Source organism: Adiantum capillus-veneris, chromosome 14, assembly GCF_014529385.1.
Source record: "Adiantum capillus-veneris isolate H3 chromosome 14, ASM1452938v2, whole genome shotgun sequence".
Lineage (NCBI taxonomy): Eukaryota > Viridiplantae > Streptophyta > Polypodiopsida > Polypodiales > Pteridaceae > Adiantum > Adiantum capillus-veneris.
Window position 1 is genome coordinate 150,627,238 of NC_140944.1, and position 288,358 is coordinate 150,915,595.

Genomic DNA, 288,358 nt, shown 5'->3' on the forward strand with positions numbered 1-288,358 from the left:
AAATGTAAAGCATAGGTCATTTATTGTACCTTGTTGCAAATACAATAAGTGTGGAGCCTCAAAGGTCTTGGGCGTCGAACATTACACATTTTAACCTTGGCTAAGGTATAAAAGCCAACTTTGTAAAGATTTTATTGAGTTTTGTATAATACAAACATAGTGCGAGCTAGCAGCGCTCACTTCTCTCCTTCTCACGCTTCCTACTCCCTGCCTGCTTGCCACATTGCAGTCACGTCTGTTGCATTGCAACCACAGGTAAGAGCTCTACGCATTGACGTAAGCATTTCATGGTATTTTGTAGCTTTTGACGTCACTGACCTGCGGACTAATTTCATCATAAGTAAGAATTTAAGCTTTAAAATAAAAACCTAAGTATAGGCGGGATATTGGGGCATCATTGCTAAGCATGTAGATGCATTCCGAGTCAAAAATGACTAGGTCAAAAACTCACTGCTGTTAATAATCATGATTTTTGCACTTGACCTAAAGTGAGATTTGACACCATAAGCATGTGTGCTTAGGTCTTATAAACATTTCCTAGAAGTTTCATTATGTTTGGATGTCATTTGACGCTATAACGGATGTGATTTGTTTGCTGATGAGCAATTGGCTTTTGGTGACTTCGGTCATTTGAGTGTAGCTTGAGTTAGATGGGAGTTGTTTGTTGTTTTCCAAGGCATTGACAACGTCTTGTAGCCTCTATGCACTAGTGGAGTCAGCTTCATCCCATGGATTGACAATTTATTCGTGGTTCTCTCTATGTCTACAATAAGATAGGAGAGAGGTTAGACACCCGTCCCACATGTGAGCTACCCCCCTTTGAGAGAATACCTCGATAAACTTGTCAAATACCTCCTCTATTGACTCAAAGTCTCTGTGTGCAGTGGAATCAAACCAGGTGGCGGCATCCTCCTCTAGAGTTAACCCAAATCCTATGAACTACGTGGGAAAGTATAGGACTTCCTCAGCTCTCCCGCACAAATGCTGCCACGTGATCCCTTGGGTCCCTATTTTTGGAATTTTTCTTGTTAACCCATTTTTGGACTTGAGATGGTCTGATTCTATGGTGATCCATCATTCTAAACATAGGATCCCATACTCCTCTATGAGCTCTTTCTAGCTTACGATATGGTACATGTTCCTCACCTAGGGGTGCTCCTAATCCATAATTCCTGATTAGTTTAGTGTGAGGTCTCCAACCCCGAGAAGATTGGGGCAACTTGATAGATGGACTTCTTTTATTCTCAAGTTTCATTGACGACACCCTACTCCATTTCCACGAAGCCGAGATACGACCAACTAAAGAGAGGAAGTCCTCTATCCATCGTGATTGTGGTTGTAAGGGTCATACGCCACTAGCCAGGTTGATAAATCAATGATTCTAATAAAAGCTATTTCCTATAACATAAAGATGAAATCCCATTGACATATTTAGAATCCATGAACAACGCCTTTTTTCCACGTTTAAGAGGCACAGTCGCAACTAAAGAGAGGAAGTCCTCTATCCATCGTGATTGTGGTTGTAAGGGTCATACGCCACTAGCCATTCTAATAAAAGCTATTTCCTATAACATAAAGATGAAATCCCATTGACATATTTAGAATCCATGAACAACGCCTTTTTTTCACGTTTAAGAGGCACGGTCGCCATTCATAACCCCGAATATGATATGAGACATAGTCTAAACTAACTAACAATCTTGTGAAAAGTACCCGACTAATTGGGTCCACCCATTTGTAGACCTAGATTCGTTAGGATACTAGTCTCTCACTTTTCACACCACACTCACCCGTTCTTCTTGTTTTTTAATTACTAACACACTATTTTACATTTACAAACAATGTTCCTTAATTAATTTTGGGCACAGGTTCTTTTATACAGCCCTTCAAAAAATACCAAAACAATTCAAACAAGGCCTAATGAAGACAGTCCTATATTTCAACAAAAATAACTTTTCCAATTTCTTATGAGTTGCCGCTACCCACAGACTTTCTCTGTCTAACCAATAGAGCCTTTGCAAAGGATTTCTTGGCTAACCACGAATTGTGCAACCTTTCCATCTCGCTAACCGTGAGGCATCCCGCTAACCTCCAAGCATCTCGCTAACCGCAAGGGATAAAAGAGAGCCGATAATCTCAGCTTAGTCTCCAATAACCGCGGGATCATCTTGCTAACCGCAAGGCATCTTGCTATCCACAAGGCATCTTGCTACCCGCGTGAAGAACAAAAGATATCATTCCAACAAAACTTCTCTTTAAATGATTCTTCGAACATGATCAACCAACTCTTTATATCAACTAGTAACAACTTATCAAGCAATAACAATTTAACAAAAACATTGACAATTTTTCAAACAATTCTTTCACTAACTAAGAAAACATATGCTTGTTTCTTGTGATGGATTCACATTTCTTGGACGGTTTAAGGGAATCCCTATGCTTGGCTTCCCAAGTCAACATGAATAGCAATGCAAAATTATAAATTTATTTTATCGGATAAACGACATGTTCGATTACCTCCCGTGTTGGAGGTTGGACGGCTTCAACTTCTTTTGCAACTGATACATCCGCTTGAGCTACGATTGGAGAAGATGATACTTTCCTTTTGTACCTTTCTTGGAGGTGCAATGACATGAGCGTTCTTGAAGCTGCGTGTCACTCTCTTCGAGGCCATTGTGTCATGATAGAGAAAAGGAAAATCTTCATTGTAAAAAGAAGAGTTATGGCTTCTTTGCTTGCCGAGAAGATTAAGAGAGAGAGAGAGAGAGAGAGAGAGAGAGAGAGAGAGAGAGAGAGAGAGATAATTCAACAATTCGAGGGACAACACAATGGTGGTAGAGATGGTAATATGTCAAGGGTGAGAGGGTGAGGGAAAGAAGGTAACTCCGACGAACATAGAGATAACTTTGCATACGGCTGAAGCTCTTTATAAAAATTATAATTAGAAAAAAAGCACGCATCTTCATGTGCAATTTCAAGTCCCTAATTTTAGAAGAGGCTTGGCTTCCAAGAAAGGAAGCTCTCACTTTTCTTTCTTCTCTGAAAATACTCATTCTCTTCTAAAAATACTCCTCCTTTTCTAAAAATACTCCTTAGATCCTTTGGTAGAAGGCAACTCAAATAGGGCTTCAGGCGATACCCGTTTACCTTCCTGGAGTACTCTTTGCCATTCAAGTCCATAAGTTGATAGTAACTTGAATTGAAAGCCTTTTGGACTATGTATGGCCCCTGCCATCTAGTTTCAAACTTGGCATCAAAACGATTATCAAGTCAATTGTCATACCATAGCACAAGATCTCCTTCCTTGATGCCTTTGTCCTTCAGTTTCTTGTCGAGCTTATCTTTTGCTTGTATAGCTTTCCTTTTGTAACACTTGTAGCTGCTTCTCTTTTCCACTCAAGTTCTACTAAGGTAAGAAGTCAATCCATCCATGCTTCTTGATTATCTTGTGCTGCTTTGCCATGAAGTTGCATTGTTGGAATGTTGAGCTCAATTGGTTGCAAAGCCTCTTGACCATACAGCAAGTGGAATGGCATGAACTCTATGGCCTCCCTATATGTGGTTCAATATTCCCACAAGGCACCATCCAAGAAGTCATCCCACAACTTTGTCTTCTTTTGCACCATCTTTCTAATGATGTCTACAATGACACCATTAACCTTCTCCACCAAACCATTTGATTGTGGGTAGTAGGGTGTGCTATGACAATGTAGAATGGGAAGCTCTTCACAAACTTCTGTGAGTAAACCCCGGGAACCCTGGACCGTTATCAAAAAACAAATGTGAGTGTAGACAAACTTGCTCACCGTCTCTCATTTACCTTTGCCACACTTTGTGCTTCTTCCCACCTAGTCATATAGTCTACTGCCACCAAAATGTAGATATTTACTATTTTTTGTTCTAGGCAGAGGACCCATAGCATTAATGCCCCACTTTTGGAAGGGTCCATTTGCAAGCACTATTTGCCTCGGACCATGTACACCCTTCTATTTTCATTTACCTATTAGTTGTGATAGCTTTTACACCAATGTTGGACATCCACGTGCAAGCTTGGCCAAACATACCCCGCAAGCAAAATCTTCTTCACGGTTAAATCTTGGGCAAAATGACAACCACATGCCTCTTCATGCAAACCTTTTAAAATGGCTAGAATTTCCTCGATAGTTGGTACTCTTTTGCACACTTGATCCTTCCCTCTTTGATAGAGGGAGCCTTCTAGGAAGAGATAGAAACTTGCCTTCTTCATGAGTCTCCTCTTTTGAGCTTTTGTGAAGTCTTGTGGAAACTCGCCCTCCAAAATGTAGCCAATGACTCCAATCCCTGGTATCTTGGTTGCTTGACAGTTGCTACCACCGTGATGACCTGCACTTCTTTCTCAACGCATGTAACTACTTGTTGTGCAAGTAAATTAGCATCTTCATTCTGTTTCCTAGGAATATGATACAATTCACTTCTTCAAATTGATTAAACAACCTACGAATGAAGTGAACTTTTGTCCTTAGGCTTTCATTCTTGCATGCCTAAATGCCTAAGATTTGCTTCACAATGAGAAGTGCACCCCCCTTTACTATGAGACGTTGACTAATGCACATCTTCAAACCATGAAGTCGTATGTCATACTCTGCTTCATTGTTGCTAGTTGAACCTGGTAGAGTTGACCTTCTCTTTCATGATCACCTCTCCACTTGGGTTGAGCAACACTAGCCCTCCCCCTGATTTTCATGTGGCTCGTCGAAAAGCTCCATCAAAGAACAAGGTAAAAGCATTAGGAATACTTTTTGGTGGTGGCAATGGTAGGGTCTTTACTTCAAAAACCTTAATATCCTTTTCATGCACCCTATAAGTGAGAATCCTTACCAATTGTGCACACACACTATCTTCTGTTGTGTGCATGTATAGTGGCATCAATATAGTTAGTCTATACAAAGTTGATGAAGCATCACTTAGACTTCATCCTACACCCATAAGTTCTATACAGTGTGTAAATCACTCCTAGGCTAGGCTCTTTGTGAGAGCATTTGCGGGGTTGTTGTCAGTGTGAACCTTGACAAGCTCGATGTGCCTGCCAGCCAATGCATCTCGTACTACATGGTATCTAACCTCTATGTGTTTTGACTTTGAGTGAAACACCGGATTCTTTGCCAAAGCAATGGCACTCTAACTATCACAATGAAGTACTGGAACCTCTTGAATGCCCAAATCTCCCACTAGACAAGCCAACCATATGGCTTCCTTGTTGGCGTCAGACGTAGCAACATATTCTACCTCACTGGTAGATGAAGACGTGCAATCTTGGAGACACGATCTCCAAGAGATAGTTACTATAGAAAACATGAACACATAGCCAGATGTGGATCTTCTACGATCCACGCAATCCGCATAATCCGCATCCATGTAACCTACAATAGATGCATCACTGTTTCCGAAGCGTAAACACTTGCTAGCTGTACCTTTCAAATATATGAGGATTTTCTTCACTGCTTCCCAATGCTTCTTGCCATGGTTTGCCATGTACCTACTAACCACTCCCACTACATGTGCAATGTCTGGTCTTGTGGCTACCGTAGCATATATCAAATTGCCAACTGTTGAAGAATATGACACTTTTGCCATTTCCTCTTTCTCAGCCACTGTCTTGGGAGAGTCTTCCTTGCTAAGTTTGGAGTATGCTTGCATTGGGGTACTCAATGACTTCCCCCCCTGCATACTAAAATGTTGCAAGACTTTGTAAATGTACTTTTCTTGAGATAATTCAAGAATTCCACGTGCCTGTCTCTCTTGATGCGCATACCAAGAAAGTGATTGGCATCTCCCAAATCTTTCATGAAAAACTGAGTGCTGAGCATCTTTTTTAATTGATTGATCTCATCAATTGATTTGCCTACAATAAGCATATCATCTACATACAATATCAAGATGATTAAAGAACCATAGTTCAATCTTTTTGTGTATAAGCAGTGATCGTTTTCACTTCTTATGTAAACTTGAGAATGCATGAATTTGTCAAATTTTTTATATCACTACCTTGAACCTTGCTTGAGTCCATAGAGTGCCTTTTTAAGTCTACAAACCAATTATGCCCTCGTTGGCTTTTGGGTTTCACATACGAAGCCCTCTGGTTGTTTCATGTAGACATCTTCGTCTAGATCCCCGTGAAGAAATGTTGCGTTCATGTCCAAGTTCCATGTCTTGGATAGCAACCAAGCCAAGCACAATGCAAAGTGTAGTCATCTTGACTACTAGAGAGAAAATCTCATGAAAATCCACACCTTTTTGTTGCTTGAAACCCTTGGCAACTAGACGAGCCTTGTATCTAGGCTCGGGATCTGGCGTTGTATACTTCTTTTGTCTACCCACTTGCAAGGTAAAGCATTTTTGCCTTTTGGTAATTCAACCAAATCCCATGTCTCATTAGCCACAATTTAATTGTATTTTGATTGCATAGCCTGCTTCCACTTAACACTATCGTCCATTTGTATAGCTTCTTTGTAACAGGTTGGCTCTCCACTGTCAGTGACCAAAATGTGGTGTATACCCGACTCAAACCACTCGGGCGCATGTGATACTCTCTTAGAGCGTCTCATGTATTTGACTGCTGGACTCTGCTCTCTTCGGAGTAATAGTAGTATCTTGCACTTGAGGATTATGTGCAACACTACTGAACTGAGTTGATTCGGAGGCCACATCCTCAGAACGAACGCGTTTGTACCCAACTTCTTTGATGGGCTTCTCGTGCATTTTTATTCATTGAAAATCATATTTGAGCTACGAATGACTTCTTTGATTCTCGGTGCCAGAGACGATATTCCATCTCTCCATATGCACCATAGCCAAAAAAAAAAGCATTTGTGTGATCTAGGATCTAACTTTCGATGAAGTTCTTTGGGCATATGTGCATATGCCTCACATCCAAATACACGTAAATGCTCATAGCTTGGCCTTTTGCTAGTCTATAATTCCTTTGGAATTTTGCAATTCCGAGGGGAACTAGGTGCCCTGTTGATGATGTGCATTGCTGTCAGAGCAGCTTCCCCCCAAAACTCTGGCATAAGCTTCACCATAGACATCATAGAGACAACTCGCTCTTGAATCATACAACTCATTCTTTCAGCTATCCCATTTTGTGCAGGTGTGTATGGAGCAGTAAACTCCCGCCGAATGCCTCTTGTATTGCAAAATTCCTTGAACTCTGTGGAGATGTATTCTCCACTATTGTCCGTGCGAAAAGCCTTGATCTTTTTTCCTGATTGGTTCTCAACCATGGCGAGGAATTTTCGGAAGGTTGAAAAGACCTCTTCCTTACACTTAAGGAGATACACTTTTTTTGTAGAATCATCTATGAATGTTAGAAAGTAGTTTGCCCCCCCTAGAGTTTTATGTGGCATTGGACCACACAAATCACTGTGCACCAAGTTTAGGGGTTCACCTAGTTTCTTGTTCAATGGCAAAGATGTCAACCTAGTTTGTTTGCCGTATAGACAATGCTCACACAATGGAAAGTCTGTGTAATCTAACACAGGTAAGTTGTCAAAACGTTGAAGTGTTTTCATTCCCTTTTGGCTAATATGCCCTAGCCAGCTATGCCATAACTCAGTAGACGGCAGAGTCGGCAACATAGATAGAGTGTTCGTCGACACTTCAAACAAACAAAGAGTACAGGGGATCTGTTTACTACCTTTCATCATAATAAAGTTGTTCTTGCAGATCATCCAAGAACAATTACCAAAAACTTTAGTGTAGCTAAGATCATCCAATTGCCCTATAGAAATCAAGCTCTTCGTAAGCTTGGGCACATGTCTGACATTCTGCAACACAAAAGCAGTTCCATTATGCATCTGAAGTTTCACATCACCAATGCCAATAATGTCAAGCTCATAGGAATCACCAAGCTTGAATATGCCATGCATGGATGCATAAGAGGAAAACCACTCTCTATGCGGTGTGAACTAAAAACTTGCACCAGAATCAAGAATCCAATTCTATGCATAACCCTCATCCTGTGAAACTAAAGCATTTGGAGTGAGATCTGAAGTAAAAATGAGAACATTTGAGGGATTTTTTGTCACCTTGGCATGAATCTCTGTGGGCATAATGATCATCACTAGAGGAGGAGCATCCTCTACTGCAGTGGTAGGTATGGGAGACTCAACAACATTGAGCTCCTCAATCTTTACCATACTTTTGCCTTTGCCAAAATAATCCTTTTGCATGCTTTTTTGATCTCTTAGGAAATTGCAACAATCCTTTTTGTAATGTACCTTCTTGTGGCAATAGTAACACTCGACATTTATGGCATTGTGGTCTCTGCTTTGGTTCTTGTGTCTGCTAGGACTACAAGGATTTTGCTCTCTACTTTTGCTTCTGTATTTGTTCCTATGGCCACTTGCCTTCGTTGAACTGCCAACCATATATGCATCTCCATGACTAGCACCGTCAAGAGATTTACGATGAATCTCTTCAGTGAGCAACACATCTATGATAGCATTGAACTCTAACTTGCCATTCGGAGCCGAATTGCTAATGGATGTGTAAAAGATATCCCATGAACTGGGTAGAGAGTATAGCAAGGATATAGACTTGATTTTGTCGTCAAACTCCTTAAAGCCCTGAGATGTCAGCTGACTAAACAAGGAGTTGAACTCATTTAAGTGACCAGAAACTGTGCTACCTTCTTTCATGTTGAGCTTCATAAGCTTTTTCATGAGAAAAACTTTGTTGGATGCACTTTTGCTCTCCCATGCTGAACATAAGCTATCCCAAAGTTCCTTGGTTGTTGTCTTCCCTATGATAGTGAAGAACACTGACTCGGCTAGATGTAGACGTATTATAGCCATGGCTTTCGCATCCAAAAGCTCCCACTGAGCTTGTGTATAGTAATCATCCTCTACGCGCTCTTTCAACGGTTTTGACAGGCCTTTGTTTATCAAAACATCTTTCATGCGCTCTTTCCACATGGTGAAGTTACTACCATCAAACTTGCGAATGAAATATTCCTCCTTTTCTGAAGAAGAAGCCATGACTGACAAGAGGGTTTGAGATGTGTCAAACTATGTCGAGAAGATGTACAAATTTGGGCAAAATAACCTTTGTATCAGGAGTAAAATCTCAACCAAAATAGACTCAAAAGTACCAACAATGAAAGTCACGACTCGCGGGAAGGAAATCCGGCAGAGTTTTTTTTGTACGAGGAGTCAAAAACTCAACTCAAAATACACATAAATGTGCTAACTGCACTAACTGGGAAGCTCCTGCACAAAACCATTGTTGTGTGACTGCCAACTCAGCTTCAAAAGCATAAATAACCGTCCAAATACATATCCTATGGGGAGGGTACCGTAAAGGGGAACTCCAACTACCTGTATCACCGAAAGTGTCTCAACATTCGAGCACACCCCAGCTCAAAGAAAACCTCACGCTGTTGACCCTCCAAAGTCTAATGCAGACACAAATGGACTAGCCACACTCTTAGAAAGCGCTCTTCCGGTCCAAGTCTCGAAAATGGTCGGGAAAAATTGCCAAAATAGCCAAAAATGGCTCCACACGTAGCACAGTGGGTAGTGTCGCAACTCAATGTACATGAGTAAAACTGCGCTCAAACAGACGCCAAAAATTGGTGTATGCAGTAAAAGTGATCCCTGCAGGGATATCTGCTCTCAAAGAGCTCAATAGCACTAGGTGTGCTCATAGCAAAATGCATCTGTCAACGCATCTGTCCGCAGGGAATCTGCTGTCGAAATGACTGCCAAATTGCTTGTGAAAGCACTACGCCTGGTAATATGGAGAATCTGTGTGTGAAAAAGGCTGAAAACCCCCCTGTAACCTGTAACCTGCATGTCGGTGTCGGTGTTGCTATGTGCCAATTTCTGTCGCCGGGCAGAAATGCGTTAGTCAAATAGCCGCCAAAAGTGTCGTAGCCAAAAATTGTGCCGTACAACATGGTCGGTGCTCTCGATATTGATGCTGGGTGTCACTCCTCTATGGTAGAGGTACCTCACCCGTGCATGTGGCAAGTACATCGATCGATCGCGGAAAAAAATCATCCGCGTGAAACTGGTGTCGAGTCAAATGTCAAAAAATCCACTGCAATTTGTAAGTAATCCCGAGCCGGTGCACTAGAAGTGGTGGCGTTAAAGGATGTCCTGATGTAGAGCAGCAAAATGCTGATGTCCATGTCATCTCCCATCGTCGGACGGGAGTGGCTAACCGGGTAGCCACAGATGCCTATGCTCGAAGCCAGTGTCTGGCCGTAAAGGTCGAGTCGGATCGGTGTTGAAAATCGATGCACTAAGCTCTCAATACTCAAATCCAAGGCCGATGTCGTCAATGCTCAAAATCAAAAAGGTAATCGTCTGGGAGAGACTATTTCGACTGAAATGTCCTAGTCCAAGCTGAAGAGGAATCGCCAAAATTGAAGTCGTCGAAGCCGTGATCTCTCTCTCTCTCTCTCCTCACTTAGCTTTGCCACAAATTTGCTCTCTGTCTCACGGTTGTTCTCTCGCTCACACGCTCGGGGTGTGTGAGGATCGAGGAGTCAGAGTCGGTGTATGTTGTCGAAGGCCTTTGGTGGGAATGGGCACTCACACAATAGTGTAAAGCTCAATTTTTTTAAAAAAACCAATTTTGTTGCACTTTTGATTTCTGCAGGTATCAAAGTCTCTGCCACATGCCCCCCCAAGCTCATGAGTGTGTGTGTGTATGTGTGAGCAACACCATTACAAATTCGCACTCTCTCTCTCACAGTTTTGTTGCTCGACCTGTTGACCAGCACTGCCCGCTCTGCTTGATATTGTGTGTGTGCGTGCTTGATTGCCTACTACCTGATGCACTGTGTGTGTGTATGTGTGTGTGTGGAATTGGCTCTCAAAATTTGCTTAAAAGTTGAGACTTCCCGCTGCTTTTGCCTACAATTTCTCACCTACAATGGCTCGACACACCCTCCCGGTTCAAGCCTCACTGTAGCTCAAATCTTCTCGCTTAACTTGGCTTCAATTGCCCCTTTGCTTCTACTGGTCTACTTGGACTGCTTGGCAACAGTTGCCTTCAAACTCACTTGTTTCCTGCATTCGACCTTGTAGATCTCCTTCCTGTTGAGGTTCAAGTTCGACTCCTTCTTGCAAGGCTCTGTCTCGATTTCCAGCTCTTGAATGCTTTCGATTTACTTCCTTGCTAGACTATATGCAGAGCTTCCCTTCCTGCTTGGGCTTGCTGCATACGTGGGGCGTAGCCAGGGATGTCGACGAGCTCCCTGACCTGTGTAGTTCTTGTGACCATGGAAAAGTTAAATTTTCCATGATCAAACTCCTCCTTTGGTAGATCTCAAGCTTGGTTATTTTTTGATTTTTTTTCTCTTTTTGTGCAAGGATGAAGAGGTTATGGTAATATGAATTTAATTCTAGAGAGAGAACTTGAGCTATATGTGTGTAGAGATGATTATTTTTGAGCTATTGAGTAAGGGAGAGATAGAAATGGTGAAGAAGATGAAAGGAGGCATGAAAGGTGCAGGTTTTGGTGATGGAGGAGGAGTGTGAGTATGTGTGGAAGTGTGGAAAAGGTAGAAAGGAACCTAGCTCTATTTGAGTGTGTGAGGTAGGTAGATTGAGTTCCACAAAAAATCCAGAAACAATATGCAAATGAAGTTAACAAAATTGGCAAAAATTTGAGCCCATTCTTCAAATCACGCGTCAAATTTTTTATGTTGAACACTTCTTTAAAATTGAATGGAATAAGGATTTTCCACAAATATATGATATGTATGTGATGAAAAGAAACAAACTAGTGTATACATAAATCAAGATATCTAGGGTATAATAAAAATAAAAAATAAAAAGCAAAAAAGTAGAAACACAACTGTCATAATAGAGTCAAATGAGAGGACCCTCCCTTGATATTATTTGTGGGGATAAAGAAAAAGTATGTGAAATGTGAAGAGATTTGGGTGATAATAAGTGACGGCGGAGATATAAGTCATGAAGGGTAAGGATGCATGGCATGAATTTTTGTTTTGATAAGCACACACCTAATTGCAAGTATTTATGTAATTAATTAAAGATATTTATAAAAAGAAATGAAATGCATGAGAAAAAAATTGTACATAAGCCCTTGGATAAAAATAGATTATATACACAAATAGGCCAAAATATAGATCCACTTCTTTGTTTGGCTCCCCTAGCTAATGATAAGCTAGAAAAGGATTTTATATAAAATATGAGAAAAAATCCCTAACACACACATGCCTATGTACAGTGAAAAGGTAGTGTTAAGGTGATTTTTCTTGGGTCAGGTGACTCACTATGGCAATTGCGGAGAGCCGAAAAACGGCTATCACTGTTGCTCCATTAGTCAAACATAGACAAGTGTTCCGATAATGTCCCAAGTCTCCACATTCAAAGCATCAAACATTCAAGCATAGAGGATCTTGCGCATTAGTGGCATAAGCTCTTTGTGGTTGTCAATCGCTGAAGCTTTGATTATGTTCAATTATTCTTGTAATCCCTTGTTCTTTCGTTAAAGGTTTAGCTCGTAGTAGTGAAGCATCTTGTATAGTGGTAGGTTTCAGGGCTTCCAATCACGAGCTAATTGGCTCTCTTAAAACCTTGACAAAAGCGAGCTACCTACTGCTCTATAATCATTGGCCATTAGGAAGAGAATGGGGTGTAGGAGAGCCTCTTTAGTTGCCGTGAGCTTATGGAGGTGATTAACATTTTGATGAACAGGTGTATGCCATGTGTGCAAGAATGGTGGGTGTGTAAGAGATGTGTGAGAGTGGTCAAAGGATGCACTTTTCTCCCCAAAAAGAAGGTGAAAAATTTTATGATTTTTGGCCTTCCATAACTCCCACATATGATCTCCGATTTGAGTGGAGATCATAGATCTGTAATCTACGTGTCAAGCTCTTTCCATAGATATGTTATGTTACATGATATGGTTTTACCCGCTAGATTTTAAATTCCTTTTTGGGTGGAAACTTTGAATTCCAATAAACTAGCCGTTTCGCCTATTTGAATTCAAAAGATGTCCTTTGATTAATTTCTTAATACTAAAGGTTTGACTTCCTTAAACTGCCAAATAAAGAGGCCCTCCTAGACCCCATTCTCTTCCTAATGTAGTGCGTAACGTCTAAACCTTACAAACTTTGAATAGTACTCTTCCAAGGATAATTCTATTGTTTCAAGCTAAAGAAATCATTCATCTTTATCGCTTCATGGGTAGGGAGTAAGTATCTTTCATGCACCCCTTGTTTAATTTCCCACCAACTCTGAGAGTTCTCTAATATTCCCATGTTATGACAATATTGTTTCCACCATAATTTTGCTTCTCCTCAGAAGTGAAACATCCCTAGCATCGCTTGATTTGCAGGTGTGGTCCTTGCGACAAAGAAATAATCATCCATAGCTTCAATCCATACTTTTGCATCCTTCTCAATATCAACAACCTCTCCTTCAAAATAAGGTGGTTGCATTTTTTTGAGCAATAACTTCTTCGCCTGAATCTCCGTATAGTAGCATCGTACCAAGGATTTTTCATTATAAGAGTGATTTGTGGATTCCCTTGAGTGTACATCAATGTTTATAATAACTCAAATCAGATAGGGTATTTTCCAAACTTAGACTTATCCAGTCCACTAAAAGCTCAATAGTATGACTTAGCCAATCATTACTTATTCAGTCCATCAAATTCAGTCACATGACTTAACCAATCATGACTTATCCACCAATCCATCAAAACTCAATCACATGACTCGACCAATCATGATTTTCTCAATCACATGACTTAACCAGTCATGGCTTATCCAATCAACCAAAAATTCACTTACATGAGTTAACCAGTCATACAATTTTTTTTAATAAAAACAACTCAATCTCTTTATTCATAAAGACATCAAAATGTCATATAGATATTTAGAAAAATCTCCCAATGAGAAATTACAATAGAAGTTTCAACCACAACTGTGATATACATCAATTGACATGTCATAGTATCTCCGTGAGTCTAGTAATGGGTATAGAAAACCATACACATGAGGAAGCTTAAAGTAGCCAATTAAATATTTTTAATCTAGGCTCTAATACCAATTGTGAGGTCGCCAACCCCGAGAAGATTGGGTGACTTGATTAGATGGCCTTCCTTTATTCTCAAGTTCCGTTGACAATACTCTAGTCCATTTCCACGAAGCACAGATACAAGAAATTGAAGAGGGGAAGTCCTCTATCCATCGTGATTATGTTTGTAAGGGTCATATGCCATAGCCCAGGTCGATAAATCAAGGATTCTAGTAAAAGCTATTTTCTATAACATAAAGATGAAATCCCATTGACATATTTAGAAGCCATAAACAATGCCTTTTTCCTCACGTTTAAGAGGCACGATCGCCATTCATAACCTTGAATATGATATGAGACATAGTCTAAACTAACTAGTAATCTTGTGAAAAGTACCCGACTAATCAGGTCCACCCATCCATAGACCTAGATCCGTTAGGAAACTAGTCTCTCACTTTCCACACCACACTAGCCCGTTCTTGTTTTTTAATTACTACCACATTGTTTTACATATACAAATAGTGATCCTTAATTAATTTCGGACACAGGTTCTTTATACAGCCCTTCAAACAATAGCAAAACAATTTAAACAAAGCCTAATGAAAACAATCCTATATTTCAACAAAAATAACTTTCCAATTTCTTATGAGTTGCCGCTACCCGTGTACTTTCTCTATTTAACAAACAGAGCATGTGCAAAGGATTTATTTGCTAACCATGAATTACATAGCCTTCCCATCTGGCTAACCGCGAGGCCTCCCACTAACTGTCAGGCATCTTGCTAACCGAAAGGGATAAAAGAGAGCCGATAATCTCAGCCTTATCTCTACTAACCGTGGGATCATCTCGCTAATCGTGAGATCATCTCTCTAACCACGAGGCATCTTGCTAACCGCAAGGTATCTCGCTACCCACAAGGAACAAAAGATATTCTTCCAACAAAACTTCTCTTTAAATGATTCTTCAAACATGATCAACCAACTCTTCATATCAACCAATCAGGAATGTTTTATCAAACATTAACAATTTATCAAGCAATAACAATTTAACAAACATTGATAATTAATCAAACAATCCTTTCACTAATCTATGAAAACATATGCTTGTTTCTTGTGATGGAATCACGTTTCTTGGATGGTTTAAGGGAATCCCTATGCTTGGCTTCCCAAGTCAACATGAATAGCAATGTAGAATTATAAATTTATCATATTGGATAAACGACATGTTCAATTACCTCCCATATTGGAGGTTGGACGGCTTCAACTTCTTTCCCAATCAATATATCCGCTTGAGCTACAATTGGAGTAGACGATACCTTGCTTTGTACCTTTCTTGGAGGTGGAACAACATTAGCGTCTTTGTGTCACTCGCTTTGAGGCCATCGTATCATGATAGAGAAAAGGAAATCTTTGCCGTGCAAAGCAGAGTTATGGCTTCTTTGCTTGCCGAGAAGATTATGAGAGAGAGAGAGAGAGAGAGAGAGAGAGAGAGAGAGAGAGAGAGAGAGAGAGAGAGAGAGAGAGAGAGATAACTCAACAATCCAAGGGACAACACGATGGTGGTAGAGATGGAGATGGATCGAGGGTGAGAGGTTGAGGGAAAGAAGGTAACTCCGGCTTATGACAAGAGAGCTTCCGCTTCTGAGAACTTCTGTATGTACTGAAAGTGAGGGAAGAGAGGCCTTTGTATAGGCTCTCAAGAGTCAAAAGAACAAGCTAAGAATAGCGAAAAGCATAGAGATATGTTCGCGTGCATTCGTGGCTGTTTATTGAAAAAAAAGAGGCACGCATCTTGATGCAATTTTGAGTCTCTAATTTTAGAATGCGCTTGGCTTCCGAGAAAAGAAACTCTCAATTCTCTTTCTTCTCTAAAAATACCCCCTCTTTCCTAAAAATACTCCTTCTCTTCTAAAAATACTCCTCCTTTTCTAAAAATACTCCTCCTTTCCTAAAAATACTCCTTCTTTCTTGAGGGTCAACTCTTATCTTTAGAAATAGACTTGAGACTTAAGTTTTCCCTATCAACCTATTGTTTCCAAGTGAATAAAGACCATAATTAACAATTCAAAAGTCCAATATTTGATCTCATCGTTTTGTTGGAACACTTTATGACTTAACAAAATTCGAACCTTAACACTTTTGCAAAATAAATGAAATATTTTTATTGAAAAATATTGGGTACATTATATCTAGCAAGTGGTCGTTCCTCTGCTCGACCCTTACTTCTTGTTCTTACTCCTGATGTGGTGCTTCAGTCCTGGTCAGATTTGAAATTCTAATTATACTCTCATCTTGGTATTGTTGATGGCGTGGTGGTTTTGGTGGTGATTCTAGCCCTAACACAGCCTGATATCCACCCCCTTTCATGTTTAGGTCTGGTGTTGCAAACTGCTTGAGCCGGGGCTTGAGCCACGCTTGAAATGATAGTGATGAGGCTTGTGAGTTTTGAGGGTTGGACATTCGTTGTTTATTTGATTGCAATGTGGTGTCTTAATCATTAGAGAAGGGATTTGCAAATCTGCTAGGTTTCTCCATGGGCTTTTGTCTCTCTTCAGAAACTTGTGCCAACAATTCTGGTGTTATCACTCTCCATACATTTTATGGGTGAATTGGTTCCTATTCTTGTCGAACTTATCGGCAAAAATGATATGGGTTCCAATTGCAGAATCATACAAAAAACAAGTACAAGACTTTGTCTTTGCTTAAATCATTCAAATGGGGTTCCATGCATTTGTAGTAAGAGGTGACTCTTCCCTCCCCATGCTTGTAAATCCCAATATTATACTCTCATCTTGGTATTGTTGATGGAGTGGTGGTTCGGGTGGTGCTTCTAGCCCTAGCACAGCCTGCTATCCACCCCCTTTCATGTTTAGGTATGGTGTTGCAAACTGCTTGAGCCACGCTTGAAATGATAGTGATGAGGCTTGTGAGTTTTGAGGGTTGGGAATTTGCTGTTTATTTGATTGCAATGTGGGGTCTTAATCATCAGCAGGGATTAAATATTTACGTAATTACGTCAAATTTTGTGTGATCACAAGGTCTTATTGACACACTTACATGATTACACTAAACATAATCACACAGAACCCAGTTAATGGTGACCTGCAAACCCACTAAATTCCCGCCGGGCTTTTTAGTATCCCCGGCAGGCCCACCGGGATTCATCATTTTCCCTGCGGGCCCACCGGGAATACTAAAAAGCCCGACGGGCTTGTAGCGTTATATATACACGGGCTTGATCGGGCCTGCTGGGTGTATTTTTGTCTTGCTTTCATCTTCTGTGAGAGAGAGAGAGAGAGAGAGAGAGAGAGAGAGAGAGAGAGAGAGAGAGAGAGAGAGAGAGAGAGAGAGAGAGAGAGAGAGCTTGCGACCACCTTTGCAGGTACGTTGAGAGGAGAGAGGAGAGAGGGAGAGAGGGGGTTGTGTGGGAGCGTGCTCTGCGTCGCGGTGCGCGGCAGCAGAGCAGAGTACCTGACCACGCGATCCGGGTATGTGTTGTGTGTGTGTGTGTGTATACGTTGTGTGGTAGCGTGCCTGTTGTCATAGTGCGCGGCAGTAATAAGGTACCTTACCACACAATGGGAGTGTGTGTGTAAGCTGTTCTACGGGATAGTGCTTATCACAGGGGCATCACCTCGGTGACGCGGGGAAGATGGTGTCCTTGTGGTAAGTATTGGCTTACTGTCTGGGTATTGCGTCGATAACGCGGCGAATCTAGTATCCTTATGGTAAGTTGACTTCCCTTCCCCTTTCCCAAAAAACATATGGGCATCGGTTGGTAATGTGGCTATATGATGTTCGTATGCAGGCCATTGTTTTTCCTTAGATTCAGGTGGCACTCGGTCAGTAACGCGGCTAATAGAGTGTCGTTTGTTAGAATCATCTGTTTTTGCATAAATGTGGCATTCAGGTCGTTAACCCGACCGTACAAACGTCATATAATTTGTATGTGCATGTGCAGTTAATTTTTTAATATTAAGTATATGAAATACTTGGTCGGTAACGCGGCTGTGAAGAGTATTTCATATACAAAATGTATGAATTGTTTGATTTTTTTGTTTTTAACTGTCCATTTGAAATTATATACTAGCTAATCATATTCAAAAGAATACTTTATTCATCAATCATCGCTATTTGAAATGTTCCATTTATATAAATTACATGTAAAAAAGTATTTGCACACAAATTGCATGTTTAATATTCTTTTATAATCTTTTTAAAGGACTCTCAAGCATTATCGCTATTTTTAATGCTACATTTACATAAATTCTCTATAAAAAATCTAAATGCACACAATTTATATGTTAAATATTCTTTTGTATCTTTTTAAAGAGCATCAATTATCCTCGCTTTTTGATTGCTACATTTACATAAATTCTATGTAAAAAAGTGTGTGAACACCATTTGCTAGTCCAATTTGTATACTCCAATGTTTTGCATGTTTTTGAAGTTTTTAAGTCGGTGTGTGCTTTGTTTGAATTAGTATGTGCGCACGGAGAAAAATATAAGTTAAAAATCCAATATATGCTGAAATGTGCCAAACTGTTAACATGTATTGTTTGATCTGAATTAAGTTCTTATAAACCACTTATTTGAACTGCTTTTTATACATGTAACAGATGGCAATTTTAAGTGAAGATTATTTCCAATTTTTATCAATATTTTTTTGCACATTTGTTGAAGTCTTCAAGTGGTGGTTAAGAGTTTACCTGAGATAGTGTGAGAGTGTTAGTGTCATTCGCAACCATGAATTGTATTTGATATGCTATTTTTTTATTGTCCAGTGCAAATATGACGCCAGATCAAAAGAAATGTATTATGTATGCCATTCGTAAAGAATGTATTTTGGCAATCTCATCATGTGCAGCTGATCGCATACAGCAGATTAGTGAAAGCGATGTCTACATCAAAGACATCACTAGCTCTATATGGGAGAACACAGAGCGCAGGTTGCGACTTGAAGGCCAATACAAGTTGTTGCTTCTAGCTGGGATACGAGAATTTGACCCCCACCACAAGGTCAGGACAGTGTTGGGCAATATGAAAGTATGTTGCAGAGACTTAAAGGAAGATATCCCACCTGCCTGCGACATGTCAAAATTAGAGCTCTAGGATAAATTGTGGGAAGAACAGAAGGTAAAGATGAAGCGTGTGAAAGTGCAGGACCAAGCAGCCTTACCCAAGAGATTGAACATGGCCCAAGATGCGCAAGCAGCTTTGGGAGGTCAATCCGATGCCAGCGGCACCGACAGAATCATGCGCACTGCTTTGAATGCAAAGTGTACTCATCTTGTCGGCATCCCTCACAAAGCCTTGGTAGAAGGTATGAGGATTGGAGCAGGATCCTTCGGTGTGTGCACATTGTACACCATCAAAGGCATCTCATTTTTTCCAGACCACATTACATATGTGGGAAAATGTTACAAGGGAGGGAGTGAGGCAAAATATGACAGCTTTCAGACAGAACAAGGAATGCAAACGCTTCACCCCTCCACTGTAAGGTGCATTGGATTTACTACAGAAGCTCCTTGGATCACGATATTCCCATACTACAATGGGGGTACCGTGGGCGACATGATGTGTCGCTTACCGTTCGCTCACGGATTGTTCAGACGACATATGCACAGGCTACAACATGGCTGGAGGTCATTGCCTGTAGCAAATCTTCCTGTAATAAGCAAGATAGACACGGTGAGGATCAAAGCAGTGATCAAGCCAATGCGAGCAATTTGTCATGCCTTAATTGACAGCGTTGTGGCTGCCCACTCGGCCGGTATAGTGCATAGTGACCTGCACCCGTTCAACGTAATGTTCGACTTTACTCGCACCAACAAGCCCCACGTCGGCATCATTGATTGGGGTATGATACTGAGAACACCAGCTAAGCGCACAGCAAATAATTATGTGCATCCAAGCGCACAGTCAGACGAAGCAGTTTTGAATGCACAAAGAGCAGAGAATGCGGAGATGGCTAAGCGACCGTGGATTGCTCCCAAACTATACGATCCACGGTGCATAGATGCATACACAAAATCGAGCGACATTTATGCATTGGGCTACATATTCAACATGCTCGCAGATTTTTGGAGTGCAGCCAGAAAAGTTTATTTTCCAGAAGAAGTTTTTCATCACCCGGACGAAGATGTATGAGGGCTATTCGAATTAAAAAAGATTGTTGGATGAAGTTAAAAGAACGGTACCATAGAAGGAATGCTTCTAACGTGTTGATATTTTTCAAAGAACATTTAAAGACAGACCCTAACCCTGTCCAACGTCCACTTGTTGAACTTGCACCATCATTTTATCCAATTTAAACATTTCTATGATATACATATGTCTTGTCCAGGGTATTCTTTTTTTTTATTGAAGTGTATTATTTGGTTTGAAGTGGTTCACTTAATTGAGTCAATTATCTTTAGTCATTTCAAATTTGTCATTCAATTGTCAATATTTCAAATTTGCCTTGTGGTTCAATTAGTCGCATTTGTTGTGGTTTGATTTAGTGGATTGTGCGCAGTGTCCCAATGAGTGAGAATATATATTTGCCAATGATATTGAATATTTGTATATTTGTTGACTGCAGCTCTAAGAGAAAATGGCCAATGAAGAACAAGATATTGGCACCCAATCACTGCGTGATGATCAACAACAAGTGGCTGTTAATGCATTTCAGTGCATGAAGTCTCTGGCACACGGCATGTCGGCACAACAAGCAACGCGTAGTGCTCCGCCGACTCTCAAAGTGGGAAAATCCAAACCATATGCAATGGAAAGAGATCAATAAAGAAGTGACAAAGGACATGATCAAGACAATATGGCCATGTGAGGACGCATAGATCAAGAAAGGAAGGTGGAAGGTTTCGAAGTGCAACTATAATGCAATCAAAGATAACGCTGAGAGGATTTATTTGGAGGTTTATGTCCATCCCCTGCACAATGCACATTGTGCGCTACATTTTGCAAAAATGTTATATGTTCACTTTGTGCAACAGAGACCAGTAGACTTCTCATCAAAGGAGACAACTGTTGCCATTCATGATTTAAGGGAGAGTTGTATCACTTTCACCCGAGATGAGCTGGCATTGATAGTGGAAGGTTCTGACCTATAGTTAAACAGAGAGAAGGATATTTACACGACACAGTTGGCAAAGAAAGATGCAGAAATAACACGGCTTTCTATAGCCACCCAGAATCCGCAACCCTCACAAGTCCGGATGGAGAAAAGCATTCATCGCTTAAGTTAGGACGTTCAAAATCTGACACAGCGAGTGAATCCAACACATGTACAAGGGACACACATCAGCCACCTTGTCTTGCATCCGGAGTTAGTCCCCTCGTCTACTTCAGATGCATCCTCATCTTCCCAATGTCCAGTTTACTACAAGAATTTTGATGGATGGAGTGGATATTATACATTGACATGTGGTCATTGTAATGTCTATGCCCACAGGGGAACAATAAGCATCACGGGAATGATTACCCGCACACTTTCTTACATTATTGGAACAACACAACACAGAAAGATAGAACATAAGACATATTTCAGCAAATAGAACACTGCTTCCTCATTGACGTATATCAGAACACAGAGTACAAGAGAGATGATGTATTTGATAACATGAACATTAGTGATTATCCCAAAGACAGGTATGCCCCCCCATATACAACCGCTGCTCCAACGCAGATCGGAAACGGTGCAGACCCCCATCCTGTCTTATGATATCCTATGAATAACTGCACACAAGGCTGCATGACTCCTAGACCGCAATGCCCAGACCTCCGCAAGGCCACAGGACCGCACTGTGCGGCTTATGCCGTAACACCTGGCACGCACGTTGGATTGCGCAAACCCACACCTTAGCCCCTTCGGTTGGAAGGTTCCGGTTGCTGTTCTTTGACTTGTTCTGGTGAGGAGGAAATGTCGATGTAGCCAAACCCTCAAAAATCCTCACGATGAGCCCGATACAACTCGGCCAAGAGATGTGGATCTATCTCAGTGTGCTCTGGCCAAGGATCCCTTGGGATAAATTGTGTTGGCAAAGAAACAGACTGAGGCACCTGCGGCAAAGGAGCAAGAGGCGTATGCAAAGGATAATATCGAGATAGATATCTATTTAGTGTAGGCCAAAAAGGAGGACATGGTGGAAGACTGAGGGAGAAGGAATGCGCCAAAGTCTCCACCCAAAAATATAACCTACGCCGCTCCTTACGTAGACGATGTATCACTTGCTGCAAACGAGAGACATGAGCATGGGCCTCAGCACAATCTTTTGTAGCTTGCGCCCAATCAGCAATATCAAAACCTTCTGGAACAACATTCTTACCTCTGTCAGTGTTCGATGGCTGAGGTTGCCTCATCACAACCTGCTGAGTTGGTTGTTGCGCTATCACCTTAGTAGTCAGCCTTGTTCTCCAACTCTGTAGTTGATTCTCCAAAAAATTGTGGAGGTCCTGCTACATCTCCACTACTAAGGCATCCAGGTCATTCATACTGATCATCACATCACCCGGATGAGATGCTAAATAATTGGCAAGGCTATTCTGTGTTCGCAATTGCAACAATTCATCTTGAATAGAAGTCACAAATGCAGAATTAGCCCCCCTAAGTGCCTGTATTTCTTCAGTTTGTCTCCGAGCTGTCGCAGATAATTCCTCATTTTGATTTGTTAAACTGGCGATGCTAGCCTGCAAAGCTGTTACGTGCGTTTCCAGCTCTGTGACTCGTGCCTCGATTGTGGGTGCTGGCCAGGCCGAACGGATAGACTCCGCAAGCCGCTGCAGAAAAGTGCCACACGCCTGGAGTTGGTCAGAGGGATTTGCGATCGTTGCCTCCTAGGGAAAAAGTGCGAGAAGGGTACCTTCCATCGAAGCGCCTGTGTTAGTGATTCTAGAAATACCTGGCTGCGAGGAAGTGTCCGCACCCGTAGAGCCAATCCCAGCCGGAGTAGAGGGTGTCGCCATTTCCTGCATTCTACGTCGCCAGCACGCAATAGCGGAATCCTCTGGCAGAATGGATGTCGAAGCAGGAGGTGGTGTGGAAAACAAGGGTTCCTCCCGACCTCGCTTCCAGCTCGATGTTCCTGTTGTGGCCATCTTCTGTGCACTAGAGGCTACCACTGCAGTCGATGTTCCGGGCATATCCACAATAGGAGCAGGAGTTTGAGTCACCCGCACTTCTGGCACTTCTTGACTCTGAGTTTGTGGCAGGGGTGTTGCAGTACCCCGTACTACAAATCTATCATCTTCAAAATGACACAGAGGGCGCAGAGTGAGAGGAAAAACTTCTCTCAATGGAAACACCAGCGTCAGTAGCTGGCCGACTTTCGTGTTTTTTGGGGTGCTTTGCCCATCTATGCTACGACTCGTTGGCACTCTGCAAGCAACCTCTCTCTGACAATCGCTGCCCACGCGACTGACCCAAAGTTGGCCGAATGCAAAACATTTCATGCTTTGGCCGAGATTGTGTAAGTTTTGGCTTGCAGCCAAATTGCCTCAAGAAACCAGCAATAGGCATCCCTTATCGCTGTATCTGTAAGCCCTGAAAGCTTGTACTCTCCTTCAACTTTCAAACCAAACTCTTGTTCAGCCTCTGCAGAACAGCAGGGATCACATGTGATGCTCGCACCACACCATCACTGGGCAAACAGCAGCATCTTGAAATTCTCTCGGCTGTCAGCTAGATTTGCTGGTTACTTTATGCTGATTTTGAACTTGCAGTGCTTTTATTGGTGCTTCTAATGGTAATACAAAATCATCCGATTGTATTAAAAAGACGAGTTAAATGCACTTACATCGAGATTCGCATTTCCAATTTGCTATGTACCTTGTTTGGCGGTTGATGTGTCCTTGTTGTTGGGATTTCTTGGACAATCTTCAAAAAAATGTCCACCTTTTTGTCCACAATCTGAGCAATATGCCATGACTAGTGGTATTTCATTTGGTTCTTTCATGTCTAGCTCTAGCTGAGAACTTCTATGCTTGTCAAGTTGTCGGCATTTTCTTTTGAAACATTGAGCATCAAGCTGTAGATTGCTCCATCTTGACCTTTGTATCATCTTTAGCTTTGTTCCCAATTAGATTGGCTTCTATTGGTTGATCTGTTGGATCTTGCAATTCTGGCTCTTGACTATAGATCTGACCACTGTAATCCATGTACAATGATCGTGATTGCATATGCACCAACTGTATGTTTTGCTGGCTTGTGCAGATTTCTAAATAAACATTTGGGTTGATTTTCTGAACTTCTATTTGCACTTCATCTTTGAGCTTGCAATACTTGGCTCCACTAAAGTCTGTGAACATCTAGGAGTTTTCTCAGTCTTGCTTTACTCTGATCAGTAGGATATTGGCTCCTGTGTTACTTTTGCCACTCATAAGATACTATGGCCTTTCGGATCTGTATACAAAACCTTATCTCCAATGTAGCCATATAGCTGTAACATTCGCTCTGTTGCAGTTATGCATGTGTTGCTGTTGCTACTGGTTAGCTTCAATTCTCATGCATTTGAACTCTCGGCTCGGCTTGACTCCATGTTATCTTGGTCTCTAAGAACTATCTATCTCTTAGAAGATCTTGGTATTGATTAGCAGATTACTCCTGCTCGAGTTTGATAAGACTGCTTTTGCCCAAGTACTTTTGGCAGTTGATTGCTCTTAGACTCACAAAAGTTGATTAACTCTAGCTCAAAACTATAAACATTGATTGTAGCCTTTGAAATGATAGAAATCTAGGCCTTGAATAACCTAACCTGCAGATTAGATTGTTATTTGTTTTTCCACTTGACTTGAATTCAACTCTTGTCAAGCTCCCAATTCTTTGCCTGCGACCTGGTTCTTCAATTTGAGATAAGTGAGTCAGCAAATGAGATTTCCAAATTCTATCCTTGCAAGGAGCTAAAGGACTAATTTGCAACTTGAAAACTGAGTTATCATGTATTAATTTTGATCGGATGGAACCCAAACTTGATCAATGTCCTTGTATTATGTTGCTCTAACGTTGTACAAGCTCAAAAGTCCAACATCTTGTTTCTGGGGCTCATTCTCAGTTTTTACACTTTTTAGGCTTGTTTTTCTAAGTAATCACCTTGTTGTGGTCTCTGGACAAGTTTGGTTGAGTTTGAACAAGATTTGTCCAAGTTATCAGCTGTTTACTGTCCACGGACTCTGATTCCAAGAATCTGGCTTTAGTCTCAATTTTGTGATCCAAATTTCACCAAATTTGACTTGTGGAGTCTACTTGATATGCTTGACCCTATGGTATACTCAGTTGTGAAAAATTTCTCAATTTTGGAGCAGATGTAAATAATCGTAATTATTTACTAATGGGATTTTTTTTTCAACTTTTTGCACTGGTTAAGCAACTAAACTTAAGCTCCCTAGTCAAGTTTCACCAAGTTTGAATAATTACAATTTTTTGTTCGCAAACCGACTTTACAAATCTGGCCAGAATTTTCACTTAAGAGATGAAAATCTTACCAAATTTGATTTGTGGGCTTAATATACATGCTTAAACTAGTGGTATGCTGGTTTTATCAAAAAAATTGAAAAATATAGCAAAAGTAAATAATCATGATTATTTACTTTTGGTAAATTTTTACATATTTTTTATCAGATGAGTATATACACATGTTTAACACTTCAATCTAAGCCTCTGATTCAAGTTTCACTGAATTAGAACAAGATTTACCAAGTCACACTCAAGTTCTTGTCATTTAGTACAGATTTCAGTTTTTACCAAGTTTTTGGCATGTTTTGTGATCCAAACTCTATGAGCCTTTACAAAAGATGTTTGAAATCATGCATAGAGTCTCTGCTGTCAACCTTGATCCATTTTGAGCCAAATGCAAAAAATGTGATTATTTACTTTTGACCTAAAATAAACATTTTTTGCACTTTTTTCAATAGTCGGTCTTTTAGTGACATGTTTTAAGCCTCTGAATCAAGTCTCACAAAATCTGAACAAGATTCATAAAGTCAGACCCAATTTCTCGACAATCAGTACGGATTTCAGTTTTTGCCAAGTTTTTGGTCTATTTTGTGATTCAAACTCTATGAGCCTTTACAAAAGATGTTTGTAATCATGCATAGAGTCTCTAGTATCAACCTTGATCCATTTTAAGCCAAATGCAAAAAATGTGATTATTTACTTTTGACCTAAAATGAACATTTCTTGTAATTTTTTCACTAGACAGTCTTTTTATGACCTGTTTTAAGCCTTTGAGTCAAGTCAAAGCTTAATTTGAACAAGATTCATCAAGTCAGACACAATTTTTTGACAATCAGTACGGATTTCATTTTTTGCCAAGTCTTTGGTTTGTTTTGTGATCCAAACTCTATGAGCCTTAACAAAAGATGTTTGTAATCTTGCAAAGAGTTTGTGGTATCACCCTTGATCCATTTTTGAGCAAAATGTAAAAAATGTAATTATTTACTTTTGACCTAAAATGAACACTTTTTGTAAATTTTTCAATGGACATTCTTTTTATGACCTGTTTTAAGCCTTTGAGTCAAGTCAAAACTTAATTTCAACAAGATTCATCAAGTCAAACACAATTTCTTGACAATTAGTACGGATTTCAGTTTTTGTCAAGTTTTTGGTCTATTTTGTGATTCAAATTCTATGAGCCTTCACAAAAGATGTTTGTGATGATGCATAGAGTCTTTGGTATCAACCTTGGTCAGTTGTGAGCTAAAAGTAAATAATCACGATTATTTACTTTTGGCCCAAAATGAAAACTTTTTTCAACTTTTTTAGTGGACAGTCTTTTTATGATCTATTTTAAGCCTCTGAGTCAAGTCAAAACTTAATTTGGCCTAAATTGTCAAGAAAAAGTAAATAATCTGAGTTTTTGAAAACTCTCAAAAATTTACCTCAAATACGTCCTTAAGCTTACCCACTGGTTCATACAACTTTTAAAGCATACTCTCCAGCCGGATTCATTGGTTGACAGTCCTCTAGTGCTGTTTCAAGCCGTAAACCTGAAATTCTGCAACTTCACATAAACAACTCACAGATGATTCTTTTGGAGTGAGCAATGATTTGAGATCTCACCTCAGATTTTACTTACCCTAGTCCTAGGTTCTTTTGCAATTGGATTGTGGAAAGTGTCCACAAACACTGGTTTTCTTATTTTTTATAGTTTTTTGAGCTTTGATCTTAAGATTTGTCTTGTCCATCAATCATTCTCAAAATCCTAATCTAATCCTACAAACCTACAAGGTACTTAGCAAGTATAATCTACTTCCAAGCTACCTCTACACAGCAAAAGTTGACACTCTTAAGCTATGCAATTTTAAAGAGAAAGTTTAACTCCAGGTGAACTTAGAGGAAGTTAATGCACAACTACACAAGACGCTCGTGTTTTTCCTAGTTTAGGTCTCTTCGATCCCCGGCAACGGTGCCAAATGTGGGACGAGTATCTAACCTCACTCTTATCTTATTCCAAACATAGTGAGAACCACGAATAAATTGTCAATCCATGGGATGAAGCTGACTCCACTAGTGCATATAGGCTACAAGAGGTTGTCAATCTCTTGGAAAACAACAAACAACTCGCATCTAACTTAGGCTACACTCAAATGACTGAAATCACCAAAAGCCAATCGCTCATCGGCAAACAAATCACATCCGTTACAGCATCAAATGACATCCAAACATAACAAAACTTCTAGGACATGTTTATAAGACCTAAGCACACATGTTTATGGTCTCAAATCTCACTTTAGGTCAAGTGTAAAAATCATGATTATTAACAGCCAGTGAGCTTTTGACCTAGTCATTTTTGACCCAGAATGCATCTAAATGCTTAGCAATCATACCCCAGTACCCCATCTATACTTAGTTTTTGATTTTAAAGCTTAAATTCCTACTTATGATAAAATTAGATCGCGAGCCGGCGACGCCAAAAGCTACAAAATACCATGAATTGCTTACCTCAATGTGTAGAGTTCTTACCTGCAGTTGCAACGCAACATACACAACTGCAATGTGACAATTGGGGAGGGAGTAGGAAGCGCGAGAAGAAGAGAAGTGAGCGCCGTTAGCTCAAACTGTGTTTCTATTATCCAAAAATTAATATAATCTATACAAAGTTGGATTTTATACCTTAGCCAAGATCTAAAATGTGTAATGTCTGGTGCCCAAGACCTTTGAGGCTCCACACTTATTGCATATGCAAGCAAGGTACACTAAATGACCTATGCTTTACATCTTGGAACTCTTATTGAGCCCGTAACACGTTACAATTATCACAATGGCTTAAAAAATCGGAAAATTACAATACGTAGTCATTTTGGAAAAATGTGAAAAGTGTGTAACTCCAATCTTCACCTGCTTCTTTATATTCATCTTCGATGTGCATTCATAAGTCTTTAATCTTTAGTAGCTCTTGTTAACTGACGTCGGCTCAGTTAACATCACAATAAAGTCTCACAAATCCATACGTCCAAGCAAAAAGAAGGAGAATCTATATGAACAGTAGCTTTAAGGCCGAAACACTGCGTAAAATTTTGCCCTGGGGAAGAGATACCGACACAGTCCAGACTCATGTTGATATTTATCCAAGGACTGAGGAACACGGACTTTCAAAAGGATCTGCATATGAAGAAGAGCACAACTCTAAACGAGTTGAACAAAGAAGCTCTATACCTAGTTGACAACTGCAGTATCTACAAGAAATGTGACTATAAGGACTTAGATGATGATTTGTCATCACAGTATAGTGGATCAAAGTTCGCAAAATCAGCACCAATAAGCGAGGCAGTTGTAAGTCAAGAGAAACTTATAGAAGAAGTGCTCAAAAGGATAAGCTTATTTGCTAAGCCACATCCTAAGCAACCCAGTGGTGTTGCATTGAGCAAAAATGGACGAATCATGTGATAGAAGAGTGTTACTACAACAAGGGATATGTGAGAGAGTGACAGTATGCCCCACCAGCCCAAGTAGCACCTCCTCAAGCACCACCAATGCCTAGGTATATGGCAGGGAATTTTCTAGGACCAGTACGAGTTGAAATAATACTTGGAAGGCTAGGAAAGCATGCATGAAATCTAGGAAAGAGCAAGAACAAACTTCCTTAGAAAACGAGCTAAAACAAACTAAGGAAAAATTGAGAAAACTAGTAGGGGAAGCCAACAAGGGAAAGGAGACCCCTAAGGTGGAGTCTGAGAAGAATGAGGAACCAAAAAGTGCAAGTTCGTGAGGATTTGTACTAGTTGAAAAAGTGAATGAACCTCTAGATGCACTTCTGAAGGCTTATGAGGCACGGCTTAAAAACAACCAAACCCAAGACCAAAGATGGATGACGTACCCATATGCTGAGTTGGAAAAGCAAAGGCTGGAGATGTGTCAGAAGATGATCCAAACCACCCAAGATTTGTTAGATCCACCAACAAGAAAACTAGAGGGTGGGATGGAAGTTCTAGCTCCAACAATAGTGATCCCACCAAGACATGAGCCTGAAAAGATAGCTAAGATTCCCACAGCTAAATTAGAACCCGCGGAGTTAATAAAAAATCCAAGAGTAGTGATGAACACCCCCGGGGGATTCACTCTATATACAAAATGAGACACCACGTGTGAGCGAACAACTTTGATAAAACCCCTATACACGACTCATATTAGTGAATATGACCCCCCTTTCTACGCTTATACGATAATCAATGCAAAAAACTATCATACCCCTATCTAACTGAGTAAAACTAGTCAAAGAGCATGTAGCATAGTGATTGGCAACGTACAAAGGAAACACTTCTGTTATAACTAGATGTACCCTCAATGTGTTTTATTTTGACTTTCAAACTATGTGCCCGTTCAGCGTGCACTCTAGCTACTCACCCAATTTAAACCCATCTAAATTACTCCAAAAACATGGTTTTATAAAGCTGTGTTAGGTTCTCCGTGTAAATTTGCATCTATACAAGCTCTTTATGGCTTTCATCCCCAAATGAACTATAATCACAAAACAAGCAATTGATAGAAAGCAGTGTTAGTTCTTGCATGTAGCTTTGTAGCTATTGACTCAAAAGTTTGAGGGAAGACTCTTTTGGGAAGCCATGATTTTGAAACACAAAAAATTCCTCTCATTTTCCCCTTCCCCCTCCTCATAAATATGATACCCCCTCCCTTATTTTTAAGCTTGGGAGATAAATTATTGGGGGCTTGCCCCTAACTTATACCCTTATGTAGTTTGTTAAAAAAAAAAACCCTCCCCTACACTTACGTGGTGCGGTAAGTTTTCCATGGTGAATCCCCCGGGTGAATACCACAGATCACGCATCTGATGGTTTCCATCCTATCATACCTAAGATATATAGAGTATACGATGTCTTAGCTGAACTTTGGAAACAAATACAAGAAGCAAACAAAACAAATGAGCTAAGTTTGAGAGTTAACCAAACCAATAATGGGAGGGATGTATTTCTTCCTATCGGGGAATTTGAGGCAAGATCTCAAGCAAATCTGGATATTTGCTCATATTGGGGGGATAAAGAATCTATGAGATCTTTGGATAGACAACCTCAATCCTTGAAAACCTTATCCTCTTATATGGGAGAGTATGACGCAAAGTTTGATGTGAAGGCAGTACCATCACAAAGACTCTCCTCAAACAAAGGTGGTGGACTCAAAAGGATTGATAGACATATTTTTTGCACCTATGACTTGCACCATTACTCTACAAGAGCTTCTTTGAATACGACCAAGCATGTGGGAGACAACGAAATATGCTTAGAAAAGTTTGGTGTAAAGGATCTCACTTCATAGACACAAGAAGGGATCAGAGAGCTAGAAAAACCTTAGGTAAACATGCGACCCATATCATTAAACAAGGTAGGAAGTACTGTGAAGGCGAGTATGGCAATACTACACTTCTCGTTGAGTTTCAAGGTGTTACAACCCTCGGGGGGTTCACTATGTGTAAAACTACCATATCACGTGCGTTCAAGACATGTTTGTAAAACCCCTTATCTGTAAATTTTGTTAGGAATATAGTGTACCCTTTTCTTTCAAAATTTGTAAAAAAAATTTCAAATTTGAAAAAACAATGTCCTTCTGTATATATATTTCTGTAAGCTTCAAGAACTTTAAATACCCTTCTGTTGAACTCACGTGATAGGTTATATTTTTCTTAGGTGACCTCCCCGGGTTACAACCATGGCAATTCTTGACAATGGAGCAAGTGTGGCCATTGCAACCAAAGAGATATGGAAGAAGTGGGGAAATCCTGCCTTGAGAGCCACAAGGAGGAAATTGCAATTAGTAGATGGTTATATGGAGAAACCCCTACAGCTTCTAGAGAAGGTAATTGTTACTTCTTGCGGCATTGATTATGAGCATATCTTTGCTATAGTAGATTTTGGCAAGAAAAACAACTACGGCATATACTTGGACGACCATTCATGCGACAATTGAAGATGGTCCAAGACTGCGGATATGATCATATATACCTCAAGCATATGGGAACCACAACGCCCATAAACCTTAAAGACCATATTTACAGAGATGTAAATTGAACCCTTGAGGAGTTTGATTCACGTACATTAGTAGGATCTGAGCTTCCATCTTGGTTAGATAAGCAAAAGGAGCTATGGATGTGTGGAGCATCTCACTGCGAAAGTCTAAAACAAGAAGAGTATATTCTAGAAATGGAAATTGAAGATAAGGAATATATTCCTGAACCCTTCCATGAAGAAACTCTAGAGTCTTTAGAGTGGACACATATTCTAGTTACCCTAGATGTGTCTGCTATTTTGGATAGTCAACGACAAAGCTTTGCAACAAAGATGGTTATGATGTGTTCATACTATATGGTTAGCATGGTAAATGGGGAAGATAAAAAACCAGTCTCTGAACAACCCAAAAAAAGATGACCCGGTGGAAGTAGACAAAGGAGTTGTTTTACGACTCTCCAAAGAATCTTGAGCGAGATGAGGACGCAGATGATGAATGCTCAAACAACCCGAGTGAAATAGAGGAAGCAATAATGGATGTTAGGTTCTACGACTTTCCAAATCAAATACCTAGTTGTCAACAATGCTATAAGGAAAAGAGAACTGAGTGTAGGGCTAGAGAGAATCCGATGCCTAGAATAAGAGAACAAACACAATTTTTGATGTTTGCAAAGCTGACAATTGTGCTAAAGAAAAAGTTTCAAGGATATTCTCTAGATTTTGGGATTCAAAGACACAAGACAGTATAAGAAACACGAGAAAACAACTTGAACTTTTGAAACTGAAACAAAACACAAGAAAACAAAAGAACCAGGACTAGATGAGTTCAAAAAAACTAAATGGACCAAAGTTGAGAGAAAGAAGAAATACAAAGAGCTCAAAAAACTCTAAAGAAAGTGTGGACAATGAAAATAGAGAGTGGTGAGGAAGAGGGTAAGAAAAATGATGAAAAGATTAGCGTGCCTTCCCACTACATGAAATTCATTATTCAAGATAGAAAGGTAGTGATGACACAACCCATACAAGAGCAAAAGGACAAGGAGTCATATGACGGGCTAGAGGATGCAAAGAAGATAGATTTGACAGAGCTAGGAGAAGAGCCAAGGATGGTCTATATAGCAATTGTTCTTAGTACGGAAGGAGAAGGGTAACAGTGTTATATGACCCAATAGTGTTACATGACCCCCCAAAGTTACAAAATTAAATGCTAAAAACAAACAAACAAAAAAATCAAAAGTGCCACAATGTAAAATCTCAAGCTGGAAGAGAAATCCCAGCTTGATTTGGTACTTCACTCATATGTATCACCTATGGTACTAGAGCCCTAGAGGTTCCCAGTGTGGGCACTTTTCCTTAAAAAGCAAAAAACCAAAGGCATACAAAATAAGGACACACATCAAAATTGAATCAATGTGAAAAGACTTTGGGGGGTCAAAGAAAATGGGATAAGTCAGGTGATGATTTCATGAGAAATTCCTTTCATGATAGTTTAACTACAAGGTCTTCTAGGTATAGCCTCTAGTCAGCTCTCGGACATGAAATACTTGGCTCTCGTGATTAAACAACTTAATTGACCAGAGAAAATTGAGAAGCTTGTCCATGGTATTAATAGTTGACCTCTAGTGCCTTTCGATCGTTAAATTAGCGAGCCAGACTTGTTTAGTTTTTCACCTTTACAACTGCTTATGCGTTTGATTATATTACAGTTTAATGTTTACTGCTGACAAATTGTTTAATATTCTGTTACCAATCAATTTGTGTGCCTACAAGTGCAAATGATTTTTAATTGTATATGAGAATGCAATTACTGTGCCAATTTTGGTTGATTTTGTAGTGATTGAAGAATGCTAAGGACATTCAATCTCGAATGCTCTTTCACCTCAATGAATGGGCTTCATCTCAACAACTTTCAAGGATGGAATCTACATCAAGAAGGGGGGCATGTTAACCCTCAAGGACACCCTATCACCTTCGACGGACGCATATTATTTATTTGATTAAATCATGGACCGGACTTGTCAGTCATTTAGGTGTGTAGGTGATTGCCGATGAGAGGCGCACCACTTATCTTATTTTTACAATAATTTTGCAACAACCGGCCCTTGTGGGCACCCATGTGTGAATGGGTCAAACTCTTATAAAAGGCCCATTTGACCTAAAATCCTTATTCTCGGGGGTGTAAACTAAGAAGTGCTCTTGCTCCATCTCTATCTCCTACTCCTTTGTGTGCTCGCGTGTGTACATGTGTGTGTGTGTATGCTTGAGAGAGAGAGAGAGAGAGAGAGAGAGAGAGAGAGAGAGAGAGAGAGAGAGAGAGAGAGAGAGAGAGAGAATTGCAGCGGCATATGCGGCAACAAGGCGATTGAGCGCGGCGACGGTGTCAACTCCTTCTTCACATCACAAGATCATTCACGACGAAAGCATTGAGCGGTGAGTGACACACCATTGTTTCTTTGAGCTTGCTAGGACTATCTTGTTGTGTGCTTGTAGCCTTCGAAGGTCGCACACAGTGCACAGGAAAGTTCCCAACCTTCGACACCACGTGCAGCAAAGCGCACACCGATTATCACGTCGGTAGGCATCAAACTGCATAAGGTAGAGATTGGGGCGAAAAAATGGTGCTCTTAGGAAATTTTGGGGTGATTTTTAAGTGCCTCAAGGGGCAAGCCCTGAGGAGCTGCCACATGGCACACGAAATAGCCCACATGTGTTGGCACAACCATGGTGGCCAATGTATATAGATTAGAATGGTGCCCTCATTGGGTGTATGAGAAAGAGAGAGAGCTCTCTCTGGCGGTGGTCATGGCAGGGGTGCCTAGCGGCGTTGCGCGGGTGCACCTGGCCATGGACGAAGATGGTTTTTGATGCATGTTGGCACACGACAGCGGCTCAATTGGCACTGTAATGGTTGTGAATGTTGGTCAGATGGTAGTGAACGTAGTTATGACATGGCAGACTCGATAGGAGCGGGGTCCAGTGCCCTCAGGGGCTTTTAGAAAGCAAGGCCAAGGGGCACTAGCAACCTCGCTAGTGCCTACCCGACATGAAGTGAAGGAGTTAGAAGTGTGTGTGTGTGTGTGTGTGTGTGTGTGTGTGTGTGTGTGTGTGTGTGAGAGAGAGAGAGAGAGAGAGAGAGAGAGAGAGAGAGAGAGAGAGAGAGAGAGAGAGAGAGAGGGAGAGAGAGAGAGAGAAATGAAATGAAATGAATTGTTATATTAACGTCTTCAAAAGGCCAAAAGTGACCTACGAGACCAAAAAGTTACAATGCAGTGTATATGATACAAAGTCAAATTAACAAAATAAATTAAACTAGGATAACAAAATATAAATACTGCGGAATCCTAACCTAAGCTAATAGGTGTGAAAGGTGAAAGGCGTGAAATGTGTGAACTAAGCAGTACAATGTGTAGACAATATGGGATGGAAGTAAAGATCCATCTTCATAGAGATCCACCTTCATCTGCACTCTGGATAATGAAAAAGTATGGCTCGAATCCTTTGTTGTAGTCTCCTTCAAAACTGTGTAGCTCCTCTTCTCCATCAGGGTCATCTAGATCTCCCAGCTCCAATGCTCGGTCTATGAGAATGCCAGTATTGTGGGCAGACCTCTCCACTGTTGGCTACTCCTCTGTCTGTTCTTCTGGGTGTACAATATCTAGTGTAAAGAAATCTGTGATCTATCTCTGGGGTTGTCTCTCTCCAGCTCTCCTCAATAAAGTTTATCTATGCCTATGTAACTCAAGTAGATATAGCCCAAGACATCTCTGATCCTTATAACTCATGACGCTAGATAGAGTCCCAAAACCTTCTCTGAATAGACAATGAAAATAGCCTCATATCTCATAGTACACTGTGCAATGACATATGTAATGTACCTATGTCTCTGGCTCTAGATGGCATAAGCGGCATATCTTGCTATCTGCTAGTGTCCCTTTGAATCTGCCAGTCTCAATCTTGAGCTGATGTGAGGACGTGTGTATCTAGCCAATGGCACAACGCAAACCATGAGAAAGATACATGTCCATATAGCTAGGTCAAATCACAAACCCATCCCTCGTGAGGTAGAGAAGATGCTCTCTATAGAAATCCATCTTTGTGCCCAACTCCTGTATCGGCTCTATCCATGTCCTCCTCTTGTTCAGCTGGATCAGATCCTGAAAAATGAGTCTATTAATCTCTACCTGCGTCAAAGACCTCAAGGGTGCCTATAGAGAGTATTGAAAAGGAGGCAACCTGTCCATGGTGAAACCATGTGTCTGAAACCATGATGCCATCTGTGCATACCGGCATGATGTATCCCCATTAAGAGTTAATTGTCTGGAGGACTCTAGAGCCACCCTGGCGTATCTGTCTCTGGTAGTATTCCACAGACTGTGTACAAAGGAGACTGATCTGGTAAGCGCCTCAATCTCCATAGGGGGGGCAGCTAATTCCACTCGATTGATGCGTAGACTGCAAGAGATGGGGGTGCCCATAGAGATGATTTGGGGGATTATGGCTTTGTATAGATCAGTGATGGGACATGTACACACTCGAAAAGGGGTATCTGATTTAGTTCACTCTACTATTGGAGTGAAACGTGGCTGCCCATTGTCTCCTACTCTATTTGGTATGTATGTTGATGAGGTGTCTGATTACATTGACAGAGAGGGTGATAGGGGTGCCCAGCTAGCAGGGATGTGGATCCCATTGTTGCTATATGCTGATGATATTGTGCTGAAATCTGACTCACCAGAAGGTATGCAACAACATTTGGATGCACTGCGCATTTTTGCAGAGGATAGTGGATTGTGTAAACCGATAGTGGATTGTGTGTAAGCCTAGCGAGAGAGAGAGAGAGAGAGAGAGAGAGAGAGAGAGAGAGAGAGAGAGAGAGAGAGAGAGAGAGAGAGAGAGAGAGAGAGAGAGAGAGAGAGAGAGAGAGAGAGAGAGAGAGAGAGAGAGAGAGAGAGAGAGAGAGAGAGAGAGAGAGTCCGAGGGCCATTCCCAAGGGCTGGCAAGGGTAATCAAAAGGCCATTCCAAGACCTGGAGATTGGTCCATTTAAGGGGCAGTTCCAAGCCCGCCCAAAATAGTCAAAGGGGCAAGTTTGGAGGCGATCAAAGGTGACCAAGAGGTAGTTTCCAAGGGGTGGTCGAGAGTCAGTCAAGCGGACATGGGAAAAAAATGAGATGAAAATAAATAAAAAATAAAAAATTGAAAATGCCTAGGGGCACTAGTGACATCACTAGTGCATCCCCTCTCAAGTCAAGCAAAAAGAGAGCAGATGAAAGAAGAGTAACCGCCTCCCAGAAGATGCCAAAACAGGGTACTAGATGGACCAACTAAAGGGCAATTTCCAAAGTTGAAGTTCCCCCACTATAAAGCTATTTTTTCAATCAAATGAAGGGCTTTTTAATGCCGTTTTGAAGCCTTTTTGACAGAGGAATGTGCCTGTCAACCCCCTTTGTATCTTTTCATGAAAATGGCCATTGTGATGGCAGCGAAAGCCTTGTAAATTCCTTTTGAAGTGTAATCAAGTCACTATTTCCCAATCTTGCTATCATTTCCCCTTTCATCCTTCTCTTTTTCTTGCTCTTGTGTTTCCTCGTGGTGTTGGTGGTGTGAATGTGCGTGCCCCCCGGACTGGCGGTGCTTTGTGTGAGAGAGTGAGATTGAGTGGCTGTGTGTGTGTGTGTGTGTGTGTGTGTGTGTGTGTGTGTGTGTGTGTGTGTGTGTGTGTGTGTGTGTGTGTGTGTGTGTGTGTGTGTGCAAGGGTTGAGATGGACTATAGCAGTAGGTGTGAGTTGTGTGGAAGTCTTGTGGAGTGTGTAAGCATGGAGAATTGTGCAGATAGTGGTTTGCTAGCACAAAGTGTTTTTTTAAAGGTGTTTCTGAGAGGATATGGGTGTTGTGGATACCCAAAGCTATAGAGAGGAAATCTGTTTGTGTGCTAGGTATCTTCCCCCATTACCCTTCTCCATCTTTTGACGCCCCCATTGAGGAGCACACTGATTGCTCCTAGTTGATCGAGAAGAAACAGTTTTTGGTGTTGGAAGTCATGGCCATGAGAAGCTACGGATCAATTTTCACAGGCAAGGAGAATCTTGACTAGTGGATATCAAATTTTGAGTTGTATATGCTATCACTGCGTATGCCAAATGAGGATAGAAAAATGCAGACATTTCCTTTGGTGATGCGTGGAAAAGCTAAAATTTGGTACAAATATTTGGAAGGCAAGCCGAGGCAAGCTTGGTCAGCTCTACAGGCACGGTTTCTTCATGACTTTTTCAAGGAGGCGTCCTCAATCGAGATGGATGCGAAGCTGAAGGCGCTTTAAACAAGATGGAAGTGAAGAGTTCAATTTGTTTTTGGGTTGTTTTGAAGAGTTTTGGGTCGAATTGGCAACATCCATGCAATTGGCTAATGGGGATTACTTCAGGCTAGATAAGTTCATGGCATATTTGCACCCTAAAGTGAGAGAAAAGGTCGATTTCGAAAGCTCAAAAGATTACAACGGCGTTCTAGCAATTGCACGACAAAGAGAAGGAAAATAAAGAAGAAGATAGGGCAAGGCATGGTGGGCTACAAGATGATGGCCCCCCCTCAACCGTAGAGTCCAAGAGAGAATTTTCACGAGGAAAATCATGGGAATTGAGGTGTAGCCATTGTGCCGTAGAATTGGGTGTGCACGTTGCAAGATTTGTCCCAACAGATATAGGAATTGCTGCTAAGTGTGATGGATAGAAGATATCCAAGAGGAGAAAGCGGCATGGCAAGACCACTACCGGGTGGATGCTACAATTGTGGAGAAGAGGGACATTATATGCATGATTTTCCTCAACTGCCGAGAGAGAGAGAGAGAGAGAGAGAGAGAGAGAGAGAGAGAGAGAGAGAGAGAGAGAGAGAGAGAGAGAGAGAGAGAGAGAGAGAGAGAGAGAGAGAGAGAGACAGAGAGGGGGGGGTATTAACCCGTTGTTTGGTAGAGGCCAAGGTCAAGGGAAATTCAACGGTCCAAGAGAGTAGGCACTGGAGAATCCTATTCAGCCCGCTTTGCCAAACGGGGGTCAAGTCCCAAGGGTGAATATTATTAGGGTGGATAAGCAGGATTTTGAAGTTTTGACCAATAAGAGGGTAAGAGCCAAAATGAAACCAAAGCTCACAAGGGAAAAGAGAAAGTGTATGAAGGTAGAGAGCAACTTGAGACTAGCAAAAGGACAAGACATAGCAAAATCAAGCAGGCAGATTTCTAGCTAGGATGCGGCTACCCCAAATATGACATGGTAAGTGATGTGAAAAATCAAAAAGCAAACATTACTTTTGGTAAGGTGTTGGCCTTGAATCCTAGGTTGAGGAGACAATGGTCTACAAGTGTTAGCATGAGGTTTCCAAGAGCAAAGAGCAATGTGCATGCGGTGCAGAATATGGCCTTGAGAGTTCACGTTTGAGTTCAAGGTCAACCATACGAGTCGATCTCACTTGGAGGACAATTTGGTCAATAAAGCTATTGATTTGCCAATCTATTCAAGGGTGGTGCAAGATGGGGTGAAAGAGGAGCATGATTTAGAGGATGCTTTTACAATGTGGTTTGATGGAGCGTATTGAAGGATAGTACAGAAGGCACGTGGAGGTGTGGAGATACACAACCCACATGGCAAAGCCATTTTCTCAAAGGCTTATGATCTGGAGGATGTCTACACCAACAATGAGGTGGAGTATCTCACTCTAAATTTGGGTTTGAAGCAGTGCATGGAGCTCAACATTTCATGGCTGGTGCTAAAGGGTGATGCATTGCTAATCATCAAGAAACTGTTAGGCCAATGGTAGGTAAAAATAGATTCTTTGAAGCATTAGTTCTTTTCCAGTAAGAAATGTTACAGTTCTTTGAAGTGATTCAATTCAAGCATATGAAGAGAGAGCAAAACCAAGAGGCAGACCAACTAGCAAGTAGCAGAGTGCAACTGCATGTGCAGGCCTATATGTGGCCCCAACCACTTATGCAGGTAGGGAGACTATAAAGGAGGTTGAAGACTTTTTGAGCACAAGGAAGTGTCCAGAGAGTTTGTCCAAGTTGCAAAAAGAGAAGAGTGGTGCAAAAAGCCCGCAAATTCACATTGGTGGGTGAAGACCTAATGAACTATGGGTGAGACGAAGTGCTAAGAAGGGTGATGTACAAGGAAGAGATAGGTATGGTGCTGAAGCAATGCCATGAGGAAAGTGAACATCATGGTAAAGACAAGGTGCTGTTTCAAGTGTTAAAAGCAGGATGTTGGTGGAATTCCATAGTGAAGGATGTGCATTATTGGTGCAAAACCTGCCACAAATGTTAGACTATAGGCGAGAGATGGCTGGTAGCGGAGTCGCGGGGTGCCATCATCACACAAAGTCCTTTCAAGAAGTGGGGTTTGGATGCCATAGGTCCACTCCCAAAGTCTAAAAGTGGTAATAAGTATATTGTGGTAGTCATTAACTACCTCACAAGGTGGGGTGGAGGCCAAAGATGTGAAGGAGGTAAATGCACATGTGGTAGCTCAGTTTGTGTTTTATAAGATATGTTGTCATTTTGGAATACCATGGGTGTTAGTTTCTGATAGGGATTAGGGGTTTAGAAGCAAGCTAATGTGAGCATTAGTAGACAAGCTAAAAATTCAGCATCGGTTTTCCTCACCCTATCATCCCCAATGCAATGGTCTAGTGGAGAGTTCCAATGGGTAGATCATCAAGATGTTGACAAAGTATGTGTATAAGCAAGAGACTGAGTGGGAATTAAACCTAGAGAAGTGTGTGTGGGCGTACAGGACATCCTACAAGGTGGCTACCAATTTCACTCCATTTGAGCTAGTCTATGGTAGGGAGGCCGTGTTGCCAGTGCATGCACAGTGGGAGCTTTAAAAGGTATGTGTCATGTCAATGCCAACATATGATGAACATTTTAATGAAAAAAATGGTGACAAATATCAATAGACATAAATAATTAGGGGTGAATATTTCAATCAATATACAATGAGAGTATATGTTTATAGAATACATCATCCATATTTCATGTACAAAGTAGAAAAAATGATCATCATATCTGCAGGTGATCATCAGGACTGGGGCTAGGGCTCTCTTGATCATCATCTGTTGTAGAATGCTTTAGTTGGCTAGGCGGTTGTTCCATATCATAGGCATGCTTCAACTCCATGCTTGTACCCTACTCCTCCTCTACTAGGTCTCTTTCTCCATGAGCCTAGTTAATCTAAAATTGACATAGAAACTTACATATAGCTCAAAATCCATTTTCCTTAAAGAGATATCTAACAACAATAAAAAATAATCACAAATGGCTCAAGCGAATGAAGTGTTGCTTGCAAGGCCCTATACCCACGATATGTCACCCTCTCAATCTTTACCACAGTGGGAGGTTGGCTATAGTCTTTGGTCTATATTTCAAAAAATCCAAAGCGAGCCTACTTGATGATTCTCACAATCTTGAATATTGATTTTACAAACGTTTACTTACAAATCTAGTGGAAAATCCATGTCTCCCTATAAGACCAATGTGCAATGTGTATCCACTTTCACTCTAGCTTGTACAACCACTTGTTTTTATTATTGAAGGAAAAAATTCAAAGATTTGTTAAATGTACATATGCACTTAGGTTTACTGTAAGTATTTGAAGTGCAAGTCAACTCATTGGAGGAATATGAAACATACCCTTTGATGTGATAATTTCATCCCCGTAGTCATATTTTCTGTCTAAAATGGGCCCATGTCTCCTCAATGTAATCCAAAATTCCTCTTGTTTTCTAGTTGTATGGCATATCTTAGGCTCTTTCTTCATAATAAATCAATCAATAGAGAATTTTACCTTATTTTCTATATGGTTCCGAGTTCTTATGTCAATATTGAACATTGATTTCTATTCTACATATGCAACTATTTGAATCATCACAAACACCATCACCTCCATATATTGGTCACACATATATTCTCATCATGGTGAGGAGCCATCCACTACTCTAGAGAGTTTCAATCCACATGATGTTAGGGTAATGGCCAAGTGGCCAGCCATTAACCCATCACTAACCTTATTATTTATTATCACAATAGAAGAAGACATCAATGGATATTTTGCTACACTGCAACTCCACCCAAAAATCTTTGTGTGTTCTCTCTTCTCCTCCACAATAGGAATTACACACCGCCCACTCCTGCATACCCACTCACTATTGTTATCAATATAACCATTATGCCAACATCTCAAATATCAACATGAAGGATGGGACCTCTGCCTCTCATGAGTTGTCATTGTAGACTCAAAAACATCATACACATCAAATCAAAGTGAATGCCAATATACCACTATTGCATATGCTTCAAAGTGGGACCACGTCAAAAAGATATCCACATATCCATACATACACAAAATCGCATAAAAGCATGCATCAACGTGATGCCCAATGCTAGATAATGATGGGGCCAGCTCAACTTGGGCAGCGACCATGTGTGTGAATTCATTGTAATGGCCTTTGTAAGGCTCAACCTCTCTCTTTTCATTTTTCTATCTATCCATAGACATATCCTCTGATCCTTTCCTCTCTTGTATGTATCCTCGTTCTTCTAGCTATTTCAATTAGAGAAGTCATTTTCTACACCACCATGTGTGTGAACATGTTGTAATGGCCTTTATAAGGCTCAATAACCCAAAATGATATCTCTCACGTTTATTTTTTCTATCTACTCATATATTTATCCTCTTATCCTTTCCTCTCTTATATGCACCCTTGTTCTTCTATTCAGTGTCAATCAGAGAAGCCATTGGCTAATTGGTATCAGAGCCTGTGTTCTCAAGTCCTAAGCTTAAAGTCTAAGGACCAATCAAGAATAAGTGGCTAGTTGTGAGCCTTCAAAATTGGTGCAATGGGTGTCGGGAGCTCAGCTAGCTCACAAGACAGTTAATAGCTCCTAGAGGAGCATGTAAGTGCATTGCGTGACTCAAAACGAGGTCAACAAGATTTTCAAAGGCATCCTAGGTCTCCTAGATGGGCATCTCATCCCATTTTCCAGCTTGGGTGAGTCCAAGTACTACTTCTCTACTCTCCTTGCTTGTTCTTCGTGTGCTTTGCCTAGAGTCTTGCTGTGAATTGCTACACTACAACTACCAATTGACAACGCTATGTTCTTAGCAAATCATTACTATTGTATTATTGCATGTAGCACTATTGCTTTGCAATTTTTAATGTTATGTGCTTTAAAAATCAAGGCTATTGCATTGCAAGAAATTCCCATGCTCAGCTTTTCTTACACTTAGTGCTACTAAGAAAAGACTCCAACGATTTGCTTAAATTTGCAATACGGAGTTACTTCCCAACTCTAAGGATTCCTTCTCTGCAGAGTGTCAAACTCTACTTAATTCAATTTCCCAAACCTTAGCTTGCCCCCCAAGCTTGTACACACATGTCGTCGGAGCCGAGAAGAACCATCATGGCTCTGGTACCACTTGTGAGGCATGGTGCGGAGTGTAAGTGCGCATAAGCACCATCAGCGGGTAGGATGTAACATTTAATGGCCGAAAAGCTTATGTGTAGCGGAAATTAGCATGAACATAGTGGGCATTTCATTAGAATAGATTCCTAATGAGAATTACAAGAGTGCTTGGGTGGAGAGAGCAACAAAAAGCATAACACCTAGTTAGATAGCATCGACAATACTTTCAAAAGAGAGAGCAATTAAGCTATTGACAACAGTTGAGGACCGGATTTGCATGGAGCCGGTCCCCCCTCCAAAAGGCTTTGTATTATGGTTTCTCCCTTCAAGAGAGACATTTTACAATACAATTCTTTGTGTTCCTTCAAGACTAGCTAGTGCAATGAAGATGGAAGCTTCATACACCAAGCAAAACACTTAATCAAACACAACTTGAATTATCCCCGTTCTCAGACCCAAGACCTCACACACCTTCGAAGATGGTGAGAGCTAGCAGGGTATGAGAGTAGATTGAGAGGAAAAAGAAGTATCTTACGAGAAAGAAGTACATCTCCTCACATAATCACTCATATTAGCATAGCTTAGCTTAGTAATTAGCTTGGTAGAGAAGATGAGCATGCATTGAAGCTTGGCTCTTGGTTGGATTTGCATCCACATGCCAAGAGAGTGTTGATGTAGGCTTCTATCTCACAAGCTTGGAGTAGGTGATGAGCTCTCCATTAAAGCTTGGGAGGAGATAGAGTATTTTCCCTTCACACATGGTCAAGTGTGAGAGTGTGTGTGACAATGCCCAGCAAAAATCAGCCCCCCCTCTCTCTTGGGCGAGCCCTAGTTGCTAAATAAGTCTGGCCTTTGCCTCATTGGACCTCCCCAGGTCAAGCCAATAGGAATTAAGCAGCATAAGTGATAGCCTTTAGACATGTGTCCCCCTTTCCCCTTTTGTGAGAGCTTTAGGTAATTAAATAATTAAACTAAACTCTCATTGGACCCCTTTGCCTCCTGGCCAATAGGAATCAGGCAAGCCATGGGGCTCCTGAATGCTCATTGGACCCCTTGGGAGACTGCCCAATAGTCTTCTAGGAGACTTAATTCTCATTGGTTTCTTTTATTAAATGTTTTTAAATAAATTAAACTAGATTTACTCTAGCTTAATTCTCATTGGTCCACTTCAAGGGTCTTCCAATAGGAATTGGGCACACCTTGTGGGCATCTGGCCTAGGGAGCTGACATGTGTCCCTCATTCCCTTTGTGTAAAGGGAGCCTGTGTGTGTGTGTGTGTGTGGCTTTCTCTCTCATCCCCTAGCTTTGGGGCTCGCCCCCTCCCATGTAGGGATGTAGAAAGACTTTTTGGGCACACACTAAGCATCCAATTTTCCCTAGGGTTGACCTTTGGACACAACCTTTGAATTTTGGAACCTTAGCATTTTGGAAGTCTTAATGGGCTGAACCTTAGGGTCTTTTTGGCCCATTGTTTCACATGGCTCTTTTGCAGATGCCCCCCCCCTTTGGATCCCTATTTTCCCTCCTTTGGATCCCTACTGTGGCCGGTCTGCTAACTTAACCAATATTCTAGCTTTTTCTCCCTTGGCACTTCCCCACATTAAATGATCAGTTTAATATGAGAAAATCATTTAGGAGAATTAGATATTGATTATTATGACATAGGAGATCTCCCATCTCATAGGCTTGGATGCCTAGCTTGGTGGCCAACTCTGTGGATATGAAATTGTGAGTAGAACTAGGGTCAAAGAGAATAAAAGCATCATGTTCTCTTACCTTTTCCCAAGCATGGCATAGAGGAGATCCTTTGTGGTGAGCTTCCTCTTCTTGGATTTTGACCAAGGTAGCTCTAGGAGGCTCATGGCGGTTGTTCTTTTGGGGACAAGCACGGTACGCATGCCCTTGCTCGCTACACTTGAAACACTGGTTATCCTTGCGATAACGCTCAAGATCTTCAGGAGAGAGTTTAGTTTTGCAGCACAAAGATATGGGTGGGGATACTCCTGAGTGAGCAGTCCCCTATACACTCTAACTATAGGAATGTACAGAAGTGTGTGGGTCCATAGCCTGGGTGGTTGGGCAAGGCACAAAGTGCCTTTACCCCAACAACATGGAGGTGAGGTATTACTTCTTATGGGATGTGTTTGCAAATAGGTAGATTGAGTTTTCCAAAGTCCATACACATGGAAACCCTACAAATTCTCTTATGAGAATCTTATATTTGGAGGGGTTTGCAAATTGCATAGAGTTGATGGGTGTGGGGTGAAGCCAATGTCATGCTTCACAATTGTACAAATTTTGTACATAGTTTTTGTTTTACTCTACTTAGACTAGGTCATCAAGTGGGAGATTGTTAGGGTAACTGCCATGAAATTGGTGGCCCACTAACCCATCTCTAACCTTATTCTTTATGATCATAATATAATAAGGAGTCAGTGGCTATTTTGTTACACTATGACTTCACCCAAATCTCTATGTGTGCTCTCTCTTCTCCTCCACAACATGCACTATGCATGCACTGCTCCCATGTACACACTCACTTATGAGTGCAATGATATACATGCTAGCATAACTTGATGCCAAGGCATACATTGTAGGCCATATTGATAGTGCCATACAAATGAGATATATTAGGATCTTTATGCTTGTGCACCAATGCTAGCATATCGAGGGGAGACTATGGTTAGTGAACTTTTTCCCTTTCTTAATTGATTTCATTTTATGGCTTATATAGGTATGCATATAATGTAAACAATGATGTGTATGTAGAAAAATGCATCCCTACTTGATGACAAGAACACTGTGTACACTTGATATATAAAATCCTCACACATACCATGGTTAGGCTATCTTGCACATAGATGTCTTATGACCACCGCTACCTCTTGCTCGTGAGACTGAGTGATCATGAAACTCTTCATTGCCCATTCATTCATTATCTCTAGGATAGACATATGATCATGGATGCTATGGAATATGACAAGGAGGGTCTCTCCATAATGATTGAGAGATTTTAGTTTTGGGGTGCTTGATATACTAATATCTCCATTCACCAATTTTAAAGCATGAAAAGGTATTTTAATTGCACGCACTTTTCATATTTCCACTAGTTATGAGGTTATGTTTGGTCCTCATGGTTTTATAAAGTTATGTGGTTCTACATGCATTTGGTCCTAATGGCTATTTTGGCTCTTGAGCTACTCTTGACTTCCACCTTCTTCCATCATCATCTTTTGGAACTCTTCAAACCTGCTTTGAACAACACCTCCTCGCTACAAAAACTTATGTGCATCATGAATATGAGTGACCAAAGCTTGGTCTTTTCATTCAGTATATGCCCATCACTCTAGGGAAAGCTTTATCTTTGTATTGGCACACTCAACAATACTACTTCTTGTCATTTGTGATGTTTACTCTTGACCTTCTCCTTCTTCATGTGCATTCTTGTAGCTATGTTGACAACAATTGGTATCGAAGCAGGCTTCAACATCCAAGGAAACTTGATTGGGGTGATTATTAATGAGAACTTGCATTCTCCCTATAGCCCTCTAGCTCCCTTGTATACTTGCCCAATCTCCATATAGCCCTTTGACCCTCTAGCCCCTTGACCGCTCTCCCTCTATATCCCTCTCTCCTTAGCCCTCTACCCTCCTAGGCCACTTGACCATTCTCCCTCTAGCCCCCTCACCCCCTAGTCCACTCTACCTCCAGCCCCCTATCCCACTCACCCACTCTCCCGCTAGCCCCTTGCCCCCTAACCCACTCACCCACTCTCCCTCTAGCCTAGTGGACTAGAGGCAAAACATGGGCCAAGTGGGCACCATGGATAGACTATCACTTCCCACTACAATATAGACATGTGTGGCTATCTCTCAAAGATATTTCTGAGTAGTTATGGATGAGATATAGTTGTTTTCTATATTATCTATCAGGATCTTTGAGTGGAATGAGTCTTGTGTGGTCCAACAGTATCAGTCTTTGGTCTATAATGGAGTAATTGTCATAGCACTCTCCGTGCATGATTTGAGCATTGACACCCCTATTATTTCTAGTGAGCACTTGATTTGGAGCTATGTGTGCTGACAACCAATCCATAATTGATACATTGAGAGGAGTAGGGTTTTGGGAGTATCTTTTTTTATCTACTTCCATTCCATTTCCTTGCAATATTCAATGTCAATTATTTCATCAATCTTTTAGTTGTCTTACTGTGTGCCATTTATTGATATTTCTAGCACCCACACTAAATAGCATGATATAGTTTTTTTCTACACAAGAGCATATAGGAGATTTAGTGAGATTCTAGGTTCAATATTAAAGAAATTGACATAGTTTTCTTGCTACATAAGAGCATGTAGGAGAATTTGATCCCATTTCTTGAACTCTTGCATCCTAAGGTTATAGTCATGCCAAGCTTTGTGTTTGCATTTTTCTACAAACATCCCATGTATTGCTTCAATTCTAATATTTTCAAGATTCTTGAGCTCATAAAGCTAGTTCTTTAGAGCATGTCCATCCCATTCATACTGCATTCCTACTCACAATGTCTGCACTTAAACTCAATGGGGTGAACCATGTTAAAGTCATAGAGAAATATGGTATTGTTCTTACTTGTTATTGTAAGACGTTTGAAAGGCCGAGGGACTAACACATAATCTTCTCCACCCAACCACCACATCTTATATGCCTCCTAGCCCATCTTTAAGAGCCCTTTAACTGCTTGCCAATCCAATCTTTCTTAAGGATTGTGGCCCCCCCTTGGTCCTACCCACCTTGAAGGAGAATTTTTGTCCTCAAGAATATCAATAAAAAAATTATTCTTAAGAACATCTTTTTTTTTTCGATTTAAACATGAATCACATCAATTGATCCACTTGATAATTACAAATCTAGTCTCATAGAAGGAAGTATCTTCTCGTAGGCAAAAGTCAAACCGAATGATTGGAATCAAACATCTCTAACATAGCAAAACTTATCGAGCTACTAATTCTCAATTGACAGTAGATCCTACCTCAAGCAAGAAAACCCTGATTGAGTAGAACTTATTGTTCCTAGTTCTTGAGCAATTGCTTTGGGAAACTAGAAGGATTCCTACTAATAGTAGATCATATCTCCAGCAAGACACCCTAACTGAGTAACACTTATTGTTCCTACTTCTTGAGAAATTGCTTTAGGAAACTAGAAGGCTTCATACTAATGCATATGACTTAGAAATTGATGAGCATTTGGACTTTCCTTTGACACATGGGAAAAGGTTGGTGTCTTGTCTCCAAGTCCACAAGTACTTTTAATCAGCACATGTGGAGTAAATCCCAAAACTAGTGCTCTTTTTTATAGAAGAAGAAGAGCCTTCTATGGATTACCTCTACTTAACCTAACGGGATCCCCATAGCTTCTTAACTCTACAATCTAAGGGATGTTATAGTGTGCCCAATCATGGTTTCACAATAGCTAAACCTACATCTCTTTTCTTAAAAGTATGCACCCGTGTGGCTGCACATTGCCTCTAGTTTGAGTAGCCAAAAGTGACCCTAGATGTGACCAAAGCTAACATCAAACGACACACTTATAATGTTCTGAAAGAGTAAGGATAAAACGAAAACTCAGAATAGCCACATAACTCATTCTTTCTTGTAGCCATATATATATTACATCAAAATATTTTGAAGAGAAATAACGATGTGAAAAACTAAATTGGAAATAAATCTATTCCACACATTTAGTGTCGTGGTGTAGTAAAAATGATCTTGGTTTGTATTTAACTCAAGATACACTCAAGATATACCATACCGTCTCATAGAAATACTGATAGAAATTGGTAGTATAATTACTAACGAGAAATATCAAAACTAGAATTACACATTGTAGTTGTTTTTAGCTGACAAACATACTTAGACTACCTTAGTCCAAAAACTATGAAATATGACCATACATATGATCAATGCTATAATAAAAAATGCGCACTCATCCTATCTTGATGGAGTGATAATGAATATTATTTTGCATTACACTCATAAATTATACCATACCAATGCGAACATCTATCATAAACAAGAAATTTGTCTCATACTTGCACATCCTTGTAGATGTGATAAAGTGTCCACAATGTTTCACTTAGAGTGCAATTGGAAATTTTGACCTCCACTCTTGGAATGATCATAGCATAATAGAGAGAAAAGACCATTAAAAGTGACAACCATCATTAGGGATGCCATATTTGTAAAGACAATTCTAATAAGTGCGTTGCTAGGAAAATTTTTGACCTCTTTGATCAACAAAAATTCTCTTATATCCTTAGGTTCCAAATCTCGAGCCTTTTGTTGTCACTTTGGCCGTTATACCTTGCCATGAAAATCATCGTTTCATGTATTCCTTGGAGGTATTTTGCTTCTTGACAAACCATATATAGAAAGTTTCTCTTTGCATGGTATCTTGCATAGCTTTTGCATGGGTGGTCTTTGCTTTGCCTTGCAAGAAGTAGATACGGAGCCTTGCTTCCTAAACTTGAGAACTTTTCATGAAGCCTTGCATGGATGGACTTGCTCCTTTGCCTGGCCTCACTCCCTAAACTTGGGAGCTCTTGAATGTCTACACATGGACTAGCCTTGCATCTCGAATTAAGCCCTTCTTTCTTCATAATGGCTTGCTCTTTTACCTTTGAGATAATGGTAATGTGACTCCACATTCATGCTTGAATTAGAACATCTGATTTTGGTTCAAGACTAGAAAAACTTGGAATGTTTTGAATATTTTCTAGAGCAATTTGTAGTTTTGCATCACCTTTCTTTGCATGGGGGAAGGACCTCTAGCTTACTTTTCTTTACATGGCCTCACCTTTGTCCTACTCATGGGGCAAGGTTTTACCATGGGAGGGTGCCCAAAATAAGGGCCCAACATCACATAAAGCATGAAATCAAGCAAGCTCTTGGCAATGGTAGCGCTCAACCAACAAGAAGAGAGAGAGAAAAATTGTTGCACATGTTGTGTGTGTGTGTGTGTGTGTGTGTGTGTGTGTGTGTGTGTGTGTGTTGGGGGGGGGGGGGGGGGGGGGGGGGCTCGGATGGTGAGCGTGAAAATTTAAGGAATGTTTTTGTTGCAGGGGTGACCCCATTAAGCTTTCTCATGGCTTGTTTCATGCATGTCAAAGCTTGACCATCCTTGTGTGTAGGACACACTTCCCGTAGCTCGATGACTCTGAGCTTGACCACTTCACTAGACTTCTTTCCCATGACCATAGCTCCTCAAGCTTCCTCTCAAACACACCCTCCTTGCATAGCTTTAATATCTTGTTGTATGACACCCTCCTTTCTTCATGGTGCCCTTGTGGCTTCACTCCCCTACTTTTCCTTGCCTACAAAAGAGAGAGAGAGAGAGAGAGAGAGAGAGAGAGAGAGAGAGAGAGAGAGAGAGAGAGAGAGAGAGAGAATCTCCCAAGCTTTGATACCACTAAATGGTATATGCAGTACACCCAACCACTTCCTCTTATAGGCCTCGAATCCAATCTGTAAAAAACCCTAAATTGCTTACCTAGGTGGACTTGACTAGGGTCCATGCCCCCCTTGGTCTTACCTTTATCTAACAATGTCCTATTGGTCTACATTATAATAGGTAGCATTTTCTCCCAAGTTATTTTTTTCTCATCAACCATTTTTGTCAATGTGTACCATAGAGGTCTATTGGTCCTCTTAGCTTGTTTGGTCACTTGTGCATGATAGGGTAGTGATTACAATGAGTAATCATGATCTCATTTAGCAGAGTTTCAATCAGCTCATTGATACAATAGGTTCCTTCACAATCTCAATAGTAACCCAAAGCATACAATGGTTTTACCATATAAGAATTTAGAAGTGACTTGGGCTATATTTTTAGGTGTAATTGACACTTGATTATAGTTGGTGAAGCCATCTAGATAAAACAATCTTCTCTCTTTACTACTTCTCTACTATAACATGGTTAATTGACACTTGATTATAGTTGACGCTCATATCTATCAAAATTAAATATTACAAAAAATGTGTGATCCTTCTCAACATTCCTCCCGTCAACACTTCCCCCCTCCGTGTCCATCTCATCCTGACATGACTAGTTCATTTCTTTGTCTAGTCTTTAGTCCATTCCTTTGCTCAATAGAACCCCAGTGGCTTATCATCTTCAAGTATGATTCATATCTAATGTTGCCGATGCTCACTGTTGGTCCAAAAATCTTGTTATCATATGTGGAAAAACCTATGTAGAAAGCCTCTTTAGAGGCTTGCATTTGGAAGCTAGGTAAAAACATCAATCATTGGTAGAAGTGATGTAGCACTTGTGGCAAGGGTTGAGTGGAGAGGTTTTAAGCCAACTTGAGGAGAGTGTTTGTCCTTGACAGTAGACCTCAGCCTGTAGCTTTGTGCGATGCAAACACCTTGATGCAGGCTAGCAGTGTTTTGCAAATCTTTCTTCTTGAGCATTATGCACATCAAATTAGGAGAGCCAATGAAGAGCTTAATTGCACCCATTAGGGTTTTCACTTTGTAAATCCGACTTATTCTCTCTCCTTCTTTGGGTGGTGGAAGCTTGGGGTAATTTGGTGAGGTTGGATGCTTCTCCAAAAGCCTTGAGTGGTCCTTCCAGGTTCTCATCCTTGGTACTCGGCAGAAAGAGACATCATATCTGATAAAATTTGGAGCTAACCAAACATACTAAGTATGTCGGGTACTTTGTGAGCCAGCCTTTTCTCCACTTTGGCTGTGAGTTTGCTATTCTTTTGGATAATGCTTGATCTTTTATGTCACCTTCAAAGAGCAGTGTCGTCTCCTCTACCGAAATTTGTTTCTTCATTTTGAGCACCTCATATTTGAGCAAAGTGTAAGGGAGGGATGGCTGCATCCACTATTCTCTGATGGCATTTGTATCCATCCTTAGCACCCCCACAGAGTGTAGCATTATCTGCTCCCAATCTATGGCTGCTCTAGCACTTTATTAAGTGGCTTGCTCTATTAAAGTCCAGAGACGGGCCTCACCCTCCACTGTCAGCTCCTACCCTTTCTCTAAAATTTGTGGAGGTATCTCCACCAATATAGGTTCCTCTAAGCTATCTGGAATCTCCATAGGCTCTTGTTAGGCATTGAATTCTGAGTCACTTGGACCCAGATCCCTGGCTTGACCCTGTGCTCTCTCCACTTCCTGTCTCTTTTCTCTTAGCCTTTGTATGGTTAATTCCTGGAGCTCTAATTTTTCTTTCAGCTCTATCAACTCATCACGAGCTGCCTCCAATTCATCTTTGGTTTTCTCTTTCTCGATTGGCAATCTCTTTAGATACCTCAACCATCTAGAGGGTGAGGGTCCCTTTCTGCTTCAAATTCTTCAGGATCTTACTTTGTGCTTCTTGCTCACTCTTTGAGCTTTTTGCTCTCTAAATAGCTCTTTGTAGTTCTTTGGTGAGGCTGTCATGCTCTCCTATCAAATTTTCCTCTCATCTTGAGCATACTATTTTCCTCGACCATAGTGAGAGACATTGTTTTGATTATGTCCAAAATGTGGTGGGAAACTCTCACATCTTCTTCATTTGTAGCTACCACACTCTTTGTTGCTGGTCTAGGTAGTGGTCTAGCTAGGGGAACTTGGTGGCCCATACTTAGTATCACTCCCACTGGAGGAGGTTGCAATAGGTTCTCTAGAGGCCTTTGACTTGGAACTAGAGGGATTGGTACTAGCCATGGTACTCCAGGTTGTGATAAATGAAATTCTGGTGCTCTTCTTTGAGTTCCTTGGTCTTGTGATTTCTCCTTGGCTTTTTCTTCTTGCTTTGCAGCCCATGGTGGGACTGAGGTGCCATACATAGCCTCAAAAGCATCCTCAGATGTATATCCAGCTTTGAGGAGATCATCACAGGTGCATCTTTTGTTTTTTCTTTGTCCTCTGGCATTGGATCAGCCTCTGATTTCTTCTTTGAAAAATCCTTTTGTTGGGATGTTGAGGGTTTTGGGCTTGGAGGTTGTTGGGTGTATCCTGAGGGAGATACTAGTGGTGTTGTACTACCCCTCCTCTTTAGACTCTTTTTCCTCTTCTCCATGTGCTTTAGGCTACTCTTGCAGCTTCTTCTTAATATCTTGAACATCCTCAGTAGTGAAAGGCTCTAGATTTTGTTGTTCTATAACCCTCTTGGACTCTTCATATGCTCAAATATAGTGATCAAATTGATCTTCTAAGGGTCGAGAGGAACTGCCGCCCATTTTCTTTGGGTCTGGTACCCAATACTCCTCAAAATCCCCCTTCAATTCTCGATCGTCCTTGAATTGATCGATCAATCTCTCAATGCAGGCCACCTTTTGGCTTCTCTTCCCTAGTCACTATCGTCTTTCCTTTTTTCTTTGGTGGCTCTTCACATTTTTCTTCTAGCACTATCTCTAGCTTTCTCCTAAGCCTTGTCGAGACAGGCGGTACCACTAGTGGTTCATCTTCTGCATCCACTTTAAGCCTTAGCCACTCATTCTGAGTTGGTGGGTATAGCCATTTTTCTCTTGCTCCAATAGCTTCACATGCTATTTTGGTTAAGATTTTTTTTCCACCTGTGTATTTGGGCTTATCACCTCCCAAGCCCACTACCTGTTCATGTATATACTGAGCATAATTAGCATCCTTTGGCCCACTACTTCTCAGTGCCCAAGTGAAGGTGGTGGCAATGGCATGAGGTGGTTTAGTGTACTTTTGTGGCCTCTTGTTGTAGATTTGGAGAAATTGGTTGTACAATTTGCAAATTTTGATAGCTCTTGGGTCCACCATGTCTTCAAAAATGGGGCTAATATTCTTTTGAGAGTACACCTCCACCGCGTCTCTTCTTTCTCTGACTGATCTGCCATCATTATGTAATCCCAAGCATCTGCAATAAGCTGAGTTGTAATGGTCACTTATTTACTTCCCCCCTGAAGTGTGGTGAGGACTGCTTTGCCATCTTTCTTGATTGTAGTGGTCATCTCATAAACTCTTTGGAAATCAACACATGCCGGCAATGATGTAAAAAATCCATGTAAATCTACTTTTTCTAGGTGATTGATGATGCCTTCTTGGCTTGCATATTCAATGAGTTCTCTTGGAATCATCAGCACATCCAATGCGTTGCCTTGTGGATCCCGGAATGTCCCTTGGTATAGCTTTATGTCCTCTGCATCTAGAGTTTCTTCGTCCATCCATGCTTTGGCCAGCTTCAATGTCTCATTGGGATTGTGAAGGGCTCTATAGCTGCAATGGTGTCTTTCAAGGTGAGCCTTTTCTTCTTTACTGGTCCATTGATCCTGCATGCACTCCAAGTCCAAAATTTTGCGACTTTTACAAATCTGGCAATTGATCAGCTTCTCGTTATCCAATTGATTTCAAAATTGAATCACAAGCTAATAAGTGCCTAAGGATGCTATGCACGTTGACAAAAGTGCATTTTGATGCTCATTTGATGATGTGAGACATCATATGTGTATGATGTCTATGTACTATGAATGAGATGAGATTTGACATATGCATAGCTCATGGCATGTACATCACACATGTATACCTGGAATGGGGGAGTTTGGCTTATAAGCTCTTTTTAGACTCTGAAATGGTAAAATGGCTATATTCTGGTTATATGAGGTTCAAATGACTTGAAGCTTGTGGTATAGACTCATGAGAAACCAATAAGAGTATTGGATAGGTCAAAACCACCTCAAATTGCCAATTTGACATTTTGGGACATCATACGTGTATCATGTCTTTTGTTTACAAATAGCTTGAAACTCATATGATAGGATGTCCACATCATATGTATAGTGCCTATAGCATCAGAATTGAAATTGATCTTGTACTTGGATATCAAAAGCCAATAATGAGATTTGTACGCTTAAATTTTCTCCATATGGGTAAAAATAGATCAAAGGATATCAAATTGTAATAAAAATTTGCTAGTAAGCTAATCAAGATGTGATAAAGGCACTAGAGATCTCAAAAATTCTTCCGCATATCAAATTAAGGGGTCTAGATATCATACGTGTATGATGTCTAGGTTGGCTTTTTGTTTTTTTCTTGGACTTGATGTATAGCTTGCTCATGATGTGTGCATCACTCTAATGTGTTCAAATTTGAATTTGGACAAGTGCTCATGTGCCCAAGGCCATAAATAGTGTTTTTTTTGTGAACTTGAATTTGTAAAATGAGGTGTATAATGACCAAAACATGCCCAAACTTGGTGTAGAGGCTATTTGTGACATAATATTGAATTCTAGACAGACAAAATGCTGACAGAGTCTCAATTTACAAGTCTAGACATCATACACGTATGATATCTATTCCTAGAAAATTGTTATATGAGCATGGGCGTAGGATGTATATGCTATGTGTATGCCTTGTGTCAAGTTTCCTTGAGTTTGGAGCATTATTTTTGTGGATAAGACTATAAGACTATATTTTCCTCTTGGACTCAACTTAGTGTTTTTTGACCAAATGGTGGCTTTATGTGGTCCAATTTTCATGAATCTTGGTATCTGAGATGTAATGAGCATGATGAAGAGGCTGGTGTGGAAAATTTATCATTTGTATGTGGTAAAAGGCCCACCAAACATTATACGCATATGATGTTTGGGATGCAAAATTTTTGTTTCAATGCATGGGGAAGATCTATGCTAGTGCCCTAAGCCCTTTTAGCTCTGGTTCAACTTAAAAATTCATTAGTTTAGCTTAGAAACTCCTTGTTTAGTACTTTGGACTTTGAAGTTGATTTCCACTCTTGCAGATGGCGTAATGATTTCACTTGAGCTTGATCACTTAAGCTTGTAGATGCTGTGGGGCATCTTTCCATGCCGTCGGTGTATCCATTGGCCTTATGGATGTCCTTTATGATAATTTGTTGCTTTGAAAGATTCTCTTAGTTGGGTGATGATCTGGCGGTGGCTTTTCTTGATGTTTGACCACATGTGCTGATTGTCAAAGGTATGTCGATGCCGCTCATGAAGTTTGGTGGCAAACAGACGCTCTGTCTGGCCGTGAGATCCATATGATGCTTTGCATGTCCAAAGCCAAGATCAATGTTTTGATCCACTTTTGGTATATTGATTATGGCGGAAATTACATGGGCTTGTAGACAACCTCAAGAGGCACCTTCCCACGAAGTTTTGTGCCATTTTGGTGACTTGTCTCATATTGTCTTTTGCAGGGCCCGAGAATGTTAGGTTTTTATTTATGACCTAAAATAGTATAGGAGGGCATAAGAATGCTCATTTAGCCTAGGTTCAACCCCCTAACAAGTCTTGTAGCTATTGGGTTAGTAGTCATTGAGTTACGGTCCTGTTTTGATCTCTACCCATCGATGCCACATTGCGTTGAATTTAGCATTGAACATGATGCACGCATGGTAATGAGCCTACCTCTCATATCTTGCATCGATCAATATGGCTTGGGTATTGTACAAAGCCGTAGAAGATCCGTGTGCTCTAGGTCTCTCAAGCTCTCTCTAAGTGTGAATAGTGAAAATGAGCTAGTAAGTGGGATTAAAATTTCTTATACCGGGGGTCTCAGAACCACTTGCCACAAAATTTGACATGTGCTTCTATCTCATTGCAAAATGCACTTTAGGCTCAAAAATACTCAATTTGGACTCCGTTTGCCCAATTTTCAGGAAAAAACATTTTCTCCAAAAAAATGGCCGGATTGGACTTTCCACAATGTTCTCATAATTGCACCCCCACCTTCACCATATGTTTGCCCTTGACTTGATGATCACCCCTGTATTGTTCTTTTGTTGTTACATCACCATGTTGCCTGTTTTTTCTATTTTTCTTTGTTTTTTCTTCAAAAAACTACAAAAATTCAAAGAAAAATAGAAAATCAATTTTTGAAAAATGTCAATAACTCAAAGTAGCTCAAAAACAACATAATAAGCTGCTATGTACTTTTATTTGTAATATTTTTTGGTCGGATTGCCCCAGTTTATCATATTGTAGCTCAAAAAATTGCTATTTTTACATATATACACACACCTAGAGACTCATTTTTGGCGTTTGTCCTCATATATCCATAGAATCAAGTTAAATAAAGGCATGAGTACTCAGGTTCACCAAAAAGTTCCACGACCAAAACACAAAAAACCCAAAATCATAGAAAACAATGCCCTTTTTTGCACTCTTTTATGCTTGTTGTGGGTCCACACTACCAATGCCTCCCCCCTACTAGTTGGAGTTCTCCTGGATGATGATGTATCACCTAGGGTATGTGTTGTGCATCGGTATAACCATTGTGCTAATACAGGCCATGTAGTGTAGCCCTATATGCATACTCAGTCAATGCATGGATAAATTAATGTTATGCAAAAGGAGGGTATAAGCAATACGCATGGCATTCGATGTTGAGGTTCCTTGTTTTGGCATAACCTGTTAGAGCAATGAAATAATAAGCATGCTAATTGTGCCGCTCTTTTTTTTATGGATATTGGATGCTCTTGTACTGCTAGTTTGTCTTGTGTCGCGTGGTTGCACACTTGTTTGAATCCAAAGATCGAATATGTCATATGATTGGTCTTTTGTTTAGGAATCCACATCTAAGACTGACTCTTTTGAGCTTTCCATAAGCTCTTGGGTACCCAAATCTTACTCTTATTTTGTTTTGGTTCTCTCGGCTTTGGTTCTGGTTGAATCTTTGGTGTTTATGCTGAAGGGAGTTCCGTGCCTTGTCTTTTTGGAATATATAGCTATTCTTGATTGGCTTGAACTGAAAATCAACCTCTTTGGCACCCATACTTTTGTGATATATTGTGGGTTCGGTATTTTGGGTTTATCATATGGCAGTGAAGAGATGGCTTTGAACATGGTCTATTGAAACTTTGTGCCTTCATTCTTTTTTATCCATACATGCTTAGTTTTTGTTGTGGGTTGTGACAACTGCCTTTGCTTTATGGGTTTCCTTGACACAGCCATTGGAATTTTTCTTTGTTGGTCGTAACTACCTTGGGTAGGACATGTAGAAATGATCTTTTCAGTGAGTTTATCTTTGGTATCTAGTACTGAAGTACTGGAAGGAAGGGTTGGTTGCTCTTATGTCTTGACTCCACTACCGATGGTTTTTCAGTTTTGTGTGCAATAAATGGAACCACTTGGCTTTCCTTAGCATGTTAAATGTTGACTGTATTAGAGCACCAATCAATCTGCACATTGTCATGTCTCTGCCATGGCTGACCGAGCAATAACTGATGTTGCACTTGCTTGTCCTCTACCACATAAAACTTATGCAGATAGACAAATTGGTTAATTTGCACAAGTATAATTGTCCACCCCACTACCTTGATTGAATATTCTGAAGAGCTTTGAATGTCTTGTTGTGTGGGTTGGATTTTTTCCTCAAGTGCAAGGTGCTTGTATAAGCTATAGGAAATAAGATTTCCTTGAACTCCTGAATCTAGAAGCACATTTGCTTCCACTTCCAGCCTTGACTTTGATTGTGGGATCCACCATATCCTTTTCATCAAATTCTATTACTTTGAGTGCATTGATCCATAGTGGTGGTCCTTGATGTTGCCTCTATCGTAGATCTTTCTCTTTGACATTCATTCCTTTGCTTCCGCTTGAGCTTCTTTGACTAAGCACTAATTTTCTTGACTCGTTTTCTTCTCCTCATGGATACCTTTAAGCATCTCTTGGGCTAGTGGAAAATGATACTTTTTAAGCCTACATCCACTAAGAAAATTGGGCATTTTTTCACCATCTAATGTAGCAAGCTTGACATCCCTACTTGGTAATCGATCTTTAAGCACAAAGGGTCCCATCCCTCACTTTTTAAGTTTCTTGGCATGTTGTTTTAACGTATAAAATAGGATACAATCACCTATTTTAAATTCTTTTGAATGTACATGCTTATCAAAGAGCTCCTTTTGCCTTCTTTTTTGAGCGTAGATAGAAGCTATGGCTTTCAAGAGGAGCTCATCTAGCTTTTCAAGGTCATCTATTCTCAAAGACAATTCATGGTAATGGAGAAGGGAAATGGGGGAACACATCTGGCACACAAACAGATTTCCTCTCTATAGCTCAGGGTATCCACATCACTCCTATCCTACCAAAAACACCTTTGAAAAACACACTTTGCACTAGCAGACCATCATCTGCACAATTTGTGATGCTCTCACACTCCACAAGACTGCCACACAACTCACACCTACTACCACAGTCTGTCTCAACCTTACACACACACACACACACACACACACACACACAGCCACTCAATCTCACTCTCTCACACAAAGCACCGTCGGTCTGGGGGGGGGTGCACGCACATCCACACTGCTGACACTGCAGGGAAACACAAGAGCAAGTGAAAGAGAAGGAGGGAATGGGAAACAACATCTAACTGGCCAATAGTGGCTTGATTACACTTCAAAAGGCACATACAAGGCTTGCACTGCCATCACAATGGCCATTTTCATGAAAAGATACAAAGGGGGTTGACATGCACATTCCTCTGTCAAAAAACTCCACTTTGCAGGCTTCAAACGACACCAAAAAGCCCTTCATTTGATTTAAAAAATAGCTTTCAGAGTGGGGGGGCTTCAACTTTGGAAATTTCCACTTAGTTGGTCCATCTGGTGCCCCGTTTTGGCAACTTGTGAGAGGCGGCTACTCTTCTTTCATCTGCTCTCTTTTTGCTTGACTTTAGAGGGGGTGCACTAGCGATGTCACCAGTGCCCCTAGACATTTTCACTTTTTTATTTTTTATTTATTTTCATCTCATTTAATCCCATCTTGTTGCCTTCTTGACTAACTCTCGACCACCCCTTGGAAACTACCTCTTGGTCACCTTTGATCGCCTCCAAACTTGCCCCTTTGACTGGCTTGGGCGGCCTTGTAACTTCCCCTTCAATGGACCAATCTCTAGCTCTTTGGAATGGCCTTTTGATTACTCTTGCTAGCCCTTGGGAATGGACCTCGAATTATCTCTCTCTCTCTCTCTCTCTCTCTCTCTCTCTCTCTCTCTCTCTCTCTCTCTCTCTCTCTCTCTCTCTCTCTCACACACACACACACACACACACACACACTTCTAACTCCTTCACTTCATGTCGGGGAGGCACTAGCAAGGTCGCTAGTGCCCCTTGGCCTTGCTTTCCAAAAGCCCTGAGGGCGCAAGACCCCACCCCTAACAGGTCTGTCACATCACCATCATGTTCAACATAGACCAAATGTCGCGTTCGTCCACAGTCATGTACGCCCATTGCGACTCCCATTGGGCCACTGTCGAGTGCCAACATAGACCAAAAACCACCTTCGTCCACAGTCAGGTACGCCCGCGCAGCGCCGCTAGGCACCCTCACCATGGCTACCACCAGAGAGAGCTCTCTCTCTTTCTCATACACCCAATGAGGGCATCATTCTTAGCTATATACATTGGCCACCATGCTCGTTCCATCGCATGTGGACTCTTGTGTGTGCCACATGGTAGCTCCTCAAGGCATGCCCCTTGAGGCACTTAAAAATCATCCCAAAATTTGTTAAGAACACCATTTTTTCCCCCCAAGCTTTACCTTCTGCAGTTTGATGCCTACTGACCCGATGATCGGGCCGTGAAAACTGATTGGAAGCCCTTCTCCCCATCTCCAAACCCGCCAATTCTTTCCGTATCTCAGCTACATCGCGGCCTCAAACAAAGGGCCCAATCTTGGTAAAAACACCATCTGCACCCGCTTTCCCACAATTGCTCCCCGACTTCAGACTTTGATATCTCAATGCTCCAAGCTCTGATTGAGGTGTTCTTGGTTCTTTGTGACTCCATATATGGCATACTACATTCTTGAATCCTCTGGAGGCCCAAAAAATTCCACATGGCACATTTCCCAATGCGATTGACCAGGCCCATAACTGGCCCTTGGCAATCATTCAATTGACCATAACTTTTCCTCTAGAGGTCCAATTGGTGATCCAACAATACCGGCATGATCCACAAATTGAGCTTGACACGTCTACCTACTCACTCCACCTCTGACTACCTGCCCATACCTGCCATATCCGTCGAAGATCTATAAAACCTCCTAAATTTGGAGAGCTCTATCTTTCACACCGTGGCTCCATTTGAGGAGTAGTCTGGACCAGCTTCTAGAGCATCTCAAGCACTACGTTCTTGAGCATTATCCTTGCCCTTAGGACACTTTGACTAACCATCCCAACTGGCCCATTCTGGAGCCTTTTTTATCCAAAAAGTTGCTTTAAGCATACATTTCCCCTACCCTTTGACTGCCTGGGACCTTTGTACCTGCTTAAACCCTTTACCATGCACTTGTGCACGCCTCTAGCACTGCTTAGCACCCCTTCTAGCCTGGACCAACCTTGCCAAGACCTCTTATTGAAAGAGTACATGGGGGAACATGACGTGTAGGTACAACAAAATTGTGACATATGTCGCTTGAGAGCGGGGGGGGGGGGTTTGGGACCCGAAACTCCACGATGATGGCCTAACTCTTGTGCTTCTCTGTACCCTTTGGAGTTCTTGCATCTTGATTTTGAGTTAGGTGAGGGTCAAGGCATCACTTATCCACACATTGGTGCCCTTGAGAAGTTGTAGAAGCGTTATTCGTGCCTCTTCTCTTTATTAATGAAGACAAGAATTCCTTGATTGTTGTGGTTGTTATAGTGGACCTTCTCAATTGTGTTGGGGTTGAGCTCGTTTGGGTGAATGGATTCATTGAGCTTGACTAGTGTCGAGGTGTAGTCATCGTCCTCCCCTGACCAAGTAGAGGGGAAACTGCCAATGCGAACCGAGAGTGCTAATCCTTCCCGTTAGTGGCATTCTTGCATGCAATCTTCTACGTTGGAGGAGATAGTGGTGATTGCTTAGTTGACTTGAGTAGCAAGGTTGGCTACGCTTGCAATGAGAGTGTGCTTGACTTCCTTTGCTTTGGCAAGGAGATTATTGTTGTCAGCTTGTTTTTGTGACTCTTCTAAATTCCCTTCATTAACCTCTCAAACATCTCTATTTACAAATTTTTTGCAACTTATTGAAAAATGAAAAAACTTCAAAGCGAGCAAGTCTTGCGAGAAAAGAAGGGTTTAGAGGTTATTGGGGGGGGGGGGGGGGGGTATGAGTGGTAGAATCCAAAAACACCAGTTTTACACCAAACGTGTTTCGCTTGAATTAGCTCATCAGTGGTGCAAAACTTAGGTGGAATGGGGGAGTATAAATAGGTGGGGCAAGGTTCAAAAAAATTGTACAGAGCCCAGTAATTAAAAAAAGGGATGGTGCCAATTGAAGGAGAGTTACTCCCACAATTAATTAGCAAGTACTCAATTAGAGAGGGGGAATTCGTAAGGGAGGTACAAAAAAAGGAGGCTATTAAAGGGTGTACCAAAGACTAATGGAGGGTTTGGAGGGTACTTGAAGGAGGGGGAACATGTAAGGGAGGTACATGTAAAGAGAAGGCTATTTTAAAGGGTGTACAAGAGAGCTTTTGGAAGCAGCTTTCTAAGGAGCTTTTTCTAAGCCTTTTACTTCAATAGTGTTTGCATCGATAAAGCTTTCCACACCCTTTGTGGAGAGAGAATTTTGGAGGGATATTTCTTTGTTATTTTTCAATTCCAATTGAACCTTGAAACTAACATGTGCACCAGAAAAAATAATGCTTTGAACATAGGGGAAGGAGAAGAAGATACATGTCACCATATTAAATCACAAAGTTCTCCAAATAGAATTACAATATTAATTCAGCAACTCACATGCAATAACCAAAATATGCTTTGCACATAGCAGAAGAACAAGAAGACACAAGCCACCTTCTCTAATCATGAATTCCCTAAAAAATAATTACTCCATTAAATGTATAGCTACAATTATATTTTTGCACTAGGGGATGTCATCGAAACAATTAAATTACATTTTGTTTTATGCCGTACGATGACGGTTGAACACTTGAAGCAAATCTTCATTTGTCATCTTGCTCTGATGGATAAACATATTGTGGTAAAGGAAGATGAAGTAAATATGCTTGCAGGCTATATATGGTTTGCTTTGTGCCGCTCATTAACTCTCCACATGTACACATCGGGATAATTGCAATATGAACTTTGTACCTCTCCCCCTGTAATTATGAAGAAGATGTCTCTACACGAATTTTTCATGCATACTCAAGCATGCATGCATGTCTTCACGTTAGTGTGCTACACAATTCGGGCAACCATAGTTACTGCCAATTCAATTCTCTTGGAGGCTTGAATTGATACTCCTGGCCGATAAGGCACATTTCTTGTTTTTGTAACTACAGGCTTCTTCATTGTGAAGCCTCCTATCTGAGTAATGCCAATAAAACTGAAGAAGTCATGTTTGTTCCCTTTTCCATTGGCCATATATTGGGGACTCTTGCAGGGATTTGTGTGATTTTGTTACATATTCCACATGTGATCCACACTATCATTGCAAAACCACATGAATTCTGCCTTTGAACTAGTACCATGTGCAGTATCATCCCCTCTTTCCCATGTCCGAATACTCCAAAAGGATGGTGCAACAACACTTGTACCTGTGTTCTTCAGATTTTTTTGCAATTTTCTACTCTAGATCCTAACCACCCTTGACATTGAACCCTGCTTCCCTTTTGTATGAGTTCCCACATTGTCTTATGAATGCATGTTTCATCAACCACTAGCCCACCCTCGTGTTCTTTGACTATTTGACTGACCACTTTGGCAGTTGCTTGGACACCTCCACGATTTTGTGGGATGTTTTTTGTGAGATGCTCAGGTCGATGTGAAGAATTTTCCTCCTCATAGCTTACTATCCCAACCTATTTTCTCTTCTTGGCAATTGTATTATTATCTCTCTCCACTCTCAGTTATTGATAGAGTGGTGTACCTCCTAGCCCATCCTCAATATCTCTAGCGATAGTAGTTGGGCCTAGTGCTTGGCCTTGTTGTGCCACCTTGTTTCTCTACAGAAGGTCCACCTTTGTGATATCTACCCTCGACAAAAGAAAGCATCTTCACACTTTGTATCAAAGTGTTTGATAGATCAAACACGCATGCATCGTACAAGCTCAACATTTCTTTGTTTCCCTCCCCAACAAGCCAACCCGCATGCTTTTTTCAGTAAGGTTTGTAGTTGGAATGTACGACAGATCATCCACTTCCTACAACATAATTTTATTAAGAGATTCCATTCAAACACTAAAATATAGGACTACCTTTAAAAAATAGCTTGTCAATGTTTACCCCAACAAAGTGTTTTCTCCAACGATGATACCATACATGCCACCAACTTAGCCAACAATCCATTTGCAATAAGTTATAGTCAGACACTTTTCCAGATGTCCACCAATGTATATTCCTGTACATGCTCGTTGCCTCTTCCTCACTCCTTGCACAACACCATAACTTACACATACGCTTTTGCTCATCTTGGAAATTTTTATGCACGTACTGCAAGGTGTGAATGTGCAAGCTTTGCTCCCAATAATACAAGCATGAGTGTTCTCTTCCTTCCATAACATTCTCAGGTCCTCTGTTGAATACAGTTTGAATAGCTTTTCAATTTTCTCAGCCTCATCTGCCATGAATCCTCTAAAATCAGTTGGACGGTGGCCGTTGTTCAACAACACTGAATTCATCATTTCCTAGAATATGATATGCGCTTCTCTCTTCTTCTTTCATCTTGCAAATGGAAATTGTTTGCATATATTGAATCTTGCAAAGATTAATGATCAGTCAATGCTACAAAGGAACAAAGAAGAAGTTGGAAGTTGAACCAGCATCCAGCTTCTTCTCAAGTCTCCGCTCCCGTCTTGGTGCATTCTATTTACCAGCTCGACACCAGATCCAGGGCCATTGATTGACATTTTGAACACATGGCATCGTTTAATACGGTCTGTGGATTGCCCTAGAAATAGCATACTGTGGAAAAACTTGTAGCCGCACTTTTTTTTCACTCAAATCAATTGGAACTCAGCACCAAATCCAATCCATGTAATGCTTGCCTTACTCATCCAATATTTAACATGAGATTAATATCACGTGAGCAAAGATTAATTGAGCCAATATCAGAGAATAGATAAAAGTTGTCATTACCTTTGCGTATTGATCAATGGTTGCATCTCCTCCAATATAGAGAGGATCTCATTGCTATTTAGTTGCTCCCCATTTTCTCAAACCATTGTTCCCATTACCATCTGCTTTGCAAGATTTAATTGCAACTGCCTAGGTCTAGTCGTTGGTGTTTCATATACCACACAAGACATAAGTTTTCTCGTTTGTAAAATTGCCGATCGCAAAACTCCCTTTGTGACGGGGTGGTTATGCCTTTTGATGTGGATGAACAATCGGGTCCAATTGTATTGCGAGCAAGTAATAGACAACACATGACACTCTCAAAGCATAAAGTGGAATCTGATCATAGTGTAAGCATCAAAGTTTTCCGTTTTTTGGAGCTCAACATACCAATTGACGTAATTGATGTTTGCAACTTCCCTGTCCAAGAAGTCTCATTTGGCCATCGGCTCATCGCATTGATCGAGCACAAGCTAGTTTTGGAAACGAGGTGCCCGACACATTTATTTCTTTTTATTAAAGCTGGGTACCTCATTCTAGAATGAACAAACTTAACCCAACAATGGCCATCATACTTCTGATCCATCCCTAACATTTTGGGGACACCATCTGGCATTGTAACCAACTCATAAACACAGTCTCCATTGTACACCTGGGGAACTTCATCTATATTTTTCTTAATTAAACACCTAGAAAGCATTCGGCTCAACTTGGGGTACTTGTGCCTATGTAGCACAATGAACTCCAAAGTACTCTGTGCTTTTTCTATCTAATTTGATCCCGAGGATATTTTTTTGTCTTTCCTTTCTTCTTCCCTTTAATCATCATTTATTGCTTGTTGGCAAAAAATGATGAGTTAATCATTTTTTGTTGGCAAACAAAAAATGAGTCTTGATGTTTATTGGCCGAGTTACCAGCAAAAGAGACTTCTTTTTCATCAGTGGAGCTGTCAAACAACTTTATTATTGCCACACTTGATTTTGAGGACATATTCAAACCCTTATTTATGGCTAACCAAAAAATTGTGGACAAGGTTGAATCCGACACATACTGAAATTGATGACTTAATGTCACACCATCTTCCACCTTAGTCTAAATATCGCCATCCAAAGTGGAAATGATGGAAAACATCTCATTGTTACTACCACCCCCATAATCGCTAAGATTCACCATGGAAAATCTTGTTGGGCAATCAAGCAACAAAGGTTCACTACTAACAATATTCAAGAACAGACTCACCTTGCTTGATGAAGAGGAATCCATCACTTGTTGAATCCTTTAAAGCTTACTGGCTGTCTAGATATATGTAAGCTGACACCCAAGCCTATATTTATAGGCAATTGACACACTCAAATACATACGTTGAACCTCTGCCAATGTTACTCTAGTTGCAAGTATATCTTGGAGAAAATCCTGTTGGTCTAGCACTCAATTAGTTTTAATTCCTCCTCTATTCTCTCTACCACTATCATTTGAAAACTTTCTCTATTTATCTTCTTCTATACAGTTTTTAACTCCCTTTTTCTCTCCCCTTTCACTATTCCTATACCTCTATCAACAACTTTCCCTACCCTGATCTTGTTATTTCTCATTCTCTCTCGCTCCCTATCTCCCTCCCACCTCTCTCTCTCTCTCTCTCTCTCTCTCTCTCTCTCTCTCTCTCTCTCTCTCTCTCTCTCTCTCTCTCTCTGCAGCCGTTTTTTTGACCTAGTAGACAGCAGTCCACTCTTTTGATCATAACTTCTTCATCCGAACTCCGATTTGGGTGATCTATAGCCTCAATCGAAGAGCACGAAGTCCTCTACGCATTGATGTAAAGACAGAAATTTTCAGAGTTATGGAAGGCATTTCTGTAGCAGCATTTCCGAAGTGAACAGGTTCAACAAAATTGATTCTCATCTCCTATTTTACATACAATGTCTTCCGGCACTCGCAAGGGTTCTTCTTCTTCAACAAGGTCCACAACCATTGTGGAAAATGATCCAAAATCTCCTAAGTATGGAGATAGCAACACAACCACCCAACCAACAACATCGGAAACCATGATCATGGCGTACTTGGTATCATTGCAAGAGACCGTAAACAAACAAGGCGAAGACTTACGAGCACTTGCAATGGAGAATGGCACACTAAGGGTACTTGTGGTTGAGAATGAGAATCTCAAGAGGACACTTGAGATGCAAACAACACGTTTGATGCAACTTGAAGAGGAAGTCAAGGAATGTAAACGCTCTCTTGTGGACTTGAATGCTTTGAAGGAGCGGATGAGCAAAGTAGAGCATGACCATGTATTGAAAGAGGAGAAATTTGACACTATGAGCCGGGATGTATGCGACATGAAAAATGTATGCACAAACAAGTCTTGGGCTGATGTATGTGGTAGCAATGTGGTTTCTAATTCCTCACTCATGCAAGCTATGGTTCAAACAAAGAATGTTGAGAATGTGGATGTGGAGGAGTTGAAGGAACGGGAGCGACGTTCCAAGAACATTGTTATTCGTGGAATTCCCGAAGAGAAGTTAGAGACACCTCCTTCTCTTGCCATTGTTATTGAAGATTTCTTCAAAACCCACTTTGGCATGTCCGGAGTTATGGTCTATGGAGCACATAGAGTGGCGAAGCAAGGAGCTCCTCGCTTGGGAGAACGGCCAATTGTATGCACCATGCCGGATGAAACCAAGCGAAAGATTATCCTTGATAATAGTTGGATCTATTTGAGGGATACAAAATGTTTTGTATGTGAAGATCGCACTATTAAGCAACAAAATATGCGTCGCAAGGCATATGAGGAAAAGAATAATAAAAACAAGAAGATCTCTCATGAAGAAAATGTGCCCAAGGAGGAGGGAAGTCTCTCAAGCAAATAGGGATGCGTGACCTATGAGACCGAGTTACAATTGAAAATATGCTTTTGGAATTGTAATGGATACCCATGGAATGCGGGTGTTGGCATTGATGAACTAACAAGCAAAGCCGATGTTGTACTTCTTGTTGAAACTTGGGAGCATGATACACAAAGGATTAACGGCTTGGAGGATTACAATGTACATTCATTAATGTGGTCAAAGAATCTCAAGCAACGAAGAGGACAAGGAGGGTTAGCATGTATGGTTAAGAAAGGATTGGAAGATTTTGTATCAATTGTGAAAGATGACAAGTACAAACGTTATGTATGGCTGAAAATTATGACACCAAAAAGAGCACCCATTTTTGTAGCCGGTTGCTACATTCCTCATCATGATTCTCCCTTTTATGCTTGCATGGATAGAGATCAACCATTTTCTGATTTGGAAGAGGACATTGCTTATTTCAAAGGTGAAGGTGATGTTATTGTATTTGGGGATATGAATGCTCGCACAAAAACATTGCAACATGATACTCAACAATTTGATATGCCATACATTTCAAGGGAGCTGGAGGAAGTTCACTTGTATGATCGTACTTCAATGGATGAGAAAGAGCCGGATCACTATGGAAAGTTACTTTTACACATGTGTAATAGCACGGGTATGATCATTGCCAATGGTGTATCTTTGTGGAGTGAAACCAATGGATTTACATGTAGAAGACATAATGGGGATAGTGTGATTGACTATATGCTACTCTCTGAAGCCATCATGTATCGCATAAAGAGTTTTATGTTTGGTCAATGGACCCCGGAATCCGACCATCGCACCTTATGTATTGACCTTTCATGTGGAGAAGCAACTAAGCATGATAATCTCAGCCAAAGGAAAGAGAAGTTATCACTATGTATGGATTTCAAACGGGCACCAATGTACATTGAAATGGTTGAGCAAAAATTATGGATGACAAAGCTTCAATGTGATGCACCATTGGAAACTAAATGGGAAGCTTTCAAGAAAGCTATTTGTTCTTGTGCGGAAGAATGCTTTGCCATAAAGCATCTCCATGGTATCCACAAAGATAGATCACGCAAAAGGTGGTTTGATAAAGAATGTCAAGATGTTCGAAAGTCCTTGATAAAGCTTGATGCAACTATGGACAAAGACAACTATCAAAGTCATTTGCGTACATACAAGGGATTGATTCAAAAGAAGAGAAGAAGATGGGAAGTAAAGCAACAAGAATTTCAAGTCCAAGAAAAGGCATATGCATGTGGAAGATTTTGGAGAAACTTGAGAGGCAAGCGGGTTGAGAATTTTGGTAGCTTGAGTCTAGTGGATATGTACACACATTGTAGGCAATTATATGAGCAAGAAAATACTGAAAAAATGCCATTTTATGGTTCACTCCCATGTATGCCGTCTTTTTTTACTATTGAGGATGTATGCGGTGGGCTTGAAAAGTTGGCCACTCGCAAAGTGGGAGATCTTCAAGGTATCAAGCCGGAGATGATCAAATGGACGGGAGATTTTACCCATGAGTGGATGTGTGATATGTTCAACCTTGCACTTCAACATGGTATGCCTTATGATTGGAGTACTAATTGGGTTAAGCCTTTGCATAAAGAAGGGGATGTAAAGAATGTAAGCAACTACCGGACTATAATGATTGGGTCTCTTATGGCAAAGTTGTTTGGGTGCATAATGGAGATGAAATTGAGTGATTGGGCTGAAGAGAATGACAAGCGTGCAAAGGGACAAGCGGGTTTTCGTCGATGCCATAGCACCATTGATCATCTTGTCACTCTTCGTGTTCTCATGGAGGAAAGTCGGTTGCAAGGCAAGCGATTGTATTGTTGTTTTGTGGACTTTAAGAAAGCCTTTGATATGATTCCACGTAACAATTTGTGGAGAAGGATGGAAGAACTCCAAGTGCCAAGTGAGTTTATGCTTGCGGTTTCTCGAATCTATGAAAAGGTGATTTGTCAATTGCGCATGGGAAGAGAAATTTCAGAAATTTTTGTAAGCACTATTGGGGTTAAACAAGGATGTCCATTGTCACCAACTCTCTTTGGTCTATGCATCGATCAATTGGAACAAATGGTACTTGACTTTATGCAAGAAGAAGGCATTGAAGAGGTCACTATTTGCAATGCGGTAATCATGCTTTTGTTGTATGCGGATGATGTAGTGCTTCTAGTACACACTTTAGAAGATGCACAAAAGCTTATGGTTGTCCTTGAGAACTTTTGCTTCCATAGTGGGCTGATTGTAAATGAATCCAAAACAAAGGTTATGCTTGTGAAAACCAACCATAAGGAGAAGCCATGCATTGTGTACAACAACGAGACACTTGAAGTTGTTGAGAGCTTTAAGTACCTTGGCCTTGAGGTTCCATCCAATCACAAGTGGCATGAATGTGCTATGCGTCGTTTGGAAGCGGGAAAGAGAGCATATTATGCATTTGAGAACATGTGTAATGCGGGAAACATCAAGTGTTGGGTTCTCAAGAAGTATCTTTTTGATGCATTGGTGACACCGGTTCTTCTTTATGGAGTTGAAGTGTGGGGCGGGAGCATCTCAAAGTCTACTTGGAAAGAGTTTGAGAATGTCCAAAAGCGTTTTCTTACAAACTTTCTCCAAGTTAAGACACAAACACCATATATGCTCTTACTTCTTGAGTCGGGATCTCTTCCAATTGAGGTTATGGGCATGGAAAGGGTTGTGGAGTACATGATAAAGATGCGTCAAAACCCCTCACATCGACTTCCTACAATTGCATGGGAAGCAAGCAAAAAAGTTCAAAAGACGCATAAAAGCAAGCTCTTGAGCACGGGATGGATGCAAGACATAAAGAAGTGGTTTGGGAGATGGGATGCATTACACTTGCTACATGATGCTTCAATTGACTCTCAAGTGAATGAAGCTTTTCTACAACGCCAATGTATTATGGCTTGGGAGAAATCCGGTGGGTCACGCTTCATACATTACACCACCTATATTGCCCCCAACTACAAAACCATGTTCTTCGCTGAGAGAGGAAACCGTACTCACACTTACATGCTTGAGCCTATTCCCTTGTCCGCGATACGCACTATCGCAGCAATTCGGCTTAGCTCCCATTTCCTTTGATGCGAGATAGGGCGTTGGGGCAATGGAGAAGAGTCAAATCGATTGTGCACATTATGATCACTGCAAGTTCGAGAGTCTGAGTACCACACACTACTAGAGTGCTCAGCTTTTGATCACATCCGAACTTGCTTCTCTCACATTTTCAGCCATAACTTAGACCTACACACTTTCCTCTCCCAGCCAAAGTGTGGGCTCTCCATTGCGACTCTCATCACTACAATTTTGGAGCATCGAGAGTCACTCATCAGCCATACACATACTACATCACATGTAGCTTTGGTCCCATAGGTCATATTTGACCTCCGAGGACGATAATAAAATCTATCTATCTATCTATCTCTCTCTCTCTCTCTCTCTCTCTCTCTCTCTCTATGTGTGTGTGTGTGTGTGTGTGTCTATCTCTATCTCTCTCACTCTCCATTCATCTTTCTCTCTCTCCATATTTCCCCTCTCACTATCTCTATCTCTCCATATTTCCCCTCTCACTATCTCTATCTCTATCTCTCCATTCATCTTTCTCTCTCTCCATATTTCCCCTCTCACTATCTCTATCTCTATCTCTATCTCTATCTCTATCTCTATCTCTATCTCTCTCAGTCTCCATTTATCTTTCTCTCTCTCCATATTTCCCATCTCTCTCTCTCTCTCTCTCTCTCTCTCTCTCTCTCTCTCTCTCTCTCTCTCTCTCTCTCTCTCTCTCTCTCTCTCTCTCTCTCTAAGTGTTCCCCTCACTCTCTTTTTCTATCTCTCTCCCTGTTTTCACCTTATCTCTCTATTCTCCCCTCATCTCTCTCCTTGTGTTCCCATCTCCATCTCTCTCTCTCTCTCTCTCTCTCTCTCTCTCTCTCTCTCTCTCTCTCTCTCTCTCTCTCTCTCTCTCTCTCTCTCTCTCTCTATTCCCCTCATATCTCTCCAAGTGTTCCCCTCACTCTCTTTTTCTATCTCTCTCCATGTTTTCACCTTATCTCTCTATTCTCCCCTCATCTCTCTCCTTGTGTTCCCATCTCTCTCTCTCTCTCTCTCTCTCTCTCTCTCTCTCTCTTCCTTCCATTGCATGACAATGTAGCAGTTGAATCCTAAATGAATGCTTCTACTTTGTTCTTGCCATCCAATGTCACTGTGTAATAGATTCTAATGTCCTAGATTGGAACAAGATGGAAGTATGACATTGGTTTTCACAATGAGAAAAGAACATAGTTGGGCATCGGAGTCCATTGACATACCGTCAGACGATGCCTGGTTTGATTTGTTGGAGAAGGATGATTGGAAGAGAGATGAGGTGGTACACCTATGCGAGGTACAATTCGATGCCCACTATAAGTAGACTTTTTTTGCATCCTTTGACATTTGTGGTTTGTTGGCAATTGCTTGCGTAGTACAAAAATGAGAACGACTTTGTCATTTAGTACGGAGGTGATTGTGGAGTCTTGGCTTTGTTGGGGAGTCAAATGGGCTGTATGATGACAATATTTGAGAGCAATGAGGATTTGTCCACCAAACTACGCACTATTTTGGAAATGCAAGACGGTCAACTAAGAGAGATACAGGAGCGACTCAAGAGACATGCAGAGGAGGTGGAGACATTGCCCCTGATAGAGGCAAACCACACTCCATGTACTTGTTAACACATTTTGTTCAATAAGGCTTCAATTGCCCTATTCCAATCGTCAGAGTTCTTCCTTTTACCGATGGCAACAATCCCCTTCCCTGCTTTCTTGTAAAACCTCTATGAAGCTAGCTGTTGGGATGACACTTTCAAATACCCAACAATTTCTGGCCTTCCAAACTTGCTTAAAGTAACTAGAGTAGGATTCAAGGCCTTGCATTTGTTGAGTGCAGAAAGTTACTTTGCCCACCTTTCTACACTCAACAAATGCAAGGACTTGAGCCCCACTCAGTAAAGGTTTTCACAGGGAAGTGAGAGCTTCTCTCAACCTTGAGACAAAGGGCCTTTTTTAACGAGCAAGGCAGCATCAAGTTGTTTTGTTTCAGCTCCCCCATCCTTCAAGCACAAGATCCCTTTTCCGTGAGGGGGGTGTATCTTCTTCATCAATGCAATGCGGAGGGTCTCTCATTCACCTTATTGGGCGGACATGTGTTGTTGATCTATGGGTAGACCTGATAGATCAGCCCCAAGCACAACGTCGAGAGCTCAAGGATGAGAATACGAATCTCAAGGCAGGTTTTGCCACCTTGGAAACACATCTCTCTTTACATTGATGAGCATCTTGGGAGTTTTTGGTCAATTATGAGGGGCATTTTGGGAATTCCCACAAATTATCACAGTATTTTGGTGATTTTCCCTTTCTAATATCATGGAGTTGTAATTTTCAAGGTAAAGAATCAATTTTTTGGTTTTTGATCCCAATAAATGCCTTAAATTTTGGTATAAGTGTCGATTGCTTCATTATTTGACCTTAAATCAAAGCTTTTTTTTTTTCTCTCAAGTAGCTCATAACTACTCTACAAGATAGTTTGACAGAAAAATACCAATATAAGAGGAGGGTGAGCTTTAGTTTATTGATTTCACATATGGAGTTTGGACAGACATTAATGAACAAGTTTTGCACATATAGAATCATAGTGAAAACTCTCTCTCTCTCTCCCTCCCCCTCTCTCTCTCTCTCTCTCTCTCTCTCTCTCTCTCTCTCTCTCTCTCTCTCTCTCTCTCTCTCTCTACTTTGTGCATTTAGATAACTTGTTTGTGAATTGTTTTGGTGGACATATTGGTCGCTATAGCAACACTAAATATTTATCATATTCATGCTTATTATATGGGATAAAATTCTAATATCTAATTCTTCCCCCCTCTCTTGCTCCCAGTCCCACTAATATGACAATGTAGCAAGAAAGGAAATGTTATGGTGAACTCTCTCTCTCTCTCTCTCTCTCTCTCTCTCTCTCTCTCTCTCTCTCTCTCTCTCTTTTTGTGCATTCAGATAACAAGTTTGTAAAAAGGTTTGGTGGACATATTGGTCACTATAGCAACACTATATATTTACCATATTCTTGCTTAATATATGGGATAAAATTCTAATATGCACCCAATCCCACACATCATGACAATGTAGCAAGAAAAGAGATGTTATGGTGGACTCTCTCTCTCTCTCTCTCTCTCTCTCTCTCTCTCTCTCTCTCTCTCTCTCTCTCTCTCACACACACACACACACACAAAATCAATTTCAGATGCTTTGTTGTGGTTGAGGTCAGGCTTGATTTTCAACAGGCAGACTTTTTTTGTTGCATTTGAGTGTATTTTTTTAACAATAGCTCACATCTTCAACTGGCTTACAACGACAAAATACCCCAAAATGGCTAAAACACCCTTCCAAAAGTAACCCCCATCGAGGTCATCATTTGTTGTTGTTGTTGTTGTTGTTGTTGTTGTGTGTATGTGCACGCGTGCATGCATGTGTGCATATGTGTTCATAGCCTATAGCCAGGGCACTTGGTACCAAGTCAATAATACAACAAAAACTCAATAATGAAGCAAGTCAATAATACAACAAAAACTCGTTTGTATTCATTTTTGGCATATAAACATGGTGAAATTGGGGACTCAATCATTGTCTTAGGTTTCTAACAGCTTGCTTGAGAGGCAATGAGCACATGTGCTCCAGAGGAGAACTTTTATCCATCTTTCATAATAATTTTTAAAGATATAAGAATGCAGTGTAGCATAGTGACTCCCATGAGTAGAACCCTTTCTTATTCTTTCGTCAAGAAGATGAAAAGAAAAGAGTGTAAGATTTATACAATCATTGGTGGGAGAGTTGTGTCACTATGTGCACTTTTAAAAAGAGAAGTAAAATCTAATTTCTAGATTGAAAGGCCCTTTTAATCTACAAATAAAACTTATTAAGTTTTTGGTAGTATCGCTCGGGTTGTGAGCAGGGCTTGCTTTGTAATTTTTTGATATCTTTAATATGACAATCACTCACTTTTGTGAGTTTTGCAAAAAAAAAAAAAAAAGCTTTTGGTAATATCATTGGGTATTTAATACAATAACTTTTCGTAAATTTTGACATTCCAAGTTGCTCTAACTTTGCATGTGGACCAGTATGATTGCAAAGGAGAAATGAAAATTCTCACTTACAATTTCCTAACCTTAAAGTTAAACCAAAGGTTGGAGAAAAGCTTTGTTATTTGGGTAGTGCTCTCTTGCGAGGGCCTTGCAAAAGTAACTAGTGCTCATAAGCTAGCTAGCAATAAAAAGTTGATTGCATGGATTAATAATAAGTCCGCTTCATCATGACATGATGATTAACAACCTCGTTTCATTTGATGGCAACTATGAATCACACGAATAGGCCATTGGCTTGCTAAAATAGTAACTAGTGCTCATAAGCTAGCTAGTAATAAAAAGTTAATTGCATGGATTAATAAGAAGTCATCTTCATCATGATCAGTAACTTTGTTTTGTTTTATGGCAATTATGAACCACATGAGCAGGCAGGCCATTGGACTATATGCCGCTTTCTACTCGATGCAATTGTCACTTTGTTGAATGTAAGGGGGACCCCCCCACTGAGGAGGGGGTAACTATTTCTAGTTACCCCCTCTCCCCTCCTCTAACTATACTTCAAAGAGATACACTTGGATATACAAAAGTTACTCTCCACCTCTCTTGCATATGTATGTGTGAGCACTAGTCACATCAATCAAATCATGCAAAATCCCCCTCCCAAAAAAAAAAACAAGTGAAAGGGTCACGGTTGCTTTCTAAAACAATAAGAAATTGATAAAATTATTAGGTTGAGTTTCACTGGAATTAGTGTTCGAGAAAGGATTTCCTCAGCTTAGCCTTGAGCCAATTGAAAATCGAGACTAGTCGATTGCAAACCATGGTAAAGGGAAGAAAAATCGATGAAATATGTGAGAAAATAGTTCAAAAATCTTGCAAATTTTAGATTTTTTGTTAGTATTTTCGGTTTGCTTCTTGCGAGGAGGAAACTCAGCCGCTAGTGTTTGGGAAAGGTGTGCCTCAACTTAGCCTTGAGCCGGTTGAAAATTGAGATTAGCCGCTTACAAGCAATGGTAAAGAGAAAACAACAATAAATTATACAAGAAAGCAGTCCAAAATCGTGAAATTTGAAATTTTCTACTATTCGGTTTGCATCTTTACATGCAAGAGACTTAGCCGCTTAGGAAAAATTACTTTTTCAAACACTAACTGGAATTAAGCTATAGAATGCAAGAAAAGTCAAGCCATGTGAGAGCGTGAAATGAAAGGTGAAATAAAAAGAACTCATTGATTTACATATGTGTTTATAAATATAAAATCAATATATATATATATATATGTGTATGTATAGAATTTATTAGAATTATGCAAGACGAAGCTTCACTTTAGCTTTCTAAAACAATAGAATGCAAGAAAAATCAAGACATGTCACCATGTGAAATTATAGGTGAAATAATAAGATCCATTTATTATTTTAAAATTAGAGTAACATTTATGGTAAGTCTCAATCATCACTAAAAACATTGAAAGTATGTCTAACTCAACTCTCCTCGAAGGCTTCTTATAGAAAGCCAAAAAATACAAGGTGAGAAGGCACGAAGGCATGCTAAGTTAAGGGGAGATGAGGAATGTGTAAGTTTAGATACACATCTACAATCACATGGAAATTTTATTGTGTTTTAATATAAAATTATATTATCTATTATACATATATAATCGAAAATGGCTTGTATGTTATAAAGAGCCCCACTTAAATAATGTGAAAAGTACACATTGCACATCTACATTTTGAAGCAAAATAAAATGAGAAGAAAATAAAAATAAAAATTAAAACAAAAAATTATTTCAATTCTTTTTTATAAGAAAAGATAAATTCGATAAATATAGAAAATAATAAAACAAATTAGTGAAGTAAATCTTTATAAAGTCCTTAAATCAAAGGACCCTTTGTCAATACTTTACATCATGGGATCAAATTCTTATGAATACACTTTCTAATCCAAAAGGATGAATGCAACTTTAAACAAGGTGGTCTCTACATGGGCCTTCAAAAGGCAAAAAAGTAACTACTAGGGGTCATGAGAGTTAAAGATCTATTTTAAAAAGGTCAAAGCTCATAATAAACTATGTGTGTGTGTGTGTGTGTGTGTGTGTGCGCGCGCGCGTGCGAGAGAGAGAGAGAGAGAGAGAGAGAGAGAGAGAGAGAGGGTAGTGATTACAAGAAACGTTTTACTTAGCCCTTAATGTAAATGGTAGATTTACAAAATTTCAGCTATAACAATTAAGGTATAAAAAATCAAAATGGATAATTATCATTTTTAATTGAAAAGTCACTTACACAATTTAGAAATACATATTTTAAAAGACTTTGAGCTATTTTTAATGTTTGCCTATGCATTCTTAGAGAACCTCACTAGAAGGAATCTAAAAGCATTCCTCCATTACAATACAACTTGCTCTAACTCATATGCCATGGAGGGAGATTGGAGCCTTAAAGAATCGTGCATGTCACTATATAAAAGTACTCTTTTACTAAAAATCATCCAAACATATCAAAGATATTTTTTTTGTAACTAGTTAATGTATTTGATGAGATGAATTTATATACATAAATACATATATATATGTATGTGGGGAAGAGAGAGAGATTTAAAAAACTACTTTAAAAAGATGTTTGGTTTAACATTTACAATATGAGACTACCAATATCCCAACGTTTGAATTAACTGACAAATCATATACTCACAATTGTGAGTTTGGAAAAAAAAAGACCATTTACAATATGAGATGAAAATTTTGCATTAACTCATTTCTAGCATGTAGAAGGGGCAGTGCCTTAACTTGCCTCAATCTTTTTTCCTTGACTAAAATAAACTTTTTTTTTTTTTTAGTGGATACAATTAAAAACCAAAACCCTTCACCAAATGTCTTAATTCCAAAGTGAGTAAGTTTGCTCAATTTTGAACCCATTTGTTTGGATAGAAATCTACAAAGATGCCTTGAGGGCTTTGAGGAGAAAATGGGAGGAAATGGAATGTACGCGCGCGAGAGAGAGAGAGAGAGAGAGAGAGAGAGAGAGAGAGAGAGAGGACGTGTATCAGAGCCAAGGCGAGTAGAGGCAAAGAAACTTTTTTGCTATCGCAGTCATCTAAATGCAGGGGATCCTTGGCAATGGTGCTTCATCAACAATTTTTAGTGGCTTTGTAAGGATACGATGCTAGGCATCCTGATTAGGAATAAACTATGATTTGTGGTGGAAGATATATAGAGTTGAGGGCATGGTTGGGAGCCATGGCCTAGTCTAAGGATACATTTAGAGAGATAGTTGATATGTACGAGCATGATGATGAAAACACAGAGAGAGAAACCATCTGTGTGAAGGTGATGGCGGAGACAAAGAGGTCGCGAATCTCTGTGTGGACTAGACAAGGGGAGGTTTCTTTTCCTTTAGGATTCAGAGATCCGGTCCGAATCTAAGAAATGAATGGGTTTTTGGGGTTTCAAACCGAGTAGATAGAAAAAGTATAGATTTGTAGTTTTCTAAAGTGAGTATGGGGTACCCAGCTGTAAAAAAATGATAAAATATCCCCAGAAGATGGAATCTTTTATTTTGACGTTGTGTTTGAAGGGTAGGGAGAGATTAGACGTGTGGCGGCTGCCAGTAGCATGTTGTGTTCGTGGCGATATCGTATGGGTAGTTGCGTGGTCGTGGCAGTACCGTATGGCCAGTTGTGTGGTTTATTTGGTGATAGCGCGCCACTGCGAGGCAACTGCCATCGCACCTACAGCGAGTATGGGGTAGTAGGGGACGGCACAGCAGCCTGTCCTAAGCCATTTGCAGAGAGTAGAGGATGGCCCAACAGCCTGTCCTGAGACGTGAATTTTGTTTGCATTCGCCATCGCAACTTTCAGCGAGCGAGCAGAGGGCGGGGCAGCAGCCTGTCCTAAGGCGTGACCTTTTCGGTTGCACCCTCCATCCCAACTGCAGCGAGCAGAGGACGGGGCAACAGCCTGTGGTGGGTGGTGAGCCGTCACCTTTTCGGTTGTACCCGACATCCCAACTGCAAGGAGCAGACAACGACAGCAACCTATGGTGAGCTGTGACGTTTTTCGCTGCAGCCGTGGACGACGACAGGAGCAAATTCCGGTCTGCTGCAGTGTTTGAGGACAGCAGTAGATATCCATCGACGACGACAGCATGCTACTGAATGTGGATTGCTGCGGTGCTTGAGGACGACAGAAACCTGTTTGCTGCAACATTGCACCACGACACCTAGGTATGTACATAGTGTATAGTGTTGTATGTCTATTGTAATGGTAAATAGAAGTGGTCTTTTTTTGCTTTCGTTGTCGCCGTGTGTATGTACGTTTACATGTCGTAGTTTAGTGGGTTGTATTTTTAGGATTGTTGTGAAATGGCAAGGATGAAGCATCTTGCGAGGTTAGGAGACGCACCCTCTAGTTCAAAGAGACCTCGAGGGAGGCCTAGGCTCTCGGAAGAAGAGAGAATGGCGTGTACCGAAGGTAGCAAACCCAAAAAGATGCTCGAGCTAAGCATAACGGTGTCTACGGGCGGTAGTGATGTGGATGTTTCTCTTTTTCCAAGGTTGAAAGCCTTTGTGGAGGAGGAGGTGGTCGCCGGCATGTGCTCGATCAAGCATGGTGGCACCGTCTTCCACCTCTACTTTCAGATGGTTGTTCAGATCATGGCGACTTCGATTATTGCAGTGAGCAAGAAAATAAAGCAGTACCTAGGATGGGATATTCATAGTCCCGTCAGAGCGAATATTCTCTGTCGTGCCCTCAAGCAAAAGAACATGCACACCTTTCATGGTATGCTGGGGTATTGTATGAAAGACATGGATCAACCACATTAAGAGAACTTCTCGCATAATGTAACAGTTGATGACATCAACAAGGGAATTGAACTATACACACAGTATGGGGCAGATGAGCTAAAAAATAGAGTTTGTCTGATGCATGCGAATATTTTTGATCGTGCACTTATGTATTGGAAATTCCACTTGAAACACCTAATTGCTAACAACTTTTTATCAACATTGCACCACTAAAGTCTGGCAAGTACTATCCATCTTCCTCGTGGATAACACCTTTTCAGGGCCGTGGAATGCCGTTGAAAAAGATCAAAGCATTATGGCAAACCATGACTTTCCCTTCTTCTACAACATATCAAGATGTGATTGATATTTTTGTTCTTAACGAGGCTTACACGAAAGCGCAGCCTCGCATCGACTGGTTTATAAGAAGGTGGCAAGAAACCCATAGGTAGATTGATTTCTTCTCGTTAACATTAGTTGTGTTGTAATGGTAAATGTCACTGCTAACATTGTTAATGTTTTGCAACCTATTGTCAACGATGAAGGGAAAACTGCAGTTGCCTATCCGACAGATGGTCATGAAGGACTAGTCGGCAATCCTTCAACTTTTGAAGGGAAAGAGAAAGTTTTTGTGCTGGACAGTGAGGAGGAAGAGGATGCATCTCTTCGTGCAGATGCTTGCGAGGGATTCATCGGCAACTCTTCAACTGTAAAAGGCAAAGAAAAAATTGTTGTGCTAGACAGTGAGGATGAAGAAGATGCACCTCTCGACGCAGACTTCATCCCACTCCTCACTAGACGAGGAGTCACTACTATTGCTAGTTAAAATGATGTATATAATATCACTTCCCCAACGGCTAGTGTTGTTGTGTTTCTCTCTAAAAGATTTCTTGATGTTTTGCTGGGTCGATGGAGCAATCTAGCCCTCGGGATAGTGCAGACACACAGCCACCGGAACCGCCAGCATTGGACGATGATGCAACGCTCGACAAACTCCATGACGTGCTCCTACAAATGTGGCGCCATCTGCGTGGAGACACTCCTGAAGACCTGACTATTCTCTGCACTTTCATTCATAATTCTGTAGATAACTTTAAAAATATGATTAGCGAGTACGAAGTGAATGTAACAGACATGCAAATCTCCCAACTGCAAGAGCAAATACAATGCTTGCGCACCGAGGTCACATCATTGAAGGTGCAGCTTAACAGACTTAATGCAATTGTAACCAGATTAAATAATATTACCAATAAATTTTACCGATGATACTCTTTCTAACTCTGTTTCTCACAACTTGTACTCTCCTCTTGTTTCGTTAAGCATTCTGTATGTGTTTTCGATCTCTTCCGCAGATGTTCTATGGCATGGGTTATTTTTTACCAATAAATTAATGGATATGTTTTTCATTCTGAATCTCTTTTTCTGCTTGTGCAATTTCCTTGTGGGTGTCCGATACGCATGGAACCCGCCCCTTATTTCGCCTTTACCCTCAAATACGTTTCACCTTATGTAGATGCCAAAGAATCTTGGATGTAATGAATTTATTTTCTACTCTCCTAGAAGGAGTAGAAGTAGTTGTATACTTCACAATTTAGAAAAAATAAAAACTCCAACTAAAATGAAAAAGTGAAGGGTGTAGAAAATGAAAAGCTTCTTGCATTTGGAAAATCAAAAAGCTTTTATTCTATATAAAGGATGGCCTTACCTATATGCAATGTGCCATGCTTTTATGGAATTTAGTCAATTTTAAAATGATTAATGGTACATACAAAATAATCAAAAGTTTTTAAAAATTGTTATACTTAAACTTCAAATCATTTGTTTCATCCCCTCCATAAAAAATAAAAAATTAAATGCAACTTTTGGGGAAGATTATTTGAATGGATATGGTTTTGGAAAAGATCATTTGAAAGGACATGGTTTCTTTCTTTTTCATTCTCTTCAAAATATTTAAAGGCTTTTTTGAAGGACACAAAGGCCAAAAACAACATTTAAAAGACCATGATTTCTTTTCATACATAAACTTTTAAGCCTCCTTGAAGACACTTGTCAGGCAAGAAAAATAGAACGGCCTTTGTATGTCATGGCAAGCCGAAGGTCAGAAATTGCAATGTGCCTTTGCACTTTCTAGGAAAGAAAAACTTCGATGATTGCTCATCCTTGACAGAAGCTTCTTATGCAATGGATAGATGGTTTTGAAAATAAGTAAATGCAAACTTTAAAAGCAAAACACTAAAGAGAGATAGAAAGCTAAAGAATAAGATGAACAAAAGACAAGCAAAATGCATGCACACAAGCCATCTCTTTACACACCAATTTCAATTTCAAGAGGCCTTTCATTTCCTACACTCTTACCTCTCACTTTTACATTTTAAACACTTTAAAAATAATTATTACATTTTTAAAATTGTGGAGACTTATCAGCCTTTCAAAATACAATATTAAACTTTAGCTACCCTTTTTAAGGTTGAGATTCAATGACCAGCAAAAATATTTAGCAAAAATGTTTTTTTCCTTACAAAACTCACAATTTGTGAGTGTAATGTATAAAAACCAAGAAATAGAAGATACATCTCAAGCTTGCGTTGAACCTTGACAGACATCATATACAACGATACGGTATCAAGCCTCATACATAGGCACCCCATAACCCAACTTCATGTTAGCTCAAACCTGTCAGTACGGCCGAGGTGGCCCAAACCCACTCGTCCGAGTCCTTCCTTCTATCAAAGGCTACAATCGATTCCTTGCTTTCTTGTACGATCTCTGTGAAGCTAGCAATTATAGGAGCATTCTTAAACACCCGATAGTTTCTAGCTTTTCATATTTGCTTAAAAGTAGGAGAGTCTAACTATTTGTGTACAAACCCTATTCCCCAGGTCCTTTGAACCCACTTGTAGATTTTCTAAGTAAGACCGCTAATAGTCGGGCATTCCTTGAAAAGGTGAGGAAGATCCTCACATGCCATTTCGCAGCCTGAACATATATAAAAGTCAATCCCTCTGGTATAAATTTTTACTCATGTAGATAGAGCCCCCCATAAAACCTTCCAAATGAAGATCTTCATTGCTAACGGCCATTGAGATGTCCATATGTTGTTCACAATCGCCACCCATCTTGACTCCGGTCATTCTTGCTCCCATTGCTCGTTAAGGGGGGAGAACCAAACAGGTGAGACCATAATAGTGAAATATACGTCCTTGGTTTTCGGTTTACAAAAGTGCTTGCTCTTGGGCCATCGCCAAGCTTTCCACTTGAACATAGACTCACACACCGGCATACAATTGTTGTCCATTCCAGCATCCTTGCTTCTTATCTAACCAACCTTTCAAGATGCTGCACCAAAATTTTCCTTACTCTTCTTAAAGTTTGATCCACTAACTAATTGTCATTGCAAAATTAATGCCATTAATATTGTTGTATTTTGATTATTTGGGCCTTTGATCAAACTATTGCACATAGTAAGAAGTCAAACAAAGCCATGCAACCAAAGCAAGGATGAATCTGACAAAAATCTACATGAAAAGATACATGCATACTAAAATTTTAAGTTGTTAAGCACAAAAAGCAACACCAACTAGATAGCACGAGATATACCACAATTCATTGCCTAGACATTTAGAGACACTTTTATTCTAGAGAGGACTTAAGAAATTTATATTGAGAGACTTGTTTCTTACAAACATAAGACTTGAGTTTTTACCCATATTATAAACATTGGGGAGGGGGAGGATTGTGCAAACTGCCCTATGTAAGTAGATTTGCATGTTTTCTTTTTTTTTCAAACGTAAAAAGGAAATAACATCTAAATGTAAACATATTTCAAATGATTCTTATCATCAATTTATATAAATTATAACCCTTCTTATGGTTCTTCTATGAGGTACACGGATAAAAAAAGGAGCATCACAATCGTAAAATACTACATGCGATACCAATTAATATACAAGGAAATGCGCTTTGATAAATGGTAACAAGCTCTCTCTCTCTCTCTCTCTCTCTCTCTCTCTCTCTCTCCATTTTCTTCTTTCGGATGTATACTCTTGTTGAATCTTCATGATGAGATTGCTAGTCAAGGGCTACTCGATATGTATGCAAAATGTGGTGCCCTCACCAAAAGCACGTAACTAGAGTGCAACTAACAAAGCACTCTGATTCTTTTGCATATTCTCACCACCTTGGGTTTGTTGTCAACCAAAGTTTGATATTTTTTGGGTGCCATGCAGCACCTCATTATCTGCAGTGCTGCTTTGTGTTTTGAGTCTTATGGCTACGAATAATTTACAAAAAGGAAAAGGTACATGATGTCCATGAATGTGTAAGAAGTTAGCCTAAGCGTATGAGGGTGATGTTTTGCAACCTGCACCATAGCTTATAATTTCTACCTTGGGTTGGCAGCTTCTTGCCCTCCCTCCTTCTCTTAGGCTAGTTAATGGACTCTCACTTCGATTATTACTCTTGCTCTGATTATGAAGTTAGGTTTTCAACATGTAGACTAGATTGGCTTATTTTACTTCATTGTGGCAAGGCTTAGGGGTAACGGACTACGTGCGAAGGTGTAGACTTAAGCAACACTTGAGCAAAGGACAGCTACAAAGGAGTAGGTTAGTGTAAGGCCACAATGCTAAGGTCCAAATGGAGATGCTTTCAATAAAAAGGTTCTTTTGCTGATGTTTTGTTGATGAGGAGGCTCCAAGGTGAAAAAGTTCTTAACCTCGAGACGAATCAAAATGCTCTCTCCCTCTCTCTCCAATGGTGGATTGTTTATCACATTTCCCTCTTGAGTTCAAGAGTAGTCATATAGATCTTAAGGTCTCTTGGCACTGTCTTAACATCGCCAATAATTCTCCTCTTATTTCCACTTCAAGCCAACATCAATTCTTCTTGTCCATAATGTTGCTTAGCCATTGTGGTAATCATATTGATTACCACAATGCAATGGATTGCCCTGACGTTCCATACTCGCATTACAATTAAAGGATTGGACTATGAGCACATGGCAATGATAGGAATGGGACAAGCAAAATGGACTAATTTATGGATTGAAAAAAAGAATTAGTGATTAAATTGAATCAAAGAATTTGCTTGTAATTGGCTGAAAGGAGGCTTCACATGATTTGCAGATTGAAGCTTCCTTATCGAGTTAAGGAGGGGTTCCATGAGCAAGAAGCAATGACGGCTAGAGCTTTGATTTGAATGGGACATGGATCATTTCCAAAAGTTGACGATGTTACTTGTAGCGTACAAGTTCTTCTTCCAACACAAGCCTGTAAAAAATAGTACTCCTTAGCAACAATATCATGGGCCCAAGCTAAAATCAAATGTTCTCTCTCTCTCTCTCTCTCTCTCTCTCTCTCTCTCACACACACACACACACAAAGATTGATTATGATAAGAACTAAAAGGAATCTACGCTTCAAAGTAGGCAAAGATCTCGATCATCAATGTGGATGTGAGCCTAACTATGAACTACAATCGAATTTGACAATTGCAAACTTGATTGTGTGTGACCTTTGTGAACCCTATCCATTATATATGTGCTTGTGTGAACTAAGAGCCGAGTCCAACAATGCATTAGGGACATTAGTGATATTTAATGAAATTTGCAACATTATGGTCACACAATAATGCTATGATATTAGTAATATGAAAGGAACAACACCCTGAAAATAGAAGTGGTTACAAATTTCTTTGTAGTAAGAAGTTACTACCATGATCAACCGATGAGAATTTGGGACGAAAAGCACTCCAAGATTCCTATTTGAAGAAGAGTGAAAGAGCCCACATTCTCCTTTGCTATTATTTAGACAAAGAGTTTGTTCTCACAAAAGATTTGATTTGTTTTATGAGTCAAGAATGGGTACCCTTTGTCATCTCCCCAAAAAGAAAAACCTAGTGGGGCTAAGATAGAAACAAACTAACACTTAATTTCACTATAATCTTGGGACTCGACCAAAGCATACATATCAACCAAAGGATTGTCAAGCAAGATGTATTTTCAAAACAACCCCTGACTAGCAATCTCATCGTGAATTCTTTCACCCAAGTCAAGTTGCTTTAATAATGCCATGGCCATCAAAAGAGGATTAGTAATTGATTGTGTTTGACGCAACGGTTTCGCTTCAAATCTGCTCAAAACAGGCCTGAGCTATATGCCACTGCAATGTTGCAAATAATGGACTCGTGCATCCAAAGACCCAATACCAAGCTCGCCAAGAACTCTTGCATTGAGGAAGCTACAACAGGCATATACATTGACCAAAGCACTGTCAACCGAGACATTGTCCTCTAATAGCCTGTCACTAGTAACCACCCCACAGTAAGTCCTTCAATCATAGCTATGGTAGGCAAACCTTCCAGCCTTGTATCCAATTACATAGTCCCAACAGCATTCACTTTGCATCTGCTGAAAAAATAGCACAGAGCATCCTTGCCACAGCCGTGTAGAAATATCTAGCAATCAATGTGCGGGAACAGACAACATTTTCGACAAGACAATCATCATGAGTTTTTTGTGCTATTGTAAGAACTACACATTTGGCATACATGAGCAAAGTACGGTCAGAGTTAAGCACGCATTCAAATCTTCCTTGCCTCTGGCATAACTTGTAGTTAATGCGTTGTATGACATTCACAACAGGAAACTCGTTAAGGCTTTCTGTGCTTTCATGAGGATTTGGGATACATATCCACCAAAGCACCACCATGGAAGATATAACTAGCATTCTCAGAGTGAATCAGAATTTCCTTATGTCAAGCGTATCCTGCAATCAGCAGGCTCTAGCCTCTAAGAAATGGCATCCTTGACAACAAACTCAACAAGAACTTGTTGTGCGCTTCTATGGAGCATAACATTAGACATACATATCAACCAAAAGCTCCAAAAGCAAGCAATATACTTGTAAGAGCCCCTGACAACCAGATTTTGTCATAGTATACCATAGCACTACAATCTACACAACTAAATCCTTCTTTACATTCATTACCTTGTTCATCATTTTGGATCTAACAAAACTTGTTCACAAACTCCTCACTTTCCTCCACTTCGGGTTGCTCATCTGGCTCCCCATCATCGGGCACATTGCTTTTAAAAGGCTTCAAGAGCCTCACATGAAAAGCATTGTAAATTCTCCAAGTATTGGGCAGCTCCTTCTTGAAAGCAGTCCAATCTTGGGGTTTGCGTTTTTCTAGGATTAGGGTTAACCACCAACTGCTGGCGGTGCCTTTCAGGTACATACTGACATGCGAAGCTTGATCCTTTCTTTAAAGTTCCCTTCTGCAAATGCAACTTCAAATTGGCGGATGAAAGCCAAAGCTTTGTCATTATCACGCCGTCCATTGTAGGTGTCAAATTTTACATCTTTGTCACCTGACTTGAATGTTTTCTGCTTGTGGTGTTTCCTCTTATGGTGCTCCTTCTTTCTATGCTTAGACTCCTCGTGGACAGGAGTCCTTTCCCTTGAATGCACTTCTTGCTGCGACGGATCGTCAAGAAACATGTCTTCAGGAGCGACTATGTCATCCAGATCCTTCATGAAATAAAACTGAGGAGAATCGGGAGGATCCTGCTCTTGAACCTTTGGATTAAACCGCACATGATGTTCTGGAGGTTTCCTCTGTCTCTCGTGCATGCGGGAGGTTCCAATTAAAGCATCTTTCTTTGGTTCTTGCGTCTTTGGGTTCAACGGGATTTCTCCCGACCCCGTCAACACTTTCTCCTTCCTTTTCTCAAGGGTATGGAGAATCTTCTGGACTTCTGGATGGGAGAGAGCTTTTTGCAACTCTGCCACCTGCTATTGAAGGATAGAGAACTCCTTCCATTTCTGCAGTCTGCCAAGAGTCGTCAATCCCTTAAGAAAGAGAGAGATGACCTTGCTCTGATACCACTGTCACAAAAATACGGAAGCGTAAACTGACTTTTAATTGTACTTCAAATACTCAAGAGAATTGGAGAGAGAGAGAGAGAGAGAGAGAGAGAGAGCTTGACACTTCGTTAGGGACCAGAAGATGGGCTGGTCCCCCCTCATAAAGAGATTATCTTTATTACTAAGGGAGAATCTTTACAAGCACAAGAACGGGGCAACAGCCCGTCCTCTATTCTTTCTTTTCTGCTTCCGACTGAGAGAGTGAAAAAACTACTCTCTGAGTATTGAGAGGATTTTCCCTCTGCTATGAGATTTTGGGAAGCTCTCGGAAGCGAGAGTCTTATCTTCAACGGAAGCTCTCAAAAATGAGAGTCTACCTTCCGCTAACTATGTCCCTTTATGCATAATCATTCCTGTAATAAAAACAAGGGAGAAACGCGCGAAATGCACGCACACATGCTTGCTGTAATTTTCTGCACATAACCTGAAAAAGTTACCGAGCACGTTCCAATGCCGAAATAGAGAACTTTTTCACGATGGGATCGCACCAAACTTTGTGTACACGTAGTGTAGGTAGAGAAGAACTAGATTCAATGAGTACTTTGCTGAAATTCACCCTACAAGAGATGATTAGGGGCTGAAAACAGAGAATTTACAGCCACCACACTCTACGGAGAGAGTGTCTGCTGCAACTTCTTGCGAATCTTCACCAAAAGCTGGCTATGGCTATGGCTTGAGAACCCTTGTTCTAGACAATGGGAGCACGAGGCCACCACATAGGTCGCAAGGGGCTGCTCTCAAGCTTCCATGGAGGGCTCCAATGCGTAGAGCACACTCACAATGGAGGGGTAGGAGCACTGCCAACACTGAGAAGTGGGGGAGGGGATGCTCTTATCAAGCCAGCCAGCAGAGGGGACGCTAGAGCATGAGAGAGGATGAGAGTGAGAGTGAGAGAGTCACTTTGCATTGGTAAGTGTGCCAATAACTTTAAAACCATTCAGCTTTCACATTTAAAAATTCCCAAGCTATTAATGAAATGTACAAATTAACTCACAACTGCACACATGGATGCAACTAATGAAATGTTAGCTGCTCCCCAGCACAATGCCGTACCGGCACTGCTCTAGCATTACCTATTCGCACTTGTCCGACCATTTGGTCCAGCACAATAATTTAGAATAATTTAACTGACTTATCCTATGGCCTTAAAAATAATTCAGGCCTTAGGGTTACTGCTCTAAGGACCCCATCTCATTCATGTGCTCGCACTGACATGCGTAATTTTCTGAGCCTAAAATCTGAGGCTACTATCTGCCCCTTTATTGAAGACCCGATTTCCCAATCACTAGGGCTTTAGGGTATTTTCTGCTAGGGTCTCCCTGAAGTGCTCTGGCCCAAATTTGGGCGCACTTGAGGCCCTAGAACTGCTAGTTCTATTCTGATGTGCACACAACTAATTAGATAATTATTTTCTCGTAAATAAATTACTTATTTACAAAGTCAGACATTGTTACAATAGCCTTCCAAAACAAACTCGTGAATCGGGAATCTCTGTCAGAGACTATGGTCTCAGGCATGCCATGTAATCTGAATATCTGGGCAATGAATAATCCCGCTAAATGATTTGGCTTGACTGTTTTCTTCAATGGAATGAAATGAGATTGCTTGCTAAATCTGTCAATAACAGTCCAGATACCATCATGCCCACTTTGTGTCTTCGGGAGATCAAAAATGAAATCCATAGCAATATTTTCCCAGGGGCGGGTGGGAATGGATAAAGACTGTAACAATCCCTGTGCTTTATGTCTGTCAAACTTGACCTTCTGGCATACCAAGCAACTGCGTACAAAATCGTCCACGTCATTCTTGCTCGGAAAAAAGAAGTAACGCTCCACACCTTTCAAGGTGGTATCAATGCCGCGGCAACCCGTAAATGGTGGACAGTGGCATTCGGTTAGAACCTTTTCCCTTAACGGTTGTGTAACGCACAAAATCGTTTTCTTCATCAAGTAGCCATCCCGAATAGAATATCCCGCTACTACATCCCCATTCTGTATTCGACTGAATATATCTGAAAAAACTGGATCTATGGCGTACTGATCGACCATGTCGTCGAAGCTTCTATGATGAATCGCGGAAATAGCCAAGACCAAGACCAAGACCAACGGCTTCCAGGACAAATTATCTGCCACCAAGTTCTTCTATCCCTCCACATGGACAATCTCGAAGTGAAACTGTGACAAGATGTTAGCCCACCGCATCTGCTTTCCAAAAGCTACTTCTGTGACAAGTAGCCTAAACTCTGATGATCAATGAAGACCGTAAAATCGGCTCCGAGTAGGTAATGTGGCTACTGAGTAAGAGCATGGATAACCACCAAAAGCTCTTTCTCATATATCTGTGCTGTCAATTCCGACCTTGAAAACAAACGGCTCTCATAGGCAATGACATGGACTACTTGCAGTAAGACCGCACCCAGACTACCACCACAAGCATCACAATATACTTCGAATGACTTCTGTAAATCCGGCAAAGTCAAAACTGGTCCCGTAGTCAATTTCTCTTTCAAAGTTTGAAAGGCAATCACCTCTGTGGGTCCCCACAAGAAAGGGACTCCTTTCTGTGTCAAGATATGCAAAGGGGAAGCAACCTGTGCAAACTGTAGCGCAGATAGTGTGTCGTGCTTCTACAATGGGTGCTCCTCAGTGCAATGTGCGTGACATCTCACTCAAAACAGAATGGAAACACAGGAAACAATAAATAACAGCAGACCAGAACATATGGACTTGACTATCTCAAAGGAACCGATACAGACTCTGGCGTGGTAGCACACTCAATTCCAGCCCAGAACTCACGGGTACAATCGGGGTGTTGAGGCTCAGATGTGCGCAGACGTGCTGTGTGTAGACTCAAATGTCTAGACGATGACACTGGACCATATATGAAGAAGATGATAATGATGACCCAACAGCTACCACTCATATGTCCCACCATAAAGAGCCACCAACGGCTCATAAATGTCAGCCAATTAAGTCTATCTTCAAACTGAGTGGTGGTGGTGACCTGGCCACAATGTCCACTAGACCACCGTCCGTATCTCTGCCACGTGTCACTGCCCAGCCAAGAGAGTCTGTTCAGTGTGAACCAGACCAGACCAACTGTACTAACTATGTGTCCTGTGAAAGTGACATTGTAGCTTGCTACAGGTTGCCCGCCACAAGACCGCTCACCGTCTCAGTGAGAGGATCAGTGAAACTAGAGAGAACAATGAAACACCAAAAAAACACATACTACACTCTGACCGAAGAGGGTGATGTTTGAAGAAGATTTTGAATTCTTAGGACGAAGTACCAATGAAGCAATGTCGATATTTGCAAGATATACTGAAGAAGTAATGACCCAAACGCAATGAGGTAAGCTGACCAGAAAGTAGAAACAAAAGACCGAAGACTGCCAAGATTAACAAAGCCCACAAAGCACCCGAAGTGGAGGAATTTGCAGTTAGTTGCAGTTGGCTAGACGGGAAGGAGTAGGTAGGGGAGGGGAGAAGGGATAGGCCCGAGATTCTATTGATCCAGAAGAGCTCAAAGTAAACATGATCAATGTAATGCAGATTGTCGAATCAATCAAACCTCTTTGATTTAGCATTTGCGCGAGCTATCACTCTAGAGCAGCAAAAGGCCTTGCCCACAATTTGGCCACCCAAAAGATACGCCCAACAATAGCTAGACTTACAACAAGCATCCAATAGAAGGAAAGCCACCTAGGGATAACCAAAACTACTTTCCCGGAGAATTAATACACAGAGAGGTGTTGGGGGAGGGAGGGAGGGGTGGGAAGGGGCGAGGGTAGCTAAGGGCGAGGCCAAGTGGCTAGGGGGTGAGGGGTGGGTAGGGGGCGAGAGGTGGATAGGGGGTGGGTAGGGACGAGGGGTGGGTAGGGGGCTAGGGCTAGTGAGGGGGGCGAGGGGAGAGACTAGGGACGAGGGGGTGTGAGGGGGAGGGTAGTGGTGAGGGGTGGGTAGGGGGGGCGAGGGCTGGTGAGCGGGTGTGAAGGGGGGTAGGGGCGAGGGCTAGTGAGCGGGTGTGAGGGGGGGTAGGGGCGAGGGCTGGTGAGCGGGTGTGAAGGGGGGTAGGGGCGAGGGCTGGTGAGGGGGTGTGAGGGGCGAGGGTTGGGACTAGGGGCGAGGTGGTCTGAGGGGGAGGGTAGGGGCGAGGGGTGGGTAGAGGGGGCGAGGGCGGGTAGGAGGGGGGGGGGGGGGGGGGGGGGGGGGGGGGGAACGAATTGGGGAGGGGGTAGGGGGACGACTTGGAGAGGGGGAGGGGCGAGTTTGGGAGGGGAAGGGGGACGAGTTGGAGAGGGGGTTGGGCGAGTTGGGGAGGGGGAGGGGCGAGTTGGGGAGGGGGAGGGGGAGGGGGAGGGGCGACTTTGGAGAGGGTTGGGCGAGTTGGGGAGGGGAAGGGGGACAAGTTGGGGAGGGGGAGGGTAGGGTAGGGTTGAGGGGATACGGGTAGATAGGGGCGAGGAGGGAGCAGACAACTATAATGAGCAGGGAATTCATCAAATAGGACGGGCTCTGTGAAGTAGACACAAAGGATAGCTTTGTTCTGGTTGGAGAAGTAGACACCAATGGGGCTGATGTTTGAGGGGGGGTGAACTCCTTGTAGCAGGGCTACAGTGTCACTTACAGGACAGGCAGACAGTTGGACAGTTAGTCACAGTTGGTCTGGTCAACAGTGTGCTTCACAGAACAGGCAGACAATTGGACAGTTAGTCACAGTTGGTCTGGTTCACACTGGACGGACCCTCTGGGCTGGGGGTGACACGTGGCAAGGTACCGACGGTGACATCGTGGCCACGTCACCACCACCATACAGTTTGGAGATAGACTTAGCTGACTGGACATTTATGAGCCGTTGGTGGCTCTTTATGGTTGTGCATATGAGTAGTCGTTTGGGTCATTTTTGGGAGGATCTTGTACGTAGTCGTCTAGAGTGAGTCTATGCACAGAGCACTGCTTCACCATCCCTGCACATCTGAGCCTCGACACCCCCATTGTACCTGTGAGTCCTGGGCTGGAGCTGAGTGTGCTGCCACGCCAGAGTCTGTATCAGTCTTTGAGATAGTCGAGTCATATGTTCTGGTCTGCTATTGTGTCTTTGCGAGCTCTATTGACGTCTATTGTTTCCTTTCTGTTCAGTCTGTTTGAGGGAGGTTCAGTCTGTTTGAGTGAGATTGTCACGCACATTGCACTGAGGGCTACCCACTGTAGAGGGCACGACACATTATCCGCGCTACAAGTGCTCTCATTTTGGCGATCACGGTGGGACCTCAACCGAAATCTCACTCTGTGAGGTGCAAATCTTGAAGCTAGTTAGGTTTATCGAGCTTCGCCTACCTTGCCTATCTTCGCTGACCTTGCCTTGCACGGTTCTCCTATAGTCTGGCCCAACTGGTCTAGTCCCCTCTCGCCTTGGTCCAACCTGTCCTCGTCCCTGGTCTAGACCTCCTCGACCCTGGTCTAGTCCTCCTCGTCCCTGGTCCCTGGTCCAGCCTAGCCTGGTCTAGTCACTTGCCTGGTCTAGTAGAGTCTAGACCAGTCTTCAGCCAGCCAGTTCAAGGTTGTCTTGCCCGAAGGTTGGTTGGATTGGTGGTCACTGCATGACACATACAAGGCGGTCAGTCGAGCATCAAAGCGCACTACTGAGCTCTCTGAAGCACTACAACAGAAGACGACCTTTGGTACCGAGTAGAAGTCCATCAACCTCATCACCTATCCCTCCACATACATCACCCATTCCTTCATCCGCTTCCACATCTTCCAGATCACCTTCTCCAGTAAAGCTCTCTCCTATTCTGCTACAAGCTACTGAGCTACAGGCTCAACAAGGGGCCATGGAGCCGTTGGCTAGCGTTTTGGCTAAGGTAAACATCAAGTTCCCTACATTCAAAGGACTCTCTTCAGAAGATGCTGACGACCATGCAAGGAGGTTTGTATCTCTTTGTAGGGGTCGTGGTCTTAACAGGGAAGATGCTTACTTGGTACTCTTTCCATCCACCTTGGATGGCTTAGCAGACAAATGGTACAACCAGTTTGCAAAGAACCATTTTGCAACTTGGGCAGCCTTAAGGCAACAGTTCTGTGCAGCTTTTAGGCCCGGTGACTACCAGGAGAAGGTGTTGGATGAGTTAGCCAACATGGTGCTCCAGCCAAAGGAGACTTTTGCAGAGCTTATGACTAAGACCAAGTCTCTGGTTGCCAAGCTTCCTCAGCAACCCGGTGAATTCATGGTGAAGTGGGTGGAGAAGGCGCTTCCCAAAACTTCTCAACAAAAACTTCGAGAGAGTCTCCGGCCCGACGCCACTTTGGAGGAGTTCATCGCAACTGCTACTAGGATAGAGGGGGCTAGGAAGCTGTTCAACAACTCCCCTCACACAAAGACCTCCTCTGTGTTTCCGGAAAGTCTTGCTGATCCATTGACTTCTTTACATAGAGAACTTGAAGCCCTAAAACTACAACGCGCTCTTCAAGAGGAGAAAAATATCTCTCTTCGCCAAGAGAAACCCCCACATCTTGAGGCTTTGGATCAAATCAAGAGAGAGCTAGAAGAGCTTCGGTCTCAACAAGAGACTAAGGATATGGTATGGTGCAGCTCGTGTCGCTCTCCAGGGCATCCTCCACAGGACTGTCCCCTTCGTGCTTATTGCCACTTCTGCGAAAAATCTGGGCACGAAGACAAGGATTGCTACTATATCAAGGGGTTGCGGCAAATACAACAAAGTCTAGGTCCTTCTCTCCAACAAGGACTAGCACCTGCATCGAACATGATCTCACCCTATGGCCATCAAAACCCGTTGCCACCTCTGCTGACAACACCTCCTATGCAGCAAGGTATGCACAATAACTTTGCATCTCCCAGCTTTTATCATGCTAGTACTCCTTCAGTTCCCCAAAGCTTCTACACGTCAGCCTCCGGTCCCATGCAGCAAGGGCAGAGACCACCTCGCCCCTCAAATAGGCCAATTTTGTGCTACAGGTGCGGTGAGTATGGACACTATCAGAGCAAATGTCCCTTACCAGAAGGGTCCCCTCCTTGCCGACATTGCCCTGAAGCTAAGGATCACTATAGTAAGGATTTCCCAAAACAACGAGCGTCCATATCTGCAAGCACAAGCCAACAGGAGTTTACATTTCCAAAGCTTAACCTCATCACAATAAGCTCCATTCCACAGGCACCGCCTTCCACTCTTGTAGTTGCCTCTCAAGAAGGGTTGAAGCAAGTGGAAGAGTCGGCTGGGGTGCTCACACGGGCACAGAGAGCTGCTCTTGGCCTCAGCCTCCCTGGTGGTCCAATCTTTCCATCTCCTGTCACACAAATGAGGCAACCTCCAATAGTAGCTGACAAACCAGCAAGTAGTGTCAAGAGCCAGCCTACCTCACTTCTATCAGATATTGATGGGGCTTTCATCGAAGCAGTAGAGGACTTGCAGAAGCTTAACATACCAGAGCAAGCTCTAATCAAAGGAAACAAGCCCACAGCAGAGTCTATCTTGAAAAACACTTTTCAACAAGTGTCACTGTATGACATGCTTCGACTTGATGCAAATTTTGAGAAGTGACACCCTTTCCATCATCCAGTCTCTGTACCCTGGTGCAGGGCCTAGTGGCGGGCACCTACCTGCGCAGCCCTTGGAGTCCTACATGATTTCATATCCAGCTGCTCCCCTCACCGACTATAAAAGTCCTCGTCTCACTGTGTCTATTCTTGGGCATCAATTCTCAAGCGTCATAGTGGATGGTGGATCTGGGATCAATCTGATGCCAGAATTTACTATGTTGGCCTTAGGCCTATAGCCTACTCGCCCTGCTCCATTCACTGTTACATTGGCAGACCAGAGGACAGTCTACCCTGTGGGCATAGAAGAGAAGGTGCCTCTGATGATACAAGACTTCACATTTAGCTTGGATTTTGTGGTGGTCAGTCTTCCTCAGGTGGAGGGAGGATTTCCTTTGCTGATTGGTCGACCATGGTTGAGGCATACTAAGGCACTTCATGATTGGGGCAACGACGCCATGTGGATACATACTCCTGGCTCCCCCATGCAACCAATTCGGCTCGAAGGAGGTATGGATCCAGTGGTTCATCACAGCTCATTGTCAGTACAGTCCAACCCCGACCCTGAGCAGCCCATCCCTCCTGACGGGTATGACGAAGACCTGCTGCAGTGGTTGGAAGCTACCGCCTCGATGCCATGTTATATGGTCTCTATTCAAAACTCACATGTGCCAGTAACACTCTCTCTTCTAACTCCTCAGGCGGACACAAATGTCACAAGTCCTACACTAGACAGTAGTCCTACAGCAGACAGTGGACCAGTCCAAGTAGTAAGTGGGTCAGCCCCAACTTCTCATGATTCAGATGATCCTCCTATGGAAGCCCTCGGCCTCGGGGAACCTATCACACATCACACGAGGGGGAAAAAATCTCCTCTGCATGAACTCGCCAGTGATTCCCCCCTTCCTCTAATATCTCCCAAGTCGGAGGTCCTGCCCACTCTAAAGCACCCGGTTATGTCTGTCTCTGAAGATTTACCCTTCGATGAGCTTCCGCCTGGATGGTTACAAGAAGAGTATGCGGAGTTTCCAATCGATCAAACGCCAGCACATAATGTCTCGAAGCTCCAAGAGGCAGCTCATGTTTCAACCTCTGAAGTATCCTCCACAGTTACACCTCCTGACCCGATCAAAAAAGTCAACCTGGGCGACCCTGCCAACCCTCAACACGTCCTCTTAGTAGCATGGTTATGGGAGCATCTCGCATTACTTGACCAGGTCGTTTCTTTCATTCACTCTTTTAAGGATGTTTTTCTTGGTCCTACAAGGATTTGGAAGGGATCCCACCAGAATTGGGTCTCCACACAATCCCTCAGGTTGAAGGAGTTAAGCTTGTCAGAGGCCGAGCTTATAAGCTCAACCCAAAGTATGCAGAGGCTGTCAAGTCAGAGCTTGAAAAAATGCAAGAGGCAGGGATCATTGTACCTATGGAGCACTATGAGTGGTTATCACCCATGGTGATAGCGCCTAAGAAGCAGTCCAACAAAATCCGGGTGTGCGTAGATTACCGTGCTCTGAATAAGGTAACTATCCCAGATGGTTTCCCAACACCTTCCACTGAGCGTGTGCTCGAAGATGTAGCAGGGCATGTTTTGTACAGTTTCATGGATGGGTTTAGTGGATACAATCAGTTGGGCATCCATCCAGGTGATCAGCTGAAAACGGCGTTTGTGACTCCGGGGGATATTTTTATCTACACTAGAATGTCTTTTGGGTTGAAAAACGCTCCACCTTCTTTCAATCGAGCGGTGTATCTCATCTTTTGTCCTCTGCTTACGGATCATCTTCGCATCTTCATGGACGATTTTTCGACTTTCTGAGGTGCTCAATGTTCAACCCCAGTGGAAAATTTAGAGGAACACCTGGCTCAGCTCTCTGTTGTCTTCCTCAGGTGCAGAGAGGCACGGCTAAAACTCAATCCTAACAAATGTCACTTTTTGGTCACTGAAGGCACACTTCTAGGCCATGTGGTGTCTGCCAAAGGTTTAGCACCAGACCCAGAGAAGATCGTGGCAATCTTGAAGTTACCACCTCCTATCAATCCGAAAGGGGTTCAGAGCTATGTAGGCCACACAGGATATCATTGTAGGTTCATACGGATATATGCACAGGTGGCTCAACCATTGACCCGACTGACTAGTGCTACAGTACCTTTTCAATGGTCAAAACCGGAGGCTGAAGCATTTGAATACCTCAAAAAGCGCCTCACTGAAGCACCTATTTTAGTGGCTCCAGATTGGTCTCTTCCTTTTCATGTGCATACGGATGCCAGTCAACTGGCTATGGGGGCTGTCCTGACTCAGCCTAGTAAAGAGTACAACCTGGATTTCCCTGTTCACTATGCAAGTCGCCTGCTCACCAAAGCAGAGCGCAACTACAACACCACAGAAAGGGAAGGTTTGGCTATGGTGTATTCTTTACAAAAGTTTCGTCATTACTTGTTAGGGGTTCACTTCACTATCATCACAAATCATCATGCACTACGCTATCTTCTAAAATAAACCCCAAGTTGCAAGACGAGTGTGGAGATGGCTACTTATATTCCAGGAGTTCGACTTCGAAGTAGTTCTTAGTCCAGGCAAGCGGCACGTCATGGCCGACCATCTCTCTCGCATACACACAAGTGAGCCCAATACTGGGGTTAATGATGATTTTCCTGACAGTCATCTTTTTAAGGTGGACACAACCCCAGAATGGTATGGAGATGTGTTACATCTGCTCTCTACTGGCCTATATCCTGAGAATGCTTCTCCCCTGTAAAAAAGAAGACTTGTTGAAATCTAGACCGTTCTCTTTGATTGGTGGACAGCTCTATAAATCAGGGCCAGATGGTGTGCTGCGAAGGTGCGTATCCCCTCATGAGGTAGACCACATTCTAGAGGATGCACACAGTGGTCCTACTGGTGGCCACTATCCGGGTCACATCACGGCACAAAAAATCTTACAGACGGGCTTGTGGTGCCCCTATATATTTTGAGATGCTATTGCTCATGTCAAGATTTGTGATGTCTGCCAGCGATGTGCGCCTAAGCCTAGCAAGCAATCAAATCGCCCTCTCCAAGTATCTATGGCGTGGTTGCCCTTTGAAAGATGGGGTTTGGACTTTGTTGGTCCAGTTACTCCATCTCCTCAACCAGGCAATCGTAAGTATCTCTTGGTAGCAACAGATTATGCAACAAAATGGGCCGAAGTGGTGGCTACCATCGACTGCACAACCGCCACTGTCGCAAAATTTTTGTATGAAAATATTTTTTGCAGGTTTGGGTGCCCTCTGGAAGTCACCAATGATCGAGGTAGTCATTTTGTCAACGACTTGATCTCCACTCCTCACGAATTACAAGATTTTTCATCGCAAATCTTGCTCTTACTATCCTAGAGCAAATGGGCAGGCTGAAAGCACTAACAAAGTGCTAATCGCGCTTCTTAATAAAGCTTGTTATCTGCATCCAACCTCTTGGGCTCAGGCTATCCTTGGCACAATTTGGGCTTATCGCACCTCCTTCAAGGCAACCACTAACTACACCCCATTCCAGCTAGCTTTTGGCTTAGAGGCAATTGCACCATATGAGTTCAACTCAGGTTCAGCAAGAGTGGGAAGCGTTCGTGTCACAGCTGGGAGTGCTTCAGCAAACCTCTCGCGACTCTCAATGTTAGAAGAAATCCGGAGATTAGCTTCACATGCTCTCCAAGCCGAGCAGATTCGTCGCAAAGCGTGGCATGATCGCCATCTCTGAAGGCCGAAAATAATGCAGGGCTCGCTGGTGCTACTCTATCAAGCTAAGTATCTGAAGAAAGCTAAGAAGTTGATCCCAGCCTGGCAAGGGCCCTTCAGAGTACAGGAGATTTTGCCACAGGGGACTGTCTAGTTAGTCACTTTGGAAGGCATTCCTTTGCCACTGGTAAATGGCTCCAGAATCAAGTGCTATTACTCCTCTGAGTAAAGGGTCTGCAACTATTCCACCATCTGTAGGTTTTATGTCCCATCTCTCTCCTCCCCACTAGCTTTCCATCAGAATGGATGTTCTATTACTGTCTCAGTTTCTGCTATGTCTATAAGTTTCCGCCTTTCCTTTAAGATATCTTTTCTCCACTAAGTCTTGGTAATTGGGTATTGTCGTGAACTTCTACAGTCCAGTCACTCCTCCTCTAATTGTTTCTATCCTCAGTGTTATTTGCCGTTAAGTACTAAGGTCCTTCCAGTTAAGCTTCTAGTCGGAGTGGGTTTGTTCAGTTTGAACAAGTGGAATCTGCTTAGATGGCGAGTGAGACAGTGAACAATATGTAATCATGGATTTGATGAGGCTCACAATGCAATAATGTCTATGTGAAGAGTTTCTGTCAAAAAACTTTTGGTTCCATTAGCAGCAGAAAACCCTTGGTGCCATTAGCAGTGCAGCTTAGCTGCAGGAAGGGGCCATTAGAGTTCCGTCATTTTGTGCTCCAAAACTTGCTACGAGTAAACATTGATTGCAAGCCTTAATCTCCTAATAGCCTTCTTTATCTGGAAGCAGAAACTTGTCTTCTCTTTGTATCTGCTCAAACTTGTCTTCTCTTTGTGCTCAATGCGTCCTTCTCTTCCCGGTTATCTGCGCCCTGCGCCCTTACTCTATCCCTGGACCCTGTCCCTCTACCCAACCTCTCGCCCCTACGATCTACTCAACCCCCTTACTCCCCTCGCCCCTACCCTACCTCAACCCCCTCGCCCCTGCCCCTGCCCCTACCCTCCCTAACCCCCTTGCCCCTACCCTAACTTACTCCCCTCGCCCCTACCCTCCCTCGCCCCTACCCTCCCTCACCCCTCGCCCCTACCCTCCCTTACTCCCCTCGCCCCTATCCCCTTACTCCCCTCACCCCCTCGCCCCTACACTCCCTCTCTACCCTCGCCCCTACCCTCCCTTACTCCCCTCGCCCCATCCAATCTCTACCCTCGTCCCTACCCTCCCTCTCCCCTCGCCCCTATCCAATCTCTACCCTCGTCCCTACCCTCCCTCTCCCCTCGCCCCTACCCTCCTCCTTGCACCCCTCGCCCCTACCCCACCCCAACCCCCGTCTTACTTCCCTCGCCCTTACCCTACCCAAACCCCTCGTCCTCACTAATCCCCTCGCCCAAACTCCTCTTCCTGCATCCATCGCCTTTTTTGAAAGCATCATCCGCCTACATCCATCGCTTTTTTTGAAAGTACAAGCTACTCGCTTCTTGCTTAATCAAGCTTTTCCAGGTACAGCTTTTGGGAAATAGTATATTCCAAGTACAGTGCTACATCTCTCATCTCTGAATCTGGGCGTTCCAGAGTTCACCCTGCACACTGCACATTGACCAAGCCAGGGAGCTAGCTTTACGATGGCTGGTACAAGCAAACAAGTAAGGAAGAAGAAAGCTCTCTCTCCAGAGAGGCCAACTGAGACATCCCAAAGTTCTGCAGAGGAAGAGGATGTGGATACCTCCAGCCATGGCCTCACCGATGTGTCCTCCACTGATCACAGTGATGAAAATTACAAGGCGTCCGACTCAAGCTCTGCTTCCGACTCAGAGTCTTCTAGCAAAGAGGAAGAGGAAGAGGATGAAGAAGAAGAAGCTGTAAAGAACCAAAAGAAGAGGAAAGCCATCATGCAGGTATTGAGTCATCAAATTCCTCGGCCTCCTTCTTCCAAGACCCAAACCAAGTTCACTATGAACTTCCATCTGCAGCAGCCTCATCCGTCTCTTCGAGAAGTCTTATCAAAAGACCAGCTACACAAGCTAGGTCTGTCACCATTAGCAGACACCGATCTACCTTCTGATATTTCCATGGATATGGTGCATGCACTCCTCAAGTTTTTTCCCAAAGTCAGAGGACACCCTCTGACTGCTACACGAATTGGTAACGCTTTGGGGATGACAACCTTTCCTGCAGTAAAACCGGCTACGCAAATCTATTCACAACTTTCGAAAGATGCGACAATCGAGGCATGCAAAGAGCTACTTAGTACGAGTCATGCTGACTATGCAAGGAATAAAAAGCTCTGGGCCATTTTCAAGTATTACTTTTTGGTCAAAGATCCTAAAGTCAGCGAGGGCAAGGGCAGATGTGACGTGCCTACTATATTCTCGCACTGCGAAGGCCTATACTGCCTCATCCACACCATCCCCTGTGGCTTTCATCAAATTCTATTTACCTCTTTACAGTCGCGGGCAAAAAGATTCAGAGCTCAGGTGCAATCTGTGCAATCTAACTTTCAATGCTTTGCAGCTCCCATGTTGGCCTGGGTCATTAATATACTTGTTAGTCCTATGGATGTGGATGCGGCGATGCGGCGTAAAAGCTCTAAGGGAAAAGGGAAAGATATTGAGCAGCACAATGGATCTATCTGAAAAGCCAAAGAAAAAGAGAGCAAAGGTAGTGAAGGACACAGTAGAATCTTTAGTATCCCTGCCAGTTTCGGAAAGCCAACAGCTTCGAGTGAAGCAACCTGTTCGACATTCCTCGCATACGGTCGCTACTGATTCGATGGTAAGTTCAGGTGGTGCAGATCACACTATGCATGTCATAGCTGTGGCTTCTACAGTATGTGTTCCTCTCTCTATTGCTGTTGTTTTTACCCCTACCATAGTGACTAGCTCCCACGTCCCAGGGGCAATTGCTAAAGAAAAAGAGAGCAAAGGTAGTGAAGGACACAGTAGAATCTTTAGTATCCCTGCCAGTTTCGGAAAGCCAACAGCTTCGAGTGAAGCAACCTGTTCGACATTCCTCGCATACGGTCGCTACTGATTCGATGGTAAGTTCAGGTGGTGCAGATCACACTATGCATGTCATAGCTGTGGCTTCTACAGTATGTGTTCCTCTCTCTATTGCTGTTGTTTTTACCCCTACCATAGTGACTAGCTCCCACGTCCCAGGGGCAATTGCTTCTTCTCCTATGCCTAGTCCTGCTGCAACCACTCCCACCATCTCTACTCCGATAGAGAGGCATGCGCCCAATCCACCACGAGCAGTGCCACTTGTCACACCACTCTCACCAGCTGTACCACTTGCAAGCCCTCTTCACCCTGGCACTGTTACAGGACCTTCCACAGGGTCGGACTCTACATCATTTTTTCGGCTATCGGAGGATATATTGCAGGAGTCTAGGCAAGCCATTGCCACAATTGAGCTTGGAGCAGAGCGTTTAGCAGCCACACACCAGCATCACGCAGCTACTTACGCAGCTATGGAGGGAGCTCTGTAGGTTGCTTAGAGCGCCATCGCCGAGAGGGATGCCACTATTTTCGCACTCCAACGGGCCCTGAAGTTAAAGTCTCAAGTGATTAGTGACCTTCAGAACCAAGTACAAGGATTTAGAGAATTGCTCTTACATGAAAATAGGGCAACACAGTCTACGATGATGGGTATGGGATATGGGTGGACTGGAGCAGGTACACCAGTGCAGCATGCAGCATCGGGTCCTTCTCAACAATTTATGGGACTTTACTCACAGACTCCAGTTCCTGTTCAGTACTACAATCAACAACAACAGTATCCTCCTCCTCAAGGGTTTCAGTCTTCATCATTGCCTCAGATGCAAAATATGACTTGTTGTGATGGAGTTGCTGGAGCACATCGCCATGGCTGTGTTACTCGACGTCCTCAGTACACTACAGGACAAGTGCTATCATCTACCCAGCAGCAGCAGGTGGCTGGTCATTTCCCAGGAAGCACACTTACTAACAGGAGGGCTCACATACAGCAGGGCCCACAATCGATTGGATGGCTCCACCTCCAGAGGCTGATACTTCGGATGCAGCAGTGGCTACCACTCTATCTCTTGGATGACAGATTCAAGAGCTCACCATTGTACATACTAGTAGTTTTCTTTCACAGTTTCAGTCTCCCTCTCACCGACACGGTGAGCGGTCTTGTGGCAGGCAACCTCTAGCAGGGCTACAGTGTCACTTACAGAACAGGCAGACAGTTGGACAGTTAGACACAGTTGGTCTGGTCTACAGTGTGCTTCACAGGACAGGCAGACAGTTGGACAGTTAGTCACAGTTGGTCTGGTTCACATTGGACGGACCCTCTGGGCTGGGGGTGACACGTGGCAAGGTACCGACGGTGACATCGTGGCCAGGTCACCACCACCACACAGTTTGGAGATAGACTTAGCTGACTGGACATTTATGAGCCGTTGGTGGCTCTTTATGGTTGTGCATATGAGTAGTCGTTTGGGTCATTTTTGGGACGATCTTCTACGTAGTCGTCTAGAGTGAGTCTATGCACAGAGCACTGCTTCACCATCCCTGCACATCTGAGCCTCGACACCCCCATTGTACCTGTGAGTCCTGGGCTGGAGCTGAGTGTGCTGCCACGCCAGAGTCTGTATCAGTCTTTGAGATAGTCGAGTCATATGTTCTAGTCTGCTATTGTGTCTTTGCGAGCTCTGTTGACGTCTATTGTTTCCTTTCTGTTCAGTCTGTTTGAGGGAGATTCAGTCTGTTTGAGTGAGATTGTCACGCACATTGCACTAAGGGCTACCCACTGTAGAGGGCACGACACATTATCCGCGCTACACTCATGTAGAGGAGATTTCTTCCCGCTTCTATGATTCTTCATAGGCTCATCAAATTCAAAGGCTTCCACCAAGGGCGCATCAGGAGTAGCTTCTATGACCTTTAACCTTTGAGCTTGCTCAGGTGGCTCATTAGGTTTAGTTAATGTGGAAATATTGGAAGAGAGTGTACCTCTAGGCAAGGATTGAATAGAGACTCCATAATCGGGCATAGATTTGGTAGCGTCCAACCACTCTAGCAAATCTCGTCTGACCCTTCAGGTGTAGTAGGTTGTTCTTGTTTTGGGTTGACAAAGAAACTTGCTGCACAACGAGATCCATGCCTCCTTCTAAGCGAATGGGTTGCATCGGGGAGCCTGGAGCATGTATCCACATGGCATCATTCCCCCAATCATGAAGTGCTTTAGTGTGTCGCAGCCATGGTCTACCGATGAGCAAGGGAAATCCGCCCTCCACTTGTGGAAGACGAACCACAACAAAATCCAAACTAAAAGTGAAATCTTGTACCTGCCAAGGCACCTTTTCCACTATGCCCATAGGGTATAATGTCCTCTGGTCGGCCAATGTTACTGTGAAGGGGGCAGGTTGAGTAGGCTACAGGCCTAAAGCCATCATAGTGAACTCAGGCATCATATTGATGCCAGATCCACCATCCACAATTACTCTTGAAAATTGCCGACCCAAGACGGACACTGTCAGGCGAGGGCTTCTATAATCTGTGAGGGGAGCAACGGGATTGAATATCATATAGGACTCTGATGGTCGCACTGGGAGGTGCCCGCCACTAGGACTTGCTCCGGGGTAAAGTGACTGAATAACAACAAGGGTGTCACTTCTAAAACTCGCATCTAGTCGCAGCATGTCATAAAGGGACACTTGTTGGAAGGTGTTCTTCAAGACTGTCTCTGCTGTAAGCTTTTCTTGTTCTACTGGTGGTTTCTCTGGTACCTTGATCTTCTGTGGATCGAAAATTGCTTCCAAGAAAGCTTCATCAATATCGAAGAGCAAAGATTTGGATTCTTTCACGGCACTGGAGGATGGCTTGTTGACAGCTAAAGACAGGGTATCCACTGGTGTGAGAATGTGTGGGGGTTGAACTTGCTGGAATGCTAAGACCGAGAGCGGCTCTCTGGGCTCGAGTGAGGACACCCGATGGCTCCTCTACCAACTGCAGCTTATTTTGAGGGGTAACCACGTGGGTAGAAGGGGGCGGCTGAGGAACGATGCTAACTGCTATCAGGTTGAGCTTGGGAAAGGTAAACTCATTCTAGCTTTGACTTGGGTTCGAAGCCGTGGATGCACGAATTTTAGGGCAATCCTTACTGTAGTGATCCTTCGTTTCAGGGCAATGACGGCAGGGAGGGGACCCTTCTGACAGAGGGCATTTGCTTTGGTAATGACCATATTCCCCGCATTTGTAGCACAAAATGGGCCGATTCAATGGGTGATCGAAGGGCGAGGTTGTCCTTGCTCCTGGTGCATGGATTTGGAGGTGGAAGCATAGAAGGTTTGAGGTGATGAGGGAGCCATATGTGGAGGTATGGTTGATGCCTTCTGTGGTAGTGCTTCAGAGGACTTAGTAGTGCGCTTTGACGCTCTAATGACTGCCTTGTCTGTGTCATGCAGTAACCACAAACCCAACCAAGCTTTGGGCAAGAAGACTTTTAACTAGCTGAACACCTGTCTAGACTCTACTAGACCATAGCGAGTGACTAGACCACCTGGTTGAGCTAGGGACGAGGAAGGACTAGACAGGAGGACGAGAGCTGGTTGGACCAGGGCGAGAGAGGACTAGACCAACAGGCTGCACTGGGCAAGGCGAAGTAGGGGCTAGGTAAACCAACTAGCTCCTCGATTTGTATCTCAACAGAGAGTGAGATTTCAGTTAAGGTCCCATCGGGCGTGCCAAAAATGAGAGCACCTGTACCGCGGATAGTGTGTCGTGCTCTCTACAGTGGGTGCTCCTCAGTGCAATGTGCGTGACATCTCACTCAAAACAGAATGGAAACGCAGGAAACAATAGATAACAGCAAATCAACACAGAGACACAACAGCAGACCAGAACATATGGACTCGACTATCTCAAAGGAACCGATACAGACTCTCGCGTGGCAGCACACTCAGCTCCAGCCCAGAACTCACGGGTACAATGGGGGTGTCGAGGCTCAGATGTGCAGGGATGGTGCAGACATACTGTGTATAGACTCACTACTCTAGACGACAACGCTAGACCAAATATGTGAAGAAGATGATAATGATGACCCAATAGCTACTACTCATATGTCCCACCATAAAGAGCCACCAACGGCTCATAAATGTCAACCATCTAAGTCTATCTCCAGACTAAGTGGTGGTGGTGACCTAGCCATGATGTCCACTAGACCACCGTCCATATCCCTGCGACGTGTCACTGCCCAGCCCAGAGAGTCCGTCCAGTGTGAACCAAACCAGACCAACTGTACTAACTGTGTGTCCTGTGAAAGTGACACTGTAGCCTGCTACACAAACTTTTAATGGACTGCCGATAGTAAGAACATAAGCCCAAGAAGCTTCTAACTTCATGGACATTCTTCAAATCGGGCCAATCACGTATAGTCTCTATCTTGGCTGGGTCCATCTGCACTCCTGCTGCTGAGACGATGTGTCCTAAAAAGTGTATCTCCGGTAAGAAAAATTCACTCTTCTTGGCATTGATCACCAACTTGTGATCTCGCAATTCCTGAAAGACCTGTAGCAGATGTTGTCTATATTCTGTCTCATCCTTTGAGAAGACTATAATGTCATCAAAGAAAGTGCCAACAAAAGATCTATACTCTCTGAAAATCATGTCCATCATTCGGTTAAAAGTTGATGGAGCATTGGTAAGGCCAAAGGGCATCACAAAAAATTCATATAAACCGAAGCTCGTCCAAAAAGCTGTCTTGTAGACATCTCCCGGCGCCATTCGGATTTGATGATATCCGCTTTTCAAATCGATCCTGCTGAAACAAGAGGATCCTTGTAGTCGGTCAAGAATATCATCGATCCTCGAATCGGAAATCTGTTCTTGATGGTGATTTTATTGAGAGCTCTATAATCAATGCACATTCTCCAAGATCCGTCTTTCTTTAAAACCAATAACACGGGAGAGCAGTAAGGTGAAGTACTCGGCTGGATAAGACCCCTTTCCAAGAGGTCTTTCACTTGGTTCATAATTTCTTCATTTTGGGCTCGGCTCACACGGTCAGGTGGCCAGTTCGGTGGCGTGCTTCCAGGTATCAGATCAATAGTATGATCCTCAGGACGAGCTGGTGGCAACTCGCCTGGCAAGCCCTCTGAAAAGCAATCGGCATGAGTGTGGAGAAAATCTTGGCGTTCTTTATCAAGTTCAGATATATTTGTCCTATGTTCATCATTCAACTCTTTCAAAAAGATAAGAGTAAATAAACAGACTGGATTTTATTAATTTTGAAACGGCCAAAGCCGATATAATAGGGACAGACTCGCCCTTCAATTTCACATCAACACAATTTTTCGGCCCTTTTCATTTGTCAATGTCGCTTTCTTCGCTTGATAATCGACCACGGCGTTGTTCTTATGGTACCAAGGGACTGCGAGGAGGACATCACAACCTTCCAAGGGCATTATGTAGAAGTCCTCATGCCCCAAATACCCCTGACAATGCAACCGAAGTTTGCCAATGACAGGTGTAATGGCCACGTCCCGTCCAAGTGCCGCTAGAACTGCCTCTGCTTGTGGTCCCATCCGATCGGGTGTAATCTCGAGCCGCGCTGCCAATTCAGGTGAAATGAAGTTGGCCTTGGCCCCTCTATCAAAGAAAATCAGGGCTTCTTGATCTTTCACTTTGCCCCAAGCTCGGGAAAGTTCTGTACTTCCATCAATCGTGCTTGGGTCAGTACCCATGCAATCTGGAACCAGTCCTGCTTTCATCTTGCCCTCTCGTCCACGTTCCTCAGCTGCTCTCAAACTCTCTGGCCTATCTTCATTTTGTTCTTGCTGTGCCTTTTGAGGGCACTTTGCAGAGACATGCCCATGTTCCCCGCATCCGAAACACTTCGCCTCTTTGATGTAGTTGGCCCTCTCTCGAAGAGTGAGCCGGGGTCATGAATCCTTGTCTTTCTTTTCTTGGGAACTCTTTCTCTTTCTACTTTCATTATTCGAAGTCAGTTGTGTTCTCTGAGTCAAGATCTCATCTATGGGGTAAGTCAAATTGCCTAAATGCATGGCAAAACCCAGTTTCGCATGACTCATCAATTCTTGAATACAATTTGACTTTTGTTCCAAGCAAAAGTCTCGGATCTCTATAGGTAGTCCCTAGCAAAACCGCTCAATCTTTTCTTTAAACGAGACCTTCTTAAATGAAGATGCTGGTAGAAAAGAGCTCCAAAATCTCTCACAATACGCGTCCAGAGAATCTCTCTTTGTCATCCAAAGATGATTCCAAGCAATTCGTATATCTCGTTCGTACTCCCAAGTCAGCCAAGAAGAAATAAAAAGCCTTTTGAATTTCAACCATTTAACCGGAGCTTCCTTTCTCAGTAGAAGGGTGGACCACCATGTTCGAGCATTTCCCTTGAAGAAAGATGTAGTCCCTCCGAATCTTGGAGTGCTCTGAGTAATGCCCTCCAGAGAAAGCTATGTCAAACTGCTGTATGAAGGCCAAAGCCCTCAGAGCATCTCAAAATCCAGAAAAAGAGTCAAAACTTAATTGATTGTCCACCTTTGAATTCTCTAACTTTCTTGCTTTTATCTTTGAGGAAGTCATACTGGCTGGCTTTATAGAAATGCTTCTTCTTTACGTAAAACATGTGATCGCCGGAGTCCGAACTATCTGAGGATGAGTCCTCTGTAGAATTGTTAGAAACTGGGCGAGATTAGGCTTCTTTGCCTTTTTCTTACCCTTTCCGAAGCTTTGCTTTTTGCTTCGCTTTTTCCCTTTTCTATCTTCTTCGCTGGAGTCAGAAGAGCTAGAAGAACTATCACAAGAAGAAGAAGAAGAAGAAGAATTGTCCTTCAAATCGTACACGCTTCTTCTGCTTTCTTGCCAATGCAAAAGTAGATTGACGACCCAAATAACCCGGCAAGTCAGTTCCTTTCTTCTGCTTTTTGTCGTGCTTTTTGGCTTTACTATTCGCGTCCAAAAGCCGGCTGATCTGTGTCTGAACCACCTCTTCCAATTCTTGCTCTGTAAACATCCTCGGAGATGGAGGTTTCTTGAGTGCCAGTTTGATGGGTGGCTCTCTGGCCTTCTACCATTCGGTGTGCACTTCTTCGAAGGATTGTTGAGTCAAAAATTTTACAAAGTTTGGATCCTTCGAAATGTTAATCATCATCTTTGTTGTGTCGTCAACCAATTGTCGACGTTCCATCTCTTCAATCTCAGCCTGAGTAGGCCGAGGTGGGCCGTACTCTTCATGAGAATCTTCTTCATGATCTCCTCCCGCATTCCCAGATGCAGAATAAGTTGATCGACCTCTGTTGGAATCCATATGTGTCGTGAGAAAAGGATCGGATTTCTCGGTAGAAGAGAAATCGGCGGCACTCTGATACCACTGTAACAAACTTGGACACTCCAAGTCAAGATTCTACCGCGACACAACAGAGATTCACTTCAGAACAGTTCACACTTCACAATTAAGTCGACACGGCCCAGCGGAGTTCCGTGCCTAGAGATATTGCCAATTGGCCCCAAAGACTGGCGCCCCTTTCGGTATTTCTTTTTGTATTAATATGTGTTCAAAGTACAAGAGAGTGGGTAGGTGCTCACACTCAGACTCTGCGTCCAAATGCTCTGAGAAGTGAGGCCTAGCCCACTTATTTATTCGTACAAGGGATGCCCAAAAGCAAAGCCCCAAAATCAAAAGCTTAAAAGCTTCTCAAGTTAAAGCAATTATCCCAAAAGCTGCTAATTCAGCCAGCGTAGATTCAGCCATGATTTTTCTGCAAATTCTGTACGCAGTGCCACGTCAGCAGTTCCACGTTTTGCGCCGCAAAATCCGGAAATCGGTACGGCAGTCTGTCATCGCTTTTTGCGAGTCCGTACTGCCACGTGTCCGTGTGTGTGTCCCGGGGTATGCTACCACGTCACCCATTTGTGACATCGTCATCCTCCAAGTACTATAGTTGGTACCATCTAACCGCCGATCAGCCGGAAAAGTCGGAACGGTAGGTATCTTCACCAATTTGTCACCAATCCCCTTGTGATACACATTCCACGTAGCATTTGACAATGGTCCAACACAATCACCATTTGAGTCACTATTTGTCATGTTGACAGGAAAAGTATGGTCGTGTCCTCCAAGTACTATAGTTGGTACCATCTAACCGCCGATCAGCCGGAAAAGTCGGAACGGTAGGTATCTTCACCAATTTGTCACCGATCCCCTTGTGATACACATTCCACGTAGCATTTGACAATGGTCCAACACAATCACCATTTGAGTCACTATGTGTCATGTTGACAGGAAGAGTATGGTCGTGTAAGAGGATAGGCTAAGGTACTTGGAAGAAACTGCTCCAAATCAGCACCAAATCTCAGACACAAAAGGACAGCCAGCAAACCTCTGGTTCACTTCTTCACCTCCAGATCTATACTCGATCAAAGTGACCGCTTTGAATCTAAAATTTACTGTAGCCAATAGACCTCTTTGTACTTGCAAAACTTGTACTAGATCCTCAAAAACTCGCACTGGATGCCATAGTACGAGCTCTGGATACCGAGTGAGAAGTGGCAGCAGAAGATGGACGGATGTGGTGAAGAACAATAGCAACAGGTGCATTCCTTAGATCCAAGGGTGGACAACAGCAACCTCCAAATGTGGAACTTCTGAGAGCAACCCCGTCATGGTGATCTCCTAGATCTACAATGTACGCGGAGAGGGAGAGTGTCACCAGGAGGTGTATTTTTAATGTTGCCTTCCGTAAATAAGTATTAGATATATTTATTTTATTTTTACTTGTTTGTCCCAAAACCCTTGAAAAGGTGCAAGTGGACATTGCATGGCCAGTGTGAAACGGCTGCAGCCAAATGGGTTTCTCACATCGGGGATCGTCAAGTCACTGCAACTTTATAAGTTGAAAGGGGCCAGTAAATTAACCCACATTGTAGATGTTGGTCAAATGGTAGTCTTCAATGATGGTCAGGAGACCGATAGGGACACCATGGAAGCATCTCCTAAAATTTAGGGAACTGCTATTTTTGACCGGAAAATGTGTTCGCGTCACTAGCTCTGGAATGACAAGGGGAACATTTTATTGCTCTGCTGCCAAGTCAACTGACGCACCAGTTGAGATATTTTTAGCAGGGAAAGCCCAAACTCGGAAACTGGGTGACGTGTCAGCCTCTGAGCGATTCTGCCACTCTGGGAGGCAAAAACGAGCTGCATATCAACAAAGGGGGCGCCATTTTCAGCCTCAGGTGGATTGTAGCAAGTACAGAAGCTATGGAATGCTTACCTTGCCCTCTATGCACAGTATGGTGACGGGAGTGATGCCCCGCATGCTACATACTGCTCTCTTTCTCCCCTACGTACAATATGTTATGCCCCACTAGTGGGCTTCTCATTTGACCTATGTACAACTGTGGGGAATATGCTTTCGTGCCGAGGCAAGAGCCTCTTTGCACAGGAACCGGTGCAACTAGCTACTGCACCAAAGCAGGTACACGAGAGGGTGATAACCTCTCGATTGCGCAGTAAATTCAGCATTGTACGCTTGCTGTTTTTACTCTATTTTGGGGCTGTTTTGAGCCCAAAATGTTTCCAAAATCAAGGGGCACTTAGCCCAAGGTGCAGGGAACAGTGCAGGGACAGTCGTGTGCCCAAATCAGGTCAAAAACAGGGCTGAACCAGAAATTACAGCGACCTGCAAATTTACTGTTTTGTGCTCCCGACTGAGGGAATATGTCCGTGGAACAGAGGGCCTACCTTACAAACTGATTCAGATTGATTTTGGTACCGTTATGCTGCCGAAATTTTGCCGAATCTGGAGCGTACTAGCTGGATGCAGATGTTGTCTTCCAGGGGCTCTTTTTGTAATTCTCTCTCTCTAAATTAAAGAAATACCGAAAGGGGCGCCAGTCTTTGGGGCCTACAGGGTGTCGGTCTCGTGTGCGCAGTGACATTCTAGTCGCTGGACGCAACTGTGTTCTCTTCCCTTCTCAGTGCTCTGTGTAAAGTTTACAGGTAATTGAAATAGTACCGCCCTCTACGTTGTACGGGCCGGTTATATGGTTCCATCGACGGGATAGTCACTTTTTCTTCAAAAAGTGCAGCGTGGATTGTTGTGGGTGAAAGCAACACAGAGTTTGTCGATATGGCAGAGAAGAGAGACCAAGTACCTGAAGAGGGATCTTCCTCACATGGCACAGAGAAAATTCCTTCAACTCTTCAAGAAGAGGACAGGTTGTTTAGAACTCAACTGCGTTGTTTGCATGGACATGTTTCAGCAGTTGGCTAACAACCCAAGAATGCAGGAATTCTTACAAGCTCCGACACAGGGTTTTCACCCTCCTACACAGGGCATGACTGAGCCGTTGCAGGAAAAGGAGATTTCCAATGCGCAGAGGACTCATGATGCTCGAGGGAAAGCCCATGTGGTTGAGCAACTAGCGGTGTCCAATGATCCAAAGCAACTTGCTTTAGCTGGACAGGAACCGTTTGTGAATGGTCAAGGGAGCAATGAACAGGCTATGCGTCAGACCCTTCCATTACCTAATACTTATCCTGGTTATTTTGGAGGTGGTTCAGTGTTTCAAGCTATGGCTGGACCTTCCACAGGTTATATGCCAGGGAATGTGTTCGGGACAATGCAAACAGGCATGGGTAACCCTATGTACGCGAACATGGGTGTCCAACCAAGTTTTCAGGGTGCCTATGGCCAGTTTCGAGTGCCTGGAACACAATTTGGTATGGCTGGTTTTTCGCAGCCATGCGTACAAAATGCAGATATGACAAGGAAAACAGTTGATGCGAGTGCTGGAATGAACACTCATGGAGCACCACTGTTACAGGCACCTGTTTATGATAATGTGGCTCCTTTGAGTCAGCCTAAGGATTACAAGGAAGGTGGGCAGGGAGTGAAGTTTGAAACTTTCAGAGGAACTGAGGACCAAGGCTGCCACTTTCTTGAAAGGGAAATGCACTTCAATGGTGGACCGCATTGTTGAACCAAGGTCAAGCCCCAACAACGTGGGTCCAATTCAAACAACTTTTTGCGCCTACATGGTTGACAAACACTTTTGAAGTGGATGTGATGACGGAATGGCACGAGTTGAATGCTAAACAATGTGCGGATCTGGAAGAGTACAATAAACAGTTTTGGGCCGCACTGTTGCCAGTCACCTCTTACAGGTTTGTGCCTTTGTCAGAACAAATTGAGAAGTACTGTTGCGGATTGCCCAAGAAAATCAGGGACTACTGCACAAAGACTACTGTCATGAATATTTTTCAATTGATAGAGAATGCAAGAGTGGCCAACAATCTGTCGAAGGGAGATTCCAATGGATTTAATAGCCACAAGAAAGGGGCCCAGGGCAAACAGTTTTCAGCCAAGGGCAATGTTGCAGCAAAGCCTTCTGAGTCTCCTGCAAAGAAGCCCTCCACTGAAGAAGCCGATATGTCCATGAAGCAGTCTAAATCTTCTTCGGAACGAGGACAAGGACAAAAAAGGCATTTTTCTGGCAAAACTTTTCAAGAAAAGAAAGCTCTTAGGGAGGCCAAGAAATGCTACATTTGTGAACAGGAAGGACACTTTGCAAATGAGTGCCCACAGAAGAAGTCACAGGATAAGGATGACAAGTCAGACCATAAAGGGAAGAAGCCAAAGCCGAGTGCAGGACTTGTTCCAAATTTGGTTGGAGATCAGCCAAACACAGATGCCACGGAGCTGTGCAGAGCTTGGGGCAAAGTTAGAGACCAGACAGTGCTGGTTTTCTTTGATCCAAGAGCCCGTGCAAATTTCATATCACCAGAATTGGCATCAAAGTTGGGCATTCGTGCAGAGGAGATGGGTATGACAGGCGAAGCAGGTTTGGCATGCCCAGGACATTCAGAGCCTGTTACTCCCATTCTGGGAAAGCTTCGTCTGCACATTCAGAGCTATGTGGATGCGGAAGAATTTCATATTATGCCGCTTGAGGGCTGTGATGTGTTATTGGGTATCCCATGGTGTTACAGGTTGCATGCTATGGTGGATACTTACAACAAAAAGATTACCCTTGTACATAGAGGAAAGACTCATGTCCTTGATGTAAAGCTTAAAGGCGAGTCTGTTCCAGTTGTTTCTGCTTCTGCTATTTCATCTGTAATAAAGAATCATCTTTCTGCGTACTTGATCTTTGCAAAAGAAGTACCTCAAGTTGTATCTAATTTGTCTGCCTTAGATAAAGATAGGTCAACTTTTTTGAGTGGTTTCAGTGATTGTTTTTCGGACTCTTTGCCAGGGGAGTTACGTCCTGAGAGACCTGAGGATCATACTATAGATCTTGTGCCAGGTTCTAGTCCACCGAATAGACCACCATACAGGGTTAGTACAGCCCAGCAGAAAGAGATTATGGGTCAGGTCAACGAGCTTTTAGAGAAGGGGCTGATTCAGCCCAGTTCATCCCCTTTTTTTTCGCCTGTACTCTTAGTGCAGAAGAAGGATGGTTCATGGCGCATGTGCATTGACTATCACGCCTTGAATAAGAATACCATAAAGAACAGGTTCCCCATACCGAGGATAGATGACATTCTTGATCGGCTTGAGGGAGTGTCATTGTTTACAAGAATAGACCTAAAGAGCGGGTATCATCAGATACGCATTAGACCAGAAGATGTCCATAAGACTGTGTTCAGGACAACATTTGGTCTCTATGAGTTTCTTGTCATGCCATTTGGTCTCACAAATGCTCCTGCCACATTTAATAGAATGATGGACAGAATTTTTAGACCACATAGAAACTTCGTGGGTACCTTCTTTGATGACATGATTGTCTACTCAAAGTCTGAAGAGGAGCATAGGGATCACTTGACCGCAGTTTTCAATGAGCTACGCAAGAAGAGGCTACTCATTAATGCGAAGAAAAGTGAGTTCTTTTTGCAAGAGATTCACTTCCTTGGGCACATTGTTTCAAAGGATGGGGTACGCATGGATCCTGCTAAAGTGGAAGCAATTAGGTCATGGCCAGACTTGAAGTCCGTACATGACATTCGAAGCTTTCTAGGCTTATGTTCCTATTACAGGAGGTTCATCCGAAATTTTGCTGAGATTGCTTCTCCACTCCATGCACTGCAAGGAAAAGGAGCTACTTTCAAGTGGACAGCCAAGGAAATTTTAGCGTTCAAACACTTGAAAGAGAAGCTGACTTCAGATCCGGTAATTATTTTGCCAGATCTTTCTAAACCTTTTGTGGTTCAATGTGATGCGTGTGGCCATAGTCTTGGTGCAGTTCTAATGTAGAATGGCTGAGTAGTCGCATATGAGAGCAGAATTCTTTTGAAGACTGAAAGGAACTTGCAAGTCTATGAGAAAGAATTGCTGGCAGTAATTCATGCTCTCACTAGTTGGAAACACTATTTGCTAGGGGCTGATTTTGTTGTCCAAACGGATCATCAAACCTTGCGATATTTTCTTACACAGACGAAGTTGTCTGAGAAGCACATGCGATGGGCAAACATCTTGTCAATGTTCCATTTTCAGATTGTGCATGTGCAAGGGAAAAAGAACGTGGTGGCTGATGCGTTGTCACGAAAGCCCCAAATTTCAGCAGTGTCAATACCGTACCATTGTGAACTAGACGAAATGAAGACACAATATGCTAAAGATTCAGATTTTGCAAGGATCTATGACCAGCTTGTTGATGGGCTGTTACATCATGAGCACTATATGCTTAAGAATGACTTTCTCATGATGCATGGAAAGTTATGCGTTACTAAACAGTTACGGCCAAAGATTTTGATGGAAAGTCATGCTCCACCTTATGCTGGGCATCGTGGAATTGATGCGACAGTGAAAGGGGTTGAGGCATTCTTCTATTGGCCAGCTTTGCGTCAAGATGTTGACACATTTGTAAGATCATGCTTAGTATGCCAAAAAGTCAAATTTGACAGACAAAAGCAACCGGGATTGTTGCAGCCATTGCCGATCCCTGATAGGCCATGGGAAAGTATAGCAATGGACTTTATCTTTGATCTTCCAAGGACGCAAACAGGAAATGATGGGATTTGGACTATCATTTGTAGGTTCAGTAAGCAGGCCCATTTCATTCCTGTTAGGAAGAAGATAAAGCCAGAACACATGGTCAAGATATTCATGAGCAATATCTTTAAATATCATGGGATGCCTCAATCAATTGTCAGTGACAGGGATCCACGTATGACGAGTCTTTTCTGGAAGGCATTGTTTGAGAACATGGGCACTACGCTCAAGTTCTCTTCTTCGTTTCATCCGCAAACTGATGAACAGTCAGTAGAGGCAAATTCTACTGTCTTGAACCTGCTCAAATGTTATGTCTCAGAGCACAAGGCAACTTGGGAACACCATCTCCCATTGGTTGAATATGCTTACAATAACAGTGTGCATACATCAACAGGTAAGGCACCATTTGAGATAGTGGAAGGAGGAAAGAAAGTCCCGCCCATTTTGCAGACTAAGGACAAGATATTTGAGGCAAACAAGTATGTGCAAGATATGGATGAAACATACAGGAAGATAAAGATTGCTCTTGAGAAGACTCAGGCTAAGCAAAAGAAAGTTGCTGATCGTCATCGTCGTGAACTTGTATTTTCACTTGGTGATTGGATACTTTTGCGCTTTGAAAAGGCCAGGTTAAGGAAAAGGAAAGGCAAGGAACGCTTGTTTCCTAAGCTCAGTATGCGATATTATGGTCCTTTTCAGATTTCAGAAAAGATCAGCGATGTAGCTTACAGGTTAATGCTACCAGAAGGCTGGAAAATACATAATGCTTTTCATGTCAACCTTCTAAGGCCCTTTGTGGTGATGTGCCAGAGAATATGCTTCATGAGGAACAACCCGAAGTGGAAGAATTGGATGAAATCCTTGTTCCTTAACAGATATTGGCACATAAAGAAAGAAAGGTTAGAGGAAAAGTTGCAAGACGCTATTTGGTGAAGTTCAAAAACTATCCATCGTTGGATGCCAAATGGATGGAAGACTCTGAATTGGTTGATTCACCTCAGCTATTGCAATTGTATCTTGAAGCCTTTCAGATGGAACCCACAGTGACTTGATACAGCCTTTTTGCAGCAAGGCAAGAGCATGGTTCATGATGCTCAAGAGAGTAGTTAAGAAATTGTATCTACTCTTTCCATACAGAATTTAGCTAGAGAAGTTTGTGCTCAAGAGTACACTAGAAGACTTCTATGCTTGCTATATGTGTCGTAGCCAGGTTGGTGGGATTGTTTAATCGTCCAACGCTACATTTCCGGAAGCATGTATATCTTGGATTCCCATCATAGAATATATGTGATATCAGGAGATATCCGCATGTATTATTGGCATGCAAGCGAGGTCGCTTGCAGTATTTCAAGGGTGGGGTGTGTCACCAGAAGGTGTATTTTTCCTGTTGCCTTCCGTAAATAAGTATTAGATATATTTATTTTATTTTTACTTGTTTGTCCCAAAACCCTTGAAAAGGTGCAAGTGGACATTGCATGGCCAGTGTGAAACGACTGCAGCCAAATGGGTTTCTCACATCGGGGATCTAGGTCGGTCAGACAAGGACTGCCCGGGCCAGTTAGCACTGAATTCTGATGAGTATGGAAGCTCGTGTGCGCCAAACTGGAATTTGGGCCACTCGTCAAGTCACTGCAACTTTATAAGTTGAAAGGGGCCAGTAAATTAACCCACATTGTAGATGTTGGTCAAATGGTAGTCTTCAATGATGGTCAGGAGACCGATAGGGACACCATGGAAGCATCTCCTAAAATTTAGGGAACTGCTATTTTTGACCGGAAAATGTGTTCGCGTCACTAGCTCTGGAATGACAAGGGGAACATTTTATTGCTCTGCTGCCAAGTCAACTGACGCACCAGTTGAGATATTTTTAGCAGGGAAAGCCCAAACTCGGAAACTGGGCGACGTGTCAGCCTCTGAGCGATTCTGCCACTCTGGGAGGCAAAAACGAGCTGCATATCAACAAAGGGGGCGCCATTTTCAGCCTCAGGTGGATTGTAGCAAGTACAGAAGCTATGGAATGCTTACCTTGCCCTCTATGCACAGTATGGTGACGGGAGTGATGCCCCGCATGCTACATACTGCTCTCTTTCTCCCCTACGTACAGTATGTTATGCCCCACTAGTGGGCTTCTCATTTGACCTATGTACAGCTGTGGGGAAATATGCTTTTTTGCCGAGGCAAGAGCCTCTTTGCACAGGAACCAGTGCAGCTAGCTACTACACCAAAGCAGGTACACGAGAGGGTGATAACCTCTCGATTGCGTAGTAAATTCAGCATTGTACGCTTGCTGTTTTTACTCTATTTTGGGACTGTTTTGAGCCCAAAATGTTTCCAAAATCAAGGGGCACTTAGCCCAAGGTGCAGGGAACAGTGCAGGGACAGTCGTGTGCCCAAATCAGGTCAAAAACAGGGCTGAACCAGAAATTACAGCGACCTGCAAATTTACTGTTTTGTGCTCCCGACTGAGGGAATATGTCCGTGGAACAGAGGGCCTACCTTACAAACTGATTCGGATTGATTTCGGTACCGTTATCCTGCCGAAATTTTGCCGAATCTGGAGCGTACTAGCTGGATGCAGGTGTTGTCTTCCAGGGGCTCTTTTTGTAATTCTCTCTCTCTAAATTAAAGAAATACCGAAAGGGGCGCCAGTCTTTGGGGCCTACAGGGTGTCGGTCTCGTGTGCGCAGTGACATTCTAGTCGTTGGACGCAACTGTGTTCTCTTCCCTTCTCAGTGCTCTGTGTAAAGTTTACAGGTAATTGAAATAGTACCGCCCTCTACGTTGTACGGGCCGGTTATAGAGAGTCACCTAGGGAAAGAGAGGACACAGAAGAAGAGGGATCGTGCAAAAACAGAAAGGAGTTGCAAAAATTTACTGTTTTGTGCTCCCGACTGAGGGAATATGTCCGTGGAACAGAGGGCCTACCTTACAAACTGATTCGGATTGATTTCGGTACCGTTATCCTGCCGAAATTTTGCCGAATCTGGAGCGTACTAGCTGGATGCAGGTGTTGTCTTCCAGGGGCTCTTTTTGTAATTCTCTCTCTCTAAATTAAAGAAATACCGAAAGGGGCGCCAGTCTTTGGGGCCTACAGGGTGTCGGTCTCGTGTGCGCAGTGACATTCTAGTCGTTGGACGCAACTGTGTTCTCTTCCCTTCTCAGTGCTCTGTGTAAAGTTTACAGGTAATTGAAATAGTACCGCCCTCTACGTTGTACGGGCCGGTTATAGAGAGTCACCTAGGGAAAGAGAGGACACAGAAGAAGAGGGATCGTGCAAAAACAGAAAGGAGTTGCAAAGCGGAATGGCGATCTAGCAAAAACGCTAGAAAGCTGGAAAATGCTAGAGAGAGAAAGCGTTGAAGAGAGAGAGAAACCCTAAACGCTAGCAAGCTCTAAAGATCATTGAACTGATACAATGTGGATGAAGTACAAGGAGGTAGGGTCCCTATAAAGGGACTCCCACATTTTGCCCTACTCTCATCTCAACAAATAAATAACCTCACAACTTGAAAATAGGGAAGACAAAGAAAATAAACCTAAAAACACGCATGTAGGTGGAATCCAATGGTACTAGGTATTAGGGAAAAATACCCTAAACCTGGGGCAACCTAGAGGAACAATATATGACACTGCCAGCAAGACAAGGCGGGCAAAACAATGGAAGGAACAGGCTAATAATGAGCAAACTACCTCACATAAGCCAAGTACAGCCACAGCACAGCCCTCACTCCCTATGCTCAACACTTGGGAGATACCGGAGCACTAGCAGCTCCGCCACGACCGGCCGGAGAGGTGACAAACTCTAACAAGAAAATCCTCCAAGTTCTGAAGGATTTCGGACTAAAGATAGTTTTATTTACATCACATGAGAGTTTCTGCATTCTTTTGAATGTGAATTAGTCGATCTTCACGAAGCATGGTTGTTGTTGGCGTGTTTTATACATGTCTTGGGATTGTGTGGCTTGTAGTTTGGTGAAATGGGTGAGTAGGCATGAGTTTATACATGATGATACACTAGATATATATTAGCCACCCTAGTTGAAGGTGAACTTTGTGCTAGAATTCTGGCTAACATCATTCAACTAAGAGAGTTTTGCTACCATCACATTCATCTTAAGCACGTACATAATTCAGTGAGAACATTAGGTACACTTTTTCTTTTTTTTTTGTAAATCTATTTGATTAATTTACTAGTGGGAAACCTCAAAGTGAGGAAAACCCACCAAAAGGGTAATATACAAGGGGAAGAACACAGAACTACTCAACTGTACAGGGTAGCTAGAAACATTCATAGGAAAGTCGATGTATCTCTGCAGTGATATCACCAACTTCCAAGGCAAACTGTAATGATTGCCTAAGGGAAAGCTTGAAGAGTGGGAATGGGTCTACATAAGTACGATGAAACATGTAAGCATTACGCTGACTCCACAAGGTCCAATAAGCACAGCATTTGACCCACATAAAGAGGACTGCAAAACACTGTAGTGTCAGTGAGAAAATACCTTGAACCTTTTGTGAAAAACAACCCCAGGAAAGCAGATCCGCATACAAGCCGATACACGGCAGGTACACGATTTACTCAGACAGCTCTCCTAGAGAACTAATCATGTTAAGAAGAATATAGTGGCAAGGGTAGGACTAGCAATGTAAGGGTATGGGCATTGATACTTAAGTTTTTCAAGTAGAGAACTCTGCATGGAAACATATTGAAGTTCAATCAAGGACCTGTGGATAAAACTTTATTTAAGTCAAGAGACACCTATTTGATCGAATACAATATTCAGGAGAATTTGAGGTGTGAAATGCATTAATCTAGTGGCAAATAGCTTGCAGCTGACACACTATTGTTCCGGTAGGTGCCTTTAACCTAGGATAATAAAACATTTATAGCCTAATGCCATTTGGGTTCATGGGTTCCTGAGACAAAGGCCTGTCCATAAGGTTTTTTTACTTTCACTCTGAGATGGGGCCTGGTGTGTTAGGTACTTACCTCTTTGGAGCCGTGCAATTATCCAGATGCATGGCCTGTAGGACTAGGACTCCCCTTGCCCTACCACTATACATTGGTTAAGATGATGTCAAGTTAGGATCTTGGATCCTTGGTCCATGTTAGATAGGGATGGAGGAAGTGGACAACAATTCACTTTGAATTGAGTACCTCTGAAGTGGTGTAAAACTTATTCCAAATTACTTTGATCATTGTCTAAAGTACCACTTTCTACGATTATTTCCTAAATGAGTCTCAAGCAATTTGCTTTTTTACTTGATACATTTAAAACATGAACTCACATAGTTAATGCAGCTAATTATCTTATTGCATTATTATCTTAGGTATGACTTGCACTTATTTTCATGAATGGTTCTTGATTCTTTCTAGATATGTGTATAACCTGTTGGTATGTTGGTATGTTGATGCCTTTGTTCACCAAACATGTCTTGCTCATTGACTGATCATGTTCTTTGAATGTGTGGGTTTTCTTCTTGTTTATTTCAATGTTTTCTTCATTGGTCTTGAATAACTCTACACACATTATGGTGGCTTCACTATTTAAGAATTTTTGTTGCCTGTAAGTGAGTAAAACAATCTATTGTAATAGTTGGTCTATCCCATGCAGAATAGGGCTGCTGAATTATTTGGTCTTCGAGGTAATATTCTTGTGTTAATAATATGCCCTTTTGGTTTAGGTTATGGGGTAATGGCTCTCTTTGAGCGAGCAAAAATATCATTAGTGATGTTTGGTCACTTCCATGCAGGGTAAAGTTGATAATACATATTGTCTATTGGATAACTTGTTCAATTCTATAACACTCTTCTAGGAGCAGTGAGCACCTACTTCTATGAGCACATGGTGAGAGAGTGCAGCTACTCCATATACGGAGCCAGCCTGAGAATAGACGGTATGATGATAAGCATCCAGTGACTACAGCAGATTGCAGAGAGAGGTAACAACAGGCCACACCACATACCGACACACAAAGGTTACCTTCTAACCCCTTGTGAGGCAAAAGAAGAGAGCGTGTTTAGCTCCGCTTGCGCAGGAGCTACCAGCTATTGTTGAGTCAGCAGTCAGGAGGCATGGAGACTCTTCCAAGAGCAGAGAGCACCTACACCCATTACTCCTACGAACACACGGGAATAGTATGCAGCTACCCTTCATACAGTGCCAGCTCAAGCCTCCACTACCATTGCCATGGGGTCTAGACCTCATACTTCCACTTTCTTCAATGTCAATATAATACATGATGCGATTGATAGACTGCATAACAACAGCTCACATGACCACAATGGTCTAGTTACTAAGCATTTTTTGTGACGCCCAAAGATACATTGGCATCTTTGTTGGCACACATGTTTAATAAAACCACATGCAAAAGGGTTTCCTGAGAGCTGGAGCCCCTAAAATATTGTGCTGATGTTGAAGGTTGGGGATTAACTATCCTACCATTATGATGGGCCACACATTGGTCAAGCTTTATGCTTTTGTGCTTGAGCATGAGCTCAGTTGTTGGGCACAGAGAGAGCATGTCAGAGCACAGGGATAGGGATTATAATGATGTGGTCTAAGAACAGCCTCAGGAGGTATCCCAAACATTTCCCAATGTCTGAATGAGCTTATTAAACTACATCGCCGTGTGTAAGAATTTCTGCCCTCAAAATAAGAGAACAGCACGCCTTCTAAACACACGAGGTGATAGTGTAACTATTGATTGAAAGCACTGATCCGGAGCATAGACTCAAAAATTGGCCACTGATAAAGACAACATTGATAGTTTATTGAATGTCAGCTGGAAAAGTGATCATCCACCTCCCCTTCAAGGATAAAATAAGGCCCACGAAATTTATAAATCCAACTGAATGTGCCCCAAGAAACATAACCGATATCCAAACTAGCTGTGGGAGTCCAATATGAACTTGCAGGCAACTCAACAAGGCATGTTTGATAGACTTTGGAAACTAAAAGTATATGTGGGAGATAAGATGGGACATGGCTCATCTGCCTTGCTTATGTGCCTGCTGGAAGACTACAATCGGTGATCAATCACATATAATAGGAAATTTTAATGGAGCCAAACGCTCCAATAAAAGGTGGTAGGACCATACAGCCAGGCAAGGAGGCATAAAGGGCAATGGGCCTCGCGTCTCACAAGACTTTTTCTACCAATCCACACTCTGTACTCAGAAAAACATCAAGATGGAGTAGGCATGGCCACATTACCTTATCGCCAGAACCACTCCCTTGAATCATGAAAGCTGGCATGAAGGCAAATTCACGGCGGTAAAGGTGCAGTGGGAGGATCATAAGAGAGTCAAAGATCCTGACCAATGGTAAACATAATGACCCGGTGTATCCCTAGGAGGAGGTAGTTTGATCAGTATCATTTTTCATAAAAGCCCATCCATCCACTAAAAGGATCTGAACGTGGGCCTCACAAGCCATAGTCCCAATCAAATAGAATAGCATCCCCAAGCTATGGTACAAACATCAGGAATCGTCTACAAACATCAGAAAATCTGTCCCAATCCATATGCAAGCATGCATACATGAAACTCAAGCATTACCTTACAGACTAATGTCAACTTTATCTATTCTCAGATCTTGCAAACATGTCAGCTGCTCAATTGCAAAGTTTTCTTGATAAGTGACCCACCTGTTTAACAATCTTGGTGGTAATTTCTGCATGGCATGGTCCTTTCCGAAATTTGCTACAGTTGCCTCGCGGTGTGCCATAGCTTGCAAAAACTATTGAAGATATTTGTTGTCCAGCATCACATTCCAGCTTCAACTCTGGCAGCTTCAGAGTTGAATTAGCTTGCCATGAGTCCAAAGGTGCAGGGTAATCTTCTGAGATGCTTGAGCAAATTGTGGCAAGGGATCTTGTCACCAATGTAATCCCCATGGGGTCTCCGCCCATCTCTTCTAACAAAACCAAGAGATTTCCTGTAGGCTTGATCCAAGCAAGGGGCACATGGTACCTGTTTGTGCAACACATTTGTGAGTCAAAACTACAATCAACGCATAGACATCAAATGATTATCATGTCAAATAAAACATAGCTTGTGATTAAACTGGCCACATTTAACAAGAATACAATACTGGACAAAAAAGGTAGAACAATCAGGGAGATACAAAACAAAGTCAGCGATGCTAAAAGAGAACTGATGAGTTTTGGAAATGAACCAAGAAGAGCACTACTACATCAGTGTTTGAAAGGTAATAGATTGATAGAACTTTATTTACCATCTTTGAGATGACTGCCCACAGCCACTGTAGCATCTCTTTTCCCTTGCACCACACCCAAGAGAACATCTTTCACCAGATGCTTGGCATGAAGGCCAATAACGTCCAATGCTTTTCCCGTTGACCCAAGCCTCCCCCTTTCCCATCGTTTCTAGATCTAAAGCCAAGGGACTGTTACTTGCTGGAGCATCAAACATTGTCTGCGGTCACCAAGTACGAGCTCTGAAGTTATTAATACACAAGCAAAGATAAACAAAAACCACAAGAAATGATCAAATCAGAATGAAAATCCAAACATGAGGAGAGTCAGAGAGCTAATTTGCTTGCAATGCCCACCTTATACCAGATTAAGGACCTATTTTGAGGAGGTGATGAAATACTCCAATCTACATTATTGCTTCCATTTCTGGTGTGAAGTTGCAGAAACTCCCCTTGTAGTCCTACCTGCAGATGTAATCTAAAAGTAAGAATACTTTATTGTTAAATAAAATGAATGAAAAGGGAGTTGAAAAGAAAAAAAAGCATATGGATCTTGCCGTGTGATGTAGCCTTTTCTTACCTGATAGGTCCAAAATTGAGAAGACAAGTTCAAAGCTCCACCACTTAGGCCATTTAATATGACAGGGCCTTGAATTCCAACATGCTGTATGTGGCTAGGTTGAACTCCGGACTGGCAAATTTCAAGTTTGAACACAATCAGCATCTCCCAGAAGAACAATCGATTCATTATTTCTTGGCAAACACGAAACCAAACATTTTGAGTTATTTCCACTATCAAACACAAATTCAGGTTTTGGCAACGTGAGAATCAATTGCTCAGATGCTTGTACAAAAATGCATAATTGCACTGCTTTGTAGAAGTAGTCATACAGATTTATAAAACTGTTGAAGTTTATTGTGGATAAAGCAATCAAGAGGCATTGATTTTGCTAGCATTCTTAAACATTTTGGACCTTTTGGCAAACCTACTCAAAGCAGCAGAATATTTTTGTGGTATATATGTCATATTGATTGAAAAGACACATCAAATGTTTCTTTTAGTGTAGGTTCAAACCTGCAATCCAACCGTCATGCTGAGGATTGCTATCTCATTTTTTCCATTTTTGAGTTCAAGAGGCTGGTCAATCTCCACATAAGGATTATCCCGATCTCCTGCAGCCGTAACTGGCAAAAAGAAGAGTCAGTTTATATATTCAAGCAATCAAACGAGCCCATTGTATTGCACATGCCTACAAACTCTACCAATCCCTCCCATTACACGTGTTCTTGCTGCATAAATTGACACTTTCTTTGGGATAAAAGAAGACAGCAAGTCAAACAGTCCATCAGCCTCTACCATGATAGCGTGGTTCTTTGTTTAGTTCACTTCCTCGTCATTCTTCCATACTTGAGTTCTCCTTGTTTTGGAAAGATAACTTAAACGACGTCAAAAACTTTTTGGAATGCATGAATCTCCTCTCTGACAAGGTGTACACTAAAAATCTTGGAAGAATTCTAGGGCATATCCTTGAGAAAAGGACAAAAAATAATGCACTTTTTACAAGTAAAGCACTGCTGTGTATCTTTGGGTCCACAATATATTGATCCCACGTTTGCCCTCCTGGAATGGCAGGACAAGGGGAGGCCAAGCAACTTGCGTGTCATGAATATTACCTATCTCCTCAGTGTTCACTAGCGTCCCAAGAAACTTGCGCCAATGAATCCAAGCATCAGTATGTTCACCGAAAACTGAGTGCAAAATGTGATCCAATCCACATAGTTTCACTCATGTAACTTCTCTTTCCAGCCAATAGAAGCTGCAACATGTGAATTGCTGCTTCATAAGCCCTCATGTACTTGGACATAGCTCAGCATACAAAAGGAAGAGGCAGGAGCAACCAAAGTAGCCTTGTTTGGCCTGCATAAATAAATTATGCGAATAATACAGTACAATCCAAATTATGGACGTATAAAATGTGGCTGTCTCAATTGATATCCTCTTGATCAAAATGCTTCTGATTGAAATTGTCGAGTATATATAAAGATCAATAGTGCATCCTCCGACATGCTTTGGATATGCTAGTTTCTCAAGATTCAGGGAGAGTATTGAGCTGGTGTTCTACAGCTTTCCTCACCTCCTATGAGCAAAACCGACCCTCGGAATTCTTCGTGGAAGCTCAGCCTCAATAACCCTCTAGCCAGCTCCCAGGCTGCCTTCTGTCCCTCCTGCTTGAAGTAGTTTCTCCCCAGTTCCACATGTTGCTTCTCAGTTCGATATTATTTTGGAAGCACATGTCGAGAGAAAAGTAACAAACTCATTGGCATAAGTTAAACTCACCACCCATCCAATTTATCCCCCTTATGAGAGCTACTCAGCCCTGTTCATACCTTGCCAATTAATTGGCCTTGTACATACCTTGCTTGCTCTCCTGTGGGAATAACTTGGCCTTGGGAAGTTAACCCCTTGCCACTTGTGTCTGATCATGCACCTACTCGACCTGCTTGGTCGGTCCTTATATTAATTTTTAAGTTATTCATATGTTAACGTTATTTTAAATCCTCCGTCTTCTAACATTCCCTCCCCCTTCAAAAGAATCAGTGTCCTCAATGACTGGAGCAAAGAAATGTTGATGGAAAAATTATTTGGCTCCCACGTGGCATCTGTAAGTAAAACGTCTTCCCACACAGCTAGAAATTCTTTGATGACATGATTTTGCAACCGGTTCTATCTCCTATCTAGTATCTTGTCTGGACCATGATCAAAATCTCCCAACTCCTGTAAGATAATGTCATAAATTGCTAACGTGTCAAGCCACTAAAGAACGGAGCCAACCTACAGATCCCGGCTGAGAGGCCCAAGCCCTAAGAAGAAGCAGTAGAAGCAACAAAAGATGTTTTACCAACTTACAAAGTCTTGCTGAGTGGCCTATTTTTAAAGAAGAGCTCCCACCAAGTTCCGACCAATAGAATAGATCACGGCCGAGGGTCCAAAAACCTAGAAGAAGAAGAAGAAACAGAAGGAATTCCTGACCAACTTACAGATCAGCGGTCGAGGGGCCTAAAAACCCTAAAAGTCAAAGAAAACTTGTTTAAAGCACCCAATAGTGGCTGAAACGAAGTCAGACAAGCAAAGTATGATGATGTGGCACCTGTATGAACATCCCGGAATTCGCGGCGGAGTTTTAGGGAAATCCCAAAATTTTAGGAAAGCGTTCTTTTGGGGTCAGCTTTTCATATTTGATGCTTTTAGGCTTTGGGCCTTGGGGGCCCTCTATGGCACTCTTCAGTGCGCAAATTGCAAAGGAGGTGCTCCCCGGCTATTGTACTTTGCGAATAATCAATAACAAAGAAATACCGAAAGGGGCGCTAGCGTTTGGGGTCAGTACTCTCTTGGGGGGAACTACACCACTCCCCGTCTCTTTCAGTTTAGTTGTTATTTGAAGTGCTTAAAGTTGTTCAGACTGTTCTTTTCCGTTGGCACGCGGTGCTCGTCCCATTATAGTGGTCTCAGAGCTTCAGCTGTGCTTTTCTGAAAGCACACCGGTCCTACAAAAGAGCAGACGGAGCAAGATGGCGCTTCCAAGTTTTACACGGAAATTATTAAAGTATCTGCGGGCCCCGACCCTGGACTTATTAGGGACTCCCACCCTTACTATATCGGTCATAGTGCGCACTCCAGTCTTCATCGCTCCGTCCTACGTGGCATAAGCCATGGTGAATTAATCAGAAGAATCAAAGATCTCTCGAGGTCGATGACTATAGCTACCATGCCACACACTCCAAGGACTTGGCAAGCTTTCAAGCAATTTTTTGTTTGAAGTTACATGCTTTCAGACATCTTCCTTCGGATTGCAGCTTTTGGCAGAGTGAAGTATTCTGAAAGGCTTGCCATAGAAACCCTAGCAGAGTACAACTTGAAATTTCTCGACATCTCTCAGCAGGTGTCTCTTCTCGAATCGATAACCTTGGAGGTCCAATGTGATTGGTATATCTTGGGGCTACCATCACCGCCATAGGAAGACTATCTGTCAAGGCTTGTTTCGACTATTCAAGAGTATCACGTGCACATCTAGCCCTATGTGCATGTGGACAAGCTACTTCAAGACAAGGGTTCAATTAGCCTAGCTTAGGAAGTGTTCTGGCACTTTTGTGAGTCTGTTCGCAAACCGTGCATGTCCAGGCACTTAGAGTAGATGCGTATCCTCTGGTTGCACACAGCATGATCATCAGCATTACCATCAGAATCCATCAGGAGCATTTTACAGTGCACAGAACCTATTTTCCCTATTTTAGCCATTTTTCACTTATTATTGATAAGTGACTTTGTTGGGAAACTGGGTAGGGCAAATTGGCCAAGCTAATAAATAAGAAAACTAGCGCTAGCACTTTCTGGTAGAAGAGACAGCAGATACCATCTGAAGGGCACCTTCTCAGCAAGACCGGCAAGAGGACATAGCGTTTTCAGCCATCAAAGACAAGCCAGCGTTTTCATCAAATGCAGATCAGCCCCAACGTTTTTCAGCATTGCAGATCAGCCTGGCGTTAGCACTTCACAACAGATTAGCTAGCGTTTTTGCAACTTGCAGATCCGCCAGCGTTTTCCAGATGCCCCGCGACAGTTCAAGCCACAGCATCAACGTTTTGCATTTTCAATGATTAGGCTCCGCACAGCAGCCCCCAAATGTCACAAACGGGAGCGCATAGCAATATAAAATATACTCGGATAAATAAAATTTATCACTTAATATTGAAGCCAGAGGATATAGAGAGAAATAGATAGAGAGAGAGAGAGAGAGAGAGAGAGAGAGAGATAAAGTGAGAAGATCGACACAGTACTGGAGACCAGAAGATGGGCTGGTCCCCCCCCGTAATAGTATCTTTATTACTAAGGAGAAGTCTATACAAGCACTTGAACCGAACGTATTACCACGTTCGTTCTAGAATAAGACTTAATGGTTGCCCGAAGCCTCAGCTTCCAATTCCTAGGGCAAAACCCTATTCCAAGGAACTTCCGTTCCTTATTCCAATTCCTCGAGAATCAAGGTTCTCGCCTCTGGATCTCACCTTCCAGACTCAGGGCATGACATCCCTACAACTCTCTTTTAGAACTCTATTTCCAGAGTCCTCTTCCCGCAGAACAACTCTGCTTTCCCGGACACGAAGTCCTTACTTGGGAATCCCAACTTCCGGATCGCAACTTGAGAGACTACCTCTCTCCAATCCGTGGATCTACTTCCCAAACTCGGGTACGAAACCCTTGGGCTGATCTCGCTCTAGTTCCTCAGAGCGCTTTTCTCCTGCAGAGACTCATACCTTCCTCTGCTCCTACTCCCTCACTAAGAGGAAGTACACCTGCAAACAAATACTCAGAGTTCATAACATGAAAATCGTTTCCTTCAAAGTCTCGACGCTCAAAACGCAACTCCGTTCTCGAAAAGCAATTCCCCGGAAGAGATCTCTCCATAGAAAATCCTCTCTTCCAATCCTACACACAAAAGAGGTGTGTTCTCGGGTTCCTTCTCGTAAATCAGCCCCGTCTACCACGTTTATGGGCTGACAACACAGAAAACTTTGTCGTGATGGAAACACGCTTCGTAGGCACTTCTTCGCGAGGGAACTCGCGCACTGGGTCTTGGCGACATCTGGTACACTTGGGGCAGCCATGGGCATCACCGGCAACGTCTTCTTTACGGCTGAAATCTGCAGCAGCATCTCCTCCTTGCAAAGATTGGTCCTCCCCTCTGAGTGAGGGCATGTGATGCTTTTATAGCTCCTAGCCACGGGCACGAATAGCTGCTCACGTAGAGATCGCAGCCGTTTTTTTTTTTTTTTTCTGTTCTACCACGAAAAGAGAGAGAAAACGCTGGCTGATCTGTTGCCTTATTTATCAGATGGCTGCCCACTTATTAAGTGGGCGGCCGGCGTATTTTAAAAATACTCTGAACCTGCCCAAAAACTCAATAAAACCTTATAAGTTAAAAACAATGCTTTCACAGCACTTCCCAGGCGTCCCTGGATGCAATCACATGCACAGTTGCAATGCGGACATAGACTTCCTCGCGGGAAAGCATCTGCTTTCCCGAAAAGCAATCCCGCTTTCTCAAAAAGCATCAGTTTTTCCTCAAAGTTTCCTCTGAAACCATCTTCATTCAAGTGCTTGCTTTTTCCTTGTGCACAATTCTAACACAGTTCGGAATTTCCTCCCGACTACGGATATTCCCTTTCCGATGCACCCGTCACCCACCTTGTGACGCATCAAGAATACCCATCACCTAGTCCTTTCCTACCGAACTTACGGTACAATCTCCTTCACGATGCTCTGTCACCCATCTTGTGACGCATCAGAGATGTCCGTTCCCGGATGGTCGGATACTTCTTTCCGATGCTCCCTGTCACCCATCCGATGTGACGCATCAGAAGTACCCGTTCCTGGTGGCCTTACAGATATTCCCGTTCTCAGTGTTCCCGTCATTACTTTAAATGACGCACTAGGAATACTCTGTACTCGGATGTCTCCAGTGAGAAAAGCCCTCTCACTTAAAATTCCAATAATTCATTTAGAATTATTTTTCCTTGGTGTTCCAAGCGAGAAAACCCTCTCACTTATAAATCCAATAATTCATTTAGAATTATTTTTCTGTAAGATAAAGCCAATTTAGCAACACCAAACCTCGCAGATCTCACCTTCCCGCAGCAGATCCTTGCCGCACGGTCACATCAGCCAGCGTTTGCAGATTCAGCCCGTTATTCGCAGATTTCAGCATCTGCGTTTTCAACACATCGTCATCGCATCGTCGTCATCGCCGTCGTCACTGACATATTGTCAGAATTCAGCAGATACAAGATTTGTAGATTTCAGCCCTAGCATTTTCAGTTTTCAGCCCGTCTCGTCGTCGACATCATCGGCAAGTCCATTGCATTGTAGAGATTTGTGCAATCAATAGTAGACCGCTCTCGCCATAGAGAGTGGGGCCTTCGGAGGTGGGTTTGGCAACATTCTGGTGTCGTATTCTTCTCTCTCTATCTCTCAGTCTCAGCACCTTCATTCACAGTGTTTACCACTTTGTTTGTGATCATTTGCACTCTCTCTCACTAAAGGAACGGAAGGCTCTCCCTTCCGTAATTAAAAAGAACCCTTGAGCACAAGTCGGAGCACTCATCTTGAGCAAAGTTCAACAATCACATCCGCTGCACCCTACATTGGTATCAGAGCTTTAGCAGTGTTCTGTATCACTCAAGGAAAGAACCACAAGAATTTTTTTTGCTTGTTGCGGTCGCACGTAACCCAAGTCCACTTGGGCATGTGGATTCCTAATCATGTTTTTGAAGAGTGACAGGAAACCCAAGAAAGAAGGGCTTGTCCAACCTCCCCTTGTGCCTCTTTTCACTCATTGAGAGCGCACTGTGCACTTAGCAACCGGCCAATCGACGTGAGGTGGAAAAAAGCAACCTTGGTGTGAGCGCAACGCCGCCAAGGGGTGCACCCGCAAGAAAGAGTAGTGCTCGGGTAAGAGAAGATTCTTCTCTAACACAGATTGCAAGCAAAAGAAGAACCTGAAGAACTCAAGAACCCAAGAACCACAAGAACCCAAGTTCCTCGTGAACTTAAGAACCCAAGACTTCAATGTATGGTCATCACCTGAAGCGGGATGGATACTTCACATGGAGGTGATGAGCATGGAAGTGGTGAAGAAGAATTTTCCCCACCAGGAGTTTTTTCTGACCCTCCCCATCTACGCCAAGGATTGCACCAAATCCTATGGAGGCTTTGGTTAAGACGATGATGGACATGATGTTACAACAAGAAGCGCAACGCCCTGCCTTGTAGCTCGAGCGCGAAGAAAGAAAGGCAATCTTGGATCGTGAGCGCGAAGAAAGAAAAGCGGAATTGGATCGCGAGCGCAAAGAAAGAAAAGCAGAATTGGATCGCGAACGCGAAGAAAGAAAAGCAAAAAGAAAGGCCGACTTGGAGCGTGAGCGCGAGGAAGCGCGCTTGGCGGCCGAAGAGAAAAGGGCAGCCTTGGAGCGTGAGCGCAAGCAAGCGCGCTTGGCGGCCGAAAAAAAAAGGGCAGCCTTGGAGCGTGAGCGCGAGCAAGCCCGCTTGGCGGCCGAAGAAAGAAAGGCAGCTATTGAGCTTGAGCGTGCCCCATCGAGTGGCGACCGAAGACGTGCGGCCTTGGAGTTAGAGCGTGAAGCGCAGAGAGACCAACGCATGCAAGAGGTTGTCCTACGGTAGTCACCTCGAAACCCAAGCCGGCCAAAGATGTTGGTGGTTCATCAAGTGGCGCAAGCCGAGATTCAGACTCCAACAACCCCATCACCGAGAAGTTGACGTTCAGTAAGTATGACGGTAAGATGGATGCTACTATTATTCATTCTTGATTGCATCAATTTAATGCTTACTTTGCGACAACTAAGAAGACAGGAAATAGCAAGGGTTTAACAGCACCCATGTACCTTGCCGGTGATGCCATTAATTGGTACCACGCATGGCAAGAGGCACAGTTGGCCACGCACCTAGAGGCAGCCGACGAAGACGCGCCTCTTTCCTTCAATTGGGCCGACTTCCAAGACAAGCTCAAGGCGCGGTTTATGCCACCCCAATACCTAGCACGATTGAAGGATGATTGGCGCGGTCTCAAGCAAAATGGTATGCCAGTAATGCCTTTCTCTAATCGTGTTTTACAGGTCGGCATCCAATTACGCAAATCGGATGCGGAGCGCAAGGAGGCATTCCTTTATGGATTGGACGAGTATATCAAGTTTGATGTCGAGGTACTCCATCCAAGCGATCTCAACAAGGCAGTAGCGATCGCTCTATCACAAGAGATGAAACACAATAAGGGAAATCCTAAGGAAAACAAGACTTCTCCAAGCACCACTCAGACTTCTCAGAACCCTCAGAATGGTAAGAACGGTAAGAATGGTAAGAACGGTAACTCTTCTAGCCAATCTTCCTCTAATTCTTCGAAAAAGAAATCTAACAATGAATCTAAGGGTAAAGCTAAAACACCTGCTAAACCTAAGCTAACCCCTGATGAAAAAGCCGCAAAAATAATAATAGAAGGATACATAACGGCAGAAGAACAAGTCATTTATGCTAAGGAAGGTCGTTGTTATCAATGTCATGTCAAGGCTCACATTAAAGCGGCTTGTCCTAAGACAGCACCACCTAAAGAACCTAAGGCATCCGCAGCTACCACAAGCACTCTAATGAACCATTCTGAATCTTCAAATGTCTCTAACACACACATTGAGGAGTCTCTCTTTAAGTGTTATGGTCATGTGAAGGGTCAGCGTTTTGTCATATTTTTTGATTCAGATAGTATGCATGATGTGATTAGTGCCTCTCTTGTAGAGAGAGCCCGCCTAGAGGTTAGACCGGCGTCTCCTCTCGAGGTGTCAGGCTTCGCTCCCGGTATGGACTCTCTCATCACACAAGAGTGCCGTGATGTGATGTTTTCATTTCAGCAAGCTGCCTTCCGTAGAAAATTTGTCGTGTCTCCTCTCTCAGGATGTGATATGCTTTTGGGCATTAGATGGTTTCATGAGCATAACCCTCTAATTGATTGGGAGGAAAATATTCTCGCTTTAAATGCCAAAAGTGACTCTCCCATGATCATTCGTGGTGAGGAGGGTCTGCATTTTTTGCCTATCATTTCTCATGTGCAGGCAAAGCGTGAATTACGATGAGGAGCACAAGCGGCATTCATCTATGCCTCTCCACTTACCTAGAGCATTCGAACTCCAGACAGGTATTCAGCTTTGTTCACCAAGTTTAAGCATCTCTTTTTGCAGGATGATCTTCCACCTCGTCTCCCACCCGAGCAGCTGGAGGACCATTGCATCGAGCTTATGGAGGGGGCTCAGCCTGTCAGTAAGGCTCCCTACCGTTTGAACAAGACACAAGAAGAAGAGTTAGAGCGGCAACTCACAAAGTGGGTGGCTAGAGAGTTCATACGTCCTAGTGTAAGTCCTTTTGCTGCTCCTATTTTGTTTGTCCGCAAGAAAGATGGTTCGTCTCGTTTGTGTGTTGATTACAAGGCATTAAACAAGATGACCGTCAAAAAAAAGTTTCCGATGCCTCGCATTGAGTATATCCTTGATAGGCTCAATGAGGCAAAGGTTTTCAGTAAGGTCGATCTCAAAAGTGGATACCATCAGGTAAGGGTATTCAAAGGGGACATCTTAAGACCGCTTTTCGCAGAGAGCGAGGGCAATGGGAGTATGTAGTCATGCCTTTTGGATTAACAGGTGCCGTGGGTACATTTAACCGTCTCATGGTAGGTCATTTTGGCAATATGGTTGGTGTATGTGTGTCCATCTTTCTTGATGATATTCTCATTTTTTCTACATCGTGGGAACAACATGAAAAGGATGTAGAAAGGGTATTAACCCGTTTGGATGAGTGTCAGTTATATATTATAGCTAAGAAATCTGAGTTTTTTCTCACTGAAGTTACTTATCTGGGTTATACCATTTCTGTAGAAGGCGTCAAGCTAGACCCCGCGAAGGTGGAACAGGTACGTAATTTGGATTTGCCCAAAACTGCTTGTGATGTGCGTTCTTTTCTTGGTTTATGTCAAGCATATAGTTTGCACATAGAGAATTTTGCACGCGTTGTCGTACCTATAACAGATGTTTTGAAAGGGGTAAAGACTCGCCGAAAGCGCGTGGATTTACCTGAGGTAGCCATTGAGGTTTCGCAACTCTCAAGATTGCCATGACAGAACGCCGTGTCTTATCCTTGCCTCTTGGGATGACCCCTTTGAGGTATGGACGGATGCGAGCAATGTCACCATAGGCGTTGTGCTTCAGCAGCATGGTCGTCCAGTAGCTTTCCTTAGTCGGAAGCTCAATAGTGCAGAAAAGAACTATTCAGTTTATGATAAAGAACTTTTATCTGTTATTCACTCTCTTAAGCATTGAAAGCATTTTCTTTATGGTAGAGAGTTTACAGTTCGCACAGACCACCAAGCCCTCAAGTGGCTCCAATCTATGCCTAGTGCACATTGGAGTGATCGCCAAGCACGGTGGTCACAATTTTTTGAGCAATTTGGAGGTTTGATTATGTGCCTGGAAAAGCTAACTGTCACAAGATGGGCACCACGTGCCAATAGAAAAGAACAGACTGAACAGACTTTTAGCACTTCAATAACAACTGAATTGAGAGAGAGAGAGAGAGAGAGAGAGAGAGACGACACACGACACGGAGTTGCGGAATTCCACCCCAGACAGTATTGGCCCCAAACCTTGGCACCCCTTTCGGTATTTCTTTATATTGCATCAACACAGTACAAGCCGGTACTCCACACTCTGCACCTTCTCCAGGAAGCATGCTAGAGAATGAGCCCTAGTCTCATATTTAAAGGCCCTAGGCCCCAAAAGCAGTTTTACATAAAAAGCCTTCAAACTCAAAAAGCTTCTGGTCCAAAAGCAATGTCAAAAAGCTACCAACGTAATTTACCGAAATTCGTACAGCTGCCACGTCAGCAGTCAGCGCAAAACGAGGAAATCCGTACAGCCTGCCACATTATCATTGTCAGCGTGATTTCCGAAAACTGCCACGTCATCAGCTGCGGGTCCTGCTTGATTTTAATCCTTTATGTCACTCGGGGCCCCATCGGACGGGTCCCCATAAGTTGGTAGGAATTCTTCTTCTGTTACTTGTTCTTCTTAGGGTCGAGGCCCCTCGGCCGGCATTTGTAAGTTGGCTCCATTCTTCAGGGCTTTGACACGTCAGCAGTTTGTGACATCTCCCCTTCTTGAAAGAGAGTAATCGTCCGTGATTACAGCATATCTGCAAAACCAATCAAGTTAGCTCAAAAATTTCCGAGGGTCATTCCGAGGGACATTCAGAGGGACAATCAATTTGCTCTTTTTGTTAAGGAGTTAGCTTCTCCTTTCGGCTCTTTTGATCAAGGAGTTGGCTTCTCCTTCCGTCCAAATCGAAACTCTTGATATTCCGACGTAGTAAAATTTAGCCATCACACCCAAACCGAGTGTCTTGATGCACTAAAATTACATAACCAGGTAATCTCATCCACTTAGGAATATTCAGTGGTTGGCACATCACAATGCAACACAAATGCTTACATATGCATGTTACAAGACATAACAAACAGCGCCGCTGAGCACTCCCCCGAGACAAACGGTCTGCGGTATGAAGCTACTCAAAGACTACCTCGTCATTCCCCCCGCAAATAACCTAAAAAGATCCGGGCCATGAGCTCAGAGGACTGTACAACCAAACGCTCCCCAGACCGCAGTCTGCGTCGCTTGGAGGTTCAAGCATACAACCAAACGCTCCCCAGGCATCGACCTGCGTCGTTTGGAGGTTTTCTAGCATAGAACGAAACGCTCCCCAAGCATCGGCCTGCGTCGTTCCAAGGTTTTCAAACATACAACGAAACGCTCCCCAGGCATCGGTCTGCGTTGTTCCGAGGTTCAAACAATACCAAAACAGTATTTCTCACTTCTCCACCCGGGAGTACAATCACCAATCAATGAAACCAATATTAAAACCAGAGTTAAACAGTTCAAATCGGCACCAAGACAGGTTCAAAACAGATACCATCCATTTCAAACAGATTCCAAACAAGATCAAATAGAACTCAAACTTAAAAAGCAATCTCGACATCAATCGACTGACTTTCCATCGTGAAACCTACACCAAAAATTAGGGTTAGGTTCATTCCATAAGGTTGTAGCCAAGCACAGCATGGTCCATCAACTCTTGGACAGACAGTGTTTTCTTTGGCAGCGATGATAGTCCCAAGATAACAATCGCACCGGACCCCCAAGGTCATCAACTCGTGAAGAGACATCTACTGAGAGATGTCGAGAAATTTCAAGTTATAATCTGCTAGGGTTTCCATGGCAAGCATTTCAAGATACCCACTCTGCCAGAAGTTGCACTTCGAAGGAAGATGTCAAAAACCATATAACTTCGGACAAAAAATTTCTTGAAAGCTTGCCAAGTCCTTGGAGTGTGCTGCTTGGTAGCTATAGACATCCACACCTGCATGGCACTGCTTTTGAGAAAAACAGTGACTCGAAACAAATCTTGGATCCTTCTCTTGCAAGTGATCTTTATGGCTTATGCCCTGTAAGACATGAGCGGTGAAGACGAGAGCGCACCCGATGCGCGATGAAGTAAGGGTGGGAGTGGCTAATAAGTCCGGGGTCGGAGCACGAACCTAAAATTTCCAATGAGCTTTGGAAGTGCGATTTTGCTCTATCTGCTATTTGGTAGGACCGGTATGCTTTCAGAAAAGCACACGCCTGATGCTCGGATACCACTGTCACAAGACGGACACCACGTGCCAATAGAAAAGAACAAATTGAACAGACTTTTAGCACTTCAATAACAACTGAATTGAGACAGAGAGAGAGAGAGAGAGAGAGAGAGAGAACGTGCGACACGGAGTGGCGGAATTCCACCCCAGAGAGTATTGACCCCAAACCTTGGCGCCCCTTTCGGTATTTCTTTATCTTGCATCAACACAGTACAAGCCAGTACTCCACACTCTGCACCTTCTCCAGGAAGCATGCCAAAGAATGAGTCCTAGCCTCATATTTAAAGGCCCTAGGCTCCAAAAGCAGTTTTACATGAAAAGCCTTCAAACTCAAAAAGCTTCTGGTCCAAAAGCAATGCCAAAAAGCTGTCAGCATAATTTACAAAAATCCGTACAACTGCCACATCAGCAGTCAACGCAAAACGCGGAAATCCGTACAGCCTGCCACGTCTTCACTGTCAGTGTGATTTTCGAAAACTGCCACGTCATCAGTTGCGGGTCTTGCTTTATTTTAATCCTTTATGTCACTTGGGGCCCCATCAGACAGGATCCCCATAAGTTGGTAGGACTTCTTCTTCTGTTACTTGTTCTTCTTAGGGTTTAGGCCCCTCGGCCGGCATCTGTAAGTTGGCTCCATTCTTCAGAGCTTTGACACGTCAGCAATTTGTGACACTAACCCTATTGCAGATGCGTTAAGTCACAAAGGACAGATCCTGGCTCTTGAGTCAAGATCCACAGTTTCTCTTCAGGGTGTGTCTTTCGACAGCATGAAGAACCAGTAAGCAATGGTTACAGGCTCTTGCTTCCCAAGGGCCAAGCAACTATCTCATTCGTGATGGTTGTTGTATTTTCGTCGACGTCTATGTGTGTTGCCCTTCTCTCAGGACAACCATATTGCATGATGCACATGACTCTCACGGGTGGGCATAGGGGAATGAACACCACTCTGGAAAAAATAGAAAGATTCTTTTATTGGCCTAAAATGCAAAAAGATGTGTTTCATTATGTCACACAGTGTACTATTTGTCAAAAGATAAAAGCTCCTCGAGGTAAGCAGCAAGGCCTCTTGCTTCCGCTGCCTATTCCCGATGGACCTTTTCAAGATATTTCCATGGATTTTGTGACTAACCTTCAACCTAGTTTGCATTCAAGGAACACTCAATGTTTGACAATTGTTGATCGTTTCAGCAAGTTTTGCATGTTGACTCCTTGTAAGGCCACAGTCATCGCACAAGATGTAGCACGGTTGTTCATCAAGCATTGGTACTCCCTCCGTGATTTGCCAAATTCGATTGTTTCAGATAGGGATGTTAAGTTCATGTCCAATTTTGGCACGCACTCTTTGAAAATTTTGGCACTAAGTTGAACTTTTCATCAACTTTTCAGCCACAGTCAGATGGTCACACAGAAATTTACAATGAGTTGGCTTTTGATGTTTTAAAGTCATATGTGCATGATCAGCAATCTCATTGGGAGCTCTATCTCCCATTGGTTCAAGCTATTTTGAATGACTCTTTTTCCTCTACCATTGGTCGAACTCCGTATGAGGCAGCTTTTGATTGTCCGTTCCAGTCACTTTTGACTCGTTCGGTCAGTCAAATGCCTGATGCCAATGCTGAAAGCCAATCGTTGGATGAGATTTCTGAGAGTGTGAAGCTTCTGCTAAGCAAGGCTCAGGAGTCTTACGCACGGCAGGCTAATAAGCATCATCAGGCTGTTTCGATCAAGGAAAGGGATTGGGTGTTTTTAAGAATCATGAAGCGACGTCTTAAGCAAGTTGGAAAGAAATGTCCTAAGTTGTCTTTCAGAATGTATTGTCCATTTCTAGTCATTAAAAAGGTAAATGAGGTTTCAATAAAATTGCAATTGCCTAACTCATGGTCAATGCACAACGTTTTCCATGTTTCTTGGTTGAAAGTGTTTCAAGAAACACCTCCAAAGGACATTTCAGAAGAAGAAGAACCGGAGATCATCGATGAAGCTAAAGTCATGGAGCTGGAGCAAGTGTTGTTGCATAGGTTTTGCCATGGTTCAAATAAGCAAGTGAGACAGTACTTTTTGAAGTTCAAGGATCGCGGAACGCACGAGGTAGTGTGGGTTGATGAAGAGTTTTTCAAAGATTATCCCAAAATGTTGGCAGCCTAGAAGGAAGCCAAGCAGATCGGTACCAGTACCTCACTTTAAAAAGGAGGGGATGTCACGTGCACATTTGACCCTATGTGCATGTGGACAAGCTACTTCAGGACAAGGGTTCAGTTAGCCTAGCTTAGGAAGTGTTCTGGCACTTTTGTGAGTCTGTTCGCAGACCGTGCATGTCCAGGCACTTACAGTAGATGCATATCCTCTGGTTGCACACAACATGATCATCAGCATTACCATCAGAATCCATCAAGAGCATTTTACAGTGCACAGAACCTATTTTCCCTATTTTAGCCATTTTTCACTTATTATTAATAAGTGACTTTGTTGAGAAACTGGGTCGGGCAAATTGTCCAAGCTAATATATAAGAAAACAGCACTAGCACTTGCTGGCAGACGCTAAAAACTGAAAACGCTAAGGGCTGAAATCTGCAAATCTTGTAACCGCTGAATTCTGACTCTATGTCGGTGACGACAGCGATGACGACGATGCGCTGAAAATGCAGATGCTGAAATCTGCAAATATGAGGCTGAATCTGCAAACGCTGGCTGATCTGACCGTGCGGCGAGGATCTGCTACGGGAAGGTGAGATCTGCGAGGTTTGGGGGCTGCGGTGCAGAGTCTAATCGCTGAAAATGCAAAATGCTGATGCTGTGGCCTGAACTGTCGCGGGGAATCTGCATAACGTAGATGGATCTGCAAGTTGCAAAAACGCTAGCTAATCTGCTGTGAAGTGCTAACGCCAGGCTGATCTGCAATGTTGAAAAACGCTAGGGCTGATCTGCATTTTGATGAAAACGTTGGCTGGTCTTTGGTGGCTGAAAACGCTGTGTCCTCTTGCCGATCTTGCTGAGAAGGTGCTTTTCAGATGGTATCTGCTGCCTCCGTCTATCGTCGTCCTTATCGTCATCGACATCGTCGGCAAGTCCATTGCATTGTAGAGATTTGTGCAATCAATAGTAGACCGCTCTCGCCATAGGAAGTGGAGCCTTCAAAGGAGGGTTTGGCAACATTCTGGTGTCGTATTCTTCTCTCTCTATCTCTCCGTCTCAGCACCTTCATTCACAGTGTTTACCACTTTGTTTGTGATCATTTGCACTCTCTCACTAAAGGAACGGAAGGCTCTCCCTTCCGTAATTAAAAGGAACCGAGCACAATTCGGAGCACTCATCTTGAGCAAAGTTCAACAATCACATCTGCTGCACAACCATGCTGAGGTCGGCTACAACCTTATGGAAGAAATCTAACCCTAATTTTGGTGCAGGTTTCAAGGTGGAAAGCCAGTCTTTTTTTCAAGCTCGACTAATAACGAGATTGCTTTTTAAGTTTGATTTTTTTTTGAGAACTTGTTTGGTGATTCTGTTTGGAATTTGTTTAAAATGGATGGTATCTGTTTTAAACTTGTCTTGGTGCCGATTTGAATCGTTTGACTCTGGTTTCAATGCTTGGTAATTTACTCCCGGGTGGGATAGTAAGAAATGTTGTTTTCGGTATTGTCTAAACCTCGGAACGACGCGAACGGGATGTCTGGGGAGCGTTTCGTTGTATGCTTGAAAACCTCCAAACGACGCAGACGGGATGTCTGGGGAGCGTTTCGTTGTATGCTAGAAAACCTCCGAACGACGCAGACAGGATGTCGAGGGAGCGTTTGGTTGTATGACTGAACCTCCAAGTGACATAGGCTGCGATCTGGGGAGCGTTTGATTGTACCAGTCCTCTTAGCTCATGGCCCGGACCTTTTTAGGTTATTTGCGGAGGGGAGTGACGAGGTAGTTGTTGACTAGCTTCATACCGCAGACCGTTTGTCTCGGGGAGTGCTCAGCGGTGTTGTTCGTTGTGTCTTGTAACATACATAAGTAAGCATTTGTGTTGTATTGTGATGTGCCACATATTCAAAATAAATAAATCAGCCACTTGTGGAGCTTCCACAGTCTCGACCATAGGTATAAAATGAGCCATCTTGCTTAAATGATCAACCACTACCAAAATAAAATCCTTCTCTCAAGGGCCACTATAAAATCCATTGAAATGATTTGCTAATTAGATTCCTGAATCTGTAATGGTTGTAACAACCCAAGCGCTTTAACTCTTTCTGCTTTATTAACTTGACACTTGAAACATACTTGTGAACTTCTTGCTTGAGATTTAGGTCTTGATGATCCCTACGCTAAGCTAGGCAAGAGCCAAGCCAAACGCAAGGGGTACATGATGCTGGGGTTTTGCGTTGACGACGATGAGGGGTATTTGTATTGCGGTGTTGCTGAGGTACTAATGGGTAATGCTGGAGATACTTGGTACTGCGACGACGACGAGGTTGCGGGCTGATCTGCTATCGGCGGGGACGGCAATGGGCTGAAAACTGAAAATGCTGGTGCTGTAACGACAGCGTGCCGATGGCGAGGGTGAAGAGGCTGATCGTTGCAAAAACACTGGCTGCTGCAAGCGTTTTGGGAAGGCTGAAAACACTGATGCCAAGCTGATGAAAACGCTAGGTTCTGATGAGGAAGGGAGCTTGGTACTACAGGTGCTGATCCCCCTTGGTTCTTCTACTCTTTCCTGCCTCTCTAGCACTGCATAGGGCTGCAGGTACCAGAAGTTGGGTCGAGCAGCATCCAAATCAGCCCCACGACCATGGAAAGAAAAGGCTGAAAATCACTTATTAATAAATGCCATGCTAAGGGGCGGTTCACACGCGGTAAATGCCTAAATGATGAAATGCGGTACTGTGCAAGAGAGGGTATGCACCTATGACTACCTGGGCATGCACGTCCTGCTAGAGACTCACAAGGGTTCCATGCTAGGTCCTAAGCTAAGACTGACACTAGATTGTAGCAGAAGCTTGTCTCATGGCGCAAGTGCAGTGTGCACGTGACACTTCTTGCTCTCAAGAGCCACTGACCTTCCATCTTGACTAAGTATTGCACCAGCTGCGATACTACTTGTCATGTGCACTTCTAACCCTATGTGTACGTGAACAAGCTACTTCATGACATGGGTTCAGTTCAGTCCAGTTCAGTTAGCTTAGAAAGTGATCCGGCACTTTTGTGAGTCTGTTCGCAGACCTTGCATATCGAGACACTTAGAATAGATGCATATCCTCTGGTTGCACACAGCATGATCATCAGATTTCCATCGAAACCCATCAGGAGCATTTTTACAATGCATAGATCTATTTTCCCTATTTTTGACATTTTTCACTTATTATTTTTAAGTGACTTTTGTTGAGAACTAGGTAGGGCAAATTTCATAAGTAGAAACCTAGCGCTAGCACTTTCTGGCAGAAGAGGCGGCACGAACTTCGTTTCAATAGGTACCTTCTCAGCAGGACCCCAACAAGCCTAGCGTTTTTGCAACACAGCAGCAAGGACCTAGCGTTTTGCAACCACAGATCAGCCCTTGGCGTTTTTGCATGGCACATCAGCCTCGGCGACCACAAGACACAGCAGATCAGCCCTAGCATTAGCAGTTTCCTCAGCAAAGACATATTTCAACCCCTAGCGTTTTTGGTTTGGCAGATCAACCGCACCTTTTTACAGATCTTCGCGACGGAATCATCCCTAGACTCCGCGTTTTCAGTTTTCAGCAGTCAGTTTCCGCAGTAGAACCTCCAAACCTCGTAGATCTCACCTTCCCGCAACAAATCCTCGCCGCACAGTCAGATCCCGCGAAGTTTGCAAATTCAGCCTGGAAAATGCAGATTTCAGCATCTGCATTTTCAGCGCGTCGTCGTCGCATCGTTGTTATCGACATCGTCACCGACATAGAGTCAGAATTCAGCAGATAAAGCTTTGCACATTTCAGCCCTTAGCATTTTCAGATTTCAGCCCGTCTCGTCGTCATCCTCATCGTCGTCGACATCGTCGGGAAGTCCAAGCATTGTAGAGATTTGTGCAATCAATAGTAGACCGCTCTCGCCATAGAGAGTGGGGCCTTCGGAGGAGGGTTTAACAACATTCTGGTGTCGTATTCTTCTCTCTCTATCTCTCAGTCTCAACACCTTCATTCCCAGTGTCTCTCACTAAAGGAACGGAAGGCTCTCCCTTCCGTAAGTAAAAGGAACCTTGAGCACAGTTCGGAGCACTCATCTTGAGCAAAGTTCAACATTCACTTCCGCTGCACCTTACATTGGTATCAGAGCTTTGGCAGTGTTCTGTATCACTCAAGGAAAGAACCACAATAACCACATAATTTTTGTTTACTTGTTGCGGTCGCACGTAACCCAAGTTCTCTTGGGCGTGTCGATTCCTAATCGTGTTTTTGAAGAGTGACAAGAATCCCAAGAAAGAAGGGCTTGTCCAGCCTCCCCTTGTGCCTCTTTTCACTCATAGAGAGCGGACCGTGTACGTAGCGGCCGGCCAATCGACGTGAGGTGGGAAAAAAGCAACCTTGGTGTGAGCGCAAGGCCGCCAAAGGGTGCACCCGCGGAAAAGAGAGGAGCTCGGGTGAAGAGAAGATCCCTCTCTTACACAGATTGCAAGCTAAAGAAGAACCTCAAGAATCTCAAGACTCCAGAACCTCAAGACCCTCAAGAACCCAAGAACCAAGAACCACAAGACCCCAAGTTTCTCGTGAACTTAAGAACCCAAGACTTCAGTGGATGGTCATCACCCGAAGCGGAATGGATACTTCGGATGGAGGTGGTGAGCATGGGAGTGGTGAAGAAGAGTTTTCCCCACCAGGAGGTTTTTCCGACCCTCCCCCTTCCCCATCTACGCCAAGGATTTCACTAACTCCTATGGAGGTTTTCGACAAGATGATGATGGACAGGAAGTTAGAAAGCAAAGAAAGAATCGCAGCCATCGAGCATAAGTACCAAGAAAGAATGGCAGCCATAGCGCGTGAGCACGAGCAAGCACGCTTGGAAGCCAAAGTAAGAAAAGCCAAATTGGATCGTGAGCAAGAAGAAAGACAAGCAGAATTTGATCGCGAGAACAAAGAAAGACAAGCAGAATTTGATTGTGAGAACAAAGCAAGAAAAGAGAAGAGCGACCAACACATGAAAGAGTTCTTGTGACTCTTTTCAATTGTGCAGGTGCAGTTTGAACAGGATCAGGAGAAGGAGACTCTCTCAGTCTCTTCTTCTCCAAAGCATGACACAAGATTTGCATGATGATAAGCATGATGATTTGAATGATAATGATGAGCATAATGATTTATGAAATGAACAACGAGAGTGGATCTCCCGGCTACACGGACCCCCTACAGACACGCGTCCGACAAACCACCCGACCATAGCCACCATAGCTCCCCCGTGCTGGGACCAGCATCCAAGGACGTAGGCATGCACCTGTAAGACCGAGCGTCCCATATCACCCGGCCTCACCTCCTCGAGGTGACCTCGCGCACTCCTAGCCTCGCGGGCTAACCACTGGCACTCTGCCAGTGGGGGTCGATAACTACAAATGAGGCTTTGGTCTCCCTTTTATAATAATGGCCGGCCACACTAACCGTGTTCACACTACGTCCGCCCGGACACTGGACGCCCATCCCGACGACGTCTAGGCTAGATCCCCTCTCTTGTGAGCGGAACATAACATACTTCCCCTCTTAAGAACCATTGATGTCCTCATCAATGAAGTGGGGATATTGAGCCTTCAAAGCTCTAATTGGTTCCCAAGTAGCAAACCTTTCAGATTGACCCTTCCATTTAATTAAGTACTCGTCATAAGCCTTTTGGCGCAAATGACGGATACAATGATCTAAAACTGCCTCTGGTTCTCGAGGAATGTACTCAGTTTGCATATCTTGCCATACATTTTCCTCGATAGGCACAACAACGTCGGCTTCGCCCAATTTTACTCTAAGGCGACTGACATGGAACACTGGATGTACACTAATATCCGAAGGAAGAGCCAGTTTATAGGCAACTTGGCCAATTTTCTTTGTGATCAAGAACGGACCACAATATCTAGCTGAAAGCTTATAATGCTTTCCGGTTCGCATAGTCTTGGAATCCTTGGGTATCTTCAGATAGACGCATTGTCCCACATCAAGAGTCCTTGGAGATCTCTTTTGATTAGCATAAGTAGTGACTCGATCACGAGCCGTTCTTATACTATCCTTAGCCAATTCGAGCATTTCTTGCATGTGATACAAAAAATCACGAGCTTGGCGTTCCTTGACTTTCTCTACGCCAATAGTAATTGGGGATTTAGGCTCAAATCCATACATCAGCATAAACGGGCTAAATCCAGTAGCAGAATGCTTGCTACTATAGTAGGCAAACTCTAACTGTGGAAGATATCTTTCCCAATCAGACTGCCTGTGAGAGACATAGGCTCTCAACATGTCCTCTAATGTCTGATTCATCCTCTCAGTTTGTCCGTCGAACTCACGATGGTCAGAAGACGACATACTCAACTTTGTTTGAAGATGAGCAAACACATCTTGTCAGAAAGTGATGACGTGGCGGACAGCAGAAACCCTAATTTCTGCCAAAAACCCTAATTTTCGAAAATCGCGGAGGCGGATGTTTTTATTATTTTTTTTTTTTTTTAATTTTGGGGAAATTTTGAGCGACGCAAATCTCAGCTTTTCGCTTTGATTTGGGAGAAAGAAAGAGAAAAAGAGAACTTGCTTTTTACTGACTCTCATTGAGAGAGAGAGAGAGAATCTGCTTTTGCTTTGAAGCTTTTGGGGCTCTGCTTTTGGGCATCCCTTGTAACCTTTAAATTAGTGGTGAGGGCCTCACTTCTCAGAGCATATGGACGCAGAGTCTGAGAGTGAAACCCTAACCGCTCTCTTGTACTTTGATGATTGATTAATACAAAAAGAAATACCGAAAGGGGCGCCAGTCTTTGGGGCCAATATCTCTAGGCACGAAACTCCGTCGGGCCAGTGCAAATCTATTGTGATCTGTGAATTGTTTTGAAGTGGTTATTTGGTGCTGTCGCGGTTGATTCTTAACTTGGAGTGTCCGATTTCTCTTCTACGGGAAATCCGATCCCCGAATATTTTTTTCCGCGGCACCTATGGCTTCAGGCAATGATCAGTCGACTCCCTCTGCATCTGGAGATGCGGGCTGGGATCACAACGAAGATTCAGACAGAGAGTATGGCCCGCCTTGGCCTACTCAGGCGGAGCAAAGAGAGATGGAGCGTGGTCAATTGATTGGCGATGCAACAAAGATGATGCTCAATTTTGCCAAGGACCTGAAGATGGCAAAATATGTGACCCAGACCTCTTTGGAAGAGGTACAAACAGAGTGGTAGAGAACCACAACACCACTCCCGAAACCCGCTCTCAAGAAACCTTCTGCCTCCAAGAAAATATACGGAGAAGGAACTGGAGAACGTGGTTGATGCACGGATTGCTCAGCTTTTCGACGTGCAAAAGAAGGACAAAAAGCACGGCAAAAAGCAGAAGAAAGGCACTGACTTCCCGGGATATTTGGGTCGTCAGTCGACTTTTGACAAGGCAAAGAAATTGAAGAAGCGCGTCAAGTTTGAAGACCTACCCAGTTCTTCATCTTCTTCTTCTTCTGATAGTTCTTCTAGCTCCTCGGATTCGAGCGAAGAAGACAGAAAAGGTAAAAAGCGAAGACCCATGCTGAGCTGAAGACCCATTCAAGTCTGCAAGAGACCACAGGGCACCGTGCTAGCCCTCCAAATGACGTCCACACAGGGACAAACACGGATCAGTTTGAAGATTGAAGAATCAGCCAAAGCCTTCATGGTGTCATGACGACCAAAGCTACTTCAACCTAAAGACTGCATCTAACCAAGTAACCTTGCCCGATTCAAGATTCGGCGATTGGAAACCAAAGCTGGTGTCAGCCTAAGTCTACAACTCGCGTCAAAATGACGGTAAGTTTCCTTGCAACTTTGCAAGGGCTGCATTGCGACGGACTCTACTTCAAATTCGGCTTTCAAGAAGCCTCCGCGCGGGCCAACGCAGCAGGTGGCTCCGCGCAAAAAGAAGGACAAAAAGCACGGCAAAAAGCAGAAGAAAGGCACTGACTTCCCGGGATATTTGGGTCGTCAGTCGACTTTTGACAAGGCAAAGAAATTGAAGAAGCGCGTCAAGTTTGAAGACCTACCCAGTTCTTCATCTTCTTCTTCTTCTGATAGTTCTTCTAGCTCCTCGGATTCGAGCGAAGAAGACAGAAAAGGTAAAAAGCGAAGCAAGAAACAAAGCTTCGGAAAGGGCAAGAAAAAGGCAAAGAAGGTTACATCTCGCCCAGAGACTGACAGTTCTACTGAGGACTCATCTACAGACAGCTCAGATTCCGATGACAGAAAGTTTTATGCGAACAAGAAGAATTTTTACAAAGCCAACCAGTATGACTTTCTCGAAGATAAAAGCAAGAAAGTCCGAGAGTTTAAGGAAGGTGGCCACTCGATCAAGTTTGATACTTTTCAGGATACTCAGATGCTTCGAAGGCTTTGTCTTTTATACAGCAGTTTGACATCGCTTTCGTGGGAGGACGCTATTCAGAGCACTCCAAGATTCGGAGAGCTGCCTCTTACTTTAAGGGGAATGCTCGTACTTGGTGGTCCGCGCTTCTATTAAGCAAGACTGTGCCAGTTACATGGCTGAAACTCAAGAGGCTTTTTATTTCTTCTTGGTTGACTCAAGAGTTTGAGCGAGATATACGAGCTGCTTGGAACCATCTCCGGATGACCAAGAGCGATACAGTGAATTCTTATTGTGAAAGATTCTGGAGCTCTTTTCTACCCGCCTCTTCATTCAAGAAGATCTTGTTCAGAGAACAGATTGAGCGGTTTACCTTGGGTCTACCTACAGAGATCCGAGATCACTGCTTGGAATAGAAGTCAGCTTCTATTCAGGAGTTGATGAGTCATGCGAAGCGGGGCTTTGCCATTCACTCTGGCAGTTTGACCTAGCCCACAGATAAGGCCAGGACACAACGAGCCGAACAGACGTCTGGGAATGAAAGTAGAAAGAAAAAGAGCAACCCAGAGAAAAAGGATGCACAACCCAAGCTTACTCCTGAGGAGAGAGCTCGCTTCATCAGAGAGGGGAAGTGCTTTGGATGCGGGGAACATGGACATATCTCCGCGAAGTGCCCTAAAAAAGGCACAGAAAGAACAGAATGATAAAGACGAAGACAGGCCTAAGAGTTTGAGAGCAGCTGAGGAATGTGGCAGAAAAGGCAGATAGAAAAGCAGAACTGGTACCACATGGCGTGGGACTTGCACCGAATCAAATGAATGAAAGTACAAACTTTGCCGCTTTTTTTGGGGCAAAGTGAAGGATCAGGAAGCTCTTTTGAAGGAGCCAAGGCCAACTTCTTTGGCGGCTCGATTTGGAACTACGCCCGACAGACTGACGCCACAAGCGGAGGTAGTTCAACTGGCACCCGGATGGGATGTTGCCATTACACCGAGCATTGGCAAACTTTGTTTGCAATGACAGGGGTGTTCAGGGCACGCGAGTGACGTTCTACTCGGTATCCCTTGGTACCACAAGAACTACGCCGTGGTTGACTACCGGGCCGAGAAAGCGACTTTGATAAATAAAGGGCTTAGAGATTGTACTTGATGAACTTCAGTTTTCTTACTCATTCTTTTGGGAGAACTGAACGATGGATAAAGGTTGAATATGTTTTGACCTGAAGAAAAGAACGCCAAGATTTTTTCTCCACGCTCATGCCGATTGCTTCTGAGAGGGCCTGAAGATCAAACCATTGATCTGATACCTAGAAGCACACCACCGAATCAGCCACCTTATCGTGTGAGCCGAGTATAGAATGAAAAGATTATGAACCTAGTGAAAGACCTCTTGGAAAAGGGTCTTGTCCAACCTAGTACTTCACTGTATTGCTCTCCAATGTTGTTGGTTTTGAAGAAAGACGGATCTTGGAGAATGTGCATCGATTATAGCACTCTCAACGAAATCACCATCAAGAACAGATTTCCGATTCCTAGGATCGATGATATACTCGACTAGTTACAGGGATCCTCGTGCTTTAGCAGGATTGACTTGAAGAGTGGATATCATCAGATCACGATAGCGCCAGGAGATGTCTGCAAGACAACTATTCGGACGACTTTTGGGTTATTTGAGTTTTTGGTGATGGTTGGCTTAACCAATGCTCCTGCGACATTTAACCGGATGATGGACAAGATTTTTCGAGAGTACAGGCTTCTTTGACGACATCATTGTTTTCTCCAAGAATGAGGCAGAACACAGAGATCATCTGCTTCAAGTCTTTCAGGCATTACGAGATCACACGTTAGTGATTAATGCAAAGAAAAGTGAATTTTTCCTACCAGAGATACACTTTTTGGGACACATTGTGTCAGCAGCAGGAGTGCAAATAGACCCGGCCAAGATAGAGACTATCCGTGATTGGCCCGATTTGAGGAATGTCCATGAAGCTAGAAGCTTCTTGGGACTGTGTTCGTACTACACGCGGTTCATACGAAAGTTTGCAGAGGTTGCTTCCCCTTTGCATACCTTGACACAGAAAGGAGTACCTTTTTCGTGGGGACCCACAGAGGTGACTGCCTTTCGGACATTGAAAGAGAAATTGACTACGGGACCTATTTTGACTTTGCCGGACTTGCAGAAGTCATTTGAAGTATATTGTGATTCTTGTGGTCGTAGTCTGGGTGCGGTCTTGATGCAAGAAGGCCATGTCATAGCTTACGAGAGCCGTTTGTTCTCTAGGCCGGAGATGACAGCACAGATCTATGAGAAAGAGCTTTTGGCGGTTATCCATGCTCTTACTCAGTGGCGGCATTACCTACTCGGAGCAGATTTTACTGTCTTTACAGACCATCAGAGTTTGCGCTACTTCTTGTCACAGAAGCAGCTTTCGGAAAAACAGATGCGGTGGGTGAACATCTTGTCACAGTTCCACTTCGAGATTGTCCATGTGCAGGGACAGAAGAATGTGGTGGCAGAAGCTTTGTCTCGGAAACCATTGGTTCTGGCTATTTCCGCGATACATCATAGGAGCTTCGAGGATATGGTCGATCAGTGTGCCACAGATACAAATTTTGCAGATATTTTCACACGGATACGGGATGGGGAGAGAGTAGCTGGATACTCCCTTCGGGAAGGCTACTTGATGAAAAAGACTATGTTGTGCGTTACACAACCGTTGAGGGAAAAGGTTGCCACTGTCCACCTTTTACGGGTCACCGCGGCATTGCTACCACCATGAAAGGGGTAGAGAGATACTTCTTTGGGCCGAGACTCAAAAAGGATGTGGAAGAGTTTGTGCGCAGTTGCTCAGTATGCCAGAAGGTCAAGTTTGACAGGCATAAAGCACAGGGATTGTTACAGCCTTTACCCATACCCACCCGCCCCTGGGAAAATATTGAAATGGATTTCATTTTTTTGATCTCCCGAGAATACAGAATGATCACCATGATTTTCCGATTACATGGCACGTCTGAGACAATTCTCTCCGACAGAGACCCCAGATTTATGAGTTGGTTTTGGAAGGCAATTTGGGAGAACATTGGCACGCAGTTGCAGTTCTCGTCATCGTTCCACTTGCAGACTGACGGGCAATTTGAGATTGCCAATTCAGTGATTTTAGATTTATTGAAGTCTTGTATCTCGGATCAGAAGACTCAATGGGAAAAGAACTTACCTTTGGTGGAATTTGCCTATAGTAACACGATACACTCTTCGACGGGGAAGACGCCATGTGAGATTGTTGAAAGTGCTGCGAAGGTTCCATCCTTCCTGAGCACGAAAGATTAGATATTTGAAGCGGATGAATATTCGCGAGACTTGGATACGGCTTTTGCCAAGGTTCGCGAGACTTTGCAGGAGTCTCAAGAACGACAGAAAAAGGCAGCTAATCGCCATCGTCGCGACTTGAAACTGAAGGAGGATGATTGGGTGCTCTTACTTTTGAGAAGGCACGCCTAAGAAAGAAAAAGGGAAAGGAGAGGCTTTTTCCAAAGCTTAGTTTGTGATACTACGGACCTTTCCAAATTACTGACAAGATAAATGATGTCTCCTTCCGATTAAAACTGCCAGATACTTGGAGGATTCACAATGCATTGCATGTGAGTCTCTTGAAACCTGTTAAGGGTGATGTGCCTGATGATGGGGAGCCTAATGAGCAACCCAAAGTGGAAGAAAACGAGGAGATCCTTGTTCCTGAACAGATTTTGGCACATAATGATACGAAGAAAGGTAAAGTCCGAAGGCGGGTTCTTGGTTAAGTTCAAGAACTTTCCTGCATTTGATGCGAAGTGGATGGAGGAGGAGGACCTAGCAGATACTCCTCGGATTGTGAAACTTTACCTCGATGTTTTGGTTTAGCGTAGTCTACTCCAAACGGAACCCAGAATTCAGCTTGGCCGGAGATCTGGTGCAGTGGGATGCACAAGAGGGGAGTCACTCCGCTCCCTTGTCAACAGATGCCTCGATTTTGATACGAAAGTCACTGATGTCTCTTTGAGCTTCAGGGATACTGAGAGCTGACAGTATTCTGCTGGATGACTTTATGAAATGGAATTCCTGATTATGATACTGATTTGTTCTTGACTTCTTGTGAGTGCAGGAACTGATAGACGAAATGACTGCAGCATTTTGGTCTACTTGATCTCGAATAGACATGGTTGCAATACGGGTTAGTCAATCGGACATCGATGAGGTCCCGATTGGACCTAGATGTTATTCCTAGCTACATTGCCGATAAATCATGGTCTAAGATCCAAATGAATGTTGAATGTCATGTGATGTCTTGTGATGTCTGGTGATGTCCTGTGATGTCGTGTGATGTGACTGTCGATTTTGTACATGTGCTAGATGTGTGTTTCTAGTACGTAGGTACTAACAGTCAGTGTCTGCTAAGACGGTTTATGGCTTTTGTCGGTTTTGCAGGCGTAATCGCGGTCGATTACAATGCTTTCAAGAGGGGAGTATGTCACAAAGTGATGACGTGGCGGACAGCAGAAACCCTAATTTCTGCCAAAAACCCTAAAATTCCTGCAAACCCTAATTTTTGCCCAAAACCCTAATTTCCGGAAATCGCGGAGGTGTTTTTTTTTTTGGGGGAAATTTTGAGCGACGCAAATCTCAGCTTTTCGCTTTGATTTGGGAGAAAGAAAGAGAAAAAGAGAACTTGCTTTTTACTGACTCTCATTGAGAGAGAGAGAGAATCTGCTTTTGCTTTGAAGCTTTTGGGGCTCTGCTTTTGGGCATCCCTTGTAACCTTTAAATTAGTGGTGAGGGCCTCACTTCTCAGGGCATCTGGACGCAGAGTCTGAGAGTGAAACCCTAACCGCTCTCTTGTACTTTGATGATTGATTAATACAAAAAGAAATACCGAAAGGGGCGCCAGTCTTTGGGGCCAATATCTCTAGGCACAGAACTCCGCCGGGCCAGTGCAAATCTATTGTGATCTGTGAATTGTTTTGAAGTGGTTATTTGGTGTTGTCGCGGTTGATTCTTAACTTGGAGTGTCCAAGTCTGTTACACATCTCGCCAAAATCGGCCAGTAAACTTAGTATCTCGATCACTGACGATATCCTCTGGCAAACCATATAGCTTATAAAGCTGATCGACAAATAAAACCTCCAACTCATGGCTTTTTACTGTCTACTTCGTTGGTATAAACTTCGCCATTTTTGTGAGTCTATCGACCACAACCCAAATAGCGTCATTGCCCCGACTAGTATTTGGCAAACCAACGATAAAGTCCATGGAAATACTCTGCCACTTGGCATCTGGGATTTCATGCATGTAGCAGTCCAGTTTCTTAAGGCGCTCTGCCTTATTGACCTGACACTGAGTGCATCTCTTTACATAGCTCTCTATGTAAGAGCGCATTCTTGGCCAATAGAAATATCGCTTGACCAAAGCCAAAGTTCTTTGGATGCCTGGGTGCCCAGCGCTAGGAACATTGTGGCATTCGCACAAAATCCTTTGTCGAATTTCATCGATTTCCGGCACGCAGACTTTACCATTTTTGAACAATAGTCCACCTCTAATGGAGTATTATCACTGTCTCGTCTCTCCAGCACGACTCACTTGGGTCTCCGAACCACCCAAGCCTGTATGCAAGTCATACCCCGGTTCGACCTCGTTCCATATCTTGCCAAAATCACCATCGGAACGACATAGCCCTCGGAGAGAGAGAGAGAGAGAGAGAGAGAAATCCGTCGAGATTTCAACTATAGACAAGGCATTAACCTCAGGAATCCTACTGAGTGCATCGGCAACTCGATTGCTGGATCCTTTTCTATAACGGATCTCAAAGTCAAACTCTTGCATAATCTCAACCCATCTAGCCTTCCGGCCTCTGAGATCACCCTGATCACAGATATAGCGCAAGGAGTGATGATCTGTCCATGCAACAAACGTAGAGCCATACAAGTAGTGCCGCTATTTCCTCAAGGCGTAAACTACGGCGTAAAGCTCTTTCTCATACGTTGGATAACGCATTTCAGCGTCAGTAAGCTTCTTACTTTCAAACGCAACAGGACGTCCATCTTGGTATAATGCCGCACCAATAGCATAATCACTAGCATCAGTTTCAACCACAAACGGTTTGCTAGGATCCACAATGTGCAATATTGGCGCAATAGTCACCAAGTGCTTTAATGTCCGAAAGCTCTCGTCGAGACGCTCATTCCAGACAACAGGGGGATTACCTTTACGGTGAGGAGCCAAAGTCTTTGGCCCTTTCACCCCTCCTTTTAAAAGTTGCGTAAGCGGAGCAGCAACTTTAGAGTAATCCTTGATAAACTTGCGAAAGAATCCAGTAAAGCCTAAAAAGGGCTTTACTTGGCGTACATTCTTCAGAATGGGCCAATTTCGCACTTTATCCAACTTTTCGGGGTCAACTCGAATTCCATCGCGAGTAATGATGTGACCCAAGTACAGAAGCTCTTTCCTAAAGAATTCACACTTAGAAGCCTTAGCATAAAGCTTCTCAGTTCTCGGTACTTCGAGAACAGTGCCTATATGCCCTAGGTGCTCAAACAAACTTCGGCTGTAGATCAAGATATCATCGAGAAATACAACAACGAAGTTGCCTAAAAATGGTCTCAACAGATCATTCATCATCTGCTGAAACATAGCTGGAGCATTGGTCAAACCAAAAGGCAAAACCAAAAACTCGTAGTGACCATAACGGTATGGAAGCCTGTCTTAGGAATGTCTTCTAGTTTGATCCGTATCTGATGATAGCCTGATCGAAGGTCTATCTTCGTAAAATACAACGCTCCATGAAGTCGATCTATCAGGTCGTCCATGCGTGGGAGCGGGAGCAGATACTTGTTTTTAATGGTGAGCTTATTCAACCCTTTATAATCCACGCAGAAGCGCATAGTGTTATTCTTCTTTCGAGAAAGTAACACTAGCGCTCCCCACGGGGATTTACTTGGCCAAACAAAACCTCGGTCGAGATAATCTTTCAGCTGCCGTTGAATCTCGTCCTCCTCGGTTTTACTAAACCAATAGGGTTGCTTTGAGAAGGGCTGACTACCAGCCACCAACTCAATGCCATGATCTACTCCTCTCGAAGGCGGCAAGCCAGGAGGTAGATCATCAGGAAAAACATCCTTGAAATCAGTCATGATTTCTCGGATAAGGTTGGATTCGTCGGAATCCCCAAGTTCAACAGAAGAACATGAAATGTTTTTACGAAATTCAGTGACAGAAGTACCAAGCACTAATGAATCAAACCAAGCAGATGGTACACATTGATAAACGTCAACATTAGAAGACTTTGTTCTTTATACATTTCCAAAGTAGTAACAACTGGTATTGAAAAACCATTATTTATAGACTTCTGATTACAAAGCGACATTATTTACAGACTTCTGATTACAAAGCGACACAGATACATGAGGCATGTCCTGCTTAACAAAAACAAGAGAGTGATGTACATAGTCTATGTACAATGAGTCTTGTTTATCATAAAACCATGGAAGTCCTAAAATAACATCTGCTCTGTCCAGGCGCATGATGTGGAAATCCAGATTCTCTTTGTAATCGGCTAGCTCGAGCGACAAATCTGGAACCATCCGATTCCATACATCCGTATCCTCGCCACGAGCCATCTTCATGCGATACTCATGGTCACTGTCCGGCGTCCGCAGGCTCAGTTTCTGCACCAATTTTGCATCCACAAAATTGTGTAAGCTTCCATTATCAAGGAGTACGGTCACGTCATGACCATTGATCTTCCCGGGGAAACGGAGAAGATCGTGCTTATCAAACACTTTGGTCTAAAAGTACAGTTAGTGCATGAACTGTGCGCTAAATGATGGATTTTCAACTTGAACAACATTAGAGTTACCTGAGAGCTCGTGAATTTGAACCGAAGGACGACCTTTCGGTTTTTGTATCTTCTTCTTCTTCTTGGGGCAGTCCTTGATTTGGTGACCTGTCTGGCCACATCCAAAGCAAGCTCCCTTCTTCACTACATCAACAACTGAAGCATTTTTTGCTTTCTGCTTCTCCTGAGAGGATCTCGGCGGTGATTTGGACTTATGCTAGAATCGGAGTCACTTCCTCGAAGCACCCTCACCGGATGGATGGTCTGCGGTTCTTTTCTTCTCATAGTTCGCTCCATTTATCAACTGGAACGTCCTAGCCTTTGCCACTACATCCTCGACATCAGTCGGGGCTTTGTCCTTGATTAAGGCCCAACGATAATAATCCCAGTAGGTACATGTGCACAGCGTGCGTAGAATCCACCTTGCAAAAGATGGGCGCCTCTTTGAAAGCTGTCGTATACTTATCAAAAGATAGAGTTTTCATTGAAAGACTCTACAGTTTGGCATAGGCTTTCAAAGGATCCATTATGGCGAAATCCCTCTTGAATTTCACACAAAAATCAGCCCACGTCATAGGCTTCTCTGTCATGTCGCGCCACCAGGTAAGCGCCTTACTGCGCAAATAGAGAGGAATCGTCTGAATCCTCTGTTCATAATGCTCCCCATGGAGATCAAAATACGTGGTCCACTGGTGCGGCCAGTTATTTACCGCCAATTCCGTACACTCCTTCTCTTCCCTTGAGAAATTTGTAGTTTTGTACAAAATCGTGGCAGTCGGACCACCCTGTGAACGCCCAAAAGCAGCAATCTGCGTTCGCAATTGCGGAGATGGGTTTCGCCCTCGAAAATTCACGCAGTCGTCGACTGAGCCGTATTTTCTAGAGCAGTAAGCCGGGAACTAAGCGCTTGCACAATCCCTTCGAGAGAGGCCAAGAGAATGTTCGTATGAACGTTCGCGTTTTCTAGAGCTATAACACACTGGTCGAAGCTCTGGGAAGTACTTGTAATCCATGTATAGAGAGCATGCGTGAATAGAATTTGAACATTACCTGGCGCGTCGTCACGTTGCACATCCGAGCTAGAGGAATCCATGGCAAGGTGCGTGAAAAACTCGAAGTTTCACGCGAAACTTGCCTTTTCTACACTTTTCGGTCGCGAAAAGTTAAACTTCGAGAAGCTCTACGCATCGGCGTGAGCGTCCGAAGGCGAGCAGGTGATGGCGGGGACGCGGGAGTGCGAGTAGATGGAGAGAGGAGCGTAGGGAGGGAAGCAGAGGACTCGAAAAATGAGTTCTGTGTATGCTTCTTCTACAAGTGTCTGTAAGTGAGTTTTAATAAACTCAGCTTTCATACTTTGATTTAAAATGTCCTGTCCACTTTTAAAAAAAGGACATTTAAATAATAAACCCATTGCAAGGGAAAAAGAAATCGTTTGCGTGCGAGACTTGCAGAGGAAAGTATATCTGGAATCGACGGGCGTAGAGAGAGAGGGAAGATTTTTTGGCACCGTTTTCCAGTAGAGGCATCGATTTGGAGCCAACGCGGGCAGCCACGCTGGATTTTGGCAGTGCTTTGTGTTCCACACTGGCTTGTCCTCTCAGAGAAAAAAGCAACGCTGGGCTTCTGTGAGAGCTGCACACCCACATTGGGTGTGCTCAACATCTTCAGGTGCCCAATTACCAGAGAAAGCACATTCTCTCTCTCTCTCTCTCTCTCTCTCTCTCTCTCTCTCTCTCTCTCTCTCTCTCTCTCTCTCTCTCTCTCTCTCTCTCAGAGTTTTACAGAAGCAAATGCTCCCTCTCTTTTCCGCCCCCCTTTAAAATCTAATTGTAATAAAAAAAAAATCAGTGAAAACACCTATGCGGTACTCAAAATTAGTTGTTTTGCCAATAAAATCAGCAAATATATAAGTAAAAATCTGATTTTTTTTTAAAATCAGTAAAAATCAGCGATCTCTCACCTGCACACAAGCTTATGAGAAGAAAATAATCAATTAAAAAGTTGTTTCATCAAAACTTGCATGAAACAGTGATTACCCGACTCTAACCAGCCCGTAGGTTTGCACACGGTCCCTCATGCAGCCAAGCCGGCTCTGATACCATGAAACGAACAATGAGAGTGGATCTCCCGGCTACACGGACCCCCTACAGACATGCGTCGGACAAACCACCCGACCATAGCCACCATCCGGCAGCTCCCCCGTGCTCGGACCAACGTCCGAGGACGTAGGAGTGCACCTGTAAGACCGAGCGTCCCATACCACCCGGCCTCACCTCCTCGAGGTGACCTCGTGCACTCCTAGCCTCGCAAGCTAGCCATTGGCACTCTGCCAAAGGGGGTCAATAACTGCAAATGAGGCCTTGGCCTCCCTTTTGTAATAATGGCCGACCACACTGGCCATGTTCACACTGCGTCTGCCCGGACACTGGACGCCCATCCCGACGACGTTTGGGCTAGATCTCCTCTCCTGTGAGCGGGACAACAATTTGGATGACAATGACAAGCATGATGATTTGCATGATCAAGATGTGATTACTCACAAGCATGATGATTTGTATGATCCAGAGGTGATTGTTCACAAGGATGATGGTTTAGTTGATGCTTTTTCTAGCGAAGCTAACCTCGTTACAGATTCGATTGATCCTGAAGAACCGATCTTGGCTCTCGAGCCTATGTCCAAAGAACCCCCACAGGAAGTATTATGTGTTCGAATGATTAGTCAGCACGCATTGTTCGAGTGTTTCATTCGTGATCGTTTCCTGTATTTTAGTGAGCGTCTTTATGTGATCCCTTTTCATAGGCATGCCATATTGTACGTAGAGCACGATTCACTCATGAATGAGCACGAATGTATGCGGATCTCTCATGAAAAGCTGAAAAGTATGCATTCAAGGAAGTCACAGTCCATGTCTCTTCCTTGGCACGGCGCAGTCGTCGAAAGAGCATAAGAAAGATTGAGCATCAAGCATAGGCATTTCCATTGTGTTTTGCCATAGTTGATTGATTTAGATCAAAAAGTCAAGATTCGACCCTATTGTTTGCGTGTGTTTGATGGACGGTTTTACACTCCGACTCTATGTTCATCTACATTGCATGCCAGGATTCCAGACACTGTTGGCGATCTCCCTCGACGCCATACAGTTCGGTACCAGTACCTCACTTTGAAAAGGAGGGAATGTCACATGCACATCTAACCCTATGTGTACATGGACAAGCTACTTCATGACATGGGTTCAGTTCAGTCCGATTCAGTTAGCTTAGGAAATGATCTGGCACTTTTGTGAGTGTTCACAGACCGTGCATGTCCACAAACTTAGAATAGATGCATATCCTCTGCTTGCATGCAGCATGATCATCAGATTTCCATCGAAACCCATCAGGAGCATTTTTATAGTCCATAGACCTATTTTCCCTATTTTTGACATTTTTCACTTACTATTTTTAAGTGACTTTTGTTGGGAGCTAGGTAGGGCAAATTTCATAAGTTTGTATATAGAAACCTAGCGCTAGCACTTTCTGGCAGAAGAGGCAGCAGGAACTTTGGTTCTCAGCAGGACCCAAGCAGGCCTAGCGTTTTTGCAACACAGCAACAAGGACCTAGCATTTTGCAACCACAAATCAGCCCTTGGCGTTTTTGCATGGCAGATCAGCCTCGGCGACCACTAGACACAGCAGATCAGCCCTAGCGTTAGCAGTTTCCTCAGCAAAGACAGATTTCAGCCCCTAGCGTTTTTGGTTTGCAGATCAACCTAAGCGTTTTTGCAGATCTTTGCGACGGAATCAGCCCTAGACTCAACATTTTCAGTTTTCAGCAGTCAGTTTCCGTAGTAGAACCCCCAAACCTCGCAGATCTCACCTTCCCGCAGCAAATCCTCGTTGCACGGTCAGATCCCGCGAAGTTTGCAGATTCAGCCTGGCAAACGCAGATTTCCGCATCTGCGTTTTCGTCGTCGCATCGCCGCCATCAACATCGTCACCGACATAAGAGTCAGAATTCAACATATAAAGATTTGCAGATTTCGGCCCTTAGCATTTTCAGATTTCAGCCCATCTCATCGTCATCCTCATCGTCGGCAAGTCCAAGCATTGTAGAGATTTGTGCAACAAATAGTAGACCGCTCTCACCATAGAGAGTGGGGCCTTCGGAGGAGGGTTTAACAACATTCTGGTGTCGTATTCTTCTCTCTATATCTCCCAGTCTCAGCACCTTCATTCACAGTGTCTTCCACTTTGTTTGTGATCATTTGCACTCTCTCACTAAAGGAACGGAAGGCTCTCCTTTCTGTAAGTAAAAGAAACCTTGAGCACAGTTCGGAGCACTCATCTTGAGCAAAGTTCAACATTCACTTCCGCTGCACCTTACACTACTAGCATTTGTATGTAGATTGAAAGGTTTTTTTAAATCTACAACTTTAAGCCCTGGGGCTGAAGCTATTGCTTGTTTTAACAGTTCAAAACTTTCTTGTTGTCTGCGAGTCCACTCAAAAGGAACCTTTTCTTGCAACAAATCGGTCATAGGGGCTGTTATGTAAGAGTAAAATTCAATAAATTTCCCAGAAGACTAGATAAACCCAAAAAGAATGTCAAAGATGTCACATTCTATGGCGCTGGCCATGCTAATATCACTGCTACTTTCTTAGGATCCATTTTGAATCCTTCAACAGAAATAATATGGCCTAAGTATTCAAGCTCAGCCATATTGAGGCCTTTTTTTGGGCTCTCTCTCTCTCTTCTTCACTCGTTCATGACATGGGGAGCTCATTTTGGCAATTCCCTTATTCTCGCCACGCTTAGCCTTCTTGGTTCACTCTCTCTCACTTACTCATTTACATGGGGGGGAGCAACGACAGCGTCATCGTTGCTCCCCAATTTTACTATCAAAATACCTTCTTCTTTTTTTTTCTTTTTTTTCTTTTTTTTTGGGGGGGGGGGGGGGGGGGGGGGGGGGGGGGGGGGGGGGGGGGGGGGGGGGGGGGGGTGGGGGTGGCAACAGCCCATGTGAACAAGCCCATCGGGCACCGCTCAAGACTGCCAGAGCGCCACCAACCACCATAGCAACCCCAGCGCGGCCAAAATCACCGCCAGTCACCAGCCAAAAACGTCGCCCATGCATCGCGTGCAGCAACCACGTGAGGGGGGAGGGGAGGGAGCCATAGCTCTCTCTCCGCTTTTTAATATCAAAGACAAGGGCCCTCATTCTTTACAATAAAGTTTTATCTACATTTGCATACAAACCCCTCTCTCTCAAAGATTGAAAGACTGCATACAAATGTGGTTCGTGCTCTTCCAAACTGTTACAATAAACAAGAACATAATCAATAAAATCAACAACAAAATGTCCCATGAATGGCCTCAAAACATCTATATATACCTAGATGAATTTAAGATAAGCCCAGATTGACCCTTGAAGGAAAGTGCAAGGTATAGGCCCATGGTAGTCACCCATAAGACAATATAACCATTAGCTCTGTCATCCATAGTATTGACTAAATACCACGATGTCCCCACTAACGTCGTCAATGCCCAATAGTGGGTGTAGAACTAGGTACTAACATATGCTCCCCAACACAACACACACCACACACACACACACACATGAGCATACATCAACACAAAGTTCAGCGTACTGAGTTTCTGTCATGACTCCGGAGATCAAGGGCAGACACAACCATAATGAAGCCTAGCACTAAAAGAAGCATCATTCATTAACATTATAAAAGTTGTTGCAACATTAGTCAAGCCAAAAGGCATCACTAAATACTCATAATAATCAAATCTTGTCCTAAAAGTTGTTTTAAATACACAATGGCCCCATATAGGGCATCAAGAAGATCATCTATAATTGGCACAGGGTATTTGTGCTTGATAGTGAATTTATTCAAAGCTCTAAAATCCACACATATCCTAAAGGAACCATCTTTCTTTTTTCCAAGTAAAACTTGCGAAGTGCAAAGCGACTCCCCGATAGTTGTAGTCTATGCTTATCAATATAAAAGTACTCGAAAGGGTGTAGACTTTGGGGCCAGCGCATCTAGAAGCAGAACTCCGCCGCTTTGTCTGGACTACTTTGAGTTTTGAAGTGCAAGGTGTTTTAATTATGTGTTGCTGTGACATTACTGTCTTGTCAGTGTCAAGCCGGTTACACACGTATCAAAGCCTCAATAGATTCATCTTCTATGGAAGATTTGTGCAGCACATGTTATGGACTCTGACAGAAGTGATGAGATTTAGTGCATCAAGACATCCCTGAGAGATCAATGCAGACTGGATGTGATGGCTAAATAAGTCATAAATGATAATGGTCACGGTTCATGTCTAAGATCCCGATGGGGATAGTGATGCAAATGTGATTATGATTGTTCAATGACTTGTGCCTTTGTGTCATTGCATGGTTTGAAGTGGTCAAATGCATGTAAGTATAGAGCCAAATTCCAATGTCTACCGAGCTATTCTCTGTCCACTGTCTGGTTTGCAGACGTCATGGAGGATGATTTTTTCTTCTTTTTTTTGGTTTGGGGGGCGGGGGAGACCATAAAGGATTGTGATCGTGTAAAGTAAAATTCTCTCACGTCTATTTGTTTTCTGCTGCACCTAATAGAACTCTGAAGTAGATGATATATCTCAAGGTGGTAGCCCCCACAAGGGGGATCCTACACCTATAGATCTGTGTCATCTAAGGGGCCGCAGAACCCACTTATGGGCCCTGCCTGCATTCCCCGTGGCATCAGCTGATTAGCACCAAAAGAGCCGCCCGCTTTTCCGGTACCCACAATACTTTGGGAAGCCTTCTACTCCCCGAAGAGAGGATGCCCAAGCACTTTTGCAGCGATTATCATGGGGGAGCATCGATCTCTTGACTCAGTATTCAGCAGCCTCAGGACCTATCCACGATGCGATACATTATTCGCTGCCTATTGGTTGTCACTTTTTACTAAGTTTTCGCACAATGTGAACAGACATGCTTTATGAAGGGCATGAGTGCAGGCAGTGCTCCCATGTAGTCTAGACGGAGCCTAACAAGCCTCTATCTGCCATGATTGTCGATGCCTATTTTTTGCTTTTTCCTCTCGCTTTCTCTGCATCTTATCCTTTCTTTGATGAAGTACCTAAAACTCTTGAGAAGCCTCCCCTGTCTCCTGGCCATATGCCTACTATCGGGCACCAAACAATAGGTGCATCCAGCTGCCACATGTCTTGCTCTACCACAGAAAAAGCAATGGTCTTGAAGCCCAAAGAGGACAACCCTCTAAAAAGTATCCCCTCCATAAATGTGAGGAGGAGCCTTCAGCAGACATTTGGCCTCTTATAGTCAGGATTTTTTTATCTCAATTCATGAAAAATCTCTCTTTCTACATCCTATCACCACTTTACTTGATCATGCACAAAGACGTCTGCACGTGCAATCCCCACGCTCCTCCCTATAATGGCTCAAAGTTTGGTAAAACCCATAAAAAAGATATCAAGCATGTAGAGTGATACCTGCGTAGTGACCATTGACATATAGATGTGCTGCATGGGCAACGGAAGAGATGTGTAACGTTGCATTTCCAACGTCTTCATTGTCAGTAATGTCAATACTAATTCAACGCAGACAGAACAATTTTTTAGTAACTTAGATCCAACCTGCAAAGTATTGAAGTCATCACAAATGCAATGAGAAATTTGATCCCTAAAGTATCATTTTATTACGTCTTGAAAGACGGATATTTTAATAATCGTGTGCAGCCCCAACAGTCGAGCACATCTTTCAATGATGTTTTAGCTTCCTCCATTTAAGGTTTTGTCTCCTGCAGTAGCCCTGACAAGTCCGTAGAACACACTTTGACCAAAATCGTAGCCACCTAGTTATACATTTTACCTACATTCCAATGGTGTTCAAAATGCTCGGGCCACTATCCAAACTGATTTCTTCAGTATAATAGCACTCTCATTATTCTTTCTTTGAGTTCTGTTTTGAGCTAATTCCCCAACTCTTTGATTCTTTTTTTTCACAGAATTAACCGCCCGAACGTGTAGACCTCAAGGCAAGATGCAAAGAGATGTGTTACAAGGAGGCATGCAGCTAAAATGTATCATCAAACAAAAGGAAGGGGGAAGGCAATACAAAGTTCATAGCACTTGAGGGACTGCCCTGGTTGGACGTGGATTCAGTCTTAGCAAGGATTGAACTAATAGAACCTCTCAACTCAATGAGGAAAATCACATACTGCACACTTAGGATATGCCCCGTACTAAATGCAATTCAGAAGGGTCTAAAGAAAATTTTCTATAATTTTCTAAATTATGAAGCGTGTCTTCTTGATTATTCTTTACTACAGTGGAATAGGTATGCTCAAAGTCTGAGTAGTACATACCTTGTGATGTACCAAAGGTAATCAGTTGAGTCTTTGGTCATTCTTATCTGCTCTAGGCAACACTCAGAGGTCTTGTATGTTTCGCCCCATACTCCAATAGGCTCGCTATACCAGTTCCATGAAGGATTCCATAAAACACTGGAAAAGTTCTTCCCAACAGTTGTCTCCAAAGAGGATGAGACAGCTGGCACCATTTGCATTGTATTTGTTTGGGTAGAAACCTGCAAAGAAAGTGTATAAGCATATGATTTTAAATATATGCCAGGCATTCTCCGATTCAAAACATGGGTAAAAACACTAGGAAATTGTCTTGCATCATTCACAAGCCTCCAATGTGTCATTCCTATGCCTGTCAGAAGCCGATAGGCATGCAAGCAATTTAGCTTTCACCTTCAGGTGTTCATAAATCTGTAGAATGCACTTATATTCAATTATACATATACACATTCCAAACGTCTATTCAAACAATCAGTTTAGCCACAGAACTTCGACTTTATCAGATAAGAAGAAAACCAAACCTGCGCAGTATTAAAAGCAACAGTCTTGCAATCAGGGAGTATGCTGATCGATTGGGCAGGAAGATTGTACGTGTAGCCATTGAACTCAACAGTAGCACCTCTTCTTGCATTAAGGTTGGAGAGGAAAGCTGCACAGTTTTCCGTCCCATTTGCAAGCACCAATGCCTGATTATGTCATTTGGAAGAAAATGCATATGAAAGCATAATACATAGAGTGCATGCATAGATTGAAACACACTATGGTTTGGAATCATGCGCACAAAAGGATGACATTGCCATATTCAAAACTAAGAAAGATACTTGCAATACATTTTGGTGACGCCCAAGTGCAATTAGGTCTGATGTTGTTCGATTGATCAACGTAGCTTCGCAAAGTTTTAGAGCTTGGTGAAGTGCTCTTAAATGACCCCACTTTGGTTGATTGAGGAGCCCTATGAAAAGCATGATCAATAAGGCCATTAGTCACCTCTTACCAAAAACCAATTCACTCTTTGAGAAGGTTTCTAAAAACAGATTGCATGATAATGTTGGAGTGCAGTGTACCATATTCATCGATTGGGGCATCATAGTCATAGGTAGTAGCCATGAAAGGTCCACCCCCTGTACGCCCAAAATTGGTTCCCCCATGGTACTTTAGAATCAAAGGAAAACAATTAGGACTTGCCAAAGAAATGCATCTACTACTATTTCACTTGCAATGCTTGCCAGCATGTGGAATTTGCTGCTATGTACCAAAACTACCCCCCCACCCAAAAAAAAAGAAAACCATGGCTCAGATTGTCCATGCCTTGAGAAGCAGCAAGCATCATTAAACCATTCTCATAACATCATTCTTAAGTCTTGAGGTAACAAACTGAACTTAAAAACTGATTATTTGCTTTGTTCATGAATCTTAGACATAACAAAAACCACAAGCACACCGGAAAAAAAAAGAGGCACGCATCATAGTATTAGGCATAGCACACATACCCCATTCATATAGCAACATCATAACAAACAGATAGCCAGAAAAAAAACAGAGAAAAGATCCCAGCGAAAGGAAGGAAAAATGATAAAAGTGTGGCACGTTACATTATCACAGGACATGGAGACAGCAATTACAGTTGGCTTTGGACAACAGTTTACAGTTAACCTTGGGTTCCCTCTGGGTGGGGACTCTCACCTGGCTAGTGACACGTGGCAGACAGAGGGAGTGGTAGTCTAGAGGGCACCATGGCCAATTTACTGCCACCACAATCTAGAGATAGGCGTATCTGGATTTCTAGACATATTTTTGTTAGCCATTGGCCATCCTTTATGTTTGTATATATGCTCAGTTGGTTTGAGGATTCATATGAATCATTGAGTCTAGAGTCTTCAGTTTCAGTCCAGAACTTGCACACTTGCACTCTCCCTGCACAGGTGGAGCCTTGTCACCCCCATTGTACCCCTGAGTCTTGGGCTTGGAGCTGAGTGTGTTGCTAGCCAGAGTTTGTATTGGTTCTATGAGTTTAGTCGAGCTTCCATTGGGTTTAGAGTCAACTATTGTGTCATTTGATAGTCATGCTCTGTTCCATATTACTCTATAGTGTTTGTTCTATGTTTGAAGTTGAATTTCTTGCATATTGCACAGAGGAGCACTGGCAATAGAGAGCACAACATAGATTTCTTGCTACAGGTGCTCTACCACTTTTGCTTATTGAGTTAGTAGCTAGCTATACCACCACTCTCCAAGACGGTGAGTGGTCTTGTGGAGGGCAACATGTAGCAGGCTACAGTGTCACATGACATGGACATCACTTACAATTAGCCTTGGGTTCCACTAGGTGGACTATCACCTAGGTAGTGACATGTGAGAGACAGAGGGAGTGGTAGCCTATAGGAGACTGTGGCCAACTCACCACCACCACAGTTCGGAGGTAGGCGTAGTTGGATTGCCAAAGATATTTGTGTTAGTCGTTGGTTGCGTTTATGTTTGTATGGATTCTCAGTTGGTTTTAGGATATCTAGGCGTCGTATGAGTCATTTAATCTAGAATCTTGGATTTCGCTCTAGCACGTGCACACCTGCACTCCCTACGTAGTTGGAGCCTCAACCCCCCCCCCCCCCCCTCCCTTGTACCCATGAGTCCTAGACTTGGAGTTGAGTGTGTTGTCAGCCAAAGTCTATATCGGTTCTATGAGTTTAGTTGAGCTTTCCATTGGGTTAGAAGTTTGATGTTATGTCATTATATTGCTCTACAATGTTTTGGAATGAGATTTCTTGCACATTACACTTAGGAGCACCCACAATAGAGAGCATGATATAGATTTCTTGCTACAAAAAGCAAGCAAAAGGGGGCATCACAGCTAGCAAGCGTGAGTAAGAGGAATGCAGGGGGGTCTCTCAATCTGTGTCCAACAAGAGGCCATGAGTCTAGGTGCCCAAATAGTTGCTACATACATCATAGTAGGGGTGATTTAATTGTCCAAAATCCACCCCTTTGTGTGGGGCTCCAAAAACTTGGAAGCGGGCCTGGTGGCTATAACACGCTTGGACACCCAAGAAAGAAATCAATAGCAACACACAAACAGAACTCCAACAATTGAACTTGAATAGAGAGAGAAAATAGGAGAATCAACACAAAGCAGCGGAGTTTCACTACTAGACTCCTTCTCTACCATAGCTTTTGGGGCACTACGTGTTTAGGGTCATTGTGTAGCTTGGAAGCTATCACGAAGAAGGAGACCCTCGACACAATATGCTTGACACTTCCATTGGAAAGTGAAGGGTGGACGTAAAAATCACTGACAAAATGACAAATAAATGAACCTCCCTCCCTCCCTCCCCCCCCCCCCCCCCCCCCCCCCTCTCTCTCTCTCTCTCTCTCTCTCTCTCTCTCTCTCTCTCTCTCTCTATAATGTGGGTGCTCCTTGGTGCAATATGCAAGAAACCTCACACCATGGCAAAGCTAATAAGACAATTAAAAGACAAGCTTGTCATATCAAAATGAAACATAACACAGAAATGTACTCAAAGTAACATGACAAGATAGACTTCAATCCCAATATAATCTCAATGACTCTCAACATGTACAATTACAAACTTTGGTTGGAAGCATGCACAACTCCAAACCATGTGCTCATAGGGTAAAATGGGGGTATTGAGGCTCAAATTGAATAGGGAGAGTGTTGTATACAAAGACTAGAGTCTAGAAAAAGACTCGCACCTAACTCATGCCCAAATAATCATATACACAATGGCTATACATCATCCAGAATTCCTAGCAAATATCCCTAAAGAGACAGTTGCACATATCTGGACTATAGTGGTGGCTATAGCCTAGCCAAGGTGTCCACTCGACTACCACTCCTCTGTGTTCCACTAAGCACCTCTGGTCCACTAGGCCACGACGGCCCTGGTCTTAGTCAAGTGTCTGCACAAGTATGAACCCAAGACTAACTGTAACCCCTAGCTACCTGTCCAATTCAAGTGACACTCTTGCCCAGCTACAATATTTGATCTCTTCCTTATAAGGCCTTGAAGCATCATATTTGAGTGTTTGTGGATGCATGTAGGTTTGATAACCTTTTCCTACTAGTGGGTCACCACTCTCCATATAGTGGGATGAGGTGCGATAGTGGCACACCATAAGAAATATGTATTGTAATGGTACAGGCATCGTGTGCCAACTTGAAAAGTTACATGGAAAGCAGCAGGTTCTAAAAACATATGGTCCAAAAGTTAGCGCCCAAAGGGTTGTCAATACAGTGCATGCCACATCATCGGCCTCCACACAATTTTGGGCTTTGTGTTTTTGTGATCTGCTTTATTTGATTATGAGAACGGCAATTGTAGTCCAATTGCATACGCCATCATTGGTATATACCTTGATTTGTGAACTCAATTTCCAAAAATCTACTTCCTTGATGAACTTGTTTCCTGTCAAGCATCACCTGTACTCTATCTACAAGTCTTGCGAGAAAACTCCCCAAAATCCCTGCATCTTCTTCCCTTCTCCTTTGCCGATTTTTCGTCTTCATCCACTCCCTCTTTTCTTCACATCGCTCCCCTTGCACAAATTCTAAGAGAGAAATCTCATCCAAGAAGAAGAATAAACCCCCTCTTCCTTTGCTTCCCCTTCTTCCTTCTTCTTCTCCTATTTCTTCCCGCAACTCTTTTGAAAAACAACAAAGTATGATAACTTCGATACTCCAATTGGTGCAAAATCAGCCTATGTGCGTGAGACACAAAAATAGTCAAACAATGTTTCCTTCTCCCATGCGGGCCGTTTTTATGGAAAACAAATTTTGTAAAAATTTTATAGAATAGGACTTTTGTCCCTCCTCATGCGTTACATTTAGTCTCTCACCCACTTTCTTTTCTATCATTGCATGTTTTAAGAGGCATTTCTCATGCAACCCTTTCTTGTAAGCATCAAATCTCTACAATTGGGCTTGCACATCTGCTATGATATTTTGACATACAGTTACCTTTGCACTTGGTTGCTCAATCAACATATACACTTCAATCAGGTAAGATATTCATTTTTTAACCTTGTTTCATATCGTGGAAGCGGATCAGCGACATGACTGCGTCGATGAACACTCCTCCTAGACAAACAGTCTTACGGCATGAAGTATTCAACGACTACCTTGTCACTCCCCCCGCAAATAAGCTAAAAAGATCTAGAGGTTTTACAACTAACATGAACACTCATCTCAGGAAAGCTCGAGCCGGAGATATTCCACATCATTGAAATCAACAACAAAACCAAGGAATCTCAAATCAAAGTCCAAACAGATCATTTTAAAACATTTTTTTCTAGACAGTATTGTCAAACAAGGTTCAAGGAGTATCTTAATACAAATCAAACTTAAAATCATTTGGAGTTGTATCAATCAAACTTTAAGGACAACTAGCTTGCCATTTTGTTGTGAAGTCATGGTGCACTCCCGAATCTGAATGGTGGCATCGTTCTTGTCATGCCAAGGCATGTCTAAAAGATTGTCATAGTTTCCTAACTCCATGATGTGAAATTTGCTTTGCCTTGGTACCCTTGGATAGTGTTCGGAAGAGCATCAATGAAGGGTACAAGTTTCTAAGTTTTCCTTGTGGTGAGCTCGACTTCAAGTTCCCTAGCGAGTTGTGGATGAAATCAGGAGATCTAGCTGGATGAAATTCTTGGTGGCTCCTTGGTCGAAGAAGATAAGTGGCTTGAAGCCATTGATCTTTCCATAGGCTCTACATAATTCATTGGAACCTTCAAGAGCGATGCCATAAATGTCATGAATAAGTACCACTACAATTTTGGCTCTGTTTGCATGTGGTTGTTCTGGAGGCATATTCCCTTCAGCAGGACAATTATTGTAGTGTGTCCCCATTTGGAAACATTCAAAGCATCAACCATCTTGTAGTAGGGTGTCTCGTCGGCATTGAGTCACACAAGGTCTTGCTAAATGAGTCGAGTTGTCAAGAGAATCCCGAGAATTTGTTCGTTGTGGTTGAGGATTTTGAATGCTGGTCGGTTGCTCTTCCATAACAAATTCCAATATTTCTTTCATCAGTTTGTAACCAACCGCAACATGGTCCATCAATTCTTGCATAGTAGATGCTTGCTTAGATAGAAAATATTCTTATAGGGATGATGCTGGTAGCCCAGTGGTATAGCACTCACATTGGTCCTCAAAGCTAATCAGCTTGAAGCTAGAAAGACACCAAAAGGTAAACATCGAGGAACCTTTGGTTGTAACCTTCCATTGTTTCTATGGCAAGCATTTTTAGGTCACCCCATTCTTCCAAAAGGTTTACTTCAAATAGGCATGTCGTGGCTCCGGGCAAAATATTCTTGAAAGCCTGCCAAGCCCTTGGAGCATGCGACTGGGTAGCTATGGAACTCCACCAATGCATAGCATTCTCTTTGAGAAATCCTGCCGCTCGAGAGATCGTTGATTCTTTTGTGTAGTTCCCCAAGGCATCGATTTTGTCAAATTGCTGCAGGAACTGTGCAAGGCTTTCTTTTGATCTTTCACACCAGAAAGGTGAAAAATTTTACTGCAGATCCACCGTTCTTGAAGTCCTTTGGTTGAATTTGTGCAAATCCAAGATGTGGATAATAATAGGAGAAAGCATAAGGACTCCAACCATTGTATCGGGGTGGAGGTGGTGGCAACGACGAGGTAGTTGCCCTGTTGTGTACACAAAAGGTGATTGAACCGTATCCTTGAAAACTCCCCCAATCAGAATCAAAGACTTAGTTTGTCGATTAGAAGCCCTTGTGCTTTTTGGTGCTCGAAGAGGAGGAACAAACTGAGGCAATAGAGGAGGCAACATGTAATTCAAATATTGTTGAAAGCTCTGCAAAACCAATAGATTCTATCGAGGATGCTTCAAGAGAATGTTGGGAAGCCCGTTGAGGAGAAATTGCACTATTTTATGGAATCCAAAAATGCCATCTTGCTCCATCTATTCTTGGGAGGACCGGTAAGCTTTCAAAAAGCACATGACTGAAGCTCTTATACCACCACTATAATAGTATGGGCACCACGTGCCAACTTGAAAATAACAGACTAAACAGATTTTAGGCACTTCAAGACAACTGAATTGGAAGAGAGAGAATCCACACTACACGGAGTACCAGAGTTCCACTCCCAAATTGCATTGGCCCCAAACCTTGGCACCTCTTTCAATGTTTCTTTATAATGCTTCAACAGATTAGACTCTAGGAATTCTGCTCTGCTTCACCTCCCAGTAGAATACCAAAGAGAGAGCCCAATGCAACACACTTATTTGAAGGCCTTGGCTTCAACCCATAGTAGTTACATGAAAAGTAGTAGGTTTTACAAGCATTTGGTCCAAACGCTAGCACCCAGAGGACTATCCATATAGCGGTGCAACATCATCAACTTATAGTGCAATTCATGGAATTATGTACAGCATACCACATCATCAGTCTCCATGCAATTTTGGTGTGTGTGTGTGTGTGTGTGTGTGAGAGAGAGAGAGAGAGAGAGAGAGAGAGAGAGAGAGAGAGTGAACTGCTTTATTTTAGGGTTTAGGCCCCTCGGTCGGTTTTTGTAAGTTGGGTTGGGTTAGGATTTTTAACCTAACCCTCTTTAGTCTTTAGGCCACTTAGCCAGCTTTAGTAAGTCGGTAAAAATTTTCCTTCTTCTGCATCTAGGGTTTAGACCCCTCGGCCAGGATTTGCAAGTTGGCTACGCTTAGGCTCAAGGTGTCCTAACCCTCTTGGCCTTCAGTGGTTGGCACATCAGTAGTTTGTGACATGTATGATGTGACTTGTCACCCACTAGGCGATGTTGTCCGTGACTAGAGGTGCGATAGTGGTACTTGGGAAGAAATATGTATGACGTGACTTTTCACCGCTGTAGTAGGTGACTAGGGGAGTTCTTGTCTATGTATCTCAAGTAAGAAATGACATCAATACATCAGAGGTTGTCATAAGAACAAGGCAGTTTATTGACTTTGTAGCCCTTGTAAGGTTTGCAATTGCATCCACAATGCTTCACAATCTCTTATACTATTCTAGACACAGCTTGTAAATTCTCTCAATTTGGAGACTTGTGCTGCATCTTTGTGAATCTCAATCTCTCCATCCGGACTCGGTAGAAAGAGGCGTGCAAGTGCAACCACCTTTGCCCTTTGACGACTATATACACCACCTTGCTCCTTTGTGCACCGCTAACTGCTTTTTCATACCTTTCTCTCTCTCTCTCTCTCTCTCTCTCTCTCTCTCTTTCATTATAATATTATCCTTCATGATCTGCAACAAACCCTCAGTCCCATATGGCATTGTTAGAGCAGAGATGGTTACACTGCTCATGCTAGTAGATGCTCTTTCCAAACAGTATACTTAAGCCAAAGGAAGAGAGAGACTCAAACAAAGCCTTGGAGGCATCCACACTGCTAACAGAGGCCAGAGAGAGTAGATCTTGATATGCGCAAATGACATAGTGGTTCAACACCATAGTTAGAGGGAATGGAATTTTCAAGTCTTCGTTCCCTGTTTCCATTTCAACTTCCCATTCCGTATTTCGAATGTGAGTATCTATATCAAAGAATCACATTTCATGCCCATTGTCATTCCCCATTCTGGGTAAATATGTGCAACACACATAGCCTTGTTATAGAGGAGCTCCTTTCTTTGCCCTTCTAGTATGATCGTATCTCACCATTTATCCACCTCTCACACAATGAGGAGAACTAGGTCCTTAGAGCCGGGTCGCACTCAAGGGCAGTGGGGAGAGTAGTTGCTAGCGATGCTAGCACTTTGAGAAAGGGAGGGTTTAAGCTATTTTTTTGGTTGATAACAAAGGAGCGTGACTCTCGCCGTCTCTAGCCAATGAAGGAGCTTCATTTTTTAGCATTTTTCAGTAGGATATTTGTAAGCTATGAGCTAGTTCACATGGAGGCTGGTCCGCAACTAGTTGCCAACCTTTTTGGTTCCCATGCGTCAATTCCTAAAAAAACTGCGAGCTGGTTGCGAAGAAGTTGCAGTCCGGCTTCACGTGCGTGAGGAGGAGCGGAGTCGCAACCACAGATACGACAAAGAGAGAGAGAGGAATAAAGTACCTGCGCTCGCAATTTCTAACCAATCAACTCTCATAACAAAATCTTGCACGCTAAATAAAGCTCGCTGCACTACACAAAGCTCCTTGCACGTGAACTCAGCAGTTGCGAGTTGGGAGTTGCGAACAAGTTCGGAACTCGACCACGTGAACTGACTCTATGCTAAGCGTTTGTGGGTGCGACCAGGTGTCCAGACACGATCTGCGGCTATTTATCTAAGAGACTTGGATCACACCCATAGAGCCTCTTCCACTGAGGTTGCTGCATGCACTCAATGAATCTCTTGGTAGGGGCCAGCATATATCGATACATACACGCCGCACAGTGCCTCATGGGTGGCAATCGAAAGCTTAAATGGTCATCGTACAGCTTATTAGAGATTGAGATAGGCTTGCGCTATTCATGTCGTCAGTATCAGTGGATTTGTAGAGTTTGTAGGGATGCATTATGTATGCAGATGCCCAGCTTATGAGAGCATACAGAGCTCATACTCCGCTCTGTTCACAAAGCAGCCCACTCTCAGAGAGCTGATGGAGGCGAGGGGCCAGAAACAGCTTGTCGATCCAGATATATAGGTAGTACTCCTCCAGTCACACACTACCTCTAGCGGAAGACGACAATCCTATCACCGACCTTTTTCAGAGAGCTGCTTCAACACTCTCTCCCATTATCACCCAGAGAGGAGTCATATTAGAGCAGACAAAGACCCGTCGAGCTCGTAGACAACCTAGAGCACCAAGACACCCAGCCAAGCTAATAAGCGAGGTTCGGGCTCGGCATCAGAGAGCTAGACAGGAGCAGCTAGAGGAAGAAAGCCTTTTCCGATACTACAACTATTCCTCCCCATGCACCCCAATAGGCTACTACATCCCTAAGACAAAGATGGAATCTCATGATTCCCTGAGCCCCCCCATATCTAGAGCTCCATCCCTTCATCATCACCCTTTCTTCCACCCATGATTATGCCACCCTCACTTATTTTCCTGCAGCCAGAGGACATACCATTAAGTTTTGTTTTTGGGGCCCCGCGGCGGGGGGGGGGGGGGGGCACGCTCATTCACATTTTGAGTATAATAAAACATGCCAAAGGTAATACAAGCCACCTAAGGTTTTTTTCATCAATTAGTACGTTTACGTGCGAGCACTGAGAGAGAAAAAGTGTGTCTACCATGTAGTAATTAACAAAACTTCCATTGCTCATGAAGAAGCGTGCAACCTCAAATGCAATATTAGCAGCTGGTCTGAAAGGCTTGGGCTTCTTATATGTTTGAAACCTGCCAAAATCAAGATGTCAGTTATTAGTGGACTTGAGAAATGGCTAGTAGTTTTGCTAAATCTTGCAACTTCCTAATGTCACACAAAACTATGTGTCCAATCTCTAATTCTACTAATTAAAAAATGGAAAATCCCAAAGAATTTAAACATATATCCTTACAATTACTGTGAATTTCGATCCTTAATTAGATACAATGTATTTCCATTTCAACCTTAGAGTAGTTTTTTTGGTTCTTTGGTGAACCTTTACAGAAAAGTAGGGGCATATGGGATCCTTGAGAGGAAAGACTCGTTTGCTGCTATTGCTCTATCTTTGTCTAGCCTCTAGCAAACCTACATTGAGCCACTGCCTTTGTGTAGCTATGTCCATTTATCGAAAGTCTCATGGTGTCTTATGTTCCTCTTGGTACAAATGCAGAGAATACTTTTGCTTCAAAGTGCCTACATTCAAAATCCTCTCTACATCATGTCGGGTAAATGTCCCGATACGTGGACATGTCTCAGTCGAAGGAGGCTCGGTTTACATGAGGCCAACAAAGAGTGCAGGGAAGGGCGTGCAGAGCCTTTGGCATTCATTCATTGGAGGTGAAGCCTAGATCCACTGTTGAAATGAGCGACAACCTTGTAAACAACGAGAGCGAGGCAATGGAAAGCTACGGAGTTGTGACTTGTCCTAGTGGTTAAGGTGAAGGCCTTTGAGCACACCCACTACGGTTCAACCCCGTAGAAGTGAGGTGTAGGTGAGCGGGCGCCGAGTGGGCGCAATCCATAAAAATATAGTTCGCGCAAGCGAGGCGGCAAAAGAAAAAGAAGCTAGGAAGTTGCTATTGCGCTTGTTTGAACCCAGCCTAAGTACACACACTTGAGAGAATAGACATTGTCTTGAGCATATGCTCCTGAGTAACAGAACGGTCAGTTTAACATCCCAAACGCTCATTAGAGGAAAACCTTGCTTCACTTCTCACTCACTGCTTTCCTTTTTCAAGAGGGGTTTTTCCTCGCCTTTTAAGGCGTACTTTTGGCTATAGAATGAAAGATTATTGTTTGGGGGTCAATTTTTTCTTGCCAAGTCTCAAATGATGATGAGCTTTTGATGTGAGGTGTTCTCTCAAATCAAGGCAATGATGGGGATTGGAATGGAGCGAGCTTTGGAGTGAGCTTTTCTTATGATATTTCTCAACTGACCAAATCTATAAAAAAAGCTTGCTCTAGAAAGAATTTTTGAAGCGATCTTTCCATCTCTCTCTCTCTCTCTCTCTCTCTCTCTCTCTCTCTCTTCCCCCCCCCCTTCTGTTTCTTGCTACTTATCTCTATCTCTATTTCTCTCTATCTCCCATTCCTTCAATCTCTCTCTCTCTCTCTCTCTCTCTCTCTCTCTCTCTCTCTCTCTCTCTCTCTCTTCTACCTCTCTTTCTCTATATCCCTCTCTCTCTCTCTCTCTGTGGCAAGAAAAGGGGTTGTATTTTGTGTACATAAAGAACCTTTAGGCTAGAGATTGTTGAGGACCTGCATCCGAGATGGTTAATCATGTGAAGGCCTCTTTCTCTCTCTCTCTCTCTCTCTCTCTCTGTGGCAAGAAAAGGGGTTGTATTCTGTGTACATAAAGACCCTTTAGGCTAGAGATTGTTGAGGACCTGCATCCGAGATGGTTAATCACGTGAAGGCCTCTCTCTCTCTCTATTAACGTCTTCAAAAGGCCAAAATGACCTATGAGACCAATCTGTTACATACTGGTGAATTTGATACCATGTCTGAGTACAAAAAAAGAGATACTAAATTGAATCTAGAAGTGTTACTAGCTGGAACTGTGTGGGTATGTGTGAGCACTGATACAATGGGTGCCCAATACAAGAGAGAGATACAATGGGTGATGTATCCATCCTCATCTATACTCTGGATGTCGAGATAGTATGGCTTGAATCCTTTGTTGTAGTCTCCGTCGATGCTATGAAGCTCCTCTCCTCAATCTTGGGTGTCTCGATCTCCCTAGATCCAATGCTCGGTCAATGAGAGTACCGCAGGTGTGAGTATGAGTTGAGCTTTGCAATGGTGGCTGCTCCTCTATCTGTCTAATGTTTGGTGTGAAGAAATAAGCAATCTGTCTCTGGGATTGTCTCTCTCCAGATCTCCTTAGTAAACTATCTCTTTGTCTGTATAACTCAAGTAGATACATTCCAAGACATCTCTCTTCCTGATAGCTCATGACTCTTGAGAGGGTCGGAAGCCTTCTCGAAATAGATAGTGGAAGCGACCCCCTATCTAGTAATACATTGTGCACTACATATATAATGCATCTCCATCTCTGGCTCTGTATGGCATATGCGGCATATCATGTTAGCTGCTGGTATCCCTCTAAATCTACCATTCTCAATCTCAAGCTGGTGTGAAGATGTCTGTATCTAACTAATGGCACACCATAACCCATGAGATAGATGTGTATCTATATAGCTGGGTCGAATCACAAACCCATCCCCTATGAGTTGGAGAAGATGCTCTCTATAGAAAGCCACCTTCGTGCCCAACTCCTGTGTCGGCTCTATCCACGTCCTCCTGGTGTCCAACTGGGTCAGGTCTTGGCATCTCCACCTATGTAAGGGACACTGATGGTGCATCAAGGAAGTATTGGAAGGGAGGCAAGCTATCCATGCTGAAGCCATGTATGTGAAACCATGATGGCATCTGTGCATACCAACATGATGTGTCCCCCTATAAAGCTAATTGTCTGGAGGACTCAAGGGCCAATGTGGCATATCTATCTCTGGTAGTATCCCATAAGCTATGTATAAAGGAGATTAATCTCATAAGCGCCTCTATCTCCATAGGGGGGCTGCTAACTCCGCTCTAATGATCTCGTGTGGCACAGAGGCCTTGGCTCTAATCAGTCGAGAGATCATAGATATAAAAGGCCTCTCAAGTGTATGCATCAATGTACTCCACAATCTCCTAACCATAAGTGAATGTAGGTGTTGATCTCTTGATCCACTATGATGTGGTGTTAAACACCATAACCTTGATTTTACCAAGGTTTACAAAAAATCCACTATCATCTGCAAAGCTATGTAATGCATCCAACTGTCGTTGCTAGCGAGTCAGATATCAACACAATATCATCAGCATATAGCAACAATGGAATCCATTTCCTTGCCGCTGGGCACCTCTATCACCCTCTTTGTCAATATAATCAGACACCTCATCTACATACATACCAAATAGAGTAGGGGACAATGGAAAACCTTGTTTCACTCCAATAGTGGAGTGCACTGAATCAGACATCTCCTCTGGAGTGTGTACATGTCCCAAAGAAAAAGGAACAGAGGTGGCAGCAAGGCAGCCAACTTGGGACGGAGCCACACAACATGCAACACAATAAAGTCGTGCAAGTTTGTAGGAGGGGATGCATGGAGCCGTGCAGAGCCAACATGACTCAAGCGAAGAGCACACGGTAGTGTGCAGAGGCATCACATGTGTGAGCAAATGCAGGAGTTGACGAGGACAATAGTTACATGAAAGTTGGGTGGTTAGGACGTTGTGCACTGTCGTGAGTCTGTCAAAGATCAAATTGCATTGGACCTCCCATAACAATTTTGCTTGCAATATTGATACTATGGCAGAGAAAGAACCTGGAAAGATTCAAAATATTAAAAATTGAGAAGAGCCAGTATGTTATGCTAGATCTTTAGATTTGTGACTTGATCCTTTAAGGTTATGTTTTTTACCTTATCCATTAGATTTCTAGGTTCGCATGTAAGATCAATATTTCAAATAATTGGATACTTTGATATATCAAATCATGTAATAGTCTCTGGTCTCGAGAAAAAGAAAGAGAGAGAGAGAGAGAGAGAGAGAGAGAGAGAGAGAGAGAGAGAGAGAGAGAGAGAGAGAGAGAGAGAGAGAGAGAGAGAGAGATAGATAGATTTTATTATCGTCCTCGGAGGTCAAATATGACCTATGGGACCAAAGTTACATGTGATGTAGTATGTGTATGGCTGATGAGTGACTCTCGATGCTCCAAAATTGTAGTGATGAGAGTCGCAATGGAGAGCCCACACTTTGGCTGGGAGAGGAAAGTGTGTAGGTCTAAGTTATGGCTGAAAATGTGAGAGAAGCAAGTTCGGATGTGATCAAAAGCTGAGCACTCTAGTAGTGTGTGGTACTTAGACTCTCGAACTTGCAGTGAGCATAATGTGCACAATCGATTTGACTCTTCTCCATTGCCCCAACGCCCTATCTCGCATCGAAGGAAATGAGAGCTAAGCCGAATTGCTGCGATAGTGCGTATCGCGGACAAGGGAATAGGCTCAAGCATGTAAGTGTGAGTATGGTTTCCTCTCTCAGCGAAGAACATGGTTTTGTAGTTGGGGGCAATATAGGTGGTGTAATGTATGAAGCGTGACCCACCGGATTTCTCCCAAGCCGTAATACATTGGCGTTGTAGAAAAGCTTCATTCACTTGAGAGTCAATTGAAGCATCATGTAGCAAGTGTAATGCATCCCATCTCCCAAACCACTTCTTTATGTCTTGCATCCATCCTGTGCTCAAGATCTTGCTTTTATGCGTCTTTTGAACTTTTTTGCTTGCTTCCCATGCAATTGTAGGAAGTCGATGTGAGGGGTTTTGACGCATCTTTATCATATACTCCACAACCCTTTCCATGCCCATAACCTCAATTGGAAGAGATCCCGACTCAAGAAGTAGGAGCATATATGGTGTTTGTGTCTTAACTTGGAGAAAGTTTGTAAGAAAACGCTTTTGGACATTCTCAAACTCTTTCCAAGTAGACTTTGAGATGCTCCCGCCCCACACTTCAACTCCATAAAGAAGAACCGGTGTCACCAATGCATCAAAAAGATACTTCTTGAGAACCCAACACTTGATGTTTCCCGCATTACACATGTTCTCAAATGCATAATATGCTCTCTTTCCCGCTTCCAAACGACGCATAGCACATTCATGCCACTTGTGATTGGATGGAACCTCAAGGCCAAGGTACTTAAAGCTCTCAACAACTTCAAGTGTCTCGTTGTTGTACACAATGCATGGCTTTTCCTTATGGTTGGTTTTCACAAGCATAACCTTTGTTTTGGATTCATTCACAATCAGCCCACTATGCAAGCAAAAGTTGTCAAGGACAACCATAAGCTTTTGTGCATCTTGTAAAGTGTGTGCTAGAAGTACTATATCATCTGCATACAACAAAAGCATGATTATCGCATTGCAAGTAGTGACCTCTTCAATGCCTTCTTCTTACATAAAGTCAAGTACCATTTGTTCCAATTGATCGATGCATAGACCAAAGAGAGTTGGTGACAACGGACATCCTTGTTTAACCCCAATAGTGCTTACAAAAATTTCTGAAATTTCTCTTCCCATGCGCAATTGACAAATCACCTTCTCATAGATTCGAGAAACCGCAAGCATAAACTCACTTGGCACTTGGAGTTCTTCCATCCTTCTCCACAAATTGTTACGTGGAATCATATCAAAGGCTTTCTTAAAGTCCACAAAACAATAATACAATCGCTTGCCTTTCAACCGACTTTCCTCCATGAGAACACGAAGAGTGACAAGATGATCAATGGTGCTATGGCATCGACGAAAACCCGCTTGTCCCTTTGCACGCTTGTCATTCTCTTCAGCCCAATCACTCAATTTCATCTCCATTATGCACCCAAACAACTTTGCCATAAGAGACCCAATCATTATAGTCCGGTAGTTGCTTACATTCTTTACATCCCCTCCTTTATGCAAAGGCTTAACCCAATTAGTACTCCAATCATAAGGCATACCATGTTGAAGTGCAAGGTTGAACATATCACACATCCACTCATGGGTAAAATCTCCCGTCCATTTGATCATCTCCGGCTTGATACCTTGAAGATCTCCCGCTTTGCGAGTGGCCAACTTTTCAAGCCCACCGCATACATCCTCAATAGTAAAAAAAGACGGCATACATAGGAGTGAACCATAAAATGGCATTTTTTCAGTATTTTCTTGCTCATATAATTGCCTACAATGTGTGTACATATCCACTAGACTCAAGTTACCAAAATTCTCAACCCGCTTGCCTCTCAAGTTTCTCCAAAATCTTCCACATGCATGTGCCTTTTCTTGGACTTGAAATTCTTGTTGCTTTACTTCCCATCTTCTTCTCTTCTTTTGAATCAATGCCTTGTCTGTATGCAAATGACTTTGATAGTTGTCTTTGTCCATAGTTGCATCAAGCTTTATCAAGGACTTTCGAGCATCTTGACATTCTTTATCAAACCACCTTTTGCGTGATCTATCTTTGTTGATACCATGGAGATGCTTTATGGCAAAGCATTCTTCCGCACAAGAACAAATAGCTTTCTTGAAAGCTTCCCATTTAGTTTCCAATGGTGCATCACATTGAAGCTTTGTCATCCATAATTTTTGCTCAACCATTTCAATGTACATTGGTGCCCGTTTGAAATCCATACATAGTGATAACTTCTCTTTCCGTTGGCTGAGATTATCATGCTTAGTTGCTTCTCCACATGAAACGTCAATATATAAGGTGCGATGGTCGGATTCCGGGGTCCATTGACCAAACATAAAACTCTTTATGCGATACATGATGGCTTCAGAGAGTAGCATATAGTCAATCACACTATCCCCATTATGTCTCCTACATGTAAATCCATTGGTTCCACTCCACAAAGATACACCATTGGCAATGAGCATACCCGTGCTATTACACATGTGTAAAAGTAACTTTCCATAGTGATCCGGGTCTTTCTCATCCATTGAAGTACGATCATACAAGTGAACTTCCTCCAACTCCCTTGAAATGTATGGCATATCAAATTGTTGAGTATCATGTTGCAATGTTTTTGTGCGAGCATTCATATCCCCAAATACAATAACATCACCTTCACCTTTGAAATAAGCAATGTCTTCTTCCAAATCAGAAAATGGTTGATCTCTATCCATGCAAGCATAAAACGGAGAATCATGATGAGGAATGTAGCAACCGGCTACAAAAATGGGGGCTCTTTTTGGTGTCATAATTTTCAGCCATACATAACGTTTGTACTTGTCATCTTTCACAATTGATACAAAATCTTCCAATCCTTTCTTAACCATACATGCTAACCCTCCTTGTCCTCTTCGTTGCTTGAGATTCTTTGACCACATCAATGAATGTACATTGTAATCCTCCAAGCCGTTAATTCTTTGTGTATCATGCTCCCAAGTTTCAACAAGAAGTACAACATCAGCTTTGCTTGTTAGTTCATCAATGCCAACCCCCGTATTCCATGAGTATCCATTACAATTCCAAAAGCATATTTTCAATTGTAACTCGGTCTCATAGGTCACGCATCCCTATTTGCTTGAGAGACTTGCCTCCTCCTTGGGCACATTTTCTTCATGAGAAATCTCCTTGTTTTTATTATTCTTTTCCTCATATGCCTTGCGACGCATATTTTGTTGCTTAATAGTGCGATCTTCACATACAAAACATTTTTTATCCCTCAAATAGATCCAACTATTATCAAGGATAATCTTTCGCTTGGTCTCATCCGGCATGGTGCATACAATTGGCCGTTCTCCCGAGCGAGGAGATCCTTGCTTCCCCACTCTATGTGCTCCATAGACCATAACTCCGGACATGCCAAAGTGGGTTTTGAAGAAATCTTCAATAACAATGGCAAGAGAAGGAGGTGTCTCTAACTTCTCTTCGAGAATTCCACGAATAACAATGTTCTTGGAACGTCGCTCCCGTTCCTTCAACTCCTCCACATCCACATTCTCAACATTCTTTGTTTGAACCATAGCTTGCATGAGTGAGGAATTAGAAACCACATTGCTACCACATACATCAGCCCAAGACTTGTTTGTGCATACATTTTTCATGTCGCATACATCCCGGCTCATAGTGTCAAATTTCTCCTCTTTCAATACATGGTCATGCTCTACTTTGCTCATCCGCTCCTTCAAAGCATTCAAGTCCACAAGAGAGCGTTTACATTCCTTGACTTCCTCTTCAAGTTGCATCAAACGTGTTGTTTGCATCTCAAGTGTCCTCTTGAGATTCTCATTCTCAACCACAAGTACCCTTAGTGTGCCATTCTCCATTGCAAGTGCTCGTAAGTCTTCGCCTTGTTTGTTTACGGTCTCTTGCAATGATACCAAGTACGCCATGATCATGGTTTTCGATGTCGTTGGTTGGGTGGTTGTGTTGCTATCTTCACACTTAGGAGATTATGGATCATTTTCCACAATGGTTGTGGACCTTGTTGAAGAAGAAGAACCCTTGCGAGTGCCGGAAGACATTGTATGTAAAATAGGAGATGAGAATCAATTTTGTTGAACCTGTTCACTTCGGAAATGCTGCTACAGAAATGCCTTCCATAACTCTGAAAATTTCTGTATTTACATCAATGCGTAGAGGACTTCGTGCTCTTCGATTGAGGCTATAGATCACCCAAATCGGAGTTCGGATGAAGAAGTTATGATCAAAAGAGTGGATTGCTGTCTACTAGGTCAAAAAACGGCTGCGTTTTTTGAGAGAGAGAGAGAGAGAGAGAGAGAGAGAGAGAGAGAGAGAGAGAGAGAGATTTTATTATTGTCCTCAGAGGTCAAATATGACCTATGGGACCAAAGTTACATGTGATGTAGTATGTGTATGGCTGAGGAGCGACTCTCGATGCTCCAAAATTGTGGTGATGAGAGTCACAATGGAGAGACCACTTTGTGTAACTGGGAGAGGAAAGTGTGTAGGCCTAAGTCATGGCTGAAAATGTAAGAGAAGCAAGTTTGGATGTGACCAAAAGCTGAGTACTCTAGTAGTGTGTGGTACTCAGACTCTCGAACTTGCAGTGAGCATAATATGCACAATCGATTTGACTCTTCTCCATTGCCCCAACGCCCTGTCTCGCATCAAAGGAAATGGGAGCTAAGCCGAATGGCTGCCACAATGCGTATCACCGACAAGGGGATATGCTCAAGCATGTAAGTGTGAGTACGGTTTCCTCTTTCAGCGAAGAACATGGTTTTGTAGTTGGGGGCAATATAGGTGGTGTAATGTATGAAGCGTGACCCACCGGATTTCTCCCAAGCCGTAATACATTGGCATTGTAGAAAAGATTCATTCACTTGGGAGTCAATTGAAACATCATGTAGCAAGTGTAATGCATTCCATCTCCCAAATCACTTCTTTATGTCTTGCATTCATCACGTGCTCAAGATCTTGCTTTTATGCATCTTTTGAACTTTTTTGCTTGCTTCCCATGCAATTGTAGGAAGTCGATGTGAGGGATTTTGACGCATCTTTATCATGTACTCCACAACCATTTCCATGCCCATAACCTCAATTGGAAGAGATCCTGACTCAAGAAGTAGGAGCGTATATGGTGTTTGTGTCTTAACTTGGAGAAAGTTTGTAAGAAAACGCTTTTGGACATTCTCAAACTCTTTCCAAGTCCCACCCCACACTTCAACTCCATAAAGAAGAACCGGTGTCACCAATGCATCAAAAAGATACTTCTTGAGAACCCAACACTTGATGTTTTCCGCATTACACATGTTCTCAAATGCATAATATGCTCTCTTTTCCGGTTCCAAGTGACGCATAACACATTCATGCCACTTGTGATTAGACGGAACCTCAAGGCCAAGGTACTTAAAGCTCTCAACAACTTCAAGTGTCTCATTGTTGTACACAATGCATGGCTTCTCCTTATGGTTGGTTTTCACAAGCATAACCTTTGTTTTGGATTCATTCACAATCAGCCCACTATGCAAGCAAAAGTTGTCAAGGACAACCATAAGCTTTTGTGCATCTTGTAAAGTGTGTGCTAGAAGTACTATATCATCTGCATACAACAAAAGCATGATTATCGCATTGCAAGTAGTGACCTCTTCAATGCCTTCTTCTTACATAAAGTCAAGTACCATTTGTTCCAATTGATCGATGCATAGACCAAAGAGAGTTGGTGACAACGGACATCCTTGTTTAACCCCAATAGTGCTTACAAAAATTTCTAAAATTTTTGTTCCCTTGCGTAATTGACAAATCACCTTCTCATAGATTCGAGAAACCGCAAGCATAAACTTACTTGGCACTTGGAGTTCTTCCATCCTTCTCCACAAATTGTTACGTGGAATCATATCAAAGGCTTTCTTAAGATCCACAAAACAACAATACAATCGCTTGCCTTTTAAGCGACTTTCTTCCATGAGAACACAAAGAGTGACAAGATGATCAATGGTGCTATGGCATCGATGAAAACCCACTTGTCCTTTTGCACGCTTGGCATTGTCTTCAACCTAATCACTCAATTTTATCTTCATTATGCACCCAAACAACTTTGCCATAAGAGACCCAATCATTATAGTTCGGTAGTTGTTTACATTCTTGACATCCCCTCCTTTATGCAAAGGCTTAACCCAATTAATACTCCAATCATAATGCATACCATGTTGAAGTGCAAGTTTGAACATATCACACATCCACTAATGGGTAAAATGTCCCGTCCATTTGATCATCTCCGGCTTGATACCTTGAAGATCTCCCGCTTTGCAAGTGGCCAATTTTTCAAGCCCATTGCATATATCCTCAATAGTAAACAAAGACGGCATACATGGGAGTGAACCATAAAATGATATTTTTTCAGCATTTGCTTGCTCATATAATTGCCTACATACAATGTGTGTACATATCCACAAGACTCAAGTTACCAGAATTCTCAATCCGCTTGCCCCTCAAGTTTCTATAAATTAATTTTCCACATGCATGTGCCTTTTCTTGGACTTGAAAAAGTTGTTGCTTTACTTCCCATCTTCTTCTCTTCTTTTGAACCAATGTCTTGTATGTATGCAAATGACTTTGATAGTTGTCTTTGTCCATAGTTGCATCAAAGGACTTTCGAGCATCTTGACATTCTTTGTCAAACCATCTTTTGTGTGATCTATCCATGGAGATGCTTTAGGTAAAAGCATTCTTCGGCACAAGAACAAATAGCTTTCTTGAAAGCTTCCTATTTACTTTCCAATGGTGTATCATATTGAAGCTTTGTCATCCATAACATTTGCTCAACCATTTCAATGTACGTTGGCGCCCGTTTGAAATCCATACATAGTGATAATTTCTCTTTCCTTTGGATGAGATTATCATGCTTAGTTGCTTCTCTACATGAAAGGTCAATACATAAGGTCCGAAGGTCGGATTCCGAGGTCCATTGGCCAAACATAAAACTCTTTATGCAATACATGATGGCTTTGGAGAGTAGCATATAGTCAATCACACTATCCCCATTATGTTTTCTACATGTAAATCCATTGGTTCTACTCCACAAAGATACATCATTGGCTCGGGGGGTTCACTATGTGTAAAACTACCATATTACGTGCGTTTTAAACATGTTTGTAAAACCCCTTATCTGTGAATTTTGTTAGGAATATAATGTACCCTTTTCTTTTAAAATCTGTAATTTTTTTCAAGTTTGAAAAAATAATGTCCTTTTGTATATATATTTATGTAAGTTTCAAGAACTTTAAATACCCTTCTCTTGAACTCACGTGATAGGTTACATTTTTCTTAGGTGACCTCTCTGGGACCATTGGCAATGAGCATACCCGTGCTATTACACATGTGTAAAAGTAACTTTCCATAGTGATCCGGCTCTTTCTCATCCATTGAATTACAATCATACAAGTGGACTTCCTCCAACTCCCTTGAAATGTATGGCATATCAAATTGTTGAGTATCATGTTGCAATGTTTTTGTGCGAGCATTCATATCCCCAAATACAATAACAACACCTTCGCCTTAGAAATAAGCAATGTCCTCTTCTAAATCCATAAATGACTGATCTCTATCCATGCAAGCATAAAAGGGGGAATCATGATGAGGAATGTAGCAACCGGCTACGAAAATGGGTGCTCTTTTTGGTGTCATAATTTTCACCCATACATAACGTTTGTACTTGTCCTTTTTCACAATTGATACAAAATATTCCAATTATTTCTTAACCATATATGCTACCCCTCCTTGCCCTCTTCATTGCTTGAGATTCTTTGACCACATCAATGAATGTACATTGTAATCCTCCAAGCCTTCAATCCATTGTGTATCATGCTCCCAAGTTTCAATAAGAAGTACAACATCGGCTTTGCTTGTTAGTTCATCAATGCCAACCCCCGCGTTCCATGGGTATCCATTATAATCCCAAAAGCATATTTTCAATTGTAACTCGGTCTCATAGGTCACGCATTCCTATTTGCTCGAGGGACTTGCCTCCTCCTTGGGCACATTTTCTTCGTGAGAGATCTCCTTGTTTTTCTTATTCTTTTCATCATATGCCTTGCGACGCATATTTTGTTGCTTAATAGTGCGATCTTCACATACAAAACATTTTGTATCTCTCAAATAGATCCAACTATTATCAAGGATAATCTTTCGTTTGGTCTCATCCGGCATGGTGCATACAATTGGCCGTTCTCCCGAGCGAGGAGCTCCTTGCTTCCCCACTCTATGTGCTCCATAGACCATAATTCTGGACATGCCAAAGTGGGTTTTGAAGAAGTCTTTGATAACAATGGCAAGAGAAGGAGGTGTCTCTAACTTCTCTTCGGGAATTCCATGAATAACAATGTTCTTGGAACGTCGCTCCCGTTCCTTCAACTCCTCCACATCCACATTCTCAACATTCTCTGTTTGAATCATAGGTTGCATGAGTGAGGAATTAGGAACCACATTGTTACCACATACATCAGCCCAAGACTTGTTTGTGCATACATTTTTCATGTCGCATACATCCCGGCTCGTGTTGTCAAATTTCTCCTCTTTCAATACATGGTCATGCTCTACTTGCTCATGCGCTCCTTCAAAGCATTCAAGTCCACAAGAGAGCGTTTACATTCCTCGACTTCCTCTTCAAGTTGTATCAAACGTGTTGTTTGCATCTCAAACGTCTTCTTGAGATTCTTATTCTCGACCACAAGTATCCTTAGTGTGCCATTCTCCATTGCAAGTGCTCGTAAGTCTTCGCCTTGTTTGTTTACGGTCTCTTGCAACGATACCAAGTATGCCATGATCATGGTTTCCGATGTCGTTGGTTGAGTGATTGTGTTGCGATCTCCACACTTAGGAGATTATGGATCATTTTCCACAATGGTTGTGGACCTTGTTGAAGAAGAAGAACCCTTGCGAGTGCCGGAAGACATTGTATGTAAAATAAGAGATGAGAGTCAACTTTTTTGAACCTGTTCACTTCAGAAATTCTGCTACAGAAACGCCTTCCATAACTCTAAATATTTATTTCTTTACATCATGCATAGAGGGCATCGTGATCTTTGATTGAGGCTATAGATCACCCAAATCGGAGTTCGGATGAAGAAGTTATGATTAAAAGAGTGAACTGCTATCTACTAGGTCAAAAAACGGCTGCGTTTTTTGTTGAAGGAGAAGGACAAGGGGAGAGAGAGAGAGAGAGAGAGAGAGAGGGCAAGAGAGGAAAAAGAGAGAGAGAGAAGGAGATGGAGGTATCTAAAAAGGGGGAGGGTAGAGAGAGAGAGAGAGAGAGAGAGAGAGAGAAATAAAATCTTACTTGAGAAAGCTCTTTCCAAAAACTCTCTTTGGAGTGAGCTTTTTTTATAGATATAGTCAATTGAGCAAAATTTAAAAGAATCTCACTCCAAAGCTTTCTCAAAAAGCTTGCTCCAAACCTCAACTCACCAATGATCAGTTGGATATGAGTTTGAATGTTCTCTCTTGTTTCACCAAGAAGAAGCATAATAGGAGACCCTTCCTTTTTTTATACTCACAATATGCGAGTGTATTGAATAAACAACAAAAAATTACTTACAATATGTGAGTGTTATGGATATATGTAATTTTCTTATGTTTATTCAATACACTCACATATTGTGAATTTAGCAAAAAAATAAAAATAAAAAATGAATGTACAATAAGCATCAAGCATTGTTTATGCCTTGAGAAGCCAAAAGATACAAAAATGAGTAGACCTTTGCCTTTTCATAACAACTCACACAGTTTCAATATAATACATGTTTTGACTAGTAGTTGGTAGCCCACAATTAACACTTTCTCCATATCTAATGTCAAAGAGTGTTTGCTTCCACTCATCAGAATCCTTGTTTTTTTCAACAGAGAGAATCTATTCCCTGCTTTCCTGAACAATTTCTTCAAATTTGGCTATCACAGGGTTACAATTTCTGAATTTCCAAGTTTGTTTGAGGTAGCAAAAGCAGACAATCTGCGTGCAAACCAAAATGGCTTGGTTTTCAAAAACCTTTCCTCTTAGTATCATATCGTTTTTAAAAAAGTGGATCTTCCAAGCATTCTACACCCATTTGCAGATTTTATCCGCAAGACCTCTCGTGGCTAGGTAGTCTTTGTATAGATGAAAGGGTCTTCAATTGCCACTTTAAGCATAGGTCTGTGCATGTCCTTTTGGCTTTTACCTTCATCCTAGTTGGTATCGACCCCCATAGCACTTTTCAAAGGAAGAACTTCATTATGCTTGACCATGAAGGATCCCAGATGTTACATGCAAGTACCACCCACTTTGATTCACGCCATAGTAGCCTCCATTGTTTGTTAAGCGGAGAGAACCAACCTACTTTGTAAATTAGTTTGATGTATGTTCTTGGCTCAATGCCAAACTGTCAAATCAAATTTTGCCTCACAAATAGGTTCTAGAACATTACTTCGACCACAAGCACTATGTTGACTAGTAGTGTTCATTTCCGTTGAGGTTGTATTGAGTAGCCAGTTGGCCTGTTTCTTTGTAACTCATCCTGCTTCTATCTAGAATTAAGTTAGACGTATTAATCCTTTGTTGCTGATTTTTTAGGCTATTTCTCTCCGAAACGAGCTTAGTGAATCACCTTCAATCCTAGAGAGTGAGGGAGACTAGTGGGTGATGGATTTCTTGAAGTATCTTGTTGTCTCCCCATTCTAGTGCTTCTGATGTTTTGGCATGTTTGTGTACCAGCTCCCCGTGTTGCCGCCTAGATTCACGTTTTCTCTAAGAGTGGTGCTAGTAGTTTGTGATGAGCTCTGACCTCTTTCCATGGCCCCCATTAAGAGAAGAGTTTTACCTTGTCTTTCATATCCCATGTCATAATGGCCCAAGCCCGATCTTGGTTTGCTATTGACACCACAAACTTGGCACATGAGACTATAGTAAATGAAGAGGATCTCCAGATGATGGATATCGAGATGAGGAGAATTAGGAAGACTATGATGTTCTCTCTCATGAGTAGCATGCACAGTTAGCTAAGAAGTTGCACTCTCGAAATTCGAATGCAAGCCTCCCCTAGTGCACTAGATGTTATGAAAACCCAACTAAATAAGCTTACTCAATGATAGAGAAAGGAAAAATAATTCAAGAATCGGTGATGCTAGACACTCGGCCCACATCTAGGCCCGATGTCGGCACAGTGCCCGAAGAGCTCTCTATCCCTTCTTGAGCAAGATGATGTTGTTAGGGCTAGAGAAAATCATGCTCTAAATGAACATGATCTTACTTATTTTTCAAGTCTGGGTAGGGAAATTTATTGACGTTGGTACATATGAAACCCCTTGCCCCCATTGTACCGTACATCAGTATTCATTGCCAAGGTTGATTGGTTCAAAGGACTCTCTCTCTCTCTCTCTGTCTCTCTCTCTCTCATCATCGCAAGATGATGTTGTTAGGGCTAGAGAAAATCATGTTCTAAATGAACATGATCTTACTTATTTTTCAAAGTCTGGGTAGGGAAATTTATTGACGTTGGTACATATGAAACCCCTTGCCCCCATTGTACCGTACATCAGTTATTCATTGCCAAGGTTGATTGCTTCAAAGGACTCTCTCTCTCTCTCTCTGTGTCTCTCTCTCATCATCGCATTAGCTAGAGATTGAGACTGGCATATTTAGGAGAGTACCAACAGAAGCTAGGATATACCAATTGTGTCATATAGAGCCGAAGACACAATTACATCACATTTGTCATTGTCCTGTATACTATGAGATACGAGGCCGCTTCACTTTCTATTCAGAGAGGGCTTTGGACCATTTGCTAGAGTCATGAGATATCCAGATCAGAGATGCCTTGGGTTGTTTTTGCTAGAGTTGCGCAGGCAGAAAGAGAGTCTCTTGAGGAGACTAGGAAGTGGGAGAAATTCACATAGGGAGATCATTGTCATCTTTAGAGCAAAGACTCAACAATCAGATGAGCATGCTTCACAGCAGGCTTCACAACCCACTTATACTAGAGGTATACTAGTGGACAAAGGTACTAAGCTTGGAAGAGCTAGATGCCCACATCTCTGAGGGTGACCATGATATCGATGGAGGATCCATCAGAGGATCATGACTATTCTAGCATGATATGGGAGACGCCCAATATGACTATTTATAGAGGTGGACATTGAAAAAGCTCTTCAATGGTCGATGCAATATTTTCTCGGGCAACGCCCGATGTTGGGCATCCTTGGGCATTGATGATGATGATGATGATTTCAGTCTGACGATTTTAGTCTTAGTATTTCACTTTACTTGATTATATTTTTTAACCCAGACATTGGATTAGATCCACAAGGATTGTATCAGTTTGGTCTCATGGTCATTTTGGCCTTTTTAAGATGTTTAATATAACATTTCATTTCATTTCTCTTGTGCTTTCTCCCCTTGGTCTCTACACTTTTACATCATCGACTTTGACATGGTATTAGAGCTTTGGGCTCCGTGACTTTGGTGGAGCAAGGCGTAACCTTGAGAAGAAAAGACCTTCCCCACTTCTTTTTTTGTTGTTGGCGCCATTACCTCCCCTCCTTTGCATGCTATCATGGTTGCAATTATCCCTAGCATTAACATTCTAAAATGCTAATGGGCATGCTCCTGGCGGCGCTGCAAACCCCCCCCTCCTGTAAGCGTTTTAAAACGTTATGACCAACGACACCGGCACCCTTGGTCTTGCTATGTTTTGGAATGCTTGCTGTTGATCCTCCCTACGGCAAAGCACCCCCAACACCCCCTCTCAGCTATGCATTTTGATACGCCTGCAACACGTCTCTCCACTTGACAACGACATCACCATAGTTACCCTACTGGAAACCAATAGAACCCCACCTTTCCTTTGCATTTTAAAATGCTACTGGTTGAGGAATTTTGATTGCCCCTTAGGCCATTGAAGGTAACCTCCCCTCCGGTTGACTGTTTTGCAGTTCTGAAGTGTGAATTTGCGGAGCTATGTCCCCTCCACGCCACTGACAACGGTACCAACTCAAGATCCTTGACGACAACCACTTGCCCCACTTATCGACGTCTCAAAGACTCGTGCAAGCCATAGCATTTTAAAACTCTACTTGGCTATAGGTTTGAGTGCCCCTTGGAAATTGGAGGAGACCCCCCCTGGGGGTGGATTGTCTTGGGAATTTTGAAGTGGAAATTCGCGAAGCAGAGATCATCTTTCTTGTAGATCTTTTTGAAGAAGTTTCGAGAGCTCCTAGAGTGGCTTGGTGGAAGGTGGTTTGTGGAGCGCTCTGTGAAGTGTGTCTAGAGTGGCTCAATGCAAACCTTATAGCCAGCTTTGAAGTGCTTTGTGGCAACTTGGAAAAGGTCAGTGGAGACTGGAGCTCAAGAGAGGGGTGTAAAAGCACCCTTTTGACGGAGCAACTTGGGAGAATTCAAAGTGTGGAGCCCACTTCATGTGGAGGTCTTTGGGAAACTGCTTGGAGATTATTTTGTGGCTTGGTTAGTGTGGCCATCTCTTGGAGTGAGAGAAGGATTCTTAGATTTCCAGACCTTGCAACTTCAATATGGCCCTCCCTTGCTCAAGCACCAGCGACATCAACAAACCAAAACCAACAAATGGCTATGGAAAACAAATCAACCATCATCCAGCTAGCAGCCTATGTCCCAACATAGTTCTCAAGGAATCCGGAAAATTGTTTGGCTCAAGATTGTGAAGCCAAAAGCAAATGGATGAGTTTGCTAGAGGATAGTGACAAAGGCAAGCTTGACAAGGTTAGCAATACTAGTACTTAGTTAGCTTCCTTGGTGCCCATGAGATCTGACAACAGTTGTTATAAATGTGACATGACGCTTTGTTTGGCTTTGGAGTTTGAAGCTAAAGACAAAAGCAGGAACTCACAAGAAGACAAAGACAAAGGCAAGGTGGACATAGATAATGGTGTTAAAGATTTAATAGAGGAGATTGACATGGCACATGTGGCGGTGACCACAGTGGCCACAACACCAGATTTCTAGTCAGAGGGCATATGTCGCCACTAGCTTTAGCCAGAGAGAGGCTTGTGAGTGGCACAAAGGGGCAAGAAGTGCTTCGTATAATTCAAAAATATCTAAAACACTATGGATGAGAGCGCAACAATCCATTGTTGTTGGCCAAATTATGGACATGATGTGTTTCAAAGCTCATTATCTTGGAGCATTTTGGATGTGATGTCTGTACAATTCATGAATGGGGATTCTTGGACGTAGTGTGGTCTACAATTCAATTTTCTAGTAGGCAACCAATGCTCAAGATGGCATTCTTCTAAGGACCAAAGTTGAGGGTAGAAAATTTGAGGTGTATCTAGTAGACGGATCCTCTGTTGGGGTGTCTGTGGTAGCTTCTTCATCGACTTGGTCTCACTATTTATGTCCTCTATGAGCTATAGAGAGGGTGTTAGAGTTTTGGCATCTCAAGTGAACTTTCCAAAGTGATCCCATTATTTAGTTTGGATGTTAGGTATTTATTCTACTTATTTTTCAAAGCCTGGGTAGGGAAATTTACTGAGGTTGATACATATGCAACCCTTTGCCCCCATTGTATTGAACATCAGTTATTCATTGGCAAGGTTGCCCCCATTGTATTGAACATCAGTTATTCATTGCCAAGGTTGACTGGTTCATGAGACTCTCTCTCTCTCTCTCTCTCTCTCTCTCTCTCTCTCTCTCTCTCTCTCTCTCTCTCTCTCTCTCTCTCTCTCTCTCTCTCTCCCCCCCCCCCCCCTCTGGCCTCTACGCTTCTGCATCATCGACTTTGAAAAGTCTCACCCCATGCCCCAAAGCCTATAAATGGTGGACGAGCTTCAAAGAAATGGGCAAAATTTTTAAAGAGTGCTCAATTTGAAGAGGTCTTTTTGAAAGAGTTCTTACCCAAAAATGAACTAGAAAGAAACTGGGATGATTGGGATAAAGCTTTGCAAAGAGGCATGCCATTGCTCACTTACATAGCTGAATACCGTGAAATCCTTCTTAAACTTCAGGGGATTGACAACTTTCATAAGCCCAAAGGTTTCATGAGAAGGTTTGGATAAAAAAAAGATAAGTAAAAAGGAGCTCTCTTAAGACTTTAGAAGATGCAAGTAAATTGGCTCAAATTTATGAAGACCATGCACACTTAGGAGAGTGTAACATTTAATGGCCTAGTAACTTGTGTAGCGGAAAATAGCATAAACAGAGTGAGCATTTCATTAGAATAGATTCCTAATGAGCATAGCAAGAGTGCTTGGATGGAGAGAGCAACAAAAAACATAACACCTAGTTAGATAGGCATGCACAATACTTCAAAAGAGAGAGAAATTAAGCTATTGACAATAGTTGAGGACCGTATTTACATGGAGCTGGTCACCCCTCCAAAAGGCTTTGTATTATAGGTTTCCCCCATCAAGGGAGACATTTTACGATACAATACTTTGTGTCCTTCAATAACTTGATGGTGCAATGAAGATGGAAGCTTCAAGCACCATGCACACACTTATAAACACAACATCAATTCCCTCATGGTCTCGGACCCAAGGCCTCACACACCTTCGAAGATGGTGAGAGCTAGCGGGGTATGAGAGTAGATTGAGAGGAAGGAGTAGTCTTACGAGAAAGAAGTACATCTCCTCTCATAATCACTCATAATAACTTAGAATAGCTTAGTAATGAGCATGGTAGAGGAGATGAGCATGCATTGAACCTTGGCTCTTGGTTGGATTTGCATCACAAAGCCAAGAGTCATTGGTGTAGGCCTCCCTTCTCACAAGCTTGGAGTAGATGATGAGCTTTCCATTAAAGCTTGAGAAGGAGAGAGAGAGAGAGTCTTCTTGCTTCACACATGAGATTGTGTGTGTGTGTGTGTGTGTGTGTGTGTGTGATAATACCTTGCCAAAATCAGCCCCCTCTCTCTCTTGGTCGACCCCTCTTGTAATTTACTCATGCTGGCACCCCATTACACCTTGCAAAGCTTAGCCAATCATAATTTAGAAGCATAAGTGATAGCCTTGTGACATGTGTCCCCCTTTCCCCTTTTGTGAGAGATTTAGGTAATTAAATAATGCAATTAAACTCTCATTGTACCCCTTTGTCTTTTGACCAATAGGAATCAGGCAAGCCATTGGGCTGTTGAATGCTCATTGGACCCCTTGGGAGACTATCCAATAGTCTTCTAGAGAGATTATTTCTTATTGGTTCTTTTATCAAGCGTTTTTAAATGAATTAAACTAGATTTACTCTAGCCTAATTCTCATTGGTCCACCTCTATGGCCATCCAATAGGATTTGAGTGCACCTTGGGGGCAACTGGGCTAGGGAGCTGACATGTGTCCCCTATTCCCTTTGTGTAAAGAGTGTGTGTGTGTTTCTCTCTCATCCCCTACTTACAAGGCTCGCCTCCTCCACTTTAGGAGTCTTTGAAGACTTTTTGCACACTACAAAGCATCCAATTTTCCTAAGGAATGACCATTGGACTTAACCTTTGAATTTTAGAACCTTAGCATTCTGGAAGTCTTAATGGGCTGAACCTTAGGTCTTTGAAGTCCATTGCTTGCACATTGCTCTTCTGCAGATGGTCCCCCTTTGAATCCCTATTTTCTCTCCTTTGGATCCCTACTGTGACCAGTCTGCTAGCCTTACCAATAATCTAGCTTTTTCTCCCCTGGTACTTCCCCATATTAAATGATCACTTTAACATGAGAAAATCATTTATGAGAATTAGATATTAGTTATTATGACATTACCTCTCTCTTGAAATCATAGTCGTCCTCGACTATGGAGTAGAGAAGATAAGGCCTATTAGTCCTTTTCCTAGCGGGTAGAGGATACCTATGTTACCCTACGACATTGTTCCAGAATGGATGACTAATCCATTTGGCGCTTGAGAGCCTAATCTGCCGCAAGCATGTATACGCATTAGTCCTATCAATCTTTCATAGTAGAGTGACAAGTTCTACTTGGTGTTTGGGAGACGTCGTCTCCGCAAACCTGATCCTAAGCATGCATACTACTTAACAATTGTGCACAAATAACAAAAAGAGAGTCTTATAAGACAAAAACTTTGTTCATTTTAAACATTTGTACATTTGCTTACTCTAGGGAAGCATTGTAAGCATTGACAAGGTTTAGGTTATCCTTTAATTGTATGCCTTGCATCCATCTAGCATCTTCAAAAGGATAATTATTAAACTTAAAGGGTTGCAAGAAAACACACATAGCTTAGAGAAGATGAAAGAAGCTCAAGGCACACAACAGAGAGTGTCTTAATTAGTGTTTGCGTTTGCTGTGAGATAGAGATAGCATTCTTAATCTTTTGGAGAGATTCTTGTAGGTCTTGGCTATACTCATCTACAACGAAGATCTTCCCGTGTACTTTAAGTAGCAGGGGACTTTTGGATCTTTCGTCAATTACCTCGAAAGGTGATTTACCCGTGGAAGTATGTAGAGTGTTATTGTAAGCATACTCCACTAAGGGTAAGTACTTCTCCCATTGTGACCTTTGATCTACTTCCGTTACCTAGGCTTTTCGTAGATCAAGAATTGTTAGGTTAGCTATTTCACTTTGGCCATCCGTTTGCGGGTGATAGGCTGAAGAGAAGTTCAGCCTTGTCCCTAAATTCTGAAAGAGGCCCTTCCAAAAATTAATGTTCATTCTAGGATCTCTATCCGACATTATGGACATCGGCAAGCCATGGTACTTGAAGATTTGTGATATGAAAAGGATTGCCATTTGATGGGCTTTGATAGTCTTTTTGACAGGTATAAAATGAGCTTGTTTGCTGAACCTGTCTACTATCGTCCATATTCCCGTATTGCCATGGATATGCTCTCCCATGGTGAATTAAGGATTGGCAAAGGTTGAAGCAATCTAGGTTGCTTCCCTCTATCAAACTTCGTCTTTTGGCATACCACACATTTAGAAATGCTCTTGTATGTTTGCTTTCATGGCAGGCCAATGGAAATATGTTTCAATCCCTTTTAGGGTAGACTGAATCCCTCTATGCCCCGCATAAGGAGGAGCATGAGATTCATACATTACTTTCTCACGTAGTGAGTTAGTAATGCATAGTCTATTTCCATAAAGAAGATAACCATCTTGTAAAGTAAATGGTTCCTCTTTCTTCCCTAGTGCAAAGGCTGAAATCACATCTCTAAAATCGAGATCAATAGCGTACTCATCTATCGTAGAAGATAGATCATTGTGAGTTGCTATGGAAACCGCATTCACTCTCGGCCGTCTTGAGAGTGCATCGGCTACTTGATTATGCTTGCCAGCAATGTGAGCAATATGAAAATGAAATTGCGAAAGGAAGTGATCTTAGGTCAGGATATTATCAAGCTATAATCAAAGCTCAAGATGTTTATTAAACAACATTTAGAACTAGATATGATCATTAGGGAATTTTTGGTAATGCCCTTTGGCCTTACCAATGCTCTAGTCACCTTTATGAAATTAATAACTGATGTTTTAACACTATTTCGGTAATCGAAGAGGACATCAAAGTGTCCTTTAATGGTTTGGGAAAAAAAAAAACTCTTATCATATGTAGAGTCCTTACTTAAGCTTAAAGCTAACATCGCACTATATGTGGAAAAAGAAGAAACACTAAGAACTCTTGATTCTACGGTCTTGAGAAGCTCTCAAATCCAAATGAGTTCTCAATTTGACCAAAAACAATTCTCAATTTGACCAAAAACAATATAGTTTCTAGGTGAACCCCACTTTACACAAGGTACAAAATCTCTAGATAACGAACCTACTTTTCCCATAAACATCAATGAGTTCTTGACAAATTCTATGGTTGCTAAAGGCCCAAAAAATTTCATTCGAACTTTGGTTATTTACTTTCATATTCAAGCATAGAAAGCATCAAAATCAGCAATTTTGAGCACACCTATGAAGTACAAAAATTGCACGGATGAAAAAACTAGCTTTCATAATGTGGCATATAAACCTTTCAAGCTAGCACCAAATTGGAATTGTACGCCTATATTTGGACCTAAGCTTCAAATTTTCCATATTTGTTGTATGAGATTTAGCAATTTGAAGACAACATAAAGTTAACTTAAAATGAGTGCGATTCTAGTAAAATAAAAAATCACTCCCACCTTTGTGTTGTTCTCTATTTAGGATATTAGGTGTTCCAAAACTCAAGGAAGAAGAGTTACATAGTGATAACTTCATAAATCCACTCAAATTTGCCTTTTGATTATATATACACTTCCAAAATATTCATCTAAATATAAATTTTACTACCAAATCAGCACATTTAAAAAAACAATTGGGCCATATCTTCTAATGCATAGACTTTCCATCTTTTAGAAGCATAACAACACCTTTAGAGCCACCTACGCTAGCTATGCAGCACTTTGGAGGTCACTAAGCTGTGTTTTAGGGTCATCTAAAGCCAATTTCATGCAAATTGGCCAAAAATACTACACGTATTTTTTGACCCAAGTTAATTTAAACATGTTATTCAGACCCAACTTTGAAGGTGGAATCAATAGCCCAAAAAAAGTCCAAGTTTTCTTCAGGTTGTAGGCTATCTTTGTGGATATAGAGCACTTTACAACCTCCTTGGTATCTCAAGCAAAAATTCTACGAAGTTTGTTGAGTTAAGAGGACATAAAAGTATCCAAGGACATAAAAATGTCTTGTTATCAATCTACCACTATTTAAGACTATATCCAGGTAAATTTGCAGTGGTTTTTCTTGATGATATCTTCATCTATAGTAAGAGTAAGTGAGAGCACTTAGAACATTTAAGGAAAATTTTCCAATTTTTGAGAGATAATTCTCTTTATGATAAAGAATCAAAATGCGAATTCTTTACACAGGAAGTAAAGTAACTTGGACATATTATCTCTCATAATGGGGTTCGGATCCAGACAAGGTGAAGGCTATTCTAGATTGGCCGGATCCAAAGAATTTGGAAGAGCTATAGATCTTCTTAGAAATGTCTTGTTTTTTTATTGACATTTCATTAGATCTTCTTAAAGGTGGCTATCATCCACCTTTGTGGAGAATGGAGCATTGAACTGGCCAGGTTGCCTAGGTTGAAAGAGATGGTGTTAATCTTCTTGTGACCAACATCAAAGAATGTTAGCCTGCCTTCACCAAAGGGGATAGGGCCTTGAAGGTGGCCATGGTCCAGCTTTGTGGAGAATGGAGACTGAACTGGGCCAGGTTGAACATCAAAGAATGCTAGACTGGCTTCACCAGAGAGAATAGGGCCTTAAAGTGGCTATGGTCTAGCTTTATGGAGAATGGAGCATTGAACTGGGCCAGGTTGCCTAAACTGAAAGAGATGGTGTCAATCTTATTGTGATCAACATCAAAGAATGTTAGGCTACCTTCACTAGAGGGAATAGGGCCTTCAAGGTGGCTATGGTCCAGCTCTATGGAGAATGGAGCATTGAACTGGGCTAGGTTGCCTAAACTGAAAGAGATGATGTCAATCTATTGTGACCAACATCAAAGAATGTTAGGCTACCTTCATTAGAGGGAATAGGGCCTTAAAGGTGGCTATGGTCCAACTTTATGGAGAATGAAGCATTGAACTGGGCCACGTTGCCTAGGTTGAAAGAGATGGTGTCAATCTTGTTGTGACCAACATCAAAGAATGTTAGGCTACCCTAGGGCCTTAAATGTGTCCATGGTCCAGCTTTATGGAGAATGGAGCATTGAAGTAGGCTAGGTTTCCTAGGCTAAAAGAGATGGTGTCAATCTTGTTGTGACCAACATCAAAGAATGTTAGGCTTCCTTTACCAGAGGGAATATTATGAGACCAGAGGGGATTGGACCATGCAACTCACCACCCAACATCGCTATATATAAACTAATAGCCTGGTAAATATAGCACCCCTTGATCGCATGTCCGTCTTGGCCCTTGGCCTGCCCGGTCTTACCCTAGGCATGACATTACTCCCCCCTCGGAGAAGCGTTTCCATCCTCAAATACAAAAGTGGTGATGTCTTCATAAGAACACTAATGTTTTTCGCAATGGCATCCTTCATCCAACTGTCTATTTGATCGGAAGACAGTCCAATAGGAGGTTCAATGAAATAAAAAAGAGCATCTTCATTTTCCACACTAATTGATCAACAATGTTAGGAACAACCATCTTGGTTAAGTTTTCTATAGTCAACTGATGTGATAATCTAGCTTACACACATTCACTTGTGTGCACAATGATAGACAAACATTGTGCACACAATTTTTGTCTATCACCTACCTTAGCTAGCATGATCCCATTCCCATCACTTTACATGTCTCCAAAGAAGAAGGCCCTAGAAAAAATAAAGTCAGGTGGACTGATACTCCTTAGCAAATCATAGGGCTTTACTGAAATTTTGGAAACACTCCAAAATTCAAGAAAGGAGGTAAGGATATGTAAATGGTGGGAATGGCCTCCAAAAGGAGATTCAGATGTGTGGCTTAGTTGGTTGGACTGGTAATTACAAAGGCTAGTTACTACGGTAACTGGTACAATGCTCATACAATCACTACTTAGTTTTACGGATCTTGGATCTCTTCTCGACTAGTGCTTTGTATCGTAGAGCTCTCTAGTCTCTTGTATCTTTGTAACCCTAATTGAGTTCAGAGTAGACCTGGCCCACATTGTTGTACTGGCTTATATTTATTTTGAATACATTCCAGTTTCAATTCCAATTTTAGTTCCAATTCAGTCTATGTTTCACTTCCAATCTTTGTATTTCATTCCAATCTTGTCTGATTTGAAGTCCTAACTTGATGTGAACGAACTTCAACTAACCAACCTGGAATAGCTATCATGAATGTTCATCTCATTCCACAATCCATGTCTCCCATCCGAGTTTTTGGATAGAGACTTTGCCAACGTGTAGCAAAGACCATTTGCAAGCATTATTTCCCACAACAAGGTAGCCAAAAGAGTCCAAAAAGTGGGTCAAAAGGGCAAAAACACTTCCAAGAGAAAACCACAAAGCAAACCTAGGGTTTGACTTTTATCTGGCTTAATCAAGTACAAACCACACTAAAAATATATAGCTAGGGTCAGGGTACCAAGGGCAAGCTATTGTCAAGTTTCATCACATTCTGCCATTGAGGTATACGGATCGCGATCCATGTCCCCTTGTAATAGACTGAGACCAGATTTGTATCATAGTTATATCAAGTCATAAGGAGCATAGTGGTCCGTTCAAAATTAAATTTTGAGTTCATTTGAGGATTCTTCAAGCTAAAGTAGTTTTTGTGCCAAAAACGTGATAATTTTTGTCGATTCAAAGATTTTGACTACTAGAGCAAATGTAAACTCATAGCCATCAAGTGTTTTCTGTACATATTGCAAGGGCTAGATTATTGCAGCCTGAAGTGAGTCCGAGTTGAGGATTTGGAAGCAATTCATGACGTAACATCGCACGGTTTTGCAATAGTGCTTTTTCTTGATGTATTTGAGATGGGGTAGACTATACTAGAGTAGAAACCTTGCTGTGGGAGACCATATTAGCCACATTTCCACAGACGACAGTGTGAATCAAGGACCATTGCCTTCTTTAGAGCCAATCCAAGAGGAAAGTTTGTTTGATACTTTGTTAGAAAGATCTTATACCTACACGACTGAGGAATACAAATGGGAGTCGGTCCATCCTAGCCCGCACCAACCATGAAACTATTGTATTTGAAATACCAATTTGAAAATCAATAGAGTGCAAAAATTTACTAAGATGGTATGGATCGCTACTGCGTAAAGTTAGAAGAGCAACCTAGTGATTTTAAGCACATAGTGCTTTATGGACTACAATGGTGATTGATACTTCAATAATGAGGGTATAATGTATTTAGTTGTGCAAAATCCCTATATTGTGGGCAAATGGGGAATGACAAGCACAAAATACAAAGTTGACATAGAGCTCGAGGATAAGCCGCCTAAGTTGGACATTCCAAATGCGAAGCTAAGGCAGTAAATGATACAACTCAAGTACCTATGCTTTCACCTTGAAGTCCTGTGGCATTACGCAAGATGACTTATGGATTCTCTTCCCCATGTTGGCATCAAGATTTCTACTCAAGGACCTACGTCATGCTTGTGGTGCTTGGTGGATTATCTTTAGGAGGGGAGGGGCAATTCCCTTAGGCCAGAGTGGAAGGTGGCATAGATTGAGGAGGTGAGGATGAACAAGAAGGAGGGATCTACAAGAGGAATATAGGATACTAAGGTTGAGGGGCCAATACTATGGCACGATAACCAAAGCAACCAGATTCTTCCATCTTAAAGGAACGAGCCAAGTTGCATGTATTTTCGCCTTCGCTCCAATATGATAAACCATCCACAAAAAGATCTTCTCTCAACTTCACCTTCACTACAAGCACACACTTGCTTTGCAAAATTAGCACAATGAAATATTATGACATGCAAGAACCAATATAGTTTGTTTTTGAACTCACAATCACACGATAGCCAGTGGAGCAACTCAACAATTGACCTATTCTAGCCGCGTAATCATTATTCGAAGTGTGTTATTATTGAGGATGTTAGAGGCGTTTCACACTAAGCAAGGATTAACCCCTGTTGCCGTGCACGTCATCTTTGAAGTTTTGTACCCTACCCTCTCTCAATAACTTTACCAAAAGAGGTGGAGTTAGTCCCCCCTGGCCACGTGCGTGTAAGATGCAATTTCATTCGCAAGAAGACATCTTTAATGCCATCACCTTTTTCCTGTTGTGTGCAAAACACCTCTTATGCACTACAATTGGGGGCCACTCTAATACCTTACCTTAATCATTTAACAAAAAACATCCCAATAGTAGGTTAAGACTTGAGATTGCTTGTATGAGTACGATAGAGAAAAAGAGATAAAAATCATTGGAAGCGAGAGAAAAAGAAGCAGGAGAAACGAATTTTAATGATGTAGGGACAATCCCAACAAACCTCAAAGATTTATCCAGCAACTCTTTAACTCAAGACGTGTCACAAGAGAGACCCACAACAACCAATCTACCACACTGAGAGAGAGAGAGAGAGAGAAAATTAAAGTTGAGAAAGGAGCATGCTCACCAGCCAGTATACAATTCTGTCCACATTTTTGGTTTATATGGAGCATTTGGTTGAAATATGTCTCCATTAGTCACTCCATTATGGGTATTCACCTTAAAAGGGAAAGAATAGCTTCAATATAAAGTATGCATGTTTGTTTTATGACACTTCTTTGCCATGTTTAAAGGCTTCTTCTTTATTTTATATAGTAGCGAAGATTCACATCAATATAGTATGACATCAATTTAAGGCACAAACCAAATTTACGTATATACTTCGATTCACAAAGTTTAATAGAAATTCTAAATATTCATTAATTTAAAATCTAAAATTAGATTATAGCATAACATCCATCTCTCTCTCTCTCTAAAATTAGAAATGGCAACTCAGGAACACATGAAAGAGAAATACCTCTCACTTTCTTTTAGAAAGATAATCAACTCTCTAATTTGAGCTATCATAACATGATACCGTGCTTCTCTTTGGAGAACAAAGAGAAAACACAAGGATCATTATCTTGACTTAAGACAAACCCAAAAAAAATAAAAATAAAAATCCATCCCCCTCACATAGTCCTCCTTTCGGCAGGCCAAGAAGTAGGGAATGAAGAGCTTTCACGTGCAATTTTTTTGATTTGGAGATCATATGGGAGAGTTATGCCCAAAGAACAAAAAGTAGTTTTAGGGCAAGACTTCTTCCTTAGTGTATACACTTCTTCCTTTGGTGCTTTCAAAAGCTCCTTCCTTTAGGCTCTTCATGCATCTCCTTCTTGAGAGCTCTACCACCCTCTCTACTCTTCTTGCAATAGCTTACAATCTATTGCATTGGTTTTATGCATGGATTTTTTCTCTTTGTCCCACTATATTTGTTTTCACTATATGTCCCACTCCTTTTTGTAGGGCTACTGACCTAGGTGATTTTGAATCTTTGAGATGAAGTAACATAGCAAGTGTTGTGTTTTTCGTGACTCATAATGTGCAAGAGCTCCCATTTTTTTAAAACAAAGACTGCATAATCCAATAAGTCCCTCACAAAAGTTCTTATCAAACCACGGATGCAAAAGTGTGATTATTAGTGAAATTTCTTCCCAGTGTGGGTAACCCTCTTGAATATCTAGCCCTCACTACTGTGTAGGTCTCTCTCTCTCTCTCTCTCTCTCTCTCTCTCTCGTCTTCTCCGCATTAAGCACAAATTTAACCACGTACAGAAAGTTCAAGTGTCAATTTTCATAAGTAATCTTAGAAATTCTTAATTAAAATAATAGGGGGTCTATCTCCATTTCAACAGGTTCCTCTTTCTAAAAATTTGTGGTGATGCTACTTGCTTTCTGGGAGGGAGTAAGGGAGGTGAGCCGAAATCTAAGGATACCTGAGAGTGTGCTTCTTGGTGAGAGCTTTGTCATGATAGCGGAGGAGATATGGTAGGCAAAAATGAGCATAGAGGGTGTTTTTCATAGTTGGCTATCGGCTGGCTGGTTAGATAGTCAGTAGTTCCTATCATGACACTACACATGCCTAGCTATTGGAGATCGAGGGCCTAAGTGGTCCCTGTAGATGACAAGGCCTTTCCTCCCTTTAGAGGATGTAAGAGAGGTGTCAAGAGATTTCTTTAGAAGAGTCTTTGATTACTTGTGACAGGGACGAGATCACTGAGCATTATGATTATGCTTTTCATAGACATGTTCATAGTGTACTTAGGGGCGGGCTAGGATTAATCAATATATTTTCAAGTATCATGCTAACATTCTCAAGTTGGAGGACTCGGATGATTTTTAGAAGGTACATGGGTTACACGGCCTAGACAAGGAATGCCAACGCAATGTATGTACTCAAAGACCTAAACTCTTAGAAGATGCAATCAAAAGTGCACAAATGCTAGAGGATTCATTAGATAAAAAAAGCCTACTAGTTAAGCTGCCCTCTAATTGCGTGGCATAGCATGACATTGCCATTGTATAGGAAAGTAAACCCATCGACAAGCTAAGAACGTGAAATCTCATTGATTTTGGCTACTTGCAACATGTATTTATTAATATTAGCATTTCTTTATGGGCTTTACCAAATTTTTCTGGGTAAAAAACAAGGATGAGTGAGTTGTTTGGGTCGTTTGTAAGGCATGCATTACTTTTTCAAGATGCCACGAAGTCCAAATTAGACCCTGTGACAACAATAGGCTTTGGACATTACAAGTTTTCTAATATGCCTTTATAAGTTGATAACATGGTTTTGGATGATACTCATTTATAATGTTTTGATGAAACACTTAGAGCATCTTCGTAAAGGTTTTGAGGGAATGTGAGTCAATTTAGTGAAAACAGTCCCGCCCTTGGGATAATAAAACCTAAGATGTATAGTGACACTAAAGTATTGAAAGTGAGTAGTTTTCCCCCTCCAATTTGTACTTAGGAGACAACATGCAGAAAATTTCATTGTTACCAGTCATGGTCACTATGCCTTATACAAAATTTGCTTGCGTGGAGCGAAAACTACACAAAACCAACTTATGGTATACAACACAACCCTCAAAAGTTTGCAAAAAACATCATTATTATCAACCATGGTCACTACCGGTTATCCAAACGTTGCTTGTGTAGAGGGAAAACTGCACAAAGTGCTTGCTTTGCAAAAAGTTGCACAGTTGCAAAACCTACCCAATGGGACAAAATTGCTTATGCACTATTTCCATTAGTGAAAATGGAAGCCAAAATTCTCCCAAATCAAAAGTTAGCAATACAGGAAATCACCTTCATATGAGAAAATGAGCAAAGAAGGTGCTAACAACACTACCAAGATGCCAAAGCCAGTTATGCTATCAATTGTTGGAAATACAATAACTGGAATGCATGTGAAGATGGAGAAGATAAAGGAGAAGTTCAAGAGAACACAACACAACAAGTAGTATTACCGAGTGTGCTAATTGAAAGACAAGGCTTTCCCTAGAGGCATAGGTAAAGATACAAGAGAGGGGAGAGAAACCTCCTAGTGAGGGCAAAAAGTGACCTGTCGGTCCTAAATATGTTCACACAAATCATTACCATAAAATGGTAACATATATTACATCTGGAAGCAACTAATTCAATTGGACATATGATGAATTATTCTCTACGTGTCTTCATACCCCATATTATAATGCGGTTTCTTAATCATGTGCCTATCAAAGGATGCAAAGAAAAATACAAAGATGAATCAATGGATTTGAGGGAGTGCGGTAAGTTTGTTGCATAGAGCATATAGTATATTGTGAAGATTTTTTCAAAGTTGCATTATGGAGTCTTCACACCTAATTGGCCAAGTTGTTTGCATTCTAACTGAAGACTAGTTGCACGCTTGCGCAAGCATAAAAGAGAGGGCTCATTGGATTTTTGGCTCCCTTGCTCCTCTCACACACTAGCTTGGCAAGACAATATCTTTCTCTCTCTCTCTCTCTCTCTCTCTCTCTCATGGGAGCTCTAGAGACGGACTCTATGCTTAAGCTCTTGGATATGGATACTAATCCAAGCCAATGAAAGTTTCTTCTTCTCCATCTCTACTAGTCTATTATACTAAGCTATGCTTAGAGCTTGCCCATGAGAAAGCGTACATGGAGTATCAATTCTCTATCTTGAAATATACTTCTTTTCACCCTCATCTACCTCCTTCCACGTCGTTTCTTTCTCCATGCTAGATCGTTTAGGGTCTAGGAAGGAGGGCTACACCATGGAGTCTTGAAGAACACCATCTTCTTAATTCAATAAAGGCTCCGCAAAAGCACAATCATGTATTGTAAAAAATATCTCTTTTGAGAGAATTATAATACAAGTCCTTTTGGAGGGGGGATAGACTCTAAGAAAATCCCGTCCTCATCGAGTTGTCAATCTTAATTGGGTATTCTCTTTGAATTATGTGTATGATGTTAGTGTTTTTGATGTGTAATTGTGTAAAGGAATCAGCTCGGCACAACCTATAGTCTCCTCTCTATCTTTCTCTTAAGGAAAATTCTCTCCTTTCATAGCTAGATTCCATTGAATCTAAAAGTAAGAACTAGATTCTCTGACATGGTATTAGAGTTGACTTTTTTCTTGCCTAAGAAGAGAGATCCTTGAGTAATCTATGAAAGGTTGAAGTTGTTCATTAAAATAGGGTAAGTGGGACTGGGATTTATTATCATGGTTGTATGCCTATTTACACGGTACGGGGGACATCATTGGGATCTATGGTCTTAATAATGGAGTCTTTCAAGACTTGCCTACGGCTTAATAATTATTGAGATATTAGTCACCCGATAGGAATCGGTGCCAGCCTCACATTGTTAAACTCACTCCACTACTCTTTGCAATTAACAATATTCTAAACCACTGGTGTCGTTACTCGAGTGCTAATTTTCAAGGGATAAGAGGAGTAGTAGCCAAAAAGTTTGGAAGTGCCGAGGAAAGAGCTAGCATACACATACAAGGAAATTCAATCATGGCACAACATAATCAAGAGAATGTAATTAATATTGACAGCTTAAATTTGGCTCATGGCCTTGCTAACAAGTTACAAGAAGCAATGGGGAACCTTCTTTTGCAAGCATAGGTTCAAAGTCAAATTCAAGCCCTTCAAGTTCAAGTTTCCCCAAGTGCCCAAGAAGAGAGAATTCCTACAAAGCCTCCTAATGAGACCTTCAAAAGAGTTATCTCTTTGGGTGGTGAAGAGGAGATACGAGAAGGACCTCCAAGGCAAATTGATCAAGGAGAATAAGTGCGTCTTGAACTTTCAATGGAGAGGTATGAAAGTGACACCCATCCTACCTCTAAAAGTGATGCTGCCCCAAGAAGATGGCAGGAAAGGCGGTCACCTAGTCCTCCCAAAAAGAAGAAGAAGTCATCAAATACTTTCTCACATGACAATCCAAAATAGGGATAAAGAAATCCTAGCAAGAGGAAGTAACGAAAGTGGTCATAATCTTTGTCTTGTTTTTCCTCTTTCTCCTCATCATCACCATCTTTTGATATGGAGGACAATGACTTGCCATCCAAGAGAGAGAAGAGAAGGGCTTAATGGAGAAGTTATGCAACATGGAACATAAGTTGAAAATATTCAAAGACGGAGGAAAGAACATCAACTTCCTTACATATAATGGAACCTTTGGAGCAATTGATATTGGCCTTTATCCCCAATTTGACGTAGCTTTTAGAGATGAAGATTGATCAAAATCTTCAAAGCTCCAAAATGTTTCCATGCATTTCCAGAAGTTAGCCCAGAAGTTAGCCCGTCAATGGTGGCAAGCTCCTTGAAGCTCCAAAGACCTAGAAAGTTTTGAGGATTGCTATTATGAAGCTTTGAGGATTGCTATTATGAAGCAATTCCTTGCAAGTGATACCCAAGACAAAGTCCTCACGGATTGGTGAAGCTTGAAGATGGCCCCATATGAGTCTTTTTAAAAGTATGTGGATAAGTTATGGGAGTTAGGTCTCAAAGCCACTATCTATAAAAAGATAGAATTTGTGAAACAAAAGCAACAATTTTGTGTTGTCCTACCTGAGGAGATGAGTGAGTATGTCAACTCACAAAGACCTACAACTATTTTGGAGGTTATACATCATACTATGGTCGCTTTGAGGATTCATTTCCAACAAGGGAGCAGGAAGGGCTCAAATCCAACAAAAGATAAGGAATCTGTTAGAGTTCAAGCATCTCTCTTGATTTGTATAGTCGGTCCCATTTTCTTTGGAGGATATGTGTTAGGGAGTGAGGGATGTTTGTGGTTGTGCCCGGCCAGAGGTAGGTTTCCTATGTCGAGATATGTTTAGCCTTGGGTTTTGGATCAGTTCCATGGCCAATAGGCTCCTATAGGTTGGGGATATTTTTCCCAATCTTGCCAATATTTTTCCCAGTACCCATATGGCCTCTGGTATCTTCTTTCTCCCTATTTCTCATTTCATTAGGTCGTGGGGGATGGTGGATGATGGTTGACTTGGACATATGTGGGATATAGGTGTGGGCAAGGCAAAGGAGGTGCAAAGTGTATTTTGGTGTAGGGTGCCCTCATTGGGCACTCCTAGGAGGAGTATGGTGAGTAGGGGGGAAACATCCCTAGAATTTTTGATGGATGCTCCCATCCCTAGAGTTTTTCTCCATGATGAGCACAACGGCACCTTCAGGCAGATGATGGGTAGTAGGGGAATTCCCCTAGTGTTTTTCTTCTCAGAGCATCTATATAGAGACAATGTGATCACTGAGATGCAAAGCACCACAACAGAGTTGTAGGCACGAAAGAGAAGGTTCCATGATATCTATTGAGGCATATTGTTCTCCTTCTCCAGATTTGTTCTTGTGCTAGGAGGATATATCGTCAGACCCTCTCTTTCATAGGAGGATAGGGTAGCCCATGTCAAGACCATGTGAATGGTCTCATGTGTAGGAGCAGTTGGTAGTTTCAATAGCAGTTGTAGTTGTGTGTGCCTCGGCTCTATCCAGCTGGCATGTCACTTCTATGCCGGGCCACCCTTGGTCACTTGTATGAGTAGCATGTTATGAGCATGGAGATTCTTTCCTAGATCTCTCTCTCTCTCTCTCTCTCTCTCATTCTCAAATTCTTTCCTAGATCTCTCTCTCTCTCTCTCTCTCTCTCATTCTCAAATGCCCAATCTCTTTCTACCCCAATGATCTCGCTTCTCCACAGGTGTGCCTTTGAACAGCAGTAGGACTTCTTCATCACTTTTGGAGCAAGTTTCTATGGATGTGTTTTCTTTGAGGAGATGGATTGGCATATTTTTTGTGCCTTTTGCAAATGCACATCTTTCTTGGGATTGTCAATAGAGATACCTGTCCGTTGGGTAGTAGATTGATGATTCAATCACACTTTTGTACTAGATTGTGGATTATGTATGATAGAGAGGGATCTTATTCCTAGGATAGAAGATCTATTTGATAAGCTACAAAGGTCTACCTACTTTAGTAGAATAGATCTTAAAAGTGGTTATAATCAGATAAGAATTGTGCCTGTAGATATTTATAAGATGACCTTTTGTACAACTTTTGGCCTATATGATATAGACGCCTCATAGAAAATTTCTCATTCAAAGTAGGTCCATTCTATGATTTGACTAAAAAGAATGTTAAATTTGTATGGACTCCAAAAGAGAATGAATCTTTAGAAAATTTAAAAGCAAAACCTACCTCTCAACCTGTGCTAATATTACGAGACCTTTCAAATCCTTTTGAAGTACAATGTGATGATTGTGGACAATGCCTTGGAGCTATTTTTCTTCAAGAAGGGCATGCGATAGCGTACAAAAGTAGGAGATCGGATGACCAAGAAAAGAATCTAGGGATATATGAAAAGGAGTTGGTAGCTATCTTACATGCCTTAGATGCTTGGAAACATTATCTCCTAGACACTCCATTTATTTTGCGCACATATCATCAAAGTCTTTAATACTTTTTGGTGCAAACTAAATTAAGTGATAAGCTAATGACATGGGCAAACACTCTCTCACAATTAGATTTCATATTGCTCATATAGTTGGTAAGCACAACCAAGTGGCCAATGCACTTTCACAAAGGCCAAAAGTGAATGTTGTATCAATAGCTACTCACAATGATCTATCCTCGATAATAGATAAGTGCGCTATGGATCCAGACTTTGAAGATGTAATTTCAACCATTGCACTAGGGAAGAAAGAGGAACCATAAAATGTGCAAGATGTTTATCTTCTCTATGGAAATATGTTATGCATTACACATAGCTTACGTGAAAAGGTCATGTACGAATATCATGTTCCACCTTATGCGGGCCATAGAGAGATCCAAGCTACTCTCAAGGGAATAGAGATGTACTTTTATTGCCAACAATGAAGGCAAACATACCGAACTATGTTGCCAAATACATTGTATGTCAAAAGACAAAGTATGATAGAGGGAAGTAGTCTCACTTGCTTCAGCCATTGCCTATACCTGATTCCTTATGGGAAAGTATCTCCATGGATTTTATCTTTGGATTACCAAAATCCATAAATGAGAATACAGGAATTTGGGCAATACTAAATTGGCTTAGCAAGCAAGTATATTTTATACCGGTCAAAAAGACTATTAAAGCACACGATATGGAAACTCTCTTCATCTCACAGGTCTTTAAGAATCCTGGCTAACCAACATATATAGTATTCGCCAAGAATGACCAGTAATTTTTGGAAGGGTCTCTTTGAGAATTTTGAAGTTGAATTTGTCAATGGCCAAAGTGAGATAGCAAATTCAACCATCAGTGATCTACTTAAAGACTATGTTACAGAAGTACCCTTAGTAGAGTATTGAGTACAATAACAATGTCCATACTTCTACAGGAAAAGCACCCTTTGAGGTAATTGAACGAAGACCCAAACTCCCATTGATAGTCAAGACACTTGGGGAAGATATTTGTTGTTGATGAGTATAGTAGAGATCTCAAGAATCTTTTATAAAGAGTAGGGAAGCTATATCCATCTCACACAAAAGCAAAAGGCTATTTTTGATAAGCATAGAAGAGCCTTGATCTTCAAAGAAAATGATTTGGTATTGCTCAAGTTTCCAAAAGCATGCCTAAAGCACACTACAAGCAAGGGAACACAAGGACGCCCAACATATCACCAAAAATATTACATTAGCAAAAAGATATTATAGCCCATTTCAAATTCTTACGCCTATCACAATGAACAACATGTGAGCCTCTTGAAACCTTATAAGGGCGAGCCACCCAAAGAACCAATAATTGAAGAAACCTTTGAGTTTAAGGGTCAAGAAGAGTTTTTGTAGCTAGAGAGTATCCTACGACATGAAGAAAGATTTAAAGAAGTGATAGACTATCCGACGATATCTTGTCAAATTTAAAAATTATCATTTTGAAGATGCAAGACATCCAGCTAAAGGATAATGTAAGCCTTGTAAATACTTACAATGGCTCCTATCAAAGGTGAGAATCAGCTATGAACCAATATATTTTATAAAGATTTTTTCTTGTTTTAACTCTAATATTTCTTTTAAATGTTCATAAGTTTCAAGTGTATGAATACTATGAATCTTTTTTATTTTTACTCACAGTGAGATTAATGTTGTGTAGATTGGAATTGTGAGAATCAAGGAGAAGGCATCAAATAATCTCTCTTGGCCATTTCTATTTGCAAAGCGTTCTAGTTATTTTGCCAGTAAGGTTTCATTGTATATATCTAGTGAGAACTCACCCTATAAAGGGTCATGAAAGAAGTGATAGATACCACTCATGGACTAAAATGTAAAGAGGGCCCTCAAATACTTGGCACCTAAAATAGGTTTCATAATAAAAATTAAATACTACTCCACCAAGAGGTGATGAGGAATTTGAGGGCTAGGATTTTAGGCTAATTGTGTGCAAGATTCTTCTCTCTTACTCTTATGCTAAGTGTATGTGCAAAAATCATGTCTACATCTTCTTTCTTACATGCTTTCACTATCTAGACTATTCTGTGTGTGTGTGTGTGTGTGTGCGCGCTTGGTTTTCTTGTCTAGGTTGTATGTACTTGGGTTTTGGAAGAAATGGTGAAAGGTTGATGGTTATGTGTGTGAGGAAAGATTGAAGGATTTTAACTTCATTCTCCTGAAATTCTCCCGATAGTGCATGCTACATATGTTCTTTATTGGTTGTTGAGAAAGAATCAAAAGTTTCAATGGAAAGAAGAGCATATAAAATCCTTGAGAAAGTTAAAGGAGCTACTTCTTCTATCACCAACCTTAACGAAGGTAGACTTTCAGTGTGAAAGCCCTATGATTGTTACAATGGATACAAGCCCTACAAAGATTGATGGGCCATGGGAAAGGATGGCAAAGAAGGAAACATGTATGTGTGTGGTGAGATTTGGACCTAAAGTTATGTATTCTCATCAACGAGAGGGGTTCTCCTATACAGGCGCTCGAAGGATAGTAAAAATCCCAGACGCTTCAGTGCTATGAGTTAAAAAAAAAACTTTTTTTATATAAAACCTACGGGTTTTTTCCCAAAATGCAAGAAAAACCCCTTCTTGTAAATGATATTTTGTTAAGTTTTACATTTATCAAATAAAAAACCCTTTAATTTGAACTAAGATGCTTTACTTAAACTTTTAAAGTGCATCCCTCAAGAAGATTATGCATTTGTAAGGAGGGAAATGTGGGGAGTGGTTACAAAATTGAAGTGTGGCCAGAAGTACTTGATAAGGGCATTTGTGGTCAAGGAAACTGATAGTTTACCTCTTCTTGGATAATGATAAATTGTTCAACTCTTGACATTGCAATTTTCTTAAATCCACAACTTATGTATATTGCATGGAAGGAACATCCAATGGCAAATATGCTATTTAGAGTAAGGTATCAAAATGAATAGGCCATGGTTGTTGAGGAAGATGATGTAGGTAAAATTTTTTATATTACTGCTCATGCTAAGGGTGACCGAGTTGAATCATTAAATGCTGTATGTGGTTGAATGATTTCTTTTTTGGCACTACCTAAGTACTTTGGAAAGAAAAGAGGATGATTTCGTTTGGCGTTGTATGTGGGTGAATGCTTTTTTTTTTTGGATGTTACCTAAGTACTTTGGAAAGAAAAGAGGATTGGCCTGATTGGAAATTCATATACAAGGAAGGCATATGGGTTATTGATACTCGGGAATCATAACAAAGGGTTGGAACTTCATAGAGAGTATCATATGATAAGGAGACTCAAACAAAGGTCATCAAGGAGTTTCACGAGAGTTTATGGGCTAGAGACCAACGTGTATGGGAAACCTTTGTCAAACTATAAGAAAGGTTTTGGTGGAAATAATTGTACAATGATGTATCTCAATTTTTGGAGTCTTGTATAAGGTTTCATTTCTATTCAAATGTACAACATTGTGATGGGCTACACCCTACTTCCCTATTAGCCATGCATTGCAAATGGGTAGTAGATGTGGTAGATTCGTCTATGGTATCTGAGTCCTGACTACAATCAAGGATAGGAAACACAAACGTGACATGCAATTTCCATCAATAGATGCAATTTATGGTTTTGGTTGTGTCTAGCAAATAACATCAAATTGATGTAAATTGAACAATTCGAAAGGTGAAAGCCATGGGGAGTTGTTGTTTTTGATCCATAGGTTTCCAATCAAGAAGCCATATCCAAGCTTCTTAGGCATGTCATGCGCTATGAAAGTGAGGAAAACATTTCTCAAGTTTAGATATTAAACTTTCTCTCACTACTACTAACAATCTAGAAGAGAATGGTAAATTTGAAGGTTGGCATACTCTGATCATCAATGCTTTGGGCTAAGGCTTGCAAACTTAAAAAGGAAAGTGTCCAAGACTACTTCCTTATGCTTTATAGGTTGATTGTACAACACATAGCTCAGTCACTACTTGTATGCCTGTTGAATTGATATATGGTTAGAAATCCATTGTGCCTATTGAGGATGCAATTCATAAATGGAATCTATTGCTTTAGGAGGATGGAATTTTTAGGGAAGATCTTCTTGCTTTGCATATAAAGAATTAAGAAAGAAATCATGAACGTATTGAGATTGCAGTAGCACATTTGAGTAGAGAAAATGTTGAAGAATAAAGATAGGTTTGATAAGAGGTATATGCTCAGACCACATACCATATTACTACCTCCTTTTTAGTTTTCATTACCTAGAATATTTTTAGATTACATTTCAACTAAGAAATTCAAGTCTCCGTGGACAAAGTCATCACAATCACCATGCTACGAGATGGAGGTTGACCTCATGATCTCTCGCTTAAGGAGAAAAAGACATTGCCCACCCACCTACCATGTTGAGGTACGCAATCCAACTCCCTATGTATAGAAAAAGACATTGCCCACCCACCTACATTGCCCCCCATCCCTTGTCTGCCACATGTCCTCTCTCACTTGTGCCACACCAACATTCATTGTCAACCTTGCTTGGACACCTCGCTCCCTTGCTTGGCCAGTCACTTACCTTGTGCACATCCACTGGCTACTTTGTAGACACTTGGTAGCCCCTTTTCTTTTCCCACTTCATCACAAAGGGGGATCTTTAACATTCTCCATAATTAAGCTCATTAGGGAAAATTCATGGCCTTGGATGAAACATTGTTGGTGCTTTCTCATATGAGACGATGTGTATTTTTGTTGTTGAATATGAACATGTCAAAGTATCATGGTAGAGTACTCGCCATCGCTATTATTTGAAGAGCTCCCTATTATTTCAAAAAAAAAAAAACATCGGAATAAAATACCCTTCTCTATGGGAGGGCATATTTTCATTTTTCCCTTCTAAGGACTATTTATCGCAAAAATTACAAGTAAATTTTTAACTTAGCGATATGTTTTGTGAACAATATAAGAAGGTAATGTATTTGATAAATATTATTAGAAGAATTTCTATTTACAAGCCTTTCTAAAGGTCAAACCTTTTCCACTAGAGGATTGGAAATACATGAATTCTAGAAGAGACTCTTATTTTACATATATGTTCCATTTTTGATGCTACATCATGTCTGCGTTTTCTAAATTATATGGGCATCTTATTAATGTCCTTTCCCTTCCACTAGTAGGTACCCTATTTTGCTACCGTTTCTTAGAAAAGGGAAATATTTAAACAAGCACTTCTAATGACACTGATGAAAATTTGACCATATGATGGAGAAAATGCCGTAGGAAGGGTAGATGGGCATCAAATCCTATTGGGTTACTACCTCGCATATAAATTTTGATGCAGGTAGTCGTTCTCCAAAAATAGTAAGCAGTGTGTGAATCCATTGTAGATGTGTCTAGAGATCATGACAAGTTAAAAAAGTTTATTTGAAATGATTTTTTAGATAAAAAGAGTTTTTCCACAAATTTAGGGACTTTTTGAGTTGTTTCACCGTTGTATGTTCAAAATGGGCCGTTTTAGGACAAAAAGGATAAACAATGGGAGTGAAATGACAAAGATTAACCATTTTTGGGTCAAAAATAGTTATAAATGCCACATCACTCACGGTGCCATGATTGCAAGCAAGCAGTGGTTTCTTATGGCTAAATGCTAGCTCTTCAGTCCTCTTTGAAGAGGATTTCTCCTCGAATTCTCAAGGTTAGGATTGTCATGATAATCTAAGTGCAGGTCATCTAGAAATAAAAAAGATATACACACTAGTAGGAAGGCAATTTTACCGTCAAATTTTGCATAAATACGTCAAAGAATGTTGTTATACTTGCAATGCCCACCTCTCTCAGTTTTGCCACCACAATATATGCTGCATAGTTTGTAAGGCCCCCATATGAGAAGAAATCAATGGTGCACATATATTTGGTGGATTCCAGCTTTGCACATTGATGAGATCTCTAGTTGTGATCATGGATGGTATGAAGCAAATTCAAGGGCAGAATATTCCTTTTGTCGAAATATCTTGTCCGGTGGCGACCGAAAGACAATCAGAAAATGGCCGTCCGGTGGCTGGTGGCCGGTTGTCCGTGGTCTTTGGCCGGTGGGTGGATTTCCTTGGCCCATGGCCGAGTTCTAGGAGGACTTGTCTACCCAAAAGCGGCTACACATGGGCGCATGGGAGAGTCCTACTTGGACTTGGCTATCTAAGGGCAGTTGCACATGGGCGTTTAGAGGCTCCCTTACATCTATATAAGGAGGCCTTCTCATGAATAATTCGGTAGAATGGTGTGCACACTTGAGACACACAACACATCCTTGTGTAAGGATTGTTAGTCCCTTGAATTCCTACTTGCTCTAGTTGTTTAGATAGCCATATAAGCTCTACCTTGAGAGCACATGGGTGGATGACACCATCACTTTGTGATAGTGTGCTAATCTAAAGCTTTTGATTTTCCACTAATCAACTTTGCATTGTATCTCTCTCTACTCTCCTTGTTACTAGACCCTTATTGTATTCCACATTTCTTACAAAGAATACATCTTCCATTGTCAAAAGTGCAAGGTATATAAGCTTGAGGGTCTTAAAGAAGGTGGGCTATTGCATCGGTTATAGATCCTGTATAGGAAGTGGAAATTCTCTATGCATTTGGTCATTGTTCTTCACATCACAAATCACAAACATGATTCCATTTGGGTTGTCATAGGTCAGTTTTATTCTATGGTCGTAGTTGATGATATTTGTTCAAACGGTTGCATTAGGAAAAGTTTGGACTCAAAAATGGGCCTTGTAAGAATTGTTGATGTGGCATAGCTTTCAAAAAGTGGGCATCGGTAAATTTTTTGCAAATAAGATCCAAACTTTTCGGAGGTTGGATATTTGGAATCTAATCTTCAAATGCTATCTATTGATATATAGCATGCATGTATTGGACATTGCCTTCATGTAGATCTAGAAAAAGGTGATTTTAGATTACCGTAACGGTGACAAAACCTAGCTGATTGAAAAAAAAAGGCATAACTTTCATAGAATTCATCCAAACTTTTCGGACCTTGGCTCTTTAGAATCCATTTTTCAAGAACTTTCCAATGAGAGGTCATATCATGGGGTTCTAAGCAATATTTAGAGGGGTCTACCGGGTTGCTTTCTTTTGTACAACTTTGATGATGTGGCACTCTTAAAAGGCCCAAAAATGAGTTCAAAATTTTCCTAATGGGTATGATACGTTAAGTATCAATGACTAATGGTCAAATAGAGAGTAGACACACAAGACATTAAAAATTTGAGGAAGTTCTCCATAATTATATATAGATTTGTTATACATTTCTCATTGCAATGTGTGACAAGAACATTCCATTATAAGTGGTATCCAAGATCATATTCATATGTAGCTACATATCTCTTGTTGTATCGTGCAACAAGCACAAGATCACTACAAACGATATGCAAATGGAAACAGAGGAACTGTTACTTTGAAAAGAGTTACTGGGTGTTTCTACAAGTTCTAGATCATCATTAAAAAATTATGCTAGAGAAGTACCCAAGTTGTCTCATAATAAGTAATGATGATGATACTCAAGAATATCATGAAAGTTGACTAAAAGTTAGAGCTACCTACTAACTCATATATACATTCAATGTTCCATGTGAGTTGTTTAACAAAATGGCTCAACACCACAATCAATGTGGTTGACATGTGCCTTTATAAAGCCTTGACTTCAGCTTGATGAGCTAGAATGTATTTTGGATTACCAAGAGGAGTTTATGTGATAGCATTTGGTACAAAAACAAACTTGAGGAAGGTTCTACTTGGGAAAACATTAGTGTTCTCAATAAGTGATTTTGATCTCTTGTTTTCAATGGAAAAACCTTATCTACAAGGGGAGATTAGTTCCAAAACATGGACCCTATAGGAGCCACGACCCGCTGGGGGGGGGGGGGGGGGGGGGGGGGGGGGGGAGGCTATATATAGGCTTGGAATGTATATAGGATGGATGGCAATGATTCACTTGTCTCAAGTTTCCTAGCTTCTAGGTCAAGGGCTCTAGGGAGCTATTCAGAGGCCACAACTATGGATGCTACCTAGCCAATTATCTTTACACAAAGGGAACTTTTATGTGAGGGGGCCAAAAGATGGGATTGTAAAACAGATGTTGCTTCCTTTGTCCATTTTGTTGGCGTAGAATTAAAAAATAATGTCAGCTTTTAGGCATACAGGATAGACATTTAAGATAGTTGTATAAATGAAGAAAAGAGGAATTGGATTCGATCGTTGCTTGGGGTGCAGGATAGCTAGTGAAGATCTAGCCCACCTTTTCATGGAATTCCAGGTGATCAGAGGCCTGGCAGGGAAAATATGCAAGTGGATCCAAAGGACATGGTAGATTAGGCTCTACAAGACTGATATGTTCCTTGGTGGCAAGAAGATGGGTAGCCCTGCTATTCTTATCTACACTCAAACTATCAGACACTTCTTCTTTCACCATATATGGCAAGCGAGGAACCGTCATGTGTTTTAGGGAGGCCTTGATGTGGCAAGATTATTCTCAGATATTATATAAGAAAGTAGAGTGATGATCTATACGCGCTGAAGCAAGTAAGATTTGGGAGACTGGTCTAGGGCTACCCATGACATGTTGTCAACCTAGGAGAAGTAAAATCCTAGAGCTATAGTTCATCGATGATGAATAGCCTTGGTGAGAGGTGGTAGACATCCATGCTGTAATCTTCAACACCTCAAGGCTCGGCCGTTTTGTAAAATTTATGCTGTGCTCAATACAATACACTCACAAATTGTGAGTTTTGCCCCCCCCCCCCAAAAAAGATAGTTGTATAAACCTTCATATAGAAGTCAAAATGTATGTCCCTTGCAAAACTATCTTACAACTACATATTTGACATTCCCACAACATTGCAAATGCAACATGTACAAATTTTGACATAAACATTTTATTGTCTAACGTTACAAATGGGGATAAGTAATGTGTTGTAACTAACAGTTTTGCCTTTATGTTTCTTGGAAGAAGGAACAATTGATTGGTAAACATTATCACATCAATTTATCTTGGAATGTCATGAAAAGCTTATATAATTTACCAAAGAAAGGATAAGTCTGAAAGGAACTTTACCACAGGGTCTGGTGCATCAGGTTGTTTGCACATAATCCATGGGACACTCGTGTTTAGTCCAATTGCCATATTTGCAGCCCACATAGCATAGGCATATGCAGAAGTGTCCTTTTTATAGGCTCCAAACTCATTCTCAATCTGAGAACCACAAGTTCAATAGTATCCTTTCTTGTTTATGATGTAAAAAACATTTGAAATGCAAACTCTAATAGACAAGAAGAAATAGCATGGACATTACTTGTGCCATAATGATGGGCCCTCCTTGCCATGAAAACATGTTTTGGTCTTTCATCATTTGAACTATTTTAGTTGTGAAATCTTGCATTGCTTTCTGCAATCAAGATGAATGGCACCGTCTCAAAATCAAGAAAGGTTGTCACGTTTAATTTTATGATACAAACAATATTCTCACCATGAAAATGGTGTTGTTTGTTCTCATGCCTACATTGTCTTGAAGGTATAGCCACACTGGTAGTCCGCTGCATAGGATATAGTACATGAGAAAGAAAGAACAAGTTCTATTTACACAAAAAAATTGCATCAAAATCAATATGATTTTTTATGACCATCCCTCTTTCAACAAAATAGCTTCTTAAATGAAAAGCTTAGCAAATCTTCTCAATCTTCCTCTGTAATTACTCAACTTTGGCCAAACAAGGATAAACCTTTTCTGGTGTGTGGAAGCTATTTCTCAAGTTGAATTTGCATCAGCACCTAAATAGGTATCTCTTATGAAACCTAGGGTGAGTCCACATCCCTTCATTGCATTAATTAACCTCTTATAAAGTCAATTTATTGCTTAATATTGCACACAATTCAATTTGACAACAGTGAGATTGGGATGTGACCAATTGAATAGATTGTAGGCATAGTTGCACCAATTCATCCCTTTACAAATTCATAAGGAATTTCAACACTCAACCCTCTCAAATTAAACAACAAGCACAATTGAAAACAACTAGGTTGTAGCTAGGCCAAACCTTTGAAAGCTCTTTTGTTGCGACCTTACCATAAATTTTACATGCTCTATAGACCATACTTGAAAGCTTTTTTGACCATAGTTGTACAATCCTCTAGATTATGTTTTGAAACTAACCATTTCTCCCATGTCAAGTAGGATTAAAGGGACAACTAGTGTAAGCCATGGATTAACCAACCCAACGAGACCCATCCAACATTCAAGCTCCAGTTTCTTCAAACTCATTGGGTTGGTTGTAAAGGGAATAAGTGACTCCTTCATGTACTAGAGGCAAGATTGTCCCTGCACACATACTCGTTACATCCACCTTATGAGCAAAGAATATCGAGGCAAACTCATAGAGGTGGATTTCATACATAGAGGGAATTTGGTAAAGTAAATCTCTATGATTTTGTGAAGCTATTGAGAGAAAAGAGAACATTTGTGCTGCATACTAGACACCTCAAAAACATAAGGGGCGGCAAGCTTTATGCATCATCACCATTGCACTAGGTGATGACCACATAAGATACATAGATGATGCAAGGACTTTTTCACAAGCATGGATAAACTTAGAAAGGTTGTTTTATGCTAATTTTATGTACTAAAATAGAATTTTGAAAATGGAAATTTAAGGGCTTCCTTAGTAGAGAAAGGAAGGAGATAGTTGAACGGGCTCAAATTTGCTTGTGCTCAACTATAAGAAGAAAGACAAAGTGGTGGTACTTCTCAAGCACTTCTAGAGATACCAAAATATCAGAAGGACCCAATACCTTCTCTTGACAATGTCATATCTCCCAAGAAGGAGGACAAAGGCCTTATACTAATTGAGGGAACTAGGCTCTAATACCCTTGACAACCACCAAAGTCTCTTTCCTAAACATGACCACCAGAATCTTAATTTTTGCATTATCACTAGGTTTGCTTTGTTATCATGTTACTCTTTTTATGACTCGAGCTTAAGGGGATGATAATTAGTAAACCTATGCTTGTGGTAGGCGATGTGACCTATTCTTAGGCTCACATATCCTAACCACGAGGTCTATTTGTCTACCATGCCACATGATACATCAAGTGATATGAACGCTTGTGGTGTAAACCAAGGTTGCATTCCAAACTCATATTTATCATTCTTTCCATACGATACAATAAATACACATATTGGTATTAGTACATACCGTACTAGTTGTTACTTGTACACATTCACCAATACACATCCATGCATGCATGTATCCATGTGTATTAGGTTGTAGACATATGTATGTATATATGCATATGTGTGCATGTATGCAACCATGCAAATGTAGACATGTACATCTGTTTGTACTTAGTACTTAACGTATTTTTGGTATTATTCGTGACTACACATACCCTACAGTGGTTTTTATTGTTTTCTATGTACTATATTTATCATACCTATCCACCTTGGTGTAAACACTACATGCCATCTTCAAACTGTGTGAGGCATCTCTAATGTACGTTTTCAAGTGGATTTATGCAAGATAGTCGTATTCATCTCTCACTCTCTTTCTCTCATTATATAGGCAATTCTCTTTTGCATCATGAGTGCACTCACTTGTGTCCACCCAAATGTTTAAAGGGTATTTTGGTAATTTTACCAAATATTCATGTGAGGGGAGAGATAGAGCTATTGTGTGCCTTATAATGCATATTTTTACACATGTTTTCTTGACCCACTTCACACTTGTATGATCAAATTGCACAATAGGGATTGTCATACATAAATTTTGTAATGTTGTCTATTTGAGAAATTTATTAATGGAGCACACGAAATAAACTGTTTAGCAAAAGATTGTGTGTTTGCCTAACCTATTGCTGCCAAAACCAAAGAGAAAATTATATGAAATAGAAAAATTGTTGAGAAGTACCCAAAGTTCCACTCAGCATTGATGAAAGGGCCAATGCGAAGGTTGACATAGAGGCCTGCTTCTTTTACCAGATTCAAGAACTTCAAAAGATCTAGATTTCCCTCAAAATTGTACTACAATATGACAAAGAGAAGATCAACACGTGTCATGAAAAAAAACTGAATGTGATTATGACCCTAACATGAAATTCTCTTCCAAATTGTGACATTTCTTACCTAATATATGCATGCACAACAATTACCATACATTTCAAAAATTCTACATGATGTGTGTTATTTGATCTAAATAGCACTTACTTTGCCCTCTTCTGGCTCATGTGCATTCCAAAAAACATAGGTTTGTACAACGTCCAAGCCTCCTTCTTTTGCATTTGATATCAAACTCTCCCACATCTGCAACACACACACACACACACACACACACACACACACACACACAATTATTTATGCCATGGTCACAAGTTCTTTGAGTAATTGAAAGGCGTATATGAAATCCAAATTTTAATATCACAAGTTCACTTTTCTATACATCAGTCTCCTCCATTTCATGTACATGGAGAATGATTGTCATGGGCTATCAAATTAAAAACCTTGAATGTGTTTTGCAGCATAAATGTAAATGATAATGCAATGGAGGTAGCTAAGTCTTCTAAATAAAATGTTTATTATTTAGATATGTAGCAAGGAGAGCAAGCTTTATAGTAGTTAATACAAAACCTCAAATTGAAGAGAGTTCATGTAAAAAAATTAAATGCATGCACTATATTGTACGTAATTTTGATATCTTAAAACCTTAGAATGCCAAGAAATTGTGGTAAATTTCATGTCAAAATGAAAATCAATACTTGAACAGACAAGGGTTGTTAATATTATCATTCACCCCAATTTCTCATCTAATTCCAAGGTCTTTGTCAGATGTTAGCATGTACTCAATGCCCGCTTTTCAACATGTATCTCACTTTGCCGTTTTTTGAACACTTATGAAGTTGCACTATGAGAAGAAGCCATCAACACACACATCTTTGATGGGATTTCAACTTAAAGGTCAAAGTGCTCATTGTTGTATCATGTTTGTAGATACTCTATACTAGCAAACAATTGATTGACGTTAGCCCGTGGCAAGTCGATCAATAGATAACAGTCGATGACCGGCATGGATGGTGATGGCTGTGGACAATGCACATCTAATGCCCAAACCACCTATGCTATATCCACTAACCTATCATCCTTGCTCAACACTATAAGGAGTCTATTGCCATGAGCTAAAGCATCTAATGTTGTGATATCAAGCCCGTGCAACTTGTATACCCTATTAGCTTAAATTGTCTAAGCCGTCAACTAAGATATACCTTGAGAGTGCATGGGTGGACAACTTCATCACATTGTATCAAGTTGGTCATAAAAAAATTATGATTCTCTTCATTGTATAATTTACAACGTTTCTCTACTTTCATTTACTGCAAGAATTGCCTACAAATTTATATTTATTATTAAGTGATGCTGTCCTTTTCAAATGTTATTGTTGTTGGTGCTACACCATTACCCATTTATCCACCAGCTTTCATGGAAGGAAAATATAAAGGCACAAATTACACCTTATAGAAATTAAAAACCTTTGCAATTTGGGATTTCTAAAAATTGTTGATACAATGCTGAGACCAACTCGCACAGACCCAAGTCCATTTCAACCCTTGATTTTAGAAAATTCAAGTCAAACAATTCCTCCTAATGCAACCCTTCTACATGTGCAAAAGAGACAAAGTGTAGATGCTCTATGTGCCATTATCATGTGTGTAAGTGACTGTCCTCAGTTTGATTCACCACATCACCAAAGTACATGAATCTTAGAGTATGTTGGCTCGCCAATATGAGGCTTACACAATCATACCCTAATTCAAAATTTAGAAATCAACTTGAAATTAAAAATCTTGCTGAAGGGGAGAAAGTGGAGGTCTTTATCAAGCACCTAAAAGACCTCCATGGATGAGAAGAATGAAGCCTTCAAAGCTTATTGGAAAGACAAAGAATTGGCCAAACAATGGTAAAGAAGAGCTTGAAAGATGGGTCTTCATGAAAGAAGTATGCTCATTAGTTTAAACTCCAATTGTTGATGGCCTTGAGATTTTAGATAGTGAAGCATCTTGACACATGATGAGTACAAGAGATTGGTATAGTTTCTAAAAGCCTCTACAAGAATCCATCAATATAATTGTCGATAATAATGCTAAGTTTCCTAGTTGAAAGGTTTGGAGCCATCTGTCTTTTAGCAATTACCAAAAAAAAGAAGCATCTCTTCAAGAAGAAGATGATCTACGTTACGACAGTCACAAATCATGGTCTTATAGTTTGCTTTAAGAAATCAATATAAAAAAACTTGGATTCTGAAAGCAAAATAGTGGGTAAAGGAGTATGGTGGAATTATCTTTATCAATGATCATAGAAAGGTGCAGAAAGAGTAGACCTAAACTTTGTCATGAGAGATTCGGTGACCTTAGTATTACATACTACAATGTTAAATGAGATGTAGAAATTTGGGATGGTTGCATATACGCTTACAATTGCATATATGAAAGAAGTATGTGAGGCTTGTATGATAGGCAAGCAGGCATTTTCTGTGGTAAAATGTCTATTTCTACTTTGGGTAAATCTTTCTACTTTTTTATTTTAGTTGATGATTTTACAAGGAAGATATGGGTGTATTGCATTCATGAGAAGAGTGAGGTTTTTAGTAAATTCCAATTGTGGCATAAAATTGTAGAAACAGACATGAAAGAAGGTTAAGAAGCTTTAAACAGATCAAGGAGGGAAATTTATTGCAAATGTATTCAATTATTATTGCAATGAGCATGGCATCAAGCGTTAGTTCACCACTGCTCACACACCACAACAAAATGGTATTGTGAACACAATAATCAGTTCTAGAGATAGAAGTATCTCCCTTTGCTTGTCAAAGCCAATTCCAACACATGCACTGGAACATGCACCTAAACTGCTATACACTGGAAGAACAAGAGTCAACTGAAGCTAGAACTGGAACTTCCATCCTTAGATGGACAATGGAAAATTAAAGAACATCCTTTGCTTCAAGAAGGGAAGATATCCCCTCTGTCATCCATAATCCACAATCCGGTATAAAAGTGCAACCGAATTGTCAACATGCTATGCATCGGATAGGTAGCTCTATCAACAATCCCAAGAAAGACGTGCATTTGCAAAAGGCACAACAAATCTGCCAATCCATCTCCTCGAAGAAAACACACAACCATACAAAACTCCCCCAAAAGTGATGAAGAAGATCCTAGTGTTGTCCAAGCACTTCTCTCTGAAGAAGAAGCTGCAAATAAATAGCTCCACCTCTGGATCCAACAATCGCATGCTTGATCCCCTTGCGGGAAGTCGCGGTAGGATGACTCCATCTAGGAAGAAACCAAAGCAATCTAGCATTGCTACATATCTTGCAACTTCCATTGAGTCCCCTCGGTGAGGAGAGGTTGGGGTAAATAAGGGTAAAGACGAGGAAGTGGTAGACAAGGATCCAAGGCCTTCACATACTCAAATCTGCCCCAAACTTGGAGAAAACCAAAAAACAACAACAAGCTTCTTCTCTCTCAATTATGTCAAAAACCTCACCGGATCAGCCAAATCCGAGCATCCAAGGTGGTCATATCACCATAGGGCTCTGATATCATGTCAACGGTGACAGCGGAAGATGCACTGAAGACAAGAACTGGATCGTGATCTGTTGGACACCTCGACTCCGACCTAGAGCACCTGCAATGCCAAACACATGAACAAGGCCACTTGTGGAGAAGAGAGATCCCTGAGGTAGAAAGAGACAGGTCATCTAAGAATGAGAGAGAGAGAGAGAGAGAGAGAGAGAGAGAGAGAGAGAGAGAGAGAGAGAGAGAGAGAGAGAGAGAGAGAGAGAGAGAGAGAGAGAGAGAGAGAGAGAGACTTGGGAAAGGCTATTGATGCTAATAACAAGCTGCTCATACAAGTGACCAAAAACATAGAACAAACATGGCAACTGGATAGACCTGAGGTACACACAACTACGGCTGCTACTGACACTTCCAACTGCTCTTGCACATGAGACCACTAACACGGTCTGCACATGGGCATCACCTCCAACATGCTCTAAGAGCCTAGATCTAATGCATCTCCTCTTGGCTAGATCGTAATGCATCTCCTCTTGGCTAGATCTAGATGTGGATCTAGATCTTGGATGAGAAAACCTACCACTGCATGGTCAAAAGGGCCTATGAAAGGCTACCTTGAGGCGGTACTACACCGTAGAGGAACTCCATGCACTGACCCTGCTACCCACCAAAAATGATAGGGTTGAGTGTTGCCCAAAATGTTGAAATGGAAAACGTTGGGCTGAGGAAAAAGTGATTCACAAATCACCACCCCCTTCTACAATCCTAGGGCTGCCCACCATGGGGTCTGTGCTCCCAAGAGTATTGTGCACCATGCCATCTGATTGTGCCCTTGATCACACCTACATAGAACCAAGAGTCCAGGTTGGCTAGGTAGTCAACACTCGTGACTGGGGAAAGGAAGGAAAAAATAGGTAGAGGCACACTAGGCCACATGAAAAATACTGGCAAGGCTAGGGAAAAATACCCCCATCCTGCAAGAGCCTAATGGCCATGGAACTGAGCCAAAACCCAAGGCTAAACATATCCTGACATGAGAAACCTACCTCACATTGGCCGGGCACAGCCACAAAACAGCCCTCACTCCCTAGCACATGTCCTTGTGAGAAACTGGAACCAACTATATGAACCAAGAGAGATGCCTGAACTCTTAACCTTAGTCCTACTAGCTAGTATGAGCAAGTGACTACTTCCACTCATTAGAGTTTTTGTTTTTTTCGACAGAGAAAATCCAATCCCTGCTCTGTATGATCTCTTCATATTTGGCCATCACAAGGTTTCTTTTGAAAACTTAGATGTTTCTCGCTTTCCAAGTTTGCTTGAGGAAAAAAAAGCGAACAATCTACGTGCAAACTAGAATGGCTTGATTTCTATAGATCTTTCCTCCCAAGAGGAGATCATCCTTGAAAAAGGAAATATTCCAAGTCTTCTACATCCTATTTTCACGCTTTCCCTGCAAGTCCTCTCGTGGCTAGGCAATCTTTGAAAAGGTGGTTGGGGTCTTCAATTGTCGCTTTGCATCCTGAGCATAGATATGTGCCAATTCCTTTGGATTTTACCTTGATGCCAATAGGAATGGCCGCCATGGCACCTTCCAAAGGCATAACTTCATTAAGCTAAGCAAAGGCAGATTCTATGTCACGTGACACATCCCAACCCTATGTGTCCATGGACAAGCTACACCACAACAGGGTTCAGTTAGTCCAGTCAGTTTAGATTAGCAGTGATCTGGCACTTTTGTGAGTCTATTCGTAGACCGTGCATGCCCAGTCACTTAGCATAGATGCATATCCTCCGGTTGCACATACCATGATCATCGAAATTCCCATCAGAATCCATTAGCATCAGTTAGGGGAATTTTCCAATGCATTTAACCTATTTTCCTATTTTTGGTTATTTTCCACTTATTATTTTTAAGTGACTTTCCAACAAAAGTAGGTAGGGCAATTTTGCTAAGTTAATATATAAGCAAACCAAGTTAGCACTTTCTGGCAGAAGAGGCAGCAGGAGCTTCTCGCTCAACACACAACTTCTCAGCAGTACCCCCCCTCAGCACCCACAGCAGATCCCATCGCCACCCTCATCACACCCTTGGCGTTTTCCTTCCCCAGTGGAGCCTCGCCATCCCCTTCTGGCGTTTTGTTTCCCCCTACAAGCAGCCCTACTGCTAGCTGTTTTTGGTCGCTAGCAAATCAGCCAAGGCCAACGTTTTTGGCTCACAAGAACCAGCGTTTTTGGCAGCAGATTTCCAGCCATTTAAAACGCAGCTTTGATAGCAGTAGACCCAGCGTTTTGACCACAGATTTTCATCAAGGAAAAAACACAGCTTTTACTAGCGTTTTCCAGCAGGTAATCAGCCCTAACTTCAGTCTTGGCATCACAGATAAGCAGCATTTGCAGCATACGATCATAGCTACAAAAACGCAGCCCAAGCTTGGCTTGATCATCGTTTTTATTCAGCCCTAAATTCCCTCAACAAAAACAGAGAATCTCAGCCCTTAAGACAACAAGAAACAGTCATTTTCAGCCACCAAGAAGACCATGAAAAACATCAGATAGAAGACTACAAATTTCAGCCATCGAGTCGTCGTCGTCGTCGTCATCGGCATAGTCCAAGTTGCATCAGTCCATTGCATTCGCATTGTACACATTTGTGCAATCAAAGTAGACCACTCTCGCCGACGAGAGTGGGGCCTTCGGAGGAGGGTTTTACAACCTCTCGGTGTCGTATCTCTTCTCTCTCCTTCTCTCAGTCTCATTCACTCGCACGCACAATATCCACTCACTTTGTTCGTGATCACAACACTCTACAAGACGGAAGGATCTCTCCTTCCCTAAGAACTAAAAGGAACCTTGAGCAATAAAGATCACTAATCTTGAGAAAATACAACATTCATTCCACTGCACCTTACATTGGTATCAGAGCTTTGGAAGTGTTCTGCATTACTCAAGGAAAGAACCACAAGAACCACAAGATTTTTTTTTTGCTTGTTGCGATCGCACGAACCCAAGTTTACTTGGGCATGGCGATTCCTAATCGTGTTTTGTTGAAGAATGACACGGATCCCAAGAAAGAAGGGCTTGTCCAGCCTCCCCTTGTGTCTCTTTTCACTCATTGAGAGCGGACCGTGCACTTAGCGGCCGGCCAATTGACGTGAGGTGGGAAAAAGCAACCTTGGTGTGAGCACAAGGCCACCAAGGGGTGCGCCTGCAGAAAGGTGTAGAACTCGGGTGAAGAGAAGATCCTTCTCCAACGCGATTTGCAAGCGAAAGAACACCTCAAGATCATCAAGAACCCAAGATTCTCACCAATCAAGGACCTCAAGAACCCCAAGTACCCTAGACCCTCAAGACTCAAGAACCCAAGATTCTCACGAATCAAGGACCTCAAGAACCTCAAGACCCTCAAGAACCCAAGTTCCTCGCGAGCTTAAGACCCCAAGATCATAGTGCATGGTCGTTACCCGAAGCGGAATGGATACTCCGCATACAGGTGATGAGCATGAGAGAGGCGACGGAGACTCGTCCCCACCTGAAGATGATTCCTTCAACCCTCCCCCTTCTCCATCTACGCCAAACCCTCTGGAGGTAGTGGTCAATGGCCATGATGGATAGACAAGAAGCAAGTCGCCTTGCTCAAGACCGTGAGCGCCTTGCTCAGGAACGTGAGCGCATTGCTCTTGCAGCAAAACAAGAAGAACATCGACTTGCTTTCGAACGCGAGCGCGATGTACGAGAGGCTCAAAAGGAGATTCGTCATCAAGAATTTATTTCCCACATCCTAGCCTCGAAGACCGAACCACCCAAAGATCGTGGGAGTTCGTCAAGTGGCGCAAGCCACGACGCGGATTCCAACCATCTAGTTACAGAAAAGTTGACTTTCAGTAAGTATGACGGTAAGATGGATGCTACAGTTATTCATTCTTGGTTGCATCAATTTAATGCTTATTTTGCGAAAACTAAGAAGACAGGAAATAGCAAAGTTTTGACGGCCGCTATGTACCTTGCCGGTGATGCCATCAATTGGTACCACGCATGGCAAGAGGCACAGCTAGCCGCACACCTAGAGGCAGCTGACGATTTCACGCCCCTCTCTTTTAGTTGGGCTGATTTTCAAGACAAGCTCAAGGCGCGGTTTATGCCACCTCAGTACCTTGCACAATTGAAGGACGATTGGCGAGCTCTCAAGCAAAATGGTATGCCGGTTATGTTTTTTTCTAATCGTGTTTTGCAGCTAGGTACCCAATTACGCATGTCGGATGATGAGCGCAAATAGGTTTTTCTCTTTGGATTGGAGGAGTATATCAAGTACGATATCGAGGTATTCGATCCAATCGATCTCAACAAGGCGGTAGCGATTGCTCTTGCAGAAGAGATGAAGCACAACAAGGGAAAGCCTAAGGAGAACAAGACTTCCACAAGTACCTCACAGACTTCTCAGAACCCTCAGAACGGTAAGAATGGTAAGAATGATAACTCTTCTAACCAATCTTCCAACAGTCTCTCATCAAAGAATTCTTCCAATGAATCTAAGGGTAAGGCTAACACAAGTGCTAAACCTAAGCTTACTCCAGATGAAAAGGTAGCACAAGGAATTGTAGGAGGATACATCACGTCGGAAGAACAAAGCACTTATTCTAAGGAAGGTCGCTGTTTTCATTGTCACATTAAGGGTCACATACAAGAACATGTCCTAAGCTTGAATCGAATGAATCTAAAGAACCCACAACACCCACTACATCTGTCAATGCAATGAATGATAACACGAGTGTGCCCCAAGTTTCTCAGGACCCTCCCATTGATGATTCTCTCATTAAATGTTATGGTCGTACGTCGGGGCACCGTTTTGTCATATTGTTTGACTCAGGTAGTATGCATGATGTGATCAGTTCCTCTCTTGTTGAGAGAGCCTGCCTCGAAGTTAGTCCGAGATCTCCTATCGAGGATCTCTGGCTTTCGTCTTGGTATGGACGCTCTCATCATCGAGGAATGCCTTGATGTGTTGTTTGCAATCCAACAAACTGCCTTCACTAGAAGATTTGTTGTTTCTCCTCTCTCAGGATGTGATATGATTTTAGGCATTAAATGGTTTCGTGATAATAACGCTCTCCTGAAATTTGTGGCTAACACTATAACTCTCAATGTCAACAGTGATTCTCCTATTGTCATTCATGGAGAGGACATTGCTCCTTCTCCATCTCTTATTGCTAATATGCAGGACAAGGCTGAAAGGATTCGGGATAAGGAGATTCTCTCAATCTCTTTTTCTCCACATCATGACACACAAGATTTGCATGATTATGAGAAGCATGATGATTTGAATGATAATGATTTGGATGACAAAGACAAGCATGATGACTTGCACGAAGATGATGCGATTGATGATGTGTTAGTTGATGCTGTTCCTAGCAAAGCTAATCTCGTTGTAGATTCGATCAATCACCAAGAATCGATCTTGGCTTTCGAGTCGAGGTCCACAGATCACCCACAGGACGATTCGATAGATCCCAAAGAAGCGATCTTGGCTCTCGAGCCTTGGTCAAAAGTACCCTCACAGGAAGTATTGTGTGTTCGCATGATTGATACGCACGCATTGTTTGAGTGTTTCATTCATGAAGGTTTCCTGTATTTCAGTCAGCATCATTATGTGATCCCTTTTCCTAGGCATGACATATTGTATGTTGAGCACGTTTCTCTCATGGATGAGCACGAATGTATGCGGATTGTTCATGAAAAGCTGAAAGGTATGTATGTAAGGAAGTCGCATTCCATGTCTCTTCCTTGGCATGACACAGTTTCCGAAGGAGCACATGATTGTATGAGCACCAAGTATGGGCATTTCCATTGTGATTTGCCACAGTTGATTGATTTCGATCAAACAGAAAAGATTCGACCTCATTGTTTGCATGTGTTTGATGAACGGGTTGTCACTCCGTCTCTATGTTCATCTACATTGCATACACAGTCTTTAAAGAAGACAATATTTTTTTCCTTCACTTTACATGGAATGGGTATGTTCATGGTTTTGTGTTGGAGATGGTTTCAGGAATTTTTAGCAATGGAGATTCTTGAAGACGAAAGAAGCAGGTCTCTAGACGAAGTTGAAGCATCAAAAGAGCCATAGAAGACTTTGAGTCGCTTTCGGTGCGGCTCAAAGAAACAAGCGTTGCATACCTTTATGAAGTTCAACTACCGCACGACCCACACATCAGAGTGGGCCGGCGAAGAGTCCCTTCCAGGATTCCGGATGCTGTTGGCGATCTCCCTCGATGCCATACAGTTCGGTACCAATACCTCACTTTGAAAAGGAGGGGATGCCACGTGACACATCCCAACCCTATGTGTCCATGGACAAGCTACACCACAGCAGGGTTCAGTCAGTCCAGTCAGTTTAGATTAGCAGTGATCTGGCACTTTTATGAGTCTATTTGTAGACCGTGCATGCCCAGTTACTTAGCATAGATGCATATCCTCCGGTTGCACACAGCATGATCATCGGAATTCCCATCAGAATCCATTAGCATCAGTTAGGGAAATTTTCCAGTGCATTTAACCTATTTTCCTATTTTTGGTTATTTTCACTTATTATTTTTAAGTGACTTTCCAACAAAAGTAGGTAGGGCAATTTTGCTAAGTTAATATATAAGCAAACCCAAGTTAGCACTTTCTGGCAGAAGAGGCAGCAAGAGCTTCCCGCTCAATAGGCAACTTCTCAGTAGTACCCCCCCTCAGCACCCACAACAGATCCCATCGCCACCCTCATCACACCCTTGGCGTTTTCCTTCCCCAGTGGAGCCTCGCCATTCATTCTGCTGCACCTTACATCCTAGCTACCAAGTATCTATCAATAGATTTATTCAACCAAGGCTTAGATGAGGACATTGCAAATAAAGAATCCTCAATTGATGTGTGTCTATTCTAAAGTTGGTCACTATTTTTATATCCACGTTTGCCTATTATTTATGTGTATGGATTTAGAGTAGGACACGTGACTCACTATATGTATACCCTTCATATCATGTGCATTGAAGGCCTAACTAAAAAAGCCTAATCCACATATTTTTCAAGAATACAATACGCCCGTTTTCTATTCAACCTGTGTATCTCCTTTGATTGATATCCTTTGGTATATTGAAAATGTGTCAAAAATGGGGCTAGATCACCCCTTCTATTGAGCTCATGTGCTAGGTTCATATATTTACAAGGGTGACCTTGAGAGTGTAGGTTGTCTTAGAATCTCTCTCGACAAGCCTCAAGAATTCTCTTCCAAAATCTGAGAGTCAAACCCACTTGGAAAAACTTGAGTTGGCATATTTGCATTAATTATGAAACCACAAATTTAAAGTCATCAAAGGCTATACATGAGCCCATGTTAGGCTCTTTCCTTCTTAGTGCAATGATGTAACTTTACTTCACAATGCAGATGCATTTATCGTGAATAGCAGCATGAGAAATTATAGCAAGGATTCATATTAACACACTATATATCTTTTAGGATGATGTTGAAGGAGAGATAAGAGGTGCACAAGGTATGGCAACAAACACAAAGACAATGACAGAGAAAGAGAGAGGGGGGTGGGTATGCTAAAGAGATTACTCTAGCCAAACTCTCACTCAATAACACACTTCTGAAATGAGCCCCCTAGGGGAAACTCTATATTACCTGGTGATGTAGACAATTATACAAGCTAAATAACACTAAGTCCACTAGGGGCAACCCAAACACTGTAAGTTTCGGGCTTGATAAAATACAGAAGAAAGGAGCAAACGATAACCATGAATGCAACTGACATACAAAGATCTAGCAATGACACAATCCTCTACACCTCATTCTCAATGCCAAATGGATGGTCAAAAACACAAGGAATCTTTAATCACAATGAGCATTAATAAGGCTCGCAAAGCTTGAACAATAGCGTTTTCACGAGTCGTAAGCATTGAGATATAATTAATTAGGTCAGTGAATGCATTTTTTCACCAAGTACCCAACCTTCAGAATGAGTATAGTCCCCCTTGGTGTTGGGCTATGGTTGGTGACAATTGAATAGCTAGGCAGACAATAGAGGGCTACGATAAAGTTTTAGGAGGTTCCCTTACTAGCCTAGCTACAAGCAAAAGGACCATTTTCTCCCTCTCTCCAATACTAGACATATCCAGAGTCGCCACAACAAATTAGCCAACCATCCAAAGTTGTGGAATTGAGCGAGTGTTTTTTTTGGGTAGGAATCTCATGCAAGACACACTAAGACCAATATGTGTGGATGAAAGGTTTTAGACAACAAAATTTGGTCTTATCAAGGGCAAAAGTTGGTGGTGCCGTAGTCCGCGCACGCACACGCGCGCACGCACACACACACACACAGCACGCTTGTGTGTGTGTGTGTGTGTGTGAGAGAGAGAGAGAGAGAGAGAGAGAGAGAGAGAGTGTCAAACCTCAGGGGTGCTTCGGGGGTAATGAATGGAGCCGGAGAATAGGAGCTTGGGCTGTTTATCAAAAAGCAGGCCTCGCGCATCGTAGCCGATGATGCTGCCTTCCACCCTCATCATCACCATCACCATCACCACAGTAGCTACAATTGCAAATGCACTTCTCTCCATGGCCAGCCACGCTCTGCTTCCTTGGTATTCTGCCTCTGCCTCTGCCTGTCTGTCTTCCTTTCAAGTGAGCGGGTTGCTTATTGCATAAAGGCCTATAAGCGAGTACTACATTTTGGGTGCCTTACAAGTAAATCCTCTTTGCAACCACCCTCCCCCCCCCTCTCTCTCTCTCTCTCCCTCCTCGTACACTACATAACAAACTTCCTTTCATTCTACCAAAAGAAACCTTAATTCCTGTATCTTTCACTGTTTCATTGCACGGCTTCAAGACGTGACAAAAAAGAGTTGGTGGAGTTCACAAGGCACTCCTTTCCGGCTTTATGATTCCAATCCAAATTGGACAAATATTACCTATGAGCTGTGCGCACAAAAACCCTTGATGACTAATTTTGACAAAGTCCTACACTTTGAAGCCCTAACTCAAAAGTAAACCGTCCTAGGCCTAGTACCTACACATTTGGGAAATTGGGAGAAAGGGAAACACATCATCCACCTGCCATTGCATATCTACTAGTGGTCCAAGCTAGCCTACTCGTCGGTCTATCCCACTCCACCGCCAAAGCGGTAGTTTAAAGATAGTGAGAAATAAGAAGAGAGACAACACACCCTCTACATTTTTTGCCTTCTAAAACAAGCCTTAGTGAAGAAAAGAGTTAACCATTCATTTGACTTTTGCATGTGAAACATTGAATGATCAAAATCTTCTTGAGTACTTTACGTTTTCTTTTGAACTATACATATATATATTGGCTCTGCACGAAAGAAATCCCATTAGTTATAAAGATACCCCTAAGATCCCTCCATACCACACATGAAGAAAATCCCATTACTTATCAAGATACCTCTAAGATCCCTCCACCACACCCCAAGAAAATCCGTGTTGCAATTGCACTTGCACTCTCTTGCACCCTACGCTCGCCTACACTTGCACCTGCACGTTGCCCTCTCCTGCACCCTGCGCTCGCCTACACCTGCACCATGGGTTGCCTGGCAAGTTCACTTCAGTCTCGTATTTCCACTGTCAATTGTCTCCAAGATCGCCCCTTAGGCCCACATTTCTTGCTCCAACAAGGCTTATTTCTCTTAGCCCTTAACAACCTATCATTGAGAGAGTCTAGGGAGCGCTACCTCTGCTTTGGAGAGAGAGAGAGAGAGAGAGAGAGAGAGAGAGAGAGAGAGATTCTAAGCTCATGTGTGCCACTTAAGCTCAAACCCCTTGCTCCATCAAGGCTATAGCTCGTCATCAAAAGTGTCGAGGGAGCAATGTCTCTACTGAACACACACACACACACACACACACACACACACACACACACAGAGCTCCATCTCCTCGAAGCAGCCCTTCATCTCCCTCGTGAAATCTTTAAACAATATCCCTTGACCAGGACGAGAGAGAGAGAGAGAGAGAGAGAGAGAGAGAGAGAGAGAGAGAGAGAACTACTAGTTCTCATGCAACTTGAGAGTTCTCTCCTTTTGTGGTTTCAATCAAATATACGTGTGGTATAGAGAAGAGAGAGAATCTGCTTGGATACCTCTCTCATTTCTTTTTCAAAATGTGTATCACATACTCGCTCAAAAAGAGTGAGTGAAGTCTGTATTAAAGCATAACAATAAGATACATCAACCCATGATGAGTTGAGCCATGGTTGCAACATCAAAGATAGAGAACAAACCTTTGCCTAGAAAGTCCATAATATTGGAATTTTTACAAGGAAACCCGTAAACTTGAGAGAAAAGAAAATAAACATAACCTACATATACAATACGAATTGTGCCTTGCAAGCCACCACCATGACTGGATTGCCACCCCATCCATAGTGCACACAACACAAGAAAAAGAAGAAACCTGGAGCCATATGAGATTGACAACTTCTATGAATCAACAAGACCCCACAAAACACCCAAAATAAAAAAATGGTGAAGCCGTGACGAAGCAAATAAATCATGGCCAATCGATGGGCTCCATTGAGCAAGGTAACACTGTCATTGTCATCCCACTCCACCATTGTTAGCCGCATGTCCGCAACAACAAAACATGACCATAGCCTTCATGTCGGCTCATAAATGAGTTAGGAGGGGGTGGCCTCCACCTGCTGCGGAAATATGGAGTTGTTGATGAAGAACTTGTCCACATCGTAGAGGGACAACTAGAGGCCCCACCGAGGTCAAACCCTGCCATGCGTGCTACAAAGCATCAGAAAGAGGCGAGCCAATATCCATGATTATTTACCCATTGTTAATGATCAAGATGGCAAGAATTTCCCAATTCCACTTGTCTAAGTTCTTCCTTTTTCCAAAGGCAACAATCACTTTCTTCTTTCTTGGATGATCTTTGTGAAGCTAGCTATTAAGATGTCATTTTTGAATACCCATCAATTTCTAGCCTTCCAGACCTGCTGAAAGAAGCAGAAGCTAATAGTTTGTTGCAAATTAACAATGCTTGGCTTTTCATTATCTTCCCTCCTAAGAACAAATCCTTCTTGAAAAACCCTATCTTCCAAGTCCTCTGAACCCATATGCATATCTTACCTGCTAGGCCTCTAATCGTCAGGCACTCCTCGAATAAATGAGATATTTCAACTCAACAATATGTTTTTTTTAAATTTCATGTTTTGTAAAATTTTGTTATTGTTTCACCCAATTTTGTAAATATAGGTTCATTTAATGGCATATCGTTTTGTTACTTAGTTTTTAGGCCTTGCAATTTGGCAACAACTATTGGAATTAGGGTTGCAGAGAAACACACAGCTTGGAGAAGATGAAGGAAGCTCAAGGCACACAATAGAGAGTGTGTTACTTAGTGTGCAATGGAAAGATAGATAGCCCTAAAGTGATGGGCATATATACAATGCTCGGGGGAAAAAACCTCCTAAAGAGGGAAAAAATGCCACGGTGGTCCTAGTGTGCTCACACACATCACTACCACATGTATATGGTAACAAATCCCCCTTGGAGTGATGCGGTGAATGAGAGGTGGCACATGAGTAAAGGGAAGTGCCATGCCCTGAGGACATGATCATTTCACAAAGGGGAGAAGCCCAAAGCTTTGTTGAAAGCTTCAAGCTTCTCACGAGACAATGCCTTTGTGAAAAGATATGCAAGGTTGTCCTGTGTTGGCACATAAGCCAAGATGAGCTCTCCTGCTGAGAGCCTCTCCCTAACATAGTGGTAATGCACCTCAATGTGCTTTGTGCGATCATGAAAAACTGGGTTCCTCGCAACTGCCAATGCGCTCTGACTGTTAGTGTAGATAGTGTTGGCAGTGTCCTGTCCAACACCCAAATCAGCCATAAGGCGTCTGAGCCATACACACTCAACCGTAGCTATGAAGACTGCCCTGTACTCAGCCTCACAACTCGAAGTGGCCACAGTAGGTTTCTTCTTGCTCAACCATGATATACATGAACTCCCAAGCATGAAACAAAAACCACTTGTGGACACTCGTGTGTCAAAACAACCAGCCCAATCTGAGTCCGAAAAAGCATGTAAATCTGGTGGCAATGATCCCCCCTTGGGATAAAACAAGCCAAGATGTAAAGTGCCACTAAGGTAGTGGAAAATCCTCTTGACAGCCAGGCAGCCAATAGCAGTTTGGTAAAGAGTGACATCAGCAGGATTTCCAGCATCATGTAGACTCAACTTCAAACCTGTTTCCATGGGAGTGGCAATAGGTTTGCAATCCTCAAGTCCAAACTTACATAGCAATGTCTCTATGTAACTTTTCTGACACAAGGCAGTACGACCATCACACTGCTTAAACTGTATACCCAAGTAATGATGCAACAGCCCCAAATCTTTCATCTTGAAAGTAGCATTCAAATCAGCCTTAAATGCAGCAATATGTCTCTCATTTTGTCCAGTGATCAGCAAATCATCGATATAAAGAAACACAATGAGAAGTATGAAGTCGCGGAGCGGAGCGTGGGTCGACTCTCTCACACACACACACAGTGAGATTACACAGTACACAGTACGCAGAGAACTGTTAGAAGGGTTATCTCCCAATTCCTTAGTATTCACAAAGAATATGTTAGTATATACAAAGAGTTAGAGGTAAGTGAGTTAGGCGGGCGGGCGGCCATATCCGCATAAGAGGCCACTTGGGCTTTAATCCCAACAACCTCCCACTTAAAGTCCAATGTGGCACTTTAAGTAACTGTAAATCTATGAACATAAATGTACAAAGATTTACATGGCTGCCATCTATCCAATGCCCAATAACTCACGACAATGCACAAAGCCCTCTCCTGGAAGTCCCTTTGTGAGTAGATCAGCAGGATTGTCCTTGGTGTGGATCTTCAGCAGTTGTATCTGCTTGTCTTCAAGTACTTCCCTAATGAAGTGATACTTCACATCAATATGCTTAGTCTTCGAATGGAACACTGGATTCTTTGCCAATTGTATAGCACTTTGACTATCACAATATAACTCTGGCATATCTGCATTGATTCCCAAGTCTACAACCAATCTACCAAGCCAAATAGCTTCTTTGCATGCCTCATTTGCTGCAACATACTCAGCTTCTGTAGTAGACTGCGTAACACAATCTTGTAATCGAGATCGCCATGATATGGCACCTCCAGCCAATGTAAAGACATAGCCTGATGTAGATCTCCTCTTATCCAAGTCTCCTGCATAATCTGAGTCAGTGTATCCTCTGACACTCAAATCCTGACTACCATAGCATATGCGCATACTCTTTGTATGTTTTAAGTATCTCATGATACCTTTCACTGCCTCCCAATGTTTCTTGCCGGGATTTGACATATATCTGCTAACCACTCCCACTGCAAATGCAATATCCGGACGTGTAGCAATCATTGCATACATCAAACTACCCACTGCAGACGCATATGGAATCTTATCCATTTCAGCCTTTTCTTCCTCAGACACAGGACAATCTTGTTTGCTAAGTTTCACATATGGTGGCAATGGAACACTCAATGCCTTTCCCTTCTCCATATTGAAACGTTGCAAAACCTTGTCAATATACTCTGTTTGAGATAACCAAATCAACTTCTTTGATCTGTCTCTCTCAATGCGCATACCAAGTATATGACTTGCCTCACCCATGTCTTTCATGTCAAACGATTTTGCCATCTTTGACTTCAAAGCTGAAATTTCTTCCAAGTGTTTGCCAGCAATCAACATGTCATCCACATACAAAATAAGGATCAGCCAACTGCCATCCTTAGCCTTCTTTGTATATAGACAGTGATCGAACTCACTACGTTTGTAGCCTTGAGAAAGCATAAACTGGTGGAACTTATGGTACCATGCCCTCGGTGATTGTTTTAAGCCATAAAGACTCTTTAACAACTGGCATACCAAATGTTCCATGCCTTTCTCAACAAACCCTTCTGGCTGCTGCATGTAAATTTCCACATCTAAATCACCATGCAAGAACGCTGTCTTGACATCCATTTGGTGCAACACCAAATCCAATATAGCAACCAATGCAAGAAAGCATCTCAATGTAGTCATCTTGACCACTGGAGAGAAGACTTCATCAAAGTCAATGCCTTGTTCTTGCTTAAAGCCCTTGGCAACAAGCCTTGCTTTGTACTTTGGCTGACTATCATGAGCGGTGATCTTATACCTGTAAACCCATTTACAAGGTAGAGCCTTTTTGCCCTGTGGTAATTTAACCAACTTCCATGTCTGGTTTTTATGCAGAGCTGTCATCTCTGACTGCATGGCCAACTGCCATTTTTTCGAGTCAACCACTTGTAATGCTTCCTTGTAACAAGATGGTTCTCCGCAATCTGTGAGCATGACATAATTTAGAGATGGCACATAACGATCAGGTGGGTTGGAGACACGCTCAGAACGTCTCACCACAACTGATTCTGCCTCTCTAGCCACTATAGGCTGTTCCTGAGCCTGACCATGCTGTCTTGATGTGCTAGCACTAGGTCCATCTTCCCTGAAGACAACTCTTCTGATCTCCTCTGTCTTCTCTGGCTTAGCGTGAAACTTGGCTTCATTGAAATGCACATCATTGCTACGAATAAGCTTTCTGGACTCAGGATCCCAAAGCCGGTAACCCATCTCGCCCGATTCTCCGTAGCCAAGAAATATACACTTCTTGCTCTTTGGTTCTAACTTATTTCTGAACTCTTTAGGAATATGGCTATAAGCTTCACAACCAAAGACTCTGAGATGCTTATACGAAGGTGCCTTGCCTGTCCATAGCATCTCGGCCACTGCACTCTTATCCAGAACCCTACTAGGAGACCTGTTGATCAAATGGACTGCTGTAGCCACTGCTTCCGCCCAAAATCCATCAAGCAACTCAGCATTTGACAACATGCTTCTGACCTTCTCTTGTATGGTCCTATTCATACGTTCTGCAACCCCATTCTGTGAAGGATTATATGGTGCAGTAAGTTCATGCTTAATCCCTTTTGCTTCACAAAAGTCTTGAAAAGCTTTGGAAACGTACTCTCCACCATTGTCAGTTCTCAAGCACTTCAGCTTCTGACCACTCTGATTCTCCACCAGCTGCAAGAATGTCTTAAAGACCTTGAGCACCTCATCCTTGTGCTTCAAGAAGTAAACCCATACTTTGCGAGAATAGTCATCTATGAATGTACAAAAGTACGCTGCTCCCCCTAGTGACAAACTAGGCATTGGTCCGCATAGGTCACTGTGTACAAGAGCTAACCGTTCGTCCCTACGATTCCTCTTTGATCTGTGCGGTTCCTGTGTTTGCTTACCATAAACACAATGCTCACAAAACTCGAAATCTTGAAATGAAAATCCAGGCAAATAACCATAATGAGAAAGTATTTCCATTCCTCTTTTTGACATATGTCCCAACCTACGATGCCACAGTGACACACTTGGCTGCTCAATCACATTAATTACATGGTTTTTAACCTCTGAAACATGTAAAGTGTACAGAGTTCCTGACTTGCTGCCATGTGCTACAGTCATCGAACCTTTGGAGATCTTCCAAGCGCTGTTCCCAAAAACTGTCACATAACCCGCATCATCCAACTTCCCTGTACTAATCAAGCTCTTTCGGATTGCTGGAACATGTCTGACATTCTTGAGCCATAAAGAAGAGCCATTCTGAAACTTCAACTGCACATCTCCCACTCCAAGTATGTCACAAACCTGCTCATTGCCAAGTCTGACATAATCTTTAGTAGCCACATATGATGTAAACCACTCTTTGTGCGGAGAAACATGTAAAGATGCCCCTGAGTCGATAATCCAATCACTCATAGCATGTCCATCCTCTGCAGTCAAGAAAACAGAATCAAGATTGCTTGTAAGGAAGATGTCACCAGCTGCTATACCAGAATCACTGTCTGAACCAGATCCTGTGACATTCACCTCTTCAATCTTCACTGAACTCTTCTTTTCATCTTGCTCAGAACTCTTTGTTTTGCCTTTTTCTTGTTTCCACTTCGTACAGTCTCGCTTCATGTGACCCTTCTTGCCACAATGGTAGCATTCTATGTCATCCTTTGACTTCGAATCACGAGACTTACTTCGGTTTTGTGCCTTCTTACCCTTCTTCTCTTTAAACTGTTGTCTCCCTCGAACGACCAAAGCACTATTGCCTTTGCCTTTGTCAATGTTCTTCCTGTTCACTTCCTCTGTGAGCAAGCTGCCTTCTACATTGGCACTTGTAAGACCTTCTGGCACGACAGAATTACTTAACGCTGTACGAAAAGTATCCCAACTGTCTGGCAAAGTGATTAAGAGAAACATAGCCTTCACTGAATCTGGAAAGACTATCTCCTGTGCTGTTAACTGGCTGAAAATTGAGTGAAATTCATTCAGATGATTTGACATGGCTGTCCCTTCCTTCATCTTCAAATCCACCAATTTCTTGAGCCAGTAAATCTGAGAAGCAGCACTTTGTTTCTCGTACATATCACATAGCTTTTGCCATACGCCATACGCTGTAGTCTCTTCTGCTACGTTGAAGTAAACATTTTCTGCCAGTGTCAGCATGATTGTGGAACAAGCTAACTCGTCAAGCTCTTCCCACTCATCTTGAGCCATAAATTCTGGTCTCTCCCCTTTGAGCTTCAGTGGCTTCACTTGTTTTTTCTGCACCAAAACCTGCCAAATCTGCTTCTTCCAGAATGGAAAGTTTGTGCCATCCAGCTTCTTTATGTTGTAAAGAGTCTCACTTTGAGAAGATGCCATATCTGCCAAACTGTTTACTCCTGAGAAAAATCCGGCAGAGTTTCCCCTGTAAACTGGCCTCTGTACACAGTAAACAAGCTATAATCAACAAGCTGAACACCTCTCCTCAGGAACTGTCAGTATTTTTGAAAATTTTTGACAGAGTCTCCCCTGTAAACTGAGCTCTGGGAACCAAAAGATAGCTCAAAAAACAATCATAAATAGCTGACCAGTGACAAATCCTGTAAGCATACACTGTCTCCTCTCTGGGCGATGACAGAACCTGTATCTGTCTCAAGACTGAACTCTGAACAATGCCTCAACGGCCTGACGCATAAGATGCAATCTAGTGTCTACACAAAGTCATACATCCTAAGGGATAAAAGTCGCCGAAGAGGATGCGTGTAGAGGGGAACTCCAGCAACCTAATCCACCTCACACTGGGTAACCCAGCCCCCAGTGCTTGGCTTCAAAAAACCTCACACACGACCCTCTCAGATGGCTCAGCAAACTGCCCAGAACTAGCATACATCCTATAATAGACCAATCACTGTCCTATGACCGCTGCGGCGGTCTGTCTGCTAGCGTGACTCACAACTAGCAGACCCACAATCACAGTACATCAATCTGCAATACATGCCAATGGTGTCAAGCCGTCGTATGGCCACACCTCCCCTGGAACCTGGCAAGCACAAGAAGTAACAATGCAGACTGCAATATATATATCTGATGATATATATGTGTACCTGGTCTATAGATGATGCTCTGAAGACGAATAAGTGATGTATGTCGATGTCGATATTGATGTCGACCACCTCCTGCTTGCCAATCTACACAAGACGGATTTCTTTGCGGCTGAAATCTATCTTCTGCTGTAGTGCTCAGAACGAAATTCTGAGGGCATCAACGGCTTCGAAAGGGGGGTAAAACCTCAGGTCACCTGCTGGAAACGCTCCCGGAACGCCGAGTGTGAATTTTCGAACTCCGGATCCAGAATCTGCCGGAAAAGTGCGCGCGCGCGCGATTGCGCAAATCCGCACTGAACCAAGGCTCTGATACCAATTGAAGTCGCGGAGCGGAGCGTGGGTCGACTCTCTCACACACACACACAGTGAGATTACACAGTACACAGTACGCAGAGAACTGTTAGAAGGGTTATCTCCCAATTCCTTAGTATTCACAAAGAATATGTTAGTATATACAAAGAGTTAGAGGTAAGTGAGTTAGGCGGGCGGGCGGCCATATCCGCATAAGAGGCCACTTGGGCTTTAATCCCAACAAAGTACATCACCCTCACGCTTTACATACAATGTGCTTTCTGCTGGACTATTACGAAAGCCTCGTTTGACCAAATGAGTGTCAGCTTTCTCATACCAAGCACGAGGAGATTGCTTCAACCCATACAAAGCCTTCTTACATCTGCACACTCTGTCCTCTTGTCCTTTTATGACAAAATCGTGAGGATATGTTACATAAACTTACTCAAATATGTCATCATTCAAGAAAGCAGTAAGAATGTCTGATTGATGTACATCCCAACTAAACTGAGTTGCCAATGCACATAGAAAACGCACATTAGTCATACGACAAGTGGGAGCAAAATTCTCTTCATAATGTATGCCTTTTTGCTGTGCATAACCCTTTGCAACAAGTCGAGCCTTATGGCGATCGATCTCACCATCCAACTTGCATTTCAACTTGTAAACCCACTTCGTACCAATGGCCTCTTTGCCAGGAGGCAAATCACATAAAGTCCATGTGTCATTTTCTATAAGTGCATCATATTCTGATTGCATGGCAACCATCCAATTTTCTGAATTCTGTGCTTCATCAAAAGACAGAGGCTCGTCAACATCATGTAAGCTAGACATAGCCAACGCATAACAATCTGATGCATAAGATGCATGGCGAGAGCCTGAACGAGTACGACTAGACAAAGGTGCATCCAATTTATTGTCACGCAAAGTGTGCACTAGCCATTTTGGCATACCTCTAGCCTGCTCATTTTCAGCCTTTTCCTCATCAAGTACATCATGTACATCTGCATCAGAAATAGGCTGATTTGTAACATTTTCAGAAACCCCCATAGGCTGTACATTTGCCTCATTAGAACTTACATTCGTATTTCCACCACTGAAAAGAGGCAACAAAGTGTCATAAATGTCCTGTGAGCTTACATTACTATCCCTAGTACATGACAACAAGGGCTGAACAAAATCTTCCACAAACACTACATCCCGTGAAACCAGAATTCATTTTTTTTGTGGATGATACAACCTGTAACCTTTGCTTTCAACACTATAACCAACAAAAATACATTTGACAGCCTTATCATCCAATTTTCTGCGCTGTGTTTGTGGCACCAAAGCATATGCCAAACAACCAAAAACACGCATGTGCTCAATAGAAGGCTTCTTATCATGCCATGCTTCATATGGAGTAATAGACTGCAAAGCTTTTGTAGGACACGTGTTTAGTACATAAGTGGCACACATGATGGCCTCAAGCCAAAAATAATGTGGCAAAGATTGACTTTTGACCATACATCGTGCCATTTTCGTAAGTGACCTGTTTTTCCTTTCAGCAACACCATTTTGCTGAGGTGTTTAAGGCACTGTACATTGGTGTTTTATCCCACGGCTAGCCAGAAATGCATTAAATTCATGAGACATATACCCCCCCCCTCGATCGGAACGGAGGGTGCCCATAGTACATTTCGAGACATTTTCAGCCATAGCCAGAAATTGTTTGAAGCACATAAAAACTTCAAAATTTGCTTTAAGCGGAAATACCCATGCATGCCTGGAGTAATCATCAATGAAAGTCACGAAGTAAAGGTAATTGCCCAAGGACGGAGTTTGCATGGGCCCACAAACATCACTATGCACAAGCTGCAACCTGCATGTGGCCCGAAGTGAACCATCCTTTGGAAACTTAGAACGCTGCATCTTACCCAAAATACAACCTTCACAAACATGTTTGACAGGTGCTTCAAGAGGCGGCAAAGAAGCAACCATATCAGATTTCTGCAAATGCAGCAAACTGGCAAAATTCAGATGACCAAAACGTGCATGCCAAAGTTTTGCATCTGAAATAGCCCTTGAATCTGCAATAGCATTTGCAAAATTTTGTCCACACTTGTCATACAAAGTGAGCTTATACAGCCCAAGGCACAAAAGGCCAGATGCAACAATTTCATCACCAAAACTGAGATCATGAACTGTACATCTGTCATCCACAAATTTGACTACAAGTCCAAGTCTAGCAAGTGCGGATACAGACAAGAGATTCTTCTTGATCCCAAGTACATAAAGTGCATCAACAAGTGTGAAGGAACTGCCATTTGCAGTAGTAAGCACAATCTTTCCAACTCCCTGAACTGGATGAGAGGCATTGTTGGCACAAGTGACAGAATTCCGATGAGGGACAGACTTGAGAGAGGTGAACAATTCACGATTTGAGGTAATGTGCTTTGTTGCACCACTGTCGAAATACCACACATGTGAATCTGCAGCAACTGACAAGCATACATCATGGACAGCAGGATTGTAAGTGCACTCTGCGCTAAAATCCCATTCTGCATCAACAACAACATTACAGTCTCCTTTTACAGAAGACTCAACAATGGCTACATTTGTAGTGGAACCAGCATTTGGAGTGGAACCACCCTCTTTCTTCTTAGCCTCTTTGGCCTTCAACTTAGGACACTGCTTGATGAAGTGATCATTAGCTTTACAATAATGGCAACGCATCTTCTTTTTTCCCTTATCACCAGAATTTCCAGACGAATTGCTGCCAGCAAAAGAATTAGGAACAAAAGTTTTGCCACTCGCAGCAGAACCATAAGAAGTGGCTGCATTGCTGTTACCATCCTTTCTTTGAGACTTAATAAAAGCCTGTTCAACTGCATATGCTGTCTAGTCCTGTTTTTTTGGAAAGTGACTCTTGCAACAGCAATGTGCATAATGCATCAAACTTGACAACTTCAGGATTTCCTTGGGTCATAAGTCTCCAAGTATTAGCAAAAGTCTGGTAAGAATCTAGTAAGGCATCAAGAACAGTCTGCACAAGGGAACTTGTTAAGTATGGAGCCCGATTTACCCTTGTAATTTTCAGTGGTAAAAGCGCACATTTGTAAGGCCCCCATTATGAGGAGAAGCCATCGTGGGTGAAGGAAAATCACTCACCGGAAACCAAAATTTTCACGGACAAGAATCAGGGGCAACTTTAAAGGCCTCGGGGGCCTCCGCCCCCGAGACTTTTTTTCCGCCGGAATATTCTTTTTCGCCGGAATATTATGGCCGGACGGCGGCCGGAAAGTGGTCGGAAAACAACCGGTCGGTTGGCCGGTGGCCGGTAGTCAATGGCCGATGGCCGGTGGTCGGAAGTCAATGGCCGGTGGCCGGTGGTCGGAAGTCAATGGCCGGTGGCCGAATTCAAAAGCGGACTTGTCTTCTCAAGGGCGGCCACACATGGGTGGATTGGAGGGTCCGATTTGGACTTATTCCCACAAGGGCGGCTACACATGGCTGTCTCTCATAAGAGAGGGCAGCCCTTTTGGCCTATAAAAGGAGGTCATTTCTACACACATTTCATAGTGTGAAGTTGATGCAACAAGGTGAGTGTGAGGTGGTGAGAGTGAAGCAAGGCGGGAGCTCCATTAAGGGTATAATCCCTTTGTAAATTACTTCTTGTTTTGAAGTACTAAAGCCATTGAGTGGCTGCTTTCCCGTGGACGTAGCCCACATTGGGTGAACCACGTATATCGTGTGTACTCTCTCTCTCTCTCTCTCTACTCTATAATCTCGTGTATGTAAATCTGTCTTTCTTAATTAAGTAATCTACTCAATTATCTATTTAGCTACGTCTTATTTCCTAACAACTGGTATCAGAGCAAGGTTTGCTCGTAGCTAAATTATCTCAAGGAAAGGATTCCTTGAAGTGAGTGGGAGTTATGGCGGAGGAAGGGAAGCTCAAGATTGAGAAGTTCAACGGCAAAAACTACCAACATTGGAAGATGCAGATTGAAGACTATCTCTACCAGAAGGACCTCTATTTGCCACTAGGCGGTCTTGCGAAGAAGCCCGCAACAATGGCAGATGAAGCATGGATTGTCCTTGATCGAAAGGCACTGGGAACAATCCGGTTAAGCTTGGCGTCAACGGTGGCCTTCAATGTTTCGGAGATGAAGACCACGGAGGACTTGATGAAGTCACTTGACGACTTCTACGAGAAACCATCGGCATCCAATAAGGTATTTCTTATGAAGCGCTTGTTCAATCTAAAGATGTCAGAGAATGGTTCAGTTGCAGAACACCTAAATGACTTTAACACAAACATAAGTCAACTTCGATCAGTGAAAATCAATTTTGATGACGAAGTACGAGCTCTCCTTATACTATCATCTCTACCGGATAGTTGGGACAGCCTTGTGATGGCTGTAAGTAATTCTATCTCTGGCACAAATACTCTTAAGTTTGATGATGTTGTGGGTGTTCTCCTAAGCGAGGAAATGCGAAGGAGAAGCACAGGAGAATCATCAAGTGCTGCACTATTAGTGGAAACAAGAGGAAGGCCTAAGGAGAGGTTCAAAAACCAAAAGGGTCGTGATCGCTCAAGGCGGAGCAAGTCACGCACAAAGTCAGTTCTTGAATGTTGGAACTGCGGCAAGAAAGGCCACGTCAAGAAGGATTGCTGGTCCAAGAAGAAGAAGGAGACAGAGTCTCAAGACAACAAGCCAACATCGGAGGCCAATGTGGCAGGTAAAGTAGAGCAAGATGCTCTAATTCTCTCATTAGACAATGTGTCTAATTCCTGGATAGTAGATTCCGGGGCTTCATTCCATGCGACACCACACAAGCAGCATTTCCAAGACTACACTAAAGGTAATTTTGGGTATGTATACTTGGGAGATGATGAAGCTTGTGAGATTGTCGGCAAAGGTACAGTTTCTGTCAAAACTGCTAACGGAAATGAATGGAAGCTTAAAGATGTTAGGCATGTTCCTTCTCTTCGCAAAAATTTGATCTCTACAGGACAATTGGACGATGAAGGTCACAACATTGCATTCGGAAACAAACGGTGGAAGATCTCAAAGGGATCTTTGGTGGTTGCCAAGGGTGAAAAAGTCGGTACACTTTACTTGTGTACTGTTAGCACGCAACCTTCAGCTTGTGCAGCAACTACAGAAGTTGACAGTGCGGTGTGGCACTACCGACTTGGGCATATGAGTGCCAAAGGAATGCAAATCCTTCAAACAAAGAAGCTTCTACCAGGTTTGAAAGAAGTGGACTTAGAGTTCTGTGAAGATTGTGTTTATGGTAAACAAAAGAGGGTAAAATTTCAAAAATCAGGAAATGAAAGAAAAAATAAAAAACTTGAGTTGGTTCATTCTGATGTTTGGGGTCCTGCAAGTACACCATCACTTGGTGGCTCATTGTACTATGTAACATTCATAGACGATGCGACTAGAAAAACATGGGTTTATGTCATGAAGAATAAATCCGATGTATTTTCCATATTTCAAAGGTGGAAAGCCTTTGTGGAGAATGAAACAGGTACCAAGGTTAAATGCCTCAGATCCGACAATGGAGGCGAATATTGCAGCCAAGCTTTTGAAAGCTTTTGTGCTAGCAATGGCATTCGGAGGCAAAGGACAACCCCAAGGACACCTCAACAAAATGGGATTTCGGAAAGGATGAACAGGACAATCATGGAACGAGCACGAAGCATGCGGCTACATGCAGGCCTACCGCTTGAGCTTTGGGCGGAAGCTGTAAGTACGTCTGTGTACTTAATCAATCGGTCACCCTCAACGGCATTGGATGGGGGAGTTCCAGAAGAGGCATGGACAGGTAAACCGGTGAATTATGCATTTCTCAAAGTGTTTGGGTGTGAGGCTTTCATGCACATAGATAGAAGCCTAAGATCAAAGTTAGATGCAAAGTCCAAAAAGTGTTTCTTCATTGGCTATGGAGAAGGAGACTTTGGATATCGCCTATGGAATCCTGAAGATGGTAAAATCTTAAGGAGTAGGGATGTAATTTTTAACGAACAAAATATGTACAAAGATTACTTGGAAAGAAAACAAACAAAAGAAACAGGTGATGAGTACATGGAGCTTGAGGACAGTGAAGACTCAAGGACTGCAAACGGTGACAATGTGCAACAACGTCAACCAAATGAGGAGCCTCAACCTATTCCCCGAAGATCTACAAGAGCAAGTAGACCTCCAGAAAGGTTTGTTCCTTCCTTCAACCATCTCTTGATCTCAGATTCTGGAGAGCCGGAATCATATGAAGAAGCTATGCAACATGAATCCAAAGAAGAATGGACGAAGAGCATGCAAGTGGAGATGGACTCACTACATCACAACCAAACATGGGAGTTGGTTGAGTTGCCTAAAGGTAAGCGGGCACTTCAAAACAAATGGGTGTACAAGATAAAGGAAGAAGAAGGTGGGAAGAAAAGGTACAAGTCTAAGCTTGTGGTAAAAGGTTTTTCTCAAAAGAAAGGTATTGACTTCAATGAAATATTTTCTCCTGTTGTAAAAATGAACTCAATTAGGCTTGTCTTAAGCCTTGTGGCTGCTCATGATCTAAATCTCGAGCAAATGGATGTAAATACGGCATTCCCTCATGGTGACTTAGAGGAGGAAATCTACATGCTTCAACCAAAGGGGTATGAAGTAAAAGGTAAGCAGAAAATGGTTTGCAGATTAAAGAAGAGCTTGTATGGTTTAAAGCAAGCATCAAGACAATGGTACTTGAAGTTTGATCGATGGATGTTGGATCATGGATTCACAAGATGCAACTCGGATCACTGCGTCTACATGAAGAATTTGGGAGATGGGAAATTCATCATCCTAATGTTGTATGTTGATGACATGTTGATTGCAAGTGCTAACATGCAGGACATCAAAGACCTAAAAGAGGAGCTGTCCAAATCTTTTTCAATGAAAGATTTAGGTGCTGCAAAGAGGATACTTGGTATGAAAATATCAAGGGACAGGACGAAGAAAACAATAAAGCTATCTCAAGAAGATTACATCAAGAAGGTACTAGAAAGGTTTGCAATGCAAAATGCAAAACCAGTTTCTACACCTTTGGCTGGTCATTTTAAACTAACGAAGGATATGTGTCCAAAGACACAAGAGGAGATAGCCTATATGTCTAAAGTTCCATATGCTGCAGCGGTAGGTTCTCTAATGTATGCTATGGTCTGGACAAGGCCAGACATTGCACATGCAGTGGGAGTTGTGAGTAGGTTCATGGACAACCCAGGTAAAGAGCATTGGCAAGCTGTGAAGTGGATACTTAGGTATCTAAAAGGGACAACAACAAATGCTTTGTATTGGAGGAACTGATATTTTTCTAGAAGGGTATGCTGATGCAGATATGGCAGGTGACAAAGATACTCGAAGGAGCACTACTGGCTATGTGTTCACGGTTGGAGGCACAGCAGTAAGCTGGGCTTCAAAGCTGCAGAAAGTGGTTTCACTTTCTACCACGGAAGCAGAGTATGTAGCAATGACGGAGGCAAGCAAAGAAATTCTGTGGCTTCACAGATTCTTAGAAGAGCTTGGATTCAAACAAGACAATTGTGTCTTGTACAGTGATAGCCAAAGCGCTATCCATCTTGCGAAGAACTCAGCCTTTCATTCAAGGACAAAGCACATTGAGGTGAGATATCACTTCATACGCACTCTTTTGGAAGAGGGACAACTAAAGCTAGGAAAGGTGCATACAAGTGAAAATCTTGCAGACATGTTTACAAAGGTGGTCAACAAGGAGAAGTTGAGCTTTTGCTCATCTTCAATCGGCATTCAAGGATAAGAAGCCAGAATGGAAAGCAGTCACAGGTTTGGTTTGGAGATCAGTCTCCAAGTGGGAGATTGTTAAGTATGGAGCTCGATTTACCCTTGTAATTTTCAGTGGTAAAAGCGCACATTTGTAAGGCCCCCATTATGAGGAGAAGCCATCGTGGGTGAAGGAAAATCACTCACCGGAAACCAAAATTTTCACGGACAAGAATCAGGGGCAACTTTAAAGGCCTTGGGGGCGGAGGCCCCCGAGACTTTTTTTTTCGCCGGAATATTATGGCCGGACGGCGGCCGGAAAGTGGTCGGAAAACAACCGGTCGGTTGGCCGGTGGCCGGTAGTCAATGGCCGATGGCCGGTGGTCGGAAGTCAATGGCCGGTGGCCGGTGGTCGAAAGTCAATGGCCGGTGGCCGGTGGCCGAATTCAATGGCCGGTGGACGAATTCAAAAGCGGACTTGTCTTCTCAAGGGCGGCCACACATGGGTGGATTGGAGGGTCCGATTTGGACTTATTCCCACAAGGGCGGCTACACATGGCTGTCTCTCATAAGAGAGGGCAGCCCTTTTGGCCTATAAAAGGAGGTCATTTCTACACACATTTCATAGTGTGAAGTTGATGCAACAAGGTGAGTGTGAGGTGGTGAGAGTGAAGCAAGGCGGGAGCTCCATTAAGGGTATAATCCCTTTGTAAATTACTTCTTGTTTTGAAGTACTAAAGCCATTGAGTGGCTGCTTTCCCGTGGACGTAGCCCACATTGGGTGAACCACGTATATCGTGTGTACTCTCTCTCTCTCTCTCTACTCTATAATCTCGTGTATGTAAATCTGTCTTTCTTAATTAAGTAATCTACTCAATTATCTATTTAGCTACGTCTTATTTCCTAACAGAACTCTCTGAAATGACTTCACCTGCAGAAATAAGTTTATCATTGATATCCTTGACACCAACAAGAAAAGTGTCCATATCATTTTCCTCATGCATAATCTTCGACTCCAGCTCTTTACGCAGCAAAGCAATTTTAGCCTCATTGCGGCTTGCATAAATACCTGCTAGAATATCCCAAGCCAATTTTGCAGATTTTGCTGAACGGATGTGAGGAACAATGGTGTGCTTCACAGACAACACAATCAATGCATGAGCCTACACATCCTTTACATCCGAACGAGCTTGTTCTACCATAGGCAAAACAACTCTAATAGCAGCAATCCTTGCAGCAAGACCTGCAACATCCTCAACATCGCCTACATCCTCAGAACCAGGATGTACATCAATGCCCTGCAAAATATGCCAGACGCCCTTTGACACAAGAACGTGTTGCATCATATAAGCCCATATAGGGTAATTGTCCCCATCCAACCTGTCCTCAGCAACAAACATCTTGAAGACATCTGTGTTGTTGTCAGCCATGGTAAATGCTTCACCTGATGTGAAAACTACCCGAAAATAGGAGAAATGGAGCGGGAACAACATGTGCTATATAGCACAAGCCGTAGAAGACTGTAAGGCACCTGTTATGCAGAAATCGGCACTGATAGAAATTCTGCACAAAATGAAGAAATTGCCTGTGTAGACCTGCTTGTAGTGGAAATGGAGGCTGAAATGAGCCCGAATCAGAAATTTGAGCAGACTGAGCTCTACAAGGTCTCCGAAAATATTTGTCGACCTGCACACGCTCGCCAAACCTCATTGTAATCAAATAAAGTGAGCAGGCGTGTGCTGGAGCAGACGGCGACTAAGCCAGGGAGAACATAACCTGCTCTGATACCAATTGTTGGAATTAGGGTTGCAGAGAAATGCACACAGCTTGGAGAAGACGAAGGAAGCTCAAGGCACACAATAGAGAGTTTGTTACTTAATGTGCAATGATAGATAGCCCTAGAGTGATGGGCATATATACAATGCTCGGGGGAGAAAACCTCCTAAAGAGGGAAAAAATGCCCCGGTGGTCCTAGTGTGTTCACACACATCAATACCACATGTATATGGTAACAATAACCTCAACTCCATATCAGCTTTTGAGCTACCTAAAGGAAAATTCACTATATAGTAGTATTTTTGGCATGCAGAAGGCCATAGGGGAAGGTTAAGAAAATTTGCACGTTTTGAGCCATTGATAGAGAGATTGTTGATGGTGGATAAGTGTCCTCTTTGATTGAAAATGAAGGTTTTAAAAAGATTATATCTTATTCTTATAATGTAAATGGGTCTTTCCATTATTTTTTCATTATTGTAACTTGGTCCTTTCATTATGCTCACTTGAATTTCTTCTTTTGGCTTTTTAAAGGATGCCTTAGAGGAGAGTTGGGTTAGCCATACTTTCAATGTTTTTGGTGATGATTGAAACTTACCTTAAATTTTATTTTAGTTTTAAAAGTAAATAGATAATTTTATTTCACATTTCATTGCACAGCCTGACATGTCTTCACTTTTCTTACATTCTATTGTTTTAGAATGTTAAAGTGAAGCTTCATCTTGCATAATTCTAGTAGATTTTATAGATACAAATGCGCGCGCACACACACACACACACACACACATACACACACACACACACATATTGATGAGTTCTTTTTATTTCTAATTTCATTTCACAGCCTTGTACGGCTTGACTTTTCTTGCATTCTATAAATTAATTCTAGTCAATATTCGAGAAAGTCTCTTTTATTAAGCAATTGTCAGCAGAATTTCCTCCTCACAGAGAAGCAAACCGGAAATACTATCATAAATTTGGAATATTTTTAAATTATTTTCTCACATATTTCATTGTTTTTCTTCCCTTTATTATGGTTTGCAACTAGCTAGTCTCAATTTTCAACAGGATCAAGGCTAAGTTGAGGTGAATTTTTTCCAAACACTGATTCCAGTTAAACTCAACTTAATGACTTTATCACTTTCTTAATTTTTTAGAAAGCCCTCGTGACCTAATGATTTTCTTTTTAACTTTTTTTTTAATTTAAAACATACTTTTCTAGTTGTAAAATTTCCTTTCATTTGAAGACAATTTACAACTAAAAATTTGTAAATTGTCCTCAAATGAAAGAATTTCTTCACAACTAAGAATGAAAGAATTGTAAATTGTAAAAATTTTATAAATATATTCTAAAATTTTTATAAATTGTACTTAAACATAAGAATTTTTTCATAACTAAGGATTTTTTTAAAAAAACTTTTGGTTTTAATATGCAAATGTCACCTTGTTACTTTAGTGTAGCATGTATCATTATTAGGGATTAGGTATTGACATTCCCAATATTGATAAAATGCTAGTATGTGACCCGTGCGTTGTCGCGGTGGCTAAGAGAAAACCTACTTTTTTGGTATCCACGTAGAGTATCCACTTTTTTAATATCCACATTGAGTATCACGTTTTGAGTTCACGTCTTATCTCCTCAAGTTTTGAGGTCTCTTTGGATTGCTCTTTTGACATTAAAATTTCCCCTCATCTTCTTTTTTCTCTTGATTGTTGTATGTAATCTCTCTCTCTCTCTCTCTCTCTCTCTCTCTCTCTCTCTCTCTCTCTCTCTTTCCTTGTGCAAAAGTTAGGATGCTGAAGTGTGATTATAAAATCATTCTTGTCCTTTTTTTTGGGTGGCTTTAATTTTTAGATCCTAAGAGGTGATCATCTCTACAATGATATACTCTAGATAGCAGATTCTATAGTAGAACATCAAGTTTAAGTTGAGGTATGAATAGGGATCTTTTAATCTATAATAGTATTGGAAAATGCATGGTATTGTTGCTGTAGGTATAGTAAAAGAGCCTTTAGCAAGTTCCATGGGAGGTGTGAAGAGTTCAGTACAGAAGGAGGTGTAGCACAAAGGTTTGAGAATGGTGTTTCCAACCCTTCACAACCCTTAATACATTGGTTCCACATACGACTCCCAAAGCTTTTGGGGTGAAACAAAGCTTCAACCTTCTTTGTCTCTCTAATCTCTCTCTAGTGGTGTACATGGACTTATATTTACCCTTTCCGAGGCTCTTTCTTCTTTGCTTCAATTTTGGTATTTGGTGAAATATCTAACTTTTCTGAGTAAAGTTTGTCCATGGTGTTATTATGCCGCTCCAACCCCTCTCACTCTAGCATTTACTCTTTACTTTTTTGGTGTTCTGGTGGGTGTGTGGCTCTTTAGTGTGCCAGAGGAGACGTTGCCTAAGTGTGATGGGAGAGAGGAGAGGTGTGAAGTATGTAAGCCCCTTCAAACTCAAGAAAAACCATTACAAAATAGTTGAAATCGGTATAAATCTATAGAAATAATACCTCAAATTGATTGGTAGCTGAAAGGTACAACCTCTTGAGAGGCTCCTAGGGAATTAAAGATGAGTGTTGTGCACACTTATGGTGATGCTCGCGATTGAATTCCTTGAAGACTTAATCGAACAGGTTAAATGCGTACCTCTTATGTACTTCTTATTGTTAACTACCTTCCCTTTTCTTGATGTTGTTGCTACATTGAGTACTCACAATGCTTGCCAAAAGCATTTTTAAAATAAGAACACCCTTAAAATTCTTTCAATTTTTTGGTCCAAATTTGAAGCATTTGCCAATGTTCACACTAAAACTTGTAAAATTTTGTCTTTTTCTTGATTGCAAGCTCAAAATCTAGCCAAGATTTTCTTGAGAAAAAAATTGTTGACAATGCATACACAATTAACCTCTCTTGCAGAATAGGTCACGCATCTCCATCTTTGGAAATGGCAAAGGAGTGTAGCATGGATGCACCTAGCTTTCTCTCTCTCTCTCTCTCTCTCTCTCTCTCTCTCTCTCCACATACACACACGACCCCTCACACCCACACACACGTTAATGAAATTCTCTCTCTATCTTCCTCTCTCTCTCATCACACAAACACGCCCTCACACCCACACACACATCAATACAACTCTCTCTCTCTCTCTCTATACTAAATTGGCAATGCACTTTGGCTACATATTGAAGCTAGCTGAGTGAAGACCTACATCTCATGGGTAAATAAAGGGAGCTGACATGATGACATGCCACTCAGCCTATTGCACGTTGCCAAGACAACAAATAGGGTAGCCCACATTATGATGACTAGCCCTACCACTCTCGGCACCAGTGAACGCCCATTGCCCACCCCTAGGATTGCTTGCTCAACTCACGCAGGATGAATCTCCCACATGAGTATTGTCCATGCTCACAAGGGAGAGCACCTAGTGTCTGAATGGTTCCTACACTAGCTATTTCTCTTTACAATCCAACCTAATGCCACATGTTTCTCTCTCTCTCTCTCTCTCTCTCTCTCTCTCTCTCTCTCTCTCTCTCTCTCTGTGTGTGTGTGTGTGTGTGTGTTCTCCCCCTTCCCCCAACACACACACACACACACACACACACACAATGTTTCGATTGGCGTGTGCTACCATGTTTGCAACTGACGCCGAACAACTCTCTCTCTCTCTCTCTCTCTCTCTCTCTCTCTCTCTCTCTCTCTCCAAGAAGGCCACAAAATTGCGTCAGTTTCTCCAAGCTCCTGCTACCATAAATTGGTTACATGCCTGCACACGTTTGAGAGGTGCTCTATTCTTTGACGCGTGGCATGCCTAAGAGCTTGAGAATTCCATAAATAAATAGAATAGATAGATTTACTTTAAAATTGTTTTGATCAAGGGAAAAAGAGTTGCACTCTTTTTTGAGACCTCTCTCTCTCTCTCTCACTCTCTCTCTCACACACACACACACACACACACACACACACACACACACACACACACACGCACGTGCACCCTTCTATTTTGAGGCTAATTGAGATCAATATTTGATTAAAATTGGGGTTTAGTGTATTGATTGCAAAATCCTAGCTAGATTCCAAGTTTGCCTTGAAGTAAATTGACAAAAATTTTCTAGTGTACATACAAACAGTTTCTTAAATCCTAAACTTTTATGGCCATTGGCTTTCCAAAAGCAAAATTGAGCCACCTTTCAATTGGCTTTCAAAAGGAACAATAAAGTCTGAACAAGTAGAGTCAAATCTTCTTTTTATTTTTACTTGGTAGGTTGAGTGTTGAAAGTTGAAAAGGTTCACAGATTCCAAGCTTCATAAGAATGAAATATTTTGTAAGATTTTCTTTCAAGTGAAGCAGTGAGTGACACATGAATTCCTTCTTCTTCCTCAAAAAAAGTTAAGCTGCTTCATAGATAGTATAGATAATGCCATTAATTAAGGCCATCTTCATGAAATATTATTATTATTAACTTAAATTTTCACACAAAATTACTTAGGTCCATCATTTATTTAAAAATATTTTGCATAATCCAATGATCAATGTCGTTTGATCATACTTTGATGTCATTTAAATGTCAAGGTTAACTCTAAAATCCCAATCTATATTGAAATAATCGCGATGGTTTATTTACATGGTTCACTACAACATTTATCTCAAAAAGCAACAAACTAAACTTCCAAGTTAAGCCAAATTTGATCAACAAATTCTCCATGTTTATCACAAAAACAAATTGACCTATTTAGTCACTTTTCTCCATGTATCTATTACTTTCTTTATGATATACCCTCTCTACAACCTTTGAAAATATTTGTTGTGAAAATATAACTTCTACTAACACAACTCTCATCTACTTTTTCATTACAATTCCTTAGCAATCCATTGTAATTATTCACCATAATTAAAATAACTTGACATGTAATCAATTTTTCTATCAACAAATAATTGATATGTCAATTGAATGATACTACTTTCAAGGCTTTTCATCTAACACACTCTAAATTGGGTGTAGTTTGAAGTTAAAGGTCCTTCAAAAGATTTTTAGAAGATGTACAAATTACATAGAACTTTATTCATGACTTTGGCAAGCATATGTCCCTTTCTGGCACCAAATTAGTATTCATAGGCATTCTTAAAGTTCAAAATAATATTGTTTAAGATCCTCTTTATAATGAGATCATATTGAATCTATTCCTTTCATCACATAAAATTCATGATGTGTGTGTGTGTGTGTGAGAGAGAGAGAGAGAGAGAGAGAGAGAGATTGAGATCACTACATACACTTATACTCTAAACATTCTTGAACTATGTTAGTTTCCTCCATGTGTATTAAGTTTTTGTTCACATAGCTAGGGTATAAATTATATTAAAAACGTAAAATGACATGCACAGTAATTTTAGATCACTTCAATGTGATCTTTGCAATTGTTCCCATCTAAGAGCATGCCTTTTTACTTTAGCAATTTCTTGTTTTAGGATGCTAGCATGACCCTTCACCTTGTTTTAAATATCTTCTTTTCACTTTGGTACACAAACATCAAGTCATTCAAGGTAACGGTACACAATTCTTGCATACCTTTCCATGACCAAAATTATGCTACTATTATCAAATACATTTTGTACATTACATGATCGATGCCTAAGCACAAAGACAAAGTAGAGTTCTAGATTTGTAAAGGAAGTGGTACATATATGCAAGGCAATATGAAGGAAATGGACTGGGTGCCATGCTATGTTTCAAAGGAAAGTTTGGACTTAGTATAGAAGGACCAATAGTGCGGTTGGGCCCCAATTGTACAAGTTTATAGACTCAAGCTTGTACCGGTAGTAGCACAAGCAAGAATGGTTAGCATGGTTATTAAGACTAATGTATTGAGGCATGATTCCACGCTATGGAATTTTCGTTCGTACTGGCAGTAGTTTCCTTCTTTTATATGAGTGTATGGACCACTACATGAATGCAATTTTTTTCAACTACATGTCAAAAAACTACTCAGGAGCCACGAATGCAATGTCACAATAAGGATCATCCATTTTATTTCATTCGAGAAGCCCTCTACAATCTATCAAGCATCTCAAAATTAACAAATGTGGATCATAGTAGATGTACTCTACCACGTTGAAAAAGACAGAGTGCAAGGGAAGGGAAGGAGAGAAGGGGAAGGGGATGGAGAACATATACAAGTGTTTAGTGGAGCTTAGTGAGAGAAGACCTTGTCACTCTTCTTATTAACCTTATAGGAAAAAGAATTCAAGAGGGTGAGTGCCTGGCCATAACCAACCACGAGGCTTGAAACCCAACAATCTCCTACTTGAGGGCCAACATGGACCAAGTGGCTAAAGAATGTAGGGACCACTATGTACAAATGTACAAATGTGAAGCATGACTGTAGCTTCACCTTACGCCCATCATCTCTATGCAATGTGCAAACCGCTCACAGGCTAAGCTCTTTGTTAGAGCATTCACTGGTTTTTTTAATCCGTGTGAACTTTGAATAACTGAATGCGTTTGCTAGCCAAAATATCTTGTACCACATGATACCTGACCTCTATGTATTTTGACTTGGAGTGAAACACAGGGTTCTTTGCTAATGCAATTGCACTTTGACTATCACAATGTAGCAATGGAGTCTGGCATATACCAAAATCTCCCACTAGACGAGATAACCACACAGCTTCCTTACTGGAACTAGAAACTACAACATACTCTACCTCAGTGGTGGAAAACGAAGTGCAATTCTGGATACATGATCTCCAAGAAACTGTCTCCCTAGAAAATAAGAAAACGTAGCCAGATGTGGATCGCCTAGTGTCCACACAACCCGCATAATATGAATCAGTGTATCCAACTATGGATGCATCACTATTCCCAATGCATAAGCACTTGCTAAATGAGCCAGTGATGTATCTCAAGGTGTGCTTCACTGCTTCCCAATGCTTCTTGCTTGGATTTGCAATAAACTTGCTAGCCAATCCCACTGCATATTCAATGTCTGGCTGTGTGCCATAAGAATACCAACTGCCAAAGAATACGGCACCTTTGCCATCTCTGCCTTTTGAGCATCCGATTTGGGACAATCATGCTTGCTAGGTTTTTTGTATGTTGCCATTGGGGTACTCAATACTTTCCTCCCTTGCATATTAAAACGTTGCAAAACCTTGTGAATATACTCTTCCTGTGAAAGTTCAAAAATACCATCTTTGAGATCTCTCTTGATATGCATACCAAAAAAGTGATGTGCATCGTCCAAATCTTTCATAGAAAATTGCTTGTTTAAGGCGTCCTTGAGAAGTGCAATCTCATCTTTTGACTTTTTAGCTATGGGAATATCATATACGTACAAAATCAAAATGATGAAGGAACTATCGTTCAACCTCTTTGTGTACAAGTAGTGATCCTCTTGGCTCCACATGTAACCCTGGGACTGAATGTACTTATCAAACTTGATGTACCATTGCCTTGAGCCTTGCTTTAATCCATACAAGTCTTTCTTGAGTCTACACACTAGTTCTACCCATGCTGGATTCTTAAGCTTTATTGCAAAACCTTCTGGTTGTTTCATGTAAACATCCTCTTCAAGATCCCCATAAGAAACGTTGTCTTCACATCCATTTGGACCAATTCCAAGTCCTCGATGGCTACTAGACTAAGCACAAGATGCAATGTAGTCATCTTGACCACTGAAAAAAATATTTCATCGAAATCCACGCCTTTCGTTTGCTTGAACCCTTTAGCAACAAATCTTGCCTTATACTTAGGCTCGGGATCATCTGTGATATACTTCTTCTTGTACACCCATTTTCATGGAAATGCCTATTTACCTGCTGGTAACTCTGTCAAATCCCAAGTTTCATTGGCTAAAATTGAGTTATACTTAGATTGCATGGCCTCTTTGCCACTTCACGCTATCATCCATTTGAATGGCCTCTTTGTAGCAAGTGGGTTCACTGCAATCAGTGACTAGCAAGTAGTCTAATCCTGGCTCAAAATGCTCAGGTGCACTATATGTACGAGTAGATCTCCAAAGTGACCTGACTGTTGGATTTCAATCTCTCTAGAGAAACATGTGTGTGTACTAGTGGAAGGTGCATCACTAGCATCTCCAACATTCTGTGTAATCGGCGGGCGGTGAGGAAAGATCCTCAAACCGTACTCTGCAATACTCAATGTCTTTCACTAGCCTTTTATGCATCTTAGACTCATTGGATATCATGTGAGCTACATATAACCTTCTTTGATTCCGGGTGCCAGAGACGATATCCCATCTCTCTCTCTACACCATATCCAATGAAGATGCACTTGTGTGATTTGGGGTACAACTTTTATCTAAGCGCTTTTGGCACATGTGAGAATGCCTCACACCCAAATACACGTAATCTATCATAATTGGGCTCTTTGCCCGTCCACATCTCCTCTGAAACCTTGTACTTTAGTGGTGTACTAGGTGATCAATTGATCAAGTAAGCAGCCATTGTAACAGCTTCTCCCCAAAATTCTTGAGTTAAGCTTGCCGTAGACAACATAGAAGTGACCCATTCCTAAATGGTTCTATTCATCCTCTCAGCCACACCATTTTGGGTGGGTGTGTAAGGCGTGGTAAATTTTCTTGTAATGCCTCTTTTACTGCAAAATTCCTTGAACTTGGAGGAGATGTACTCGCCTCCATTGTCATTGCACAAAGCTTTAAGCTTTCTACCCGATTGGTTCTCAACCAATGCTAAGAACTTCCAAAAGACACTAAAGACGTCGCTCTTCTGCTTCAAGAGATAAACCCACACCTTTCTAGTAGAGTCGTCTATGAATGTTAGTACGTATAACGCTCCCCCTAGAGACTTGACTGGCATAGGTCTGCACAAGTCGCTATGAACGAGATCTAAAGGACTCCCTAACTCCTTGTCCAAAGGTGTTGATGTCAACCTAGTTTGTTTGCCATAGATATAATGCTCACATAAAGAGAAGTTAGAGTAATATAACATAGGGATATAATCAGAACGCTGCAAGACTTTTATTCTCTTTTGACTCATATGTCCTGGCTGGCTATGCCACAACTTTGTAGATGGCATCTCGACTACACAAATAGAATTCTCTTTAACAAAAGACATAAAGTAAGTACAATGAGACAGACTTCTGGCCTTTAAGCATGACCAGATTGATAATCCAAGAACCACCAAAAAATATGGTAGTGTAACCCAAATCATCTAGTTGTCCAACTGACATCAAACTCTTTGTCAATTTGGGTACATTTTTGACATTATGTAGCATAAACTCAATGCCATTACGCATAGAAAACTTGATGCTGCTCACACTGCATATATCAAGCTCATAAGAATTTCCTAGCTTCATTGTGCCATGCGTGTCATTGTATGTAGAAAACCACTCCTTGTGAGGAGTCACATAAAAGCTATCACCTGAGTCCACAATCCAATTCTGCTTCATCATGAGCTAACAATGCATCGGGACTCAAATCCGATGTGAAAATAAACACATCATTTGACACTTCAGAAACTTTTTCAATGGCTGAAGACTCAACCACATTAAGCTCTCCAATTTTCACGTTGCTTTTAGGTTTGTCATACTTTGCCTTTTCTTTTCCCTTATCACGCTGCACTATGCGTCAATCTTTCTTCAAGTGTCTCTTTTTATGGTAGTAGTAACACTCTACATTTCATATGTCTTTGCTGCTACTCTTTCCACGACCTTGCTTGCAATCCTGTGAATGATCGTGGCTACAACCAGGTGGCCTTTGCCTGTCACCATTTCCACTAGCCACATATGCATCACCATGCCCACCTGCATCAAGAGATTGACATTAAATCTTCTTAGTGGGTAATGCACCAGCAACAATGTTGAAATCTAGCTTGCCATTGGGTACAAAATTTCTTATGTTTGTGTTGAAGGTATCCCATGACTATGGTAGCAAACATAGCAAGAAACTGGCCTTCATTTCATCATTGAAACTGAGACCTTTTGAAGTAAGCTATGAAAACACGTTGTTGAACTCGTTCAAGTGAGAACTGACATTACTACCTTCTTTTATGTTCATGTGCATCAATTTCTTCATCAAGAAAACCTTGTTCAAAGCATTGTTGCCATCCCTGCATGACAAAGAGCATCCCACAAATCTTTGGCATTGGCCTTATCCATTATGGTAAAGTAAATGGATTCACCAAGGTGCAGGAGAATGGTCTCCATAGCATGCTCATTCAAGTCATCCCACTCATCACTAGTGTACACATTCTCTCTTCTTGCATGCAAGGGTGCTATCAAGCCTTTTTTGATCAAAATATCTTGCATACACTGCCGCCAAATTACTAAGTTTCAGCCATTAAACATTTTAATTGTAGTACTCTTCTCTTTTGGAAGCACTACTCGTAGTCATGATTAAGAGAATGTAACCAAAAACTTTATGGTGAATTTTTTGGGATAATTTTGATAGAGTTTCCCCTAGAACATGAGCAGAAAATCAAACCAAAATGTAGTACAATCACTGTGTAAGAACAGCTAGAAGTGCCAAGAACGCATAAAACAAACTCACAAGAAAAATCCAACAGAGTCTCCTTTGTATGAGGAGTCAAAATTCAACTAAAAAATGCATAACCTACTCAAAAAAGAACCAGTGGGCACCAACTGTTCAAAACCATTGCTGTGTGACCGCCAACTTGGCATCAAAAGCACAAAAAACCATCTACATACATGTCCTATGGCGAGGGTAATGTAAGAGGGAAACGTCATGCTATTGACCCTCCAAAGGTGATAGTGTACATAACATAGGTAAATAACACCCACCTAGGTAAAAATATTTAAATAAATACAAAAATAATTATAGTAAAAAATCACTATATTTAGGCTCTATATACAATGAAATATTTACACACAAATGGATCATAGTATATTTTTATTTTTATTTTATTTTACTTTATTTTTTGGCTCAACTAGCCCAATGACTAGCTAGCTGAGGATTTTAAGAAGATATGGAAAAAGACCCCTAACTCACACACGCCTATGTACAATGAAAAGGTAGGGATATGGAAAAAGACCCCTAACTCACACACGCCTATGTACAATGAAAAGGTAGGGATAGCCACATCGTTTGGGTGACTTTGGTAGGGTGAGGTAGCTCACTATGGAAATTTCAGATATTCAAAAAACGGCTATCATTAGCCCTCCCCCAGGATGATGGTACATTGATGTACCATCAAAAGGCATCTTTTCCAATGAAAGTGGTTCCAATATCTCGGCGATCTTTGTTGGCTCATTGCGATCTTTGTTTTGTATCCTATCATTATCTTTGCTTGAGTTTCACACATGCGTCGATTGACAATACTTACATGATGGTGTAGATCTTTGATCCTGCTTTTGTAGACCCGATGGTAGAATGCGACTCAAGTAGGGTTTAAATAGATACCCATTCACCTTCTTAGAGTGTTCCTTTTCGTCCAAATCCATGAGCTAATAGTAGCTTGAGTTGAAGGATTTTTTCATGATGTATGGACCTTGCCATCTAGCTTCAAACTTGGCATCAAACCGATTATCAAGTGGATTGTCATACCTTAGCACAAGATCTCCTTCCTTGATGCCTTTGTCCTTGAGTTTCTAGTCAAGCTTCTCCTTTGCTTGTGTATTTTCCTCTTGTAGAACTTGTAAGCTGCTTCTCTTGTTCACTCAAGCTTAGCTAAGGTAAGAAGTCGACCCATCCATGCTTCTTGATTATCTTTTGCTACTTTTCCATGAAGTTGCGTTGTTGGAATGTTGAGCTCAATTGGTTGTTAAGCTTCTTGACCATAGACCAAGTAAAATGGTGTGAAATTTGTTGCCTCCCTATGCCCACAAGGCACCATCCAAGCAGTCATCCCACAACTTTGTCTTGTTTTGCCCCATCTTTCTATTAATGCGTGCAATGACACCATTAGCCTTCTCCACCAAACCATTTGATTTTGGGTAGTAGGGTGTTCTCTGAAAATGTAGAATGTGAAGCTCTTTACAAAATTATGTGAGTAAACCCTTTTTTGAACCCTGGACCATTATCAGAAACAATCTCCGGAGGTGTGCCAAATTTGCAACAAGTATTAGTGTAGACAAACCTGCTCATTGTTTTTCCATTTACCCTTGCCACACTTTGAGCCTCTACCTACTTAGTCATGTAATCTACAGCCACTAGAATGTAGAGTTTACCATTTTTAGTTCTAGGAAGAGGACGCATAGCATCAATTGCCCCACTTTTCAAAGGATCCATTTGCAAGCACGATTTTGACTTGGACCATGTACCAATCTTCTATTTCCATTTACTTGACACTTGTGATAGCTTTTACACTAATGTTGGACATCCACATGCAGGCTTGGCCAAAAATACCCCGCAAGCAAAATATTCTTCACAGTTAACTCTTGGGCAAAATGACCACCACATGCTTCTTCAAGAAAACCTTTTAGAGTGGCTGGAACTTCCTCGATAGTTGGTACTGTTCTGCACACTTGATCTTTCCCTCTTTGATAGATGAAGACTTCTAGGAAGAGATAAACGCTTGCCTTCTTCATGAGTCTCCTCTTCTGAGCTTTTGTGAAGTCTTGTGGAAACTCACCCTTCAAAATGTAGCCAGTAATGGGAGCCAATGACTCCAATCCCTGGTATCTTGGTTGCTTGGCAGTTGCTGCCACCATGTGTTAACCCTCACGGCTCACGGACACCCTATCACCTACGACGGATGTTGTAACCTACGGCGGACGTTGTATTATTTACATGTAGAGTCAGGTACCAGGCTTGTCGGTCCAATAGGAAAATGGTAAGAGTGATCGCTGATGAGAGGCGCACTCTAACTGGGACATTCAAGGGATTAGTTGGCTAAGCATGGGTGCCCAAGTGTGAATGGGGCAAGCCCATATAAAAGTCATTCTAAACCTAAAATATAGGATTCTCTCATTTGTGCAATTGAAGAGTGCTCTTGCTCCATCTCCTTCTTCTTCTTCTTCATCTCTTTGTGTGTGTGTGTGAGAGAGAGAGAGTGAGAGAGGGAGTGTGCGGGCGATCGAGCATTACGAAGGCACGACGGCGGTGAAGCGGTTGAGCGCGGCGTAGCGGCGTCTCCTTCTTCTTCGCGGTGAGGAATCCTCCACGAAGCAAGCGTAGAGCGGTGAGTGACACACCATCGCCTTCTTTGAGCTTACTAGTTTAGGCTTGTTGTGTGTTTGGAGCCATTTGTGGCACGCGCACGGTGTATCGGCAAGTTCCTTGCATTGATACGTGTGACATACGCGCACATTTTTGGCGCCGCTATCGGAGAATAAATAAGAAAAAAAAGAGAAAAAATTAAAAAAGAAAAAAAAAGAAAAAAAAGAAAAAAAGGAAAAAAAAAGAAGAAAAAAAAAGAAAAAAAAAGGAAAAAAAAGAGAAAAAAAAGAGAGTGAGAGAGGGAGAGAGAGGGAGTGTGTGGGCGATCGAGCATTACGAAGGCACGACGGCAGTGAAGCAGTTGAGCGCGACGTAGCGGCGTCTCCTTCTTCTTTGCGGTGAGGAATCCTCCACGAAGCAAGCGTAGAGCGGTGAGTGACACACCATCGCCTTCTTCGAGCTTACTAGTTTAGGCTTGTTGTGTGCTTGGACCATTTGTGGCTCGCACACGGTGTATCGGCAAGTTCCTTGCATTGACACGTGCGACATACACGCACATTTTTGGCGCCGTTGCCGGGGAATGCCATACATGAAGCTCGAGTAGCACTCTGTGCTTCTCCGTGGTGCAATTTCTATTGTAGGAAAGGTAAGGAAGGAGTGTGTGTGTGTTGAGAAGAGGGATTTGGTGTTATACTGTGTGTTTTTTTTTATTAATGGAGTTTTCAAAGGTTCTGTGTTTATTCTCTGTGTATTAAGGTAGTTAGTTTTCTTTGTTAATAGAGATTTCAAAGGTTCTGTGTTTATTCTCTGTGTATTAAGATAGTTAGTTTTCTATGTGCAGTAAGTAGGAAGTAGATTAGTGAGAGTTAATAGAGTGTGTTAGTGTGTAAGAGTAGGTGTATTAGTTAGAAGTAGGTAGAGAGAGTGTGTGTGTGCTCTCACGCAGGCCGCGGCGGCCTTATCCTTTATTAAAAAAATAAAATAAAATATATTTTTTTTAAAAAAGGTAGGACCGGGATCGGAAATATCTCCCAGAACCAAGCCCAGACCCAAGCCCAAGCTCACGCTCAGGCCTAGGCCTCAGTCACCTTTAAAAAAAACGAATTTTAGCTTCACACGTAGCTCAAAATTGATTTTTGAGGACCAACAGAACGTCAGATGCCCGAAAATTGTGCTGTAAAGCACATAGCGACCCTTTAAGTGATACGCTCGTTTCGAGCTATTACACACTTCAATCAAAAAAATCAAACATTAAAAAAACATCAAAAACAAGAAAAAATCAAGTAAAAAACGGGGTGCAAAACACCCACAAAACAAAGCAAGTAACCTTTGAGGGTACTTGCCGACACTTGTAGGGCACCCAAAGCACATGTATCTACGCTCTGGTCGTGTGCTAGAGTCCGAACAACTAGCAAGTGCTTCGATTTATGGGGGTACTTACTATTCTTCCATGATAGGGTCTACGCCCTCAGCGGGGACCCAAGGTAGTGCAACCCAAGACCCAAATATAGCGGCTAGCGACTCTTCCTTTGACTACGATATTATGGAAGAGCATCTTACACAAAGCCCCGGAGGAACAAATGAAACCGTACCTAGCTAGGCCCAGCAACCTGGAACTAGTGTTTTTAGCCGTTTGATGGAAATTTTTAGTAGAGCTACGCGCTCTGAACCTACGGCTAGTGAAGTAAACGAAGGGGGTGGGGAAGTAGAATCACCATTCACATCTCCTGTAGACCCCACACTCCCTCAGAGTGTCCACGTGGACATTCTACCTACCTCAGTTAATGAGGGCCCTACCGAGCTACCACCTTCCAAAGTCGCCTATAAGGTAGCAGTGACTAAAAGTCAAAACACGGAAAGCAACATTGCATCCACCTCACGACAACCCTCTAGTACACCAAGTTTGGACGGGGTATTTCTCAATGAAAATTGGGAATATGACCTACACACGGAGACTTTGACCGACCTATACATGGGCTACACATACCATGTGGGTTGGTTAGAAGTTGTACAATCCACATCTAGTGCCACTAGTCTAGAGGAACAACAACACATGATCTGCAATGTCATCCATAGGATTATCCAGTCCGAGAGGCAAAATCGAGGAATAAACATACCTTCGACGGGTCCTATGCAATTTTTAGACATGGGCAAAGGGAAACAACCCACTCTATCACAAATGGAGACTCCCTCAGTGAGTCCCATCGATCCCCCATATGTTGTTTCGCCAGGGGTCTCAATGCAATATGAGCGCACAAGTGATAGCTTTACTTTTCCAAGTCTAGCTCATCTTTTCGTTGATGACACCACGGCTACCATGCCTACCCCAATGATGGGCATGCCAAGAAACACGCCATGGACCTCGTTTGTTAGTAAAGCACCGCTACATGGTAGCTCAATGCCTACAATAGTACCTACAAGTGTGTACCAATCATATGCACCTATGGCTCACACTCATGTAGTCCCTACCCCTCCCATTGTTTCAACTACCTATGCTCCACAACCACAATACACAAGTTCTTATTTCCATGGGACTATACCGGCTAGCATTAGCATGTCACATCCGACGTCTGCTATCCCTAGGGCCACTCATATGAACTATGGACCACCACATGGTACAACATCGTACCCAACGTGGAACCCAAGGGCTTCCTATGTGCCAAGCCCAATGCCAATACCTACTCCACATGTAGTCTCTGGAGCGCCTTCATCCAGGGTGCCTGCTCACTTAGGTGACTTGGCAACATTTGCTCAAGCTATTGGTCGATCTATTGCTGAGAATATGCGTAACGCGCCTGATAGAGAGCCTAGAAGTAAGGCAGTACAAATAGCCAAGCTCACACAAAAATTTAGTGGAGACGGGGATGTGAGAAAGCATATCGAAGTGTTTGAACAAATATGCGATTCTCTAGGAGAACACAATGACCTACATAAGAGCAATGCTTTAAGCCTAACCTTAAGTGGAAAAGCTGGGGATTGGTATAGAACCCTAAGGGTGGAAGAAAAAACGATTTACCCTACTCTTAGGAGATTGTTATTAAAAGAATACATATGAGAGGGAGTGCTTTGGGGTGTAGGCTCTCAGCTCCAGAAAGCCCAACGAGAGGAAGGAGAGTCGGTGAGAGACTTTATAAGTCACTTGAAGCATTTGAATTCTCGTTGTAATCCAAATGAGCGCTTCAAAAATAACCAATTGCTTGATAGATTCATTAGGGGGTTACGACATGAGGATATCTACAATGGCCTAGTCATTAGAGGTATCACCACTTGGGAAGCAGTCACCACCAATGCGATCCAATTGGAGGATAATTTAATGATTCAATGAGAAAGAGTGTCTGTTGAGCCTAAATCTATTAGCTCGCAAGCATCAGGGCATCAGCCAATGACCCTAAAGCCTATTGCTAAGGAGCCAAAGATATCTGAGACGACTTTAGCAGATCTCACCAAGGCTATTCAAGAGAGTCTTAGAGACAATCGTGCTTCGCAAAACAATCATATGTATCCAAGAAGGGAGCAGCAATGGTGCTCAGTATGCTATGGATCACATAGTACTAGTGAATGCCCTACTTTTAGAGTAAAATTCAATGGGAACTGCAATGCATATGGGAGGTATGGTCCTCAACCTAAGGATTGCATAGTATTTAAGCGTGCGATGGCCAATAGACCAACCTTAGCATGGACAGACACACATCGAGTGCCTGCATTGATGCCGGCCCCACCTCTTGAACAAACAGCAAAACACATGGTCCCTAGGGCCCAAAATGTTGTTCAAACAACACCCTTACCACCTCCAGTGCTAGGACCACAACCACCACATCCGAGAATCACTTCTGTGAATCAAGTGGGTTGTGAGTCATCTATTTCTTGTTTGGAAGGCTATGAGGAAGATATAGATCCTAATATCGCCTATGGGATGGATGTGCTTGAAGAAAGTCCACAATACTACATGGAGGACTATTGGGGACAAGTCAAACTTGTATATCAAGTAGCTGCTCTTGTGGCAAGAGGCCAAAATATCAATTACACTGCTAAGAGACCACCTCTTCAATGCTATGAGTGTGGAGGTCCACATCGTGTAGCCGAGTGTCTTATTAGGCTACAAAAGAACGCCACACTAATGCAAACCAATCAAGCGAGCACGTCTACAATGCCGATACTCATGTGTAATCGATGTGGCATAGATCATTTGATTGCCCAATGTACAAATAATCCAAATGCATCGAAGATCACGCCATTAAACTTGATTGAAGTTACCGAGGAGCCATCACCAAGTACACCCGTGGTACCAGTAAACGTACTCACACGATCGATGCTCCAAAAACAAAATTATATTCTTGAGGAAAGAGACACGACATCAATTGTCCAATCTCAGAAAAAGAAGAAAACACGAAGAAAGAGATCGCAAAAAGCAGCGAAGTCAGACCCCAGTTCAAAGACTAACATAGGGACTGGTGATGACCCCGTATATATGAACGACGCAGAAGAATATTCTGATTCAGGTGAAACCATAGCGACCAAAAAGACCACTAACATAGAAACCAACAAGGAAGATCTTCATGAGCCACAATGGCCAGGATCCAAAAAGAAGATAGGAACTTATCCAAACCCTACAGAGGAGATTGAGCGAGTCAAGCAATTAAGGAGTTTGGTAGAAGATACCGAAAGCGATCTAGAACCAGCACCTAGGAAGATCCAGATTACAAACACCGTGTTCCCTACGCAACAACAACCTCACCAAGTCCATAGACCCTTGCACATACCTAGTGTCATCCAAGAAGAAAGTGACTTAAAGTCATGGGAAAGCGGGCGTACTCACTTCTTGATGGAAAGAATGTTTACAGAGGGACTACCTGATCCTATCGAAGAAATGGAGATCCCATCTTCCCCACGTCAAGGGAATCAAGGCCAGAAGGTACCGTTAAAAATTGCCAAATTGATGGATTTCATGTCTTCAGAAGTTAGAACCACCATCATGTCCAAACTATATAAAGACCCCGAGCTAGTCTCAGCTCTTCGAGCCTTCCTCAATGGAGAACTGAAGTTTGGGCTACCACAATTTTCACAGATGGATGGAGCTGGGGAGATGCCAATAGAGGAGGAATACATAGATCCACAACCCAACCTAGATGAGAACCTTGTTATAGAAATACCTGTTAACAAGTTGGGACAATACTTTGAGGGTGATGAATCCAATGCGACCATACCAATCACTACTAAGGGATTAACTGTGAAGGGAATCCTTGATGGTGGCGCTGGGGTTGGCATTGTGACTAAAAATTTCTGGGAAACCATGGGAAGACCTCACCTTGCGACCACAACCATTGTAGTGAAGATGGCCAATGGGTCTATTGTTAAACCTATTGGGATGCTAGAAGATCTCAAGATCAAGGTCTTTGGACATAAAATAAGGATTACCTTTATTGTTATGGATTTCTCCAAACACACTATGGCATCGGAGATGATCTTAGGATGTCCTTTCATGAGGGAAGCAAAAATGGTGCATGACTGGTCTAAAAACCATGTCTACTTGCAGTTCCAAGATTCTGTCATTCGAGTGGATCTTGTGACGGCTCGAGCACATCCTCTAGGAACAGGTTTATAATTGATCATAGATCTGACACCACAGTTCACTCGACCCCATTGCATTATTGTTACATGTGTAAAGCGGACACTGATGTTGGAGAAGATTCTCCTTATATGGATGCACTACCTGGGATGACTGAGTCGGACAATGTGGATTGGGTCCACCTAGCACCAACCATAGACACTTGGGGAAATAGGGGGATGACCTGGGTAACACCTGAGGGGGATGAAATACCACCACTTGTACCCATAAATATGCTACAAGCAATGCATATAGCTTCTGACAAGACTCATCCAAATATAACGAAGAAAACATACAAGTGGGTCTCTAAAGCTTCTTTAGCGACCATAGCCAGTGCTAAAAAACAGAAGCCTTGTAAGAAACGTACCACTCGCTCCAAGAAAATTAAGAAAACATGGTGTTGGATTCCTAAAAAACTATTGGAAGCCCAAGGCTACTATCGAGGAAATGATCAAATTTGGGTGCCAAAACGTAGATTGTGTTCTTACCTGTCACCTGACCCATGTGAGCCCAATCCTGTAGCTCCAAAAAGAATCAACGATCGCGGAAAGAAAAAAGTCACAGAATGCTACACACCCGCTCCAGAGCTATTTTGGGTACCAAAGAAAGAACGATTTGTTCCACCTAGCTCAGGAAGGGGGGAGTCCCATGAAGCTTCTAGCTCCTCATGTAATGCATCCATAGAGGTAAAAGCTTCTCCACAACCTCCACCTACAATAGTGGACCTCCATAAAGCTAAAAAGAAATCCACACCTCCCAGTGTTCAAGAATCACCTGAAGAATCACTTAAAATTCGATCCTGGGAGAGTACCTTACCACCCTTGGAACTCGATGAGACACCTAAGGTAATAGAAAACTACTAGCAAAAATCTTCACCTATTATCGACTGGAACAATTGGTTTCAAAGGGTGACGAGCACATTTCGAACGGTTTGATCTACCCAAGGAAGGGGGGAGTGTTTGTTGACAATCATCATTCACTTGCTTTCCTCTCAACCTTCCTCCCTGACCTCTTAATCTCCAATCTTAGGGAATGTATATATAAAGCATTATACTAAAAAAAAAAAAAAAAGGAGCAAGAGCAATTAGCAAACGAGTATGCACAATTAAAGTCAAAACATTGACTCAGGCCTACATATTCACATTCGGTACACTGAAACAGAAACCTATGCCATAAAACACCTTTGATCCTCATCACTCAAGTGATGGAGGGTAGGTAGAATTAGTACGATAGGAGTGTTTTTGTTTTAGAGTTGAGTGATTAGCAAAGTTCTCTTTTCCCACTGATGTGCCTCCTGGAGGTATTCCTTGTGTTTCCTAGTGTGTACAGGAGCGTGTTGCTGTTGTTAGGATTTGGACCTTCATGGAATCTTTATCTCGACTCACTCTTCAAATCAAGCGCGACCATCAACACAAACAGGTGTTTCTTGTCCATTAGCATTGCCCCTTATCTTTTTGCATCTATGTTTGTCTGCTTTAATTGTGATTGGTAGCATAATATCCAACACATTTTCTTAGTATCAAAACGTTAAATTCAAAGTAATTTTTGTCATAGGCACTTGTCTAGATTTAAAAATCAAGCAGTCCGACTAAGCTAAATTGACCAAGTTAGGTGTTAGAGATCTTCTCTTAATACCATGGGGAATGCCTTCCTAATAATCAATGGTTACTTAGGTTCTTAATCTGATTTAGGTAGCATTGTGTGAAATGTACTAGGGATTTCTAGTGGGCTTGACCCTATTGACCTTTAGCTTAAGTATTATAAAGGGAGTGTACGAATGTGATGAGCCTGGGGAGGGTAACAGGGTTATATGACCCCCCAAAAGTTACAAAATTAAAATGTTGAAAATGAACAAACAAAAAATCAAAGTGCCATAATGTAAAATCTTAAGCTGGAAGAGAAATCTCAGCTTGATTGGGTACTTCACTCACATGTATTGCCTATGGTACTAGAGCCCTAGAGGTTCCCAGTGTGGGCGCTTTTCCTTGAAAATCAAAAAACCCAAGGCATACAAAATAAGCACACACATCAAAATTGAATCACTGTGAAAAGACTTTGGGGGGTCAAAGAAAAGGTAATCAGTCAGGCGATGATTTCATGAGAAATTCCTTTTATCATAGCTTAACTACAAGGTCTTCTACGTATAGCCTCTAGTCAGCCCTCGAACATGAAATACTTGACTCTCGCGATTAAACAACTTAATTGACCAGAGAAAATTAAGAACATTACCCATGGTATCAATAGTCGATCTCTAATGCCTTTCGATCGTTAAATTAGCGACCCCAGACTTGTTTAATTTTTTACTTTTACATCTGTTTATGCATTTGATTATATTGCAATTTAATATTTATTGCTGACAAATTGTCTAAAATTCTATTACCAATCAATTTGTCTGCCTAAAACTGCATATGCTTTTTAATCGCTTATGAGAATGCAATTACTGTGCCAATGTTGTTTGATTTTGCAGTGACTGAAGAAGGCTAAGGACATTCATCTCAAATGCTCTTCCACCTCAAGGAACGAGCTTCAACTCAATAGCTTCCGAGGACGGAATCTACATCAGGAAGGGGGGCATGTTAACCCTCACGGCTCACGGACACCCTATCACCTACGACGGACGTTGTATTATTTACTTGTAGAGTCAGGTACCGGGCTTGTCGGTCCAATAGGAAAAGGGTAAGAGTGATCGCCGATGAGAGGCGCACTCTAACTGGGACATTCAAGGGATTAGTTGGCTAAGCATGGGCGTCCAAGTGTGAATGGGGCAAGCCCATATAAAAGTCATTCTAAACCTAAAATGTAGGATTCGCTCATTTGTGCAATTGAAGAGTGCTCTTGCTCCATCTCTTTCTTCTTCTTCTTCATCTCTTTGTGTGTGTGTGAGAGAGAGAGAGAGAGTGAGAGAGGGAGAGAGAGGGAGTGTGTGGGCGATCGAGCATTACGAAGGCACGACGGCGGTGAAGCGGTTGAGCGCGGCGTAGCGGCATCTCCTTCTTCTTCGCGGCGAGGAATCCTCCACGAAGCAAGCGTAGAGCGGTGAGTGACACACCATCGCCTTCTTTGAGCTTACTAGTTTAGGCTTGTTGTGTGCTTGGAGCCATTTGTGGCTCGCACACGGTGTATCGGCAAGTTCCTTGCATTGACACGTGCGACATACGCGCACACCATGATGACCTACACTTCTTTCTCAATACATATAAGTGCTTGTTTTGCAAGTTAATCGGCATCTTCATTTTGTTTCCTAGGAATATGATATAGTTGCACTTTTTCAAAATGATTAAACAACCTATGAATGTCATGAAATTTTGTCCTTAGGCTTTCATTCTTGCATGCCCAAATGTCTAAAAATATGCTTCATAAAGAGAGGTGCATCCCCTTTTACCATGAGACGCTGTATACCTTGGTTGATGCACATCTTCAAACCATGAAGTAATGCGTCGTACTCTGCTTCATTGTTGCTAGTTGAACCTGGTAGATTGACCTGCTATTTCATGACCACCTCTCCACTTGGGTTGAGCAACACTAGCCCTCCCCCTGCTTTTCTTGTGGCTCGTCAAAAAGCTCCATTAAAGAACAAGGTAAAAGCATTAAGAATACTTTTTGGTGGTGGCAATAGTAGGGTCTTTACTTCAGGCACCTTAATCTCTTTCTCATGTACCCTATAAGTGATAATCCCTGCCAATTGTGCACGCACACTATCTTCTACCTTGAAAGAGTATTGGAACTCTTGCAACTCCATAATCCACATTGAGATCCTAGTACTAAGATTCATTTGAGATGACACCCAAGGGAACAAATTTTAGTTAGTGAATGGTAGATAGGGAAAAATTAGAGAGTTAAGGAAGGAAGAGAGAGAGAGAGAGAGAGAGAGAGAGAGAGAGAGAGAGAGAGAGAGAGAGAGAGTGAGAATAAAACAGAGCAATCCAACCAAAAATATTACAAATAAATGTACATGGTGGCTTATTGTAATATTTTTGAGCTATTTTGATTTATTGGTTTTTTAAAATTGATTAGCTATTTTTCTTTTATTTTTGATTTTTTTTGAAGAAAAAACAAAGAAAATTAGAAAAACAGGTGAGATGGTGACATAACAACAAAAGAAAAATACAGGGGTGATCAACAAGTCAAGGACACATATGGTGAAGTTGGGGTGCAATAATTATGAGGAAGTTGTAAAAAGTCCAATCTGACCAGTTTTTGGGGAAAATGACAAATTTTCCAAGTTGAGTAATTTCTAAGCCTTAAGTGTGTTCTGTAATGAGATAGAAGCGCATGTCAAATTTTGTGGCAAGTGGTTCGGAGACCCCCGATTTAAGAAATATTGGCCACACTTAATAGCTCATTTTCACTATTCATTTAGAGAGAGCTTGAGAGACCTAGAGCACGAGGATCTTCTACGACTTTGTACAACACCCACAACATATTAGTCAGCACCAGATATGAGAGGTAGGCTCATTGCCATGTTCTCTTCATGTTCAATGCTGACTTCAATGCGAAAAACTAACAAAAGCGGCAAGGTGGCATCGACGGATAGAGAGCAAAACGGGACCATAACTCAATAAGCACTAACTAGATAGCAAAAAGACTTGATAGGGAGTTTACCCTATGCTAAATGAATATGCCTATGCCCTTCCATACTAGTTTAGGTCAGAAGTAAAAACCCTAACATTCCCAGGCCGTGCTAAAGACAATCTGAGACAAGTCACCAAAATGGCACAAAACTTCATGGGTAGGTGCCCCTCGAGGTTGTCTACAATCCCATGTAACCTCCTTCATAAGAAATCTACCAAAAGTGAATCAAACTGTCATTCTCGGCTATGGACATGCAAAGCGTCACTTGGCTCTCACAGCCAGATGGAGCTTCCATTTAACACCGACCTTCATTAGCAGCATGGACATACCTTTGACAATCGGGACATATGGTCAAAAAAGTTTCCACGGGGCCATGACCAAACTAAAAGACGTTTTTAGAGCGACAAATCATCAAAAATGACATCCATAAGTCCGAAGGCTACACCGACGGCATGGAAAGATGCCCCATGGCAGCTACAAGCTTAGATGATCAAGCTCGAGTAAACTCATCGTGCAAAAAGTCATCTCCAAGAGCAAAAATCGACTTTAGAGTCCAAAGTACCAAAAAGGAAGTTTCTAAGCTAAACTTTGAATTTTAAATTTGAGTCAAAGCTAAAAGGGCTTAGGGCACTTACAAAGATCTTCCCCATGCATCGAAACCAAAATTTTTCATCCCAAACATCATATGTGTATGATGTCTTGTGGGCCTTTTTACACATGCAAATGGTAAATTTTCACACCAGCCTCTTCATCTTGTTCATTACAGCTCACATACCAAATCTCATGAAAATTGGACCACATAAAGCCACCATTTGGTCAAAAACCGCTAAGTTGGAGTCCTCAAGCAAAATATGGTCTTATCCATAGAAATAATTCTCCAAACTCAAAGAAACTTGACACAAGGCAAGCACATAGCATATACATCCTATCCCCATGCTCACATTTCACTTTTCCAAGAATAGACATCATACACGTATGATGTCTAGACTTACTAAATAATGACTCTGTCAGCTTTTTTGGTATCCAAAATTCAATATCATGTCATATATAGCCTCTACACCGAGTTTCCGCATGATTGGGCACATTTTGGTCATTATACACCTCATTTTCAAATTCATGTGTCAAAAACACCATTTATGGCCTGGGCACATGAGCACTTGTCCAAATTCAAATCTAAACACACTAGAGTGATGTACACATCATAAGTAAGCTATACATCAAGTCTAAGCCAAAAAAAGCCATTCTAGACATCATACGTGTATGATGTCTAGACCCCTAAATTTGACATGTTGTAGTAATTTTGACAACCCCAACACTTTTATCACATCTTTATGGGCTTGTCAACAAATTTTCATCATATTTGGATATTATTTGATCTAATTTCACCCATATGATGGAAATCTAAGCGTACAAATCCCATTTTTGGCTTTTGACATCCAATCACAAGCTCAAATTCAATTCTGATGGTATAGATACTATACACATATTGTGAACATCCTATCACATGAGTTTCAAGTCATTTCGGCACAAAGACATCATACATGTATGATGTCTTAAATGTCAATTTGAGGTGGTTTTGAACTATCCAAGGCTCTTACCATACGCTCATGAGTCCATGCCACATGCTTCAAGCCATTTGAACCTCATATACCAAAAATATAGTCATTTTACCATTTTAGAGTTTGAAAAGAGTTTTTAAGCCAAAATCTTGCTCATTACACGTTGGTGCAACCAAAATTGGTCTATCTAGGGAAGTGATTTATACCAAGCTATGGGTGCTAGCAGGTGCAGGACAAAGAGCTAAGGCAAGTATGGAAGACATGGGCAAGCATGTGCTAGTGGAAATGTATACCATATCCGACTTTTTAAGCCAAAAAGACTCCAAAGTGGTCCAATTGGGATGAAAATTCAAGATGCATGAAGTGTTGCATTTGTGCTCTAGAATGTAGAGTTCAAGGTGATGTGCAAGCTGGTCCAGACGGCTCATTAAACGGAGCCCCGGTGTGCAAGATATTCAAGTTTTAGAGTTGGAGTGGTTTTCATATCCCCGATGGACAAGACAGCTAGGGACATGTGGCTAGAGATGTTATGAGTGGATAGAATTGGAGTGCTCAAGTTGTGGAACATGCATGTATTTTTGAATTGCAAATCGGAGCTTTGGATTGCAAGTTATGGCTGTTAGAAGATTTTTGGGGGTCAGTTATGTGCCCACACGACAGCATTGGGAACCGTGATATCTTGCGTTTTTTTGGCACTTGACAAGGCTTGAGAAGGTAGTGGATGATGTGAGGATTTGAAAAGATTTGACGGCTCATTGATCGGGTTCTTGAACGGTAAGATATGCCAAGTTAAAATTGGATGCAGTCGGCGATGGAGAATGGTCAGATGACTTTTCCCATTTTTTCCCGGCCTTGGTTGGTGGTCGTGGGAGGGTCAACGTGCAATGTAATTTTCATGGCTCAAACTTTGCATTTGTGGCTTTTGGTAGAACTTTACAGCTAGAGGGTTGGCTTACCAGGCAGTTAGTGGACAGAAGGGATTCCAATGGGCAATGCTACTTGGGATTTCTTGGGAAGTTATAGAGGGCAAGGCCCTTGCGAGCACCACATGGAATTCATAAGAACCCACGTGCACGGGTAGCAACTAGGGAGGCAACCTATATGATCTGGCTCGTGGCCTGTATGGGATATTGAAGTGAGAGAGAGGGAGTACCTCCCCGTGGTCAGCTATGGCGTGGCCTTAGGCGATGTCCTTGGCGCTGTGTGCGATTGATGGCTTTTGGTAGATGACAGCCCAACCAGTGGCACGGTGATGGCTCTAGCCAATGACAGGCACTGCTGGCATTGGGGGGGTGTTACTGACGTGGCAAACCTGAAGGGGGTCGATCTCGCGCCCGAAAGGGCCCTTCCTTTTTTGAGAATAAAGGCGAGGATGCCCCCCCCACTAGCGACCTCGCTAGTGCTTGTTGGGGAGGGCACATGTGAGTAAAGGGGAGCCAGGGCGTGAGCCCATGGTGGATCAAGCAAAGGGCCAAATGAGCTCCAAGGCCTAGGGACCAAACAAATGCAAGTCACGGTCAAAGGTGGGGTGGATGAAGTGACCTCCTCAAGGGGGTAATTCAAGTGGCCGATTAAGGTGGCAAAGTGGTACAAGGTGGAAGAGAGAAAGGAGGAAAAAAATGAAGTAAAAATAAAATTGCACCCGTCCTCAAAGAAAACAAAAGAGAGAAGATGAAGCCAAAGGTGCCTCCCCCCCCCAAAAAAATAAAATAAAAATTCTCCCTACCTTCTTGCAATATGTAGGTAGAGGGGAGCCAGATCTGCTTGGCTACTACAAGCGGTTGTCCACTATCAAAGCTCATAGTGTGCAATGGTGGATGCATTAACACCAAGTTATCATTCATAACAATTCTAGTCAACAGAGGATCATTCATGTGGAGAAAGAAGCACAAACTCTTTAGCAACATGTGGAACAGAAGGATGGTAAGATTGCAAAGCTTGAGGGTACCATATTGAGTTTGAAAGAGAGACCTTTAGGTGCAAGGGAGCATAATAGGATCTTCTCATCCATAGAGACCCTTGCTGGCAAAGGTGGTGCTTGGATGAGAAGAGTTATAGCTACAAGGTGCATTTTTTAATACCCTATCACATTTCCTACATGTATGAAGTCGCTTCTGTGGTGATTGTTTTGTTTTTTATTCTTCTTGCAAGAATTTCATCCAAGAGACATGTGGTAGCCAAAGCCAAGAGGATCCCATTTATTTGCTTACTAGTTTCCTTAAGAAGTCAAATGTCATAGCACTCCTGCACACACACCAAAAGGAAAACATATCTATTTTGCTGTAACCAAGGAGGTGATGTGTGTGTTTTCTAATCTCGTGAATGATGTTGATTTGCAGAAGGAATGTGATGAAGTTCGAATTAGTACAAAGGGTTACACTGCACTATATGGCCTCTTCAAGAATGCATTGAGGGAATGGGGAGCTACTGAGAATGTATTCCCAGTGCCACGCAAGGTGAAACTTGCTAGAGGGGCCTCCAATGAAGATGTTTTCTCATGTCTAGGTCACTATTTTCACACCGAGGAGAAATACCCTCATCTTTCTTTGTTCAATCTCCACAAAGTGCTAAGAAAGCTACCAATGCAAGGAATCATGCTGATAATATTGACAAGGGATTTCCTTACCTTATGTCAAATAATATTTTTTCCATTTAAAGAGGCTTCAACAAGCAATGGTTGTCTTTTATGCACTACCCCGTGCACTACCTTCTAATGGTGAGGAAAGAATCATGTGATGTTTTGCTTTCATTGTCATTGTATGACCTTCACTTTTTGCCTTTCTTCTCTTTGAGTGTTTGGAACTAAGTTGGTGTTTGTTTTCAAGCTTGATGCATGCCAAATTGTGAAGCAATGAACGCTAGAGAGGATGAGTGTCATATATTTATTGTTAAGACCTCTAGAATACGAGTCTAGCAATGAAAATTTTGTCCTACAGGATGCAGCCCCACCCTCCAAGAGCTGCCACAAAACAAAGTTTTACAGCAAGATGGGCAAGAGGCACTACATATGCAACCTCACACAGTGTGCCATTTTAGCAGAGCCTTTGCTGATATTCGACATTATTAAAAGTGTGTGGAACTTCTCATCCGAAGGGCTCCATTTGCACGGACATGCAAGGAGATTGAGCAAAGCTACAACACTGAGTTACGCATGCAGACCATCGGCCTCGAAGGACTCAAGAAGCCACAGAGGCATACTTGGTGGGTTTATTTTGAGGATACCAACTTGTGTGCCATCCATGCCAAGCATGTAGCTATAATTCAAAAAGATTTGGAACTAGCCCGTCAGATACGAGCGAACTTGTAGCTAGTAATATGTACAACAACACCTTTTTGCAATGGATATGTAATGACTTCAAATTTGGAAATATAATGATGCTTACTCATTTTGTAGTGTGTCACTTCTTATGTCATTTAAGCTCGTTGTATTTAATTTGTGTCCAATAATTTTTTATAAGTCTAATATACATTGTCGGGTGGTTCTTGCACACCATGCCATTGAACATGGAGGGGGAGATGGGGAGGGAGGGAGTTGTGGATGAGTATTTTGTTGGCTAGTGCTACAAAACCTTCACAACATGCTTCAAGTGGCATTTGTTGAATGCACACATAATATCTATTTTGGCCAAAATTGATGTCTTGTGGACAAGGGTTTTTAATAGTGTTTGGGCCAAAACAAGTATATTTGGTGCCTTCCAGATGTCAAGCAAAGGAATTTCGGTTGTCTCTCAATCTTCCACAGGTACAAAAGGTTGGGAAGGCACTAATACCAAAAAAACCATCAGTGATTACTTTGCTAGGTCTTATTTGCTAGTTGCATACACACATATCATCTGTTTTGGCCATGGTGGTGCAAAAGGCCCGTCCACAAGGTAGCGAGTTTGGGGCTCTAACCCACAAAGCACTTGCACAACCATAGTTTTTAAATTGATCTAATGAACACATGTCTCTATACCAAATAAAGATTCAAGCAGCTAATAGAACTCACAATAAACTTGCCCATTCAGAACTAGAAAATTAAATTTCACTGAAATCCATGTGTTTACACCAAATTGTAAGTCAAGATAGGAAAGTACACATGGAATTAATATTATATTGATATATGAAATTACAAAAGGGGCTCACTACATAGGAGGCAATGTGAAACTTCCTTGCGTCTTGCTTTAGCATTAGGTAAATTGGCAGTTAGGACTGAGAGCGCTATGGCTTGTGGGTCTTCCACTCCTAAAGCTTGATTGATAGCTACACGGGCTAAGACCTTGCCACAAAAACCTATGCCAAAAGTGGCCATTGCAAGGGATTTGTTTACAAGAAAAACTACTTGCATAGTATGAGGTATAGTAGAAAAGCACAAGAGCTTGTTGACAGCCTTCAAGAACCACAAAGAAAAATGTCCATCAAGGGAGAAATCCTTGTGGATAATGAAGATGTCACCCATGGGCAGTTTGCCGATGTAGTTTGCAAGTGCTTCTTCTGGGCCAAAAACATTGCTCTCTCCCACCTTGCAAGCTGCCCACACCTCCATGTCCAAAAGATCCTACAAAATTTGTGTTAGGAAAATGCATTGGATGGCCAATTACACAAGGAAAACAATTACCGCATGATGCATGTCATCGTCGTCCATAGTTGGTGTGAGGTAAAGGTTGAGGGACGATCTCCTCTCATCAACAATGTTTGGGGCATCAGAGTCAAGTGACTCAACATGAAGAGGTTGTTGATTTCACACAAGCTTGGCTTGGGTTGCCAAGAACTCCTCCTCCATGAAGTTTGCCTGCTTTGCAACTACAATATTTGAAGTGACCAAGGCAACGTGTAAACGACTGCGATCACTAACTTGCATAGTTTTAGAGACATCATTTGGCATTGTAATATGAATGTAAAATATCACAAGATTACCTTCAAGGCTTTGTAGAGGTATCCATTTCCCAATCTTACACATCCACCACTTGTAGTGGAAGCGTATATACAAAGTTGCACAAACTTTTAAGTACCGTATCCAAAGCCCCTAGCTTATGAGATCACTAACTTGCCCAATTTCAGAGACATCATTTAGTATTGTAATATGAATGTCAAATGTGACAAGATTTCCTTCAAGGCTTTGTAAGGTATCCATTTCTTTGTCTTACACGTCCACAACTCCAGGTGGAAGCGTATAAACAAAGTTGTGCAAACTTTTAAGTATTATATCCCAATATCAAAAGCCCCTAGCGTGCATCAATATCTATCTCCCTGAAGCATACCCTCTTTAAATCCCCAATTCTCTCCTAACAAGGGTTGTAATGCTTCAAAAGACATATTCTTACATATAAATATAGTGAGTGTGGCATTGAATGACAAGGCCTTAAATAAATGCACAAAAACATGCATGAGACAACATCAACCTAGACCTAAAAACCTAAAAGCCTTCTCAAACTTCAACAAGGAAAGAATGTAAAACACCATCTTCTCCTTTATGGGTAATATGGATGACAAAGATCAGGTTGAAGCCACTCCATGCTAAGAAGTCATCGCATGTAAATTCCACTGATCTTACCATAACAATGCTCTGAGGTTGGGCACTATTGTGTGTGTGTGTGTGTGTAGAAGAAGATTCTGCTTTGTAGTAGCATCGATGGTTGCACATTGAGAAGCATCATGACACCAATGTCAACATAAACATCTTGAAAGGTTCTAGAGAGACTTCTTAATTGTTGTTGCTCACCAAGTTTGATGGAAATATATCTGCATAGACATCAAATGGCCCAAAATAAACATACTACCATACTTGAACACATAGGTCAACTCAATGCATATGTCTATTGCAACAACAAAGAGAAGCAACTTATAGTTAGGTGAAAAAAGTTGGATTAGTGTGCGCCAAATGCATATTAGGCATTGAACACACATGTTGAATAGCAACCACCATCACAAATGGCCCAAAATAAACATAATAGCATACTTGAACGCATAGGTCAACTCAATGTATATGTCTATTGCAAGAACAAAGAGAAGCAACTTACAGTTAGGTGAAAAAAGTTGGATTAGTGTGCCCCAAACGCATATTAGGCATTGAATACACATGTTGAATAGCAACCACTATCCCATTGATCCTATGGTCTTTGAACCCAAGCAGCCTCCCTTTCCAATGTTGATCCAAGTTGTCACAATCTTGAACACGATGAGTCTTGGTGGCTCTGCAGGTTGCATGAAGACCCAAGCGCCTTTGCGGAACACTTGAGGCACCCACTCCCCATTAGAATCTCTGGTGTTGTACAAGACAAACCTTTCTACCTCATCTTTTGGCTTTCTGTGAGTAGTAGAGTTTGACATTGCTACAGAGAGGAAGGGGCTACAATAAGAGGGTTTGATGGTGGTTTTGAATGAGCTAGAGATGAAGGAAGAAGTAAATGTTTTTGGAGAGAGGGAGATATAAAGGATTAAACCTTCAATGGAGAACCTTTGAGTGCAATAATGCAGCCATGGCAAGGAGACAAGAGGTGGTTGATAGAGTTTTTGTAGGTGCTCTAGCCATGGGAAGCTTGGAGATGATGATCTAAGAAGGGGGGTGTACCTGAAAGGGTAAAAGAGGGTTAGAGAAGTTTACCCCAATGCTGCAACCATATCCATGGATAGCTTGTAGATGATGGGCTATGAAGTGGTAGAAGAAAGGGTAGAAGAGGTGCTTGGTAAAGTCTCCACAAGTGTTGCATCCATGGAGATCTTGGGGAGAGAGGACAATGGAGGTGTAGATGAAAATTGGAAAGCACATGGAGAGAGAGAGAGAGAGAGAGAGAGAGAGAGAGAGAGAGAGAGAGAGAGAGAGAGTTTAGATTTTTGCAGCTATGGAAAGCTTCCATATGTGTTGCAGCTATGGAAAGCTTCCATACGTGCTGCAACCATAGCCACGGATAGCTTGTACATGATGGGCTATGAAGTGGTAGAAAAAAGGTAAAAGAGGTGCTTGGTAAAGTCTCCACAAGTGCTATAGCCATGGAGATCTTGGGGAGAGAGGATAGTGGAGGTGTAGATGAAAATGGGAAAGCACATAGAGAGAGTGTGTGTGTTTAGATCATGATCCGCTATGTAAAGCTTCCATATGTGTTGCAGCTATGGAGAGAGAGAGAGAGAGAGAGAGAGAGAGAGAGAGGAGGTAGAATGGAGGGTAATGGCTGAGAAATGCAAATTTTGGTGAAAGAAAATAGGATTTTGACCATGTGTTTGGTTAGGGGAGCTTTTGGGGAGTGAAAAGTGAGATTTAGAGATTTTTGAAAATTTTAAGGTTACTTTATGGCCGCCCATGAAAATGGAGGGAACCCCCCCCCCCCTCTTCCCCTTTTCTCTCTCTTTCTAGGGGACAGCTATAATGAGGGGAACAAATAGGCCCCCATACCACCTCCTACCCTACTTTTTTGAGTCTATACCTGTGTCCACCACCCTCTTCCTGTGGCCACCACCCTCTTCCTATTGGTCCATGCTTACTCACCCCTTCACCTGAAGGGCCCTTTTGGGGTTCATATTTTTCCTAATGCAAGATAAAGTGGTACAAGGTGGAAGGGAGGAAGGAGGGAAAAAATGAAGTAAAAATAAAAATATATATAAGTGCCTAGGGGCACTAGCGATGACGGGAGCAAAGCGAACCCCGAACCCCGACGGCCTCTAAAACACCGGGGACCGAATGGCGCGCCTCGAGCCTGTCATGGTAAAGCAAACTGGGGGCACCACCTAGCTTCAGCGGCTAGGACGCAAACAACACACCACCATAACAAAGTTTTCATCCAAGAGAGATGGATGCTTGGGAGTAATGATGAAGAGGAAAGGGAATGAGATCAAGTGAGAGAGAGAGAGAGGGGGTGAGGGAGGGGGTATAGCGGCTTAGTACTTAGGCACCACAAAAGGATGGCGAATCCGCACACCCTTCACACATACACAAGCTCACTCCAAACACAAAACTAGGTGGCGATTCCGCACACCTCACATGGGCAAAACATTGCAAGAAAACATACTCACAAAACCTCAAGCTTTATTTAGAGAATAAGGCGATGAAATGGGGAGCATAGGGTAGGGGAATGAGAAGGGAGAGCGTGGTAGAGCACATGGTGGATAGGTGGGAGTTGATGGCGAAGACTCGCACGAGGGTTATGGCCATCATCCTTCATTTAGTTTCTCTTCATCTTCCATAGCCCAAGGGTGTAGAGGTCATGCTCAAGACGAGCATGGTGATTGCGGTGATGGTGATGGTGTGGGTGTGTGTGTGTGCACTAGGCACACACAGTGCATAGTGTACTCTTTGGTGATGGTGTGTGTGTTTTGTGTGATGGTGACCCCTCTTTATATAGGGGAGGAGGGGGGGGAGAAATTCTAGAATTTAGAAATGAAGAAATCATTATCTACATAGGCCATGTGACTGTGGGCCCCACTTGTCTGGCTGTGTGTATATGTGCCAGAACAGCAGTCTCATGAGAGAGAGACTAAGAGAGAGAGATGGGTTGATGAAAAAAAGTGAGAAGTGACATGGAGAATAAAGTAATTACAAGAGGGGAGAGAGAGGAGTGTGTTCAGAGGTGAATATGTGTGCAGATGTGTGTGAACACAAGAAAAATCAGGTAACCACCGGGTGGGGATGGGTCTGTGGGCACCTTTTTCAGTGAAACTGAGTGTGTGTGAGTGTGGGGGAGGTTATTTAGCTACAAGACAAGAGACATGGCGCCCTTTAGAGAGAGAGGGGGATATTTGGGTCATGGGATATGATAGGAGAGAGAAAGAGGGGGTGGGGTATACTATTTTGGAAGATAGGGTAAGTTGCATGTGAGTTAGGGTGCATTATTGGTGAGTTATAATGCATTATTGGTGAGAGGTGGGGTAGCTTGAGGGGAGAGAGAAAGGAGAAAGGACAAGGGGAAGAGAGAGGGGGTTGACCTTTTGAGTGGAGGAGAGGAAAAGGGACACACGGCGGGGCAACAGTGAAGAAAAAGGAGGCAAGGTGGGGATGGGCTGCCCCGCAGGCATGAGGTGGCCTATTTTACCTTTCGCATATATTTACATAATCATACTTTATTTTTTCTTACTTTTTTCCAATGTCTTTATCACTCCCTCCCTAAGAGGGGGTTTTCATGGGGTGGGGACGAGAGAAGAGGGGTATGGGAACTTGGCTTGTGAAAAGCCCCCATCAGCGACATCGCTAGTGCACCCCCCTCAAAGAGAACAAAAGAGAGCAGATGAAGCCAAAGGTGGCTCCCCCCCCCCCCCCCCCCCCCTCCCCTCGCCCCCCCCCAAAACAAAAAAAAAAGTTGCCAAATTGGAGTGCCCAAATGGACCAATCAAAGTCGAGATACCAAAAATGAGGGAGACCCCCTATAAAAGTCATTTTGTAGTCCTTGTTAGGGGTTCTTGGCCTACCATTTGCAGGGGAGCCAAGGTGAATGGGTGTTTTTTTCCCAAGGTTTTCTTGCAAAGCCCCAAGTGTATGTTTTCTTGCACGACTGACATGTGGGTGTGCCGTTTGTTGGGGTCGAGTTGTTATGGTGTTTGAGCAGTGGTGAAGCTTCCATGGTATCTCTCTCGCGTCGTTTACCATGTACCCCCTTCTATACTTCTTCTGCTTGTGTGTGTGGTGCTAGTGTGGATGTGTGTGCCTCTTGGGCCCCTCTTTGTGTGTGAGATGGAAGTGAGAGTGTGTTTTCTCGTGTGCAAGAGCGGTGTGCGGCTGGAAGCGAGCAGTGAAATGTGTGTGGCTAGCTGAATGTGTGCATGTTTACGCATTGGTGTGAGTGCGGGTGGTGGCATGCTAGCGTGTGTCAAGAGTTTCAAAATTGAACTCTAGTGGATTGGGGTGTTGTGTATGCCCTGGGCTATAGAGAGGTAGTCTTTTTGTGTGTCGGGTGCGTTCCCCTATTCCCCCCCTCCAACGTTCAAATCCCATTCCAGGCATATATGTTTACTGTACATGTTACGAACTATGCATATGCCAAATCAAATCTCATTCAAAGCACATAGAAATCATACATGTATAATGTCTCATAACATAAAGTGAGCATCAAAATGCACTTTTGTCAATGTGCATAGCATCCTTAGGCCCTAATTAGCTTGTGATTCAATTTTGAAATTATTTGGATAACTAGAAGCTGATCAATTGCTAGAGTTAGTAAAAGATTCTAACTTTTGGACTCGAAGTGTGCACAGAATCAATGGAAGCCGGTAATTCACCAATAAAGAAGAAAAGGATTGCCTTGAAAGACATCATTGCAATGAAGAAGCCATTCACAATTCCCAATGAGACATTGAAGCTGACTAAAGCATGGATGGACGAAACAACTCTAGAAGCGGAGGGCATAAAGCTATACCAAGGGACATTCAAGGATACACCAGGCAATACAATGGATGTGCTGATGATTTCGAGGGAACTCGTTGAATACGCAAGTAAAGAAGGCATCATCCATCACCTAGAAAGGGTGGATCTACATGGATTCTGTTCATCTATGCCAGCAAGAGTTGATTTTCAGAGAATCTATGAGTTGACTACCACAATCAAGAAAGATGGCAAAGCAATCC

The 288,358-nt window shown here is 42.2% G+C and overlaps 1 protein-coding gene and 2 pseudogenes across 5 annotated transcripts; 2 read left to right on the forward strand and 1 right to left on the reverse strand.

Annotated features, from left to right (window-relative positions):
• Positions 1 to 78,604: 78,604 nt before the first annotated feature.
• LOC147443360 (uncharacterized) lies at positions 78,605 to 81,234 on the forward strand (annotated as a pseudogene).
• LOC147443361 (uncharacterized) lies at positions 79,308 to 79,838 on the forward strand (annotated as a pseudogene).
• Positions 81,235 to 82,210: 976 nt separating the features above from the next.
• Positions 82,211 to 234,434, reverse strand: LOC147443362 (beta-galactosidase 1-like). Of its 5 annotated transcripts, XM_086529239.1 has the most exons (20): positions 234,120 to 234,433; positions 222,325 to 222,420; positions 222,029 to 222,141; positions 219,594 to 219,660; positions 219,420 to 219,512; positions 219,182 to 219,319; positions 202,742 to 202,833; positions 174,362 to 174,467; positions 165,193 to 165,280; positions 164,950 to 165,080; positions 164,650 to 164,814; positions 164,132 to 164,352; positions 163,257 to 163,354; positions 125,196 to 125,305; positions 124,701 to 124,811; positions 124,478 to 124,585; positions 124,142 to 124,341; positions 123,552 to 123,876; positions 84,834 to 84,988; positions 82,211 to 83,057 (listed from the first exon to the last, which is right to left on the reverse strand). In XM_086529239.1, the coding sequence occupies exons 1-19, from the start codon at positions 234,282 to 234,284 to the stop codon at positions 84,857 to 84,859; spliced, it is 2,559 nt and encodes an 852-aa protein (XP_086385365.1). In that variant the 5' UTR covers positions 234,285 to 234,433; the 3' UTR covers positions 82,211 to 83,057; positions 84,834 to 84,856. The 5 variants fall into 5 exon arrangements, with proteins under 5 accessions (XP_086385365.1, XP_086385367.1, XP_086385364.1 ...); XM_086529241.1 differs by lacking the exon at positions 82,211 to 83,057 and having other exon boundaries at positions 84,745 to 84,988; positions 125,196 to 125,293; positions 234,120 to 234,434; XM_086529238.1 differs by lacking the exon at positions 82,211 to 83,057 and having other exon boundaries at positions 84,745 to 84,988.
• Positions 234,435 to 288,358: the final 53,924 nt, after the last annotated feature.

What these genes read in the sequence shown, in the direction of transcription:
- LOC147443362 (XM_086529239.1), bottom strand. Translation starts at nt 234,284, where the DNA reads ATGGAGAGAAGTGCATTTGCAATTGTAGCTACTGTGGTGATGGTGATG. An exon ending in CTGATGCACCAGACCCTGTG is followed by an intron (nt 202,834 to 219,181) that starts GTAAAGTTCCTT and finishes TTCCCTTTTAAG; the next exon opens with GTGAATACCCATAATGGAGT. An exon ending in GTCACCAAAATGTATTGCAA is followed by an intron (nt 164,815 to 164,949) that starts GTATCTTTCTTA and finishes TGACATAATCAG; the next exon opens with GCATTGGTGCTTGCAAATGG.